The following is a 210,519-nucleotide window of genomic DNA, read 5'->3' on the forward strand; positions in this document are numbered from 1 at the left end:
TGGCCAAATGCAGATTGGCAGACTTCACACACGCAGAGAATTGAGAAAATTCTCTGGTATGCAGGTTTCCTCACGATGTTTTTCCTTCACCGTTTGAGACACGTGATATTTAATTTCTTAAAATGCACACAACTGAAAAGTTGTGTGCATTTCATGCTTGCCCCGGACTGGATTCAAACCCATACCCCTCCGGAATCTGAGGAAAAGGTCATATCCACTGGGCTATCACGGCTCTCAAGGCACTCGTAGTCAATGAAAAAAAAATATGAACAATAAACCTACATCGAAACTTTAAAGTTTACAAATTGAACTCCAAGTGCTAATGGAAAAGCAGGCAAGTACTCCAAAATAGCGGACTGAGAAATAGATTTTCCTGAAAAGCGATCGCTTCTACCGACACAACATCAATCAAGACATTTGTTGCACCGATTTGTTTGTAATGAACTTGCATGGAAGTTTCTGTAAAGGAATCTATACTAATACTAATATTATAAGGCTGAAGAGTTTGTTTGTTTACTGTTACTGGTCTGATTTGAAAAATAATTTCAGTGATAGCCCATTTATCGAGGAAGGCTATATTATATTTTCAAAAAAATTAGGGATCCTTCCTGAAACAAAGAGGGCAAGAGGAACAGTACAGGAACAAGGGTAGAAAGTAAGGGTGCCTACTCTTTTTTACCCTATGACCTTTTTCTTTCATTTCCTGCCACGGTTAATTTTTCTTCTACACACACTAAAGCTCATAAAAATTGCGTTTTAATGGTAACTCTTTTGACCCACAAATCATAAACTGGACAGTTTTGTAGAAGCCAGAATAAAGGCTCTGATTATGCAGCGCCTCGGTGTCGCATGCAATATTCATCATTCCCTCCCTTCCCTCTAATGAGACAATGTATTCAGGTTTACCTTCCGACGTAAAGGACCAAGTTTCATTTGACAGGAAAATTTAGGTTTGTATATTGTTGATGTCTTTCCCATGTTCATACATTGGTGATATTTTTTATTTTTTTTTAGAGATTCAGCCACTTTATCATCATCGGCCTTCAGGACCAGCAGGGTTATTATGTAACTCGGTGTACCATTAAAGTAATCAGTCACTACATTGTTTTTCATCGTATTTTCGTTTTTGCAATCATCTAACATCGTGTTTGGAACGAAATTACACAATTGTCGTAATTTTACGTAATGTAACATTAGTATAGTAGTAGTAGCAGCAGGTAGTAACGTTATTTTAACGAAAAGCAGTTATTTACGTAATTTCGTTGAAATAATCATGTTAGATGATCGTAGAAACAAAAAAAGTTACCACTTAATGTAAAAATATGCAGTTATGGTTCGTCATCAACCCATATTCGGCTCACTGCTGAGCTCGAGTCTCTTCTCAGAATGAGAGGGGTTAGGCCAATAGTCCACCACGCTGGCCCAATGCGGATTGGCACACTTCACACACGCAGAGAATTAAGATAATTCTCTGGAATGCAGGTTTCCTCACGATGTTTTCCTTCACCGATTGAGACACGTGATATTTAATTTCTTAAAATGCACCCAACTAAAAAGTTGGATGTGCATGCCCCGGACCGGATGCGAACCTACACCCTCCGGAATCGGAGGCAGAGGTCATATCCACGGGGCTATCACGGCTCTTATGGTTATTTCGTTGAAAACACAATGTTAGATGATTGCATAAACAAAAATACGATGAAAAACGACGTAGTGTCTGATTACTTGAATGGTACACCGAGTTACATAATGTACCTGCTGGATAGTGTGCTACGGGAGTATAGAAACTTATATTTAAGATTTTTGGGGATCCTTCCATACATGTAAAGTGAGGATATATTTTTTATCGTCTATTCCGTGGTGTAGGGTATCGTTATCGGTATGTTTGTGCATTACTTAAGGGATTGGTTTAATCTACGGAACCTTAAACTGCGCGTGGCCTGACACGCACTTGGGCGGTTTTTAGCTTTGTAACGATCACTATCGTGTTCAAATTATTGTGTTCTGCAAGGCACAGAGAGGCAAGACCTACTTCTCGATTCTGGGTTGCTACTGAGAATTTTCCTGTAAGAAATAAAAGATTAAGATTAAAGAATGTTAACGCGTTATCCTTATGTGACATAGTATCAGAATAACGTTATCGGCGACCCGGGTGTAAACGCCGGTTTAAAAGTACCCGGTACATCCATTTCATCACTCAGTTTGCATTGAGACCAGTGTATGTGGATATCATGCAGACACAGATTAAAGAATAATAGGCAGATAGAGTGTACAGAACACGGCAGGGATGCAGCCATTCCAAATACAAATTCAAAAACGAATATATTCTCGAGTCAGTATGACACGAGGCGTCGCATCCGTAATTTTCAATATTATTCGAGAAAAATATTTTTAAATATTTTAAAAACTTTATTTAGGCTTTCGGCCGAAGCCTTCCACCAGCCAGACTTGGACCAATTGAGAAAACCTCAATACCTCAGGACCTCCGTCTTGTAAATCCACCGCGCATACCACTGCGCCACGGAGGTCGTCAAAAATATATAAAATACATAAGAGAACTTTTGTTATCCAGCTAATCTAGCTATTTAATTTGGTTGGAAGATTAAACATTTCCTTTTGATTCTTGTATAAAGCAATCAAACCTCATTGATTGATAACAAATTCTGCCTACGGATTGCCCGACGTCTGTTCTGTTTCTTCATTCAATATTGCAGATACAGTTCAAATTGAATTTTCCGTCTCTATTGCGAGCGTTTCAAACGAGAATTGGGTATTATGACTAGGTTTGAATATATTGATTTTTATGCTACATTCGGGTAAATAAGGTCAATGTTAACTAATTTATATTTTTCGGGATAAAAAGTAGCGTATGTGTTAAATCTATTTAAATTCCAAATTTCAAATTTCAGCCAAATTGCTACAGTAATAGCGGCGTTAAAGAGTAACAAACATCCAAACAAACATACATCCATACAAACGTTTATAATATTAGTAGGATATAGCTATCTTAGTACCCATACCACACGCTTACTTTGGGTCTATGTAGAGATGTGTCTAAATTGTCCAAGTTTATTTATTTATTTAATTATACAATAAAAAATAATTCATAATTTTATAAGACAAAATCGCAAGCACAACTAGATAAGCAAAGATGTGTAGTTTCGAAGATTAAGTATTCATTGGATATTGCTTTATAGGCATCCTAGATAGACTGAGCTTGTAGATAGCTTGTGGCATGAGAACCAATGAACCAAATATAGAACAAGGAAGGACATTGCCGCATAGTGGCCCATAATCCGGACAGAGCGTGACCCGAATTTGAGAGAGCTGCATTATCGCCTCAAATTAGGGTTACCATCAATTTTGATAGTGGTGGTAGAATCTTTACAAATAGTCAACTGACGTGTCAATTGTAAACTGAGCCTACTTGAAAGAAATGATTATTGATTTCTTTTTTTTCGTTGGGCCTTTGAATATTAATAAAACTCAAAGTTGAAATTTTTCATTTAAGGTCTTTGATCTGTGTTTTGAACTTAGCTGGTTTTTCAACTGAAAATCATTGATGTATGTCCAATATTACTATCAAGTTAATTTTTCGTAAGTAGCTTCATCTCGATGAGACGATCAACTTTTTATTTATGAATATTCTTGGTTCTGGTAGCTAACTAAGCTAAGTTAGCTAAGTTACCAGGAAATAAAAATGTCTGAGCATCGGAAGGACCAAATGTACCACGCAATTTGAAGGACATTGTGGCTATTATGTTGTATAACTATTAATTAAGCAACAGTAAAAAAATAGCTGGTCAGTATCAACTTGTTTGCATTGAATAGTCTTTGAAACTACTAAACCGATTTGAAAAAATCTTTCAATATTGGGAAGCTACACTATGCCTGGGTACTATATTTTATCCCCGTATCCCTACGGGTACGTTTATTAGTCCATTTATCCCGTGAATGCTAACATTTTGGTAATCCTACTTTGTAATAACTACAAGTTTTAAGTTTAGAACGTATTTTGAAATTTTAAACTTCGGTTGATAAATACTATCATATTACAAGGGGTGTAACATGAATGTAACTATGCCCGGGTACTATAGGCTATATTTTATCCCCGTACCCCTACAGGTTCGTTTATTAGTCCATTTATCCTGTGAATGATAACATTTTGGTAATCCTACTTTGAAATAACTACAAGTTTTAACTTGAGAAGTATTTTGAAATTTTAAAATTCGCTTGATAAATACTATCATATTACAAGGGGTGTAAAGTTCTCGGCCGGACAATATAAGACTGTGATTTTATTTTTCTACGTACGTCCCCTTGACTTCAATACATGAGGTCCAGAGTTTCTCCTACAAGAGTATTCCTTCCCGGAAGTGAGATTCTGGAAGGCTGTGAAAATATCCATTGAACGCGAAGCGCTTTCCAGAAACAAATTTCTTCATGTTTGGGAAGAGGTGGCATCAAATCTGGGGAATAGGGGGTATGACTAAGCAAATCATACTTTATATCCCGCAGTTTTTCCACTGCTAATACACCCTTGTTTACAGGCGCGTTGTCGTGATAGTAGATGACTTTTTCTTCTTTATGCAAGACTTCTTCTCGCGAATTTTGGCATCCAGTTGGTCAAGAAAGTTGGAGTACTATTCACTTGTAATTCTTCTGCCTTTTTCAAGATAATCAATAAACGTTCACTTTCACTTTTGTATCCAAAAACGTTGGCCACGACTTTACTGGCCGATGCGATTGACTTCGCTTTCTCTGGCGCTGAGCCACCGGCTTCCACCCACTGCTTCGACTGCTGTTTCGTTTCTGGTGGACTCAAGTCTTATCCATAGTTACAAATTGCCTGACAAAATCCTAATGGGGTGTGGATTTTCACCTACTCATAACAAGTTAGCCAGCTTCCATCTAAGATGACTTACCATCAGGTGAGATTGCGGTCAAGGGCTATTGGTAAAGAATAATTAAAAAAACCACTGCGCCAGAGATGTCGTCCAATTGTGGCATATAATTTCTTATCGTTATCCAAAATACAAGTTTGTACAACTTGACCCCAATACGCTGTTCCCAGATTTACTGACTTGGCAAAGTTTTAACAAGAGACGGGCCCGCATATGTGAAAGTTATATTCCAAATAGTGGTTCCGTGTATTGGCTGCTCGACAAACTTTACTACAGCCACCACTTTACAAGTACTACGTTTGGGAAGTTAATATTTGTATTTAGCAAACAGATAAATGTGACTATCGTGAATAAACACAAAACAACAAAAAAGTAAGTAATCAAATACTGGTTTAGCAAAAATGTTAAGCTTTGTAAAAATCAGCAATTAAATATAATAATAATATAGGGAATAAATGTGAGATCTTGTAGTATGCAGACTTACAGCCATTGAGTTATTCCTCAGACAATGTAAAGGGTTAATATTTGTTTTTGTAATAAACTACTATTACTACATAGAAATTACTGTGAATAACAAAACTGGTTGGTTGTGGTAGTCAAGGGCTGACTTGTAAAGAATAAAAAAAATTGTTACCATTTAGACATCACGATGTAACGAAAAACTATGCGTTGAATAGGGTATTTGACTCATATCAAATTTAATATAAACAATACTAATTTCGTGTACATGGAAGGATGAAGGACTTCGTGTAAGGGTCCGAAATATATCGATATTAATTAATAAAAGTTATAATCATGTATTTTTTTTTTAATTTCCGAACGTCAAATCGCTGTCCATTTTGTGAGGTCATAATGTTACTTGACTAAACGTCAAACTAATTGTTAACTAACATTTTCGTCAAACGGTCCGTTTGTAAAAGATTAGTTAACGTGACGTCATGAAACAGTTGAAATATAGACCATCATGACCGACAGAAGTTTTGACTCGTATTGTCAAAAAAATTTTTTTTTCAATCCAGTAGAACGATGATGAATTTAAGACTATTTTATAAATAGTGTCAACTAGCCTATTGTGACCTTATTTAACAGTTCAAAATCTCCTATTGTCCCTGACCGTATGTTGGAAGGTTGGTACTCGAAGATCGTGAAATGCTATTATTGTATTAGGTCGAGGTCCGGGTGCGAAGCAGAAAAAAAATAAGATAAGAAGAGAGCGAGGAATGTCTGTAGGTAGTTTAATTGAAAAAAAAGGGGTTGTGGCTGTGCTATGGACACTGACGTTTGCCTGTACGTTTGTAATCATTTGATATACCCTTCAATTATAAATGAAGTAAATTTTAAAATTCTTATTTACGTCCAATGTTACTAAAACAAATCTGCAAAAAAAAATTTCATCAAGTTTGAAGTAATGTGCTTGCATACGTAAAATCTGCAATTGATTTACAGAAAGAATTCAAAGAAAAATTGAATTCTACGCGAACGATGTCATGGACAACAGTCAGTTAAATCATAAATCACAACAAACGGCTGTAACGTTTGTGCGATGAATAATTAAAATCTATGCATATTCCGCTTACCATGCGTAAAACACAGATTAATTGTAATTTATTGCACCAATTAATACAATAAACTCGCAACGATTAGCAAAATTAAAATATGTTACTCTGCAGATTAATGTACAAAAATAAATACTAATACATGATAGTAGGGGAGCCGAAGAGAGTATTTTTGCAGTTACTTGAGCGCGTCAGATGAACATAAGGGAATATACCTTGCACGTTGTTCAGTACCTCCACCAAGTACCTCCACCCATATTAGTGGGTACGTTTAGGGCAACCAAAATAAATCTACCAGCACGTCATATTCAGTTATGGTAGGTGAGTTGATATCTAAAAGATGTGCATTTCGAAAATCTGACGATTTGAGCGTAACGTAATGGAATGGCAGGGTTCCAAAATTACAAAATAAAGCCCTTATATTTCTGTAATCCAGCTACGAACGCGGTTAATTTTTTTACTTATTTCGAATGAAATATTCTCCTGAATAATCGCTCATGTTTTCTGATGATTTCCGTAAGCCAAAGTAATAAAAATTGTCTTTAAAGTCTGTAGTTTTATTCCCCGCTGCTTAAAGCGAAAAAAGTATACAACCAATGACGCTGTAGTAAATGGTTCCCATTCCCGTAGGGATACGGAGATAAAATATAATAGATTATAGCCTTCCTCGATAAATGGGCTAATACTGAAAGAATTTTTCAAATCGGACCAGTAATTTCTGAGATTAGCGCGTTCAAACAAAAAAACTCTTCAGCTTTATAATATTAGTATAGATATATAATAAAACAACTAAAACAGTTGATAAATATATATAAGAACGTTGTTCTTTTTTATTGAAAAAAATATATATTAAGGTATACATAGGTATTTTTCGTTATACAGATAGGTAATCAATTTACAAATACCATATGACAAGAGAAATTGTCGCAAGCCAGCGTTCCATCATCATCAAACATTTTTGGATATCAGGTGCCGAAAGAGTCGTTACGTAAACTTGATGTAAGCGATATCAACAATTTCATATTTTCTTCCGTATTTCCATAGCTTAAAAGAATTGCAAAAGTGGAATTTAATAAATACGTCATCTTTAAAGCATAGTCTACACTTATAACTGAATATTTAGATGTTGTGACGAGTTTATCGGGCTATCACGAGTATTGACGTGACAACGTCTTACAATTCGATGGAGTCGGCTGCACACTCGAAGAAAGATGACGTCATGCGTCGTTCCCTCGCCCTAAGGTTGCCAACTTTTTTTACAAGAAATAAAGTGTATTCTAGTCTATGAAGATTATTAAACAGTATTTTAGAAAAACGAACATTTTCTTTTGAAAAATGCAATCGTTCTATCAGTATTTTCTTATGGCGGTTTTTTTATTGGCGGTACCAGTATTAAGCAAGTTTTTGAAGATGTCGATCGTATCACACTAATATTATAAAGACGAAAGTTTGTGTGTCTTTTGCACTGCGGCTACTGAAGCAATTTGGCTGAAATTTGGAACAAAACACAGATTAATGAATAATATGCAGATAGAGCGCAACGGTGTCGTAGCCGTTCCAAATACAAATTTCAAAAACGAATACATTCTCGACTTAGTACGACACATTCAGTAATTTTCATTATTATTCAAGAAAAATGCCGTCTTATGTTTTCAAATATTATAAAAACTGTTTACAAAAACTAAAGAAATAAGATGGATTATTTTTTATTGGTAGTTATTGATTATTATATCAATTTACGTAATTGTTCCTAGTGTTAAATGAAATACAAATTATAAAAAAAGTTTGTATATGCGGATGACAAGGAGACGCGTGACGTTTGGTTTTTTTATGGGTTTCACCGGGTTCACCACGCTGCTTCCTTCCACAGAATAATGAATATCCAGATTGAGTCCTTAAACTCAATCTGGATATTCATTATTCTGTGGAAAGGAAATGTTTTTTTTCTGAACACATAGGCTACATTTTATCCCGGAACAATCCATTATTCCCGCGGGATTTGTGAAAAACTAAATTCCACAGGGAAGAAGTCGCGGGCGTCCGCTAGTTAAAAATTTCACTAAATATTGAATACAGCATTATAATATTATGTAGGTGTAGAAACTTTGATACGAAAATGAAACCGCAAGTAACTTAAAACTTACTAGTTTACTCAGTTGAATTTGATAAGGGTTTCCTCTTGCCCTTAAAGCTAATATACCCACCTAACGACAAAGGAAAAGAACTTTTTTAACCGACTTCCAAAAAGAAGGAGGTTAAAAGGGCTGTATGTATGCTTTTTTTTTAAATTACCTTTCATTTCATGTTTCAAAATTGTCCGTATTACAAAATAATTGAGACATTAATTTAATTTATTGGTAAATAACATATTTATTGGGAATGCAGTTAATAAATGTATCTCATTAAGTCAATACAAAATGCTTTATTAAAAGCCAACTGAGAGCTTTTTCAATAGTTTTAATTCTATAGTAAAGTTTGTGGTATTTTAAGGGCCAATCGCTGGTTTTACTGAACTGATTTTGAAAATTCTTCTACCATTAAAAATCCACATTTTTTGTGGATGTCATAGGCTATATTTTATCCCCGTATTCTTACTAGAACAAGACCTACGCGGGTGAAACCGCGGTGCATCGATTACAACGAAATAAATAAGTAATAAGAACAAAGATGCTACGTAAAATTGCTACGTCTTTTAAAGCTACCTTTTGTATCCTACTTCTGTACTTACTTTATTTGTCTTATTATTTGTTTTTACTTATGTTGTGGTGTACAAATCTATCTATATTTTATTATTCGGGTATCACGCCAAAACTACTGAATGAATTAAAATGAAACTTGGCACGGTTTTAGACCATAATACGAAGAAGGTTATAAGATACTTTTTATTGCAAAAATAAAATGAAAAGGGGGTGAAATAGAGGTTCAAAGTTTGTATGGAAAGTCCTTCTTAATATTTTTAGCGTTTTAAAAATTTGTTCATAAATCATAAAAAAAATACGAAATATAATGGGATTCAAAATTTTTTTGTAATTCAAACTCTAAAGTGGTGTAATAGGGCTTGAAAGTTTACGTTGATTATTGTGTCCGCTAGTAAAGTATAAATAAACTAGCTGACGCCGCGCGGTTTCATCCGCGTGGTTCTCGTTCCCGTAGGAATTCGATAGCCCATTTATCGAGCTATCTAATACTGAAAGAATTTTTCAAATCGGACCAGTAGTTCCTGAGATTAGCACGTTCAATCAAACAAACAAACAAACTCTTTACACAGCTTTATAATATTAGTATAGATAAAGATTAATATCGAGTAGTCGTAGGCCCAATATTACAAGAACCCATTTATACAGATAAGATTTCGTATTCCAAGTTGTTCGATAGGTTAGCTGTGTAACCCAAGTTTGGCAAGGCGTCTCAGAAGTTTACATGAGTAGGTAGGTGGGTGAATTGATGAAACCTGAGATAAAATTTCACAGTAACTTACTCCAGACTAAAGCTTATGAACATCGTAAAGATGGATCTAGGATTTATTCGTTTATTTCACAGCTAGTGTATTTTATACATTGGCTTTACCTAGAAAAAAAAGGTTGGCTAATTCGTTCGTAGCACTCGCGATGGTCCGCGGGGGCAGGAAGGCCGTCACCGTATGGCTCTGAAATTTACAATTGATACCTATGTCTGTGTGCCTAGTGGGAATTTGCAATATTTTCATACTGTTACTATCCCGTTAACGTAAACGCGAATTTATATTGAATTGAAACAGTTGTGCAGTAGTGCCACTAGATGGCGCTGTTTCAATTCCTTAGAAATTCGCGTTTACGTTGACGCGATAGTAACAGTATTAAACTGCCACTAGGCCCTCTGATGATGAAGAAAAAGAAGAGAAGACATTTACATTATTTTTTGGAAAAAGGAATGCGGATGTCGGTAAGTTGCTGAATCGTGAACAATAAACCTTCGAGAAATAGTAAATGACGTTGAATAAAATGACGTGGAGACATACTAGGACCGACTTTACCGTCCCAGAAGTAATTTCTTTACATTCGAGTTGCGCACATCCCTTATATATATACTGGTAAAGAAGCATAAATTATTTGAAAGAAAATTTATGTAGGCACTGCAAAACGACTAATATATAAAGCATGTTCTTCAAAACAACAGTCCATTTCATACACACTGCAATATATATACAATTTAAACCCAAAAAGAACTGATTTATTTATTTATTTGTTCAATCTTGCCTCATAAAATCATTTTATACTATAAAGTATAGTATAAAATCTTTGATTTTTACAGTGGATTAATTTGAAGAAGGATTTTATTAAAAATCTGACGTAAATTTAAATAAGAAAAAACTGAAAAATTGTTAGTAGGAGCTTGGTGTTTCATTTAGTTCTCCATAATTGAATAAACGTTTATAATAACACAAAATGTTCTTATCTCATCACATGATGATGGAACACTAATTTGTGTAATGTAATTGTTTCAGCTGCCTGCAGTTTTGAAATTGTAATAATAACAATTATACGTATAATTTTTACGTGGAATTTGTATATATTCTGAAACGCGCCGTACGCTCGCAAGATAAGTAGGTACATGTTACATACATTATAGTACTTACTACTTACGAATATGTGCTATGTTCGTTACAGGTTCTTTAGTTGTATCCAGGAGAAAAATCTCATGGAAATTTTGCTAACAATAATGAGCCTAAAAAGGTACAAGTATACTTTTTAGACAAAGATTTTATATTATTAAATAGTACTAGTAAATATTGTCTACAATGTCGAGCTGTGTTCAGGAAGTGTAGGAACTTTATATCTAATATATAAAATTCTCGTGTCACAGTTTTCGTTGCCATGCTCCTCCGAAACGGCTTGACCGATTTTGATGAAATTTTTTGTGCTTATCTATGAGAATAGACCAACAATTATTTTTCAAACCCCTAAATCCTAGAGGTAGGGTAAAAGTAGGGTATGACTAGGGTAGGGGTAGGGTTGAGGTACGGTAGAGGTAATGTAGGGGTAGGGTAGGAGTAGGGTAGAAGCAGGGTAGGGAAGAAGGGCATCATAAGTCAAAGTGAAGCTTGAGCGGGTCCGCTAGTAGATAATATATAATGTAAGTAAACACAAAATTCTGCATGTGTCCGCTGTGTGGAGTAGCTAAATTCGGATAACTTTCAAGGGCACGTAACATGTCTAATAGTATACAATATTTGGATTGGGCCAGCGTAGTAAACTATTGGCCTAACCCCTTTCATTCTGAGAGGAGACTCGAGCTCAGCAATGAGCCGAATATATTGATAACGATGTACAACGTTCAATTTAGCAGAGTCGCGTTGGGATACATTACCACCAATTCAGTTTGTTCTCAACGATTGATGAAGAAACCGCAAGTACTGCTTAGAAAAGCCAGTCTGTAACTCTGTACCAGGCCGTGCGTGTGTGAAGTCTGCCAAACCGCATTGGGCCAGCGTGGTGGACTATTGGCCTAGCCCCTCTCATTCTGAGAGGAGACTCGAGCTCAGCAGTGAGCCGTATATGGGTTGATAGCGAACGAACTCTGTACCAGATGTTTCCAATAACAAAATACGTAGAACTTTCTATTGACTTAAACAACCAATTTCGCGTTTGGGCCGGCCCTTTTCATTTTCCAGAGGGAAATGTTGACGCAATACAGTAAATTGATTGTTTTATTGCCAATCCCTCTTTTATCGACAACTTACTTTGTTACAATTAGGAAAACGTTGTCGTGCGAGAGACGTTAAGTTGTTACAATTTTTATTTTAGTTCAGAGACCTTTTTCATTATTTCGTTACTTTTAATAACCTTACATACAATTTAGGTATAGCTAATATTATTTTTTATTTAAAACATGCTTTATTTTACGTAAATGCATGAAGTGAAAATCTATACCAATATTATAAATGCGAAAATAAGTCTGTATGTCTGTTAACTTTTCTCGGCTAAACCACTGAAATCATTTAAATGAGGTACAGAGATAAAGTGCACCTTGGAGCAGAATAATTCACGGTTTAAAATTAACGGATTTTAAGCGAACGAAGTTGCAGGCGTCCATATAGTATAGTGATTTTTGGAACATATAGAAATCGACCAACATGTCGAATATGTTTTGAGTTCGGTAAACCTTAGCAAATTTTCATTCAAAAAATCACTGTGCAGATATTTGAAATAACATTTTTAAATATTCAACTTACACAGAAAGATATTTTTTTCTTTTATTGGTTTTAGTAATCACAAGCACTCTGAATCGAACTTATTCAAAGCACATTCGCAAATAAAAAGCTAACGTACCGCGATTCAAAGGCAGACCTTTGTAGTATTCGTGATTAAAAATCCGATACTTAGCCTATAAATAAAAATTCAAAATGGCAGCAACTCTCCATGGCATCATATAAAATATATGCCCAAACATGAAATAATAAGCAAAAGAATTTTTGAAAGCTTTTAAATAATAATTAAAAATATTACTCAAATTGACAATATGTGTGATCGGAGCAATAGTCCTCCCTTGGGATTTTTGCTTCATTGGAGAGAAATAATACATGGCCAATATATATTTTTTTTAAGTATATGTTTGATGGCCTCTGTGGCGCAGTGATATGCGCGGTAGATTGAAGTTGAAGTTGAAGGAAGTGATTTCCAAGACGGAGGTTGTGGGTTCGATCCCCGGCATGGCCGATAAAGGTTTTCTTAAATGGTGGGAGGCTTCGGCCCTGGTTAGTTAGCACCCTACCGGCAAAGACGTACCGCCAAGCTATTCAGCGTTCCCGTACGATGTCGTGTAGAAACCAAAAGGAAAGGATTTCAACCTCCTAATAAGTTAACCCGCTTACATCTTAGATTGCATCATCACTTTCTATCAGGTGAGATTGGTATCAAGAGCTAACTTGTAAAGAATATTTTTTTTTTTAATGACTGCCTCCTAGTTCAACCAATACGGCTACGAATCATTAAGTCTTCGTTTCGAAGTATGAAATATTAAGCTGTTTTTTTTAAATGCCTAGAGTTAAGAAGTTGGGTGATACACCCTCGTCGGTGAGCACGTTAAGCCGTTCATCTCAGTGATTATTACAATGAAAACACATTTTTAGAAGATTGTTTAGGTTTCATGCCCTTTACAGTAAGCAACGGTTACGAGTTCCGATAGACCTCATACGGACTGACTGAAAGTGCTCTGTAAATGGCAACGCAACCGTTTTACAAAGATTTTACAAATTTAGAGCATATCATAGTTAAATCTTCATGATTTAGTTAAAGCTGTGAGTTTATCATGCAACCACCATACTTACCTATAAGCCACAAACGTTTTATATATTACAAGCTCTTACTTAAAGCTACAGCTAGTAATTGTTTAATAATTGGGTAATAGATTGTTAAATCAGGTTCAACTGGGCGAATGTTGTAAGTATCAAACAGAGAGGCAGTGCTCGAGAACTGTGCAGTTAGCGCGAGTAACGTTGTTATCGCGTCGAGCAGTTTAGCTGAGCACTCCAGTGTCGAGTAGCTACGTGACTCGAAGCGCGCCAACTGTGACTTCTTGCGATGTCTTCTGTATTTTTTTTTAAATCGATTCAAATGAAAGAACATTAATTATTTCTTATTTTAAAAATATTTATTTCTAAAATTGTTTTTTGAGATGTTTTAGGTCCCATAAGCATAGTATGAAGACACAATTACGAGTCATAATGGTTGAAAGTCCTCTAAAAATGTAATTTTTTCTACTATGTGAATGCTTGGGAATAGATTGTTAAATCAGGTTCAACTGGGCGAATGTTGTAAGTATCAAACAGAGAGGCAGTGCTCGAGAACTGTGCAGTTAGCGCGAGTAACGTTGTTATCGCGCCGAGCAGTTTAGTTGAGCACTCCGCTGTCGAGTGGCTACGTGACTCGGAGCGCGCCAGCTGTGACTTCTTGCGATGTCTTCTATATTTTTTTAAATTCGATTCAAATGAAAGAACATTACTTATTTCTTATTTTAAAACTATTTATTTCTAAAAATTATTTTTGAGATGTTTTAGGTCCCATAAGCAGAGTATGAAGACACAATTACGAGTTTTAATGGCTGAAAGTCCTCTAAAAATGTACTTTTTCTACAATGTGTATGCTTGGGAATAGATTGTTAAATCAGGTTCAACTGGCCGAATGTTGTAAGTATCAAACAGAGAGGCAGTGCTCAAGAACTGTGCAGTTAGCGCGAGTAACGTTGTTATCGCGCCGAGCAGTTTAGCTGAGCACTGCTGTCGAGTGGCTACGTGACTCGAAGCGCGCCAACTGTGACTTCTTGCGATGACTTCTAGACAGTTTTTTATTCGATTCAAATAAAAGAACATTAATTATTTCTTATTTTAAAAATATTTATTTCTAAAAATTTTTTTTGAGATGTTTTAGGTCCCATAAGCAGAGTATGAAGACACAATTACGAGTTTTAATGGCTGAAAGTCCTCTAAAAATGTACTTTTTCTACAATGTGTATGCTTGGGAATAGATTGTTAAATCAGGTTCAACTGGCCGATTGTTGTAAGTATCAAATAGAGAGGCAGTGCTCGAGAACTGTGCAGTTAGCGCGAGTAACGTTGTTATCGCGTCGAGCAGTTTAGCTGAGCACTCCGCTGTCGAGTAGCTACGTGACTCGGAGCGCGCCAACTGTGACTTCTTGCGATGACTTCTAGACAGTTTTTTTATTCGATTCAAATGAAAGCACTTTAATTATTTCTTAATTATTTTCCGACAATTGGTGCGTTAGTCTAAAACATTTTTTTGGAGATTGTTTACGCCTCATAAGAGCACTATTACTAATTCTAATAGTCGTTAACGCGTCGAGTAGTTTGTTTGAGTACTTCGCAGTCGAGTAGCTACGTGACTCGAAGCGCGCCAACTGTGACTTCTTGCGATGTCTTCTGAACAAAACTAGCTTTTTTTCGATTTGACAGTTTAACACTTGACTGCAACTTGACTTTATCGTTGCGCAGACTACTATTTTTGTTTATTCATTCCTTCATCGCGTTATATTAAGTTTGTAGCTACAGGAATATTGTAAATGCAGTTAATTTAGCTTTAAAATCTTCGTTGTAAGTTAATATGGAATACATATTGGTTGACATTGGTAGATATTTTGCTTATTTACTACGTCAAGTTACTGCTTCAGAAGCATAGGTCTATATAACTTTAAATATTATATTCACCGAATTTAAATGGCGAGGCCAACAAATCATGTCACAAATTACATCCTTCCCCTGTATACCTACTAAGTTAATCATATTTTAGATGTGAATTGTTTCTTAACTCATTAAGCCATTGTGTTGGGTCAAGACAGTTGTTTTTGTCTAACCCCTTGCGCATTTATATCTATCATAATAAGTCTATGAATATCAAATTTGTGTCCTCTAACTTACCCTCATGGAAACTGAAAAACTGAAATCATAACTCACGCGTCGTATACCGGATCAAGTTGTTTTTGCATGTTTCCACCCTCATGTCAGATTTGTATCCTCTCACCCTTTATGGGATCTTAAAACAGTACGATTTGACGTGACTCATAACTCAACACCGTGTCGGGTCAAGATGCGTGTTATCTGTAACTTCCAGCCCTTGTGAACTTTAACCCCAATATTCATAAACATGGATTGAGATTTAACCTCATTTTTTTTTTCAAATTAAAGTTGACCTATTCACCATGGTTTAAAGTTCACTTTACTTTGAAGAAAATTGGGGTTTAAATCTTAGTCCATGTTTATAAATATAGGGTATAAGTCCAGGCTAGGCTTAGGACGAGTAGTTGCGTGTTACAAATAATTGGCAGAGATATGCTCGCCGGTAGCCAGGCGCTGGCTGCAGGGCAAGTGGATAAATACGACATTACTTAGAGTGCCCGCGGCATGCCAATAATGAATCAACCAACAGGAATTTCGTTTATAGCACAATAGCGGGCGACCGACAATTTGTCCGCTAAAGTCGGTGTATGACTTTATCCCTTCTTTATCCACAATATATTTTACATTTTAACAATAATCCATTTACCTATATTTCTTTGAAAAAAATAATGAAAACTTTCAACCCCTGTTCAATTTCTTATGAGTGAAAATTAAATTTTCGATACGTAACTGATACTCGTAGCTCAATGTAACTACCTTTTTTACACACGCAGAGAACTAAGAAAATTCTCTGGTATGCAGGTTTCCTCACGATGTTTTCCTTCACCGTTTGAGACACGTGATATTTAATTTCTTAAAAACAACATAACTGACAAGATCTCGTATATCTGTAATAAAATTCATCATAATCAATACAGTGGAACAGCTGGTAAAAGTAACTGATATATAAAATAAAAGGCAGACAAAGTTACTTTTGCAATATTACTAGAGTGTGTTTTATACTATTTAAGTATAAAATGACGTTGATAAAAGTGCTAAAACAATGTACCTTTCCTTTACAATTCGATGTTTTACTAATTTGTCTACGTCACAGTCAAGTTTAAAAAGGCAGACATTTTTTATTAGAAAACAGAAACATTTATACGTACGAGTATGTTAATGAACACTGAACGACTTTAATGTATTGTTATTGAATGACTTGCAATAATGTACCAACTGGCGTTTTTTAACGTATAGTTTGTGTATGGTGATTAAATGTGCCTACAATATTTCACGTCTTTTAGTTACGTAACATAAAGGCTTACATGGCAGGTCGTGTGATAATTAAAAAAAATCCAAGCCTCCACGGTAAATGAGACAGCCTCACGTCAAGAGGTTATAGGTTCGATCCCGCTTATTTGATTGATTGAGACGATTGTTGTACCTAGGAGTAGGTTTTTCCGACTAATTGGAAGGGAACGGCAATTTTGGCCTTATTCTAAAAATATGTACTCTTCGTGGTAATAAAATAAAGCCTATTACACTCGCAAATAACATAGCTTTCTATTGGTAAAAAAATCAAAATAGGTTCAGTTCGCCCAGAAACCTTTACAACCTCACAAACTTTAGCTTTTTATAATATCAAAATCAGAAAAGCCCAATAATTCATAGTGCCAGATTCGAACCCAAGCCCTTATAAGGCTAGGACCATTGGAACCAACAAGACAGTTGGCATTTTGCCCGATTAACAAGTTTCCCCGCAACACACAGGCCCTCACATGCAGAGCGTCGCGTCGCAAACTTCCTTCAATTAACTCGACGCCACTCGCGCCTCCTACACGAGTAATTAATATGCCTCCGAGTACTGCCCTCGTTAACAAAGGAAAATTACAACTACAGAGCAATGCCTGTGAAGGTCAGACCTTTGCCATAAAAGTTGCAACTTTGTCAACCCATGCTATTAAGTAAGTACGTTAAACATCAATAGAATTTGAATCATTCTTTCTTTGTCAACCCATGCTGTAGTGTTTGGACACATTCTCTGGGTGATAGGTTGATCACTCGGCTTATCACATCCAGTTGGTTGAACACTGTATCTACCTTAGTACCTCGTGGTACGTACTGCTGAAGCACCAAAATGCAACTAACTCCCCCTCTTGTCCGAGGCTTGTATTTATAGACTCATCTATTGACAGTCTAGGCTGTTGACATATACTACTCATGCTATTATGTGAGTACGTTAATCAACAACAGAATTTGGATCATTCTTGCTTTGTCAACCCATGCTAATAAGTGAGTACGTTAGGCAAAACAGAATGTGTATCATTCTTACTTTGTCAACCCATGCTATTATGTTAGTACGTTTGGCAACAACAGAATATGGATAATTCTTGTTTTGTCAACCCACGCTCCGAAGTATGTACCTATGTTAGACAACAACAGAATTTGGATCAATCTTGCTATATGAACCCATGCTCCGAAGTAAGAACGTTCTTCTTCTTCTTCTTTTTTCCTGGGCCTTTTCCGCACTTGGCCATTAACGGTTGATCTTTGTACGTCGGTCCATTTGGTGCTGGCCCTCTACTGGAGTCACTGGAGTAAAGCCAACCGAGCTCGCTCCAGAAGCTTAGCAGGCCACCCAGGTCGCCGAACGCTTCATGAAGTGTGGGGATGGGGATCCAATGTGTGTTGCGCGTTGTACAGATACACCTCTGCGTTAGTAAGAACATTTTGCAGCAACAGAATTTGCATAAACGGATAAACAGAAACTAGTTTTTTTAAGTTGATCAAGAATTTCAAAACGGCAGCTACAAAAAAAAATAGTTTTGAACAGTCGTTAACGCTTAAAAACTGTACATCACAGCCGCGGCGGTTCGTTAGGTTGGCTTTTTTAAAGCTAATAACAAGCAACCTAACTGGTAATAATTTATGTGACGCACCCTAATAAATTCGAAATAATATATGTTGCCATGAAAATAAAATATAGTTTACAAGCGGCGGCCTGCGACCTCATTTGATGAAATTCGATTAGGTATAAAATTCTTTCATCTGTATTGCTATGTAACGATGATTTTATAATTCGACAGTGTGAGTTTCGGATTCGTCTTTATCTCTCCCTTTATCATTATTATCGTGTTAGCGAGAGATAGAGAAGGATTTTTTTTATTAAATAGCGCTGCTAATTTTTTAATTTAAATCGTTTACGTCTTGTATTTTATTTTTGTAAAATAATTAGTGGATTATTATATATGTATAAAACTTTTTTTAAAAACTCTCTGATGGACAAAATCCGAAGGACGGCATTGTAAAAGCTGCGGGCTCCTGTTCCCTTGAGAAGATCTGACCATCAGGTTGGTCTACCTCGTGGCCGTGGTTTGCCTTAAACATTTCCCACCACAATAATTTTCTCCAAGTTGTCGTTACTACGGCGTGTGATATGTCCAAAATAACTGAGGATGCGCTGTAGACATGGTTGAGAAACGCTGTGAAAGAATTGACACATTTGTACATTTGGCAGTTCACGGTATACGTAACATTCGCCTCCAACACCACATCTCGAACGCATCAATTCTTTGTGTTTCTGTGGCTTATTAGACTGGTACTTATTGTCATACTAGCAGACGCCCGCGACTTCGTCCGCATGAAATTCAGTTTTTTACAAATCCCTTCGGGAACCAAGGATTTTCCGGGATGAAAGTAGCTTATGTGTTAATCCAAAATTAAATCTATTTCCATTTCAAATTTCAGCCAAATCGATTCAGTGGTTGCGGCGTTAAAGTGTAAAAAACATCCATACAAACTTTCGCGTTTTTAATATTAGTAGTATTAAACGGAATAGCCTTTGAATTGTACAGAAAATAAAGGGATCAAATTGAGTACCGAACCGTTGATTTAATTATGTAGGTATATAATGAAAGACCATATATTATTTACACGGGGTTATTGGGAAAATTACTGGCTTAAAACCTTTTTATCCGAATGGATTGACCCAAACAATTCATTTGTGAAATTACCTTTGGATATACATAGTTTTAAACAAAGCCAATATTGTCCAATTATTATTGAATTGTTTACTTCAATTATGGATTAAATAAAAGCAGACTTTCAATCGAAGCGGTGAGAGTTGTGACTTTACTACAAGAAGGGACTGTTTTTGATGCCCTGTTTTCAATGTTTTCATACTGTGACGATCGCGTAAACGTAAACGCAAATTTCTAAGGAATTGAAACAGCGCCATCTAGTGGCAGTACTGCACAACTGTTTCAATTGCTAACAGCCAGTTTCTTCATGTAAAGCTAAAGTAACAGTAAAAGTAGTAAGTAGTAAAGAAGACTTTATTTTTCAGTGAATAAGACCGTCACTTTTGATTTATGACGTTACTTTGACTGTTACTTGCGATGAAGAAACAGTGTGTCTAGTGCGAGTTTTCAATATTTTCATGTTGTTACTATTACGTTGACGTTTACGCAAATTTATATGGAATTGAATCAGTTATACAGTAAAACTAGATGGCGCTGTTTCAATTCCTTAGAAATTCGCGTTTACGTTACGTGACGGTAACAGTATCAAACTGCCACTAGGCCCTCTGGCCGTTAGACATTCGCGTTTACGTTTATGCGATCGTGACAGTATGAAAACATTGAAAACTCCCACTAGGCACTCAGTTTATAAGTGATTGTTTTCTTCATACCATGGATATTCGCTAGGGTCGTCAATGATTATAAAAAAAAATCTAAGGCAATTTTACTGACACCAGTTAGAAGCACATAGGTATATTTTCGGAAAACATGAATACTTTAGCGCATAGCTATACTAATACTAACCGCATTTAAGCCTACAAAGTAAAATCTCATGAATATTAATGGAAACTCAGTCCGCACTTGACACCCACGTATCGCCTACACGCGCCGCCTACAACCTACGGTGTTACCACAGAACATATAACATATAATAGAACGTAGAACATATAATAGAACATAGAACATATACAGGGTGATTCGGTCTTTAGTGCGGATATTTTTTTTCGTGGTTCTGTATCATTAATAGAATATAAATCTACAAACAGTTCGATACATTTTATGTAATTTTTTTTTTTAATTTATGTCTCTAAAATAACAAAATAATGTACATATTATTACTAAACAAGATATATTCAGCTTAAAAGTGATCTGGTGACGTCCTTTAGGTATCAAACGAAAATAAAATAAACGCACAATAGGGTGACCCTAAAATTCTGTTCAAAAGTAAATAACTTTAGCTAACGATAATTTTGTTATTTTTGAGTTAAAAAAAAAAAGAAAAAATACGTGATCATTAAATTTTGTTTATGTACAAAATATAAAAATATCCGCACTAAAAAAAATTTCTTCCTGTATACAACGCTAAAGCGAACGCTTTAGCAACAGAAAGACCAAGAGTGCGCTAATGTGTTTGTATTACAAGAAATCGTTTCTAAAGAATTTCGATTTTCTCGAATATAAAATCAAAAGACCACCAGTGACAAATGGGACTTTTTCGAAAGAGTGTCACTAAAATAATAAACAACTATCAATTTTAATTTAAGGAAATTATCACGTCACCTGCATACCGGAGAATTTTCTTAATTCTCTACGTGTGTTAAGTCTGCCAATCTGCATTGGGCCAGCGTGGACTATTCGCCTAATCCCTCTCATTCCGAGAGGACACTCGTGGTCAGCCGTGCGCCGAATATGGTTTGATAATGATGATAATGATATTATATAACTCTTCGTAGTGGTCTAGGTGTGTCCTAAACGAACACATCGGATACGTAGAGATCAAAACTAAAAATGACAGAAGCGAATTTCAGAGTAGGTATTCCTAATTCCGTGGTGTAACCGCAGTTTCTCGCACATTCGCCAAAAGGAAAATTGTATACAATTTGAAGTGGTGAAGAGGTTCTATAGTCAAATTAAAAAATTATCTATTTCAAGTAAGTCCAGTTTAAAAGCACTAGTGATCTGGCAAGTTCGTTGATGACACCCCCATGATACGCGGGCGACGGGGGGAAAGACTGCGCGGGTGTGAAATCGTGCGTGAGGTGTGTGTGTGTGTGTGATGTGAGGTACATCAGTTGTGGGTTTTTCATACATCACTACACGCCCCCCGGCCCGCGCGGACCATCAGGAGTGTTACGAACGAAGTTGCCAAGCTATAGGTAGGCCGACGACAAAGGGATATAATTATGTCCAATAGAAGCAGTCACTCGATCAATATATATTTTCTGAAATTACTTGAAACTTTAATTAAGTAGGTAACAGGTACTTACCAACCCGGTCTCACAGACCGGGTTGGCACAAAAACTCCAGAACCTGCGCCTACTTACAATTTGCAGGTAGAGTAGACGATGGGGGCAACGCGGCTACTCCAAATCACAACGTAAATTGTTGGCGGTAGTAAAAGTTATTCGAATATTAAAAATCACCCGGTCTCACAGACGTATGGGTCACCGTTGACAGGTAGTCGATATTATTATCCGTCTTGTAACCAGGTCAACATGATTCGTGGACCAAAGAGGCTAGTGTCTGGACCGACGAAATAGTAACATGATTCTACGTAAACAGGAACCTGCTTCGATATTTATCATTCAAATCTAAATAGCAACGGAAACGACGTACTCGTAGTTACGTAACACATACGACTACGTTGTACCTACTCTAAAGTTGCATAAGACGTTATTTAAGGAAAAAAAAATTTATTAAATGTATAAAATTTTTTTTCCTTAAATACAAATCTATCCAAGTTGGATAGATTTGTATTTGTTCTTAGAAGATTATATCAAACCAACAGTTACAAAACAGCTTTGTTGGCATATAATGGATATGTTTCTTCACGGCTAAGGTATGGAATCATTTTATGGGGAAACTCCGTACTTATAAACACTGTGTTCGTTAAGCAAAAGGCTTGTTTGAGGGCCTTATGTGGCTTGCACACGCTTGACTCATGTAGACCTTTGTTTAAAAGGTTCAATGTTCTCCCTCTGCCTTGTTTGTATATATTAGAAATATTATTACTAGTTAAAAGATATCCTAAATATTTTAAAAGTTACAATGAGTTAAGTGATGTCAGGCGAAGAAGAAAAGATAAGCTAATAATGCCACCAAAAAGGCTTGACATGTTCGCTAAGAGTGTACATTGTAGTGCAATTTCAATATATAACAAACTACCAGATATCTATAAGATTGACAATGTAAATAGTTTCAAGAGTAAGGTTTCTAAAATGCTTATGGATAAATGTTTCTATAATTTAAATGAGTATTTAAATTACAAATTTTAATGAAATTCTTTTTTTTTTTTTTTTGACGTATGATAAATATTTTGACATAATTTTAATTGACATGTGTGTTTGACATAATTTTAATTGACATTTTAACATTTCGCTGGTAATAATTACTTGACTTTGCACTAAATGTAACAAGGTTTAATAATTTTGACAATATATATTATGACTATTATTTTATTTTATCTGTCACAGTAGTTTTGAGTTACATTTGTCATAATCATTGAATCTTAAAATGTTAAATTGTATAAGCTATTACATATGTTTTCTTTTTTATTTGTTTGCTTTTAAATTAGGATTATACATAGTCTATTTAAATTTTTCATACACCAAATAATTATGGTAGAGAGTATCAGGGTCTTATTATATTTAAGTAATCTTTGTAAACCTGCTTTCTGATGAATAAATAAATTATTATTATTATTATTATTATTATAAAATGAAGTTGCGACACGATTCAAACTCATACTAGTGCAACTACCATTACATTAGTTATTTGGATTTACACATATGTATATATTAATTATGCATGTTTTATTATATACTGTAGCAACTTCTAATAATAAGACAATAATTGTTTTATTTATTATTTATTTTTTTAGAAATAAAGGTTAATGTTTTTCACCTGAAAACCAGCGCCACAGCTCGCTGTGGCATCGTGCTGAGGTGGATACCTGTTTTGTCCACGACAAGATATTTGTGTGTTCTGTTTGTTTATTTTATTTTGTTACTCGTGTGTGGACAAATAAAGATATATTCTATTCTATTCTATTATTCTAAAAAAAAAACAACGTTTTATTTTAATACCGATCACGGTCGTATAAACATCTAGATATTATTTTATCTACCATTTGGACAACTGATAGACATTCAGGCCTAAGTATTTCGTAATTGGATTGTGTATAATAGTTATAAACCAAACCAAAATACAAAAAAAAATATTCAAATCCATCAAGCCTTTCAAACTTACTAACAAATATAATTTTTTATACGATTACATAATTTTATTGTCTCACAAAAAAAATTATCACACAAAAAATTAATAATGTCTGGCTTTACAAAATCCTCGAAAGCAATTATTTCAATGTCAGATGCAACGAATTTCCATTTCAAAAAGTAGCGCGACAGTCCTTGGCCTTAAGTTGGCCTTGCATTGAAATACAGCCTGACTGGTGCTTAATTGAACCGTCTGCTCTATTTTAAATTGAACTTCACTTCAGCAGCTATCTGTAAACTGTTCCTAGACATCTTATAGATATATTTGGAGATGGAAACGTATTGTAAAGTAAAATAATTTCCTTCCTTCCGAACCGGTGGTAGAATCTTTACAAATAGTCAAATGACGTGTCAAAAGTGCTTGTAAACTGAGCCTACTTGATAAATGATTTTTGATTTTGATTTTGATTTTGCCTACAAAATCACCGCAAATCGCTCACCACATGGCGACCCTAGCCATGCCAATCGCGGTACAGAAATTATTAAGTGCTGCGTCGGACTCAACTATATGGGGAAAACTTGTTTAAAAGAAGTAGTGATTGCACAGACGGCCGCTGGCGCTGGGCCTGCCGCTTCTACAGCAGAATCTTAACAAGCAAACACGATACTTCTGTGCACTTGTACTTTGGTGTTAGTATTGACCGTCGGTATTGTTTATGCAGTCTTCAAAGCAAACAAGGCCTTTCGCACAGGCTGGATAAGGAAAAAGATGCAACGAGATTTTCTGCGTCGACTACAAACAAGATTTTCTGGCAGAGGTCACGCCCGATCCACCACACATGTCGCCTCTCCTCATCACATTGTTGTATGTATCGCAACGTATTGTCATTTTGCATGTTAGTCAATAAAGTTACTTGATCGCAGTCAGACGTGTGTTTAATTGACTCCAGTTACAACATGTCGCCTCACCTCACCACAAATGTGTGTAATGTGATGATGATGATGATGATGATGATGATGATAAACAAAAGCTTATTGCGCTTTTATTAAGACATATTTCGTCTACGAAACCGTAAAGCCGTCGAGACGGGGGTTTAATCAAAAGACAAGTTGCACATTAAGTACGCCGCAGTCGGCGTCAAATTACTATCCTTACTGTTTACAAGTCATCCCGGGGGAAATCTAATTCTGTGTACAATGTGCACGTCTTCCACTTCATTTAACATTTGTGCGTGATACGACTGGACCTTTAAAATAGCTATTTATACGGTGACCAATATGCAATGTGTCACTGCAAACGCCCGCGACTTTGTCCGCCCTTAGGCCTCTTTAAACCAGCCCTTACAGTAGTATCGCTGTAAAAATGGACTAATTTCCCCCGTTTTCCCAACATTTCCCTTCACTGCTCTGCTCCTATTGATTGTAGCGTAATGAAAAGTGCCCGTGCCCATGGAGTATGTAGAATAATTGTACAAAGTTTCGTTAAAATCCGCGGAGTAGTTTTGAGGGTAGGTATATATTTCTAATGTCGGAGCTTAGACTAAGAAAGTAATTGGTTATCGCAGGCTTTAGTTCCATTTACAATTGCTTCGGATTGGTGCCTTTTAAGAAGGCTGCATGTTTGGCAGCCCTATGATATCTATAGAATATAGCTTTGGAAGGTAGCAAGTTTAAAGAGTCGAGGGCATTTTATTAGCTTTCGAAGCGTTAACGTTTGTAGAAAGAGAATCGACGCTTTTTATCAAGCAGTGTTACATTTTCAATTTTAGGTGTAAGAATAAGACCATGAATTCACGTTATAAAAGCGCCAACTGAGTTTTAACGTTTCGCTTTTTTTAATTCTCTAGCAACTAAGGACTAAAACACTACAGGTCTTCAATTGTCCCACACAAAAACAGTGTGAGCAGTACTGAACCCACACGTACAAAAAGGGTTAATTAAATTAAACAAAGTTAAATAAAAGCTTGTACTAACAGTACCGCCAGTTAGGAAATCGACAAGAAACGATGTAGGCAGAAGAGGGTCTAATCGGCAGCCTGCTAAGGGTGTCGGGCGACCTAAGGGTCATGACAACATTATTCTTGTCAGATTTACGGCGCTGCCCAATTTGTTTTGACTTTTGAGAAATTCCCACCATTTACAATTACCAACACAATAAATTTGCGTATTTGAAATATGGGTATCCGTGCAAAGAAATGTCGCTTGTAGAGAATTGTTTCAGCGTTGTAAGTAATGATTTGTATCGTAATCGTAAATGTATACAATAAGGGTGTTTTGTCATATTAAAAATATGGTAGTTTCTTTGCGTGATCGAATCAGAAATGATTCGCAGAAGAACCAAGGTCACTGACATAGCTAAGCTAGTCGCGAAGCTAAAGTGTCAATGGGCAGGCCACTTATGTCCCAAGGTGCTAGAATGGTGACCCTGCACCGGAAAGTGCAGTGTTGGTCGACCCCCCATTAGATGGACCGAGGACATCAAGCAGGTTGCAGGGAGTCGCTAGATGCTGGTGGCTCGAGACCATTTTGTTTGGAAGTCCATGCAAGAGGCCTATGTCCAACAGTGGATGTCCATCGGCTGTTAATGATTATGATGATGATAATGAAACTTATTGATATATTTAGTATATAAAATGTATCAAAAGAAAATTTTCAATTAACTTAAGACTAATTACAAAATAATTATGGAATTGATGATGTAACACACCCATGTCTTGGAGAACGAGAGCTGATATGAGCTGATATGATGAGATCTGATAGCGATCGATAAACAGTACAATATTATCAACTGAAATAGCCGTGATAGCCCAGTGGATATGACCTCTGCCTCCGATTCCGGAGGGTGTGGGTTCGAATCCGGTCCGGGGCATGCACCTCCAACTTTTCAGTTGTGTGCATTTTAAGAAATTAAATATCACGTGTCTCAATCGGTGAAGGAAAACATCGTGAGGAAACCTGCATACCAGAGAATTATCTTAATTCTCTGCGTGTGTGAAGTCTGCCAATTCGCATTGGGCCAGCGTGGTGGACTATTGGCCTAACCCCTCTCATTCTGAGAGGAGACTCGAGCTCAGCAGTGAGCCGAATATGGGTTGATGACGACGAAACCCACCATCCCGCATTTGAACATCGTAATGAGTCTAAACCTCATAACTCCCTGTATTTTTACAAGAAAGTAAGCCTCTGCTGTGGACCTTTAAAATAGACTTATGGACATAATTTTGCACTGTTAATTTTTGATAATAACAACAGAGATTATCACAATGATGTTTTAAAAATAGTGTGATCAACAGACTATTGTAGAAGATCATTATAATACACTGTTTGTGCAATAATAAATATTACATTCAATTACACTATACATTCAGCGTTCCAACAATTTTTAAAAGGCCATTAGTGCGCTTCGCATAACCTAATGTCGAAACTTTCCTTCTCTAAGCGATAAAAACGACATTTTTATATAACAAAACTTTCCCAAGATTCCCACCCGAATGCGATACAGATAGCGCCAGTAAATGAAAAGTCAGTTTTGTTAAAGCGAAACAAACTTCAAATCCCCGGGGCTCAGCGTAATGTGATGAATGCGGCGCCACTTTACCCAATTTCGCACTCGCTCCGTTCTAAATTACACATTGTGTACCGTACGTAGGTACGTATGGGATTGTCACATAAATTGGTGCGGCTGTACATAAATAATGACATCTTCATCAGGTGAGATGACATCTGATACGAGTACTTGCTGCATACAAAGGATTATTTAGAGTGTGGAAGTATAAAATCGGAATAGTCTGGTGTACGTGGAGAAAACAGTTTTTTCTTCACGAATGCTCAAAATGGAGTATCTTCTTTAAAAAAAAATAATTGTCATATGATTTTAATATTGCTCATACTCCCATGCCTAATATTTATCTTATTAGTAGTCGCAAAGGCTGTTTATTGTATGAGTAGAGAATAGTCCAACAAGCGGGAATTGAACCCATGAGCCCTCGTGCCTGAGTCATTGTCTTTAATTGCGGAGCCATTGAGATTTAAAGGCTTTGTTTTCAAGTAATATGTGTGTAAGTATGTGAATATATCACCAGGTATCTTATACCTTTAGAAACCTTACACATAAAACCGAGTATCACTGGAAGGAGCCACTACATCAGTTATTAGGAGTTGAAACTCCTACGCCTATTTATTTCGGTTTTACCCCCAACCCGAAATGAAACCTTTGGTCAAGGAAAACATAATTTTTTTTTTTTTTCAAACCAAAGATTTACTACTCGTAACAGAAGAATATCTAACATTTTAAACACAAACACATCACACAACACTAAACATTTTAAAATCACTGTTCTAAAGCTACAAATAAAAATTTTGAATTAGGGCAGACGTTATATATTTCCTTGGACATATTGTACAAATAAGTAATTTTCCTTCTCCAGTACAACTTACTAATACCTAAGTATTTCAAGTTAGGCATTTTGCATCTATGAAGTGCACACTGCTGCTAGCTAGCTACATACTTGTACGTCATCATCATCATCAGCCGATGGACGTCCACTGCAGGACATAGGCCTTTTGTACGGACTTCCAAACATCACGATACTGAGCCACCTGCATCCAGCGAATACCTGCGACTCGCTTGATGTCGTCAGTCCATCTGGTGGGATGTCGACCAACACTGCGTTTACTAGGGCGGGGTCGCCATTCCAGCACTTTGGGACCCCAACATCCATCGGCTCTTCGAACTATGTGCCCCACCCATTGCCACTTCAACTCGTTGAGCTATGTCGGTGACTTTGGTTCTTCTGCAGATCTCTTCATTTCAGATTCGATCACGCAGAGTTACTCCTAACATAGCTCGTTCCATCGCCCGTGTGTCTGAGCCTTCTTATTAGGCCCATAGTTAGCGACCAAGTCTCGGAATCATAGGTCATCACTGGCAACACGCACTGTTCGAACACTTTTGTCTTCAGGCACTGAGGTATTTCGGACGAAAAGATGTCGCGAAGTTACCCGAATGTAGCCCAGCCGAGTTGGATTCGTCGGTTCACTTCTTTCTCGAAATTAGACCTACCTAACTGGATCATCACTGGTACTTGTACGTACTTCAATGGTATTACCTACCATATTATTTAAAGTTACTGTCACTTCTTACTTAGTTACAAATTACCTATTACCATTTACAAATATCTACAAGTAAATAAATTTTTAGTACTAGGGATTTTAGTGTAAAGATTAGTTCCTTTTAAGTTAAGCTTACTTTTAAGTTAAGTTAATCTAACAGTGTATTACGAAGGGTCAAATCTCTTCAGACCGACGAAATGCCCTATAACTAGGGCTCGAAGTAAAGCTTTGTCATTGAAATTACCCCATGCCTGTGACGAAGTAGGGCGCGTATTAAATTACACACAGCCATTCTGTAACCCGCCAGGCGCTCGAAGGTGTCGTCAAACTGTTTCAACACTAAATTGAACTTGCTATATTACCTGCCGAAATATATGGGCTAGATAACCGACGGCATTGAGAGAGAAATTGTCTTGATTAAAGAGATGTTCTGTGAAACATTTTCTATTACAATATTCTTTATTATTGAAAGAAGGATGTCTATGTAATGTAAGTTATGTAATAGAGATAGTAGATATAGACATTAATAGATAATTATAAAAAGCTGCTCTGAAGTTGATACAATACCTATTGATTAAATTGGTTGAGAGTTGATTATATACCTAATTCTTATGAATCGACGTATTATTTGCATAAGATTACTTAATTGACTTATGTAGAGCAGATACTTTTACTTCATTGAAGTACCTTACTAATATATTTTAGATGTATTTCTTGAAATAACTAAAATTTTTCTTTTTTATGTGCTTTTATATTGAGAAAGAATACAATAAGTAACTTATCCTAATAACCATACAAATCACACCCACATGGAATGGTGGCAAAAATACTGGCTGCATTTCCGCGTTGGACATCTGATCCTTTGAGCAAAAAATAAGCTAGCCTTTCTGTCACCAGTCAAGGCAAGGAAATTTTTTGGCACTGCGACTTTATGGCCCAAAGGTCTCCACGGCAAAAGGTACAAATATGTAACTGTCAGTCAGTGTCAGTTTGCAGATATAATAATCAATATTAATTTATCTATTTTCACTATTTATTAGAGAAGTCGGAGCCGGTGACTAGTATTTCACAAAGAGAAACGGCAGAATAATAAATCGTCGAGACCTCAGAAGTTGGGTCAGACCGAGTTAACCAATTTGCACGGTCGCGGTCAAATTGCTCTATAGGTACCTACGATAGCAATTTTCACCTGGCAGTCGCATTCGTGTTCAAAACAAACTTGTAGTGTAGAACTTCAATTTGAAGGCAATTGTGATGACGAGAGCCTTGCGCAATTAATCTCGTTTGAATTTGAAGAGCGGAGCATTCGAGTAGTGAATTTAAATTGATGCAGCTCAATACAAAATGCGCGTCGAACGGAAATGAACAATATTCCAAATATTCCGTTAGCCCCTCAATAGCTCCCGATGTTTTTTAATGGCCATCAATTTGAAAATTTCGTTGTGTTCATTTTAACATTTTTATTAGTACGAACTATACAGTACAAAATATGGTATACTTCATTATCATCATTTAAAGCCGATGGACGTCCACAGCTGGACATAGGTCTCAAGCTGCCACCATCCAACGGCTCCCTGCAACCCGCTTGATGTCTTCGATCCACCTAGTAGGGGGTTGACCAACACTGCGCTTTCCGGTGCAAGGTCGCTATTCTAGCACCTTGGGACGTCCATCGGCTCTTCGAACTAAGTACATGGCGTGCCAATTGCCACATCAGCTTCGCGACTCACTGAGCTACGTTAGTGACTTTGGTTCTTCTACGTATCTTCTCATTTCTCAGACGTATAGTATACTTACATACGAGTATTAGTCGACAAGAAAAGCTCGGTTATTTACTATATTTTTTTGATAAATGACCACCTAAAATTTAAAATAATGTCGGAACTTTAATATTGATAGCAAGTTTGTCTAGGTTGCTTCCTTTTCTCGTGGCAATATGGAAGTACTCAAGGATCTTCTAAAAACAGGTACATAGATGATAGATAGCAACTTTGAAATCTTGAATTTTAAACTATATTTATATTAATATTCGTCGTCGTTATCAACCCATATTCGGCTCACTGCTGAGCTCGAGTCTCCTCTCAGGATGAGAGGGGTTAGGCCAATAGTCCACCACGCTGGCCCAATGCGGATTGGCAGACTTCACACACGCTGAGAATTAAGAAAATTCTCTGGTATGAAGGTGTCCACACGATGTTTTCCTTCACCGTTTGAGACACGTGATATTGAAATTTCTTAAAATGCACACAATTTAAAAGTTGGAGGTGCATGCCCCGGACCGGATTCGAACCCACACCCTCTGGAATCGGAGGCAGAGGTCATATCCACTGGGCTATCACGGCTCTCTTAATATTAATTAATATTATAATATTATAAAGAGGAAAAGTTTGGTATTGTTTATGGGTAATGTAAACTCTGTGGTGTAAGATAAACTCAAGATCTACTAAACCGATTTTGAAAATTCTTTTACCACTAGAAAGCCACGTTATTTATGAGTACCAAAGGCTATAATACTCCCGTAATCTCACGGGAACTACGCAGATATTTTTGGTACATTTTGGTGCACGTAAACAATGTAAGCCAGTAAATGTAATTGAACATTAATATACAATGTATTACAATGTTGACGTTCAGATATTATACATTCAGTTGTTCGGCCACTTCATTATGAGAACTTTATGCAACGCCCTCATTCCGAGCCCAGAGTGCCACAATTTTCATTTAAAATGTACTCATACGTGGAAACAAAACTGTAGAATAGCGTAAAAGGCTTTCATGACGTCATCTATCTCGACTTACAAAGATGGCACGTGTATGAATCTGACATATTTTTATTTATCTTTATAAAAACAAACAGAATTGAGTGTGCTAAATTAATTTTTATGTTTTTCATGCACAATCTAGTACAAAAAACAAAATCTACTTTACTTAAATCGATATAATTATATTGTACATACCAACTTAAATTATACTATTGTACAGTGTACAATTACATTGATTTACAGGAATACTAACATAATTTGAATTGACTTCGTATTTTAATACTGTATACCAATGATTTTAGAAGAAAAAAGAGGTAATTAGCAAACCTGAGCTCAGTCGCCGCACTGTCATCGTTTAGAATGCCGCAAATTTTTGTGTGCTAGTGGTAAACATCGGATGTGGTTTATGTAACCTATCTACCCTATTTTTTTTCCTGTATAGTGTATACTGACAGACTAAGAAAGGACAATGCCAGACAATGTATAGGAGTTTAACCCACTAAAAAAAATTCATTTGCAACAATATAATATACTTCATTTTATTGGATTTTGTGTACTATTAAATATATAATACCTTTTAACCCTTTATAACTAGGGGTATAATTATTTTCAAATTACTCTTGTGTAATATTATTATGTGTTTTGACAGTTTGACAGTGTTGTTCGAGCTTTTAGCAGCTACTCCCTGCACTATGCAAAAAAGTCTACCTTGGCAATGAAGGCAGCTCAACGCTGATAAGCAAACGAGTCTGGTGGATTTGGCGAGGTAGCAAGGCAACTGTTGAAGGCCTAAGGCGGCGGCAGGAGTCAAGGTTTGTCGCCGGCTAGAAACTGCAACCCATTTCCTTCCGATCGTCGTGGTCCTCCGCTCCATCGGGCTGTGGAAAATGTGGTCGAGGGAGTGCATCTGTGTTTGCGCAAATACTTATGCACTATAATATATCCTGCGCAACTGACTGGATCTGTTTTTTTCCCGGACCTTGAAATTCAGTTAAGTCCTATGGCGACGGATTGAGGTAGAAAAGCTTAGTAGTGATGCTTACTGGGTTTTGTCTGATACCTGCACATAGGCGGCTTAGGGAGAGTGGTCGCTCTCGCACTGCAATGGGGTGACAGTGTGGTTCGGCAGCACCCTCTGCGACAAAGCAGCTCTATTTAGAGAGGCACTGCTCTCCTCGTTCAACCGAGGAGGGGGCTAGAAAAGGTGCCCCAAAAAAGTGCTTGCCCCGTAATAAATATAAGGAGGTAGTAACCACGGCTGCCTATGCATCCTTCAAAGCGTGGTCCAAGATGCAACATATATAAAAATCAAACATCGAATATGACTTTCGGCGCATGGAATGTGCGTACACTTTTGGACGGACCAACCAGCTCGTGTCCTGAACGTAAAACCGCTGTTGTAGCTCGGGAATTGAAACGATATAATATAGATATAGCAGCGCTTAGTGAAACCCATCTGGCAGAAGAAGGACATTTGAGAGAACATGGCGGTGGTTACACGTTTTATTGGAAAGGCACAGCCATTAGCGAACCAAGAAGATCGGGAGTTGGGTTCGCAATTAAAAATGAGATAGCTTCGAAATTGAGTGAACTCCCTGAATATCACTCAGACAGAGTTATCTCATTGCGACTTCACATAAATAGAAATAACTTTCTTAATATTGTCAGTGCATATGCACCTACGCTTGATAAGCCTGACGATGTTAAGGATGATTTTTATGACCAAATTTCTCGGGTACTATCAAAGGTCTCGTCAACTGAGCAGGTACTGCTATTGGGAGATTTCAATGCTCGTGTGGGATGTGACCATGATGCTTGGCCGCAGGTCCTTGGTAGGCATGGTATTGGAAATGTGAACAGCAATGGTCTTCACTTACTCAGTTTGTGTGCGAAATTCGGGCTGTGTATAACGAATACTTTCTTCAGACTACCTGCAAAGTATAAGACCACGTGGATGCACCCGAGGTCAAAACATTGGCATTTGATTGACTACGCAATAGTCCGTCATAGGGACATATCTCAGGTCCAAGTAACTCGCGTGATGCGGGGGGCACATTGTTGGTCCGATCATAGGCTTGTTATTACTAGAATAAAACTAAAACTACGATTACCGCGTAGGACAAGGGGGGTTAAATTAGTGCGTTTTAATTTAGAAAAATTTAACTGTCCAGATGTACGGGAGAATTACATACAAGCTCTTAATCAATCTGTTCATAATATTGATTGTAAAAATGGACAGTTAAAATCTAATTGGAATACTTTGACATCTACCATACGTGCTGTTGGATCCGGGATATTAGGTACAAAAACTAAGAAGCATAAAGATTGGTTTGACGAAAATGACCTGACGATCTCGAACTTAATAGCCAATCATCGAAATCTCTTACGACAACATGATGCACCTTCAATTAAAGATCAAATTAAAAGTAGCTCACTTGAGTTACGCAAGCTAACGCGGAATTTAAAAAACAGGTGGTGGCTAGAGAAGGCGCAAAATATACAGTGGTTATGTGACACCAATCAACTAGGTGCCTTCTTTGCCGAAGTGCAAAATCTAGTTGGTTTCCAGCATCAATCAAAAGCTCCAATAAAGTCCTTGGATGGAAATTTATTAGCGAGTAAAGAAGATGTGCTTAAACGCTGGGCTCAACATTTTGATGAACTGCTGAATGTAGATCGATTGGCCGACCTTAGCTACATAAGGTCACTACCTGAACAGCCTAAAGATACGTCCCTTGATGATACACTTACACTCAGTGAGGTAGCTACTGCTATTGCGCAGCAGAAGAACAATAAAGCTGTTGGTATTGACGGAATTCCCGGCGAACTACTTAAATACGGAGGAGATGATTTACACTTTACAATCTGGGAGCTTTGCTGCCATATGTGGGATAAAGAGCAAGTACCTGATGATTTTCTTGTCTCAAAAATATGTGCGTTGTATAAAAACAAAGGTAACCGTGCAGACTGTAACTCATATAGAGGTATATCACTTCTGTCAGCACCTAGTAAGATCTTTGCTCGCATCCTCTTAAATCGCCATGTAGGAATTTCAGAAAGGATACTCCCCGAGTCCCAATTTGGGTTTCGTACTAAACGAGGCACCTGTGAGGCAATTTTCTCAGTACGCCAGCTACAAGAAAAGAGCCGAGAGCAGTATCAACCTTTGTTTCTATGTTTTTTTGATCTTGAAAAGGCTTTCGACAGTGTGCCTCGCGAGGCTTTGTGGGTGGTACTAGGTAAGCTAGGCTGCACAGAAAAGTTTGTACGAATGTTAAGACTATTACACGACAACATGAGTTGCTATGTATTTGTCGAAGGAGATGAATCCGAACGTTTTCCAGTAACTTGTGGTGTAAAGCAAGGATGTGTTCTAGCTCCGACTCTCTTTGCATTGTACTTTTTCGTTGTAGTCACTGATGCTTTAAAAACCAATACACAGGGTATATCTATTCGATATCGTATAGATGGTAACCTGTTTAATTTGAGACGACTAAAGTCCCATTCCAAAGTCTCGTATGACCTTATTGCGGAAGTCATGTACGCTGATGATTTGTGCTTTGTGGCGGATACTATGTTTGGCCTGCAAGAGCTGGTTGAGAATCTTGACAAAGCGTGTGAAAAATTCGGGTTAAAAATCAATGTTACTAAAACTGAAGTTATGGCAATGAACACCTGGAGTGGACAGGAGACTGCTGCTAATATATTTCTAAAGGGCACCAGACTCAAGCAGATTGACAAATTTAAATACTTGGGCAGTACTGTCACGTCTAAAGGTGATTTGGACGCAGAGATAGCTGGTAGAATCTGTTCTGCCTCGGCAGCTTTTGGTAAATTACGAGAGAAGGTGTTTCGCTCACATGATCTACATTTGAGCACAAAAATCAAAGTGTATATGGCTATCGTAGTCCCGAATCTTCTCTACTCTGCTGAGACTTGGACGTTATGTCGCAAGCACATCCGCATGCTGGATAGGTTTCATCTCAGGTGCCTTCGTGACATTCAAAACATCAGGTGGTCCGATCATATTAGAAACACTGATGTACTGCGTCGAGCACAAGTCAGTGGTATTGAGGCATATCTGATGCGGTGACAGTTGCGCTGGTCTGGGCATGTAGTGAGAATGCCCAACGAGAGGTTAGCCAAGCGCTTACTCTACTCGGAGCTCATGAACGGTAAGCGGAAACAAGGTGGACAGTTCTTGAGATATAAGGATGTACAGAAGAGGCATTTGGCTAACTGTAACATAGATTCTACTCGTTGGGAGATGTTAGCAAAAGATCGGTCAGAGTGGAGGTCCTATGTTCAGCGGAGTACCTTTGGTTTTGAAGATAGGCGGAGGCGGGATCTGGATAATCGTCGTTAACAACTTAAGGCCAAGCCACCCTCCAATATCTCATATAATTATGTGGACGGTACCCTAACTTGTCCTGTTTGCTCCAGGACATTCCGCGCAAAAATAGGGTACATAAGTCACATGAGGGCGCATGATCAAAGCCCGCGTGTGATGTGACAGAGTCTCCAGTCGCTGTTGCCGAATCGGCAAAGACGAGACGATTGTTTATTTTTACATTTTGATCAGACTTTGCAGCTCTGGATTCTAGTCATTTTGAAGCTAAAGTGATTAAAATAGATTAAAAACGCTTTAAAGGGCTCGAACCCAAGGTTGAAATAAGGTTTTTAAAAAATAAGTAAACAATGTCTGCTACGAGGAAATAGCGTAATGGATTTAATTACTTTTTTTGGCAGATTTTTATTCCGGAGTTTAACAATAAAAATGGTTTATTAAAAAACAATTATTTAAAAATTGGATAATTTTAGTACATTTACATTTTTCGCAAAATTCTGAGTTAGGACTGGGTAAGAATCTGGCATTCTCCTTTGTAAGGAATGCATTTCATTACATATAAATAACTTAATTGGAGGATAATAAAACTTAAACTACTTACTTGAATTGCTTTGGTTCGATTACAAACAGTGTCGCTCATCTTTAAATACTCTTATATAACTTGTAGACTACATATCCTACTAATATTATAAAGGCGAAAGTTTGTGTGTAAGTGTGAAAGTGTGTAAGTATGTTTGTCCCTCTTTTACGCAGCGGCTACTGAAACGATTTGGCTGAAATTTGGAATGGAAGTAGATTTTACTCTGGATTAACACATAGGTCACTTTTCATCCCGGAAAAATCTATGGCTCCCGCGGGATTTGTGAAAACTGAATTCCACGCGGACGAAGTCGCGGGCGTCCGCTAGTTATTACATACAATGTAATAAAACATTTTAAATAAATATTATGAAACGAAATACGTATACGTAATTACGTACTAGAGCTTTTGCTTATTTTATTCGACAATATAACGTCGTCTTTTGTGTATTTTGCTATACAGTTCTCATCATTTAAAAGCAGCTTTTCATTCTGCATTGAATAATATAACATAGTAGAGATACGAGAGCATTTTATATATTAATCTCTAGGGTATCTCTATTTTATATAAATTCTAATATAAAACATGATTTCTCCCGTATGTCAACCATCCTTTTCGTTATTAGAAAACGCATCTCAATATCTACACTTGATTTTTTTTAATTTCAACTTTATTACTATTTCCCTATCTATTTTTTTAAGCACTAAGTTTGTGCAAGGAGGAATTGAACAATTATCCAATAACCTATTTTATTTATATTAGGGGGTAGTCCAAGAAAGTATTAGACCCATTGACGCTTTCAATAGTGTTTAAATGTGATTCTTATAATCTGGGAAGTTCGTCGATGACACTCCCATGATATGCGGGCGACGGAAAGACTGCGCGAGTGTGAAATCGTGCCTTGCGGGGAAGTGAAGCATCAGTTGTGGGTTTTTCATTCATCGCTACACGCCCCCCGGCCAACGCGGACCATCAGGAGTGCAACGAACAAAGATGCCAAACTATAACTACTACAAAATAATAAATCAAAACTGTTTATGTTTCTGATATCTCTAATCATAAGTAACATTGTCAGCTCGTTGTCTTTCTTGGGCCGGAAAAAAGAAAACTCATGCCCTCCAAAAAAAATATACATGCACTCCAAAAAAATTGTATCCCAATACAAACCCTTTGATTCACTTACAGGAGGTACAATTTCCAGGCATGGTACGAAAACTTATAAATGCAAACTTAGCATTTTCATAATAAAATAGTCAATAAATCAACAGACAAGACACAATTTTGTGTCTTTAGAGCCTCAATAACTCAACGGTAAGAGCGGTCGCGCTCATCACCGAGGGGTGGTGGTTCGATCCCCGCTCCATTGGTCTATTGTCGTACCCACTCCTAATACAGTATTTCCCTAATACAGTGTATAAAAGATATGGCAAATATTCTTTTTTAATTAAAAAAAAATACCGTAGTAAAATCTCGGAACATTTCTTTATTGCAGTTATATTTTCGCATCTGATGTTACAATGGAAACGTGTCTGCACATACAATTCCATCGAACCATGCGACTGTTTACACAGCCTGATTGCATCAATTAATTTTTCCCAGAAAATCACTGACTTTTGTTTACAAAAAGATCAGCGTAAAAATTGGCTGATTGGAACGTTTAATCGAATAAGCACACAGATGCCAAGTTGTCGCACTGTTAAATATTAAACTTCATGAAGTTATAGTGTAAATCTTAGCCCGTGATGGCCAGATCTTCTTCATCTTATAAAAGCGGAAAGTTTTTTTGACCTCCAGGACATCAAGCGGGTTGCAGGGAGCCGCTGGATGCTGGCGGCTCGAGACGGTGATGTTTGAAAGTCTATACAAGAGGCCTATGTCCAGTTGTGGACCTCCATCGGCTGATAACTTCGACCATTATTAACAAGACCTGCCTCGCTAGCCGTTACTCCTCTGGCAAAGATCAAAAATCAAAGATCTAACGCGTTTATAAAAACTGTTGCTATACAATCGATGTTTCATTGTTGTAATCGTTTTCGTCGTGTAAAGAGATCTCAAAAATGCAGGTTTGTGTAGTTGAATGGCATAAAAAACGGCCAAACACTTGTAGTTTAGTAAAAGATGGAGTAACGTTTCATTTGTAAGTATTACGACCTTAAAATCGAATCGATCAAGTTTGATCAAGAAATATTCTATGTATATATTCTGTGGATAGTGCAAGCGATGTGTTTGTTAGTAGTTTTGTAGTTTTCTGTGTAAAAATTACGCGTGTGTGTATTGCGAGTCAAAATATTTGTGTGTAGAAGAAGGAGAAAAAATATACCTTATTGTACGTATACTTTATTGTTTAGTATAAGGACTCAGAATATATTTACTGGTGTTAAAGATTTTCGACGTGTAAGTTTACCTCGTCCCCCTCAAAAAACGACAATCATTTTTGTTGGTGAATTTGGATGCGAAACAGGTCCATAGTCTAAATAGTCAAAGGCTGATAATGATCATGAAGTCATTCAAAACAATAATAAATACTATTATGACGCAATACGATTATATCTGGCCATTGCAGTCTATTATATATAATAGCACGTGCAAACAAAAGTAACTTTAGTATGTTTCTAGACTCCCATAGTTACTAAGTAATAAATCTATTGCAGTAGTAAGCCAAAAGTCGCAATAGAGAATATGCATGAACCGCAAGAGCACTGCCGTGGACGCTTTATCTTTAAATTGCCTTTGTTTTTAAATTGCCTTCGAAAACTGGAACGCGCCCGGAAGGCTTCAATTATTTAGTTCCTGCTAGTACTATAGCAGACAACATAAAGCCTTTGTAGTATGCTGATGTTGTGGTTGCGTACGAACGGGTTAGGAAAGTTCCTAATATAGGGAGAATTTTACAAACTGAATATTGAGATGAAATTTTGCATACGCTTGTAACACTGCCGGCCAGTGGAATATTTTGATGAACTTTCTTGCTTTTTTTAGCTTCTGACGTATGGACGTAGAAAAGACGGGTGTTACTTATTTGAAATAGACCCTTTTTGTCTGTATCTATATGCCTGCCTGTCTGTGATATAGTAGTTTTTTTAAGGCTGACTTGAGGGTATTATGATGAAGATCCCATAAGTTAATTGGAAAGATATGGGCGTTTTTATATAATCCTGAAAAGAATTTCTGACATAAAAGTCGATAAATCTAGCTAAATTAATAACTGTAGATTTTTTTTTAATTTTAACAGCGCACTTGGTACTGCTATTGTATGTTAGTAGTTTAGTACCGAGTTAATCATTGTTTATGTAGATTCCTAACTCTAAGGTTGCCGTACGGTTGCCTGGATAGGAATTGAGATGGCAACATAGTCATTTCGTAAATTGAGATTGCAACATTTCGTATCCATCCTTGTTTATGAGTATAAATATATAAACATACCCGAACCCGGTCAAGCTTCGCTTTGACTTATGTGCACTTCTTCCCTATCCCTACTCTACACTACTCTACTCTACCATATCCTACCCCTTGACTCTTAAACGTTTGTATGGGAAATAGAAAAGGGTTGTTTTTATGGTTTTCCCGGCAATTATTTGATTTTTTCTCACTTTTTAAACCTTCCCTATACCTCTACGAACATTTCAAGACCAAGATAAGATAAATCCGTTAAGCTGTTCTCGAGTTTTAGCGAGACTAACGAACAGCAATTCATTTATATTTATAAACCTTTAAAAATATTAAACCCCATTAGATAAGCACATGTAATATCTCACCTACGGGAAACAGTCTGATGAGTTTTTAATGACGTAATTAATTCGTAACTTTAACATATACCCGTAGTGTTAGAGGAAACTTAATGAATAAGTTACAACTCCTCTTCATCGTCCATTAGGCAGCTAACAGTTCTAAATGACGGCGCGAAAGCAAATGGGCTCACCTTCACATGTACCTATTCTACAGCCTTTCTTGATGAGTACTGTTTACCAACAAGTAAATTAAAAATGAGGGTATAAATCACTAGTCATTTCACACCCTAATAATAATTATAATTAAGTTGTTCATAAATTAATGAAAAATTTGATTAATAAGCTTAGACAATTAGATATGGTTAATATATTTTATATAACATTTTACAAACGAACAATACATAATTTAAAATAAATAAGTTATGAAATGACATGCGTTTACTACCTTCATTTCTAATTTATTTGTTGGTAAACAGTATTTATCAAGACAGGCTATAGTTTAATAATAATACGTGATCCGGCATAAGAAATAGTTATATACCTTCATCTGTTATTTAATTGGGATATTCACATTGACACATTGCACATAGGTTGCCTAGTTAAATTGTTGCCGAATAGTACCTATTAAAAATATTTTTTTAATTTGTTTAATCTCCTTCCCTCATTGATTAATACGAATTTACCGGACACCATGTAACAAATAACTCTGTTTTGAGTCACTGTAAGAAAAGACGCTGTAAGAAGATTAAGAAAAAATTCTCGTTGAAATGGATGAGTAAAACTTTTTTTTACTTTGCTAGTGCACTTTTTACGTGACACCTGCTACACTGTTTTTGAACTACGATAGTAAACTATTCACAAAAAATGCTTGTTTTTAACACTTCATTTATATTTATTCTACTTTAAAGTTATTTTAAACTGGCAACTTTACAACTTGCTCCCACGTAAAATGAAAATAAATGGACGAAATTTAAGCCAACAGCGCTTCGTCGTTTCTAGAATTTCTTATTGGTGCGACAATTTTCAGACGGTAAAAGCTTTTTATGTGTTTGACGTTTGTTTGAGTCTAAAAGTAAACAGAACGAAAAGATGTGTCATGTTCTTGATAAGGGAGTTTTGTCTTTGTGCATTTTATATTATAGAAACATATATTACTCTGTTGGTAAATAATAGTATACGTTATGTAGTGTACTATGTAGTTGCAAGATTGAAGTGGCAATGGGCGGGGTACATAGTTCGAAGAGCCGATAGACGTTGGGGTCCCAAGGTGCTGGAATGGCGACCCCGCACTAGTAAGCGCAGTGTTGGTCGACCCCCCACCAGGTGGACTGACGACATTAAGCGAGTCGCAGGGCTTTGCTGGATGCAGGTGGCTCAGTATCGTGATGTTTGGAAGTCCCTACAAAAGGCCTATGTCCTGCAGTGGACGTCCATCGGCTGATATGATGATGATGATAATGTAGTGGACGCCCGCGATTTCGTCCGTGTGCAAATCAATGTAAACTTTCAACCCCTATTTCACTACTTGAATTTAGTTGAATTGGGTTGAATTTTTAAAAATTCTTGAATCACATTATACGAGTACCTACTTCGTATCTTTTTATGATTCATGAACATATTTTTAAAAATGTAACTCTATAAATGAAGGACTTTTCATATAAAATTCACCCTTCTATTTTTAGGATCAAAAAGTACTGTATGTTTTGCTCCTAGGTCCCATTTACCAATACATCAAAATTCATTTTGATCAGTTCAGCCATTTAGCCGTGAAAAGGTAACAGAAAGACAGACATACTTACTTTCGCATTTATAATATTAGTAAATATAGATAATTAATATACTTAAAAATGTAGACGAATACAATAAAAGATTGATTTAGTGCTGGGCACTTTAAGTCAAAGATACCTGATCTCAAGTGACTATACCCCGATAGGGGAACATCCTTTTATGTATAAACAATACTATAACACCTTATTAGAACAGTCTTTCCGACTATAGAAAAAGGTAAAGATCAGATTAAAAAAGAAATGGCCAATATGAAAATGTATACACATGTCCTAAAATACTCCGAGCTGCTATTCAACGCCTTTCAATCTAGAGCTTAATTGAAAATCAAGAAAGAAGAAAAACTACAAAATAATTAAATGAAATTAAAATAACTAACTTTTATTGTTCACTGTATGAACTAAGAATACAAAATAATAGGTAAATTAAAACATACAGGCATATGTACAACAGCCAGCCTTGTCACGAAAATCCTAAAAAAATAATCACATAAAAATGTGAATTTTTGAATCATTCCATTCCATTTCATTTGAGCATAATACAATTTTATATCGTATCCCTTTGTTTAAATTTAATAAAACACAAAATTTTAAATTCAATATTCTGCAAACGTTCGTTACTATTTTGTTTACCCTATTAAATTGTCCAATTAGGAAATATTTGTTCCCATTTTTTATTTCAGAAATATAAATGTTGCAATCAGTTTTTGTCAACGGATGACGTGTGGCAATGTCTATTCAACTGTTTTATTGAATGAAATTAGTTTATTTTTTCAAAGTTGATATTTTTGTAGCTTTTGCATAATAATTAATGTATAGTGTTGGCTCAGAATACAGAAAACCACCAGAAGGAGTGATAGCGCAAAGAAGTGAAGCCATTTAAACTACACATTTTACGATTACTCACTCTGTGTTTGTCGTGTTGTTTGACGTGCTATACAGGTGACAAATTTAATTAAATTAAGCCGTCTTGTGCTATTCCTTCGTGTAAAAATGCCGTTGGTAGAAAAAATAAACTGAGTAGGATCACATTTCACGTGTAAGTAGCACAAATAAATATTCTTATGTTAAAATAATGAATAATTTTTACGTGAATTTAGTTGTCATAGAAACCGATGACTTCATTTTGTAAGTGTTGCCAATGTAATTGTTTTGATTTTCCCTACTTTTAATTTCAATTCAAGGATTTATTATTTATGTAAAATATTAATCAACTAAATAGGTAGGCATAGGTTCCGGCAATTAAGTTGAAATAAAATTGTGGTAATCAGCGCAGATAAAAAAAGTGTAAAATAATCTTAAAGCTTTAAAATTTTACAAATAACAATGGCGTGCTATATTATAATAAGTTCGTTCGTTCTTGTCTGTTTGTGTGTTTGTTTGCACATTTGTTTGTTTTCGTGTGCTTGTTTGGTCTTTTGTTTGTTTGTGTACCTACTTGTTTGCTTGTTTGTTTGAGCAAGAGGATTAAATAAAATATTTTTATCTTCAAAACACATTCTTAAAAGATATTAAACCAATTCAATGGCCTTATTTATACTTGAATTTTAAGAGACATAAAAATTAGAGAAATAAGACGAGATAATAATAACTGTGCACACGATTGAAATACATATTTATAATAATAATATAATATAATTATATGGAATATATAAAATTATTATTGTAAATATGTATTTCTTTAGTTTGTTAGTTGATAAGTTTTATAATAACCGTCTTATTATATCTATTATTTATTTGTCCTTGTCTTAAATTTTTTAGAGTTCATTTTCTTGCTGACTCTTAGCAATCACTAGAAAACCGGACCCACTGTTTTTATTATTTACCATACAAGTTAACATTTAATGTGATGAACTGTACACTTATTATTTTCCTTTTAACATTATAATTTTTTACCACAAAATAGGGAAAAATTTAACAGCCTCATGTACTAGCAACATTACGCGGGTGAGAAGTGCGACGAGTGCAGGCTGTTGTGTACAATTTTTGGACACACTGCGCACTATAGAATGACATCTAAACGTGGCTTCTGGTGGTTTTCTGTATTCTGAGAGTGTTGGAGACGGAATGACATCAGAAGTGGGACAAACCACAATCTATACTTATAATCAATCTGTAGAGAGGATTCTGTACATGATATATATTTCCAAAATAACTATCAGGAGATGATTAGTGATCGATACTGATGCCAAAAATGCAATCAGTAAAATTTTTGTCTGTCTGTATGTTCGTTATAGAAACAAAAAGTACTCGACGGATTTTAATGAAACTTGGTACAATTACTCTTCATACTCCTGGGCAGGTTATAGTATACTTTTAATCACGTTACGAGTAATAGGAGCAAAGCAGTGGGAAATGTTAGAAAACGGGAGAAGTTACTCCATTTTTACAGTGATACTACTGAAAGGGCTGGATTAGATTAAAGAGGTCTATGAGCGGACGAAGTCGCGGGAGTCCACTAGTTATTGAATAAAAGTCTATTAGATCTAACTATTTCTACCAAGAAAGTTACCAATAAGTTGTTGAGTGGCAGAGAATAACCTTAAGCGAAATCCCGGACTTGTGTTCGATGGATGGTTATGGATATTCTTTAAAACTACCTACTCGTAGATCTCCCCTTCTCCGCCCAAGTCATTCTCCCCGCTCAGCCAAACCAGGCAAGATCCCAACATAAAAAAGCCATGCTATGTAGACGAACACACTTTCTCCGACTACCTTCTCCCAACAATTAGTGTATATCGCCAACCCATTTTTAACCAGCATTGTACTCATATACCATATAAGTTAGTCTAACCGAGAAATATTCATCATCATCGACCTTTTTAACGCCACTTTTCTGCTGTAGAGACGGAGAATTGAATCCAAGTAACTCTACTCCAATATGAATAAATATACTTAAATAAATATACTTAAACAATACACATCACTATCTAGCCCCAAAGTAAGCATACAGAGTAGCTTGTGTTATGGGTGCTAAGATTGTTGATATTATAATATTATAATATTAATATACAATTATAAACTACATATAAATACTTATATAATGTATAAATACACACAGACACTGGAAACCCATGCTCATCACACAAATATTTTCCAGTTGTAGGAATCGAACCCACAGCCGTGGATGCAGAAAGCAGGGTCACTACCCACTGCTACACGCGGCCGTCAAAGCCAAGTCACAGAATTGAAGAAAGTGAAGTTATAAACTAGACACAACTACACGTCGTATTTACACGTAGTTATAGTAGTTTTTCTTGAATATAATATAAATGAATTTTTGTTCAACTGAAAAAACCACTGATTTTTAATTCAGTTACACCAATGCGTATTGTAATAATAACCAGGATCGGCCTGGGGCCAACTGAGAATTTATAAAAGAAACAAAAACCCAATTAACTTTCAATATATAGGAAATCCGTTCACTTTAATTTTAAAATCCACTGTATTAAAATAAATTCTTGTTTATCCATTCTTCCATGTAAATATTAAATAAACAAATAAAGTAAAAATTAGAACCTTAATTAAATACCTGAAATTTTAATTGTGGTGTACAAGTAAAGAATTATAAATAAAAAATATATCTCAAAAAATTAAGGAATTATTACTACAAATTTGAAGTTATGTACAAGTCACTTCTACGGCGAAAAATCTCTCCTAATGCTTTCATAGGCTTTCTGTTTCGGGCTGTTCGATCTTTCTAGATCGTGTAATTTATTGGTGGAAACATGTCTATCTACAAATCTTCTTCTTTACCTTCTTTACCTTTTTTCTAGTCATACATACAACTAGTCTAGGCATACAACTATTGTGCTCTATCTTCAGTTTCAAAAGGCTCAAGAGACGAGCCAACAAGATGTCATGAAATAGACACTACATTATTATATTTGAGCAAATCACTGGATTTTGCACTTAACACGCCTTAATACAAATACAAATACTTAAAATCTCACGACAGATTGCAGGAATAATGAGAGACTAAAAAAAAAATCTTCAGTTTAATTTAAAGATGTATTTTGCTTATTATATGTATTTTGCTCAATTTTACATTCAATTTTTTGTTTAATTTTGCTTTGTCTTTTAATTTTTCACCCATCAACTTTCTATCCATGGGTGAAACCGTGGGATACATCTAGGGCTTACATAAGACGACGTTACATAAGAAGACGACGAAGACTATTCGGACGCAAGTTCAATTTAGTGTGGCACAAACCTGACATCTTGAAAATGTTGGCGGTTGACGGATGGCAGCAAGTATATACGCTTCCCATTTTGCTTGGATGCATGGATGGATGTACGCATTTTGCTTGACACTCGTTTTTGCCAAAACAGCTTAAACGAAATTTGGTAAAGTGATACACTATAATCTATAAAAGAACATAGGCTTATTATCTCGATAATGTAAAAGATACAGAATGTACGCAAGCGAAACCGGGGAGATCAGCCACTTACAAGACGGATCTCTTAAAGATTTAGAGGTCTATTTTCGGACGTTCAATTTAGCGTGGCACCAACCTGACACCTTAGAAACGTTGACGGGTGACGGATAGCAGTACGTAATTTTATACGCGTCCCATTTTGTTACTGGGATGGAGTAATTTCAATGACAAAGCAGTATCGAGCCCTTATTACCCGGGGAAGTGGGCGATTCCAAGAGATTTGATTACACCCACTTACTAAACGAGTGGGTGTATATTGAACCCTGAACATTTACGAGTATGAGTATTAATATTGAGGTACTTACTTATAGACGATGGTTCAATATTGTACATGCGTTAATATTTGCGATTAGTTACTCACGATATTGGATACGTACAATACGATGATAACGCACTTAATTCATATAAGTAAGCGCATTATTAACTGAGTCGTCGGGTTTAAATGTAATGTAAGTTTGACGGCCTCCGTGGCGCAGTGGTATGCGCGGTGGATTTACAAAACGGAGGTCCTGGGTTCAATTCCCCGCCTGGGCCGATTGAGATTTTCTTAATTGTGGGAGGTTTCGGACGTGGCTAGTTACCACCCTACCGACAAAAACGTACCGCCAAGCGATTTAGCGTTCCGGTACGTTGTCGTGTAGAAACCGAAAAGGGGTGTGGATTTTCATCCTCCTCCTAACAAGTTAGCCCGCTTCCATCTTAGACTGCATCATCACTTACCATTAGCTGAGATTGTAGTCTAACTAAAGAATAAAAAAATAAAAAGAAAGTCCAATTTGAAGGCCAAGACGAAAAGCAAGGCCAGGCCTCCCTGTTTAAAGGAGAGGGGGTTTTACTCCACCACAAGTTCCTATGCATACTGGTGTATTAGGTGAAATAAATGGTACATATCATAGTCTCATGACTCCATTGATAACCTACCTACGCACCAGTAATGTACGTAGATTGGTTAATGACATGCAGACCTATTAAAATACCAGGAATAATAATGTCTGGATCGTGCTGCGTTGCAAGAACCAGCTCATGACTAAGGGCCCTGTCTGGAGCAATATATTGTCTTTTCTAATCGATTTCGTTCGATTTTCGTTATTTCTACTGATCTCATTGCATAGGCATTTCATATATTTTCCAAGATAAAAAATTAAAATGAATGAGGCTGTTTGCTTTATCTTGTAAAATCACAAGCAGACGCCCGCGACTTCGTCCGCATGGAATTCGCGGGGAAATATGAGTTTTTCCGGTATAAAAAGTAGCCTATGTGTTAATCCAGATGATAATCTATTTCTACCCTAAATTTCAGCCAAATCGCTTCAGTAGCCGCAACGCAAAGGAAGAAACATACACACACACACAGACTTTCGCCTTGTGATGTGATACAAATAGTTTTTCTAGCCACAAAATGGATATCTTTTCTCAGTGATAATGCCTGCCGCATATCCATTTTGAATCTCTCATAGCAAGTGAAATGATGTAAATGTGGGCTCATTCGTCATATTATGCAACACGAGTCCCGTGAGCCTAACGTGGTTCAGCCTAACAAGATTGCGTCTTCATTTGCTCCCGCAATCCGGCTGCATGTACGGAATACTGAATAAACACACATTAATTTTCATGTACTGTTTGCTTCGAACGAGGTCATGAATAAGGATCCCGGTCGTGTTCTAATTTAGGCGGCGAGTGAAATGTCAATTCCAAGATCCCATGAAATATAATAATATTTCATGGGTTCTTGGAACATTTACATCGATTGATAATAGGTACACATAATAAGTAGAAAATATTAGATATTATAAGTCAAGAAAAGTCTTCGAACAGTGCGTGTTGCCAGTGATGACCTATGGTCGCTAACTATGGGCCTCATAAGAAGGCTCAGAGACACACAGCGGGCGATGGAACGAGCTATGCTCGGAGTATCTCTGCGCGATCGAATCAAATATGTAAAATCATTGTAGGGCATTGTAGAAGAACCAAAGTCACCGGTAACTGAACGAGTCGCGAAGCTGAAATGGCAATGAGCGGGTACAGAGTTCGAAGAGTCAATGGACGTTGGAGTCCCAAGGTCTTGGTATGGCGCAGGCGCGGCAGCACTAGAAAGCACAGTGTTTTTTTTTTTATATTCTTTACAAGTTAGCCCTTGACTACAGTGATGATGCAGTCTAAGATGGAAGCGGGCTAACTTGTTAGGAGAAGGGTGATAATCCACACCCCTTGCGGCTTCTACACGGCATCGTACCGGAACGCTTATTCGCTTGGCGGTACGTCTTTGCCGGTAGGGTGGTAACTAGCCACGGCCGAAGCCTCCCACCACCACAGTATTGGTAAATCCCCCATCAGGTGGACTGACGACATCAGGCGAGTCGCAGGGATTCGCTGGATGCAGGCGGCTCAGGATCATGTTGTTTGGAAGTCCCTACGAAAGGCCTATGTCATGCAGTGGACGTCCATCGGCTGATATGATGATGATGAGACTAGGTTTTCAGTATGCGATAAAAAAAATACATTTTATTTATGTAATAAAATGTCAAGGACGTCAAATATTCTACTATTTGTTCTAAAGTAAGCAGTATGTAGTATCATGATAATAATCTAATAGATCATCATCATTATCAACCCATATTCAGCTCACTGCTGAGCTCGAGTTTCTTCTTAGAATGAGAGGGATTAGACCGATAGTCTACCACGCTGGTAGTCTCCCAATGCGGATTGGCAGACTTCACACACGCAGAGAATTGAGAAAATTCTCTGGTGTGCAGGTTTCCTCGCGATGTATTTCCTTCACCATTTGAGAGCCCCTTTCAATAGCCTTTACAACAGAAGAAATAATAGCTTTCTAATATCGTTAGTTCCCAAATTTGTTCCCAAAGGAAACGCCACCAAAAACTGTAATGAAATTCTTCCAAGTCAAAGCGACACGAAAACAATCGTATTTCATAAAAGCGCAACATTCAAATTACGTAAAGTTTGTCGTTATTATTGTCTCAACTCCCACGGTCCACAATTACGAAGGCTTTGTGTGGGAGGAAGCGTAGATGACGTAGGTACGGTGTAGCGTAGGCGGGCCCCGTACTACGCTGCTATCCATTCATGTATCTTTGCCCCTTCGCTCTCTTTCTCTACTCTCTCTCTTGCAGGAGATAACAACGTGATTTATGACATGCCACAAACAACCTGGATCTCTATGACGTTGAAATCATGACTTTTGTAACGTGCGCTTTATTTGTTCTTTTAGTATTATTTTAAAGTCGAGTTTTACGTTTGTTTATACGATCTTGTGTTATGTTAGTAGAACTTTTTAGTACACAGCCCGAATAAGTACTTTTGGCGTGAAGCAATTTTTTTTCTGATTTTGTAAGTGCTGTAAGCTCCTTAATGGGACCTCAACAGCGTCAACGGAAGGTTTGGGCGAGTGCAGAAGCATCGCCTGATGGGGGCAGAAAGACGAAGGCAGAAATTTCCTTTGAGACTCGGACCTCGGTTTGGAAGGCCCTTCGGGAAGGAAGAAGCAATGCTGTGTTGCGGTATGAAGAATATGGATGCCAGTGAAATTAAAAGCACAAGAGGTCATTCTGACGAAATAAAAGAAACGAATTGGAGGGCATTCTTGTATACTCTGCGTGCTCTATTATTAAATTCACGTATTTATTAAATGTTACATTTACGGCCAGTTTCTTCATCGCAAGTAACAGTCAAACTAACGTCATAAATCAAAAGTGACAGTCTTATTCACTGAAAAATAAAGTTTTCTTTACTACTTATTACTTTTACTGTTACTTTAGCTTTACATAAAGAATCTGGCTGTTAGTGTTTTATTTGTTCTGTGATTATATCACTTCCGTTGCGCAGTGGTATGCGCGGTAGATTTACATGACAAAGGTCCTGGACTCGATCCCTGGCTGGACCGATTGAGGTTTTCATAATTGGTCCAGGCTGGTGGGAGGCTTCGGCCGTGGCTAGTTGCCACCTTACCCGCAAAGACGTACCGCCAAGCGATTTAGCAAGCCGGTATGATGTCGTGTAGAAACCGAAAAGGGTGCGGATTTTTATCCTCCTCCTAACAAGTTAGCCTGTTTCCATATTAAATTGCATCATGACTTACCATCAGGTGAGATTGTAGTCAAGGACAAACTTATAATGATTTAAAAAAAGCCAACACTTCAAACAGCAAATACCACCAATTCAGGGACATGTTCTTCGAGGCAACTTCGTAACTTTGATCAAATAATTCTACTGAAAATATTTTGAGATAGTAAAAAAATCAATATTTTATAGCGCGACCAAGGACACAAATCCAGAATCTTATGACCCGAACAAAACTTATATTATTACGAATCGTGACTTATGTATTGTCGTATTACGTGTATTACCTAATTAAATATAATATACATGTACAAAGAAATAATTTGCTTTACCTTGTAGTTGTCTGATCAATATAATTAAGAAAAATAATAACATGATAGTCCTATTTCGTGGTAAAGGATACAATAATGTAGTCTGGAAAATTTTCCTCCTAAAACCTTAATATAAAGAGCAACATAAGAACTAAGTCATTTTAAAAACAGCGTGCGGTGTGAGTAGATCAAAATGTTGAAGATATCTTCTATATTAGTTTTTGCTGTGTTTCTGGTTAATGCTTTTGGTCAAATAACAATCCATCCTATGGTCTTACGTCCTCCAGGAATCGATGGTAATACTGACATTTCAATCGATGAAAAGGAAGCTCATACGTCATTGGTCAAGGTTCTCCTGCCTTTTATGGATGATTTTTCTCTGAACCACGGAAATGAAGACATGAATGATAGTTCTCCAAATGAAAATTCAGAAGGAGTTAAGAGAAGAGTAGTTCGACAACTTGGTTTTATGGGAGGTTATCCTCGCGGACGCGGAGGCGGATTTGGACGCGGAGGCGGATTTGGACGCGGGCGCGGGCGCGTTTTCTACCAATATCCTAGACGCGGCGGTTACCCTATGTACGGTTGGTAATTTGTAAATGGTTGTACAGAAATTATCCAGTAAAACCAAAATAAATATTATTTAAAATATTTTTGTGTAAAAATTTAATAAAGCGCAATATGGTTGTTAAAGTAAATTATATAATTATGTTTCATTTATAATGTTGCTCCGATTTATTTAAATTTATCCGAATAAATGGATTTTCTAAATAAAATCGTAATCTATCTTTAATAATATAAGTGTAAGTAGGTAGGACCTACACTTATATTATTAAATATTTTATTTGTTTTTATTAGTAATATGTATTTGTTGTTGGCTGAATAAAAAACATCACATGCTAATTGGCGATTTATCGAATACAATATTGCTGTGTGAATAATTATTATGAATTATTAAATATTTAATTAATTAATTATTTGATTTCCGTTCCCGTGAGAATATCGGAAAGAAAAGCAGTCTGTATGCGATTTCAGACTATAGCTTATATCTGTGCCAAATTACATCCAATTCTGTTTAGCCAATCTAGAGCTTTTTAAGGTGTAACAAGTCTGACTTAATAATTACCTATCTCTATTGAAATTATTACTTTTGCTATTATAATTCAATAACAAAGATTATAAAAATATTATTTATAGATTTCAATTTACAACTACATTTAAAGTATTATTTACTTAATTACTTCATTTGTTAATTCCAAGTTAACACAATAAAGTTTCCCGAATGCAGAGTTATTTTCATTTTCACGGGTGATATTTCCGAGGCCACGAAATAAAACTGAACATTATCCAATTAATTTTCACATTTCGTGTCGTGTAAACAGATGGAAGTAATGAGCTTTTTTTTAATTCCAATCTCTGAGTTTTTATTTATTTTTTGAGAAGTTAGGAGTCAAGTTCCCACCTAATAACATTAGCTAGTGATGATGCAGCAGCCGAATAAGGAAGTAACTAAAGTCATTAGCCAATTTTAATGGTCCACGCCAGGGCCAGGCCTCTCTACTCAGGTGAGATTGTAGTCAAGGACTAACTTGACAACAATCTCACCTGAAAAGAAACAAAACTAAAAAACCACGCTGGTTTTGCGCATATATTTTTATTGAGTCAAACATAATATCATTATGTTTGACTCAATACTTTATGATTACCATCCAATGTTAATGATATTGCACCGTACCGGCAGGACATGCTCTCCGAGGTAAGGTAAGATTCTAAAACAAACAAACTCGCAACTCCGGGCAACTAAACAGAAAAATTCTTGGATGGAACTAAACAGAAAAAATGGATGATCAAAAATATTTTGCTGCCCGAACCAGCTTCGCTTGGCTAGAGACTAAAATTAAATTTTTCAAAACATTGTTTTTTTTTAATATTTAAGTACTTTTTTTAAGAATTTAATGTAAAGTATTTTTTCTATTTCACTTTCAAAAATTGTATTTTTGCAATAGCAATTGTAAAATCAATACACATTGCCGTATGAATTTGTAGCAGAAATATAAATATGACAAAATTTTGACTTTTATCTCATTTAATATTATTAATATATCAAGTAGTATCGTAGAAAAAGGCAGATATTTTGTGGATATAGCATTTTCTCTTCTAAATGAAGGGAAAAACTGGAACGACACATTTTTATTGTCGTCCAATAATTCGTCTTACGATGTAGATAGAGAATAATAAAAACGATCTCCCTATCACTCACTCGACAACTACGCCCAAACTGGGCTCCATAGCTTGCATTATTATAATAAAAGTGTGACTAGTATAATTTTTATATTATATAATGTAAAATACATGGTATTGCTTGAATGATAATAAACGAATAAATGAATAGATGCTTTGCAAGTTGCAACAAAACTACTGATTTATATACCTACATACAAATACATATTCCATTTTCTGTTCACGTGTTTCAACCAAATCTACTTACTGCAACTGGAGTAAAATGAACGCAGTAGTGATAAAATAGTAAAAATAAATAATATTTTTCCTCTCCTGCTATTTAATGCGCTACTCCTTTTAAAGTCGCTTTAATAACTCACACAGGGTGCAAGAACTCTTAAGGTAATTAAAGACAAGTTTGCTCTAAGCTCACCCTCCTTGCGTGGACTTATAGCTGCCGGCAAATCGTGACAGCAAAGTGCAAATTATGTGTTGCACGCAACATAATGTGTCGTAATGACTTACTTTGCTGCTTGTTTATTCGGATAGACAACATCAGGCATTTTCCGCACAGCATTCAGACCGAATCCGAAATAATTCTGACTCTTTTGAAGAAATTTCGACTAACAATAAAAGGTATGAATGGACCCTTTCATGCGAAGGAGAAACCTTTCCTCCTAATGAACACCTCTACCTGGTATAAGCTCCAGCATTGGTGATGCGCTTAGGACAACTCGAAAGAAAAATAATCCGAAATACTAACTAACCAGCACGTAAGGTAGGTTAAATAAAAAGAATATCTAATAATAAATAATTTCGAATATCTGACAATTTGAGGGTAACAGAGTCAAAGCGGATTTAAAAACACGCGATTATTAAATGAAAGCCTATCTGATCTACCAATAAATCCTAGAGTTGCAGAGAATAACCTTGAGTGATATCCCGTACTTATGACCGATGGATAGCTATGAAAATACATAGAAAAACTTAAAATACTTTATAAGTATCCAACCTCCTAGACATTGGAAAACACCTACGTCGTCACACAAACAACATCATTTATAAATATAAATCAAAAATATCGGTAGGTAATGAAGCCAAAGCCGGTAGGCAAAGCTAGCAGTAACATGAAATAATAAATATGATAATGACGTAATTCTACTGTAAATAATTAATCAACACTGACAATGCAAACAGTATTTATACTTATATCAGAACCTAACATATTAATGTATGGAAATTAATGATAAATTATTGTAAATACGAAATTTCGGAAAGAATTAACCAATCATTGTATTTACATATAGCATATTAATGCAAAACTTTTGTTCGCAACATCATGTTTTTACTTTAATGAATGCGAAAGTTTGTATATTGTATTAACAGAATGTCTGCCATTCTGTCACTCACTGCATTGAAGTGGAACCGATGGCCGATGGACGTTGGTGACCCCGCACCGGAAGGTGCTAGAATGGTGACCTCGCACCGCACCGGAAAGCACGACGACATCAAACGAGTCGCAGGAAGTCTCTGGCCTACTCTTGTTTTATCATTCATAATTTACAGCTGTTGGACGTCCTCGACGTCGGACTGCTGGACATAGGCCTCTTGCATGGACCTCCAAATACAACGGTCTCGAGGCGCCAGCATACAGCGACTCGTGGCCTCTAGTTTTTTTTTAAATTGAAGTTTTATGTAACGATGGAGATTTTATTTTGGTTGTAACGGTAAAGTAAATAGGCAAATATTAGGTTACTTCAAAGTCCCTTATTACTGTTTTGCTTGTATATCATACTATAGAATAGAATAGAAAAATCTTTATAGGACATAAAACAAATAAAATACAATGAAACAAGAGACAGAAAAGAAAAGTAACATACATATAATATACTAATACTTCTTTGTCAAATTGAATATATACATATGCTGTGCGATAATTGTAAAATACATTTGTTGAAAATTTATTCTTAGTGATACTTACTGACCGTAAAATTAATCATAATATAGACAAAAATTGCAGAAAGGCACATTATCCTTCACTCGCGAGAATTGAGGATTCACCCTCAAAAAATTGTTAGAAACTCTTATTTTTTATAATTTCTGATTTCCCGTGAGATTACGAAGCTTATGGTAAAAGGTTTTCATTTTGTTTCACAAAGGAAAAACTCCCTAAATAATTCTTTCTACCGACAGAGATTTCCCGGATCCATCTGTTTTAAAGAGGTCGGTCAAACAAATCTACAGTCATTAAATTACTATGTAGTAATACATAGTAATTCAATGTGTGCAGTATATAAGTATAAGTTGGTACTTATATACGTACGAATTATTATTTGAGTGAGCGTGCAGTCATAGAATAAGTACATAATACTCGTAGTACAAGTAGTGCAGTCCCAAATCTGGAACTCTATATGGATTAGCTAATGTTACGAAATGTAAAGGTAAAAATTGTAGTACATTATAGAAAATTATTAAACCGTTTGTATTTCGTATAGTTATTATTTATGGGTTTTAGTGAAGGTGACTTTTAGGTTCAATTTCTGGCACTCTTTCATGTCTGCTAAGGTCTCTAGGCATCCTTGCGAAATGTGCCAGAATTGGCCAATACAAACTTTTTGATTCGTTCGACTATGACGAAGCAGTTGAAAAATCTAGTGATTTCCTAGGTATTTGTAAAGTTAGTAGTTTCCTCGAAGCAAACAATTTTGCGACACGGAACGTTGGAGCCTCGTGCAATTTAACTTTTTACTGTGAAACAACTTTGTCTCTGTGAGCTTATTCGATTAAACGTTCCGAACAGGTAATTTTTAAGCTTCTTATTTGAAAAGCTCTTATTGTTTATTAGCTACTTAATACATTGCCAGCCCAGTGGATATGACCTCTGCCTCAGGTTCCGGAGGGTGTGGGTTCGAATCCGGTCCGGGGCATGCACCTCCAACTTTTCAGTTAAGTGCATCTTATTCATTTTTCATTTTCATTCTTAAGTCTGCGAATCCGCATTGGGCCAGCGTGGTGGACTAAGTTCTAACCCCTTTCATTCTGAGAGGAGACTCGAGCTTAGCAGTGAGCCGAATATGGGTTGATAACCGTATATAAATGTCTAAGGTACCGATCTATACGTCTTCAACTGCCATGTCGGGAGTTATTAGGGTGAAACGTATTAAAAAAACCAAAGGCGATGTTTATAAAAAACAAAACACTATAAGAATTAAAAAAAACTGACACTTACAATCGCAATGTTATACAAAAATAAATAATGAATGACACGACATGCATCACTATTCGTGAGGTACTATTCGTGAGTATCTAGGTACTAGTTACGTAGAATACAAAGGCATTTTTCTATTAAAAATGTACCCCTTTTGTTTGCCTAGAGCCCGGATAAGCAAAAGCAGCCCGAAGCAGAAATCGATGTCGGAAACTGGTTTTAAAATGTTTTCCTTAGTGCATCGATAGTAGTTCCAGCTTCAAGACAATTACGTCGGAACCGCAAACTAAGCTTAAAATAGGTACAACCGCTCGCAAAAGTGATTATTTGACATTACTGTACAAGGTGTAAAATAACTTGATCGTATATAAGTTTTAACCGAAAGTTTACAGTAATCATCAACCCGTATTCGGCTTACTGCTGAGCATGAGTCTCCTCTCACTTCTCAGAATGAGAGGGGTTAGGCCAATAGTCCACCACGCTGCGCATTAGCAGACTTCTTACACGTAGAGAATTGAGAAAATTCTCAAGTATGCAGGTTTCCTCACGATTTTTTTTATTATTCTCTACAAGTTAGCCTATTTAGTACATAGTTGCCTTGACTACAATCTCACCTGATGGTAAATGATGATGCGATCTAAGATGGAAGCGGGCTAACTTGTTAGAAGTAGGATGAAATCCTTCGGTTTCTACGTGACATCGTACCGGAACGCTAAATTGCTTGGCAGTACTTTATCCGTAGGGTGGTAACTAGCCAAAGCCTCCCACCAGCCAGACCTGGACCAATTAAGAAAACCTCAATCAGCCCAGCCGGGGATCGAACCCAGGATCTCCGCCTTGTAAAACCGCCGCCGTCAAAGTCTATGCTTAGTATTTGTATTAACTCCTCGTCCAGAAGTAGTTCTTCTGTTGCAGATGTTGCTGTGATTGCTGGTTTTTCGTTCATCGTTCTTGAAGATGCGTGCCTCGGACCGTATTCGAACCTATGCCCCGTGAATCGGAAAAATTGTGATGGTTATGTTATAAGCTCACTACAATGTTATTTTTATTTTTTTAATTAATATATTGTCAATTATGTGCGTTGAGACATATTCAAATATGATACGTTCATTTTTCGTTCCATGTCTATTATTTCGATCAATTGCATTGACGGCACATTTGCATAATTTATATCTCTAGTGGTAATAACAACTCTCTTATATATCAACACATCTGCATTCGACTGTACACCGTTCCTTATATAGTAGTAGATGTAAGCATCCTATTTGCAATGAAAAGCTCGATAAAATTGAAAGACATAACGGGACGTTATACTCTGTTGTAAAACCGCTACACTGTTAATGTTATTGCTTCACCTTTTATAGAAGAAATAGAATTCGAATCGACGTTAGTTATATAAATTTTCGTTCGGCTATTATGGACTAGTGTTTTCAAATTGATCTATTGGTAAGATTCCTTTCAATGTTAACGTTGTCGTTGTGACGCCCGCGTGGCGCAGTGGGTAGTGACCCTACTTCCTGCATTCACGGCCGTGGGCCGTGGCTTAGAAGGTGGTTTAAAGTAGAGTTATTTTTCATCCCTCTGACTTTGGCCAATTATTTTATAGTATTGAATAGAAGGCGATACTATGTGGACGATCACTATGACTGTAAATGATCGATTTGTTTTGCTATTATCTGCGACATCGCTAACGGCTTGACAGCCGATAAAACTGATCGTGTGTTGGTCGTGATGTGCATGACATCATGCCCATCGCGACCAATACACGACCAGTTTTATCGGATTTCAAGCCGTTAGCGCTGCTGCCATGTGAGATTACTTGATCGTCAGTAGCTGACTTAAAGGGGATAAAAAAGGTAATAGGTACTTACCTATTCATATGAATTGAAATTTTTCAACGTTCAAAAAATAACGTTAGGAATAAATTAACATTTGCAAAACTATACTGAAAAAGTATTATTAATTAAATAGGAACGTTTGTGTATTTTTTTTAAATTAAAATACAGTAGTTTTCACCTGAAAACATGTCATCCGTACACCTGTCATCACTTATTACAAGTTCAGTAGAATATTACTGAAGCATTTTAGTATTGACTATGGGCCTTAATAGAAGGCTCAAAGTCACTCACTCAGCGGGCGATGGAGCGAGCTATGCTTGGAGTATCTCTGCGTGATCGAATCAGGAATGAGGAGATCCGCAGACTAGCCACAGTCACTGACATAGCTCAGCGAGTCGCGAAGCTGAAGTGGCAATGGGCAGGCCACATAGATCGAAGAGCCGATAGACGTTGGGGTCCCAAGGTGCTGGAATGGCGACCCCGCACCGGAAAGCGCAGTGTTGGTCGACCTCCCACTAGGTGGACCGAGGATATCAAGCGGGTTGCAGGGAGCCGCTGGATCCTGGGGGCTCGAGATCGTTGTGCTTGGACGTCCATGCAAGAGGCCTATGTCCAGTAGTGGACGTCTATCGGCTGACAAGGTAAGGTAAGGTATTTTATTATTAATTTGAGTACATAGTATTACGCCAGGTATAAATAACATTTACGATAAATATAAAACAAAAGCGTGTTTGTGTTATAACAAAGTAGCAGTCTTTGTTAGTTTCTTTGTACACGTATCGTATGAACTATGAACTTATTCATAAGTGTTGCTTACACGTAGGCTCCTTTGTCGTCACGCAACTAATGATTGAGTCACGCGAACGTCCGTCGCAAGCTCGCCAGTTCGCCACGCACTGTGACATAGCGGCTAAACAAACAGTACTTCGCAACAAAGATTTTCTACTATAGATATGTTACGTGCCTACAAAACAACGAAATCATGAATCAGCAAAAAGTTTTTTTTATTGAGTAAGAATACAATAAGGAACTTAAGCTAACTTATCCTAATAACTATACAAATCATGCCCACGTGGAATGGTGGCAAGAATACTGGCTGCATTTCCGCGCTGGACAGCCACGCAAAGAGTTATCCGAATTTAGCTACTCCACTGAGAGCTTACATGCACAATTTTGTGTTTACTGACATTTATGTATATACTAGCTATCGCCGCGCGGTTTCACCCGCGTAACCGTTCCCGTAAGAATACGGGAATAATATAATGCCTATAACCTTCTTCGATAAATGGACTAAAATATTTTTTCAAATAACCGTCTTCGATAAATGGGCTATCTAACACTGGTATATTTTTTTCAAATCGGACCAGTAGTTCCTGAGATTAGCGCGTTCAACCAAACAAACAAACAAACTTTTCAGCTTTATAATATTAAGTATAGATATAGTTTTTACACTTCCTGAACACACAACTCAACATTGTAGACAATATTTAGGTATTAGTTGTTTAAATAACTTTCGTTGTTTACAATGCGATAAATGAAATTAAGCCACATTTGTCTGCCTCAGTTTCGATGCGCTAGTGACATGTCTATAGTATAAAACCTTTGCTTCGCACTCTGAACGTCGTAGCTGAGAAAATCGACATTCTCTTGTACTATGAATGAACTCACAAGGATCGTTGATTGGTTTATTTGCTGTAGCATGTAGTATTAATTTTTAAATGTATGGGCATATTTAGGTAAATAGAATTGAGTTGTAGAATTACAATATAATGTTATGCTAGCGAATTATAGTCTGTTTTTTAATTCCGTAGAATTCTAAACATTTCTATTTCCGGTTCCATTTGTCAGTCACTTTTGAAATTTCAGTTGCCACAAACCTTTTTTCTGCTGTTTTTTTCATCAAACCAAACTAAAAATCATTCTTAATATAAAAATTAATTTTACCTAAAATTATTACAGAATTATTTAGTACTTTAAATAAGCAAAATCTAAATAATCCACACTTTGAAGTATAATAACAATAATTTATTTTGCTGTTTTAGGAAAATATAAACATCATAAGTGATTATAGAAAGTTTTATTTATTAATTAGCATCATCATCAACATCATTATCATCATAGTCATCCTCAATAATAGAAGTATCGTTAACATTGTCAATTAAGTGGTCAATTTGGTGGTGGTGGTCTTCGCCACATGACCCTTAACCTGCTAGGCCCAACTCGATTGGGTTGAACTCGCAGTGTTAAGGGGTAAACGAATAACAGTGATACTCTGTTGTACTGCTAACTTATCTATGATGAATTTATTATATATTTATGTTGATGATATAATATCGAATTATAGTTATAGATACAGGTAGGATAAAAGTAGCCCATTCATTCTATTAGCAGAACCTCGCAGTATCACCCGCATAGTTTCCGTTGTTTTAGGAATAAGGAGATGAAATATGTGGCCTATAGCTTCCAAACAGTAAAAGAATTTTTCATTCCAAAACTGTGATGGCGGCGATTCTAGTGTTAACAAATAACAGCTGTCAGGTGCCTCTAAAAGATAAAGACAACAATTATTTTGGTGTTTATAAAGCTATGGAAATTGCATTTGAACATAAATTAAATTGAATTAAAATTTTGTATACTCGAAAATAACATCGCAAATAATACTACATTTTATCAAAAAGGTTTGTGAAATCTGCTGTCTACCCTGGCTAGTTGATGATATTTTTTCCCACGTCATTTCTATCGAATTTAATATTTTGAAAATTGTGTTAGTTAAAATTAAGATAATGTTATTTTTATTTATAATTTAATTGAATCTTAGGCCTGTGTAAATTTAATTCTTAGAATCGAAAGAATAAGTTTTGTTTTAGTTCAACTTGTCATCTTTTTTTATGGGAACTGTTTTACATATAGAAATACCGGAAACGGAAATTGAATTGTCAGAATTCTACGGAATGACTAAATGGACTCCTGTAGTTCCTGTTAGTTTTAAGTAATGAAGAAATTAAAAAAAATTAAAATTCCCGAAGGTCATGCATGAAATGAGCTTGAATAACGACTTTTACTTTAATGATCACACTAATATTACAATGGCGTTAGTTTGTGTGTAAATGTGTATGTTTGTTCCTCCTTTGCGCTGCGGCCACTGAGGTGATTTGGCTGAAATTTGGAATGGAAATAGATTTTCTTTCTGGTAAAATCCATGGTTCTCGCGAGATTTAGAAAAACTGACTTCCACGTAGAAGAAGTCGCGGGCGTCCGTTAGTTTATAATAATAACGGAATTTCAAACAACGAAAAAGAAAGATTCTTACTTAACCTTTTCCGAAAGCTTACTTATTTGATGGCCTCAGTGGCACAGTGGGATGCGCGATGGATTTACAAGGTCCTGGGTTCGGTTCCCGGCTGGGCCGATTGAGGTTTTCTTAATTGGTCCAGGTCTGGCTGGTGGGAGGCTTTGGCACCACCACCACCACCACCACCACCCTACTGACAAAGACGAATCGCCAAGCGATTTAGCGTTCCAGTACGATGCCGTGTAGAAACCGAAAGGAGTGTGGATTTTCATCCTCCTCCTAACAAGTTAGCGCGCTTACATCTTAGACTGCATCATCACTTACTATCAGATGAGATTGTAGTCAAGGGCTAACTTGTAAAGAATAAAAAAAAAAATAACTAAATATAATAAAAGACACGTTTGGTACAAGGCAGGCAGCACAGACAAGTCTAATTAGTTACCCATTATGCAGTTTAATTAAAGTCGACCGTTTTCGAAACAAGTTTTCCACGGAAAATGCAAGAGATTTTTAAAAAATTAAACTTCAAAAGTTACGACGTTTATTAATGGGGGAAGGAGGTTTTATGCCGCGAAAAATTACAAAATGTTAATTACGTAATCTATTTACATAATATGCAAATACGTACAAAGCCAGGCGTCGACTAATTACCAACCATCTCGTTCTGAAGTTAGCGGTAATGTTCTTGCATATACGTATTATTCGTCGTTATTAACCCATATTCAGCTCACTGCTGAGCTCAAGTCTCCTCTCAGAATGAGAGGGGCTAGGCCAATAGTCCACCACGCTGGCCCAATGCGGATTGGTACACTTCACACACGCAGAGACTTGAGAAAGTTCTCTGGTATGCAGGTTTCTTCACGACGTTTTCCGTCACCGTTTGAGACACGTGATATTTAATTACCACCCCTCCAGAATCGGAGGCAGAGGTCATATCCACTGGGCTATTACTTGTATGTATATACGTTTATATGTATTTACAAAAGTAGCAAGGAAAACTCTTCCTATTTCATTAACTTCAACTATTTTTCTAGTTCATATTTTGTAACTAGAAACACACGCCCGGAGAATACTAACCTAATTAATTTCTTGGTGGCTTTTAATAAATTCTCGCTTTATATCTGGTAATAGAGTAACTAATTTAAAGGCATTATTTTTTGAAACGAGAGTATTGATAGCCCAGTGGATACCTCTGCTTTCGATTCGGAGGGTGTAGGTTCGAATCCGGTTCGAGACATGAACCTCTTTTCAGATATGTGCAGTTTAAGATATTAAATATCACGTGTCTCAAACGGTAAACGAAAAACATTGTGAGGAAACCTGCATACCTAAGAATTTTCTTAATTCTCTACGTGTGTGAAGTCTGCCAATCCGCATTTGGCCAGCGTGATGGGCTAAGGCCTAACCTCTCTTATTCTGAGAGGAGGCTCGTGCTTAACAGTGAGCCGAATGTGGGTTGTTAATGATGATGATTTTATTTAATGTAGATCTTTTAATGACAAAACTCGTCCGAGTATTAACATTACACAGTAACTGTTATTACCGATAAAATAGCCCAACTAACATCTTTGTGAATATTCGGTGTCTATCCAACCAGTGTGGGTCAGTCGAATGTGGCATGAATGCTAAATTTATGTGTGCATTTGAAATTCAAAACAAGTGGATTTACAATAACATATGTATAGGTTAGGTAGGTACATTCTACCTATCGATTGTATTATTGTAAGAAATAGTAGTCTGAGATGGTTATGACGTCGCTCGATTTCGTATTGGCTAGTGCCGACGCTAGGTGGCGTGACTTGGTTTGGTGGAGTTAGAGAAGGGCACGACTGGCGATATAAGGCGCTCGCCGTACGGTCTAGCTCATTTATGTCATGGCGTTCGATCCGTCCACACCTTTTTTTGGATAATCCTTCATGGGAGATTTTGGGATAGGCGGGCAGAGTGACTTGAGTTGAAAAGGTTAGTTAACTGTCAAGGACGTCCTTAGCCCTACATACAATGATCACAAGTTCGTGACTCCACTCAAGGTGACTCTTTCATTCTACGGTCTTACTTTGGTTACCTTTGTTTGACATTGGTTTTCTTATTTTTTGTAATCCACTTCTGAGTCTGCTACTACACATTCTATATTGCGTTGTACCTATGTACCTTACTGATTGTATAACTAATAAATAATAAATAATTTAAACATATTACTAATATTTTCACCCTTTTTAAAGGCTTACTTTAGAGCTTACCCACCTCGCTGCTCCAACTAGGGTTGGTGGGCTAGCCAAATAAAATTGCGTCATTAATTTTTTTAGAATTTAGAATTTAAATTATCGTGAGTGTTATTCATATTCATTGATTATGAAACACGGCTAAAACTCACGTGATATTAGGTTGGAGTATGCCCGACTAGTTTCGAACCCATACGGGGCCCTTAGTCATGAGCTGGTTCTTGCATTGCATACTCCGACCTAATATCACGTGAGTTTTAGCCGTGTTTCATAATCAATTAATGCGTCATTAATGTTAAACATTATATATTTCTATATTTCCACTGTATCAAATTAGTATGCAAAACTTTCAACTCAAACACTCAGGTTAACTAAGTGTTTTAAAATTTAAAGTTCACGTTGTTAATTACAATAATTATAATATTAAAAAATATTTTTTATTAAAATCTTGAAGAATGGCGTAAATCACTCAGTGGGTTCTCGAGCTATTAACCCGTAGACGTAATTATGACTGGGTACCTACTCAAAATGTCTGGCGGACTAGTTTTAATCTCAAAAGAGTAACTGTAATTATCACCTAATAATTACGGCACTTGATTCTATCCAAAGCTTTTAATTAAAGCTTCTTAGACAGAACAGAAAGACAAAATCCACGTACTAGACTAATTTAGTTCTCAAAGGAAATCTCAAGTTATGCCTCGCTCTAAGATTTACAGTGTCGGGTTTACTTTTTTAATAGTACTCGTGAGTCTCTTTATGCGGGAATTGATTGAAGGAAAAACTATTTACATGATTTTTTTTGTTAAACGACAAGTCACTTTTTGACTGCGATCTCACCTGTGTGCCTAAAAAGTTTTCAATATGTTCATACTGTTATTATCGCGTTGACGTAAATATGAATTTATATGTAATTGAAACAGTTGTGCAGTAGTGCCACTAGATGGCGCTGTTTCAATTCCTTAGAAATATGCGTTTACGTTAATGCGATAGTAACAGTATCAACCTGCCACTAGGCCCTCAGATATGTGTATATATAGTTTATGACGAAAATTAAATGAACGATGAAAATGAAATTTATTGTTATAAAAAATTACATTGACTATTAAGAAAACCTGTGTCAGAAGGTCTCGCTTTTCCTTTATAAAATTATGTATTAGAAGGGTATTACAAATTTAATAAAAATATAGTTACACATTTTAATGTACAGTAAAATTATACTTACTCTGTACAATATAGCTGACAGTTATCCTGTAATCTCGTTTGATTTCATTCAACGTGCTAGTAACAGAAGGAACAGTATTCGCAAATTGCAACTTATACCTTTAATGTTCGTGCAATTCGGAGGACGATCAAATTAAATAAAACTGCAAAATTATCATGAACTTTTGTTTTACTGTAAGTATAGTATAGACATAGTTAAGTAGTCGAGTAACTACAAGGTGAAATATGTTATATTTCCAAGAAACGTAATTAAAACTTATCTTGTGTAGCAATTCGACAAGGTTCTTTTGTTACAATTTATTAGTTGATTTTTACGACCTTAAATGTTACGCATGAACCATAATTAAATTATACTAATCCGCGTGACCTACTGGAAAATTTCTTAAGATAACAAGACGTCCCCTCTTAGTGATTCAATGGTATATAATGGTTACTGTGAGCCATAGGAAAATCATTCCTAGTTCCACCTCGTACCGTTAACAATAGTATAATAATTATAAATTGTATTTTGCAAAAATTAATAAAATCGCTGCAGCAAAACTTTGAGTTCTTATTCCACAACCGTCGATTAAGTCTTCTTACTATCAAGCCCGTACCCGCCAAGTCACAACAACAAAACTATATACTTACTACACAGAAAAACAAAAGTATTAATATATCATATAGCAAAATTGGTAGGCTTTAAGCTTTAATAATATAACAACATTGACCTCTTATTAAAAAGGAGATCGGCATAACAAACGAACATAAAAATAGTTACTTTTGTATTTGTAATAAGAAAATATAGAACCCACAACCACCACGCTGCCTCAGTACGGGTCAGCGGGTATATTAAAATCGATATTATGAAGTATACTAATGAAGTTTCTATTAAGTGTTTTGAAAAACGCGTGGCATTATAGGTGCAGTGTCGAATGGACTCTCGGTCGGAGTGTGACTGGCAAACTTCCTTTAATTAACTCCACGCCACTTGCGTCTTCGGCGCGTAATTAAGGTTCCTCCCTGCACTAAGTCTGCGATAGTCAGACTTACCTCATTATAAGAAAGCTGATTTATCAATCTATTCTCTATATTCTTGACATGTATATCATCATTATCAACAGCACGATGGCAGTGGCATGCACAAAGTAAAAACCTTGTTCACGCCACTGACTAGGGTATGAACTATAGGAACAAATTGTACAATATAGGAAATTCCTCCACCAATACAGATACGTAATGAATCCTCAGGATATGCATTGCGTTTATGCATCTATGAAGTGTACGCCACTGATTGTCGTACCTACTCTTAGCACAGTCTTTTCCGACTAAAAGAAAGTAAAAATAATGGCAACCGTACTTATCTATGGTAGAAGCACGGACTGGCAAATATTGTTTTGGTTTTACAAGTTAACCATTGACTACAATCTCACCTAATGGTAAGTGATGATGCAATCTAAGATGGAAACGGGCTATCTTGTTAGTATTAGCATGAAAATCCACTCCCCTTTCGGTTTCTACACGACATCGTACCGGAACGCTAAATCGCTAATCGCTTGGTAGGTAAACGCTAAATCTTTGTCGGTAGGGTGGTAACTAGCCACTGCTGAATTTAATTAAGAAAACCTCAATCAGCTCATCCGGGGATCGAACCCAGGACCTCCGTCTTGTAAATTTACTGCGCATACCACTGCGCAACGGATGCCGTCAAGCCTTCTTCAAATGAAGTATGTCTAGCTACAGCAGGTTCTCTATCTACTAAATAAGTTGACAGATAGAACTACCGACTAAACTAGCTTACATCTCAGAGGGTTGATTAGGGGACGTCCACACTGGACGCAAACTAAGCCGCCGACAGCTTTCGTAGACACAAACAGTTACGTGTTTACTTTGTCTGTCAGCGAAGTGTAAACAATAAACACACCACTGTTTGTTTCACTGTTATTAAACTTAAACCGATGAAGCAGGTTTGATGAATTTTAGATGAAGTAAGTATTGAGTCTTGGAGATGGACCTATCGACTTTTAATAATGATTTTTTTTTACATATTACAACTGTACTACTAACCTTGACTACAATGTCACCTGATGGTAAGTGATGATGCAATCTAAGATGGAAGCGGGCTAACTGTTTAGGAGTAGGATGAAAATCCACACCCCTTTCGGTTTCCACACGGCATCGTTCTGGAACGCTAAATCGCTTGGCGGTACGTCTTTGCCGGTAAGGTGGTAACTAGCCACGGCTGAAGCCTTCCACAAACCAGACCTAGACCAATTAAGAAAACCTCAATCGGCCCAGCCGGGGATCGAACCCAGGACCTCAGTCTTGTAAATCCACCGAGCATACCACTGCGCCACGGAGGCCGTCAAAAATATATATGCTACAACATTAGTTAGTCTAACGGGCGCAGTGTCGACCTGACGACTCGATATGAACCTGTGTTAACGAATTTTAGAATTTGTAATTTGTGCGTATAGTGCCTACTCTATTTAGAAACCTTATGCACGCCACTGAACGTTAATAATATTTGTTAAATGTCACCTGTACTCTGGCAGAGCACTAGTTAATTTATAAATCTACTAGTCATATAAATAATAGTCGTAGTAGCCTACTACTTAAATCAACTAAAGTGGTGTTAAATTTTTAAGACCACTTAACACTTTATGAGCGCGGCGATAAGTGACGATTTGACACTAACACAGGTAGGCACCACAAGTAGCTCAGACCAATTATTGTATAGGACCTGCCTCGCTAGAAGTTACTTTTCTGTCAAAGTACATGATCAACGAACCAATGCGATTATAAAAACTGTATCTATAGAATCGATGTTAAATAGTTGTAATCGTGTTCGTCGGTTAAAGAGCTCCGTAAAAATACCTTTTTGTGTAATCGAATTGTGTAAAAAACGGGCAGAAACTTCTAGTTTAGTATGAGATATATACCAAATCTAAGCTGGTTTTCCTTAGAAAATGACAGACAATTTTGTTCGTGACTATGAGTGCGATACAGGTCCTTCTATAATTGGTCTGAGACAAGTAGGCACTCCGAACTGCATGACAAGGGTTAAAAGCGCTCGGCAAGCATTTGAAGCCTTATCCGGTTAACACACTTGATGTACCGCTATGGCACTCGTGTGATTATTCGCTTAATGGACAATTAAGACCCTTGGTGTTGAACTTAAAACCCTTAATTAACATGTAACTGAATTTAAAGTATTATCATTATCATGGTCAGGCCTTCCTCATTATAGGAAAAAATGGAGCTTTGACCCACCATGCTGCTCAAATGCGGGTTGGTGGCCTCAGGGTGATAATTTTAAATTAACGAGCACTAATCAGATGTTAACGATAACTGACTGGCGGCTTAACTAGTGCTCCAAGGCACGGGGGTGTACCACCAATAGGCTTGTTAACACTTTTTTTTAAATGGTCTTACATTGTTTATTAGTTATAAAATACAATATGTATTCTTATTTTCATAAGTTTTACAGTTTGTTGATACGTTATTAATAAATGAAACGGTATTTACTCGTAAGTAGGTCAGTTCATAGTTTTATGCTTTAGATATTCTGTGGACTGTGGTTTAGAGCATTGTCATAAAAATGGTTATAAAATTTTGTTTTCTCTCCACTTGCTCGAAAATGCACACATGAATTATTTAAATAAAACAAACCGGTAATAATGATATGGTAATTGAAATAAGCAAATAAATTATTATCATGTTTCTCCTTCAAAAAATAAATTACATTGAAATATCCCGTGATAGCCGTGATAGCCCAGTGGATATGACCTTTGCCTCCGATTCCGGAGGGCGTGGGTTCGAATCCGGTGCATTTTAAGAAATTAAATATCACGTGTCTGAAAAAACGACGAAGGAAAAACATCGTATACCAGAGATTTTTTTTAATTCTCTGCGTGTATTGGCCTAACCCCTCTCATTCTGAGAGGAGACTTGAGTTCAGTAGTGCGCCGAATATGGGTTGAGAATGATGAATGATGATCAAAATATCAGGTAAGATTTGATGGAAGAATTGAGGAACTCTCGGGGAAACCTTAACCCTGGCGGCCGCGTCCTCAAAATGGTGGATAGGAGAATGGAAATGAATGAATAAAAGGATTGGAAAAGTCGATAAACGGGACAAAGTGAGGTCGAAGAAAAAGAAAACTCAACCGATTTTTACATTAGAAAACTACATCTTCGGCACATTTTTTCTCCGTATTCCCACGCGAGCGAGAACTATCCGGGCGAAACCGCGAGAATTATGCTATCAAAAACAGAAAAATAAATCATTGAGGTTGTCCATTTAGGAGCTGTTATTTTGTAAATAAATAAAACCAATTATTTTATTTGTACACAAAACAATAATTTATATGTTTACGCTGAAAATGTTTTTTTTTATTCTTCCTCTTTCAATTTCCCAGTGCTCTGATTCAATTTAAAGTTCACCGTACATGGTGTACGCAGTGAAAATTTTTCGGGAAGTCTCCTAATTGCACGGGCGTGGAGCGAATTCGAAATTGAAATTGCGTGTACATTGCCTCGTCCGCTTGCAAATAGCACTTTATTTTTTAAAGTTTGTACACAAACTAAAGTCTTCGAAGTAGTCTCGTAAGTATCTACTTATAAAAGCCTTTTACTGAGTTGGAAAGAACACTTTTTGTCATTAAATGTACAGCACAAGATGGTTTTTGATGGTGGTATACCCGTATGGTATGGCCGACTGAGGATTTCTTAATTGGTCCTGGTTTGCCTGGTGGGAGGCTTGGCTATTAGAAAACACGTACCGCTAAGCTATTTAGCTTTCCAGTACGATGTCGAGTAGAAACTTTCCATTTTACTCCTAGCAAGTTAGCCCGCTTCCATCTTAGATTGCATCATTGCTTACATTCAGGTGAGATTGTGTTCAAGGGCTAACTTGTGAAGAATAAAAAAATGGTTTAGTCCAGTGATCTGCCTACGTAGTTTGAATCTTGAAATCCTGGATTTCAAATAAAATTAGGAACTTTTCTTTCTGTCAAAATTTCCAGTAAAAAATCTTAGCCCCGTACACCATAAACCTAGGGATCATTTCACAAGGGTCACAAGGTGCTGGAACGGCGGCCTCGCACCTGAATACGTAGTGTTGGTCGATCTTACTTGATGAACTGATGGCTATAATGACTGATCGCGGCTCGAGAAATTGAAGGTATATGTTAGAAGGTCCATAAAAGAGTCCAGTCCATTAACAGCTGATGAATATTATACGTCTTTCTAAAAACGCGAACGCTCGTCTCGGCAGAAAACCTTTAAGAGTTAGCATGTTACTTGTAGAACAAATGACGGATTGGCCTGTAAAGTAAAACGATTTGAACACTCCCTCGCTAATAGAAGTTTTCGCTTTAGTCGATCTCCGAGGCTTTAGCTGTCAAGCCGCCAAGACGAGGGATCGCCCCGAGAATTTTACCTTAATTTAACCGGACTTTTGTGGTTGTTATCTTACAGAAAATATTCTAAAAAGTGAAATTTGTAATATAAACGTATACTCATCTATCTTAGATAAAGAGGTAAAGTTTGCGGTGTTGTAGGGGTAATCTCTGGATCTAATAAACCGTTTTAGAAAATTCTTTTAACGCTAGAAAGTCACTTGTTTGTAGATGTCATAGGCCTTTTTTATCCCCCGTATTTTCACAGGAACGGGAACTACGCGGGTGAAATCGGGCGTCGGCTAGTAATATACAACTCGTAAAACAGTATTCGTACATGTTGGTCCCAAAGATTTTCGTACTTTCGGAGACTGTATTTTTACCGTATAAATTCTTAGTAAAATTATTTAGTCCGGAGAAAAAAACGGTTTACACCCCCGTGCTTTGGAAATCACTGTTTTTAATCGTTTGATTTAATAATTATTATCAACCTAAGTACGAAAACCTGCTTAAAGTTTAGTAGTGGGTCTACGCTCCAAATCGCAATCCGAGAAGAGAGAACTGTTTATCTGTAATCGCTTATTAAAATGGGTTGATAATATCATCACGAGAGCTGTGAAAGCCCAGTTGATATGATCTCTGCCTCCGGTTCCGGAGGGTGTGGGTTCGAGTCCGGTCTGGGGCATGCACCTCCAACTTTTCAGTTGTGTACATTTTAAGAAATTAAATATCACGTGTCTTAAACGGTGAAGGAAAAACATCGTGAGGAAACCTGCATACCAGAGAATTTTCTTAATTCTCTGCGTGTGTGAAGTCTGCCAATCCGCATTGGGCAAGCGTGACTATTGGCATAACCCCTCTCATTCTTAGAGGAGACTCAAGCTCAGCAGTGAGCCGAATTTGGGTTGATAATATCAATTACCAAATATGTTCGAAAGTACTCGGGCATAGACATCTGAATGCATGAGTTTTAACCACAAGCATTAGCTTTAACGATTGCCATTTTGTGTTTGCTTCAGCGTATTCTGTTCTGTGGTACGATTTCGCGTGTTTATATTTCATTGCTATGAATAGTTAGTTTAAATATACTTATAATTTAAACTTAAATCCTAAAATGCTATGAGGATCATTTGAGAGTGGATAGAATTGAGATTGTATAATAAAGTTTTGATGCCACTAAGAATAATGCTGTGATAACGTAAAAGGAGAAAATTTAGTTTTAGACATAACACAAAAATAGTACAAGATCCGGCCTATGAAATATATAAACTCATCTGTTATATTAGGGATTAGAAATAAATGTTACAAAATATTCACATTGACACAATGCGGCCCTTCCCTCATTGGTTGATTAAAAAAACTGTACGATAGTTAAAATGATAGAATAATACCCAACAGAATTCAAAACGTAATAAGTTACGTTATAAGTCAAATGAAAGCTTATGCTATGCTTAAAATTTTAACTTAAAATTAAAAAAAAAATTAGCTTAAAAATTTTACTTCATTAAGTTGCTTTTCATCTAGTTCATGGTTTGCTATATTTTGTATGTTAAATGTATCTGGCCGCAATTTAACTAAGCAACCTATGTAACATGTCACTGTGAATATTATCTATCATTTATTTCTTAGCTGTACTAATGTTATAAAGAGGAAAGATTTGATTGTTTGTTTGCATTGAATAGACTCTGAAACTATGTAACCGATTTAAAAAAAATCTATCACAACAGTGAAGCTACACTATCCCGGGTTGCTAAGTGATCTCGAGGATAGTGTAACTTCACAATATTTTATCCCCGTATTTTGACTGGAACGGGAACTAAGCGGGTGAAAACATGTAGCGTCTACTAGTCACATTATTAATTTATTTATTTAATAAGGACAACCAACAGCTGATACAATGTCACATGTCAATAATTTACATTAATATACTAAGTTATTGCCCAGCTAATTACAGGTTATCACAGCATTCACTAATTAAAATAACTTATGTCAAAACTACAGTTGTCAGCAATGAAATGTCAAAAAATATACAATGCAAATTAATATCTAAAAAAAAATGTCGGATTACAATAAATTAAAAGCCATTAAAATAAAAAATAAGTCACATAAAATTAAAAAAAAAATAAACAAGAAAATTAAATCTAAAAATTACAATACATTAAGAATACAATACAATTATATTTACATACTGAAATTATTATTAATATTAAATGTCAATATGAAGAAATTATTAATTTTAAGAAGTCATTATAGGATGTCACAATATTATTATTATTAAGTATTAGCATTCAGTACATCAATTACTGAGTGCTTAAAATTATTGAGATTATTGTGGAATAAATCTATATCCTTTTGATGTTTCACACACTCATTATATAGGTCCGACATCCGAGGAATGGGAGAAAATTTGCCTAATTTTGTTCTGTAGGTCTTATGATATAACAGATTACACGGGTATCGAGGCCTATTAATGCGCGGTGCTCTAATCGGAAATCTTTGAATCAAATCAGAACAGTCAACTTGATGGTTAAATAATTTAAATAAGAATGTCATAGCCATTAACCCTCTTCTAACTACAAGACTCTCTTTCTTAAAGTAAGTCAGTCTGTCTGTATAATTATGCAGATTGACTTTAAATTTATAAGATAGCTGTTTTAAAAAACGTTGTTGTACTCTTTCAATTCTTTGTATATGAGTTTTAGTATACGGTGACCAGACGGTGCAACAATACTCGAGTTTACTCCGAACATAGCAGTCAAACAATCTTATTATAGTTGACTTGTGCTTGAAGTTTTTTGAACTTCTCAGTACAAATCCCAAGGATTTATTAGCTAATTCTAAAGTTTTATCTATATGGGGTACAAAACTCAACTTGCTATCAAAAATAACACCTAAATCACGAACTGTACCAACTTCAGCTAATTGCTTGCCATTAATATCATACAAAGATAATATTTTATTTTTGTTTCGTGTAAATTTTATGTGATGACATTTCTCGACGTTTAAAAACATTTTATTCATCTTACACCAACAACTCAATCTACCCAAATCCTCCTGTAGCAATTTTATGTCTGTTTCACTCCGAACAACTCTCGTTAATTTTAGGTGATCTGCAAATAGGCTTACATTACTGTTTTTAAATATTTTGGATATATCATTAATAAACACATTGAAAAAGAGAGGCCCTAAATTGGAACCTTGTGGTACCCCTGATAGAGCTATAAACATTCCTGATTTAAATCCATTGATTACCACAACTGACTTTCTGTTAGCTAGATATGATTTACTCCACATTAACAAAGTGCCTGAGATACCATGAGCATGGAGCTTGGACAGTAACAGACTGTGATTTACCTTGTCAAAAGCCTTTGAGAAATCAGTATAAATAGCATCCATTTGGTAACCATTATCTAAGCATTCAGCAATATTTGTTACATGCAGTAGTAAATTAGTGTTTGTGGAGCGTTGGCACATAAAACCATGCTGCTTGTCACTGATGTATTTTTTCAAGTGATAATACATGTGCTGGTAAACTAATGCTTCAAAGGCTTTTGCCATGGTCGATATAATGGAAATAGGTCACTAATAAATAACAGATGATCGTATATATTTCGAATGCCGGATCTTAGACCATAACACAATGCGCAGTTTCGTTACGTTTTATTTTGCGGTGCTATCGAGGTTTTTATTGCAAATAGGGTACTTTCTGTTCACTCTAAACAAACGTCTGAAGTTTTCCTTTTTTTTCCTATAGGTTAGCAGTTAAACGCGTTTCCTTTACCGCTAGCTATGAATTGGAGCATATTATTTTAAACAACCTGTACCACAACTGTATAGCCAATGTCGTTGCCAAAAAGGAAGTCATTTTACTTTACTTTTTTTTCTAGTTTATGTAGGTGTAAGTTAGTATGGTGCACCGTAGCTCGAGCAACTTGGAACTTTTTATTCTTTACAAGTTAGCCCTTGACTACAATCACACCTGATGGTCGATCACACGATGATATCGCTTGGCGGTACGTCTTTGTCGGTAGGGTGGTAACTAGCCACGGCCGAAGCCTCCCACCAGCCAGACCTGGACTAATTAAGAAAACCTCAATCGGCCCAGCCGGGGATCGAACCCAGGACCTCCGTCTTGTAAATCCACCGCGTATACCACTGCGCCACGGAGGCCGTCAAAAGAACTCTAATGACTCACAAAATATACCTTGAAATAATAAATCTAGGGCATGATCTATCTCCATTCTAAATTTTGCACAAACCTACCTAGTAGTTGCGGTGTGAAGGAGTAACAAACATACAAACACACAAACATACAAATCACAAACTCTCGTCTTTAGATTATTAGTGTGACCAGTGTAATACCTAAGAGTATTAAACAATGGGTTCGTATCCGGTCTGGGGCATGCACCTCCAACTTTTCAGTTGTGTGCATTTTAAGAAATTAAATATCACGTGTCTCAAACGGTGAAGGAAAACATCGTGAGGAAACCTGCATACCGGAGATTTTTCTTATTCTCTGCGTGTGTGAAGTCGGCCAATCCGCATTGGGCCCGCGTGGTGGACTATTGGCCTAACCCCTCTAATTCTGAGAGGAGACTCGAGCTCAGCAGTGAGCCAAATATGGGTTGATAATGATGATGATGATGATTAAACAATCAATGACATGTTTTTAATTAATATATTCTACGTTAAAAAGTCTTGGCAGTAACGATGTTTTTTTTTTTCCTTTAACGTTCTCATGAATAAAACTTGTTGCGCTGCGGTTAGAGATCTATTCTCAGGTTAATTTGAAACGACGGCATCTATTTAAGCAATAGATACATTCACGAACACCTTTGAAATAAATTAAAATACAACTATTTGTCCTATATACCCATTTAATAAATATAATTTAATTACAAATATTTTTCTACAAATGCTATTTATACAATGTCTTCTTGATTTTTTAATGATTATGTTATGACACTGCACTTTCCTCGATATTATACAGATGATTTTATATATGTTATCTACTATCTTAGCTACTTTCCTGGCTAGCTAGTCTCCACGCTTCTTGGACTACGGAATACAGTTTCCTGGCTAGCTAGTGTCTCCACACTTCTTGGGCTACGGAATACAGTTTCCTGGCTAGCTAGTGTCTCCACACTTCTTGGGCTACGGAATACAGTTTCCTGGCTAGCTAGTGTCTCCACACTTCTTGGGCTACGGAACACAGTTTCCTGACTAGCTAGTGTCTCCACGCTTCTTGGACTACGGAATACAGTTTCCTGGCTATCTAATGTCTCCACACTTCTTGGACTACGGAATACAGTTTCCTGGCTAGCTAGTGTCTCCACACTTCTGGGGCTACGGAATACAGTTTCCTGGCTAGCTAATGTCTCCACACTTCTTGGGCTACGGAACACTGTTTCTTGGCTGGTTAATGTCTCCACACTTCTTGGGCTGCGGAATACAGTTTCCTGGCTATCTAATGTCTCCACACTTCTTGGGCTACGGAACACTGTTTCTTGGCTGGTTAATGTCTCCACACTTCTTGGGCTGCGGAATACAGTTTCCTGGCTATCTAATGTCTCCACACTTCTTGGGCTACGGAACACTGTTTCTTGGCTGGTTAATGTCTCCACACTTCTTGGACTACGGAATTCATTTTCCTGGCTAGCTAGTGTCTCAACGCTTCTCTTATTTCGTGTCTTGACTCCAATTGCTTGCCAGGGCTTAGTTCTTGCGTGGGGATTCCAGTTGGGAATTATAATATCACGGTGGGTCGGTTTTGAAATTCCAGGGAATGAAACATCCCGCTTATGTTTCAATTTACTTAACCCACATGAAAATTGTGGGACCAAAACAGCCCCAACGAATAGTAACAACGTGATTTTCAACATTGTGCTAGTGTCTACTATGGTGTAGTGAATAAAATGCTTGGCCTTTGGATCTTATATAGTTGTGATTAAGGAAAGATGCATAATATTATTATTGCTGATAAATATCGTCAGAGTGAAAGGGTAATTACCTGCGATCTCTTTATCGGCTTGGTGTATAGACAGAGATAACTCTATAATAGCTGACTTTATTTGTGTGACACTGTGGATAACCTTTTGACGTGACCTCTGTTTATTGTGCACTTCTGTGAAAACAAATTAATTATGTTTTCGGTAATTCCCGCTTCCTCTGCAACTATCGAATACTGTACTCGAACTATGAATAACATTGGAAAACATTTCTCATTCGCTTAGTGTTAATTTGTTTAATAATAGATTAATACAACAAAAACTTCATAATTGTCATTATATCAGCCGATGTATGACGTCCACTGTAGGTCTTTTGTAGGAACTTCCAAACATCACGATCTTGAGTCACCTGCATCCAGCAAATCCCTGCGACTTGTTTGATCCTGAACCAACCTGCTCTGCGCTTTCTAGTGCGGGGTCGCCATTCCAACACCTTGGAACCTCCACGTCCATAGGCTCTTCGAACTATGTGCCCCGCCCGACGTACTTTACATTACACTAGCGGACGCCCGCGACTTCGTCCGCGTAAAATTAGTTTTCTTAAAAATACCTCGGAAACCATGGATTTTACCCCTACCTTACCCTACTCCCTACCTAAACCTACCCAATCCTACTGTGCCCCTACTTTTCCCTTACCCTACCGCTAACCCTAACCCTACCCTACCCCTGCCTTACCTCTACCCTACCCTTACCCTACCCCTACCTTACCCGTACCCTATCCGTACTTTACCCTACCTGTACCCTACCCTACTCGTACCCTACCTCTATCCTACCCTTCCCTATCGCACCCCTACCTCTACCCTACCCTACCCTACCCTACTCGTACCCTACACCTTCCCTACCTTACCCCTATCCTTCCCCTACCTTTAGCAAAATCGGTCCTGCCCTTTGAGCGTAGTGCGATGACCAAAGGACTATTTCCCAAGAAACTAAAGTGGGATAATCTCTGGATCTACTGGACCTATTTAGAAAATTCTTTTACCAGTAGTAAGCTACGTTATTTGCGAGTGTCATAGGCTATGTTTGATCCCCATATTCACACGGTAACGGGAACTACCTAATTGAAAGCGCGGGGCGTCATGTAGCGAAATTTCTGCGTCTTTTAGAAATTTTGTATTATCTCCGAAATTATTTAACTAATTAACATACTATGAAGGGCAAATCTTATCTCCATAATATCCTTGTAATTATTAAGTAATTTATTTTGATAAGGATTTAAGTTAAGTAGCATAAATAATGACGCAAACCTAAGTATATAAAATTAATAATTTTTAAAACACAAAAGGTACTATATCTGCTAATATATAGAAGATAGATATATGGCGTCGCGGACTTTTTTGTAGAACTTTAAAAGATACATAAAGCCTCCATACATTAATTTCAATTTTACACAATGGTTAAGGCAGCGCATGCGAATAAGTCTGCTTAAGAAGATTTTCGGTCCGACCTGTATGACAAAAACTGTGTTAACTCGGCTAATATACATGATACCAATATAAAATATAGCCTATAGCACTCCTCGATAATGTAGCATTCTACTGGTGAAAGAATTTTTGAAATCGGACCAGTAGTTCCGAAGATTACCCCATTTAAAAAATGTGACAAACTTACAAACTTACAAACTTTACCTCTTTATAATATTAGTATAGATTAAATCTGTTCTCCCGTTGACAAAAATGGAGATTCTATAAGAAATCAGATAAAAACAAAAAAAATGTCAACTATTCTAAAATCGTAAAAAACAGTTATCTTCACCCTTGTGATTATTCGTCACAAGGTTTAAATCACTAAAAATATTCATGGTCTAAGCATTTTTCAACTAGAAGTAGTTACTCGATATCTATTTCCGTAAGATGACGAGCCATTTTTCCAAAAAAGTACCTTTAACAACACAAACTAATTAAATATTCCTTTTTGAAAAAATCTTGCATAACATAATCGTGGGTCCAATAGGGTACTTCAGGGTCAAAGGGTCAAATTTAATATAAATAAACAACATTAATTTCGTGTTGTACGAGTATATGGAATAAGGGTCCGAAATATATCGATATTGATTAATAAAAGTTAAGGATTTCACAGAAAACTAAATTTAAAAATCATGTATTTTTCAAATTTTCCAAACGTCCAAAACTTTGTTGCCCATTTTGTGACGTCACAAAGTTACTTGATGTACTAAACGTCAAACTAATTGTTAATTAATATTTATGTCAAACGCCCCGTTTGTAAGTAATTTGTTTTATTGACGTCATGAAACAGTTGAAATATGTTGAGACATGGCCGACATGCGTTTTGGCTCGTATTGTCAAAAACATATTTAAAAACTAAAATTTTCATGTAATGACGTCTCAAAAAAATATGAAAAAAAAAAATTAAACATAGTAAACCGATAATTAACTATTTAGGACTATTTAACAAAGTGTCAACTAGCCTATTGGATCCAAGATGGCTTGTTCTCTCCACTTTCAGTAAAAAGTGCAGCACGTTGGTCATCCGTCTCACTTTAATATATAATTAGACTACATTGATGCGCATAACTGTAATTGCGCGTTTTAAAATTAAACGATTTTTTTGTTATTTTTGGGTTAAGATTAATCCCTTTCTCAGAAACCTTTATTTTCCAATGAAATGTCCAATTAAACCGGTGCAACCGTTTGCGGAAACCTGCATACCAGAGAATTTCTTAATTCTCTGCGTGTGTGAAGTTTGCCAATCCGCATTGGGCCCGCGTGGTGGACTATTGGCCTAACCCCTCTCATTATGAGAGGAGACTTGAGCTCAGCAGTGAGCCGTATATGGGTTGATAACGAAGCTGTTATTATGAAAGCGCACGTATGTCATACGACGTTTTATACATTTGCGAGGAAACACACTTTGAACACACTTTCTGTATTTTTTTTTCTGTTTTCCAGATGACATTTTAATACGCTTGTAAGTATCGGTCGATTTTTCGATCACGAGCCTTAGAGTAACCTTTTTCGAATTAGTCGAATTAATAAATTCATCACTACTTGATATTTTGAAATTAGAAGAATAAAGCGAAAAGAAAAAGTGCTCGGAATATTTTTTACTTTTCCACAGATAGCGAAGTGCGCGCACCAGCGTTTTTAGGCAAATGTACCAAAACAGCAGTATTACTTATAGGGTAAATTAATATTTTCGTGTTCGTATTACTTTTTTTACTATTGTTATTTTTTTTGTCAAAATTATTAAAATGAGAGAATTAAATGTTTATTCGTTATATTATATCTCACAACGTTAATATTATTTAGAAAATGTTGAGCACTTTTCTGACATTAAAACTCTTTGCTAAGATTTAAAAAAGTACCGTCCGTTTTTAAAGGTTTTATTACGGCATATGTGCGTAATGAGATACTCTACGATATTGAAATTGGTGAAATAAGAGATACTTTACGAGCAAATGTGTTATAAAAATAGTTTAATTTCAATACATCCAGTCATTCTAATGTTATGATGTTTTCTAATTTTCAAAAAGATGTCAATCTATGCTTGTTTATAGCGTTACAATTGCGGGTACAAATCAAATTACGTAATATTTTTTTTGAAATATATTTATTATTAAACATTATGACAAAAAAATAGATACACGATATCTCACGATAGATCAAAGGTATGCAAAAACCAGCATTAAAATTTATTAGTGATTCGCGTATATGGGAAAAGGCATCCTCGTAGGAACGGGTCTAGGGAACGGGTCGTATGGGCTCGGCCTAGGTCTGGGGAAACCTGGTGGGTCACGGGGAAAAAACGGTGACCTTTTCAGACGATGTTCACTTCCGCTTGAAGGGCCAACACTACGAGCGTATCTTCTGTCTGGATTGAACCTGACGTCATCGATGATTTGAGGTAGAACACCATTGTCAGCGCTTGAAGGTGCTCTAGGGATGTCACCTTGGTACAACCACAGCGGTTCTTGGGAAGGTGCGTCACGAGCGGTCCGAATGACTGGTTGGCGTGGTTGAGGCGGGGGTCTGTACGTTGGGAAGATGAGATGAGGTCTCTGCCCGATGCAGTCAGTGACCAACACCGCCAGAATTAAAACAGATATTAACTTGAACATGGTTGTTCACTGAGTGTGTTTTAAAAATTTATATGATGTGTACGTGGAGCGCTGTCCTTTTATACTAAACTTAGCAAAAAGTAAAGCAGTTTTCACATCGATTGAGAATTAACGCGGTTGGTTTTTTTGAACAATTAACTTTGCAGACCATTTTTAACAACTAAAAAAAAGCGTTGCTACTATGTTGATTTAAGCAAATTTTATACCCCACTTAAATTTTTTAAAACCTAAGCTTTAATCTTTTTGTATTAGAGATTTATTTATTTTAGAATTTATGTTAGGAAATTATCCTCGTAAAATTTGTTAGTAGCCACCGGATGTCATTTTTACTTATAATCATAGTTATCAAAATTGTATAAATAGCATTAAACAAAAACAATACCCTGTTGGTAAACTTGTACGTCCATTAAAGTCATTCAAAAAGTTAGTGAATAAGCTGGCGGCTCCTAATTTCGCATTTATTTATAATCATCAACTAAACGTACTTAGTTTACGAGTATTAAATAAGTATTCTAATTATAAAGTTTTTTTCACTGTCAAACATAATCAAGACAATACTGAAACTGGAATAAATTAATTTTATCTAAACCTGATCTTAAAATAAAGCTGTATCTTCAAACTAATCTTACTAATATTATAAACGCGAAAGTTTGTATGGATTTTTGTTACTCTTTAACGCCGCTACCTACTAAAGCTAATTGGCTGAAATTTAGAATGGAAATAGATTTTACTGTGGATACTTTTCATCCCGGAAAAGTCCATAGTTCCCGCAGGATTTGTGAAAAACTGAGTTCCACGCGGACGAAGTCGCGGGAGTCCGCTAGTATAAAATAAACGAGTATTGAATGATACTCGAACATGTTATATAATTACCGGCTGAGAGTATCTTTTCCGTTAATATGAAACGGCCTTTAGTAGCTTTAAGAAATGGGGGACTTCACTATAAACGTGTAAGTAGGGAAGTACCTACTTGTTTGATGTTATGCCTACATGACCTTGTTTATCGAAGTTCACATAGCGCATCGATATCTAAACGGCTGGCATGTGGTTTGACAGCCAAGTTCTCAATACTGAATACAGAAAAATCGAATGTTTACTACAGTTTTTTTGAAATTTCAAAGTCTGAAAATGACGAGAGTAATAATGCCTAAATAGTCTGAGAATATCATTGGGACAAATTTGATTAATAGATAGATGACAAAATAAACTTGATTTTGTTTTATTCTTTACAATTAGCCCTTGACTACAATCTCACCTCGTGGGACGCTAAATCGCTTGGCGGTATGTCTTTGTCTGTAGGGTGGTAACTAGCCACGGCTGAAGTCTCCCACCAGCCAAAAATAAAGTTCATAACCTTTTTTTTATAACGAAAATCTTACTTCTAGTTTTATTACATTGCGAAATCACATCTGCATATCCAAGATAAATATTTATCCGTACAATAAACTGGCGATATTACGTGATGATGCCGCTTAAGATGGTACAGCATTTACTCGAAAGGAGAACCTGCTAGTTGTTTACCAGGTAATACCAGGGCATCGTAACGGAAGTCGGAACTTTACATTGCTTGGCGATACGTCTTTGCCAATAGGATGGTAACTGGCCATGGCAACAGACTACCAATAGACCAGAATTGACCCAAAAATTACAGCTGAAAATCAAACCTAGGACCTCTATGCTGTAAACTAAGGCATCATCAACTGCGCCTCGTCTAAATTGCGTCGATATTATTTGATCAAGAAATAGACAAGAAAACTTTCTCTGTCAACTGTAAAACCCGCTTATAACCAGTAAAGTAGATTTAAGCTTTGAAGACTTTGCCAAACAATAAGACGGTAATTAGGCTGATAATAATAAAGCCATAAAACGTGTAATCAAAACAAAACGAAAAATTTAGGTAAGTAAATGTTCTTTCCTTTTTACATGAGTAATTATCATAAACAACGCGTTGTGAGGGGTAGCCCCGTGTTTATTTTCCTCATTATTCTGAAAGCATAAAAACAACCAGCGTCTCAGTTTCGCATCATTCACCACAACTTAACGACGAAGACACATCTTGGGTGAAAATGCTTAAAATATTGTTAGTGTTCGTATTAGCGACTCTCGTCGCCGATACTTTCGGTGGACGAATCATAATCGTGCGACGACTCCCGCCGCGACGAGTTGTGATCATTAGAAAAGGTCGTGACCTGAGCAATCAGCCATTATGGTTGAACCAAGGCGACATACCGAAAGCTCCCGCAAGCAGTGACCATCCAGTCCTACCAAATATAATCGACGATGTCAAACTGGACTCAAACAGAAGATATGCTCGTGGCGTCAACGATCAACCGCTGTGGTTGAACCAAGGCGACATACCGAAAGCTCCCGCAAGCGGCGACCATCCTGTCCTGCCAAATATAATCGACGATGTCAAACTGGACCCAAACCGAAGATACGCTCGTGACGTCAACGATCAACCGCTGTGGTTGAACCAAGGCGACATACCCAAAGCTCCCGCAAGCGGCGACCATCCAGTCTTACCAAATATAATCGACGATGTAAAACTGGACCCAAATAGAAGATACGCGCGAAGCGTGGATTCTCCAAGCGCCCGACGGTCAGGTGGAGGTTCCAGGTCCAGCGGTAATCATGACACTGGGCGGACTCATCCCGGATACAACCGCCGAAATGCTAGATACGTCGACTATAATGATTGGCGTCGACCCCGGCCAACTGTTGGACCCGTACGTCCTCACGCCACTTTGCCGCCTTTTTGGCCAAAATTTTGATATTGATATGAAAAAGGAACTATTACGAAACTTGAACAAAGATGTATCTAGGTATTATGCTTCTAATACCTCTGTATATACTCGCAACTTACCTAGCTAATTAGCTATGTACAATTGTACAGTTATTTAAGATTTAGTTTTTATTTTGAGGATTCTAATGTGCCTATGTGAACCTATGTGATTCTAATGTGATTATAACTACCTTTACCTTTTTAATATTATGAAATAAACATTCTTATAAAATGATTACATTTTTTATTATTTTCTTCCTACGTCACCTATACTCGTAGATGACTGAATGTACCCGTCTAAAATTTTGTATAAATAACCAAAAAAAATGAATTTATTTTTCAAAATATTATATGTAACGATGAGACACTTCCAATTTTCTTCTTTAATATAAAAAAAATATTTAAGCAAAATTGTACCTCTTATTTCCTCACCATAAAATATATCAAAAAATCCTGAAATAAGAGTATCTACATAAAAATAATAAAGGTAAAGAAAAGTAGTTTATATTTTTCATATACCAACTTTTTATTTTTTTTTCTCTTAAAAACCTTCCTCTAATTTCAATAAAAAATCATCATCAGTGAAAAGTGGAAAATTAAAATTCAATAGAAAATATTTAAAAACTTCCTTTGAAAAGGGTTTGTTTCATTATTATTCAATTTTGCTCCCACGGGGAGTATGGAAAATTTATTTATGCTAAACAACATAAAGAACTAAGTTCCCTGTGCTCCCACTGGAGCTAAGAAGTGAGATTGGGATATAATGGATTAAGTTGAACGCTTGCAGACTTAACGGATTTATTCGTACCTCAGCCCATGTATCTACTAACGCTAACTACTAACGCTTCGAAAACTAGAAAAATGTATGGGAATGACAGTTCTTGATCACGTGACATGTCGATAGCAAATGTCATTCCTATACATTTTTCTAGTTTTCGAAGCGTTTGCGACCGTAGAAAGAGAAACGACGTGCCACTTGGTTACAGGCCAAGCACGGCCCCTTAGTGTATCTACAAAGTACAACACTTACCTAGTTACTTACACTTAATACTATAGAGGTAAAGTTTGTGAGATTGGGTGTTAGTGAGGTTATAATATGATACTGGGCTATCTATCAGCCGTTATGGCCCAGTGAATATGTCCTCTGCCTCCGATTCCGTAGAGCTTAGGAAACCAGTCCGGGGAAATTTGTTATTATTGTATTTTCTTATTTCATTGTATCTTTATCTTTTTGTGCAATAAAGACTTATTTTATTCTAAACTCGGTATACATACATGTCAATTCCTGTGACCCAAACCAACATGATATGTTGGTTTGGTTTGGTATGTTTTCTGTGCCTAAACGCAGAGGTATGAATAGATTAAATCCGAATATGCCTGGCACATATAGCGGGCAAACTAAAAAGTTAATAAATATATATTTGCTGATTTGCTGTGATAGGTATATCAAAATGATAGAGGTTGCTAAGAGGATCTCAAATATATATTTTTCATTATTTTAAGTCTTTGTTTGAAAGCAGGCGTAATCGAGATGTTTTTAGAGCTATCTGATATCCAATCCTCCCAAATCCAAAAAAATATAAATATTTTTCTGATATAAAATTCGTTTTTAGGGTTCCGAATGTAGTACGTACAAAAACAAAACCCTTATAAGATCACTCGCGCACATCCGAATGTCCGTCTGTCACAGTCAATCTACTGTATCAATTACGACGAAATTTGGTACACATATCATTGACCCAAACGCAGAAGTGTATAGATAAAACCTGAAACCTTTTGGGGGCAAGACGGAAAGTTAAAATGAAAAAGAAAGAAAGAAAAAATAACTTTCGCAAACTACATCGTGTGATAATTCTATTTAAATTCAAGGGAAATGAAAAAAAACACTTTACCTTGTATAAATGATAAAATTGAAAATTGAAAATCACTTACATATACGTAAATTTTACCATAGTTCATAGCATGAAAAGTCATAATTTTTTAGCCATACCTGTATTATAAAGACAACTCTGCTTATCTCAACGTTAGTAGACTAAGATAATAAAATTTCATATTTACGGTAAGGGTTTAAGTCCGAATTATTATTTATACGTAAGTACCTATTTTGGATTTATGAAAACGATTATTCCAAAGAAGCGTTTTGGAACATCGATAACAGCGGTAATCATTGATTTTATAAAGTTTTAATTAATTATTAATATTCAATAGGTAACTAAGTTTCCCTTACAAATTTTCATCAATCGTTGTCGGGGTTGATTGGTTATAGACATTTCAATAACTTTTAAGAAAACTTTGATTAGGTATGACAAAACCTAATCACTAATCAGCATATTTTATAAGCTAGCGGATGCCCGCGTCTTCGTCCGCTTGGAAATCAATGTAAACTTTCAAGCTCTATTTGACCACTTTGGAGTTTGAATTTTAAAATCTTTTGAATTGATTTATATTTTTTTTATGATTTTTTTATGATATATATATTATAAATTTTTAAAACTGTAACTCTAAAAATGAAGGACTTTCCATAAAAGTTTTCACCCCCTATTTTACCTCTCCTTATTTTATTTTGGCTATAAAAAGTATCTTATAACCTTCTCCGTATTATGGTCTTAAATAGTGCCAAGTTTCATTTGAATTCATTCAGTAGTTTCAGCGTGATAGATTCTAGATGGCGCTAGTAATACTCTATGCCACGGTAGCGTTTGTCGTTACAAATGGTTTATGTAAAATCTCAAATTGTGAATAAATGTATAGAATTCAAACAGATTTATTTTAAGGATGTAGATAATATAGATATAGATAAAGATAGATTATGTTATAGGTAAATAATGCCGTGAGTATGTTCAAGTGCCATCATCATCTTTACAACTCACATTCGGCTCACTACTGAGCTCGAGTCTCCTCTCAGATTGAGAGGGGTTAGGCCAGACCGGAAAGCAGTATTGGTCGACCATCCACTAGGTGAACCGAGGACATGAGACAGCTACTGAGTTGCAGCCTGCAGGGAGCCGCGGCTGGATGTCGGTGCTATGGTCCGAGACCGTGGTGTATGCAAGTCCATGCAAGAGGCCTATGTCCAGCAGTGGACGTCCATGGGCTGTTAATGATGATGATTCTGATGACCTACCTAGTAAGTTAATTAAGCTGATTGATAAAGGTCAGAAAATAACCATGGGATATGTAATACAGGGGCGTAACTACCGCCGTATCAGCTTTATCAATGTGACCCCCGGACCCCGGACTTCAAGGGCCCCAAAAGTGTGAAAGCAAACATTGGTAAAATGTAATCCACAATGTCACTTAATCTGGTGCTTCCAGGAAAAATATCATAAAAAATTGCTTATATATTCACTTTGGAAATGATAAAAAACAAAAAAGGAATATTTTCCCTGGTAAAGCGTGCTCCCAAAAAATTTAAACATCCTAGAAACCGAAAGGGGTGTGGATTTTCATCCTCCTCCTAACAATTTACCATGCTTGCATCTTAGATTTCATCATTACTTACCATCAGGTGAGATTGTAGTCAAGGGCTAACTTATAAAGAATAAAAAAAAGGGTTAGCCCCAGTATGTGGGAAATCACACTTTCCGGAAGAAAAATGTCTTCGTATAGAAGATAATGCAAGAAGGCCGGTCAGCTTGCCTGCAATAGGCGAAATTCCATAACAAAATACCTACTCTGATATTTTTAAGTAGCATAGTTTTAGATATTGCGTTTATGAGTCCACTATCCAATCTAAACTGGATTATTAAGTTATTTTTCTAGATCTAGGCTATCAGTAAAATAAACATTAACCAATTCACTTAATCATATCTGTATTTCCTTTCTTATATCTCAAGACTTCCCTTGTCTTACGGGTAAGACCCGCGCACACAAAGATGTCGTATACGAGGTACAAACCAGGCTTTGTAAACATAATAATGAACCAAAACATTTGTATATCGAATATGGAATTCAATGTTCCATAACAGTTTTTATTGTTTACGTTCTAAGATAACCAAAGTAAAGTCCCCTTTCATGACACACCTACTTATGAACAATTAGGTATTTGTTTTCCTTAAGAACTGATATAAAAACTCCGTCGCGATATCAGAAAGCATGATTAAAAATTAGACGTCTTGAGACTATCACTCGTGAAAATGCATAAATTAATATCAGTCTTATTCTTAGTTCTCTGCATGGAATTCGCTTTTGGCCAGCATTTTATTCGACCGACTTGGAGACCTCCTCCTACACGAAGACCTTTTTATCGAAGAATTCGAGATGTAAGTAACCAAGAACCATTGTGGTTGTACGGAGGTGATGTTCCACGAGCACCGGCCACTGGTGACCATCCCGTCCTGCCCACATACATCGACGATGTTAAACTAGACCCCAACAGAAGATACGCTCGTGATGTCAATGATCAACCACTGTGGTTATTCCAAGACGATAACATTCCGAAAGCGCCCACAAGCGGTGACCATCCAGTTCTCCCAAGTATAATTGATGATGTAAAATTGGAGCCGAACCAAAGATATGCCCGAAGTGTGGACTCGCCAAGCGCTCGGCGATCAAGCAGAGGCCAGTCAAAGTCTAGCAATCACGACACTGGCCGGACTCACCCGGGATATAATCGGCGAAACGCCTAAGCTGTTGCCTTGTCTGCCTGAAGAGTTTTACAATTTAACACGCTGTGATTTGACTACTACGTACCTACTACCTTTTTTCATGCGAGGAAATCCTCTTGAATACCTTCTCGCCACGAGGAGGCGAGACGGTTATGTCGCACTTCAATTAACTAAAACCCCACGGTGTGCCTCGTCACCTAAGGACTGGGCCACGGCATCGTCTCCATAAGCGATCGCAACCATCTACCTGCTACCTATCTACGTATATGTATAGTGTGTACCTATAGATTTCCCTTTCGTATTTTAAGTAATAATTATAGTACTTACCTACAATAAGTATTATTAGCATTAAGCTAAGCATTCTGTAATCTTTATAAATAATAAATCGTCTTTTGTGTACTAAAACAGATTTTTATTTTGTTATACCTTTATGGGAGCGAGTTAGGTAAAATACTCGAAACCGTCGAATTCTAATGAAAAATAGAAAATGAAAATTCAATAGATTTTTTTTAAATTAATACCTACGTCTCACTTCATAAGATAATGTGCTTGTTTCATTATTACCCCACTCTTGTTCCCACGGGAAGTATGGAAAAGTTTAATAGTTATATAAGCTAAACAACATAAAGAACCAAGTTTCTTGAGCTCCCACTGGAGCTAAGAAGTGAGGTTAGGATATAATGGATTGAGCTGAAAGCTTGCAGACTTAACTGATTTACTCGTACCTCAAGTTTCAGGCCAACTATGGCCCCATAGCATTTATTCTATACTAATATCGTACAGAGGTGAAGTTTGTAAGGTTGTAGGGGGTAATCTCTGAATATTACTGAAACTGAAAATCCTTTTATTATTATTGTTCTATTATAACCTAAGTAGAGTCCCCTTTCATGACACACCTACCCACTTGGTAATAATTAGGTAAGTCCTTATGTATTACCTGACTACGTCAGACTGAAGGAGGGTAATGTTTTTCGAGCGTATGTATCGGCGATGTAAAACTGGACCCCATCAAAAGATACGCTCCTGATATAAATGATCAACCCAGTGGCGTAGCGTGCCTTATGGGGGCCCTGTATCAAAATTAGTTTGGAGGCCCATTGATAGACGAGCGGCAAATCCCGAAAATTCTTTAATATTTTGTTTACCCCTAACTCTTTCACCACAATTTTGGTACTAAAATGTTTGTTGTAGCATAGTACACAAGATATTATACTGTTTTGGGTACCATTGTAGGAGACTGAAATTAACTATGAAAGTAAATTTTTATATTGTTTCTTTTTTTCTGGTTAACACCAGATTGAGTGAGATTGTGGATTACATTTTACTAATACGTAAGCAGCCCCTGTAATTCGGGGGCCCCTTAGGTGTTATTGATACGGCTGATACGGCGGTAGCTATGCCCCCGGATCAACCATTGTGGCTGTACCAAGATATTTACATTCCAAAAGCACCTAGAAGTAAAATTTTACATCATCCAGCTCTCCCAAGTATAATTGATGATGTTAAATTGGACCCGAACCAAAGACATGCCTGAATAGTGTGATTCTCCGAGCCCTCAGTGGTCAGGTGAAGACCATTCAAGGTCCAGCGGAATCACGATACTGGCCGGACACCTACGAGTACGAGACTTAAAGATTTCTCTTTCCTATTATAATTCTATTAGATATAACACCTACGTTTTTATAGTATTGAGCTTAGCATTATTATAATAAGAAAGTAATATTTTACTTGAACGTTACTTGGTACTTAACTACCCACTTCACTTCATGGCTAAACTCTTTGACACCTATATTCTATGTATCTAAGGCTAAACTGCTCATTGGTACTTAACCACCCAAGAGCGTATGCGTCCAGTATATCACCAAATTCAAGTTTATTCCGCAACTCTATGTTCATGTCTAATTCTCTAAGTCATTCAGGGAAAGAAAAAAATTAGATTTTGCTCTATGGTTTTCCTCAATGTGTCAAAGTGACAGTTGACATGTCTTTTATCACTCAGTTGTCAGTGTCAGTTGGTGCTAGTGCTAGTGTCAAACTTGAAACTGTCAGTCAGATAATTCAGCTGAAAAATACTTTTTCGATTTTAATATTTTAATGTGAAATAATTTCAGAGGTTGTAAAATTAAATAGATATTATTTTATTTTGTAATTTGAAGGCCATATAGACCCCCATTCTTTCAAAAAGGCGTTACCAATACTTTGTCTTCAAAAATGATGGATTTCAGCGTTCGCTGTCGGCACTTGAGTCGTCCAAAGCATGTCCATTTTTAAATTAAAAATTTGATTGCAGTACCTACGTAAAATAATAAAGTGAATAGGTAAAATAATCAATACAAAACCTTGATTATTTAAGTGATCTTGTATTTTAATTAAATATTTATCACAAAAAACATTCGCGATGGGCGACGTTCAACAGAATATGGGTAAGTTCTTAAAAAATAACCATTACATTGTAGAAAAATAATAATTATGTACTGTACTCAGACATTAGAATAACTACCTACTATTTTTTATTCATGCACATCTTAAATTACAATCCCATGAAATTAATCTTTAAATTAATGCCTTAATTTTCGTGTAAACTGAAAATTTATTACTTATCTAAGTAACAGTTTGGGTTATTTGGACTGAGTTACTAACACCCTATGAGTTAGAAGAAAATCTATGTTGAAATAATCTTGAACCTCTTTAAATAGAAAAAAAATATCTCCATAAAATCATCAGGTAAAAAAGTTACATAAGTATATGAACTAAAACCAAACTTTTAAGTTAATATCATTTATCATTTAAATTCTAACTGTTCTAGTGAAATTATTTTCAATATTAAAATAATCTACTGGTTACCTATTTCCCATATAGAAAACAATTGTTATAGAATAATATGAAGAATATTAAAAAAAACATCATACCTATTTCAGATGACTTAGAGATGCTTACAGCACTTTACGACTTTGAGGCAACACTTGCTAAAACCTTGAGTTTTTCGGAAGGGGAATTCTTTTTCCTCCAACAGACAAATACGAAGCAAAGAAACTGGTGGCATGTTGTTAATAGAAAAGGTCATGTAGGATTTGTGCCATCAAATTATGTAGCTACAGTCAAGGTAATACTAACAGACCAATTAGCAGACTTACACCACTGCTTAATAATCATACAGTTTAGTAGTGACTCACAATTAGACTTAAGTAATCTGCATAATTTTCATGAAAAAGTATTTGAAAATCCAGATAGTTAAATGTATCAAGTAGTTATCGACTTTAAAAGTGAGTTATTGCCCTTGTTATTTGATCATCTTTAATATTTGCTGTTAAATATGTGAGGCAACTTACTTTTTTTTGCATTTAATGTGGAAAAATATGAATCTGGGTAAATGAAGTTTGCAAAATTGAGTATGCTGTGTATTTATACCTAAGAGGAATTTAAATTAAATAATGTTTGTCAAATAAACCATGTAATCACATCAAATATATTTACTTAAATTGTAAATTAATAAATTTCTAATAACATTTGCTGAGGTAAGGTTTAATTATGGAGGTTAAATTTTAAATTTGAATATATTATAATTATTATAGTTCAATTCCAGAACTGTACATTCTCTATACTGTGCTAATCCAATGAAATAATTCTACATTTTAGGTTGAGCCAGACTTCTTCTTAGCATTTGTCAGTGACTGTATCAAGAGCTTAAATGAGTGTAACGCAATGACAACCCAAAAGCAAGAGTTGTTAATGAAACTAAATGAGAAAAAGAAGCAACTTCAGGTACTAGTGAAGCCTCCAAGTAAGAAACAGCAAGCACCACAGCCGCCAGTGCATTTAGATGAGAACACCCCGCCTAATGGAGTGTCCCCTTGCTTTGATCTGCGACCTGTGGTATCACAACAGCATATTTCTGAAGAGCAGCAGTCGTGTTCATCACCATCTAAGTCTATGAACAGTGCAGTTACTAAGGGTATGTAAATAATAATTATTGTCATCCAATATTACTTTTTAGAAACGTGATAGCCCAGTGGATATGGCCTCCAACTTTTCAGTTGTGTGTATTTTAAGAAATTAAATATCTGAAACGGTGAAGGAATACATCCTGAGAAAACCTGCATGCCTGGGAATTTTCTTAACTCTGTAGGTGTGGCTGTAGTCTGCCAATCCGCATTGGGCTAACGTGGTGGACTAAGGCCTAACCCCTCTCATCATCATGAGAGGAGACTCGTGCTCAACAGTGAGCCGTATATGAGTTGTTAATATGAATATTACTTACTAATACTTTTGTTGTGTTTACATCATAGTTTAAATGATATATTTAGTTTGTAAATAAGCAACAAAATCATTTTCCTGCATCTAAGTAGACATATTGTGCTACCCTAGTTTTGGAAAGCTAAATATTGTATCAACACACTACAATGATGTTACATAATAATTATCTTTGTAAGTTAGAATAAAAAGGCAGATAGCATATATTATTTAGAGGTTCCTCAGTGTGGATCCTGACAACAGTTGCTTGGGATCTTACAAAGCTTCACTATGGAAAAGCTAGATTTATCAAGTATTTTGTATTATGTTTAGCTTTACTAAAAAATTAAAAACAATTAAAATAAATAAATAAATTATTAAAAATGTTCTTTATAGATAGTGATGACGATAAAAAGACTCCCAGTGTTAAAACAACTTCAAACCAACTGTCATCTGACACTGACAATCAAGATGACAACAGTCAGGACAGCAGCGAGAGTATCAAGCCTAACGCCATCTATGAGATTGTGCAAGCTGTACGCAAGGAGACACAACTAAGCCATGACATGTCTAAAGTTGCTGTTGAAACTGTTTTGATTTCTTTAAGAGTGAGTACTTTTTGTTTATTACTCAGTAGAGTTTATTTAGCTGCTCATCATCATTGTCAGCCCATTTTAACTGCCCAATAAAGGGTCAGATCTCCCTCTGTATAGAGATAATATATCTGCAACAATTACTTTTACATGTTAATGTTTGTTAACATCATGGCTGACCAAACCAGCTTGACATGCTCTCTGAGGCACACCATGGACTTGGTGAGAATTTGCATGGAAAATTTCTTGGAAGAAAGGAAAGTTCATTTTCTTGTGGCCGGACCTTGGGCTTGAAACCTGGATCTTGAGATCTGACCACATAGGATAACCACTGTCAAATCAATGTGATTGACTAGTCTGAAGATAGCAATTGAACTAAGTCTACATTAATGCCTTATACTAAACTTGTCACTTTAAAAATTTATCCATCAATGTATAAATAACATAAAATATTAATAATGATAATAATAAGTAATATAATTCCTTCACCAAGAGCTTGCTCTGACGTACAGTCTCCTGGACCAGAGGTTGCCTTATTACAAGTACACACCGGTGCCAGTGCTTGAACGCGACAAAGTCCTGCTCTATTGGGACCGGTCCATTATCACGGACAGGACTATTCTTGCGAATAAGCCTGACATCGTGGTGTTGGGCCGGGCACAGTCGTGGGTGTTTTTAGTGGACATCACAATTCCATATGATGAGAACCTTGTGAGAGCTGAGACAGAAAATTAACGTAAATATCTAGATCTGGCTCACGAGGTTACCGCCATGTGGCATGTGGAGTCCACTGAAATCATCCCCATCGTTATATCTGCCAACGGTTTCCCAGTCAGCCTCGCTCACCATCTGAGGCGGCTGGGGTTCCGTGGCAGTTCTCTCGCAGGCAAGCTGCAAAAAGCGGTCTTGCTGGACTCGGCTAGGACAGTCCGCCGGTTTCTCCACCTGTCGCCCTGACCCCCGGCCGTTTGGTCTCCCTGCCGGGGTGAATCCTCCGCCCGGTGCATATATGTATTTATGTAATATATATTTAAGTTTAATTATTTTGCGTATTTAAGTAAGTTTATTTATTTTCCCTTTGGCTTTTTATATATATTTATTTTGTACTGGGCGTGAGAGTTTAATTCATTTGAATAATAATAAAATGATTCATGCATACCTTCTTGATTTGTTCAGGAATTCCTTCCTGGTGGTGCAGCGAGATCAATAATCGACGCTCTCCTACGCGAAGCGAACAGTAACATCACTTGCCCCAAGAACGCCATTGACGCGGCGCCGGACGCTCTGCGCATGATGACAGCCCTCAACGTACTGTCCAAAGCGGCCAATGATGCCCAGCAGAGAGGCTGGGCCTTGCATGACGATGCCCACGACATACAGACACAGTTGTTGGAGCTTATTTCTGTTATGGTATGAGCTTTAAAAATGCTATTTAAAGAATCCTTTTCTCATCCTTTTTGGATATTCCCCTTTGTCAATTTCAACAGTGTTTTAAAATAGCCACAGTTGAGAGGCTTAGAGCCAAATTTGAGAAGCCTTGGGTTTGTTCTCAGCGTATTTTCCGCTCTGGATGTTACGAGTATATATTATATGTATAGCCATTCCTACATCCTAGCATATTGTTCGTGAATTTTAAGAGTAAATAGCTTCCACTACCATTGCTATTACAGTAATAGTGACTATACCATCCAGACTATCAAAAAGGGGGTTATGTGACAGACATAATCTTTTGTTTTGAGATACTTTAAGTTTTAAATCAAAAAGTGTCTAATGACGGTTATGTCAATAGATTTTTACAAGGTAGAAATTATTTTCTTAGTCCATGTGTCACTCGTATTAAATTAGGAGTAAAATTGTGTTGCGTGTGTAACTTTGCCATTGTTTCATTACAGTCGAATGCTGATGTGAACATATCTCAACATGTCCTCAGCAGTCACCGCTACGTGTATGTAACGACTTTGGTCCAGTATTATCAGATGGAGACCCGCTGGCCGCTTAGACAACTCTTGTTACAGGTATCTTTTATTTACTTTAATATTATTTTTATGCAGTTAGAGAATGCCGCTTACGTCGGCAAGAACGTCGATTCTTTTTCTAGAATTGCTAACCTGACCCTTAATGATCACATAACCCTTTGATAACTAATTTCATTTCCACATATTTCTTTTTTAAATTCATTTTTAATTTCAAAATTCAGGCATTCGTAACATGGCTAGAGGCTTTGGATTTTTTGGATCTTTTGGATGGAAAGATATAGTAGATTATGGAGGGATAGCGAGAGATATGCGCGACAACCTGTACACTGTCAGCCGCCTGTCACACGCCGCTCTGTTGTCAATGGTTCTGTGTATTGCAGGCATTCGGAGTGATGTGCGGCTTGGAGCGGACAGCGCTGGCCACGTTGGCTCTGTCCGCGCTGCCCGCCGAGATAGCGAGAGATATGCGCGACAACCCGCACGCCGTCAGCCGCCTGTCACACGCCGCTCTGTTGTCTATGGTTCTGTGTATTACAGGCATTCGGAGTGATGTGCGGCTTGGAGCGGACAGCGCTGGCCACGCTGGCTCTGTCCGCGCTGCCCGCCGAGATAGCGAGAGATATGCGCGACAACCTGTACACTGTCAGCCGCCTGTCACACGCCGCTCTGTTGTCTATGGTTCTGTGTATTACAGGCATTCGGAGTGATGTGCGGCTTGGAGCGGACAGCGCTGGCCACGCTGGCTCTGTCCGCGCTGCCCGCCGAGATAGCGAGAGATATGCGCGACAACCCGCACGCCGTCAGCCGCCTGTCACACGCCGCTCTGTTGTCTATGGTTCTGTGTATTACAGGCATTCGGAGTGATGTGCGGCTTGGAGCGGACAGCGCTGGCCACGCTGGCTCTGTCCGCGCTGCCCGCCGAGATAGCGAGAGATATGCGCGACAACCTGTACACTGTCAGCCGCCTGTCACACGCCGCTCTGTTGTCTATGGTTCTGTGTATTACAGGCATTCGGAGTGATGTGCGGCTTGGAGCGGACAGCGCTGGCCACGCTGGCTCTGTCCGCGCTGCCCGCCGAGATAGCGAGAGATATGCGCGACAACCCGCACGCCGTCAGCCGCCTGTCACACTCCGCTCTGTTGTTGTCTATGGTCCTGTCTATGGGAGACAAATTACCCATTACTCATTTTGGTGAGTCTTTTTTAGAGCCATTTCCAATAATTTTACTTTAGTATTTTATTACTTAGCAACAGCGTTATTAGTCATTACAGCATATTGGGTTATTTTTAAGTTGATGATGGTAATGCTACAATTTTCATCAAAGATTTTCTGGACTCAATTAAGTTTAGGAATTTATTTTTTCTAAGCTGGTCTGTCAGCAGGTGGGCAAAAGGTTTGGCTAATTACTTACTTGATTGTGGGATCCATTCAGGACATACCTACTCTTAAATAGGCTTAATATTTTGTTTTTTGGTCATATTTCAGAACAACTGGGCGTGGAATTTGCGCAGTTCCTCCTGGAATTGATAGAGAATCCTCCAGAAACTGACATGGACGAACAAATACCGGACTTGTTCCTCACACTCCTGTTGGCATACAACCTGCAATTCGAGAACCCGTTCGAGAGTCTTCTGCTCAATGCTCTCGAATCTATCGACAACGCTAAAACCTTTTGTGAAAAGGTTCTTTTGCTGCTCAATCGGGAAGGTGAGATTTATGATTTCACCTAGCACCTTGCAAGTAACGATGCAATCTAAAGTCTAAAAACACTATTCTCTTCGACGCTTCGATGAAGTCTTGAAGTGAACCGAGTTTAGCGATTCGTTTCATGTTCAGACTTTAGCCTTAGGATCGCTTTGAGTGGTCCTTTGAGTTTTGCGCAAAACCGACTACAGTCTGATGTTAATCAAGGCGAGGCGAAGTTGCACGAAGCAAAGCGGAGTTTGTGCTTACAGTATCGTATTCGATTAATTTCATTCAACTTCGCGAGTAGTGTATTAGGGTGTAAGGAGGACACACTTATTTGGAAAGGTCGCTTTCCTACAACCCTCTCCCCTAACGTTTCTCCGCGGTCGGTCTTGTTAATCCTTCCTTTTTAAAATCCGTCCTTTATTCAGCAAGAGACTTATATTGTGCTTTCTTCTTATGCTTCTGTTTCTGTTTGCAGAAGATCCAGTGCACATATTCGACCACGAGCCGGCGCCGCCGCACTCGGTGCTGAAGCTGGTGATAGACCTGTTCAGCCGCAAGAAGACCGCCGACCACTTCTACACCAACGACCTCAAAGTGGCCATCGGCATCATTGTGAGGCAGCTCGCTGACCTCTGTCCTGGAGATATCGTGAGTATTTGTCATTGTTGAACCGCTGCTGAGTGGGAGCACTCGTGGGAATCTCTCCATGGCGTTAATCCGGTGTGGTATCAGCGATATGCGGCAGAGTTTTTAGATTCTGGCGAGCGCCTGTAAGCCAGCGACGAGGAAGATGTCGTGTCCGGGTGGAGAAATTTTGGCAAGGCACTTTAGGATACTTGCTGGTGATGAAACGTGGGTTTATTACTATGATCCTGAGAGCAAACAAGAGTCCAAGCAGTGGCATAAAAAAAGGAACAGACCACCCGAAGAAGTTCCAACTCACCCCACCTCATCTGGAAAACTCATGGCTACAGTGTTTTGGGATCCTAAGGGAATCTTACCGATAGAGTACACCAAAAAGGGTCAGAGTATTACTGCCACATCTTACGCAAATACCCTGCGTAATTTAAAGGAGACAATAAGAGAAAAAAAGACGTGGAAAAATGACCAGTGTCCTGCTTGTGAAGACGCACGCGCCGGTTAACACAGTAGCGAAACAGGGCTGAATCGCGCTAATCCTGAATGGCCACTAGACCGTGAGACGATGACGGCCGCCGTCCGGGGATCCTAGTCCACCTTTCGGAGGCGGCGACTACGGTGATTTGCTAGTCAATATATAATCATCACTCTCTAAGGGCGTCTCCTCTGAGACTGGGACCTCGGCTTAGAGGGCCGTTCGGGAAAGGTATTTTGGCCTGAGTGTATCAGTCCGGGCACCCCCGAGATCGTGAGTTTAAAAAGCCCACATATGGGTGACGTCAGATATCGGGGACCTCGTCTTCGCCGGCGAAGACGCTGTGCAGCTTGTGTTTGTTTTGCCTGGGAAGCATTGTCGTTCGTTATGTCATCGTCAGGATCGTAAAGGACGTTTTTTGGGCATCTTGATCTGCAATCAGCGTTGGTATCGGGGATGTAGCTGCACGCCTCAACCACTAGTTGGTTGGGGTGGGACAATTGTTTATAGGTGTTAAATTTGATATAAGCCAACTACCCTATTGTTCCACAGCGCCGTCAACAGTACCTCAAGATACTTCAAGGCATAGTGCGAAACACCGACTACGGCGCGCACTTGTACCGGCGCGACGACTTGCTGCGATGCTTCGCGCGCATCTTCTGCGAGGAGGGAGACCTCAGCCGCGACGACCAAGCGCTCGTGCGCGCCATATCGAACGAATTCCCACAGTACTTCAAGGCTTAAGGTATACATTGTATAGTCCACGGACTTGTATTTAGCTATATGTCAAATGTGTCATGTTTCAGCTAGTTGTCAATCTGGTCTAATTTGGCAATGTATTCAGATTTGTACGCGCCATATCGTACGAATTCCCGCAGTACTTTATGGCTTAAGGTATAGAGATTCGAGAGCTTACCATTATGCTATGTCTGTATGTACATTGTATAGTCCACGGACTTGTATTTAGCTATATGTCCAATGTATAGTAAGATTAGTGTCATGTGTCAGCTAGTTGTCAATCTGGTCTAATTTGGCGATATATTCAGATGATGTAGATATAAGTGTTTACTTTATAAAACCAATTAATCACTTACAGTGCGACATAAAGGAGTAGAAACTAAATGAGGGAGCTGTTGTCATTTATTGTCGTTCTTATGGCAACCCTATGCTCTGTCATACACTCGTGACTACAATTACTACCTTGATAATAATTGATATTTTGTTCAAGTTTTCAATTGATGTTACGTTGCCTAATGTGTGGCGACGTTTACTTTAGATATCTTTAGATAACTCTTGTGACGTCACTAAGCAAATTATGTATGCTGTCAAATGCCATTGAATGAATAAGCTAAGTTTAGGTAATTACAAGTCCGTGGTACAGTGATTAAGTTCACTTAAGAGTCAATTTCATTATTTGAAGACTCCAAATACTAGTGTTACTACATATAATTATATGTCTTACGCGAATAGCTAAAAACCTCATTTATTCAATACAAATGCTCAAAAATATAATTTTGGCTCACTTTCAAATCTTATTTGAGGATATTTTATTAATAGAGTGAAAATTCGTATTTATAAATGTATATTATCAAACATCAGACAAACGAATTAAACAAAACAAAAAAAATAAGATAAGTTTCAATATTTAAAATTATAAAAAAAAATCAAATTCTATATGCACAAAGATGAATATTAATTACTGTTTTGTCTCAAAATATAAAGTCTATGTCGATTTTACAAATAAGTACTCATCTACTTGAATGTTTATTAGGATATTAAAATTTAAATCTAGTCGATTATATCTAATAATCGTTTAAATATTTTTGGAAATATTACTAGCAACGCCTTGATGTAACATTTTAAGGTGAATTTCAAAGATATTTCGAGATGGAAAGTGAAATTCGTAATTGGCTGTGTTTAGTCTCTATAGTCCCTTTCGCTTCGTTGTTATACTAAACTTGTGAGTGTAATTGTGATGTGTGTACATTTGTGTTGTTTTTGAACAGTAGTACGTGATACTGCAATAATCATACTAAAGCCAAACTAGATATGGAAAGTTTATAAACAAACAGATTCAGAATGAATGTAGAAAACGCATGGCATTTCATAGCTAATTTATTTAAAATATGTATTGATTTTTTATAAAATGTTATTTAAAATAAATTAACTATATCTAAGGTAAGATCTAAGATTATTAATCAAATTTATAGTCATTGGTTGTAAAATGACTAGCGATTTTTTTATATCCAATGTTCCCATTCGCCTCCAACTAGTGAGGAAAGACACTAGCAATTTTTTTGTTGGTAAATATTCTACATTGAGTTTGGCTTTGTATATATTATACTACTTTAGTATACCTACCTACCTTTATATAAAAGCTGACAGGTCGTCAGCCTATTGACAGATAGGCTGACAGGCTTTAATCATTTATAAAATAAGGTAAGTATGTCTGGCAATTGCAGGCTCTTAGTCCATAGTTTTTAGGAGATGTCTAAAAGAAAAAACGATAGTCCGAGGGTGCGTAGTAAATTTTGACAGGGTGTTTGATTAAAGCTAGGAAAACCACATAATATCTGGATTCCTCTTCTGAGCAGTTCAAAGGGGAGAGGGAGGGAATGAATGCGCTTGGTAATCTTTGAATGAACTCAACCACCTCCTTAAATAAACGACATCATTTTAACTAAATAAAACATTAGAATCATAATAAAAGTTATACATTTAAGAGAACTACTATAATTTTTTATTCGCGTCTAGCAGACGCCGCGCGGTATAACGCGCGCGCGGAATTTTTATTTATTAAAAAAAAAATCAATCAAATCTCTCCTCAAATATAAAATTAGTTTAAATGACACACTCAAGAATACGATAAAATATTACTATATTTACTGTACTTTGGACTCCACAAATCGTATATCATAAGTCAGTTTATTGTCATGATTTCGTCTAAAATCAAACACCCCCACAATCAAACACCCCCACAAAAATATTCGCACCTCGGACTATAAAGCGTCAGTTAAATACTTCAAAATACTTGTTAAAATATATTTAAATATTTAAAATCAATCATAACTTCACTATGAAATTCTCTCTAGAGATCTCATTTAATGATCTTTTATCATTAAATATTATATAAAACTTATTTTAAATAATATTTATAGATAAAGTTATTCTTATTAATGTTATGAAAGTTACAATTTTAAATAATTAAGATTATCATCATTTATGTCTTCTAAAAGATAAATGGATTCCAAGTGAGTGCGAGAGGTAAAAATGTAATATGTATTTTAGTGTTAACGTAAAGATTTGTTTAGTTTATATAAAAATGAAATCAGCACATATATTATAGGTTATGGAAATCCATTGGTTAATTATACATTTTATTTGTATTTTTTTACAATATCGGTACTTATTAGTATTAGTAAATATATTTATTACTAGTTATACTGTTATGTTACGTGCCATTTTTCGCGCCAAAGATTTAGGTTATACGCAGGCACTAAATAGCTTATGTATTTGTCAATTATTCGTATCATATTTACCGATAGCCACAAAATATATTTATGTACAACCGGAAAATGTATTTTGTCTTACATAGATCATAATATATTAGTGTTTTGTAGGCCTAAATAGAGTCAGATTGTTGTATTTTGTTGATCTCCTAACAAAGTATTATTATATGTATTTACATTTAAATAGATTAATGGATAACAATATAGTTTATTAATGTAAAATGAATATTTTTGCATTTTATTATGTAATACTTTGCTTAGCCCACCGATATACATACTATATAATATTAAATTATATATATGTGTTATTACTTGTATGCTTAGTTATGGAACATGTCAAAATTTTGCAATCCTCATAGTTATTATAAGTATGTATTATGTGTGTGTATGTGTGTTTGTAAGACGTGTGTATACTGTATATCTGTAATTTGCCCCAAGTCCTCAATGAATCATTGTAGTATACAATATTTTATTATAAAATTGTTAATCATTCCTTAAATTTTATTGTAGTTCTTTAGATTATCGACCAATGCGCCAGGGTTAACAATTAAATTTAAAATATCAGTAGTAGATTATATAATTATTCATATACACGGCCAGTGGCGTGAGTGTCGTAAAAACCCTTTATTATGAACAAACAAGGTAACGCAAAATTCTCATAGACTATCTATTTCGAAAAGTCCTTTCTTTTTTATATGTAGTGGTAAGATAAATGACAGACAGTATGTTTGAGTGTATAAACTGAAAGAGCATACGGCAGAAGAATAGCGGCGCAATCGGAAATACTGCTTTCATTCCGTTGGGACAAAAGAGATAGGACTGAGACAATTGCGACATAATTGGTCGACATTTTGTCTATTTCTCTTCACTTAGTCACATGCTGGGCCTACTTTTCACAATACAAAGTCAAGTCAAATTACATACAAAGTCAAATGGACTTTCCGGAATAGATTGACTATACTAGTATGATCAAATGAAAATTCTCATTGCTTTTTTTTTAATTGATATTATTTAAACGAATATACTTACGCTAGTCAATGCCTTTTTCTTGATGTAGAGCAACTACACTGGTCACTGGTAGCGCTATATAACCTTCAATTGCATTACATTATTTGCAATACATACTCGTAATTTCTAAGTTTTGTATAATCAAAAATCAAAATCAATATTTATTTAATTCAAGTAATAAGTTTACTTTTGAAAGGTCAAGTTTGGAGACTCTACTACCGGTTCGGAATGCAGGTATTGTTTCTATTACTTCTTACTTCGTATAAGAGAGGCAAAAGCCTTTCTTACGAACTCGAAAGTTTCAATCTATATGTGGCAAAGTACTTACTCGTTAATTATCCTCAAAAAATACATATTGAGAAAAGCTACCGGCTACGTCTGTGGTGACTTGCTGAAATGCGTCGCAAAAATCCCAAGATGATTCGCTTTGAGCAGCTAGCGTCTTATGAATCGGTGGACACCCGTTACTATTGGTGCAAGATAGATGCCTTGGTATGGAGTAAGATTTACCTTCTACCTTGGTATGGAGAGAGATTCTTTCTTTCTTTCTTTTTAAAAAGAACATTTGCCTTGTTTTTTTTTTCAAAATAACCAATATTCCTATTCCCTTCAAACTATGGCCAGACTTTCGTCGTTTTGTCATGTCCTGCTCGTACCATGGGTAAGTATGGAAGGCAAAACTTGGAGATTGAATCATGGTGGCTTTGAGAGAATGCAGATTTCATAAGTCCCGATCTTCAGATTTTATTTTTCCAAGTCAATGTATTGTCCAAGTATAAAGTATTTTTTGTTTCTACTTTCTGATAAATCATGCCCCTAACCGCCAGACACTTAGCTTCGTGGCAACTCTTCGCTAGAGTCTAATCTTGGATTGTATTTTTCGAAGGGTTGACAAATGTAAGAGATTGGCCGTTGGCGTTTGAAATTGACATGGTTCCTTATATTTCGCCTGGGAAATGACTGGCAATTGAAATTGACAAGATTCCATATATTTTACCTGGGAAAAGGACTAACGATTGAAATTGACATGACTCCTTAGATTTCGCCTGGAAGAAAAAAATACGTTTGATACCTTGAACATTGGGTATCTGAACCCTTTCCTGCTTTTGGGAGGTCTCCGCGGTCTTTGCCTAATGTACCTATGGCAGGAGCATGGGCTGCGAGACTGATTTCTAAAATTGCGAGGGTCTGGTCACATAGTCTAAGAGCCGATCTATCTATTGATGTCGCTTTGAGCTTGCTCAGAATATTGCCAAAATTGTGAATGTGATTATGATAATGAATAGGCATGTGATTATGATCGTTGGTTGTATGAATGTTATTAAAATAAATTCATTTGAATTTAATGTGAAAAAATTAATTATTATTGATAACAAAACTCAATGTAAAGATACTGTTAAAGATTTATTATGCAACTTCAAATATAATTGCATAAAATTATATTTATTGTAATTAAGTATGACTCTATGAGTAGGTATTTACTAAATGTACTCACCCTGTGTTGTCATAGACTCCAATGTACTCGTACGTTCATATTTTTTCTTCTATATTAAACCTACCCTGGTTTAAAAAAATGCAGACGGTTATCCGTGGTTAACCTGGTACGTACATTTAGTAAGGCATCAAAGTACTCTTTTTTATTATGATTACTTGTTTCAAAATATTAACTGATTATAATCGTCGTTTTAAAATGTTTTCACATTGTTTCATGAAATAGGGACTTCACGAAAAGAATTGAATAGGTATTTATTAAAATTTGATTAAAATAATTAATTCAACAACTACATAATTGATTTTTATTACTTTTACTTCCACAACCTGTACAGTGTATGTATTTAATGTGACTTTAAAATAGAACCTCATTTTTTCTTTTACTGTTTGAAATGTGCAAACTTAAACTATTATTACTGAGAATAAATAAGTGTCAATCTAAATCTTGTTTCATTAAGAGCTTTTTTTATTTTTATATTTAGCTTTTTAATATTTTTTTTTTAAGAAAGTTACCATATCTTTTTCTTTTTAAACACGACCTATATTCTCATTCCCCACCTTTGAGTAAGTTTTTGGGAGTTTAATTTTATTTCCCTTGTACGGCGGGGCATACATACATACCCAACATATGTTGGGGTCCCAAGGTGATGGAATGGCTACCCCGCACTACAAAGCGCATAGGACAACCAGGTGGACTGACGACATCAAGCGAGTAGCAGGGATTCGCTTAGGCTGATATGATGATTGTGATGATGAGATCGAAAATGCGACATTGCTTGGCGGCAGTAATCAGCATAGCCTATCTATCACAAAGCTCTGTCCCAACACCTACTACTACTCAATAGTATATCTAGGATATCCTAGATTTCCGACAGATTTCTAGAGTTATAGAGTTCCGTTATATTCACCGCTAGAGTTGATTTGTTTTAATCTCGTTGTAGACCTTGGTCGTTGAGATTAACCGGTTGCTATACGAGCTTATGTTTGGCAAGAATTTAGTTTTGGTACAGCCAAGCGATGGAGCATTCCGATATGCTACCACGTGATATGCAATTGCAAGTCAATCTATCAGAATTTAATAAACTAGCCTTTTCTTAATATTTAATTTTTTGAAGTTTCTAAACTTATGGTGCTTTGGGAGAAAAGTGTCCTAAGGAAAGAAACGTATTTTTTGATGTTGACAAAAATATTTTATGTTTTTTTTTTATTTTGCTTACCTACAATATTTTGAAGGTCATGAGAGGATACATATAAATGAAACAACTTATTTTATACATGTATTTTAATGTACCATTATGAATGCGTATAAATATTTAAAAATGTAAAACAGTGATAAAATTCACAGTAACCAATACGCAACTGTAATCAACACAACTAATTATACCAAATAATATATTCAAAAGTCATATAGTTTTAGTGGAATATAGAAAAATTACACTTTTAAAATTGTCTAAGAATTATTCTGTTTAATATAAATTTGCAAAAAATGCAAGATTTAAAATAGGTATTCACAGTTTTCAGATAGGTCCTAAATTTAATTAGCATGCAGGTACTATTAATGTTCAATGATCTAACATCGGTTACAAACTGTGTTTTTAGATCGCGGAATTAAGGTAGGGTTCTATTGTATAAAAACTTGGCCCCAATGTTTTCAAAAGGGATCCAAAAAATCGGGAATATTTAAAATTTGTAAATATGCACTTTGCATGATGTAAAAATTATCGCAATTATTTCAACGACAGCCTACTTATAATTATGCCGGGAACACTTACATGCCACCCTACGCGATGACGTAGGTGTTTAGATAATTTGTTTGCCAGATCTAGCTTGACACGATTTTGAGTAGAGAAAGATTTTGGTCTTCGATAATATATCATTTAATACGAAGCATCGCGTAAAGTGGACTTCGTATTACTTAATTGCCCGTGCTGTTACAGTCTTCGGATTGTATAATATTTTCGTAAAAAAACGATACTATTAAAAGCTTCAAACTTCTCATTGGAATGTTATTTTTTACAAAAATGGAATACAAATAACTTTTTACCTAATTAATAGAAACCTTAATCAAATTGTACACAACGAAATAATATGAAAGTACACCACGTATAGACACATTGAGCGTTATCCTACATAATTACTGATAAACATGCTACATGGATGTAATACGCAGTAAATTGATTATAACAAGTAATACCACAAGACGTTACATCGAATTTGGCAACTTGAATGAACACTTCGCTTATATGTAATAGTACATTCGTACACCGATCACTAAATATATTATGATAATATTATATTATTAACAAATTATTTCGTTTCTCATTTGGAGATTAATATCACTGTTCTATTTCTCCTATAAAACCGTTTGCAGTAAAAACTCTTATCGAAATCTATAAAAATGTTAAGGATGAAAACACTGCTACTATAGGATGTCTTAAATTTGCAACATCAGGACAAAAGCGGTCTTTTTTTTATTTTACGCATTTTGTTTTAATTTTTGTTTTTACGTACTTAATAGATAAAGTTATTTTCTTAAATGTTTATTATTTCGTAGAATAACGTCATTAAAATCCGTTAGACGCATATTAAACACGAAAGTTTAACTCATGATAAATATTATTTGTTATGGCAGTAAATCTTTTTTTCTTAGTTTGTAAATTTTTGACGCTTCTTTTGTTCTGATGGCAGCACTTGTTACTAATAATAAATATTTAAGGATAGACATTCACTACAAATCAATCACATTCTACAACTATCGAACACTCGCACATTACATTAATTAAATTTATATACAGATTACGTCTAAAATATTACCTTAACTGCCTTATAGCCTACTAAACATTGTAGGTACCTAACATTTGGTATATGGCCACTGATTTGTTTTAATGTAGGTTGCTAATTAATATAAGATATAAACGAATGAAACTGTTCATATCAAGATAATGCTATTTAATAAAAATAAATATAATATAAGGTAATAATCAGAAATCATTTACTTTTAATATTTTCTCGAATATTGATGCTACTAATACATAGGTATGTGTATATTGTTTGGATACCACAGAATAGCGAGTACAGTAATGTATAAATAAATACTTTAGTGGTTGCCATCGTTACGGTTAAAAAGAAAAACATTTCTTCACGTTCCTAAAACTAGTTCAAACTCTAATAAATTACAACTAAATTACTACATTAGTTGTTTATATTTAACTGGAATAAAATAATGTTCAAAAACATGCCCAATTTCAGTCGTCGTAACTTTAAAGACGGAATAAACTTGTTTGTTTGTTTTTTTTTTTATAAAAATTTTAAATTTTAAAAATAGAACAACGCACAACCGCATATACAATAATAACACCCTTGAGCTAAAATATACGAGTGTAAAATTTCAAGTAAACGTAACTTATTCGATACACTCGCCTGTATGTTATAGTAGCTTTCCAAACTAATAATAACTTCATCCCGTTATACTACTAAAACGTCACTCAATTAAATTTCGTTTACTCGATCACAAACACTCAGAAAAGTTTTTAACCTGAAATCAACAAATTGAGCTAAGGATCATTTAATTTGTGTATAAATATCCCAAACCCTAAATAAATTTAGCTTCTATGAGAAGTAAACCGGTTTACACTGAGCTATAATTAAAAAATGTTTCAACTTTATGCTTAGGTAGGGTTTAATTGAAATCGAAGATTAAGCATAAAGGAGAATTTACAATAATTGGTGTTTTACGTTCGAGTTGTAAGCATAGTCTCTATGTTCAGTAATTATAATGACAAAACAAACCCATTTTTACAGATACGAGTAGATTATAATCTATCGATTGCAATCGAAAACATCATTATTACTTGCTTAAGAATAAAAGCAACGGTGAACTGTTTTTAATTGAATTAAATATTTTTAATTCGAATACAGTCACTTTTAACTATTTGTTGAGTTAGGTCACTTTTATTCCGATAATCCGATAATCCATTTTTTTCCGATCTTTTCTTTTTCTTTAACACTTAACTCGCTTTATGACTGCATTTGACAAGCTTGACCAAACCCGGCGCTCTAACCATGTCATAACATCGATTCTCTTTTTACAATTCGAAAATACGCTTCGTAAATTAACAAATGTATGGAAATGACATATCCAATTGATGCATAGTTTAATCACCTATCCATAACGAATATCATTCCCATACAATTTTCATTTTCAAAGCGATTGTAAGAACAATCTATATGTAACCTAAGCCTGTAGCCAAATTGCACAGCGTTTGTAGAAAGACAATCGATGTGTAACTTGGCTAAGCTCTATGGGTAGAGCGGCTGATGTAAGCTGTTACTAGTACAGGAGGGCTATTCAGTAACGAAGTTTTGTATAACACGCAAGTGCGAGTTTCGAATTCACCTCTATCTCTCTCTATCTAACACAGTACTATAGACAGAGAGCGATAGATGCGTGTTCGAAGCTCACACTGTCGAAGTGATAGAGACAACGTTACACAGGTAAGCTACTGAACAGAGACTACGCTTGGCACATCGAAGTGTTACCGCTAGTATGGGGTCCTCTCGCTTAGCTGGGGTTCTGCGCCACCTTGCGCAGCCGGTAGCCGCCGGTGCCGCGGACGGTGTACAGCACCACGATGGCCACCGCCACCACGGACATGCCGATGGCGTTTATCACGATCGCTTCAGTCGACATCGAGGCGTATGTCTCGCTCCTGCGCACCGCATGCCCCCGGGTTAGTATCATATTGATGTACATAATAATGTTATGTTTCATTCAATATCATTCATTCAAAATATTATTCATTCATTCATTCATTATGTCATAGATATCTTAATAACAAAGCAGTAGAAGTGCAGTTAATCGACTTCTTTGAAACTGTAATTCATGACACTGCGAATCAAAGTACCTACGTAGGCTTAATATAGGTTGTTGGACTGAAACCGATTGTTTTGTCTATATGTGCGGATTCTTATAATAGCTTTATTAGAATTTTGAATGTATCAGGTATTAACACCATTTTACTCTATTTTTAGGTACGTATAAGAAATAAATGTCACATAATGCTTTTCTGCACTCGACACTAGAGCCAAGCACATCGGCCATTATAGTTTCTAGAGGAATACGCCATTTCTTTTGCTTTGTTATAAAGATTTCTATGGGTACCAACATAAAACGGATCATATTTTCAGGGTTATGCCCACGGTCTTATATTTAGCTAGATTTCGCACACCGCGCATCCAAAATGTTTGGGTAATGCACCTATTTACCGCGCTTCTTTAGAAGGTACCTATCATCAAAATTAAAATAATTAATTTTAAAGGTCGTTTTATTTTAAGCTGTCTTCAATGACGCGTGGCGATTAAAACGATCGTTAATTTTTAGTTTAGATTAAAGAATTCTCGTTATGTCACCATATTAGATAGTAAGTGCTACTGTATTATATACTTACCTACTATTAAACAAGCGGCGTCTACTAAATATAAGTCCGTGGTTATACCCTATTTGAAGCATTAGCTACGCTGAATTTATTTAACGTATCTCATCCATTGGAGAGAATTCTGCTAAATGCACCTTGTTGCATAAGCAATAAAGTCCATTATACAATGCAAAAGCAGCTTCGCTTTCGTTGTAAGTATTGATATTAAAATCTACAAGCACTCTTTAGGGGTATAGTATGAACGTCCATGTAGGAAGGAATTTAAAAAGTCACTTTACCTATATTATATTATGGTATATAAGCAAATAAGCATCAGTATATAGTTATGGTACCTAGTACTTAATTCGGTAAAGACAAAGCGAATGATAAGTAATGTAAAGGATCTATATACGAGCTACTCAATATGAAATGAAACTGGAAAATCAGCCCGTTGCTTTTATGATTGATTGATTTGTGATATGATTGATTGATTGATGGATTTAAACCAGCACAGACTATTTGTTTTTTTTTTTTTAAGGGGAAAAGGGAATATCGATGAGATTTAAAGGGATGGCTAATAAATAAAATAAAATAAATACGTAAAATTAATTTATAAAACATATGCACAATGTGTTAGTAATTTTAGTAAAAGCATGCAACAATATTAGTCACATATTATTAAGCAATCCACACCAGAATGAATAGAAAAATGAAAATTCAGAACACATTACAATGGTTTTTATTGTAACGAAATAATATTTTCACGTAAAAATTAATTTGTAAAATAAACAACTTATACATAACTAAGTAGATTCTTAAAATAAATTTTACTTCTAAAATTAAAATGTATATTATTTCTATAATATTTGATCTGATACAGATCGAATCTACTAAAAGGTATACAATTATAATATGTAATACAATTCGAGATATAAAAGCCTCCATATTTGTACATATAGGTACTTTAAATTTATATTATACTGTACAAAATATTCTTTATACTTTATTTATGTGTGTTTTTAAGTAGCAACCTATAAAATATATCCTAATACTTTTTAACAGAAAGGTAGAAAAGTAGGTAAGTTTAATGAATGTTAGAGCCCATTTACACTAGCATTTATTATTATCAATTACTAATTTGAACATATAATAATAGTTACATAATGTTTATTATTTATTATTTTTAATATTAGAATTTCTTGTACATTAATGAAGAAGCTGGTCGTAAAATAGTACGCTGCAAAATCTTCGCCTTGTACACGACAAATTGACAGCGTTAAAAAATCCTTCAAATACATACATCTACGTTACAAAAGATGATTGTGTGTAAAACTCTTATTTGTTATAATATAGATATAGATTTACACTGATTTGTGTTTTATGTAATCTGCAGTTTTATCTGATTAAAATGTTAAACTAAAATTATCACAAATGTATATCTTTGTAATATCTATTGATTTTGAGTTTATATGTTCTGAAAATATGTAGGTACAATTAAGTATAATTAACTATTCCATGATTCGGACCAGGTAAATAAATATATCGTAAAAATAAAATACGAAATACGAATAGGTCCGGCAGTGATTAGGGGCTAAGGCTGCCTTTTCACGCGTGCTATGCGAAGATGCTAAACTGCACGGTAGGTTCAGCAACATTTACAGAAGAAACTCTTATTACAAATCAAATTAATCTGTGGTTATCTTAACTTTTTACTTCTATATAGGTCTTCGTCTGCGTGGTATGGCAACAGAGGAGAGCGATATAGGTGCGGGCGGCTAGTTGATGAAAGAATGAAGAATACGCCGTATATCTATACTTAAAACCACAGCAAAACTGTCTAAACCACATCCCGCATAATTATAATAAATGAAAATAAAACACAACCTTTAATTAAGTAAATATGATACAGTTGTAAAATACCTATTTATAGAATAATAAAAGATAAATCTAAAATTAATAAAATCTGAAAACATTGATGTGTTGATTTAATATTTCTTTATGTATTTTTTGTTGCCCTCCAACCGAGTCAGTCATTTCTATTGACCCCTAGATCATATCAGTCAGGACCTCAGACTAATTAGATAAAGACCTGCCTCGCAAGACATTATTTTTCTGTCAAAGTATATGATCAACGATCTTATGCGATTATAAACACTGTCTCTATAGAATCGATGTTTCATAGTTTACAATCGTGTCCGTCAGTTAAAAACCTTCGTAAAAATACCTTTTTGTGTAGTTAAATGGTGTAAAAAACTAACAAAAACTGCTAGTTTAGTATAAGATACGTATCCAATCTAAGCTCGTTTTCCTTAGATTATGGCAGAAAATTTTGTTCGTGAATTTGGGTGCGATACTAGTCCTTATGTATTTAGTCTGAGGTCAGGACAGCCCTGCTCTACATAACACGTGGTGAGTATATAAATAAATCAATCTCATATTCGCATAACCTCGATGCAAAGGCAGCCAGATTGTATGAAACCATAGATCTACAAATCAACAGAGGCCCTCATATCGCGCGCGTCAGCTCTGAATTTGTTCCTGGACAGTATGTACATGACCACAGCCAGTATGGCAATGATGGCGACTCCGATGGCGTTGATGATGACCCCCTCGTCCGGCAGCCCGCTGTACCGATCCGCACTGTGGATATGCACACATACAAGCACTGACACAACACATGCGAGAAACTAAACACTAAGTCTCCATACAAATTTAAATAGACATACAAGCGCGTAAGATCACACCAGAGACAAATTCTATTCATAAAGTGATCTATTTATTAAAAAAAAAAAACAATATACTCAATTGTACAAAAAATCGTTTGTCTGTAAAGTCGGTTTACTGACGATAGTTGATCGTGACAACGTCAGAAAATACTGATAGGATGGTAGCATTTTTCAAAAGATAATGTTCGTTTTTCTAAAATATTGTTTAATAATCTTTATAGACCAGAATATATTTTAATTCTTTAAAATAGTTGGCAACCCTAGAGCGAGGGAACGACGCATGATGTCATATTTTTTAGAGTATGCAGCTGGCTCCATCGAATTTTTTGACGTTGTCACGTCAAAAAAGGAGAAAATTCGGGAAATAACAACAAGCAAGACGAATCTTATGCTACTCATATGTTGGAATTTGTCAAAGATATCCTAGACAGTCAGTCAGTCATATAAGTCAATTTACTTTAGGCTGTAGAGCGTGCCAAAGAACGACACAAAAACCAAGTAATAAATAGATAAACAATTTAGGATTTATCTGTCTTCCCATAATAATTGTAATGAAAATTTTGTTATCATACAAGTAAGATTTGATCCGCCTCTAATGTGATCTTTGTTCCAAGTTTTGGGACAAACACATACATACGAGTAACCGAATACGAAAGAAAGCTCATGCAATGATGCAGTCTAGATGCAACATACACGAACCAATAATTTATGCTAAATATTCAACATGTAAGCCTAATTATTGACTAAAGAATAAAACATTTAAACTATTTGAAAAAGTTGTGTACCTTAACTCAATCACAGTAGCGTTTCTAAAGGGAAATGTTTGTTTATTATGTGTTTTTAAATTTTATCATTCTAACTTTGTCACTAACATAGTACCTACTCGTATTTATCAAAATCTACAATCTATTTTAATGCAGAACTACAAGGAGTAACAAAATCAAAATAGGTAATATATTTTAAACAGTAATTAACTATAATAACTGGTAGGTTGGTAACTTGCTAACTGGTAGGTAACTAGGTAATAACTAATATCTATCTAATTGTTTATAGACAGACAAACAATACAGCATTACTCTTTAATCTTAGATTAAATTGACGTAACTGTTTGAAACTACAGACTGACACAGTTACTTAAAAACAGTTCTTTAAACTGTATTTTTGGTTTTATTTGTAGATTTGCCATTTGGATTAGAGCAAATAGTTAATTTGGTAAAGTATACGAGTACTTTGTATTCATCTGGTTACAGATAGATTTCGAAATTTATGTTGGTTCTATGATTGTTTTTTTTAAATATTTAATAGAGAAGTATACGTACCCAAGGGTGAAGAGAGCCTTTTCAGTCAATCCGGTGAGGCAAGCACACACGCCGAGGACAAAAGTGAGCACTCCGAACGCAGCGTGAATGGGCACCAACGAAGCACGGAAGTTAGCCGTGCCTTTATTACAAATCAACAGTAGAAGGAAGCTGAAGAAACCGACGGCATACTGCAAAACATGAAAGAAAACTTTAAAATATCCACCCGTCTACAAATCTGTGTGAATTTAAACGATTTGAAGAATTTGAAATTGGAAGTAAGAAACTTGGAGTATTAAAAGTTTCATTTCGTAAGAAATTCATGTAAGAGTCTAAAAGTAAAATGTGAGAGTCGAACAAAGCTATTTGAAATTTTAACGAGCTTGAACAAAAGTTCTTACTTTATTCATATGACTTGTAAGTTTTTATTATATGCAAGCAACTAAATTATATAGCTTCCGTGGTTCGGACCTTTCTATTATGCAATACATGACTCTCGAGCTTCGACCGTTCACGTTAGTTGGTTTACCTTTTGAATAGGTGAAAACGTATTTGTATTACCAATGGAAGATTCTCCTAACTCTATTTTTCATGTGTAAATCGACGTGTTAAATCTATAGGTACCTACTTCTTTAAAAATATTATAAAGAAGTATAGTTTGTGATGTTGTAGGGTATAATCTCTGGATCTACTTAACCGATTTTGAAGTCTTTTACCACTACAAAAGCCACGTTATTTATGAGTGTCATGGGCTATATTTTATCCCCGTATTCTCACAAGAACCGAAATTACGCGGGTGAAACCGCGAAGTATTTTATAATTAAATAACTTAAAAACCGTATATTCAAACATATGAAGGATATATTATACCTATCTATTCAAGGACTCTGAGCCTTCTTCTTCTTAAGAAGGCTCAGAGTCACACTGCGGGCGATGGAACGAGCTATGTTAGGAGTATCTCTGGTTGATCGAATCAGAAATGAAGAGAGAGAAAGAACCAAAGTCACCGACATAGCTCAACGAGTTGCGAAACTGAAGTGGCAATGGGCTGGGCACATAGTTCGAAAAGCCGATGGACGTTGGGGTCCCAAAGTGCTGGAATGGCGACCCCGCACTAGTAAGCGCAGTGTTGGCCGACCCCCGACCCCCCGGTGGACTGACGACATCAAGCGAGTTGCTGGGATTCGCTGGATGCAGGTGGCTCAGTATCGTGATGTTTGGAAGTCCCTAAAAAAAGGCCTATGTCCTGCAGTGGACGTCCATCGGCTGATATGATGATGATGATGATGATGATTCAAGGACGCTTTCATAAAAATTTCGTGGTCGTGGTTTTGAAGGAATTTAATTGTTTTTCACTTGCACAAGTGATTATGCTTTATTCTGCTGTTATATTAATAGTGATAATAATATAACAGCAGAATAAGGGTAACATGGTATTTACCTGAAGTCCAAACAGTCCCATAGCAACGAATCCAATCCAGCTGTGGAGAGAGTAGAAGTTGTTGATGCCCTTCTTGTTGTGGAAGTCGAGGACGGCGAGGAAGCCGATGACGATGCACGGGAACGCCAGGGCGTGGAAGATCGCGTGCAAGAGCTTGACGTATATACGTCTAAAGCACCGGCAGATACGATATAACAGCACCGCTGAAAATATTAAAAAAAAACAAAATTTTATTGACTTTGCTAAATGGTTTTTGGAATTTCTTACAAAATATATTTGAGTAGTCCCTCCCTTACGTATATAACTGAGAGTAAGAAAAAGCATTTTTCTAAACGTAAACCAAACTGATAATGACAGAGTAAAAATACATATGAGGGTATCTCTCCATCCATAACTCCGCGGAATTGGTATGAAGAAATGAGGGTAGAAATATTATTTACTACCGTCGTATACACTTAAGCTACTCGTGAAATATACGTGATCTCAGTATTACCTTACAGATTATTCAAATTATTCAAATTACAATATCACACCTTTTTAAACACGTCTTGTTTAGCTTTTTGTATGATAACAAAGTGAAAAAGACGATTTAGCACATTCTGATGACAATGAAGGTAGTATTTTTGATGCTTTAGAAAAGTTAAAAGTGTATTGATCTGCTATTTTATGCTCAATATATTGAAAAAGAAAGCGATTTTATTTATTTTACAAACTTTCCATGCCGTGTAGTTTTGGACCTCCTTGTAACCATAAAATAATACTCAACTTAATAAATCTGCAGAAAATATCTTTCTGCTATAATTTATTACCAAAGTTTGTTGACTCGGTTGGGAAACTGCTATGATTAACATATTACATAAAATATTAAACATTAATAAACATGTGAAATGCTTAGCAGCAATTCATGGAAATCACAAAAATAACACCGTCAATGTCAAGGCTGTTCTTTATGTAAAGTCACCTATTCACACTGTGTTGAAATGATCATTAATATTATCGCGAATGTTGTGGTAATAATTAATCTTTCCCATCGCCTCAAGGGTTTCTATAAACACTTGGGTTTGACCATATAGTAATTTTTAATTTATTACAGATTTACAAAGTTAAAGAAATACTTACAGAAACCACTAAAAGTGATAAATCCAGCAATCATGAGCGTAGGATGTAGATTGAACTGCTTTTCCGGGATGTCGTCGGCCCAGCCATATCCTTCTCTGTAGAAGAACGTCCAGAAGATGGTCAGCGCCGAGACGCCGATGAGCAGGATGGTGGCGAGGGTGATAACCAGCGCATACTCGCACCATTCGCAAGCACCCCGCTCGTGTTCCTCCGAGTCGTACGAACGGCTGCGTTGTCTGTAAAAGAAGAAATTATGGGTGAGTAAAGACTATGAATCCGTTTATTTTAACTAGCATACGCCTCTTGGTTTCACTCGCATAGTTCCCGTTTCCAAGACACGTACAAATAACGTGACCTTCTATTAGTAAAAGAGTCGGTTCAGTAGATCCAGAAATTACAACACCACAAACTTTACCTTTATAATATATTATTATAGACACGTTAACTAGCTAAGCTAAGTTTTGAAATGTCCTGTCTTCCTGTTTAAAAGAGATTAAAAACTCAATTAACGTTTAATTTCAACAAAACACTCGGAACGCTTTTTCCGAAAACAATCTACAACTCACTTTTACACTCGTATGTATATCCTGACCAGACCTGACAAGGATTTTTAAATTTCTATTTTATATTTCTCTTTTCTTTGTGAGAAGGCTTTAAACAATTTGCATTTTTTATTAAGAGCTGTAATTTCCTTGAGATCGTGACTATCACACACAATAGTCTATAGATTTCCAAATTGCATTGACGGCAGGTTGATGGTTACAACATTAATCTCTCTGTGAAACTTTGGACATGAATTTATAACCTACGTGCAAGTTTGAATATGTACTTAAATGGAATTTCTAAAGATATAAACTTCACCATAGTGGTTTACAGTTTATAACCATACATTATAGACTAAATTAAATAGGGAGAGTGGCAAAAGAAAGATGTCAAAATTCTCGTATGTTAAAACAAATTCTACCTAAATATAACATTATAGAATACGGTAGTTAATAAAGTTAATCTTTCTAAAACAATCATGAAGACTCGCTCACTATGCATTGAATTGTGAATTCCTATTAGTTTAAACGAAGAAGGTTTTATTGCAGAATAAATGTGGATAAGTACTGCGGAGTTCTTCTCTGTACGCTTTAAATTAATGCCCAGCTTTTATTTACAGCAACGTACTTATCCAGTGCAATATAAATATGAAAATAAAAACAAAACCATTGTTCGTTTTTAATAAACAAGCTAAACCTACGTATAAAACGATTATAAATGAACCTACAATGTACAATTAAAATGTGCAATTATCAAGCTTTTATCTTTATTTGATAGGTGTATATCGGGATAAAAAGTAGGTAGGTATACTATACCAGACTAAGTTATAACTGTACCAAATTTTATCTCGATCCATAAGCCGTTGACTCTTGATTAAGTAATAAGCACTCATGAAGTGCGTCTTAATTTTCCCATTGTCCATGAAATTTCCAAAAATTTTCATGCTGTACGACCTTCTTTTAAGGCTCCAAACCGTGCTGTTTGGAAATCCTTAAAAGAGGCTGAAGATGATGAAAAACTTCGACAAAGTATTACAAAATATAAAATCTTTGAACAAAATCAATAAAGTCGGTCGAAGGAAAATCTTGCATATTTTTTTGTATTTTATTCAAGAATCATACATACGTAGATTTCATAAGTATATGAAAGACCAATTACAAAATGAAACAAAACAAACACTATTTGTAATGCTGTAATATTAGGAGACAAGTAATAATGGACAACATCGTGGTCACAAGTGCTCTTGTGGAACTTTGGTATCTATTGCATTGTGGTTTCCTCTCAACCTCACCAGAGCTTCAGTTGTCTGCTTCCATTCAAACAGGTTCTGACTTGTCCAGGTTAATGAACAAACACTATTCAGATACGAACAATTGTACTGATTCTGCTTTGACTCGTTCAATTTGATTTCAAAGTAGAATTGGCTCGTTGGGAAGTTGCGCCTTGGTTTTGTCAGAGTAATGTAGGTTACAGCGTCTCTATACCGATAAAACTCTAGTTAATTTGTGGCCTTTACAATGCCTTTAAACATTTCACCAATTTTTATCTAATTAATTGAAATTAAAATTTACAAATTCTCAAAATATGCCGTTACTGATGTTGTTTGTGGTTACCATAAAATGGAAGATTTTGATTGATTTCCATCCTGTGAGAGACGAACATTTTGGCATTCCATCGATATATAAGTATTTTATGGATTCCATGGATGTCGTTTCCATCATGTGGTAGAGAGAAGTTGTAAAAAAATTTAATGGGTTAAACTTCTATAGGTACATTGTTTGGCATTGTCCTTTCGATGTTTGTAATATTTTTAGATAGTTTTCCTTCATACTAAAGCATTATCGTCAATAACTATAATAGCTTAAGAACCTAACTAACGCTAAGTTCCTCAATGATAAAGATTCTTGGAGGCCATTGGCCATTCTAAACAAATTCGGTTGAGTCGTTAAATATAGCAAATGCAATACTTATTCAAGACTACAGTACTTCTTTCGTACTCCAAAGAGTTTAAAGATTAAATTGAGCCAATGACTGCAGTAATCGTGTAGCTATCCAATGTAATGCCGCTTGTGAGGGCCGCAGAGGTGTCAAGTATCGAGAGATGAAAGCACCGGATGCCGGGGACAGGGGAGATGTCGCAAGGATAAATCGTTATATAGGTGCCTCTAACATTTTATACAACTCTTAAGCATCTCTTTGAATATTGCCGCTGTGACTTATTTATTAGTTTAATTTCATCATCTATAAACCATTATTAGTGTTTTGTTTTTTAAAATACAATGTCTTTACTTTACTGAAGATGATTGTATTATTTCTGTCAACTGCTAGACGTCATAGTTTACATCGTCGGTCGGTAGATATGTCGTAACTAACAATTTTTGGTAAAAAAATATTTTGATGCAGAAAGCTTCAAACAGCTTTTTCGGTGGTAGCCCGTAAATATCTAGTAGTACGTACATTAAAAACGTTTTTGGTCGCTTAAAACGACTTTTAGTGATACTTAAAAGATGTTTCTTGTCTCTCCTGTAAAGTTCGTCAGTTTGCAGGTCCGAGCTATCACTAATGATTTTAAACGAATGATTTTAATGATTTTACGAGCTATCACATCTAGACCGACGTAATATTTTATTTTATTACTTCTTTAATATTACCTACAATTATTAATAAGTATAATTTACTACCCTAGCATATTTCATGAGTAATCTATTAAAGAATTTGAAATAATAACTCGAAAAGTTAATTAATATAATCAAAAGCCAAAGCCTAAACAATTTACATCTTCATACTTGTATTCAAAAGTCAATTCGGTATGCTTAGGTGAGTACCCGACTGACTTAAAGTATTTCTGAACGCAGACAAAATATGACAACTCGTCCTTGGTTAATTTCACTAATTCAACTAGCTAATCACTATCTTTTACGTATGCTAGTTGACACAAACGAAATTGAGATTCTATGTAAAAATGTCATCCTGTGCTTACTAGTGGATATTACACAGCATGTAAATGACATTTTGTCAATTGATTTGATGTTTATTTTAATAGGTTGATAATAAAGACCAAAATGGTTAATAGGGCAACAGATTGAACAGATCCAAGTAACGCTGATATGTAAGTAAAAGAATAGGCCTTTTTAGTATAAATGTGTCAGAATGTATCTTTTCTACCTATAAAAATTAAATAGCTGTTTTCAATTCGGCTTAACCGCTGTAACTAATAGAATTCGTGACCCCTGTGTTCGTGAACAATTTAATTAAGCTCACGATTAGTAAAGGACATTGACCTAATTTGGTGCACTTTTATTAACACAGCCCATGTGTGTAGTTTAATTTTTGTATGTTTTACACAAATTAGTATGTTTTATGGAACCCTACTGTCTGCCTCGTTAAGCCAGTGTTTAATCAACGTGTCTATGGGACACGAGAACCTGGATCGAGCTGTGAAATAAGCTATTTTCTTTTCTAATGAATTTTCAGTATAAAATTTCAGACCGGAGTGGGGAAGTTGGTGATGTTACACATCCGTGTCTCGATCACTTTTCATTAACATCAGCAGGGTTATTATGTAACTCATTACCATTCAAACAATCAGTCACTATATCGTTTTCATCGTATTTTCAGTTTTGCAATCATCTAACATTGGGTTTTCAACGAAATTATATAATTATTATCATTTTATGTAAAGTAAAATTAGTAAAGTCGTGGTAGTAGCTGATAGTAACGTTATTTTAACTAGAAACTATAGTACATATTTACGTAATTCCGTTAAAATAATCATGTTAGATTATCGTAGAAACTAAAAATCATTACGATTTGATGTAAAATTGTGCATTCAAGGTTATTTTGTAGAAATAACTATGTTAGATGATCAGAAAAACGAAAATACGATGAAGTAGTGACTCATTACTTGAATAGTACACCGAGATACATAATAAGGCCGCTGATAGTGATGGTAAAAGAGCAACAACCCTCATTGGTGCAGCCTGATGGTTCTAAGCACCATATACCCTCTTCTATAAGGTCTGGCCTTATGGGGTCCTTAAATTAGGCTGACAATGATGATAGAAACTAAATATTGTGAAACAATTAACGTGATCATAGGTAGGACTAGAATTCAAGTAAATGTTTTCTATATCTCTGATTTTATTTAATAAATATGAGTGATCAAAAGCATAAGCAAAAAATTGTTACTAATACATATATTATACAAATAAATAAAAATCAGATAAGGTCTTCTGTGGCAAACATTCGAATCCAATTACACTTTTACTAACAATCATTCGGACATCTTCACAAACTTTCTATACTTATTATCAACATGAAGTAATGATAGGTTTTATTAGATAAGTAATTGCTTGTGAGAAAAAAAATGGAGAGTTGCATACAGTGTCGTAAATCCGCAGACGTATAAGTGCATCTGTATACCTATACATCTTTGTTTTTAATGATCTCTGTATCTCAAATTCTCACTATTAGGTGCTTTCTCTTGTCCACTCACCAAATAAAGAGATTCAACTTATTCACACATTATTTCCATTCATCGTTTAATGTGTGATGACTTTAATGTTTGTTTGTTTGCATATTTTCTCTGTGATCCCTACAAAACAATGGAACTAGACCAACTAGCTTTTATAAGTAGCTTACTTTAAATACTTGTTTGTTTTAAATACGAGCAAGTTAAAGTATACTTAACTATTAATGTATCTATTTATAAAAGTAAAGAGGATATTATTGAAACATCGTCAGAAGTTGACAAAGAATGAAATTCTATAAAATTATCAAAATTGTCGCGCAACATTCAAAAAATTATGTCTTGAAATTTTGGAATTTCAAATAACTTCTATCAACGTAATTAAAATTAATTGCCTAGTTGTTTTTAAAAATAGTTGTTAGTTTTCGAGTGAAAAGTTGATTGTCGTGAATAATGTATTTTTTCTGTAAAATAGGTAAAAGTTGAGCGTTAACTTTCTCAACAAGATGTGGCAGCGGGGAAAACTTAGATTATACTTTTGACTTTCAGTGGTAACTGCATATTTAAACAGCAAACTAAGTTAGGAGTTGCAACTCTAACACGAACACTTTCAACATCTTGTTCTTTAATTTCTTTGTCTAGTTAACAAGTTGGGAGATGGTGAATCAGTAGAATAGCATTTTAATGGATTTAGCTCTTTGTCTTCAGACTTCTTAATTCAACTAAAAAATATTGTCCAAAATTAAAATCAAATTCTTTATTTTAAAGATAGGTTTACGAGTACTTTTGAAACGTCAATTTCGATTTGTAAAGACTACCACCGATTCGGAAGGTTCTTCTTCGACACCCCACTTATTGATTTTGCAGTTTCCCGATTTTAAAACTTGATTCAAATCAAATGAACGATGAGTAATTGCAGCAATTTTTTCATAGGCAACACCTGCGAAATCTAGCAATGGAATCTTTAGCTACTAGTGTTATTGCTCAGGAATGTATCAATAATAAGGCAGATAATAATGATGATTGTACAGCGAATACAATATACTCATCCATCTCGAACGATAGATGTAATCAAGTGAAATATTGCGAAGGAAACCGTCAGCTTTCAAATATTCTGAGATTTTCTCGTAACAAAAAAAGCGGCGAAACGAGTTGTATCATCTAGCTGTTCTACTTAAACGGTTGCATTGAAGAGAAGAGAAATGTGGCGTAGGGTCTTGAGAGGGCGTTGAGAGGGGGGAGGACCGGTCAATGAACTCTACGGCCATGGTACTCCTGGCCTACATGACATATCTACAGTTGATATATTTTATGCGTTCAGATCAAAATTAACCAATTAAGCACGTAATGTCGTCTTAGTAGAAAAATATTATTTGTCATAGTAAGCATAGTGTGTACTTGTATTAAAGACACTATATGTTTTGATGATGCCGTTAGAAAATCAAAGAAATCCTACGGCCAAATCGTCCATCGTTAGATTATATAAAATTCTGTGGTTAGAAAAATAAGTAAATATACAAATTCCATATTAAAGACGTAGGTAGATTATGCTTAAAACTTATTTCAACTAGACATGAGATAACAAGTTCAAATTCAAAACCCGACAGTCATAATATCAACTAGAACACTGTCGAACAATATCATAATAGAAAAAGCCATTAGCTCCGGATCGGTTTATAGAGTCTACATCGTGTACTTCGTAATTATTATCTCAATCAGGTAAGATTAAAAAAAACCCATTTTACAATTATTGGTTTATTAGTTCATAAGCTACGAACAGACAGACAGATACATTTTATTTGCAAATGAATTTGTAACGGCTGTCTCATAATTCACAGTGAAACCTCAAACGGTCAGTAGGTATTCCAAAGTTTAAGCCGAGTTCTTTTGCGAAATACTCAAACAATATCTTCCAAAGCCGTTTGTAAGACTGCGTAACAATCTTAGCAAGAATCGTTGAATTAACCACATTCATTGGAAAACTTCTTGGAAACTTTGCCTCTCCGTCCACAGTTCCACCATCGTAATGACCACTCAAAATGAATAAGAGCTTTTGGAGCGTCTGGAAACATCAATTAGCGACTCAATGCGGTTTGAAATACGGAATAATTTTGTTTGTCACCATAATGTAGAAGAAATGCTATTAAACCGAATAGTACTCGAATGTTGGTACCATCAGTTATTCTTAAGATAAAATTATATATGTGCATCGAATCAAAAATCGAATAGATAGAAATCTATTCGTATCAGGTGTTAACCAATCACTTTGCTTGCTTTCCCACTGTACGAATTTTGATCAAGTTTTCTCCGATTAGGAGTAGTTTTATTAAAATTACCACTAATAAACCTTTGATTTAAAACAATAAAGAAGATTTATTTAAAAAAAGATAGAAATAGGCTTACAGTTATGATACAAGTCTATTATAAGGAAACCCATATTACTAAATTATATTTATTTTGGCGTTTCGTAAATATGAATGAAAATATAATTAAAAAGCCCTTTCGCAGATATTTTTTTTCACAAGCAGCTTACATTACAAATATTCAATTCACTATATTAACTTTCCAAGTAAAACGCCTTTTTATGTCTTTCATGACGTAAGTTTGAAGAAAGCGAAAATAAAAATGCGGAGAGCAAAAGTTTTCCTTATAGCGACTTTTTCCTCAGTAGGTCTCTTTTTTCAGTGAATATTATAAAAAAGACGGCCAAGTTTGAGCAAGATTCGTAGTCGTATAGGGTTCCGTTTACTATACCCGCATATCAAATAGACCAAGATTAAGAAATGACAAATGTGAAAAAGCTCTCTCATAGTGCAATTTTCCAATCGTTCTTAAATATGTCTCTAAGTAAAGCTGTTAAATGGTACTTTACTGATATTGAACGAAATGGTGATGAATTTTTAATGCCTGGACAAAGTTAGCTACCCTCCTTAACTTATAATTGCCTAATTATAGCATTAAAAATCCAGAAGGCTGTTAATATACTCGTAAAATATGAAGAAGTATGTTGACCCTTAAGTAAATAAATGAATTATTATTTCAACTTAACTTTGTGGTTTAAATGATATTTTAACACACAACAAAACATCTTTGAAATTTTATATTCCTTAAAGGAACCCAAAATATAAGAGGAGAGAAGTGTCATTTGAATTTAATCCCTTGGCGACCATGAGATAAGGCGTTTGTAAGATCTCTCAGAGAAAAATAAGGTTTACGCGTTAGATATCGCAGATCTTTTATAACATTTTCACTCCCGAGATTACTTGTCATGAAGAATCGGTTGGTGAGAACATTAATTAGGGAACCATGGTATCATGTTATCGATTGTAATAGCGATAATTCTGGGACATGACTACATAGCATGGTCCACAACGCAGATCTTCTAAGACTACATTAGAACAACCACAATCATATAATGTAGATTATTCCAACATTATTATATACCCTAATATGATATTACCACTAATTGTCTTTTTTTATTAGAGGATATACTTTTAGTAACTTTTCAAATCTACTTATAAAACTTTATTCAGCCAAAGGTAGTTTGGAACTGTCAATTTATAAGTAGAACACATTGTTGGCTATTTTCGTAAGAAGAGTAGTTACATAAGTTATTACTGTAAAAGGTTCTCAGATTCAATGAAGAAATAAACTTCTAACTCTTCTCGCCCAAATTTAACACCTACTAACTCTCATCAAAGCGTGCCTTTTGCATGAAACCTATTCTTAACTTCTCTACAAACCACCAAAATTAAAATGTGCACCATCTGTCCAGAATACATAATTTGAAACTATAATAAAATGCTTTTAAATTATTTTATAATTGATCTAAGAAAAATGCAACGTTCCGAGAGGAGTCACGGCAAACTGATTATAACTTCTCAAATAAGCTAGAAAGACTAATTGAAATTAAATGTATACGTAATATATATTAGCTTCGATTTTTAGCTTACATGTCTAGAGTAGCAGTAAATAGCAAAATTTTGTATGCAATATTACTTTATTATAATAGTGCACTATTCATTATCCTTTTATTAATTAAATATATCACTTGTGTTGTATGGAATTAAAAGAATTCTTACGCATTGTACCGGTCCATAATAGTATGCAAACACCATTACGTAGAAAACTATTTGTTAAGAATTCACTATGGAGGGTATAAAATAATTTAATAGTAATTTATAGCTGCGAATTTGTGTCTACACATACCACACTCAGCTTATCAGTACATCTTTATTAAGCTTATGCTTGTGAGTTTTATTATCTCATTTTTAGTTGCGAGTTAATATCATCATTAACATGATCAGCCTATTTTAATTGCTCACTACAGGGTAAAAGCATTCTTTCACGTATAGGAGAAAGAGTTTTTGCGCATAGATCCACCACGCTGCTCCAATGTAGTTTGGCGGCATTAGGATGACAATGATTCTGTAACCATCATTAAAATATTTTATTATAATGACCGTAACAGACAGTTGCCACTCTTCGAGACATTGCAGGTCATCATTGACTTCTTAACTCTGAAGTGCTAATTGGTGATTATTTGCGAAGAAACTTACCTACATTTTTAGCCCGAACCCATACCCTTATAATCAAAATCCAAACAACCACTGGACTAACGAGGCAAATCTATGTAATTGACTTGAAATAAACACGTTTCACGTCGAGTCAGCATCAATTGATACATGAAAGCTGTCTGGGCGAGATGTCGGCACGCTCCTTTTGAAGCGAGAAAGTATAGCAAGCCCCTCGCGAATGCCAATGACAGCTATTTACTCGTACTGAGAAATGTTTAGCAAACATTTCCCATAAATGTTCTAATCGTCGTACGGTCGTTAAAGCTGTAAGTGACGTTTCAGAACATACAAACGAAAATGTTTAACAACTCCATAGCTTGTTTTTCACAGTACCCTATTTATTTTAACATGTTGCGTTTCTTTTACAAGATGTTGCGTCTACTTAGGATTTAAAGATACCAAAGCTGTAGGCGGTAGGGAAAACGAAATCTACAAGTTAAGTTACAGCGCAAGTTTTGAAAACTTAATAAAGTCTGAAAAAGTTTTATGCTGCAAAAACTCGTTTACTGATTCAACCCTTCAAGATATAAATCAAATTCCAGAATTAAGTTATCGATACAAATATGAACCACTCCAATAGGCACTTTATCACACACATAGTTTACAACATTTAGATTTACTCAGAATGTACATACGAAAAAAAATTCACATCAATGATGATTCTAAGTATTTTGATTCTGACTACGTATTTTAGAATCTTTATTTTCCTTTATAAATCAATAATTGTCTGTACCTACTAGATCCTCAAAATATCGATTATATTCTCAATATATTGGAGTAACATTTTTAGAACTATAAATTTTAATGTCGTTCATACAGATCGTTATTTGAAACAAAAAAGAAATATTCAGAGCCATAGAGTACCGTACAAAAGCCGTGTCCGCTTTAATGAGGAAGCGCTCTAGAAAAACCACACTACAATTATTGTTATGTAACGTCACCGTTTTGAATATTATCTGTAGCCACTGGTTGCACAGACTGTGTAATGCACTAGGCAGTTTGTATTGTTGGGTAATAGTTCATTATGAATACGTTAACATTCTAACTTCGCGTTTAACAGTGCGTTTAATATGCATAATATTAAGCTATCTTAGCATCTACATCTCATCATGGCAAAACTTGGACAAATTACAGTACACAGTAGTACACAGGATCACAAACATAATTACAGTAAGTAAGTGAAATTCGAAAAAGCCATAATTGAAATAGTTTGAAGTACAACAAACAAGTAACGATGTTTATAATAATTTCTTTCTTAAAAAGGTAACTGATGATAATATCGCAATAAACTATCATAAAGTACTGGAAAGTGAATTAAATAATGAAAAACCAATTTCATAATAAAGCATGTTTAGAACCAGTGAATAGCAAATCGATCACGTATAGTGAATACCGAATAGATCAGGTATACCTAGTCATAAAAAAACCTACAACGGAGCAATATTTTGCAAATGAAATAAATATTGCGAGAGTGCCTAATAAACTCTGGTCACATAAATGATTAAAAGCAGAGAAAAGCAAAAGTATCTATACTTATAAAAATGTAATCATATAATTTTCATGTAATTATAAGCAAAAGAAATGTCTTTCTAATGATCTGGATCTAACTCTATCTACTGAGTTTTTAAGATAAGCGTGAGATTTACGAACTGGTGAATGAATCACCTAATAACTGGGTGGACTGAGGACATCAAGCGGGATGCAGAGAGCCGCTGGATGCAGGCGGCACGAGACCGTTGTGTTTGGAAGTCCATGCAAGAGATCATGTCCAGCAGTGGACGTCCATCAGCTGTTAATGGAGAAATATGATGGTGATGAACTGAGTGAGACATTTTAGGGTAGAAAGCTAGTTTATAGTGAATGTGTATCTAGTAATATTCTAAATTCAGCGTTCATTTTCAATTTCTTTCCTATTCAACAAGATCCGTCTGTAGTTTCGCTGACGACCAAACGAAGTGAAAACGAGAGGACCGCTGCCCCTATAATAAGCTTCATTGATCTTTGACCCTTTCAATTGGATTTAACAAGTCGTTGCTGATTGCAAAAACGATAAAGAGGATAGAAGCGAACCTAATAGAATCTTGACCGGCTATAGCATACTGATAAAGTCAGTAACATCTATCTTAACGTGAACAAAGAGACAAAGAGGAAAAATGTAGTTATCAAGATAATAAATTTCCAAAGTGCCAAATTTTAATAACATTATTATGAGGATGTAAAAATAAATAAAGCAGCTAAAGTTACACTTTTTGTTACTTAAAGCAAGAGAAAATTTCTTGAATTTTTAATGTTTATCAATATTGATTAATTAAATATATTGCATATAAATAAATGATTGATTCATTTACACACACCCTGTAATGCTAAAGAAGATCATGAAGACCAAATAACGACGCTAAATCTTTGTTATTGTTCATTATTAGGTACAATTTGTTTTCTTTATTCAAATACGTAAAATAGAACTGAAAAGAACTTAATCAAATGTGAAAATTTCTTGGAGCCTATCGGCTTTGATTAAAAAAACACAATAGACGGAAAGGGAAACGATGTTTTTCACGCCAGTTCAAAAAAACCAGCGAATGATGAACAAAATATAACAATTGCCGTGGGAGCCGCTCGGCTATTAGCTATCAATTGTGTAAAGGTTACGGGGTCAGTGTTAGGATGGGTGGATTAACAGAATATTCAGGGTCACATTCCTTTGTACAGCAATCAAAACATTAATAGGTATATACAAATATCTATACAAAAGTGGTATGTGCCTATTAATCCGTTTATATAAAAATCATTAAAACTTTTTTTAAGTCATATGATTACCTTAAATGATCCAAAGCATTCATCTATAACAAATCGTAAGCTAAAAGGCACGATCGGTAAAAATATGTCCTACGCCTCGAACTGAAACATAACCCGTCCTGCAAAGAATCTGCTAGGATCATAATCATTTTAAAATATGAAAGCTCATGTAAGTAAAATTACATGTTGATTTATTATTATTTTTTTATTTTTTAAAAGTGAGAAAGACTACATGTGCAATAATAAATATAAAATAATCTTTTTTTTAAGTCGGTTGGAAAACCTAATAAACGAAACACAAAGACAGTTAAATACGAATATAAAATACCACGATATGTCATTGTCGTTAACTTAAAACATCGAAAATAGGAAATATGCAATATGAAATATTACCGTAACTACTGTAATGAAAAACCTACCACAGAAAATTTTATTAACCACGAAAATTAAATTATTTAAATTAATTAGTCGTTATCAAAAATGAAAATATTCCAACTGCACTGCAGGTCAAACATCCACTAATTAAAACAGAATTGAAATTTCCATTACCATTTATCAGAGTATTGACAGATTCAATTTGGATTGCAATTAATAAAAAGTCTCAATTTAACGAGGGAAACAACTGCTAACTGATTTACTCATTCGAGGTCAGGTTTACAACAAAACAACAAATATTTGTGCAATAGTAGGAGTAGATCAGTACGAGATCAATATTGTAGTTATTGTTATTGAAGGACATAAATAATATGCCAATCAAACTTTTGAAAGTATTGGTTGGGCACTATTTTTGTAAATATCAATGAACAATGATTACTTCCACTGTCATAGACAATATTGTGTTTATTAGTAATCTAAGATGGAGCCTTTCGAAATCTGCTAAGTACTAAATAATTTTCAGAACGGAATGCATTATATGGATAAAACAGTTACTAAGTACTTACTTTTGCAAAAATATATTTAACATTTTTTTTGTATAAGCTCATGAATTAGTGCAATAAAAAAGATAATATCTATTTTAATCGTAACTAATTCTTTCTTTTCCTCGTATAAATTTATCATAAAATTCGAATATGTATACGACCTGCTCTACATATGCTTAATGTAAAATCCGACTTCATAAGTGCAAATTTAGTTGAAACTTACCGACCTCGAGCTAAAGCTAGTTATGAAAACTTCACTTTTGCATTACATAAATTTTGACATTGATACCCAGAAAATTATAGTTATCGCCTTTTAAATCTGATCCAAAGTAAGTTAAAGCAATAGAATTAAATATGTTATAGTTAAAGCAATTCCATTACAGTTTATTAATAAGAAAAATGTTATGTAGGTAACATAGATAGTAAAAGTACCAAGTACCAAGTCCAAAAACGCCCTTTAATACTGGAATACCATAGACTGTTGTAATAATACAACCAGGAAATATACTCGTCATTCGTCGTAAGTTATGTATCTAACACGTGGGTAGTCGAGTATGTTGAAAATACCATAACCCCAATACCTTCGTACAAGTGCAAAATAATGTGTTCTCAATAAATGGTAAAAAGTGGCCCATTGGACTCGAAGTTTTTGTACTGCATTGCAATATAGATCTTATGTAAATCACCATAAAGCGTAGTTATTTGTCAGAGTAAACGTACTAGGTGCGTGATAACGGTAAAAAGGTACGTTTCTGAATGGCTCAATGGATTTCACTGGTTTGCGGTCAAATTGCGTGTAGACTGTAGATATACTATTATTGTACTATTACAATTTTCAAATCATGAAAAACTATTGTCTTGGCCATGTAATTTATTTAAGTAAAGTTAACCTTTTCCTCTATGGTGCAAAGCCTGGCCCAGTAGTGGTCCGATGATGTTTACAGTACTAAGGAATCATCAAAGGACAAAAAAGGTTTGTTGACAAAAACACGGGAGGGTGCCGTTAAAAGAAAATCTTTTGAGAAACCGGAGCTCAGCGAAGCGAAGTATATTTATTACGTATAACACTTACATGAATTTATATAAAATGTTTATTTTGCTCGATATTACTTAATCACAACACAGCAAATCAAAAGCTCTTGATAGATATGTTGCTAAGGAAGCTTTTTGACTGTACAGCTAAATGATTCGTCCAGCGTTAAGCGATATTGTGCCAATAGGTTGCACCTACAGAATATAGTCCAGATTCAGGTGCCAGCCCACCAGTAAATAAAGCCAGGAATTGAAAAGGGAATACACGAAACAAATGTTGATGTAAACATAAAATAACATTCATAAAAACATTCCATACAAATAACAGGGAGGGTTGTGTAACTATTAACGTACAAAGTAGTATGTAATAAATGTATAAGGGCACGATACAGGAATCTTGACGGTAATGTTGAAAACGCGCAGAATGAACCTATCTTGGGTAAAACAATTTATTCTTTTATAATATTGAATAACCCAGAAATATTTGGAGTAGTTTTATATTAAGTGATTCCCTAGCTTTTATCTCCTCCCGACTTTACGCATTTAGCCGTCACAGCTCGTGATCAACGACACATACGTAACCACTATTACAAAGTTAACAACTAAGAAAATACAAACGGGATCAATATTTTATTTAGAAGGCATAGGGAACCTTTTCTAAAAAAGGGATCGGGAGAAAGGGAAATCGGTTTGCGATACACGGTTAAAATCTACTTGTTATAACAACGCAACCTTCGATGTTCTGATGTTCGAAATGAAAAACTTCGAACAATTCCGACACTTCGTCATTACACATTGTTCTGGTGTTTCTGTTACACCCTTAATATAAAAAAGACATCCTTTACACAATAAACATTCATCAAACATTCCGGAAAAGTTTGTGAGACATAAAGAGGAATTGGAGCATAAAGGACGAGCGTTTAAGGGAAGGTTGAAATCAAACTTTTTATGTAATACGGGAAGGCCAAAGGGGCCAGAGAAAAGAGGAAAAGGCATTTGAGGAAAAGAAGAACAAAAAAGAAGTAGTCATTCCTGTTAAAAACTGGAACATTTGGTATAATAAGTACCTACTTGTTGTTATTTATTATATGTAGACTTAAACGAAATAAACAAGTCAATAGGATTACAGAATCAAAAGTTTACAAAGAACCAAGATCCCCGAAGTAATTTATAAGTAGCTCTCGGAACTTTTGATGAGATTGATGTTAAAAAAGTTTAGAAAAACGTAACGGAGCCGATTAAGGAGTAGCTAGCTCAAATATATTCACTACTAAATAGTCAGTTTTAAGTTCAAGCAACTATATTCCTTACTTGGAATGCTTTAAGATTTATTTTATGTTTCTCTTTGTTAAATCGTCATATGAAGTTAATGAGTTGTGAATGTGATACGCATTCTTCAATTAAGTTGTACACGTGTAAATAAATGATGATCGTGACTGTTATTCGTAAAGTTGTAGTCAGATTCCCGCCTAACTTGTTAAGCGGGTGTATCGAGCACACAGATAGTTGTAACACAAAAACTGTAAATGTAGTACAGTGATAGTGATAGATAGATAAAAACTACTATATGAAAAATAAATTGTTAGAACACTGATTCAGAAGTTATTCACGTATAAGTAATTTTTAGAGATGTAAACCTTACATGTAAGTACTTTTACTTAAAAGGGTATACCATGAATACGATAAAGATTTACTGAAGCCCATTTAAGTTGGCGACCCTTTAGTAAGCGAGCCTGATGTTTTCAATGTCATCTTTTTTGGAGACTTACTTCCTAATCGTTACAAAGCATTTCAGGAAAAGGATGATGAATAAAACGAAAAGTCAACAACAATACTGTAACCTTGAAAGTTATCGTGTACTAAGTTGTATGCAGCCTCGTCGCGCAAATCCTCCTTAATCAATCAAAACTATCTTTAGTGTGGTGATTTTTTAACTAAACAAGATAAGCGAGGTCGGCTTATGTAACTGACAGTCAAAAGGTCTGATAAAATATACTTAAGATGACAACGATAATATATCGCGAGCTTGAAAGATGGCTAAAGATATCTTGTAATAAATATTGGTATATGGGTTCGAATTCTGTGGCCTGTGTCCACTTCAAAATTGATCTTAATGACCTACTTTGCGTATTTATATTAGTCTTTCTTTTTATGTGCGGGTTTACAATCTGTATCAGCGAATCACGTGTAAGAAAGCATCCTTAATAAAATATTGTTGGTTGTGGCTAAAATCCTTTGGATGATTGGATTGGAATATAATCATCACGGTCTAGTCAGTTCTCTATTAACTGCATTCTATATTTAAATCTCTCCGAAAGATTACAATAATACACACGGATTGCTGACATAACACCTTCCAACACTTATATTTGAATTTGATTTTTTGACCAATAGCTATAGATTTTTCGTACTTTTATCTATAATACTCGTTATTTTAACGTGAACTATGATCCCTCAAGCAGTAAGGTTAGGTATGTGTTGCCGTTTAACGTATCCAGCAAGTGTGTCAATAGGAATTGGAATCAGCCCTAAGGTACGTCCACGAATGCCTCCATATGGTTTATTCATGACCATGTTTGGAACCGCGTGGCCGCGTGACGGTATTTGCTTATTCATACCACATACTCAGAAGAGTGTAACACAGTGTATCAAATAGGTTGTCTTAACTACGGGATACAATGAATTAAATTGGTTAATAGAATATTTTTCAAGACCTATGGGCACCTACCTAAATGAAATGATGACTACATGATTTGTTTCCCGTGTGTTGAGTTTGTTTATTGGCTAATAGATGCAATTCGCGTATAATTTGCTTAGTTAATCTCAAAATTAAAAAAAAACAAATCTATTTTATAGTTGTAGCCAAATACCAACAACAACAACCAGCCAACAACAACTTCTGATTCATTTACATTGAATTCCGTCCGATTTATAGGGAGATATGGTGTAAATTGTGATGAAAATGAATTGGCTTTTAAAATGCGTGTGAATATTGGACCGAAGTTTAATACAATTACGACCGTTATTCACGGGAATTCTCTATAAATAAGAGTATTAAAATTGAGTAAAAATATTGTACGCACGCACAGATTTTTGACTTCGAAAATTTGTGTTAAAGTTATACAAGGTGTTCGATAAGGACCCTATCAAGCCGTCAACCAGGAGTTTGTATAAGTTAAATTGTTAATCCTAATGTTCACTATGGACACATACTCTCGTACTATGTATAACGGGTTAACAAGACTTTCAATGTACTTGACCGATAAGTGGAACCACTTTCTATTATGACCAGTAGGTATAGAGCAATCTCAACCATCCGACGGACCAGTCACTCATCTTACTAATGCGTAATTTTAACTCCTAGTAAGGCTATCGTCAAATAATGATAATAAACAAGCTATTGATAATGATTATAGCTTCCTCATCTTATTATAATCATTCCATATTAAATGGACTTGGGCCTGAATTTTTCAGAAGGATATTCAATATTCATCTGTATCCTCTACTACAACAAACCAGGAGCTCAATCCAGAGTAGAAAGCAGAGACTAACGCGGCAGGATAAACACCAATAGCCATATTAAATCTATTGCTAGCACACAATTATTTAATAATGTAGGTCAAATATTAAAATGTAAGAATGTACCTACTCTTACTATTAAAATGACACTTGAAAATGTGCTTGATAATACTTCGCTAACTATGACAGTATAATAAAGAGAACTCGAACAAGCTAAAAACTTAGGACATCTCACTGGGGACTGGTATTTAATGGAGCAGCTCAACTTGTTCACTAATTGCCGCTAACTCTGCAACTTGCTGTATACGTTAGGGAATAATTAAAACAATACTAGAACATTTTATGGAAGTGATAAGGGAGCTTAGTGTAGTTAACAGGATAAAGTAGATTAGTGTTAGCAATGCATGTACCTACCGCTCAATTTATAAAAAAAAACTTTTGTCTGTTAGTACATAATATGTTAGAACAATAAGAAATATGTACAGTCCAATACAATCCTTTCGTCATAAATATTAAATTGGTTCTGTTGTCTTTATCTAAGAACGTAGATAAAGCGCTTACACTAGTAATGGTTTTGTATTCAAAGAGTAAAATTACCTAAATATTTAGATATTATTCAAAATTTTCCTTGATTTACCATTACAGCAAAATTGATAGGAACTCGTATCCTATACCTAAACATTAAGTAATCTATTGAAAATCTTAACAATCATATTAAATCTTTTAAAACACAAGAAAATAACAATCGTTAATGTTTTAACCATTTTAACTTGTGCAAATAGAAGCGTAGCTACGTCTCCGCTATTTCATTATAGTCGTAAATAAATTGCAAAATCCAGTTGTAACTCTACAATGATATTTGTATTGCATTTTGTTGAGCACAAATCATCATAGATTGCACGTCTACCATCGTACAACATTACCTTTCGCGTTGTCCAAGAATTGGCTAATAGAGGCAATGGTACAATATAGAACCAACTAGCGATTTTCTGTTCTGTTAGTGTAAGTAGGTATGCATGTTATTAGTCAAGATATTTTGTCATTTAATCACATTTAGTATTAGTTGATGGTTAAGATTCTTTTTCTTTTTTTTTATTCTTTACAAGTTAGCTCTTGACTACAATCTCACCTGATGGTAAGTGACGATGCAGTCTAAAATGGAAGCGGGCAAACTAGTAAGAAGGAGGATGAAAATCCACACTTCTTTCGGTTTCTACACGACACCGTACCGGAACGCTAAATCGCTTGGCGGTACGTCTTTGCCGGTATTCATCGATAACCGAGATTTTTCAAGAATATCATTGCAATTCTTTGAAAAATTAAAGCTTTCATGTTGCTAAGTAAATATAATAGGACTAGAGAGTGCATTTTAAAAAGGATATTTGGGATAATTTAATGTTTTAGTTCTCTAGTGGTAATGCGCGCTGAAACGCTAAAATTTAGAATTTCTTCTTTGGTTGTATTAGTCATGGGGGAGATAGAAGCTCTGAATTTCCTTGTGAACGTTAGAGCCTTATTGGTGAACAGTATATCTTGCTTTGGATCATGTGGTTGTAGGTTTGAGTCTTGGAGTCGGGCTGTGAAATACTGACTTTCATTCTTCCGTGAAATTCTCAGTAAAAATTCTCAGCCCCATATTGATGATGATGATGAGTGGATCTTCTTTCCTATATAGAGAAAAGCCTGGCCTTGTAGTGATCCAATAAAACAGGATGATATTTATCTATATGTGTTGAAAGTTACCTACTCATTACTAACTATATTTCTCACGCTAATAAGGTTGCATGAATAATCTGCTAGTTAAACAGATGTCTGGGGTCTCAAAAGATTTGTCATTTCAAATATATCATTAGAAAACAATAGTTGTTAAACAGACAAGGCAGTAGCAAGGTCGATAACATAACAGCTAAACTCATAGCTTGCATTCTTCCTGCCTTCACCGGTCTACCTTGAATATGGCGTGAATTGAGCTATTCAAGCCGTTGCAATTCTAGGATTGTCGAAACATATCGCTGCCACTAGCTGATGCCTACGGAACCGTCTGCTTTAGATTATCAAGGCATATCCTAAATATGTAGAAACATGTAACGTTTGTGTACTAAATACGTTGTCATTTAGAAAAGGGTTTCAAGTAATCCTACCACGAACAAAATGTTAATTAGTTTAATTAATCAATGTAAGTTAAAATCCATATATCCACAATTTATTTATGCACCTAAATGCGACCTAAAGTAAATGGAATATCCTAAAATTCAATAGCAGTTATAAGGAATTAAGACAGTTGTACACTAAAATTATTTTTGTTTAAGCAATTGACTATTAAATGAAAGTCCTCTTTAAAATTAATGCGGTTTTCTCCTTTATTATTAATAATTACAGCAAAGGCATAGGTCACGACCTTCCTTCAAAGGTTGCCTTGTAATATCTTGTAACAGCAATCTTGTTTTCTTTGATAATTAACAATTCAGAAGGGCCCGCACTCTGATATACAGCTTTCTATTACAGAAGACGTTGGAACAACAGTGCAGTTGTAATTAATTTACCTAAATCTCCGTATTGCAAATTGAAAACAGAATAAATTTACTTCTTTAGTTGATATTTCAACAATAGCGTTAATTCCAGATCAATCAATTGTAATTTAATTGCAGTAGAGATTTATATTAGACAATTAAGTCCTTAAAGCCTCTTTAAGGACCTGAAGAACACAATAACTAACATCAAAGAACAAAACGATGAGTTAAAAAAGAGTGTAGACACTATGTCGAGTAAATATGATGAATTTTTGACCCGTATATCGACTTTGGAATCACAACGAAAAAAAGATAAACTAACAATCCATCAGCTAGAAGAAAAACTTGAAAATTATGAGAGAAAGTCGCGTATTACGGGATTAGAAATACGTAACATCCCTAAAAAAAATGGAGAGACTAAGGAAAATATTTGTAATAATATAAAGGATCTTGGAAAAGTTTTAAAAATCAATATAAGCGATTCCGATATTCGAGATGTCTACCGTATTAATGCAAAGGATGGATCAAACCCAATCATTACAGAGTTTTCCAATACCATTATTAAGGAGAAAATAATAAATAAAGTCAAAATCTTCAATAAAACAAAGTCCAAAATGGATAAGCTGAATACCTCTGATCTAAGCTATACTGGACCAAAAAAACCCATATATATCTCAGAGACTTTGACTCATAACGCACAAAAGCTCTTTTACATGGCACGGAACTTACAAAAAAACCAAAAATACGCTTTTTGCTGGACATCGCGAGGAATAGTGTATCTTCGAAAAGACGAAAAATCTCCACAGATTAAAATTAGTACGGAGGCGGATTTAGAAAAACTTAGATTAACTGCATGACTAGATTTAACACATTTAAAATACCCTATAATTTTCATTATTTGTACATACGAGTATACAACTTTAATTTACATACTTTTACAATTATTTTTTATATTGTCATATCATATACTTATTAACATTTTATTCAATTTTACACATTTTTTACAAATACAATTTTACACATTTTTTACATATATTACCTGGATATTTTGGCCTAAATCACATATATTTCATATTTTTAATAAAGTCAAACGACGACATAAAATACCAAAACACTTAATTTTCAACTCTAATGATTAATAACATTAATGAAATTTTTGATGAAATAGACAACGTGACTGTTTCAAAACAAATATCGTGTGATGTCAAATATTGCCATCGTTATATAAATTCCATGAATGATTTTAATCTTACAACTATCACACAAAATATACGAAGTATTAATTGTAATATGAATTCTTTTGAAGTTTTACTTGCTAGGCTAAAAATAGACCTAGACTTAATAATTTTAACAGAGTGTTGGCTGAAAAATACTTTGTCTCTTCCATCCATAAATGGTTATAATTGTGCATCAACAAAAAATAACTATAACCAAAATGATGGTATAGTATTGTACATTAAAGATAAGATACAAGTCAACATTGAAGAACCACCATTTCTAGATGCTAATTGCCTAGTTGTAAAATTAAAAAATATTGTCATTATTACTATCTACCGTTCGCCGTCTTTTAAGAATATTGATAACTTTTTAAAATCATTGGATACCTTACTTCAAAATATTTCGAACTATAAAAATATAATGATTATCGGGGATATTAACATAGATATTATACCAGATAAAATTGATGCTAATTCAGAAAAATATTTAAATGTAACTGCGTTTCATGGATTACTGCCTGCTCATAACTTAGTAACACGAGATGCTAGTGGAACCTGTCTTGATCATGTATTTCTAAAGACAACGAATCCATCTGTAACTATTGTACCCCAAACCCAAATAACGGACCACAAGCCCGTAATTCTAAATATGCAACTAAAACATCCTATAGCACAATACACAACAACCACAATTAAACATATAGATACAGATAAAATATACTCAGATATACTTAATACAGATTTCACACCAGTGTACGATAATCAGGATCCAAGCACTGCGTTAGATTACTTTATAGATAAACTGTCTACTGCCGTTAATAATAATACGAAAATAGCCACACTGTCTAGACGTAAGAAATTAATCAAACCATGGATTACACCTGGACTTCTTAGATGCATAAGGCATAGGGATAATCTGCACAAAAAAGTCAGGCATAGTCCAGATAATGAAATCATTTGTTTAACTTACAAAAGATACAGAAATTTCTGTAATAATATTTTAAAAAAAGTTAAGAGAAACTATGACAAAGAACAAGTAAGCATGGCCAAAAATGATAACAGAAGATTATGGAACGTCCTTAAAAATATAATTAACACTACAAAACAAAAAGGGTATAATAAAGAATTGCTAAATATTAAAAGCACACCACAATCATCGGTTGATGGTATCAATAATTATTTTATAAATGTGGGTAAAAATCTTGCAGAGAGTTTTAACAATGTCGATACGCCTAAGTTGGATGGGGCTTCCGGCAGTCGGCTAAGTTCTTTTGTGCTAATGAATACAGATATGGATGAAGTAAATAGTATCATTATGAGCCTGAAAAACGAATGTACAGTGGGATGGGATGGTATCAGCAATAAAATACTTAAAATTTGTAAGCATCATCTTATACCCCCAATAACATATATTTTTAACTGTTGCCTGCAGAAGGGTATTTTCCCAAAAGCACTAAAAATATCAGAACTACGACCAATTTTTAAAAGTGGTAACAAAAGTAATTTGAATGACTACAGGCCAATCTCCATCTTGCCAGCATTATCAAAAATTTTAGAAAAAATAATAAATACAAGATTAACACAATATGTAGAAAAGAACAATCTTCTATCTAGAAATCAGTTTGGCTTTAGGCACGGGAAATCAACGGAAGATGCTGTACACACGCTGACCAATTATATAGGGACAAATCTGGACAAAGATAAAAAATGTTTGTGCATCTTTTTAGATCTGGCAAAAGCCTTTGATACCGTGTCTATACCTCTCCTACTAAATCGGTTAGAATGCATTGGTATAAGAGGCCTTCAACTGAAACTTTTTGAAAATTATTTATCAAACAGATATCAACGCGTAAAATTAGATTCTTTTGTTAGCAGTGACTTGTTGGTTACTCACGGAGTACCTCAAGGCAGTATACTGGGGCCCACTCTTTTTCTTATATATATAGATGCGCTTACTCGTCTTCAATTAGACAAGGGTATGATCATTTCATATGCAGATGATACTGCAATTGCTTTTGCTGCAGATTCCTGGCTTGAAGTATTTAAAGAAGCACAAATGGGTCTAAATGCTGTTACAAAATGGCTGCAAACCAGTAAACTATCATTAAACATTGATAAAACGAAGTATATAACTTTTTCAATGCGACAAACGATTAATTTACCTGATCACCTCCATATTACCGCACATTCATGTCCCCACTCTACAATTAATAGTTGTACATCTTGCAAAATATTAGAAAAAGTCGAACACATTAAATATTTAGGAATAACCATTGATTGTAATTTAAATTTTAAAAAACATATTGTTAATCTTAGGAGCAGACTGTCTAAAATGATTTATATTTTCAAAACTCTTAGGCATGTAGTTGAACCTAAAATACTAAAGCGGATATACCTGACTTTATGCCAATCCATAATCTCTTACTGCATAACTATATGGGGAGGTGCAGACAAAACTACATTAATGAAAATTGAAGTTGCACAACGTGCAATACTCAAGGTTTCCACTTATCGACCATTTCTGTACCCAACCTCACTACTATATAAAAACTGTGAGGTACTCTCAGTGAGAAAACTATATATACTGAGTATTTCATTAAAACAGCATTGTGACCTCATATACAAATCCTCTTATTTGGACAGACGTAGGAAATACACGGTGGCGAAGGCTCCTTTTCCTACAAAAACGTCATTTATAAGAAGATTTTACTGTTTCCAAGGTCCTCACGTATATAACAAAATAAACGCAGTATTAAATGTCTACCCACTAAATAAAAGGAATTGCAAAAAAACTTTAATACCGTATTTATTAAACCTGTCATATGAAGATACTGAAAAGTTACTTACCGTTGAAAAATAAACATACACTACTCATCTATCTAAATATATATTTAACTCGGAACTCTCCACTTACTGAAATAAATTACACTTGAATACCCTTGAATACACTTGAATATAGCACAGTAAATCTTTACCAAACCAAACACACATTAATCACACATTCGTAAACACGAATACACACACACACACACACACACACACACACACACACACGAACACACACTACACATGCTACACCCACACATATCAACCCACATACACTTTCTAAGGCACACTCAACTAACATGTATTTTATTTTATTTTATTTTATTTTATTTCCTTCGCTCGTCGTTGTTATTATTATTTGTTTATTTAGTTTTTTCCTTTTACTAATATTTAGCTAGTTTTTTTATTATTAAGATTTTTATTTTCTCTAATTTTAGATTGTTAATTTTGAATGTTGTAATCATCTATAATGAGGGAAGAGCGATGGAAGTTGCGGCACGGTTTATACTAGTGCAACTTCCATCACATTAATTATTTGGATTTACGCATTTAATTTTTTGGATTAAGTATATTAAATAAATAAATAATTTTAAAATTTGAATAGGACCAACTAAAATAGTTGGTTCAAATGTAAAGAAGTCCGCCTAAATTAAATAAGATAGTCGATACCCATTTTCTTTTAACGTTTCTGTTGTAAAAATATCCAATATATTATGTACTTTATAAGCAGAAGAATAGGAATCTATATTTATAAAAATCAAGAACGGGCTCACCTATCCAAACCAAATGTTTACACTTTGTTCGGACTATTTAGTAGACGGTTTAAGTGAAATTTGCACAAAATCAGTCGAGCGGTCCTTTGTTTATCACAATTTTGTAACAAATCAATTTAGGGGTAGGGTAGAGGTAGGGTAAGGGTAGGGTGGGGGTAGAGTAGTGATAGGGAAGAAGTGCACATTGTCAAAGCGAAGCTTGAACGGGTCCGCTTGTTAAACATTAAAAACAAGTAATCGCGAGAGACGTAAGTGATTGGAAAATAATTGTGACCCCAACTACAAATATCAGTAGGTATAAAACTATTGTTTCTTCCCATGTGTGTTTCAGGCTTTCAGTGTGTTTCTTTTTTTAATAAAAAATATATATTAACAAACATACCGTCTTTTCAGATCCTCCATTAAAAACACTAAATATTTTCCGAATATTGGCAAATGAATTTTCGTCACTGTACGTTTCATTAGTTCAATTATGTATTTTGTTTTCAATTAGAAAAACAGTTGTAAATGAGTTAAGTACGGGCAGATTGTTGTGCATTTCACGGTATTGAATAAATTACACAAACGACTGTGCCAAACACTTGTACTCATAAATAACTGACTAAGAAACCGAGTGTCACGTTACTTTATTTGTTAAAAATGTGTTTTTGCCGACGCAGAATTTGTTCTTTTGCAAAGAGTAGGTATGTGGAAAATATGAATATCTACAAAGTTGTCCCTTTTTTATGTCAATAACATGTTAAAAAATTCATGTTTATTACCTTAGAACTTCGTCATTTATTTATAAATTTGGAAAATTGTTTTATTGTTTGTTTAGTGTTTTTTGTCCTACTTTTTAATATTATAAAGCTGAAGAGTTTGTTTGTTTGATTGAACACGCTAATCTCAGGAACTACCTACTGGTCCGATTTGAAAAATTCTTTCAGTGTTAGATAGCCCATTTATCGAGGAAGGCTATATGCTATATATTATCCCCGTATTCCTACGGGAACGGGAACCACGCAGGTGAAACCGCGTCAGCTAGTGCATCATAAAACTCTTGTACAGATTTTATTTTAAACAAAACTCACAAGAGTGGTATTACAGATAAGATTTCTGGCACTTAACAGTGTCACATCTTCATGCCCATATGCGTTTCTGTAGTTTTCAGTCATCATAATTCCAGAAGTATTACTCATATTATGTTATGATTCATCAAATGTCATGAGCAGATGTTCACGACATAGGTTCTATAACAAGAAGAGAGTGTATTATCCGATTTTATTAAAAAAAATATTGTTTTTAGTACAGCAGTTAATTAATTTATCAAGTGTCATAAAAATATCTCAGATACAGCCTAATCTTAAAGTACATAATTATTATGTGTCATGTAATGTAATAAACAAAATAGTATTACCTACTGTAACTTTCGCAACAGATAAAACCTTCATTAACTTTTTAAAGATATAACGAAATATAGTTAGATAGCTCTCCAAATACGGTCTACAGTAAAATAAATTAGGTATCTGCAGTCAGTGAACTTCAATAGAATTACCGAAATCCGTCCGTAAGGCTTTTAACACCCAATTTAACACGTAAGACTAAAACGGTTTGATATCACGACAAGATGCCGTTTCGAGCGATATAGCTTGTCAAGCTTGTAGTTGTATATATTCTGTTGTTTTAGGCAAATTCCTATAAAACAACCTCTCTAGTGATAGTCTCTCTTAAGTGATAAATATCCTAATCTATACTTAATATAATAAAGATGAAAAGTTTGTTTGTTTGTTTGATTGAACGCGCTAATCTCAGGAACTACTGGTCCGATTTGAAAAATTCTTTCAGTGTTAGATAGCCCATTTATCGAGGAAGGCTATAGGCTATTAATAATATTATCCCCGTATTCCGACGGGAACGGTAACCACGCGAGTGAAACCGCGCCGCGTCTGCTAGTGATTCAATATGTGTTTAGTTTGGTAGTCAAGCAAGGTAAAGATTGAGTGGTGTATAATGTATATGTCACCGTTAGATTGTAAAATACGCTAGTTTATAATCTCACTCGTGATATTATAATCTGCAGTTATATTGTGAACTGAAAATACTGATTACAATATAACGTGTTATTTTTCGGTATATTATAATCTATCGGAAGTGTAACCGTTAAATTTTCAATCAGGATAAATTTACCATAGAGTTAAAAAATATTACATTACATAATTAAAATAGCAAAAAATAATAAATAAATTTGTGATGTCACAATTCTTGAAGTATTTTATTTAACTGACATATGTGTTTCATTCCTAACTCTATGGACACAGAACGGTCTGCTGTAAGGCCGACCAATCAGTGGCAAGTTCGTACAGTTGTCGTTTTAAGATTGCAATTTAACGGTTTCACTTCCGATAGATATACCGAAAAATAACACGTTAAATTGTTTTCAGTTTACAATATGACGGCAGATTATAGTATCACAAGTGAGATTATGATCTAACCTTTGATTATATATCGAAGGATCTAACGTATTTTACAATTTAACGGTAATATATTATATAAAGGGTGGCTTGTGTGGAAATTTATGAGGTCATCATATAAATCAAAACTATACATCTTTCATGTGGCAACGCAGTCATGTCAAAGGAAATATGAAAATATTCAACGATTACAATGTATGTACCAATGTTTGTATGACATTGCAAAGCATGTATGTATGGTATGTACGCCGTATCATATCATCATTATTCAGATCTTCGATACTTAACAATGCTTGTGCGGTTCTTAAATACATCAGTTTAGTATGCAAATGTGGATTGCTTATTCCATGCGCGCGGTATAAATTAATTTGCGCATTATCATTTAAAACAAGACAATATTAAATCTTTAATTTTATAGATCGTAAAACACTTAATTGACTAATTAATATTGAGTCCTTGGCCATAACGTCTAGACTAATATTAAAAAGGAGAAAGAATTTCTTCGTTTGTTTGTAGCGAATATTCTACGAAACAATTGAACCGATTTCACCAATGGTAAGCTACATTATCAGCGAGTAACAGGCTATATTTCATCCCGGTATTTTCACAGTAACGGTTAGTGCGCGGGTGAAACCGCGGGAGGTCCGCTAATAGTACTCGTATTACGAGTAGGTATTATTATCTTGCTTGGTTGTGTTGTATGGTGAAGGTGGAACTTTATGTCTAACAGCAGTATACATATATAATATACATCAACATACAATGTAATAACATAATAGTTTTTTTTTATATCTAACCTCAAACTACATTAATCTTAATTATTTCTAGCTGAGCATCGAACCCGGGAACTTTCGGTTAGGCTTATGCAAGGCATTCCGAATTGCGTCAAAAATGTACTAGTATGCCGATTTTCAGTTAAATAAGAATTCAGAAACCAGCAGGAAGCTCAAAAATAGATCGCAGTACGGAAATTCCCTCTCCTAAATGTGTAAAAAGTTTCTAATAAAAACAAATTCTTATCATTCATCCGTGCCACAGATTCTGTCGTGATCTTCGGCCGTGGAAAGAAAGAAAGAAAGAAAGAAATATCTTTATTTTTAGGTAGTGGCTAGTTGCCGTGGCTAGTTACCACCCTACCGACACAGACGGTAAAGCCTAGCGGCTTAGCGTTCCGGTACGACGTCGTGTAGAAACCGAAAGGGGCGTGGATCTTCATCCTCCTCCTACCAAGTTAGTCCGCTTCCATCTTAGATTGCGTCATGACTTACCATCAGATGAGAATGTAGTCAAGGACAAACTTGCAAAGAATAAAAAAAAAAAAAAATGCAGCAGTACATCTGCTGTATCGTACTATAGGTCTAGTACATACAAAGAATTTGCAGCAGTACATTTGCTGTATCGTACAGTAGTATAGGTATAGTACACACAGTGAACATAATAACATCCTTTTACTCGACGGTTGGCTCAATTCTCAAGCACTCAGCCACCATTCCGCATTCCCAGCGAGCGGTTTGCTAATGTCCACTATACATCTAACTTTGTGCAAGTACCCACCTCCTACAGGTTTACGATCGCTAAGCAACTACAACTGAATATATTGCGTAATATTCAAACTGCCGCTTATCTTGTAATAGAATGAGAGAATGCGATAGTCAGATACACTTCATTTTATAAAGGTTGTAACTTACTGTTTGTTGACCCAAATAATAAAAAAAAAAACTTTTAGTAGTTGACTCATATCAAATTTAATATAAACACTATTCTTTTCGTATTGTACTTGGAATAAGGGACCGAAATATACTAATTTTAATAAAAAATAGTAAAAGATTAAAACCGAATTAAAAAAAGGAGGAGGTTGTCAATTCGTCGTTGTACTGATTACTCGAAGTCGCCTGAATCGATTTGAAAAATTATTTTTTCGTTTGAGAGGGTATGCTTTCCAGTTGGTCCCATAGTAGTCACGAGCTGATGATGGGATCCTGGAGAAATCGAAGGAACTTTCGAATATTATTTTAAAAACTCAAGTTTAAAAAAAGTCCGACTATAAGACTGTTTTTAAAAAAGTGTCAACTAGCCTATTAAGGAGTTTCGATCGTGGTGGCTTTGAAACGTCACCATCTAATATAATTAAAATTAAATCAATAAGAACTTAATCAATAAAAGATCACAATGTTAAACTGGTTAATAATTTTGACCAGTTAGCAATAAATAAACAGTGAATACGAAATCACGTGACCTAAAAATCACTAACTATGGCAAGTTAGTAAATCTACTAAACTTAATCAAAGTTAGTGAATAGATCTACTGATCATATAGCTGATCAATTTCCAAGTACCCAGTTATCCATTAGATTTCTGAAACCCTTCGTTATAGCTCCTAAAGTTTGATCTTAATTAGTGTTTTATAAAGCCGTTACTTCGATGTTATTAAAATAAAATGGCGGACAAAAACAAATTGTACAAACTTGACAACCGGCTTGACAAGGGCTTATTGAGCTTACTGTACCAATAAAACAGACAGGGGAGTAGGTATTATACGAACAATCCAATGCAATAAAACTCTAAGTATATATAAATAATATTGCTATAGTAGAGTAAGTAAAAAAGTCCTTCAAAAACTATAATTAAGTAGAGTGGTTTTAAACGTGATGTTCGTGGACTGACTCAAACAAAACAATTTGCATTCACTTTTATAAAGAGGACCTATATAAAAGTGAGTGCGAATTGTTTTGTTTTCCATGTTTTGGTAGCTATGAAAGTGAAGTGAAAGAGATGCCTAGGATTCCGAACTACTTTTTTATTAGGTATTTTAATGATACCACATGAAATCAAATCAAAAAAAATCATTGTGCATTTATTAATATGTAAAAAAAAATATTTTAATGTTAGAACTACTGCAGTACATGGTACAAGCTTCAAATAGCATTAAGAACATTCTGATGATGATGATGATGTTCAACGCGTATTTCTAACGTCATTGTTCTGTTTATGGGACACGAGCTTTATAGTACGAGATCCGGCATAAGGAATATATACCCTCATCTATTAATTATTTGGGATAAGAAATAAATGATAGAAAATATGCAAATAGGTTGCTTAGTGAAATTTCGCCCGATGAGTATTAAATGTTTAATTTTTTTAATAGGTATATTTAATCTACTTCCCTCTTTCCTTAGTTAATTAAAATTGTACACTAGTTAAAAGAATATAGGTATCCAACAGAATTGAAAACGTAAAGGTTGCCTGCTTTCACACTGCAACTGTGGGGTTACCAAATATCAATAAATTATCCAGATATTACCAGAGTCGTCTAATGTCAAACGGAAGCTTTTTTTAAACTTAATTTTACTGTGTTAAGTTGCCTTTGATCTAGTTCATAGTTTACTAGATTTTGTATAAAAAATGTGTTTCGCTGCAATTTAACTAGACAATGTGTAAATGTGAATATTTTCTATCATTTATTTCTTATCCCAAATAAATTACAGATGAGGGTATATATTCCGTTCGCCGGATCTTAAACCATTATGTAGAGTGGTAGAGTTTGATCAGCGAACCATATGTCACTGTTAGGTGATGATTGGATGAACTAGATCAAGCGCCGCGCTCTCCAATTAAGGTCACTTTATGCGAATACTACGTTTTCATACGTTGTATTCATAATTTTGGCCCGTGCCAAAATAATGACGTCATCCTTTAAAATTTTGCGTGCTCATAATTTCATAATGTTAGACTGCCATTTCCCAAAACTTTAATTTTGCTATTAAACTTTTACGTAAATAGGTAATTTGTTGTTATATATTTTTGTTGTAAGGCTTAACAGGATTTAATAAAAATCTCGAAGGGTACCTAACTTATTTTTCGCGATGTACGTAGCTAAAAATAATGGGAAATTTCACCGGAAAAGTTTTATCAAATGCCGTTGGATTTTATAAGTTTGGAAACAACACAATGCTGTTTTCGAAGCAGTTGAAGTTTTCCTGCAAACATCGTTACGTGTTTCTAAACATGGAACAGTGAAGTGCCTTCAACAGTACAATGTATCAACAACGATATCTGTCTTCGATGTACCATGTTCCCGATATAAAATCGAATTTGTTAACACTGTTCGACAGGATAATAGTTTTTGCATATACCCACTTGGAGTTCTTAATCATAAGTTTGTTCATGAAACGCGGCGGATACAGATAACTGAAGGTATTTGTTATGAAATGCGAGAATCTCATCTAGATTGATAAACTAAAGGTGTCCAAATAATGCGGTACATTTTCTAATTTAAAAGTTTAGAAATACTCAGTACCCAGTATATTTCTGGTTACTTTTGGACTATTCCCATTACTTCCAGATATGAGTTAATTCAAATGTAATCTAATATTACTTTTAAATAAATAACTACATCATTATATACGCATTCATATCTCTTAACAAAAATAAACAATGTAGAAACCTCTTCCGAGGAAATTATCATTCACCGCATCGCTGCTTGGTTGTGCTTCAAGGAATGCTATTGTTTCGAACGTGATCTTTCGAATATGAATGTTATACTTTCTTCCTATTATACCTTTATGTATACAGGGTGCTCGGTAGTATTCCCCATAACTTCAAGGTGTTGACAAGTCCACATATAGGAGCAGAACTGCGTAACTAATTCTTTTTTAGCTAAGAAAAAATCTAATTATATAGTGATTTATTTATTTTCTTTGTAATTGCACGTTGTAGAGTCAACATCTCCTGAGGATGCCCCGGTTTCGGGGTGAAACGTACGTTCTCTACGTAAGTTTCACCCCGAAACCGGAGCATCCTTTATTTTGTCAGACTTGGGTGACGTTGTCGCATGGGTTCGTCGGCTTTTCGCGGATGATAGAATAATAAATTAATCATTATATAATCATGATGAAGTAAGTAACGCCTGCTTCTATCCAATATTTAAAAATTCTAATAATTCCGACTATCCATGTAACACACTATCCTTGCATTTTAAAATACGTAATCGTAGTGAAGACTGTCGATATCGACGAGATATTGCAACTGGCTCTCCGCACTTCACTAGTAAGCTACTTCATGATATTTATCAATGAATATATTTGGCTAGGTCATAATATAAGGATGCGATATAAGATCACACAATTTAAGATCTATTTACAAAAGAAATATTTTTTACTTTGAAACTATTCATTTTAGAACACATATTCCTTGGATATTTTTAATTAATTTTTCTTAAAGGATAACCCTAGAGTTATGGGAAATACACCCAAGCACCCTGTATGTATACATTTTAGGTTAATCCTGCGCAAATGTTTATATTATTTGCTATAAGACTCCATTGTATGACCGCGGTCGTAGTGGTGTTAAGTAGATACTGTGGTCATAGGATGTTCATTCACTTACGTCATGTCAATTAAACCAATAAATTGTTTGGAAAATTATTAAGTTACTTTATTTTTGGTATATATTTGTTTGCATAAAGTATCTGCAATGTTTGCAAGATAACCTTTAGTTGCAGATGCAACAACTATCTACATCTGCATACGAGAAGATCAATTTCACATCGATAACAATATTAAAACAAAATAGTAGAACTAAAAGTGTTTAAATCTCAATTAAGAGTAGTTTCCGGATATCAGATATTACCTAACACCACACAATTAGATCTAAATTAAGATAAGGTAATTTATTCAAACCTTGTACTGACCTTTAGCTTTACCATGACTCATCTCATTTATTTTTATTTAAATTCTATCGAAATCTCCAAACAGGTTGAATAATACGCATCTTTGACGGATATATTAACATTTGAGACTATGCATTGAATAGAAGCAAAGAGGAACCCAACAATTCGGTTAGCCAATGACGTAAATAAAGAGCTTTTGATAGTAGCTATTAGAATGATAAGGGTGTCTATGCTTAACATTGATAAGCAAAAACAAATAGGTACGTACGGCCTCTGTTTCAGCTGATATCTCTGACGCATCTTGGCTTAGACAGCTGATTTACCACTGTTCTAATGGAAGTAATCACCGATGTTGTCTCACATGAGCCATGTAGTGAAGTCATCCGACCATGCGGGCGTGGACTGTACGATGCGATAGTTCAACTCAATTGTTGGCGTTAGAATATGCACAATCCGCGCGGAAATTATCGGGTTACTATGTTATTAAGTATTACCGCAAAACGTGTATCGGGCGGTCGGTGGGTCGCGCGACTGCGGCGCCCGCGCACTTCGTTGGCTCGCTCCAACATTAGCAAGCCGTATCAAACACCACAGTGCAATCAATTTATGCAAATTACCGACGGGATGGGACTGGACACGAATAAATTGGCTATCAAGACCGGCAATGGTCGGATATTATACTTACAAGAGGCATGGGGATATGAAATATAATCCTTTTCGAACGTACACGCGAAGCATTAAATACGTTTACACATGATACGTACGTTAACGAGAGTGTATGTTGTAATTTTTCTTTTTTATGTGATGGTTATATTGTTTTTAATCATATAGAAATGGGAGATATTTGCAAAGAATGCATTTAATAGGACCTTCACATCATTTAAGAATATTTTGTGGAAAACCCTGCAAACACAGGTAGAAAATATGAGATAAGATATAATTTAGAGGTCCTAAAAACGCTAAGCAGATATTCCGACACATCTACGCAAATTCTTAGTCCTTGATTGCTTAAAATTACGAAGACTTATAGCCTATATTAGACAAGCATGTCTCTTGAGTACCCTTTTGTAAATTTATGTTGATCACCGAAATAATAAATAAGTATTTCATTTGCATAATGAAAATACGTATAATATCAACAGTATTTACCAACTGTAATACAGAGTTTACCAATTCAGAGAAAGGACAACTCTGAAAGCTTTTGGAATAAATATAGTTTCACTAAGAAAGGATATTTGAAAATTTTAACTTTAAAGGGAAAAACTTTTGCAGACTTTGCATGAACGTCCGAGTTTGACCTTCGCTAGAAAGGTTACACACCAATAGCCATCAGCTACACTTAATTATAATATTTTTTGATATATACAATATTGTTTGTATGTTGAAGTTGTCTAATGGTATTTTTTGTATGGTTAATTAGTAAACATTTTTGTTTACCGATGTCATCATCAACTTGATTCAGTTTGGCAGTCCGTATGCCAAGGAATTTTCTGCCTTCTACAATAAATACGCCTCAGTTGTGGGTAGTCTGGTTCACTCTCTATGCCATTTTCGCCTATGACAACCCTAAATGTAGCAAATTTCCAACATTGCGCAGTGCAATCTATTCAGGTGGTACCCTGATATAAGTGATTTCGTACGTTCCATCAAAAGTGGGACACTGTCACAACTAGTTGTTAGTCTTTTTGGTCGGCGGTTACGCGCCGCTGAGTCTGTTAAGAGTCATCGCCTCGCTCTTGTCCAGTTTGAGTAACACACGAACTATTACAAACATTTGGAGCGATTGTGTCTTTATTCTTATTCTACATCGTGACTTAATTACCAACAAACCGATCACTGTTACGTCGTTCCGTGATTATGTATTGTGTTTCGAACCACTATTGTTTTGCAGTTTTCTACGAAAACCAAGTACTTGTTGGGTCTAGGAGTCACTGTAGTCATGATTTTTTAACCCCCGACGAAAAAAGAGGGGTGTTATACGTTTTAAGTTTGACGTGTCTGTCTGTCTGTCTGTGGCACCATAGCGCCCGAAGGGATGAAGCGAATGAATTTGTATTAAAGTTAACTTAAGGCCGAGTGGTCTTAGACATGTTTAATGTAAATCGGTTGAGCTTTTTAAAAGTTGTAGGGGGCGAAAATGGGGAAGGACAACCGAATGTCTGCAAATATACTCGAGTGCGGTATCAAATGAAAGCGCACTGAAAGAGAATATTGATGACTTGACAAGAGTATAATTAACAATTTCATGACATTGGGGTTTTTTTCATTTTAATTTTATTTCAAAGGCTACAAAGATTTTTATTTTGATTTCTCAGTTACATAGCTTTACGCAATAGACGTATGCGGTATGCCTACTGTTGGACCTCGGTTTGTTGAAAGTTTTGTGTCCTGAAGACTAAAAATATTGAGAGTCAGATTTTAGTAAGAGTAAATGTTTGTCTGATAGTGATTATGATGATGATAATATTTCATTGTATTGTCTGCTAAATGATATATTATGTAATGCTTGTATATGGTATATGATGCTTTTCTGATGGCTAAATCTTGTATTACTTGTGTCCTATTAATAATATATTAATACAGCTCTATTGAGCCGTGATAGCCCAGTGGATATGACCCCTGCCTCCGATTCCGGAGGGTGTGGGTTCGAATCCGGTCTGGGGCATGCACCTCCTACTTTTCAGTTGTGTGCATTTTAAGAAATTAAATATCACGTGTCTCAATCGGTGAAGGAAAACATCGTGAGGAAACCTGCATACCAGAGAATTACCTTAATTCTCTGCGTGTGTGAAGTCTGCCAATCCGCATTGGGCCAGCGTGGTGGACTATTGGCCTAACCCCTCTCATTCTGAGAGGAGACTCGAGCTCTGCAGTGAGCCGAATATGGGTTGATGACGACGACGACGACGACAGCTCTATTAGTATTCTTAGCATTGTATTATTAAGGAGCCTCACGCTCATATATAAAATGTCAAGGTCCCTATTTTGAAGAGGACTGCTCAATTGCCGCTGTGAACAAACAGACTAATAAATCTTTTATAATTATTTGATTACGAATAGCTACATGGTAATTTATATGTGTAGACATATGGACATGGAGCGTGCAATAGCCAGATACACCTTATTTTATGAAGGTTGAATATTTGTCAACACGTGATAGCCCAGTGGATACGACCTCTGCCTCTGATTTCGAAGGTTGTAGGTTCGAATCCGGTCCGGGGCATGCACCTCCAACTTTTCAGTTGTGTGCATTTTAAGAAATTATATACCACGTGTCTCAAACGGTAAAGGAAAACATCGTGAGGAAACGTGCATACCAGAGAATTTTCTTAATTCTCTGTGAGTGTGAGATCTGCCACTCTGCGTTGGGCCAGCGTGGTGAATCTATTAGCCTCGACTAGAGACTCGTACTCAACAGTGAGCTGAATATGGGTTATCAATGATGATGAGGGATGTTGATGACCTATGGTAGAAACATAGGCTGAGAACCTTACAGTCGTACAGGCTCTTGTTCTGGTATTTATACTATCTGCGCTGTAGCATGGTGCGGGTTACAGTCACCTGTATGACGATCATAATACGTACTAATATCGTGAATCGCGATAAACTTTCAAGAGTGAAACGAAATGTCACCCGCACCATGCTATAAGGCACGAACTTTAGTCGAATCTCATGTAATGAATACTATAATGATATTGTGAAGAGATAAAGTTTGTTGTGTTGTAAGGGCTAATGTACTGATCTACTGAATGGATTTTGAAAATGCTTTTACCACTAGAAAGCTACGTTATTTACGAGTGGCAAAGGTTTTATTTTATCCCCGTATTCTGATGGGAACGGGAAGTGCGCGAGCGAAACCGCGGTGTATCGGCTAGTAATTATTACAAGTAAAATTTTCCAAAGAATTACTGCGTATGACTTCATTGCTTACTCGTTTCATCATCTATAGAATCGCTAAATGTAAACAAATATAATTTAAATATTATGTCATTCCATTACGATATCAATTTGTAGTACAATAATAGATATATTTGCTTCAAGTCGAGCCGTCATGCACATTGCGATCAACACCATGAGTTTTTCCCGACGTCATGTCGGCAGCGCTGCAGGCATGCGGGTATATCGGACCGCGGGTTGCTAGCATAGCATGCCGTCACATTTTAAATTGATGCATTTTAGTTATTTAGGTAACATCATCATCACCAAGAACCCGTATTCGGCTCACTGTTGAGCACGAGTCTCTCAGAATTAAAAGGTAGTACACCATGCTGGCCATATGCAGATTAGCAGACTTCACACACATAGAGAATTAAGATAATTCTCAGGTATGCAGATTTCCACACTATATTTTTCCTTCACCGTTTGAGGCACATGATATTTAATTTCTTAAAAAGCACATACCTAACTGAAAAGTTGAATTTGCATACCACGGAACGGATTCGAACCTACACCCGCGAATCGAAAGCAGGTGTCATTTCCACTGGGCTAAGTGCGTCACTAATTAGGTATAGTAGGTAAAGGTACATCATCGTCATCACCCATATTCGGCTCACTGCTAAGCTCGAGTCTCCTCTCAGAATGATAGGGGTTAGGCCAATAGTCCACCACGCTGGCCCAATGCGGATTGGCAGACTGCACACACACAGAATATTTGAATATTTGAAAATAGCAGACAGATAATATGTATTAATAATTTACTAAATTTATTTCTGCTTTACTGACGATTGTAGTCACTACAACCTAAAACCAAATCGCCTTCTGAAAATAGACTATCTATACCTACCGTCTATGCAATTTTATCTTACTTTAAATGAAGTTCCAACAGTTGTGATAAGTTTTTTGCCGCTAAGGGAGATTTAAATTTTCCCAAGACTGGTTTATCACGCTTCAAGTAGCGTCATGGAAAACTGTTGCGATTATATAAAACTGAAACATTTAGTTTTATATAACAGCAACACTTTTGACTTTTAGGCTGACTATAAACACGGTGTTAAGAATATCTATTATTATTATTTTAATACTAATTATACATAAATTAATTAAACTAGTTAAACCATGGATTTATCAGTAAAATATTTTCTGTTTGTCATGGAAAACTTTTTTTATTCATTTGTTTAAACCAAGTAACATTAATACATACGAGTTCTATATAAGTAGAAAATGTTAAGTTTAAAGTTTTTGTCACCTATATTTTTCGTAGGGCTTATCCCTATGCAATATCACACCAAATGTTAATTAAATTGTTAAATGTGTTTCATTTAAGGAAATAAAGGCGAAAATATGTTATAGGTTAAAACTACATTATTTTGTTTAAATTGAATATTAATTGGAACTTGTATTACCAACATGGCTTTTGAAGCTCAAAAGAACGGGTTTCCTGTTATCGGTAATAGAAACCGGTAATTACTCGTGTAGACTGTATAATTGACACTGTCATTGGTAATGCAGTTGTAATATTAGAGTGTGCAAGGCGAACCACACATCGACACTTTGACATTGCGGCCTTCCGAATAATGGTAGGCGCCCACAGATCCGCATCGTACGTATCGGACGCATTGCATCAAACGGATTTTTATAATAGAGAAGATAGGGGACTAGACCATTAAAACTGAGGCGGACAAATCTGCATATTTTTGTCTTAATTTCATTTAGTCGCTTATTAAACAATGAACGTTATTTAAACAAATAATACCTAAATATTATCTACAGTATCGAGTTGTGTGTTCAGGAAGTATAAAAACTACATATACTTACATAAATATATAATGTAACTAAACACAAAATTTTGCATGTGTGCGCTCAGTGGAGTAACTAAATTCGGATCACTTCTTGCGCTGATTTTGTAGGCACGGAACATATCTTTAGTATAAAATATCGTTGATTGCATCAAACGGATTTTTAATTCTACGTTAGATTAAATCCGTTCGATGCGATCCATACGATGCGGATCAGTGGACGCACTTGTATGACTTTCTGTACAAAGAATACTAAAATCCACTTGATGCGACGCGTCCGATGCGTACGATGCTGATCTGTGTACGGCTCTCGTAACTATGTACAAAAAAGCGTTAACTTTAGCGTTTTCTATATTCTGTGACATTAACATTATATTGAAAAAGTTACGAAGTTAGTTATGATAAATAAGTGGGCAGTAGTGGACTATTAAAATAGCAGCCTACTTCAATGGTCCACTTCAGGGTCGTTAAAATGGGGCTGCTGCTATTACACCACCAACATCCCAATTCCGGACTGAAAATTTAAAAATCTGCAGAAAAAAATAAAATAGAATAATTGCGGGATAGGTTTTATGAGGCGAAAGAAGTCATCACTAGAGTAATAAATAGGTTTTTGTTTTTTATTCGTACGTACGTACAAGAAGTTCAAAAAAACGGACTTCTATAGCCTTCATACCTAATGTAGAATATACATGGCAGAAGTTAACGCTAAAGATGATCAATCTTTTTTAAATGTTTGATGATTCTTTCCCTACATTTTCAATGAAAATACCAAGTTATCTGTACCACAAAATCTTCATATCACATTTTAAAAATCGCACGCACGCAATAGCAAAAAAATACTCTTTCGTGTAAAACACAAACATCTTGTTATACTAAACAGTAGGTGAATGCAAGTGAACATTACGAGAGAGAGAAAGGTGGCAATGAAAGTGATCAGTTGTACCAATGATTGCTTCTCGAAACCGCACCATCACCGAGACGAGTACGAACGTGCAGTACGAATCACGTTAGTTAGTAGGTTCTGTGACACACGCTTTGAACGTGAAGCTTTCTTGAACCTAATGTAAGGAAATATCTATTTACTAGCAGACGCAAGTGACTTCGTCTGCCTAATATACGTCATCTGGCCCTCTCCCAAAAATAACCTTTTACCTTTTTTGAAGTAGATGCGATGCATGAAGCACAAAATGTCTTCGATCACAGATTGACGCAAAAGGATAACAAGATGTAGATTGTGAGTACAATAAAAGATATGAATCACTAAGTACCGTCTATTGTTATATTTGTGATTCTTCCTCATTCCTTTCATTGTGATTGGATGCAGGAGTTAATTTATTGGTCACTATGGATGGACTTTGAACATCTATCTTCTATATATATATAAAAATGAATTGCTGTTCGTTAGTCTCGCTAAAACTCAAGAACGGCTTAACGGATTTATCTTATCTTGGTCTTGAAATGTTCGTGGAGGTATAGGGAAGGTTTAAAAGGTAGGGCAGGGGTAGGGCAGGGGTAGGGTAGGGGTAAGGTAGGGGTAGGGTAGGGAAAACCTCTTATGTCAAAACGAAGCTTGACCGGGTCCGCTAGTCTTAGATAAATATAAATATGTTTTAACTTAGGAGTGAGTATCGGTTGACGGTTTTAGACGTGCTAAGTACATTGTAATTTCTTTAGTGAATTCGATGAAGTTAAATTACTTGAATTTAATTTATTGGTTTGTAAATTATTTTATTTATATGCATATTATTTAAAAACATCCAATTTGTTTACTACATTTCATTTAATTGAATTTCAAACTGTGGACAATTATTGGTTTTAATAATTTTCGCCACATGGAGCAACATTGTCGAGAATTAAGTTAATGTTAGTGTTAGGAGTCACGAACCTCAGTAATGAGGAATACAAAGCAAGGAGGAAGAGGATATTTTGCATCAATACATGCATAATATGGTTATTATATAATTTAATTACAATGTAAGTAATATCCCCAAATATCCATCATATCTCCCGCTCTGTTTATTTTCTAATTTGCTTATCAGCGACCTTGTTTTATATCTCCTCTCATTACTCATTTGTTAGACTTGTTGTCTTCGTGATATCGCCTCAATACTACTTTACTTTGCTACTGTAAACCTTAACATTAGTTAAATATTTAAAGTATTCTGTTTCAAACAGTTTGAAATATTACTATGGATTTCAATTATTTAAACAATACCTACTTAACCAATGATGTTTTTATACATGTAGTATATATAAATATACTATTTTTATTATTATATATATTTTTTTTGTTGCACTATCCCGCATTTAATTACAATAATTCCTTTATCCAAAGGTTGTCTGGTAGATATTGCTATAAGCAATAAGACCGCCTTTGCACATACTTGTTTTCTATATTTTCCTTTTTTTTCTTTGTTATTCTTTTTGTTTTGTGCAATAAAGTATAAATAAATAAATAAATAAAGATGTTAAACACTGTTAGATGCGTTACTAGTTCATAGGCGCTCAAAAGGCGAAATTGCCACATCTCAATGTTAGTTGTGGTCAATAACGAACGTTAAAACAAATCATACTTAAATATCGTCTACAATGTCGAGTTATGTGTTCAGGAAGTGTAAAAACTATATATCTATGCTAATATTATAAAGCTGAAGAGTTTGTTTGTTTGTTTGATTGAACGCGCTAATCTGGAAATACTGGTTCGATTTGAAAAATTCTTTCAGTGTTAGACAGCCCATTTATCGAAGAAGGTTATAGGCTATATATTATCCCCGTATTCCTACTGGAACGGGCACCACGCGGGTGAAACCGCGCGGCGTCAACTAGTACATAAATAAATAACGGGATTATAGACAGAATTGTGCATGTGTGCGCTTAGTTTTGTAGCCTAATATTCGGATCACTTTTTGCAGTGATTTTGGAAGGACATAACCGATCTATAGTTTAAAATTATCATTACTTATCCTATTCAAGGATTCTACATATTTATAACGGTATGTGTTCGAACGTGTTCCTCGTCCGTTTAACTAAAGTTTCCATTATGAATATCATTATCTTGGAAGTGAAATCTGCCGCCGTACTCGTAAAACCCCCGGGTTAGGTGGAAAGCTGGTAATAACGTACAAATTACTACATCCTCGCGGTTCGATGAACCCGACAATTGCATACAAACCCGACGCGTTTGTCTACGAAACGTGATATCTATTAGAATAATAAAACACCCTAGCGGTTAATAACCAAGTCTGTTTTGAGTGACGGCCGTACGATGTTCCCCTCTCAAATATATTTTTTATATATTTAGTAGCGGACGTCCCCGACTGCGTCCGCGTGGAATTCAGTTTTTCACTAATCCCGCGGGAACCATGGATTTTTCTGATAGCCTATGTATTAATCCAGACTATAATATATCGCTACCTCAAATTTTAGGTGATTCAGTTCAGTAATCGAAACGTGAAAGAGTGACATACCATCAAAATCATCAGGTTTGTCTTGATACAACTTTATCCAGTTTATTATATACGCCTCATGTTTTTGCATAGTACCGTTTTCGTAAAGAAAAGCCTTGGACTGAAGGCTCAAATAGGAACGCGCCGTTAACTTTTATACTATACTTACCGAGGTGTTAAGAACCCTTTGGCGTTCTGGTTTCCTTACACGTAATAACATGAGTAAGTAGATACGTTTATTTAAAAGTGAAAATGAACACCTTACAATCGAAGTACCTATTAGGTAAATTATAATATTTAGTGTAGTGTTTGTGTCTACTTAATCTATTTTTTGTTAAGCTAAAAATATTTTTTTTCGATTTTTTGTCTGTCTTGTTTTTTTATTATTCGGGCATCACGCTAAAACTACCGAATGAATTCAAATGAAACTTGGCACGGTTTAAAACCATAATACGGAGAAGGTTATAGGATACTTTTTATTGCGAAAATAAAATGAAAAGGGGTGAAATAGGGGTTGAAAGTTTGTATGGAAAGTCCTTCATTTTTAGAGTTACTGTTTAAAAATTTGTTCATAAATCATAATATATCACGAAAAATAATAAGATTCAAAAATTTTTAAAATTCAAACTTTAAAGTTGTAAAAATAGGGCTTGAAAGTTTACATTGATTACCACGGACGAAGTCACGGAAGTCCGCTAGTAGATACCTCTATACATTGTCTCATGTACACTAGTAGTGGGGGTAAGCGCTGCCTGCGATACGAGTGTGGATGAGCCAGTTATTTGTTTCTATTACCGTAAGGTCGAGGGTCCTTACATTTAATAAATTACCTAGTAAGAGTATCTAGCCAAGAATAACTAAACGTAGACTTCAACCAGTCTTCAGACATGATATGACAAGTCACCAGGCATGTTATGATTTCCAATATTGTACACAAAGGCAAAAAATCGTTATACAAAGTTGTCACAACGGATTCCATTTGTCAATTATAAATGAATACCTATATATTGGTTACCCACGTCAACACGATTTTCCGGCTGTCCGAACCTTCCGACCGACACGGCTATTTGCGATTGACATTTTGTAGAACACTTGTTACTACAATGGCTCTCCAATATTTATTACTCGAGAGGATCTGTATATTATCAACATAAAATGTAAATATAAAACCACTTTTATAGTTTTATCGGTAGGAGGTAAAGTTCTCGTCGATTTAAACAATTATTTGGAAACTTAACAAAGAAACAAACAAAGTTAAATTAATATACGTAAATTGGAATCAGAAAATAGAGCCGTTATAACCCAGTGCATATGACCTCTGCCTCCGATTCCGGAGGGTTTGGGTTCGAATCTGGCCCGTGGCATGCACCTCCAACTTTTCAGTTGTGTGCAATTTAAGAAATTAAATATCACGTGTCTCAAGGAAACCTGCACACCTGAGATTTTTTTAATTCTCGACGTGTATGAAGTCTGCTAATCCGCATTAGGCCAGCGTGATGGGCTATTGGTCTAACCCCTCTCATTCTGAGAGGAGACTCAGTCAGTCGTTCACCGTTTGAGACACGTGATAATTAATTTCTTAAAATGCACATATCTGAAAAGTTAGAGGTGCATGACTCGGACCTGGTTCGAACCTACGCCCTCAGGAATCGGCGGATCGGAGGCAGAGGTCATATCCACTGGACTATCACGAATCTCAATATACTTAATTATGTTTAACATTAACTTTAAAATTCACTTAGCAAGTCTAGATTGTGTTGAAAATAAATTTTGTTTAAAACTGAAAACAACGGCAGTCAGTGTTTGTTGATTTTATCGACAACATGACAGCTTCCTCGTTTAAAAGGCGACTGACCTTTACTTACGTTCATTTGTAACTTGAAAATATTGAAGGGTAATAATTTGAATTAATAAAAATTACAAAACCCCTGAAACAGTATTTTTATACAATAGCTAACCCAGCAAACATTGTTCTGCCTTAATATAAATTTCTTTCATAGAAAATACAAAAAAGTGCAGATTGGGGACAGAGGGTTGGTTTCTCATACCTACTTAAATACGAAAAGATATCACTAAAATCAATTACACCGTTTTGTTTTGCGACCATTAACACCGTGAAAAGTTTATAATAAAATAACACAAAAAAGTTCTTATTTGACCATAAATGAATATATCAAATAATATACATACTTTCTGAACACATGAGTAATGACAAAGTTGCTTGATTCAATAATTATTTCTATTGCTTTATCATATTAATGAAGTAACAAAATTATTAGATATATACATATATTATACTCGTACATATATATAATGTTGTACCTACCTGGGTACGAGTAACATTGTCCAAAATTAGATACTAAAATTATGTGGAAGAGCTCATTAACATGTTCCTATCGAATATGTTCACGTTGTCCATTTACATGTAGATTAGGTCTAATTAGTTGATCAAGTGCATATTTAGGCAGTTACCTAATTATGCTACCATTCCCAACAATTTTTGTTGCCATTCCATTACCATGATCTGAAATAATTTTCTTCTATGTAGGACAAGCAATGACCGAATGAAGCGTGTAATTGAATTAATAATTTAATAAATGAATTCACAGTTTGAACTTTTGAATTATGAAATTTTATTTAACAAAGTTGTCTGCCTAATATTTTTTTATTTATTAGCCGATTGTTATACCTGTTTTAAAATATAAATAGAGCCTTATGAGGTTGATTGTCGGTTTATTTCCAAAATAAATAAATACAACCTCGAAGCCAATTTTTGCCTTAATATATGCCTTTTAAAAATTGAAACAAAACAAGGACAAACAAGGACACTTGATTATAAATATCTTTCTTTATATTTTGTCATTGGATACTTAGGTACCTAAGTATATAAGTTGGATGGAAAACGTCCCAATACCATGGTTCGCTTCGTTCGTAGTTTTGTCCAATTCGCCATGACTATCACCTGTATTCTGAGACTATCAATTAAACAAAGTTTCAGAGATACGATCATCATAAATAAATATTTGGTTCCCAAGGACTATAAGTAAACAAGGCATTAACAACGGCCAATTACATGCCCAAGTGTGAAAACGGCCCAGAAGGAAGAAGAAGTAGTAGACAAGGACTCTAGAAAGCTTCTACGTCAAACTTGCTAATGTCACTCCTCAACATTTTTTCCAAGCCATTGGCCTAGTGGGTAGATATTTGATCTTAATATCCAGATTTAAATTCTCCTAAATTTTTTCCTATTTGTATATCTCATTTCTATATTTTATTGTTTAGATTTTTAAATTGCCCAAAAGTTATCGGCTGTACTAAGATAGTGCTATGATATTCAAATCTAAAGTAGACGATTGCCTATATGAGTTGTAAGGTAAATGTATGAGTGGGTGTCGAAGATATACATTTATTTTATTAAGAGGATGTGCAGATTAGATCAAGGCTGGTGCAACGACAGATGTCCGTCTTAATACTTTAAGTGGCGGACAAACTCTTCCATCAGTTCCATCTGTGTGCTAATCTTATCTGTTAACGATAATATTTTCCCGTCGAATATCTTTTCCTTAAAAAGAGATTCGAGATTGTGGAACAAAAGACGTCTTTATTTTATTATTATCTATATTGTTGTTTTAGTATTAAGCGTGGGTCAAATATTACTTCTATTTTTAGTCTATATCAAGTCTAATCTAGTTTTAGTAATATATTCTTTCCTTTAGTCCTCTAGTAAAACATACAAGTATATACCTACCAAAGATTTTCTAGAACTTACGGTAGGTAAGAAATATCTACCTACCTAGGTATGTCTTACCTACCTACGTTGCAATATGGTATGAATACCATGGAGCGAATCAGAAGGAACTGGAAAAGAGATAGGAACTCCTAAACAACTAGTGTACATTGGATAGAAGCAGGCGTTACTTTGCGGAAGTTCATCATGATTATATAATGATTTATTTATTTTGCTATCATCCGCGAAAATTCGGCGAACCCATGCGACAACGTCTTAAAACTTTGCACTTTGCAATTGCACGTTGTAGAGTCAACATCTCCTGAGGATGCTCCGGTTTCGGGGTGAAACGTACGTAGAGAGTATTTTGTCGGACCTGGGTGACGTTGTCGCATGGGTTCGCCGAATTTTCGCGGATGATAGCAAAATAAATAAATCATTATATAACTAGTGTACAGGTTAGGTTAAATTCGTAGAGTTTGGGTTCATTTGTCGTGGAAAACAATCTGGTGTTACCTATATTCGAGTATGTTAAAGCATTTAAAATATGTATATTTTTAAGCATTGATATTTATACTAACATATTATATACTATCGTCCGCCCTTAGACTTCTTTAATCCAACCCTTACAGTAAAAATGAAGTAAAATCTTCCGTTTTTCCAACATTTCCCTTTACTGCTCTTCCTATAGACTGTAGCATGATGAAAAGTATACTATAACCTGCCCAGGAGTATGAAGAAAAATTGTACCAAGTTTCGTTAAAATCCGTTAAGTAGTTTTTGTTTCTGTAACGAACACACAGACAGATAGACAAAAATTTTACTGATTGCATTTTTGGCATCAGTATCGATCACTAATCACCCCCTGATAGTTATTTTGGAAATATATTTCATGTACAGAATTGACCTCTCTACAGATTTATTATAAGTATACATTAGAATTTACTATTGGAATTTTTAATGGAGAAAAAAAAATTGTGTCACGGTTGAAACACATAATAACTGTCCACGAGAACTAACAGGTTTTTTCCATAGCATTTTTTATCTACTGTATTTAAAGTCAAATCCCCGTCTTGCGTGTCAGTAAACGTTATGCCAGACACTCGTAGGACAACGGTGATAATCTGTGAAACGTGATCAATAATAGATAGACAACAAAGGGTCCGGCTCTAACACCCCTATAATACTGATTACCCCTATCAGATAACTCACAAAGAACTACCACATAACAATTGATACCATACTGATTCAGAAGGTATTGTTAAATATTTCATGGAATATGATAATAATATACTACTACCGCATTAGGCCGGCCTGGTGGACTATTGGCTTAACCCTTCTCAGCTCGAGCTCAGCAGTGAGCCGAATACGGGTTGATAATGATGATGATGATGATGATGATGATGATGATACTACTACCTTAGACCAATTACAAAAGGACCCAAGTCTCTAGACGTTGCCCTTCTGTCTAAGATCAAGAAACAACGATCTAACGCGTTTATAATAACTGTTGCTCTATAATCGATGTTTCATTGTTTTAATCGTTTTCGCCCTGAAATGCTGGTTTGTTTAAATGGCATAAAAACAGTCTAGTCAGCTAGTATCTTAGAACATGAAGTTACGTTTCATTTGTAAGTATGTATTTCTAAGTTAATTATATCAGATTTGTAATAAAAACAATGACTAAAAAGACTCTTCAGCCGGTAAAGCAATACATCGATCAAGTAATCGAATATTCTGTTTATATATTCTGTGGATTAGTCTAAGCGGTGGGTTTGATAGTCTGTATAAAATTTACATGTGTATGTATTGTAAATCAAATTTTAGTTGTGTGTAGTGTAAGGGCACAAAATATATTTATTATTAGCGGACGCCCGCGACTTCATCCGCCCTTAGACCTCTTTAATCTAGCCCTTACAGTAGTATCGCTGTAAATGGAGTAACTTCTCCCGTTTTCCCAACATTTCCCTTCACTGCTCTGCTGCTATTGATCGCCCAGGAGTATGAAGAATAATTTTACCAAGTTTCGTTAAAATCCGTCGAGTAGTTTTTGTTTCCGTAACGAATATACAGACAAACAGACAGACAAAAATTGTACTGATTGCATTTTTGGCATCAGTATCGATCACTAATCACCCGCTGATAGTTATTTTGGAAATATATTTCATGTGCAGAATTGACCTCTCTACATATTTATTATAACTAGGTATAGAAGATAAAAGTCCGTGATATTTCCCATGTTAATGCTTTGCAGTGAATTTTTATTCTCTACGTCTGATCCTAATGAAACAACGCCTATATACATTTAATTACTTACTTTGCCAATACTTACATAAACGTACGTTTTTTTAACGAAGCTATGAAAAGAATGTGAATAATCATCAACGAGTGAGAGGAAGAGATCGTTTATGCATTATTAGAATGCAATAATAAAACTTTATATCCGCCTATAAAATATAACGTAGATGTACGTTAGAACTACGTTCTAGAAAGTTTCCGTTCATAACACGGAAAATAACTTTAGTTTCCCAGAAAATGCATCCGTAATGCTATCGATTTGTTCGATCGCGTCCACGTCAACGATTATTGAGAAGCTAATAGCTTCTTTAGTAAGCACATATAATAGTTATAGAGGAAAGATTTGATTACTTGTTTGTTTGTTTCTTTACATTGAATCTCTCTGAAACAACTAGATCTTCGATTCTGATACGCGCAGTAAAATTAGATTTAAAATTACAATTTTGTAATAATTTTTTATCATTTAAGTCCTTACTATGTACACAGCTCTTGAAGTAATTTAAAGGCTCGAGCCAGAACGCCCTCGATATTCTATACATTAAATAAATAAATAAAGTAAATAAATATACTTAAACAATACACATCACTATCTAGCCCCAAAGTAAGCTTATAGAGTAGCTTGTGTTATGGGTGCAAAGATAGTTGATATTATAATATTAATATACAATTATACATATACTACATATAAATACTTATATAATGTATAAATACACAAAGACACTGGAAAACACCCATGTTCATCACACAAATATTTTCCAGTTGTGGGAATCGAACCCACGGCCGTGGATGCAGAAAGCAGGGTCACTACCCACTGCGCCACGCGGCCGTCAACACAATACATTGCCTAGACATTGTATAGAATACCATGTAGGTATATACAGATTGCCGGTACCATATTTATGTATGTTACTAAGTATCTACTAATATTGTATTTACCTGTCCACTTTTACCCGGCATGGTGGCGGCGTACGTACGTACCTACAAAATTTACATGAAAAATTCAAAATTCCTTTTCATGCCCTAGTTCGTAATGAGTCCTAAAGTTTGCATTTACGAAGTGCACGCCACTGTGTAGTCAGTAGTGTATCCCTAATTACCTACAAATGTAACACAATGAATGGATGTAGTTAAATCTCAAGGGACTTGTACTCATTGCTTAAAGGGTGTACAAGTCCCTTATGGTTTTAAATGTAGAAGCACATTACACAACTTTTCCGATTAATACCGGAGGATCTCTTATACTGCAGCGTTATGCAAAAAGTAAAGCCCTCTTTAATCCTGCCACAGTCTGAACGAAGAGGGTCAAGCGTGGACTGTTTAAAGTCGCCTACACACTGCCAGGCTATGCAACTTTTCGATTTATCTGTTAAATATTTATAATAGATATACTATCCTATGTAGTTACTACATGTATTTAAATAATTATGTTTTTTTCAAGACAAACACTTAATAAAGTCTGTAGATATTCTTCTAGTAAGTAGCTAAAACTCACGTAACAACAACATTGGAGTATGCCCGTTTAGTTTCGAACTCATACGGGACCCTTACTCATGAGCTGGTTCTTGCAACGCGGCGTGAGCCAAACCACAGAAGACATATTATGTACTGCTGACTTTTGGATTTGAAACTAGTCGGGCATACTCCGACGTTGATGTCACGTGAGTTTTAGCCGTGTTTTTTAATAAATTAATACCAACTACATACTCATTTAATTATTCTACCGAGTAGAACTGGAAAGGATCACAACCTACCTTTTTTGTTTTTATTTATTTATTTTTTTTAATAAAAAAACCCAACATACTATTTTACCAACGTCTGCAAATTACAATTTAACGTTTTGTTTACTAATGACAATCCAATCTAAATAGGACAAATTATTATATTTTAGAAATCTTGGCAATTAAACTTAATCATTTCAGTCCTGACTAGTAGTAGTAAACCAAAGAATGCCTTATTAATAACCGTTTCATTAAAAATTGTCACCTAAACATGTTATTTATTCGTTGTATTTTACCTCTAAAAAACATACATTTTTAACAAGGCTTGTTTATCGATTAACTCTCGTAATTGATAAAAACTAAAATGTCATGACACTATTCCGTCATTGAACAAAATTGACCTTAAAATCATCAACCTAAATAAAATAGAAAGTCTATAAATCTGGCGTTTTAGTTTTTAATTACTATTTACTATAATAACTTTAGCTTCCGGCATCAATGTAACCCGTTTCTGACTGATTGTAATGAAACCGTAATATAAAAACGAACATACCAAACGCCTCAACCAAATCGGATAACTATGATCTATGTGGGTCAAAATTGTTTTCATTAAAGAGGAATAGACAAGTGAAACTAGTTGCAATACAATCATGAATGAATATTTTCTAACGTAATTATTAATGATGTAACATTACAAAGGTAATTAACTGCATCGCATTACTTAACATTGTACAATATCTACTTATTAGTAATAGTACTGATAAAGTATTATTTCCATTTCTGTGGTAATAGGATCGGTTTTGTTATGTATTGTATTCAATGTCTTAATATGTAGAGCGTATATAAACGGTCATTTATAATTTTATACGTTTTATAATATTATGCGTAACACACACGATCTAAAAAAAAAGTTGTAATAACTAACGAAATACTTCAGTTATCTACTATAGTAGATTGTTATACAAGGGGCTAAAAAGACCCATTATATTCGAGGTATTTTTAGGGCCCGAGACGTAAGGCGAGGGCCGCCTAAATAGAAACCGAGTTTATAATGGGTTTAGCCCCGCGTGTTACACTCTGCTTTTCACTACGATTGTGAGAAAATAAAATAGTTTAGTTCAATGTTCAATGATTTATTTTAATTGAAAATTAAATGTACAAAGTCTACAATTTTGGATATTAAGGGAGATTTTACCCGGTAACATAATTTCCGACTTATGTGAAGATGAATAATGAATGTGAGGTAAACTTTCGTAAGTAAATCCATTCGTTATTGTTTTCTCCACTTATTAAATTGTTCGTAGGTATTCGTAGGTATCGTAAGTAAGTATTTAAGTAAATGCGTCTCGTCTTTGATGATAACACATTGAAAATTTCATCCATCTCCAAATTAAGATTACCATTCTCACCAGATGAAGACAACAATAACATTTTATTGTTGAAAAATATGTAAGTTACGGTCACAAATTTTCAATGAATTTCTGAAAAATATCAGGTGTGTATTATTCACGCCAATTGTTTTTAAATTCTCGCTTTTTAATTTTATTTTTTTCACATGAGAAAAAGGCAAAGGTATTACACCGTAAAGGATGTCCCATGTCTTCAAATCTCGCTCTATTCGCAAGTCAATAAAATTAAATAAAAAAATAAACGCATTCCACAGACAAGAACGGTGCATTTCATTCCAATTTAAAGTTTTTTATTTATTTTTCAAAACAATCGGGGCCTTACCTATAATGATTCTATTTTCGAATAAAACCTCCTCCGTTTTATAGTAAGCTAGTACTTGGCTAGTACTCGTAACAGACAAGAATTTAAAAAAAACAAAATTACTTTAGCCTCTAGAGGCTAATATGCTTGTTTAGCCCCGCTGTGGAGTGGTAATATGACAGTGTTTTTGAGCAAGAGTAGTGAAAAATATATTTATTTTATAACATTTTTTAACATTGCAAAAACTACTTTAAGGGAATGTGAAATTGAAAAAAAAACATCTTGTCGGATCACTGTTGTTTCTACAAAATTCAATGTTCATTAAAAATATCTAATAATTTAATAAAAAGTATTTAAAAATATGCTGCATGCGTTCTATACTACAAACTACCCTTTTATTACCTTAGGGATTAATTCTTCGAAAGCCTACATAAGTGACCTACTTTACCTATTAAAGGAATCCGCATGCAAAATTTCATAGCTACTGGATTTTTAGGGTTTTGATACGTATTTCAAGTATCAAAAATATTCGTTAGAATATTTCTTGTTAGTTTCACAACATCCTGCAATTATTTAGACGCAAGTAAGGTATTTTCTTTGAAATAACTACCGATTACCTGGTATTTATAGATAATGAATATGAGTTCGTTTAAGCTGTTTATAAAATGTCACGTATACACGATAACATAACAAGAGTGCATAACCATAACCCATTAAGATATAGGAGGTTCGTGTGAACGCTGCTTAAAAGGTACTTAAAAATGGCGGATGATCTGTCAAGTGCCAGACTGAGCCAGGCCGACTCGTTCCGCTCTCATCGCTCTCAATTCTCAACAGATACTGGTTATTTTTTTAAAAGAAACAATTTCTTTCACGCAAAAACAGTTTTACGACACCGATCTAGCAACATATTTTAGGTGCTAATAAGGCATACTAACTGGACCGGAATGAAAGTCAACAAGCTCTACATTATTGAATCGTACAGACATTTACATCTATATATACGTGTAATAAGTATACATAGCGATATTTTCCATGTATTTCATTATGCATTTAACCGTAAAGCAAAATCAGATTTGAGTAGTTTTGATTTACTTAAACACTCTCTCACCCCAAACACTACGAGTACCTTATATCATCTCCGTAGGTACCACCGTGGGTGAAAAGCTAGTAAAATATTTAATATTTTGTAATGCATTGGAATTATTAAATAATTCAGGAAGTAAGGTGGTGGTTTTTACTTTTCCCGTTGGTCTTAAAGGCACTATTATTTTTAGAATCATCATTTTCAGCTGTTTTTATAGTACTATTAAAATATACTTATGGATATCGCTCTTTTGCTTCAATATAAATATCTACTTAACGATAACGATATATTTTACAGAAAATGAGCTATGTATCTCTTGTGCCTTTCACTGAGAATTTATCACTTTCAGTTTACGACTGAGAAAAATGTACTTAGTGCAGTCCGTCGCTTTATAGCGCTAATCTTAAAAAGTGCTGCATGGATTTTATTAACGTTTCAACAGACAGAGATCTTATATCGTCTTTCTATAATATATATAAGTATTAATTATATTAAAAGGTTCGACCATATTTAAAAGTTACGACTATTTTTACGAACGTGCATAGGCGAAAATTGAAGGAATACTTTTTGGGACAGTGCCGGTTTTTCTCTTTCTGTTTGTTATTTTTTTTTTTAATATTGTTTTTAATATTTAATAACTAGTGGACAGTAAAACCAACTGTTTGTGTTGCATCATGGTTAAGCTTAATTTAAATGTGTTTTTTGTAGAATAAAAATAAATAATAAATATATAGGTAGGTAAATATATAAACCATATTAGTCTGAACGCTTAAACATTGCTCCGTACAATTGCTGGTTTTAAAATAGACATGGTTAGGTACATGTAGGTATCAATGTAGCGGCAACAAACTAATTAACACAGTTGTCCAAAGGATATATAAAAAAGTAAACAAAGTATTTTGATATATGGATAAACGGCGAGACGAGTCAGGTGGTTTACAAAAGTGTTAATTTAAGAAATTATGAAAAATTATATAACTTAGAAAGTAAAAACGAAAAAGCATTGAAACGAAACAACGGTAAATCATTACATCAGTTTCTTTTTTATGAACAATACAATGACCATCCTATGACTCTTTACAAATGTGTATAATCATTCTAAAGCTTCAAAAGTTCTACGTATAGTTAAGATGCAGGTTAATATACAATATACTCGTAAATATATGATATACCTATATATATGGCTATTTAATATATCGCTCAAGCTTCGCTTTGACTTATTAATTTATGTATTTGCACTTCTTCCCTATCCCTACCTTACACTACCATACTCCTACCCCAACCCCTACCCTACCCCTACCCTACCTCTACTCTACCCCTACCCTACCCTACCCTACAACTACCCTACCCTACCACTACCCTACCCTACCCCTACCCTACCCCTACCCTACCCTACCCCTACCCTACCCCTACCCTACCGCTACCCTACCCCTACCCTATCCCTACCCTATCCCTATACCATACCCCTACCCTACCACTACCCTATCCTAGGATTTAGGGGTTTGAAAAATAGATGTTGGCCGATTCTCAGACCTACTGAATATGCACAAAAAATTTCATCAAAATCGGTCGAGCCGTTTCGGAGGAGTTCAAGTTCGAACACCGCGACACGAGAATTTTATATATTAGATATATATATATGGCTTTTGAATCAAAGTCGAGAGTATTTAAACATTGGAATATATACAAACTTTATAAATAACATTAAATAAAATGATGTTTACATTAGTGTATTCTAGATGTGACCCAAATAGAGTTCAAGAAAATTCTCATTTCCTTTTAGGTGGCCTGTTTATTCAAGTGTGTATTAACATCTTTTAACTTTTATAGCTAAAACGGTTAATATTGTAATTTACCTATAGATTTGGGATTAACTATTATTTTAGAATATAAATAGACTGTTAGTGAACAAACTATAGTGAAGATTTTACACAAAACCGCGATACCACGATCGCTTTTAAAATTATATTTTGAATTGAAAGTTTAACTAAAATTGCGGCGCAAAAAAAACATACGATTCGAATTGAGATCCTCCTCCTTTTTTTTAAGTCGGTTAAAATTATAAAAATTGGGAGGTTATGGGCTTTTACGTGTTTTATAAAAATTGTGCGTACAATATTTGAAGTTCCATCACAGTTAAAAGGAACAAGCGCCCGAAACGTATAACAATATGAAATTCCTGGCGACTTTAATCGAGTTAAATATTCGTCCGCGGTCTCATGTACCCCGCACGTAGAGCGACAGTAAACGGCATCAATTTCATCCCATTTCCTGAGTCAGCTCCCTGTGAGAGAGACCCACTGCGAATTATTAGAGCCAATAAAATTACTCTTGGAGGTCGACTCTGCCCATAGATATATTCTCCCGCTGGAGTTTCACTTCGTTGATTCTGATTGTATTCGAAAATTAGATTGACATGCGGCGAACCACAGAATAAAATACCCTTTCAAGTTTAATTAAACAATATAGTTACAAAAAAATCTACTTAACTGATCATTTTAGTTTACATCGTATAAATTTTAAATCATGTTATAAAATTTTTAATCATACCCGAATTTCGCAGTAATTTTTTTTTATTTAGAATAAGATATTTAATAATTAAAGGCGTCTGCAAAGTTCATAAATATTTCTACAAAACAAGTAGAACGTTAGTTCACTAATATTATGTAACGTTTTATTTCATGGAATAGTAACTAAGTATGTCATTATCTAATTATTATGCTTAAATACTTAGTTATTTAAAAACTAGTTTCAGATAAGCTGCAATTATAATGCGTGAAATCTATATTATACGGTATTATTCATAGACACATGACATATTAAGAGTATATACTATTTTCAAAAAAAGATAATTTGCCATGTTTTAACATAACTATACGATATAACTTAGGTACTAAGTATTAGCATAACTCTCCAAATTAAACAAAAAGCTCGTATTGTTACGACAACCTAAAGCACCGATTAATGACAGAACCTGAAGATTGAACCTAGAATCATTCGGATTGCACTCCATCTTATGAACTGTTGAGTTATTAATAAGGCCTTAACGTATAATGGGTAATAAATTATATAGACATAGTTATTAAAAGTAGTAAGTTATTTAAAAGACAATTTATTATAGGAAATATTGTTATTTACTTTAAGTATTTTTAAATAGCCCTATTAGTAAAAAAAGTACTGCACAAATCGACCTAGTCTATGGTTATGTAATCATCCACAGATTCCCAGTAACGTTAAAATTGCATGACAAAATATAAATTATGATGTGTGATTGTTTTATTATGTTTACCGTTTTTGATAAATATTTTGTTATAAATTAAAGCTTGAGTTATAATAGTACAAGATATCTACTTTTATTACCGTCTTCAATATAAAACTGATTTATTAAAATTATTTAAAATATAATTATTAAAATGGTTTAATTCATTTAATATTTTTAAAAAATCAACTAGTCTGTCTATCCATAAATGCGCGTACGCAACTTTCAGAGCTTAAGACTTAATTATTAAAATCGGGAATAGTGTATATCTTTAATTTTATTAAAAGTAGATTTTTATAACACCAATTTATTTAATCAATCTGAGCACATTTAAAAATATTTCAAAATAAAAAATATGTCTATATTAATCTTAAATAAATACTAAATAACTTACGGTTGAGATTTTCTTGTCATTTTCAATTAAAATAATCACAAAGTCAAAAGAAACACTAAAGGAATGTCTCGCTGGATTCCAAAGCACCAAACACAAACACTACTCACGTCGAAAAAAAAATAAAACGTTCGAAATTAGAAATTTGGCGGCAATCAGTCACATGAGCATGTTTCCCTTCGCGATCGTGTCACCACTCTCCGAGATCGCGCCTCAAACCGGCCACGATATACGCCCTACTTCAACTTTACGATAATGTTACTTGTGCGATAGAGACGCAAATACTTTACAGTCTGTGCTAGAAAAAGACGTAAGTTTATAAAATATACTAACTTATTATAAATTAAATGAATTTGTTCTAATTTTTGCTTAATTTTTGAGACAAACAGTGGTCACAGACGACGATAATCAAGTCCATCATTAATGAACATTTTGTTGGAAATAAATTTTGATTTAGACACGAGTAAATTCAGACTACTAACGCCCTCTCTATGACAACTCGAACACTTGGTTCTATCTGCAGGAACGCTTACTGCAGCGCTGTTTGAAAACAACACTGCGTTTGTATTTGATATTGATTTTTATTCAGAGCTGTATTCATAGAGGGCGTTAGTCACATACATTACTTCAATTGTTATATTTATTAAATTATTATTCTTCTTTAATCAAAAAATATATTAAAAATATACTTAATAAATTATAAATTTTGTAAAAGTGCATTTTGAGATATAACTAAATTTGTAGACATATTGTCATGCTTACAGACCTTGGCCTCACTAGAACTGCAGCAAGTCCTGTATTTAAACGGGTATCCAAACCTGCTCTAATAACCCTATCAAAATGTGTCTGGGCAAGGAGAAAACAACGAGATGAGTGTTGAACTTAACTCTACACCAGTCACATGTCCCGGGATCTGCTAATGATAATTCGGCATCCACACGGTGAATCCGTGGAATAAAAAGATATTCGTCTCTCTTCAGCAATACTCTTGTTAAAATGAAAGTTATTAATCATTATAAAGAAACAAGCAATAGTTGGTGTATACTCACACTTTTAGCTTCTTCCCCTCGGCTTGGGAGATCGTAGCGGGAGGTGGCGGCAGGTCGTCCATAGGGACCTCCTCGTTGGGCGGCGAAGGTGGCGACTTATCGAACTCTGCGATCGGCGCTAACTCCGGCATTGGTGACACCGAATTGCTATCCATAGCCGACAATTTGATCGGAGACACCTTGACTGCTTTAATGAACTCTGAACCCTCCGGATTTTCCGGAGATACAACACTACAAAGTCTGTTAGCTTTTTAAAGTCAAATGAAATCACTTATAAACTTTTTGAAACTTTAGGCAATACTTTGGGGGAATTGAGTCAAAAGTTTGCTTTTGTAGGAGGAAAAATCACGGGCCTTATCACGATATCGGGCTTTCGAAATTAATCCCGAGCGAAGTTCCTGAAAGCAATTATCTTTATTTACTTTTATTTTCAAAGGACGCTCGTTTCGACTCGTATCTCGCTAGATTACAGGGTAGCTGCTAGATGATCGTATATTCGCCTTCATTAGGGTTTCTTTGACCGGAAAATTGAAATGAATGAAGTTAGAAAATACATTCGTATCTACCTACACATACATTCACGCCTCTTTCCTGTAGGGGTAGACAATACCACGCCCTTCCGATAATCTTTTTAGAATTTAAACTATCATGAGTAACATATGAAACACGGCTAAAACTAACGTGATATAAGGTCGGAGTATGCCCGACTAGTTTCGAACGTTGCAACACGGCACGATCCAAACATCAACAATCCAACAGTTTAGATCGTGCCGCGTTGCAAGAACCAGCTCATGACTAAGGGCCCCGTATGGGTTACGTGAGTTTTAGCTGTTTCATAATCAATTAATTCCTTGCATCCTTTTCTTGCATATCTTCCTAGATTTTCTTTTTATTCTCAACAATCCTTTCAACAATACGATTTCTTTAGTTTAGGGTACTTAATAATAATATTCCGGATTTTTCCAGGAACGTTCAACTTTGCCTTCCCCTTCCAATTTGTTCAATTCACTCACCTTATCCCTTTTGTTAATCTTCTTTCATTCATCCTCTCGATACGTGCCCAAATCATCAAGCATGCCTTCCTCAATTTTAGCCACTACACCATCTTTCAATCACAATGTTCTATATTATGTATATACGTATTAATATTCGTAGCGCTAGACGGAAGGACAATGCCCTACACCCTACGTATTATTTATCGTTTCACGTGCCCTCACGGAAGGGATAGCCGTACTAAATGTTTACACAATTAATGCTATAGGCTTAGGGAGTTGGTACCTACTACGAGTAGGTAATGATTTTGTATCCAACCATTCGACCAAAGATTTGTTGTTAGAACCAACTGCCTCATTAGTCCCGTTGTTAGTTACTTCAGCTTCGGACAATGAGATCCAGGATTCGAATCCCGGGTCAGGCCAACAAAAAAGGAAATGGGTTATTGGGATTTTTCTTACAAGAAAAATCTTAATAGCAGCCTGGAGTTGGGAAGTTGGCCGTGTTAGTACAACCCCGTGCGTCGGAGAGCACGTAAAGCCATCGGTCCTGCACCTGATCTCTCACTGGTCGTGTCGGTTTGCCGTCCCATCGAGAGTGAGGGAAGAGAGAGTGCACCTGTGCTTGCGCATACACTTGTGCACTATAATACCTGCGTGCAAGGTTAATCTCACCATGAGATTAGCCGCCGTGACCGAAAACTCTGTCGGGAGCATATTATTAATATAGGAACCAACTTAAACAATCTTAGATGGTAAAAGCAATCGAATCTGAGGTGTGAAGATTTGTTGATGAAAAAAAAAATTGCTATCTGTTTTTGCCAGGCGTTAAATATCACATTTTACTGTAGATTCGGTGCTGTTTCATAATTTATGAAAAGTTAGTTAGGTACTTTCCAATTTGTACCAATTATCAATAGTCAATATTCATTTATTTCAATTAAGCTTAGTTTACAAGCACTTTCGAAACGTCAGGTACGAAAACGTTAAAATTAAAGTTACGAGGGTTTTCCTAAGTTTTAGGTTTTCTTTGAATAGCCACAGATCAATACACTGTCTGTTTGTAATTTTAAATTAACAGCATTTTCATTAAATGCATATGAAACGACGTAAAAACAAATTACCGCATGAATTATAAAAGTATTATTATGCAATTTAATTTCTTTTGTCTGTCAGCCTGTGTGTTTCAGCTAATCTACGAAACGCCTACAGAAACAGGATCAACGCGGGTGAAACCGCTGGGCCCAGTCGCACAGGTGATCTCTAATATATTTATTTAATAAACAACCTCTACATACCTAATAACGTAATGAATGGATAAAGAAAACTATAAACCATCGGTAAGCCAATACTAGAAATAGGTATTGGGGACAAATGAAGCCAATTTTTAAGCAGGCTTAGTTAAGAAAGTGCTGATTGCTATGAGCCCTTAGCCGCTTGCTCGCTAACAAGATAACGAGCGATCGACTCGATTTAGCAATCTGAAGCGAATTGTGTTTAAGTATTAATAGCTTAAATGGTATTATTTACTAAACGGTGAACACTTTACAATACCCAAGTGAGACCTAATCTCTAATGTCTTTAGTTCAGTTTCGCAACTCGTTGAGCTGTGTCGACTTTGGTTCTTCTGCGGATCTCCTCATTTCTGATTCGATCACGCAGAGATACTCCTAACATAGCTCGCTCCATCGCCCGCTGTGTGACTCTGAGCCTTCTTATGAGGCCCATAGTTAGCGACCAAGTCTCGGAACCATAGATCATAACTGGCAACACTCACTGTTCGAAGACTGTTTTACTGATTGCCGTAGTCTTAATCTCTGAAACAGGTCTACTGATTTTATTGATTTTTCTTTGTATATCATATCATTTAAATCGGCAGCCCAAAATTGTAGGGTGGGCACGGCCCCCCATTCCAAGAATTTGTGGTAGACATTCGACATTTTATAGAAGTCCTAGTCAAGACATACCACGATAGTTGTGCGGAATATACGATACGACACGATACCGCGATATTTAGCCAGTGAGATTTAGTATTCTTCGATAGGTATATAAATAAACTCTAAGCATTGTTATTTTAAGAAAAAGTACGAAAGTACAACAAAACACATAACCTACCGAGCTAGATTGTTTTATTTGTGATCCACTACCACTCCATTACCCCCCTAGGGGATGGTAACCGCATTCCGAATCCCACAATTCCAACGTAAAAACAAATTACCGCACCGTTGCCGAAGCTGCTTTCGGATTTCGATCCTCCCCGGACTGCAAATGGCCACGATACGCGTTGCCAACGGAAAATAAAATCGAATAGCGCTGTTTTCTGAGATGAAAATTTGAGTTAGTGCCTACTTCTCACTCGCCTTCTTGCATAATAGAATTAGCCTGCGACGGTTTGACGTTCCTCATTCTATAAATGCTGAAAGTAAGTAGATTCGGTACGCAACTATGGAGTTTGCAATGTGGTGGTTTTAGGATGTAGCAGAAGTCACGGGCCTTGAATTTAAAGCACGTCTTTGACCAACCAATTGGTAATATAAAGTAGAGAGATCTATGCTTGATATTTTAAAACTGAAGACTTTGTTGTGTTTTTTAACCGTTGAAGCGTTAATTTAAGGAACTACAAGCTTTGAAATTAGGTAGGCTAAATTACGAGAAGTCCTAAGAAGAAAGAAGTCCTGGCTACGAAACAAAAGGGATTGTTCTGGCGTAAAGATAGTCGAAGAACTTTTCCGCCTAGCCATAGACAAGGTATAAATTATAAACTGTTGAGTTTCTTGCCGGTTTCTTCTCAGCAGAACCTTCCGAATCGGTGGTAGAATCTTTACAAATAGAGTTGACTATTTGTAAAGATTCTACCACCGATTAGACCTTAGAGTGCCTCTCTACCGGTGGTAGAATAGAGAGACACTCTAAGAAAAAGAAGAAAAAGAAATTACGCGAGTGAAACAGCAGGGTATAGCGATTATAGAATAATAGACGAACAATTTAGTGTAGCATGCACTTGAATTACGTGAACATTACATCAAGATACGGTAAATGAAAACAATGAGCGAAGAAAGTTATTGCAACAAATTACTGTTGGTCTCAGGTCGGTATAAATTGTCTAGCGCCCGCGGATCGCTCGTAATTTTCTCGTGCTTGGATGAATGTGAAATGTGATCTCATGCAATCGTTCGAGATACTTGGTGGCTATGAGACCTTGCACTCATGCAGATTTTATAATAACGTATCGATATGTAATGCCTTGTAGTTGGAATTGGAAGGTCATAAATCTGCGTTAGATTGAAAATCCTTTTGATGTTTATTTTTTTTTTATTCATCATCATTATTATTAGCCGATATACGTCCACTGCTTTGGGCTCTTGCATGGACTTTCAAAGGTCTCGTTTAGGTCTCGAACCGCCAGCATCCAGCGGCTCCCTGCAATGTCCTTGTTTTTTTAAATCGCTCTATCGGATATCCTATTGATCTGTTGTTCTCTGGCCGACACTCTGTTTTGATGCTGTACTTATCTAGCAAGACAACATGTTTTGCATTGATACGAAAGTTTCAAACGAGACTAGAATAAATCTAGGTTAGTACCTACAGTAAATATTTTTTAAAGTCCAATAAAAAAATACCACAATTAAATTAATGCCGTAGTTCTTATTATTGAATGAAATATGCCTAGGCAGAGCCGTGATAGCCTAGGTGTGGGTTCGAATCCTATCCGGGGCATGCACCTCCAACTTTTCATTTAAGTACATTTTAAGAAATTAAATATCACGTATCTCCAACGGTGAAGAAAAACATCGTGAGGAAACCTGCATACCAGAGAATTTTCTTAATTCTCTGCGTGTGTGAAGTCTGCCAATTCGTATTGGTGGACTATTGGCCTAACCCCTCTCATTCTGAGAGGAGACTCGATCTCAGCAGTGAGCCGAATATAGGTTGATAACGACGATACCTAGGTAGATTAGATCAAATATAAGTAATATCAGTATATCTCTTTAAAATATATCTATCTCTAGTAAAATAAGTTATCTCTTTAAAATAATTTAGGGTTCAGTATTAACTATTGTTACATTCGCTTAGTAAATATGCAGCAAAAATAAATTGTTAACATAATGTGAACGTAGCTCCATGACACGTCATTAAAATTAATAGATTAATGAAGGTATGAAAAAAGCAATCCTGCAAACCTGCTATAAAAGATATTGTTTGAATAAAGAGGGAATTTCAAATATATTTTATTTCGTATGCGCCTCTTATAAAAATAGTACACTAAAGAAAATCACTCTCCTAAAATGGGTCAAGCCACGAGATATGAAACGCTATTCCTCCGAGGTATTGCGTACCTCCAGAGATACTTTTGTCACTAAACGATGCGCATTCACTTTATTATAGTTCTTAGTACATTGGATATAGAGATTATAATCGTGTAAAGTCATAACAGCATCTAAGTGGTGTATAGTCAGCCTGTGTAGAGAGAAGGGGCCTCGGGACTGTTAGCAAATGAGGTCGGCTTGAATAAGGGTTCTGCAGCAGTTAAATATGTGGTAATATATTAATATTGCGCTTCTCTTGACATTTACTAAATACTTCTAGCCTCAGCCTGTATTTACAATCGGCTTTTGTGTTACTTGGAGGTAAGTAGGCTAGGTCATGAGTATATTACGGTCCGCCGGTCGACTTCATTTTTCTCACAATTAAATTATCAAGGAATCTAATTCAGAATCAATCGGAAAACTTACATAACCCAACTTTTAATGCGTCTCTTTATAAACAGTTGAAGAGTCTCGAACCCTTGCAGGTTAAGGTATATTAATTTAAATCAAACCTAACTTGACTAAACTTATTTGTTCATTATGGCTTCGAAGCATAAAAACCAGTCCTCAAGTATAAATTTCATCAAATAAATAAAAATATTATAGCGAAAGTCATAATTATCAACCCATATTCGGCTCAAGTCTCCTCTCAGAATGAGAGGGCCAATAGTCCACCACGCTGGCCTAATGCGGATTGGCAGAATTCACATACGCAGAAAATTAAGAAAATTCTTTGGTATGCAGGTTTCCTCACGATGTTTTCCTTCACCGTTTGAGTGATATTTAATTTCGTAAAATGCACACAACTGAAAAGTTGGAGGCTCCGGAATCTGAGACAGAGGTCATATCCACTGGGCTATATCGAGAACGAAAGTGGTCAAATATATTCCACCGTCCATCATTTTCCGTCAGTCACTCCTAACTCAAGTCATGTCCTGCTTCAGTAAAGCGAAGACAACTTTATGGTAGAGTCCAGCGAGAAAATCTAATTAATCACTTAAAACACTCTTGAACCTCCACTTCAATTGTGGACCTTTACAGAACTTTTTATTAAATAAAATGCTTTCTACTTTATGCATATATTGACGTGACAACGTCTTATAATTCGATGGAGCCGGCTGCACACTCGAAAAAAGATTATTAAACAGTACTTTAGGAAACGAACATTTTCTTTTGAAAAATGCAACCATTCCATCAATATTTTCTCATGACGTTGTCACGTTCAAATATCGTCAGTAAACCAAAATCAAAAATTCATTTATTTCAAGTAGGCTCAGTATACAAGCACTTTTGATACGTCAGTTGACTATTTGTAAAGATTCTACCACAGGTTCGGAAGGCAGATTTACCGACTTTACAGCCAACGGATTTAAAATGCAGAAAATCAATGAAAATAAAACGAGAGTTACATACTCCTACGATTTTTCCGCAAAACAGAAACTCCTTACTAAACTTAACTACAAAGTTAAAAGCCTCAATGATTTTAAGTACGAGTAATATTGCCTAATACCAACCTATCCACGCAAAATGGTTCGCTAGTGAATAACACAATCCAATTTGAAATCTGTTACATGGGTAATGGGTATTACATATCAAGATCTACGCAGCTATTTTGTTATCATTAAATTAATTCGAAAACGACATTCAGTTTAAATGCCAACGATGTAATGGATGGGTAACAGCATCTGCGTGTATTATAGAGCAAGGACTCTGAAAACTCGCTGATATTTTAAAGCCTATCACACAACCACAATATACAATATATTCGTAAAACCAAGTAGGTACCATTAAACGGGTTTTTGAGTTATAATGTAAGTCATTATAACAGATACATCTGTTTTAGAAATCATCATCATCCTCATCATATCAGCCAGTAGACGTCCACGTTTTAGGAATACAGTCCTGAAATTATCTCGTTCAAAGACAATCAGAAATGTGTAGTCTTGAAACAGTTCTAATATCCTCATGGACCTATCGAATATTCTATACTCGATTGAATGAAGTTTTCAGCTTATATCTTCATTTTACTACCTTCACGGACACCAATTAACTTGTAACTGTTAACAAAATGCTTATTATTTTTTTGATGGTTCTATCATTTTGTATGGACTAAGACTTCGCTTCTACAATTATTCTACAAAGTTAATTGACTGGCGAATGACGTTAAGATTTATCATATTGCCGAGGAACATGTAAAAAATATGCTTTTTAATTGAATGATTGAGGGTCTGGATTTTTGAGACCTACTCCTAAAGCTACAACATTCTAAACTCCACACTGCGACTATCAATGATATGTTCAGGAAAACCTATATATAGATAAATATATAATGGAATTATAGACAAAATTGTGCATGTGTGCGCTCAATGGCGTCGCTAAATTCGGATCACTTTTTGCTGTGATTAGTAGAGACGTAACCTATCTATAGTACTATACAATTATCATTGGTGTATACTGACTTACTTAGATAATAGATACCGAAGTCGTTCGCCTTTGTTTCTTTGTCTGACAAAAAGTTTAGTCGCTTCACATGTGTTCATAGCGACTTAAAACAGTCAGATTACCCGTCATCCTCTCTTTAAAACAGTTCCCGGGAGATCTACCGTGTGATTATATAGCTTGTGTCCTAGGATATAAGAGCAATTATCCGTTGTAGTGGTGCGAGGAAGAGGACAATTTGATATGGCCTCAAATCATTCCGCTGCAATGGGGAAGGCTATCCTACGCGGCTAGATCCGGGCCACCTAACTCCGATTTATGCAACTGTCTGTCACGGCTGGCTGGCCCAGCGTGTGACGGTCACTAACTTTACGTTCTAGTAAAAGTGATCTTAAAAGAGAGCACAGAATACCAACAATAACAGGTAAATTTTACAAAGATTTAAGGACTACGGTTGAAGATCGTAGATAAAGTGAAAAAGAAAAAAACTTCCTTCCTTACAGATACGTATGAAGTGGATCTGTGGACGCCTACCTTAAAACGCTAATTAATGTCTTTTTGACTTCTCGCTATGAACGCCATAGGTAGGTATGAGAAAGTCTTGCATTAGGCAGTTTTTTTTTGGATGATCGCATACCTACTGGTACCTATAGATTCTCCTGCGAATACCTCGTGCGGAATAACTTGACACCTGGCTCGAATGATCTTTGTACTGTGTTTGTTTGATTGTTTTTGGTGGCCATGTGTCAAGTTAATGTGCATGCGTTATACTACCTGTCTAAAACAGTCAACGGTCATTAAAATTTAAAACTAATAATGACTGTTAACGTTTAGACAATACTAATCATTTGATAATAATTAAGAACCATGAGGACTTAAACTCACTTAAGCTGCCATTTTCTATGCAAAATTACGAATAATACTAAAAAAATAGTTTGTGTGTGCGTGTGTGTGTGTGTGTTTGTTCCTCCTTTACGTTGCGGCTACTGAAGCGATTTGGCTGAAATTTGGGATGAAAATAGATTTTACTCTGGATTAACACATATGTATTTAATTTCATCCCGGAAGCCATGGTACCCGCGGGATTTGTGAAAAACTAAATTCCACGCGGACGAAGTCGCGGTCGTAAATGGGTATTGACTATTACCACAGAGCATATAAAAAACTAAAGATGAAGCTATAACTTACAGTAAGAACACATTTTATGTCATAGGTACTTCCAATTTACTAGTGTCGTACAACCCCAACTCGTTAACCCTAAAATGACACACCCCTACGTGCTTTGTCACGCGGAAAACCCAAATTTGACAAGAAACATGGGAAAACGTTATGTCACTAATTAATTAATTATCTGGGGATACGTTCCATTTAAAACAATATCGCTAATGAGAAACGTAGTCTGTTAGGAGTGCGTTTAAATAGTAATTATTTTAACGTTATGTAACATTTTAATAGAAAAAGTAATTTGTAGAATTTGTATGACTTTTGCCGACTAGCCGACAGTCGGTTGCTAACAAGCCGACTAGTCGGCCGATAAATGGGCCAAAAAATCACGGTTTCACGATTATCATCTAGCTATTTATTTTATTTTGATAATATTTTAGACGTGATAGCCCAGTGGATATGGCCTCTGCTTTCGATTCGGTGGGCGAGGTTCGAATCAGATCAGGGGCATGCATACCTCTAACTTTGCTTTTTAAGAAATTAAATATCACCTGTCACAAACGGTGAAGGTAAAACATCGTGAGGAAACCTGCATGACAATTTTCTTAATTCTCTATGTGTGTAAAGTCATCCGCATTGGACCAGCGTGATGGATTAAGGCCTAGAGGCCTTTTAGACATTGCTAAGTTTTAATTCTTTCCTTTCCATGTTATTATTTTAAGTCTCGACTTTTCATAAAACAAAATAAATAGTCAATTCAAGTCTCGCAAAGTCACTTGCTTTTTCCAGTGGTAAGTAAAATATTTCCCTCACGTAATAGCTAAGTTACTTGATACATAAAAGTACTGAAGAGGGTTGTTAAGCTCCCGACACCGTAAGGGTAAACATCAAAGGTAAGGATCCTACTTGATTACATCTCGTTGAAGGTAACCGGGTACGTAATTTGTTTAGCAAAATATATACCATAGCTGAGTGTTTAGGTACGCATATTTTGCCGTGATGAAATTGGTTATACATTTTAAACAATGCTAAATTATTGTAAACCTTACATCGCTTATTTATTTATGACTAGCGGACGCCACGACTTCGTCCGCGCGGAATTTAGTTTTTCACAAATCCCTCGGGAACCATGGATTTCTCCGGGATGAAAAGTAGTCTATGTGTTAATCCATGCTATAATATATCTCAATACCAAATTTCACCTAATTCGGTTCAGTAGTCGAGGCGTGAAAGAGTAACAAACATTCCTAGCATCAAAATCATCAGTTTTCGCAAATCTCGGGAAACCATGGACTTTTTCGGGATAAGCCTATGTGTTAATCCAGAGTAAAATCTATTTCCATTACAAATTTCAGCCAAATCGCTTCCGTAGTAGCAGGATTAAAGAGTAACAAACATGCAAACAAATATCCATACAAACTTTCGCGATTATAATATTAGAATTAACGACGCCTTCGTCTGCGTGAAATTTAGTTTATCACAAATCCCGCTGGAACCATAGTTGAAAAAGTAGCTTTTAAATTACTCAATAACCTTCCCTATATTTCAATGTAAGTCCCATTAAAATCCTTTCAGCCGTTCCAAATTGGCAATCAGTTTCACGCAGACGACGTCGCGGATATCTGCTAGTATCTACTAAATATACAATAAAAAATTCATGAAAATAGGTCGAGCGAGATTTTTGTACATAAAATGTCACGACTTTCACGAGGTTATAAATGGAAGTCATCACTAATTCAGGACATTATTAAAGTCGGGACCGCAGGCTACTTCAAATGAGTCCAATCCAACGTAAATATTTATGAAAAGTCTAAGCCCGTACGTCCCCTGTGGAGCGGTTATTTCTCTGAGTACTATATGTCTGTGTGAATATACCTTACGGATTCAATTATAACTCATGCACATTAACTTGACACCTGACTACCAAAAACAACCAAACAAAAATAGTAGTTTGACGGCCTTCGTGGCGCAATGGTATGCGCGGTGGATTTACAAAACGGAGGTCCTGGGTTCGATCCCCAGCTGGGCAGATTAAGATTTTCTTAATTGGTCCAGGTCTGGCTGGTGGGAGGCTTCGGCCGTGGCTAGTTACCACCCTACCGGCAAATACGTACCGCCAAGAGATTTAGCGTTCCGGTACGATGTCGTGTAGAAACCGAAAGGAGAGGATTTTCATCCTCCTCCTGACAAGTTAGCCCGCTTCCATCTTAGACTGCATCATCAGGTGAGATTGTAGTCAAGGGCTAACTTGTCTAGATTAAAAAAAAACATCATTCGAGCCAAGTGTCAAGTTAATCCGCACGAGCTGTATTGTCATAACATTTGTTATGACAATTCTCGTATATAGGTAATTGCATACAACGATGTAGTATTGTTACAGAGGCATTTTCTTATGTAGACAACAATTGCTTGAACTGTCATTTATTTTGGTTTACGTATCGTGGCGTTTATTTTTCTTCTTCTTCTTACTTATTTAAATGCCTTTTTTTATTTGAGAGAGCTCATAAGCGCGCAGCTCGTAGGTTTGCTAGATGATTTATTTAGATAAGAACTTTACCAGTCAATAAAACGAGATTTTTAATTAATGAATTAAAATTTATTACAATTTTATTTTTAACATCTCATGATCATTAATATTATGCAATGACTTCAATGCCTATCAATCCATCAATCAGACAATTTATTTGATAGGTAATGAGATAAAAACACAAATATCCGAGCCATACGTGTAAAAAAGATAGAGATTTATACTAAAAAGTTTCCACAACAGCCATTTATTCAACATATTTAGCTGGTTCGTTAGTTAGATTTGAATTTAACTTGTTTATATTGCATAGGCCAGCGCTTGACTGCAATCATACCTGATGGTAAGCGATGATGAGTCTATAGTGGAACACATTTGCCGAGGATGTGCCTTTTCACTCTTGACTTGAATATACTCGGAAAGAGGAAGCTATAAGGACATTTTAAATGTGTGTCTATTTTTAAAGAATATTAATTTATACTTTATTTATACACCACAACATGAGAAAAAACAAATAATAAGACAGAATAAAGTATAGTACAGAAGTAGGATACAAAACGCGGCCTTATCGCTACGTAGCGACCAGGCAACCTTGAATATTTGCCATCTATACTTATAATAAATCTGTAGAGAGGTCAATTCTGTACATGAAATATATTTCCAAAATAACTATCAGGGGGTGATTAGTGATCGATACTGATGCCAAAAATGCAATCAGTAAAATTTTTGTCTGTCTGTCTGTCTGTCTGTCTGTCTGTCTGTATGTTCTTTATAGAAACAAAAACTGCTGGACGGATTTTAACGAAACTTGGTACAATTATTCAACATACTCCTGGGCAGGTTATAGTATACTTTTCATTACGCTACCATCAATAGGAGCAGAGCAGTGAAGAGAAATGTTGAGAAAACGGGAGAAATTACTCAATTTTTTAAGATTCCGTCGCGTCTACAGCCTTAATGGTTAAAGCTACATAGAAATCATGTATGACGGAAATGTTTTCCTTAAAATTATCTATAAAAACACAACAGCATATATATGTCTATCTTTTATGGTTGACTCACAATAACACGTGTAACTCCCGATAGCTTAGCAGTTCGGAGCTTTCTAATTATATTTGTCTACTCTTATGTTTATAACACTCATTAGTCATCCCTAATAAGAAAGTTAACATTATTACCTATTGAATAAAAAAAGAATCATAAAAATCGGTAAAGAAACACCAAAGTTATACAAGAAATACGCTAAGCCATCGCGCGTGAATACTAATTCATGCTGTAAGGATTATTTTTGTGTAACGGTTGCCGCGCTCGACGCGACTCGCGGTGGGAGGAATAAATAAAGAAGTGCAGCCTTAATGAGTAGGGTAGGGGTAGGGTAGTGTAGGGTAGGGGTAGGGCAGGGGTAGGGTAGGGTGGGGGTAGTTGAAAGTTTACAACGACTTTCATGCGGACGAAGTCGCGGGCGTCCGCTAGTTTAAAATAACTTTGAAATATCACCGAATTCCCGTCGATCTGCAACTAGTCTGAAAAGACCGTGTTAGAAGTGAGTACGACATTAGGCCTGAGTCCATAGGAGACGCCCTTAGAGAGTCACTCCGTTCCCTATCTTTATTTCAGCCTTCGGGTGTCATCAGGCGATGCTTCTGCGCTCGCCCAAACCCCCCGGTGACGCCGTAGTGGTCCCACATGGAGCCATCGGCACTTACTCTACCCGAAATTAAATTAATTACTCTACCGAAAAATAAAGACATTAGGCCAGCGGGCGGGGAAAAGCAAACGCGTTTGTTTAAAGATATAGTCTAGGCAGCAAAAGACATCAACTGCAAATGTCACAAGCATCTCCAGGCTACAAGAGCGCACAACGTTAGCCGGATCCGTCTGTTTCCGCCGACGCTCCCGCTCTTGAGCTCCCTGATATAGGCCGAGGCCAATGAATCAACGCACGTGGCGTCCCACATCGGTGTTTTAATGCTACAGGAATGTTTCCGATCCGTCACTTGCATGCCATGGCTCCATATAAACAAGACACTCTTTAGGAGACAAAGTTATTCGCTGCCTATAACCTGTAGCACCCTGCGATACATTTTATGTCGTCCATCCACTTAATGTGTGGTCGACACGATACCTCACAATAAAAACTTAAAACTTACTCTTAAAATATAATAAAACAAAATATAATTCATAGTCTGCCAATCACCAACAGGCCAGCTTGGTGGATCAAGGCCTAACCTCAAATTCTGAGAGGAAACTCAACCAACAGTGAGCTAAATATGGGTTGTTAATGTTGATGATGGTGATAGGTATCCAACTAATTAGCGGACTTAATTATTCGAGCTTTTTTGTATACCTATTATAATATGATTACCAGAAGCAGTTACCAGGATACTATAACCAAATTATAGTAGCAATCGTTGCCAAATTTAGCATCACTGCGCTGGACATATTCTAAGTAGATATTGCCTAGTTTAAGAAATGCGCTGTCCCAATACGCCCTTCAACCTGAGGGCTTAAGCCTCAGGTACCTGCTATGTCTCTAGTAAACATGGTAACGGTACTTAGACAGAATGATCAGCAAGCAAAATCATAGCATAGTAAGCAATGATGCCATATTTCAAACTAAATCTATTTGTCTGTAACTTGTAGAACCAATTTCCTACTGCGGTATTTCCATACATGGTTTTTTAAAGGGAGATCAGACCAAATCCCTCAAATGCCGGCAATGTATAACACTCTCTCTGTGTTGCAAGTGAATGGAGGAAGTTAGCGATAAAAATACTTAGGCTTAAGAAACTCGTCAGCACTAGACTGAGTCATCAAGCGAGTCGAGGGATTCGTTGGATGCAGGTGGCTCGGTATCGTGATGTTTGGAAGTCCCTACAAAAGGCCTATGTCCTGTAGTGGACGTTCATTGGTTGATATGTTGATGATGACGCTTAAGAAACTACAACATTATAATTAGCATGTATAAGTCTAACGTATTTTTGTCCACATAAGAACAAATTGACGAATGAACCAGATAGGAGCTTCTAGTCATCAGAGAAACAAACTCTAATGATAGAGAAGAACCGGAAGAATCATTTAGCACGCCAGTACCGTGTCGTGTGAAAACCAATTAGGGATAATAAGCGTACAGTTCTGTCTATCCTATTCCAGACTAACGTATTCCGCCTTTTGAAACCTAGGTACCTACCTAATGCTAAGTAAGATCACGTTCTCAGACTAAATCAAATATTTTATAGTCCCAGACCCAGCAGACTATTTCTGAGTGTTTGGTAAAAGCACAAGTGTTAGTAAATGATCGAATGGAATGGTTCTTATTCTTAGCCTATGAACTGTCGTCTTTAAAGAATAGATAAATTATAGCAATAAGATAGGAAGTAAAGGAGTGCTTCCAGACAAATACAAAATATTGCACAATATACGTACCTATAAGAAAACATCTTGTTTAAGTCTGGTAGTGATTTTGGGCTTTCACAAAACTATCAGTGTGAGAACATTAGAAACCAAGGAATAAGTAATAAGTATATAGAATAAAAGTTTGCATATAATAACAATTAATTCCCTACCAAATAGAGTGGATTCCAAACAAAAAAATCCATCTGAAACTAATCTCCAAAACTGAACAGATTTTATTATTCAAAATCTAAATTTATAAGCTTAAAATAACACAATTTATAGGTATACGTACGAGTAAATAGAGTTAATGAGCGTCGATAGAATGTTCTGAAAAAAAAACCAATTCCACGCAGTCAAAATCGGAGGATACATTGAAGTGAAAGTATATGAAAAAATACTACAAAGATAAGAAAGAAATGCGAAAAAAGAATAGTTCACCGATGTTAAATGTAACTAGATATATGGTTAGATTCCATTTACAGAATTCTATTCAGGCAGGTAGGTAATCCACACATTACAAAAGCAAGCTTTAACAAAAGCGCTGTAATAATGAAAGAATAAAGCTATAATGAATCTATTATTTAAATGGCCTTGTATTGAAAGCGCATTTCCATTTTTCACAGACCGCGAATTGGGGCGCGTGGAAGCAGCGACTGTGGAAATATTCGAAAACGAAATAAAAAGAATTTAATTAGGACTTGGAGTGTTCTAACCTATTCTTGTTTCATTATAATGTTCAACGCTTTTTATCTCGGTTTAAAAATGTCCTAATAAAATGTTTTTTTTTTATTTTATTTGACACTGTGTTCCTATTGCATTGTCACATTTGCCATTTTATGCTGTACCTAACTATAGTAATGTTCATGTATTATGTTTTGAACAAATACTTAGATTTATTAATGCGATTTCAGCATTAAAGATATTTTTCAGAGACCAAAATTTAAGTGATCGTTCAACGATATTTTACCAAGTATTAACAACGGACCTGCCAATTATGTAGTAACAATTTTCCAAACAGTTAAAGGCAGTAGCGTGCCTCGGAGGAGCTCTCTATCAAAATTAGTTTAAGGGGCCCAAACGAATGGTAAAGTTTCTTAAAGAGAAACAAAAATGATCGTTTACTCGTAAAGTAAATATGACAATGACATATGAAAGATGTTTCCATTTTTCTAAAATTTGGGCACACGCTTAACTTAATCAGGGACATAAAGAGATTGTGGATTACCTGCATTTTACAAATTTTTGCTTTCACACATAAGGGACCCAGCTGTCTGGGGCCCCGTATCATTGATACGGCGGTAGCTACGCCCCTGGTTAAAGTTCTAGATAATATTACTGCGTTCAAACTAACAAAGAGCAAATTTTGATCTGACGATTTGGATAGAGTTTCTTGATTTAGTACATTTTACGGTGCCTACAGATTGGTATATTTAAAATTCAAATTCAAATTCCAAACTCAAATTCAAGCATTTTTTCACGCTCAAATTTTTCTGTATCTAGTGGCTCTACTAAAGGTTCTGAAACCTGTTTCTACTCAAATGTGATGGTAAGAAAGTCAGCAGTTGCTCTTTTAAAATGATGATCTTCTAAAATATTTTTGAGCATCCTTCTATCTTCAATATATAAAATGAATGAATATTTAAAACATTGTTTTAACATAAAACGTACAGTTTATAGTACAACTTAACTATAATTAAATGTAGTCTGGCATAGCAACTCTGATAACGAAATTGATACTGATTTCATCTTATCATACAGTCAGTGTGTCAGTTTGTGTTTGTTGTCCCTCACCTGTCCTCGTTAATAAATGTATAAATAAATGTACAAATACAAAATGCCTTTTAGACTCGATACTATTTATCTATCTATGTATAGGTTTAAATTGTAAAACATTGACTGAAGACTGAAGGACGAATGTGGCGGTATTCCTATTATTCCACTGGAGATACTCCATTGGATATGACCGCGGTCTTTGATTCGAAGGGCGATTTAGTTTTTCACAAATCCCTCGGGAACCATGTATAATTCCGGGATTAAAAAAGAAGTAGCCTATTTGTTAATCAAGAGTAAAATCAATTTCCATTCCAAATTTCAGCCAAACCGGTTCAGTAATTGAGGCGTTTAAGAGTAACAAACATCCACACAAACATCGCGTTTATATTATTAGTAGGATATCTAGCAAAACTAAAACCCAAATATTTCTTCTGAAAGAAGCCAAAATATAGGTACCTACATCTATACTAATATTATAAAGAGGAAAACTTTGTTTGTATGTTTGTTTGTTTGTTTGATTGTAATGAATAGGCTCAAAAACTAATGGACCGATTTTAAAAATTCTTTCACCATTCGAAAGCTACATTATCCACAAGTAACATAGGCTATATTTTATTTTGAAAAAAATAGGGTTCCGTAAGATATTTGGGTTTTTCGGACACAAGGTGTAAAAAATCAACCAGAAAAGTAGGGTAGGGGTAGGTAGGAGTAGGGTAGGGGTAGAGGTAGGATAGGGGTAGTTGAAAGATTACATCGAGTTTCACGCGGACGAAGTCGCGGGCGTCGGCTAGTGCTGTATAAAACTTAACTGTACTAGAACAGGTGCTAGAGTGTTGTTAATTATTTATTTTACGAGCGAAAGTAATTGATTGTTGGTTACGTTTTTACACGCAAAGGTTACAGTATATTCGTTCAATTATTGGGCTGTAATAAAAACAAGTGAACTCTTTATTAAATATTAAGACAAGATTATGTAGACAGATGATACTGGAAATAGAAAGAAGTCACTTCGAGGGAGCATAAGAATGCAGAAGACCAGTTGGAAACCCATAGCATGACCCGAAAGAAAAGTCGAAAAGTAATGTATGTCGAAAGAGAGCTGGTAGCCGTTTACGTAACAACAAAAACTTAAACCTGCTTAAATACGTACGAAGCTATACAAATAGAAAAAAACCGTTTCATTAGAACATATAGTTTTATATGAAGTATATATTTTTATATGACTAAGACCAGTCGTGGGTAGATAATGAGATAAAAGTCTACTAAATCCACATAATTTTAATTCAAATTGCATTTCCTTCCCACTCTATTTGTTATCGCTCTTTTAGTATAAAAAAATGCCAGAACAAGGTTTGCTTATTGTGATCGCATATCACCGATTAAAAAAATATTTATCTAAGTAAAATTTATCTATATTACTAATAATACTATAAATATTTTAAAGATTTTAATTAGCCTCAAACTAAAACTAGGTCATCTAATTATGCATTGAAACGTTAACAGCTGTGAAGCAATAACTATACAATAAACCATAATTATGTCATTAATTATTATTATATTGCATGTTTTAATAGCTCTCTCCTTACAGGGGAGGGGTAATGCTAGCTACTCACTATTCAATAAACTCACATGCCTGCAGCGCTAACGGCTTGACATTCAATAAAATTGATCGTGTGTTGATCGCGATCTGCATGATTTCATGCACATATCGCTGCAGGCTTATGGGCTTATCGGATAGTGAGTGGCTAGCATTAAACCCAGTACGCTGCTCGAATGCGGGTAGGCGAGTTAAGGGAGATAACGTCTGATCCGTTAACGATCACTACGATGTTAATGATAAAGAGACCGACGGATTATCTCCATAGAACTGGAGTTGAACACCGCCAACTTCGCAACTCCGAGTTGAGAGTTTTTATTGAAAAATCTCTTAGAAGAAATAAAGTTCAAAACTGTAACTCGAACCCAGGACCTTGTGATCCAAAGCCATAGTTTATTTATTCCAATTAGGCTTAGTTTACTAGTACTTTCGAAAGGTCAGGTAGTAATATTATTACATAATGGTTATAATAATTGGTCGAAAACTTAAAATTAAAGTTACGAGGGTTTCAAAAGCGCCTTGTTCCGAGAAGAGTCCACAACAAAGTCACATAAGCTAACCACATTAAATGAAGCGATAAAAAAAGTTATGTGACAATATTACGAGATATAGCATACCTACTAGCTGAGTCAAATAAGCGTCGCATTGGCTTATCCCATAGTCTAGTTAGTAGCTATCTAGTTAGCTAGTCGACAGTTACGCGCAACTAACCAATCACAAGAAAGCCTTCGGCTACAAACAGAGATTTTACTCGCTTCTAAATAAGATGATTAGCATTGAGTGAAAAATACACTCGGTTATCTTTTTAAAAAATATTGCGCTATTAAAAGGCAAATTACTGGCTTATAGGTCATCAAATTACTAATTTATGAAAGGCTTAAGGCTAATCCCCATCTCACAGCAAAATGGTAGGTAGATCAAAATTTAGTAATAATACGGTGTCCTCTCGCATACAAATCCTTGCTTCTAGAAAGTTGGACTAGTTCCAAATTTAATAAGAAAGGATAGGATCCGCATATACATAAATAGAATACATAACACTGCATCTCTACACGAGTCTTACATTTCATGCAAGCGATCAGCTTGGAATACAAAGTTTGTGGAGCTGTATTGTACAGTGCATACTCTAAAATATGTATGTACGTACCCCTCCCTTGTAAGAAGAGAGGCTGTCCGCTAAAATAGACTAATAAGATGATGACATCGCTTTTTACTCGAATTTTACCTCCTTTATAGAAAAGTAATAGTGTTAAATAATGCAATATAATAATAATTAATAACACCTGCCATCCGTCTGGAGTGACATATTTTTTTCAAACAAATAAATAAAATTAAAATAATTTAAATATATACGCTACAAATAAGCCAAATCAAATAGAAACAGTAAAATGAATTTGAAGAACATTATAAACCATAGAAAATATGCGACGAGTTGGCGGCCAGAGCACCAACGCACGAAATAACATCTTCATATCGTCGTCGACGTCGCCGTCGTCGTCTGAGGAATTTAAGACCCCGCCAACATCTGCGGGGGATGAGACACCCGTGCGGACGACTCATCGGGGTGTCACCACACGACGACGGCAACACCAACAACAACAGCAACAACACCAGCAGGACGTCGACGAGATACCACTACCGGAGAGCTTGGATCAAGAGGGGCTGTGGGCTCCTGTGAGTGCTCCCGCTACCGGTGGTGTAGTGCGTCGCATGAGATGGTCTCGTCCACTCAATGAGAGCGTCATGCGAGCGTACTATGGGGCGACGGGGGGAACTAACCTTACTGCGTACCGGTCAAGGATGTTGTCTATGTTTCAGACTCTTGAGCCAACAGTGACCGTGACTGCGCAGCGACTATCGGATCAGGTGCGAGCAATCCAGCGACGCCATCTGCTAGATGAAGCTCACCTTGAACGACTGCGCTCTACTTCAGTACAAATCGATACCATCCGTAGCTTACCTCAGCAAACATTGCAAACCAACATCCCAGAGGTGCTACAGGATGGTATCGATATGCAAGTAAGTAGCCAGAATTATGAGCAATTGAGGAGAACTTTGGAGGATTCTATTGTGATATACAGGTACATGCCTCTTAATTTAAGACCAAAATTGCCTCGTTTGCCTGTACATAGACGAAATATGGCGTTAGTGGGGGTTCTAGATCAGATTTTAGGTGAATATCTCGTAACATCTGAGGACCTAAGTGATACGCATTCGATTCTATTCTGTGGAGCCGTTGCGGCGTGTCGCATTGCGGGTGTCAAATTCCCTGAACCACGCACGGTTCCGCAGAGGACGGGTCAAGCACCAGCTTGGCGGACCAGAATCGAAAGGCGTATCACACTGACTAGAACTCTCATAGCTAAGCTAATCTGCTTCAAGGAGGGCAACAATCGCCCTAGAGTTATGCGATTTGTGAATCAGGCTTTTGCTGGGACTGACACACGTCCGTTCCAGTACTTGGCTTGTGTCACCGAACGCATTGACTTCTTGAAGCAGAAAGTCTATGCATGGGCACAACGCATTAGGCGTTATAAAGAGCGCATAGACCGGTATAATCAGAATAGAATCTTCCAAAGTGACCAACGGAAAGTGTACAGGAACTGGGAACGATCCAGTGCCTGTGTGACAGATGGGGAACCTCCGACTTCTGATGCTATGTCAGATTTCTGGCGTAGCATCTGGTCGGCCCCCGTAGGCCACACTGAAGGCGATTGGATGAGTACTGTCAAGGAAGAGTGTGCAATGGTGGAACAAATGATTCCGATATCCATTACTACAGAAAATGTAAGTTGTGCAATTCGTCCGGCGTCAAACTGGAAATGCCCAGGACCGGACGGATTGCACAACTTCTGGTTAAAATGGTTTCGTAGCGCCCATTCTATCTTGGCAGTGCAATTTCAAAATGCCATTGACACTGGATCGCTACCGGCATTTTTAACAACTGGTGTCACGTTCCTGCTACACAAATCCGGAAGTACCACAGACCCCAAAAACTACCGACCGATAACATGCTTACCCACCATCTATAAGCTCCTTACATCCATTCTGTCATCAAAATTAACGATGCATATAAATGCAAATAATATTTTGGCCCCAACACAGAATGGATGTAAGGCCCGGTCTCGTGGTACAAAGGAACTTCTCCTCATAGACACTGCTATTTGCCAACAGGTCCGGCGAAACAGAAAAAATCTCACGGCTGCTTGGATAGACTACAAGAAGGCCTATGATTCGGTGCCTCATTCATGGCTCATGGAGGTCATGCGGTTGTACAAGGTCGATACAACACTATGCTCTTTTCTTGAGTCATGTATGAGACAGTGGATGACAGTTCTTCGTCACCCAGGCGCTTCTGAGTGTTCTGAATCGAATGAACTGATAGGGATTAGACGAGGTATTTTCCAGGGCGATAGTTTGAGCCCTTTATGGTTTTGTCTAGCCCTTAATCCTCTCAGTACTTTACTGCGGGATTCAGGGCTAGGCTTTCGCCTTCGCAGGAGTGGTGAGCTCATATCTCACTTGCTTTACATGGATGACCTCAAGCTGTATGCATCAAAGCGTACAGACCTAGTGTCATTGCTGAAGATTACTCAAACCTTTAGCAATGACATAAGGATGGAATTTGGTGTAGACAAGTGTGCGGTCATCAATGTAGAGCGAGGAAGGATAGTGAGCTCCGAGAATATAGTTATTTCAGAAACTATCATTCTCAGATCACTCCTTGAAGGCGAGACCTATAAATACCTTGGAATGACAGAAGCACTTGGTATTGAGACAGGGAATATGAAACAGGTAGTGAAGGAACGCTTCTTTGGCCGCCTGAAAAAAGTCCTAAAAAGTCTTTTATCAGGCGGTAACAAGGTGCGTGCCTTCAATAGCTAGGTCATGCCCTTACTCATATACACTTTTGGCATTCTAAAGTGGACTCAAACCGAACTGGATTCCCTGGACTGTAAAGTCCGCAAACTGCTGACGTCATACCGGATGCATCACCCCCGTTCATCTGTAATGAGATTGTACATCCCACGCAAGTGTGGAGGACGTGGCTTCTTAAACGCCAAGAACCTCCATAATCGTGAGGTGTGCAATCTCAGAGATCATTTTCTCAAGATGAATGTGAGTATGTTTCAGGATGTCGTTGCAGTGGATAAGGGACTTACCCCGCTATCCCTAGGCAAAGAGAACTGGCGCAAGCCTATAGTAATTAGTAACTCAGATCGTGTGGCAATATGGAAGAGCAAGGAGTTGCATGGACGATTCTACAAGGCCCTTACTGGGCCGGATGTAGATCAAATAACATCTGTATCTTGGTTGCAATTCGGTGACCTCTTTGGGGAAACCGAGGGTTTTGTCTGTGCAATTATGGACGAAGTTATAAAGACGAGAAACTACCGGAAACACATTATGAAAGATGGCACTCTAGACATCTGTCGAGCGTGTCATCGTCCTGGGGAGTCCCTCAGGCATATTGTGTCCGGGTGTTCTCACCTTGCTAACGGCGAATACTTGCACAGACATAATCAAGTAGCCAAGATAATCCACCAACAGCTTGCTCTTCAATATGACCTTATCGATTTTGAGATGCCTTACTATAGGTACGACCCAGCGTCAGTTCTTGAAAATAGCAGTGCATTGCTCTACTGGGACCGAACGATTATCACTGACAGGTATATTGTAGCCAATAGACCTGATATAGTGCTAGTCGATCGGTCAGTGCGTCGTGCAATAATTGTTGATATTACAGTTCCACATGACGATAATCTGGTTAAAGCCGAAAAGGAAAAAGTATCAAAATACTTGGACCTTGCTCACGAGATTACCGCCATGTGGAATGTTGAGTCAACTATTATTGTTCCGATAGTTGTTTCAGTCAATGGTCTTATAGCGAAAAGCTTCGACCAACACCTTAAGAAGCTTTCGCTTAACTGTTGGATCAAGAGTCGGATACAAAAGGCAGTGATTCTTGAGACGGCGCGTATTGTGAGGAGGTTCCTCACTCTGGAGCCCTGACCACCGGTTGCTTGGGCACTCAAATGTCCCGCAGCGGGAGGGTGAATTTTTTTTATTAATTTTTAATAATGTTTTGTATTTTATACTTATATTGTTAAAAATTTAAAAAAAAAGAAGTAATAAATAAATGAGAGAGAAAATTAATGACATAATTATGGTTTATTGTATAGTTATTGCTTCATAGCTGTTAACGTTTCAATGAATAATGAGATGATCTAGTTTTGGTCGAAAAAGACTAATTAAAATATTTGATACTAAATAAAATTTTAATAAAATCGGTGCAGTACATACTCGAAAATATGTATGTACGTACAATACGAGGATCGATTTATCTCTGTAGTCTGTACATTAAAAAAGTTTTGACGGAGTTTGGAGAGTTCTTTGCATTCTTCAACCACCCTTGAAGTCTGCTCTAAAGTGTTCAGTATTTTAATTATATCACAGCAAATCCATCATTCCCAACAATAACGAGTTTATAATTCATTAGCTACTCTAATTTGGTCTAGCACGAGTCTCCTCTCAGAATGAGAGGGGTTAGGCCTTAGTCCATCATGCTGGCCCAATGCGGATTGGCAGACTTCACACACGTAGAGAATTAAGAAAATTCTCAGATACGCCGGTTTCCTCATGTGATATTTAGTTTCTTAAAATGCATATAACTGTAAAATTGGAGGTCTCCTCCGGAATCTTAGGAAGAGGCATATGCCTAGTCTAACACGTAAGGGGCCCCTGTAGCCCGGGGGGCCCGTATCATTGATACGGCAGATACGGCGGTAGCTACGCCCCTGATCTTGCTTGTATTTTTCATATAACAAAAGTTATAACCTACTAAAATAATCAATAAAAATATGTAATAACAATTATAATACCTAACTGTCTGTGTCTACTGATAGTATTTTAGTGTGCACCTATCAGCAGATTTCGTTTTAGCGGAAGAAAGCGAGAATTAATTGTAATGGGCTACTAAAACCGGACGATCTTGTGCCATCACACGATTAGTAAAATGTGTTAATTCTTTTAAAAATTGTAACTAGATATTTTCAATTCATTATTAATAATAGTGATTTGAGAGCAGTGATAGCTCAGTGGATATGACCTCTGCCTTCGATTCGGAGGGTGTAAGTTCGAATCCGGTCCGGTAGAATATTAAATATCACGCGTCAATAAACGGTGAAGGAAAATTGTAGTGAGGAAACCTGCATACCAGAGAATTTTCTTAATTCTTTACGTGTGTGAAGTCTGCCAATCCGCTGGGCCAGCGTTATAGTTATATATGTATAAGCCTACCCTCTCTCATTCTGAGAAGAGACTAGTGCTCAACAGTGAGAATATGGATTGTTAATAATGAATAGTGACTGATTGATTTATTTTGCTATTATCCACGAAAAACCGACGAATCTAAGCGATAACGTCACTAAAATCCTCTACCCAATAACTTTGCATTAAACCGTTTCCTAGAGATGACGGTTTTGGGTACAAACGTGAGTAAAATTTTCGCAAGTAAAACATTTGAGACTTTTTTCCAAAAAAGAGAACGTGGACGAAGTTGGTAGCGCCTGCTAGTCAACAATAAAGCAGCATGTATGATGTACCTACTAAGTTGCTTTAATGCTCCATGATAAAAACAATCACAAATAAAATATATATAAAAAAATATATGAAAATGCAAGTTTGCATATCGACTAAATTCATTGGGTCATTGGCCTGCAAAATGCAATATGAAACTAAGAGTGATAAAATCGGGTAACACTTGGCTATTCGCCAGCGGACCATTCTAGCGCTACTACGTGGCTTATAGCTGAGAAATTCAGTGAAATCGAAAAATACGTGTTATATTTTACACATACGAACGAGTACAACCTTTAGAGTAAGATTAATTTTAAATAGTAACAGAATGCGAATTTTAGTGAAGCAGTTAATTACCTTCCTTTATTGTTCCCGCACCGGGGAGCGCAGTGTTTGTCGACCCCCCACTAGGTGGACTGAGGACGTCAAGCAGGTTACAGGGAGCCATTGGATGCCGCCGGCTCGAGATCGTTATTTTTGAAAGTCCATGCAAGAGGCCTAAGTCCAGCAGTGGACGTCTATCGGCTGATAAGGTAAGGTAGGGATTGTAATAGTATATTTTTCCATTTTTAACCGACTTCCAAAAAGGAGGAGGTTCTACGTTCGACTGTATGTATGTTTTTTTTTTTTTTTTTTTTTTTTTTTTTTTATGTATGTCCAGCGATAATTCCGTCATTTGTGGACCGATTTTAAAAATTCTTTTTTTGTTTTGAAGGGTTTGATTCCAGGGTGGTCCCATTTTTTTCATGTCAGGATCTGATGATGGCATCCTGGAGAAATTGAGGGGATCTTTCGAAAATTGTAGGGACAGCTAGTGCGTTTGTTAGTGTTTCCATAAGGTATTTTAAACCACTACAATTTTATGAAGGTCTGGAGTTGGTCTGATGATGGAGCCAAAACACAGACGATGGAACTCGTCAACGATTTACAGCAGGTACCTTTTGTTTGGGCTTGATTTATTTGTATTGATGAGTACTTTCCACCTAGATGGGTTGTGACTGTATTAAAGAAGAAGAAGAAGAAGAAGGACAGTTAAGGGAACTCCTCGACGGTTCACAGTAGCTACCTTATGTTTTGACTTGATAATTTTGTATTGATGAGAACTTTCCACCTGGATAGGTTGTGACTGTATTAGGGGTCTGATGACGAAGATGAAGGAGAGTTAAGGGAACTCCTCGACGGTTCACAGTAGCTACCTTGTGTTTGGACTTGATAAATTTTATATTGATGAGAACTTTCCAACCATATGGATTGTGACTGCATAGGGGGTCTGGTGATGAAGACGGGGGACAGTCACCATTCACGTTTTTCTCAATATTCATATTACGTGTGGATAAAGGGGCAGTGAAATTTTGTATATGAGTTAAGGTAGTATTATAAAATTAAAATTGGGATTATAGGACTTAGATACTTATTATAAGAAAATAACGTTTCATTTGTGTTCACACTCAGTAGGTGTGCTAACACTAAAAATTTAAAAATAAAAATTTTAATAAAAAAAATTCAACCGACTTCCAACTCGAAAATTAACCTAAACTAAAAAGCAAAAAATAACATCTTACCTATATGCTACCTTCTGATCAGTTTGAAGGCGGTGCCAATCCAGTGTCATGTTTTAATTAAAGCCGTTTCTGAAAGGACCACAGAAATTTTGTAATTTAAACGGCTTAAATTAAAACATCACTGGCTTGGCACCGCCTTCAAACTGATCAGAAGGTAGCATATAGGTAAGATGTTATTTTTTGCTTTTTAGTTTAGGTTAATTTTCGAGTTGGAAGTCGGTTGAATTTTTTTTATTAAAATTTTTTCTGATTGTGTAAATGCCGTTGGCTCCTTATTGGGACCTCAGCGGAATTACCGGGAATTTTAGGCGAATGCAGAAACATCGCCTGGTTTATCCATGAATATGTAATTCTATCGGTACATTATTTTTCTGGATCTACTTATTTAAGTTTTTAGTTCAACCCATTCCTCAGTCTTAGTAGTTTTAAATTATATAATTATAGCGGACGCCCGCGACTTCGTCCGCGTAAATTTCGATGTCAACTTTACTACTACCCCTATCCTACCCTACCCCTACCCCCATCCTACCCCTACCCTCCCCGTCGTCATCAACCCATATTCGGCTCACAGCTGAGCTCGAGTCTCCTCTCAGAATGAGAGGGGTTAGGCCAATAGTCCACCACGCTGGCCCAATGCGGATTGGCAGACTTCACACACGCAGAGAATTAAGAAAATTCTCTGGTATGTAGGTTTCCTCACGATGTTTTCCTTCACCGATTGAGAAACGTGATATTTAATTTTTTAAAATGCACACAACTGAAAAGTTGGAGGTGCATGCCCCGGACCGGATTCGAACCCACACCCTCCGGAATCGGAGGCAGAGGTCATATCCACTAGGCTATCACGGCTCTACCCTCCCCGTACCCTGTCCCTTTCCTACCCCTATCCCACCCGTACCCCTATCTCACGCCTATCCTACCCCTACCCTACCACTTCCCTATCCTACCCGTACCTCTACCCTACCTCTACCCCTACCCTACCACTACACTTAACCTCTACCCCTACCCTACCACTACACCGGCCCTAAACCTACCCTACCCCTACACTACCCCTACGCTTCCCTACCCGTACCCTACCCTACCCTGTAACTTCTCTATCTTACTCCTACCCTTAGCAAAATCGGTCCAGTCCTTCGAGAGTAGTGGTATGACCAAGAGAAATAGAGCCTTCTATGCTAATAATATAAAGAGGTAAAGTTCGTGTGGTTGTACGAGGTAATCTCTGGATCTACCGGACCGATTTGGAAAATTGTTTTACCAATAGAAAGCTACGTTATTTGCGAGTGTCATAGGCTATGTTTGATCCCCATATTCACACGGGAACGGGAACTACGTAAATGAAAGCGCCGGGCGTCATATAGCGGAATTTCTGCGTCTTTTAGAAATTTTGTATTATCTCCGAAACTATTTAAGTAATTAACATACTGTAAAGGGCAAATCTTATCTCCATAATATCCTTGTGATTATTAAATAATTTATTTTAATAAGGATTAAAGTTTAGTTGTATAAATAATAACGTAAACCTAAGTATATAAAATTAATTATTTTTAAAACACAAAAGGTACTATATCTGCTAATATATAGAAGATAAATATATGGTGTCGCGGACTTTTTTGTAGAACTTTTAAAGATACATAAAGTCTCCATACATAAATTTAAATTTTACACAATAGTTAAGGCAGCGCATGCGAATAAGTCTGTTTAAGAGGATTTTCAGTCCGACCTGTATGACAAAAACTGTGATAACTCGGCTAATATATATGATACCAATATAAAATATAGCCTATAGCACTCCCCGATAATGTAGCATTCTACTGGTGAAAGAATTTTCAAAATCGGACCAGTAGTTCCGAAGATTACCCCATTTAAAAAATGTGACAAACTTACAAACTTACAAACTTTACCTCTTTATAATATTAGTATAGATCAACTTTCCATTTCTATTTATTAAGTACTCTGTTTTACATTTTATTTTGACGACGACAATGATGAATATTTTCGTCAATATTATATTAATATTATTGATTAATATTAATGATTAATTTAATCATCATAATCTTACGTAACGGCAGACTACATTATTATTTGCAATAGACTGTTTGTTGTTGATAAGACAAGCAAGTAATGCACACCGCGTATCACTTTCACGACGCACGCGTTTCTGTATTGCAATTTGCAATTTTGAGGAACAATCAGACTTTTACATTTTTGTAGAACGAGAGTCGTTTATAGCCAGACCTGACTCATTTAATAAAAGTTGAATGTTTTTTCATAGCTCAACGAGTCGCGTAGCTGAAGTGGCATTAGGTGAGGCATATAGTTCGAAGAGCCGATGGATGTTGGGTTCCCAGAGTGCTGGAATGGCGACAACGCACCAGAAAGGACAGTGTTGGCAGTGCCGGATTAAGGTTACTTTATATCCCTCAACCTTCCCCTATAAGCCCCCATTTCCTTATGTAAACTTCAATACAACACAGAATCGACGTTAATTTAAAATGCGCGGATTTTGAAATTGCTTTTAATTTAGTGTGTTTGTTTTTTAGCCCTTAGCAATTGCTTATATAGCGTATATGGTAATCCAGGACTGAGTGTTGGTAGACCCCTTACCAGGTCGACTGACGATACCAAGCTAGTCGCAGTGGATGCAAGCGGTTTAAGATGATTATGTTTGGAAGTCCCTAAAAGGTCTATGTCATGCAGTGGACGCCCATTAGCTGTTAAGATGATAATGGTGATAATTGTTTCTTAGCCCATGCTCTTTTTTTTGGTAGGGGTCACCTACAAGCATTTGGCAGTGGACACATCTTGCAAAGTGCCGCTCTAGGTGTCCATCAACATGATGTGCCTCATATACCTTTAATTAAATCGGTAATTATCCCTTTAACACAGCAATGTTGATGCTTCTATGGACGTTTTCTTTGTTACAAAGAGCACTAATAAAACTATTCCTAATAAAGACTGCACGTTTACTCAATGGGTACATTTTCATTTTAAGTCTAGTGTTGTTTCTGGTAGCTGGGTACCTAATGCATAACAATCACGATCAATCAACTTGCACTCGTACAAAATTGCATTAACATTCATAACATAGCCGCCGTGAGGTAACGCGGTAGTGAAGTTTATGAGCACCTACCTATTCGTATTGCGTCTAATTAATAGCGATAACATCTATATTATGAATTTATGACATAGGTACCCTATGCGTGAACATCTACCTATGTTTAAAACAATTATACTTTAAGAAGCCTTAATTTCTGACCACGTCTGTTAATCTCTTTGTCTGGTCTTTGTCTACCAGCAAAGACAAAGATTTAGCGTCCCGGTACGATACCGCGTAGAACAACCTCTTCCAAACAAGCCCGCTTTCATCTTCGACTTCGTCACTTAAAACATCAGCTGAGATCGCACTGATTTGACTGATGTGAGAGAAAAAATGTCTGCTTAAAATTATCAACATAAAATGAAGATGATGATGAAAAAGCCTAAGTAGACTATTCTAATAAAATAGTCTACAACAGGGCCAGGCCTCTACCAGATCTCTCGACGGCTTAACCTGATCTTCAAAGCACTGGGATATATCGCCATGCGAACTTTCAAATTCTGAACAGCTACTGAGAATTTCGTGGAAGAAAGAAATCCTCATTATTTATAGGCCGCCCGAGGACTCCAGGTACCATGAATATTATGATCGAAAGCCACATTGGCTAACTACTTGATCAACAAGGCACTTCAGCTAAATATATGCTACATCCTAATTAAAATAAAGATTTTATACCTAATGAAGAAAAGCAGTTTTTTTAATAAGTTTAGAGTAGACGTAGACCTACTTAGATAATATATCTCCTGAGGATACTCCAGTTTCGGATTAAAACTCATGTAGGTATACGAGTAAGTACTACGTTTTACCAGGGCTTTTTGTCGGGTCAAATAGCCTTACCCTTTTAGCGGACATGACAAATAGATCAAAAATTAATGTAAAGATTGTCAATCCTATTCAAGGTATTATGTACATTCATGTCGATATCATGGTATAATAAAATACATAACTACAAGATATGCTTATTTCTTTTAGGTTAAGTAGATTCGCTTATGTTAGGCATAAATCAGCAAACCTACATTAAATAACATAACATGTTTGACAAACTTGCTTGTCCAAACTTCGACATTTTCACTAAACAACAAGTATTTGGGAAACTTTTCAAACAAAGCCGCAGACGTTAAAATTGTTTGACAAACACGTCTTTTGATGAAAAATTTCATCGTTTCTTTCCTTTTATCTGTATTATAAGAATGGATTGTATCCCAGAAGTTGGCTCATTTTCCACTTGTGATATCACCTACAAGTTTAACCCTGCAATATCACCGGCACGGTACGGCACGGTAATGAATCCCCGTGGCCTATTTGCGCCAAGGGTCCTTGTCTACACTCGTAGTTGCGCTGGGAAACGTTGCTCATTAGTGACGGTGTAATACGCGCCCGCTTTTAAATCAATCCCATTTATGTTGAAAGGGAAAAATTATTACGTCAATTAATGTGATAAAAGAACTATAGTATGATTTCCTTTTTAGTTATGGTTTTAATTTTAAAACTGTTTGAGATTCAGCTAAATTGTCTTAACCTGTTTGTAACTCAATAGGTATATATTATTAATTAAATGTTTAAATAATAATTTATTAACATTATTTTCTTAGAATGAATTCATGCAACATTATTTTAAGTTATCTAAACATAGGTAATTATTTGTATTAACTAGATATATTATATCATTTAAGGGGTAGACACTAGATACCTAGGTTTAGGTAGGTACTTAGGAACTTACTCAATTTTTTTTTAATTTTATTAAAACTTGCCGAGAGAGCGTGATGAAACTATATTTATCATAATTCATAATACTTATAGTGTTAATAGTAATATGATTATCTATAGAGTGTTTTATACCATACCGACTCTTGTCTTGTCTTGAGTAAATATAGATTTTGTGAAAATTAATAAAAATAATTCAAATAATAAAACATACTATGTACAAAAATAATTCAAATAATAAAACATACTATGTACGAAGTACCTGAGGATAGAACAAATCAAAGCGCAACCAACACTCGAAGCTCTACAATAAAGTCGCTGTCAAGCTTGCATACTATACGCGATAGTAGGTAAGCGGTAGGTATATATATCGCCGGGAAGGGAAGCTGCGCGCTCCAGCCTCACGGGCGTAGTACGGACAAAGCGTCCCGCCCTACTTTCTTACAACAAAAACCTGCAACACTATCAATTAAACTGGCACTGCAATCGATACGCGAGTCGAAACGAGCTCACTAACAATACAATTAATAGATTTTTTAAAAGATATATGTAGATATATGTGAGGACTGTGTCGTACGTGTGAAGTCGACAGCGCGGTTCGCGAGACACTGTCAGTGGCAGCCTCCGAAGGGGGGAAAGGGGACGCGGCTGCGCGATCTACGGTTTCATTAAGGATACCCGTAGCGCGGAGCTACGCCGCCCCGGCCACGGATGCTGGGCTACAGCTATCCGGGGTTGTGTTATACGTGTACGTTTCGTGCGGATACGTCTACGTTTCGCTACGTTTTGTTCTCTGCTTTGTTTTTTTGTACTCGTAGAGCTGGTATGACTGGCGGTTTAGGTCGTTTGCTGAATGTAAATGATGTATGAGATGCATTTTTGTTTTTATATATATACGTTCGTTCACATAATTATACTCTTTCTAATATAAATATGTACTTGCATATGTCTATATTTATATTGTAATGTTGACGATATTTTTTGCATATGAGGATGAAAAAATTTGGTAAATAGTTTAATAGTAGTAACCTTACAGATATTTTTTTTCGCGGTTCTTAAGACTTACAGGTACGTACATTTAACACTCGTATCTTCCTATTAGCAAATGGAATGATCGATATGTCGAATGATTCGAGAAATGTTTACCTATTTAGGGAATCGATAAAGATTTAGTGAAAGGCGATATTAGACATACTATTTTCCTTCTACGCAGAAATGTAGCAGTTAAATAAGATGGTTAAAATTAGTTTATTTACTACCTACAACCAAATTTTTTTCTATATACATACATATATACAGTGCCACAACGTGCCTACCCCTCTACGCAATACTCTACCTTGTACTATACGTGTATTATGTATTAATTTCTATACAACTCGGCTACTGAACGGAATCACCTGAAATTTGAAGTAGAGATAGATTATAGTCTGGATTAACACATAGGTAGGCTACTTTTTATCCCAGATTAATCCATGGTTACCAAGGGATTTGTGAAAAACTAAATTCCACGCGGACGAAGTCGCGGACGTCCGCTAGTTTTATATAATTAAACACGTCTTGCGTTCATTATCATCATCATATCAGCCGATAGACGTCCACAGCAGGACATAGATCTTTTGTAGGGATTTCTAAACATCACGATCCTGAGCTACCTGCATCCAGAAAATTCCCGGTAATTCCGCTGAGGTCCCAATAAGGAGCCAACGGCATTTACACAATCAGAAAAAATTTTAATAAAAAAAATTCAACCGACTTCCAACTCGAAAATTAACCTAAACTAAAAAGCAAAAAATAACATCTTACCTATATGCTACCTTCTGATCAGTTTGAAGGCGGTGCCAATCCAGTGTCATGTTTTAATTAAAGCCGTTTCTGAAAGGACCACAGAAATTTTGTAATTTAAACGGCTTAAATTAAAACATCACTGGCTTGGCACCGCCTTCAAACTGATCAGAAGGTAGCATATAGGTAAGATGTTATTTTTTGCTTTTTAGTTTAGGTTAATTTTCGAGTTGGAAGTCGGTTGAATTTTTTTTATTAAAATTTTTTCTGATTGTGTAAATGCCGTTGGCTCCTTATTGGGACCTCAGCGGAATTACCGGGAATTTTAGGCGAATGCAGAAACATCGCCTGGTTTATCCATGAATATGTAATTCTATCGGTACATTATTTTTCTGGATCTACTTATTTAAGTTTTTAGTTCAACCCATTCCTCAGTCTTAGTAGTTTTAAATTATATAATTATAGCGGACGCCCGCGACTTCGTCCGCGTAAATTTCGATGTCAACTTTACTACTACCCCTATCCTACCCTACCCCTACCCCCATCCTACCCCTACCCTCCCCGTCGTCATCAACCCATATTCGGCTCACAGCTGAGCTCGAGTCTCCTCTCAGAATGAGAGGGGTTAGGCCAATAGTCCACCACGCTGGCCCAATGCGGATTGGCAGACTTCACACACGCAGAGAATTAAGAAAATTCTCTGGTATGTAGGTTTCCTCACGATGTTTTCCTTCACCGATTGAGAAACGTGATATTTAATTTTTTAAAATGCACACAACTGAAAAGTTGGAGGTGCATGCCCCGGACCGGATTCGAACCCACACCCTCCGGAATCGGAGGCAGAGGTCATATCCACTAGGCTATCACGGCTCTACCCTCCCCGTACCCTGTCCCTTTCCTACCCCTATCCCACCCGTACCCCTATCTCACGCCTATCCTACCCCTACCCTACCACTTCCCTATCCTACCCGTACCTCTACCCTACCTCTACCCCTACCCTACCACTACACTTAACCTCTACCCCTACCCTACCACTACACCGGCCCTAAACCTACCCTACCCCTACACTACCCCTACGCTTCCCTACCCGTACCCTACCCTACCCTGTAACTTCTCTATCTTACTCCTACCCTTAGCAAAATCGGTCCAGTCCTTCGAGAGTAGTGGTATGACCAAGAGAAATAGAGCCTTCTATGCTAATAATATAAAGAGGTAAAGTTCGTGTGGTTGTACGAGGTAATCTCTGGATCTACCGGACCGATTTGGAAAATTGTTTTACCAATAGAAAGCTACGTTATTTGCGAGTGTCATAGGCTATGTTTGATCCCCATATTCACACGGGAACGGGAACTACGTAAATGAAAGCGCCGGGCGTCATATAGCGGAATTTCTGCGTCTTTTAGAAATTTTGTATTATCTCCGAAACTATTTAAGTAATTAACATACTGTAAAGGGCAAATCTTATCTCCATAATATCCTTGTGATTATTAAATAATTTATTTTAATAAGGATTAAAGTTTAGTTGTATAAATAATAACGTAAACCTAAGTATATAAAATTAATTATTTTTAAAACACAAAAGGTACTATATCTGCTAATATATAGAAGATAAATATATGGTGTCGCGGACTTTTTTGTAGAACTTTTAAAGATACATAAAGTCTCCATACATAAATTTAAATTTTACACAATAGTTAAGGCAGCGCATGCGAATAAGTCTGTTTAAGAGGATTTTCAGTCCGACCTGTATGACAAAAACTGTGATAACTCGGCTAATATATATGATACCAATATAAAATATAGCCTATAGCACTCCCCGATAATGTAGCATTCTACTGGTGAAAGAATTTTCAAAATCGGACCAGTAGTTCCGAAGATTACCCCATTTAAAAAATGTGACAAACTTACAAACTTACAAACTTTACCTCTTTATAATATTAGTATAGATCAACTTTCCATTTCTATTTATTAAGTACTCTGTTTTACATTTTATTTTGACGACGACAATGATGAATATTTTCGTCAATATTATATTAATATTATTGATTAATATTAATGATTAATTTAATCATCATAATCTTACGTAACGGCAGACTACATTATTATTTGCAATAGACTGTTTGTTGTTGATAAGACAAGCAAGTAATGCACACCGCGTATCACTTTCACGACGCACGCGTTTCTGTATTGCAATTTGCAATTTTGAGGAACAATCAGACTTTTACATTTTTGTAGAACGAGAGTCGTTTATAGCCAGACCTGACTCATTTAATAAAAGTTGAATGTTTTTTCATAGCTCAACGAGTCGCGTAGCTGAAGTGGCATTAGGTGAGGCATATAGTTCGAAGAGCCGATGGATGTTGGGTTCCCAGAGTGCTGGAATGGCGACAACGCACCAGAAAGGACAGTGTTGGCAGTGCCGGATTAAGGTTACTTTATATCCCTCAACCTTCCCCTATAAGCCCCCATTTCCTTATGTAAACTTCAATACAACACAGAATCGACGTTAATTTAAAATGCGCGGATTTTGAAATTGCTTTTAATTTAGTGTGTTTGTTTTTTAGCCCTTAGCAATTGCTTATATAGCGTATATGGTAATCCAGGACTGAGTGTTGGTAGACCCCTTACCAGGTCGACTGACGATACCAAGCTAGTCGCAGTGGATGCAAGCGGTTTAAGATGATTATGTTTGGAAGTCCCTAAAAGGTCTATGTCATGCAGTGGACGCCCATTAGCTGTTAAGATGATAATGGTGATAATTGTTTCTTAGCCCATGCTCTTTTTTTTGGTAGGGGTCACCTACAAGCATTTGGCAGTGGACACATCTTGCAAAGTGCCGCTCTAGGTGTCCATCAACATGATGTGCCTCATATACCTTTAATTAAATCGGTAATTATCCCTTTAACACAGCAATGTTGATGCTTCTATGGACGTTTTCTTTGTTACAAAGAGCACTAATAAAACTATTCCTAATAAAGACTGCACGTTTACTCAATGGGTACATTTTCATTTTAAGTCTAGTGTTGTTTCTGGTAGCTGGGTACCTAATGCATAACAATCACGATCAATCAACTTGCACTCGTACAAAATTGCATTAACATTCATAACATAGCCGCCGTGAGGTAACGCGGTAGTGAAGTTTATGAGCACCTACCTATTCGTATTGCGTCTAATTAATAGCGATAACATCTATATTATGAATTTATGACATAGGTACCCTATGCGTGAACATCTACCTATGTTTAAAACAATTATACTTTAAGAAGCCTTAATTTCTGACCACGTCTGTTAATCTCTTTGTCTGGTCTTTGTCTACCAGCAAAGACAAAGATTTAGCGTCCCGGTACGATACCGCGTAGAACAACCTCTTCCAAACAAGCCCGCTTTCATCTTCGACTTCGTCACTTAAAACATCAGCTGAGATCGCACTGATTTGACTGATGTGAGAGAAAAAATGTCTGCTTAAAATTATCAACATAAAATGAAGATGATGATGAAAAAGCCTAAGTAGACTATTCTAATAAAATAGTCTACAACAGGGCCAGGCCTCTACCAGATCTCTCGACGGCTTAACCTGATCTTCAAAGCACTGGGATATATCGCCATGCGAACTTTCAAATTCTGAACAGCTACTGAGAATTTCGTGGAAGAAAGAAATCCTCATTATTTATAGGCCGCCCGAGGACTCCAGGTACCATGAATATTATGATCGAAAGCCACATTGGCTAACTACTTGATCAACAAGGCACTTCAGCTAAATATATGCTACATCCTAATTAAAATAAAGATTTTATACCTAATGAAGAAAAGCAGTTTTTTTAATAAGTTTAGAGTAGACGTAGACCTACTTAGATAATATATCTCCTGAGGATACTCCAGTTTCGGATTAAAACTCATGTAGGTATACGAGTAAGTACTACGTTTTACCAGGGCTTTTTGTCGGGTCAAATAGCCTTACCCTTTTAGCGGACATGACAAATAGATCAAAAATTAATGTAAAGATTGTCAATCCTATTCAAGGTATTATGTACATTCATGTCGATATCATGGTATAATAAAATACATAACTACAAGATATGCTTATTTCTTTTAGGTTAAGTAGATTCGCTTATGTTAGGCATAAATCAGCAAACCTACATTAAATAACATAACATGTTTGACAAACTTGCTTGTCCAAACTTCGACATTTTCACTAAACAACAAGTATTTG

General features: G+C 35.8%; 5 protein-coding genes across 9 annotated transcripts; 3 read left to right on the forward strand and 2 right to left on the reverse strand.

The window, feature by feature from the left end:
- Positions 1-75,446: 75,446 nt before the first annotated feature.
- Positions 75,447-80,683, reverse strand: LOC112047581 (uncharacterized). Its single transcript, XM_052881868.1, has 2 exons — positions 80,252-80,683; positions 75,447-76,506 (listed from the first exon to the last, which is right to left on the reverse strand). The coding sequence occupies exons 1-2, from the start codon at positions 80,666-80,668 to the stop codon at positions 75,616-75,618; spliced, it is 1,308 nt and encodes a 435-aa protein (XP_052737828.1). The 5' UTR covers positions 80,669-80,683; the 3' UTR covers positions 75,447-75,615.
- A 2,022-nt stretch (positions 80,684-82,705) lies between these two features.
- On the forward strand, positions 82,706-83,685 carry LOC112047585 (lebocin-4-like). Its single transcript, XM_024084726.2, has one exon. It carries the CDS (start codon positions 82,735-82,737, stop codon positions 83,437-83,439), a length of 705 nt encoding a protein of 234 aa, XP_023940494.1. The 5' UTR covers positions 82,706-82,734; the 3' UTR covers positions 83,440-83,685.
- Positions 83,686-87,558: 3,873 nt separating this feature from the next.
- LOC112047586 (uncharacterized) lies at positions 87,559-88,445 on the forward strand. Its single transcript, XM_024084727.2, has one exon. The coding sequence runs from the start codon at positions 87,587-87,589 to the stop codon at positions 88,076-88,078; it is 492 nt and encodes a 163-aa protein (XP_023940495.1). The 5' UTR covers positions 87,559-87,586; the 3' UTR covers positions 88,079-88,445.
- A 1,629-nt stretch (positions 88,446-90,074) lies between these two features.
- LOC112047579 (NCK-interacting protein with SH3 domain) lies at positions 90,075-104,114 on the forward strand. The gene is made up of 10 exons (XM_024084719.2): positions 90,075-90,480; positions 90,976-91,160; positions 91,694-92,009; positions 92,684-92,895; positions 94,057-94,290; positions 94,773-94,895; positions 95,865-96,048; positions 96,343-96,564; positions 97,025-97,197; positions 98,216-104,114. Exons 1-10 carry the CDS (start codon positions 90,456-90,458, stop codon positions 98,405-98,407), a joined length of 1,866 nt encoding a protein of 621 aa, XP_023940487.1. The 5' UTR covers positions 90,075-90,455; the 3' UTR covers positions 98,408-104,114.
- An 821-nt stretch (positions 104,115-104,935) lies between these two features.
- LOC112047587 (plasma membrane ascorbate-dependent reductase CYBRD1-like) lies at positions 104,936-205,111 on the reverse strand. 5 transcript variants are annotated; one of them, XM_024084731.2, is made up of 6 exons: positions 204,790-205,110; positions 173,391-173,788; positions 115,670-115,905; positions 114,551-114,753; positions 113,131-113,300; positions 104,936-108,380 (listed from the first exon to the last, which is right to left on the reverse strand). In XM_024084731.2, the coding sequence occupies exons 2-6, from the start codon at positions 173,543-173,545 to the stop codon at positions 108,233-108,235; spliced, it is 912 nt and encodes a 303-aa protein (XP_023940499.1). In that variant the 5' UTR covers positions 173,546-173,788; positions 204,790-205,110; the 3' UTR covers positions 104,936-108,232. The 5 variants fall into 5 exon arrangements, with proteins under 5 accessions (XP_023940499.1, XP_023940498.1, XP_023940496.1 ...); XM_024084730.2 differs by lacking the exon at positions 104,936-108,380 and adding an exon at positions 109,809-111,725 and having other exon boundaries at positions 205,045-205,111; XM_024084728.2 differs by lacking the exon at positions 104,936-108,380 and adding an exon at positions 109,809-111,725 and having other exon boundaries at positions 204,790-205,102.
- Between the last annotated feature and the right edge of the window lie 5,408 nt (positions 205,112-210,519).

This window comes from Bicyclus anynana, chromosome 5 (assembly GCF_947172395.1).
Source record: "Bicyclus anynana chromosome 5, ilBicAnyn1.1, whole genome shotgun sequence".
Lineage (NCBI taxonomy): Eukaryota > Metazoa > Arthropoda > Insecta > Lepidoptera > Nymphalidae > Bicyclus > Bicyclus anynana.

Bases quoted from the DNA above. Each gene is read 5' to 3' on its own strand.
- LOC112047581 (XM_052881868.1), bottom strand. From the start codon at position 80,668: ATGTTCAAGTTAATATCTGTTTTAATTCTGGCGGTGTTGGTCACTGAC. The intron at 76,507-80,251 runs CACTAATAAATT...TAAGATCCAAAG, and splicing joins CTTTTCCCATATACGCGAAT to GCCAAGCATTTTATTCACTA.
- LOC112047585 (XM_024084726.2), top strand. From the start codon at position 82,735: ATGCTTAAAATATTGTTAGTGTTCGTATTAGCGACTCTCGTCGCCGAT.
- LOC112047586 (XM_024084727.2), top strand. From the start codon at position 87,587: ATGCATAAATTAATATCAGTCTTATTCTTAGTTCTCTGCATGGAATTC.
- LOC112047579 (XM_024084719.2), top strand. From the start codon at position 90,456: ATGGGCGACGTTCAACAGAATATGG. The intron at 90,481-90,975 runs GTAAGTTCTTAA...TACCTATTTCAG, and splicing joins CGACGTTCAACAGAATATGG to ATGACTTAGAGATGCTTACA. The intron at 91,161-91,693 runs GTAATACTAACA...TCTACATTTTAG, and splicing joins ATTATGTAGCTACAGTCAAG to GTTGAGCCAGACTTCTTCTT.
- LOC112047587 (XM_024084730.2), bottom strand. From the start codon at position 173,545: ATGGATAGCAATTCGGTGTCACCAATGCCGGAGTTAGCGCCGATCGCA. The intron at 114,754-115,669 runs GTAAGTATTTCT...TAATATTTTCAG, and splicing joins TATCACTTTTAGTGGTTTCT to CGGTGCTGTTATATCGTATC. The intron at 111,726-113,130 runs GTACGTATACTT...GCATATCCACAG, and splicing joins AAGGCTCTCTTCACCCTTGG to TGCGGATCGGTACAGCGGGC.